The sequence below is a fragment of the Scardinius erythrophthalmus genome, assembly GCF_964197995.2.
Source record: "Scardinius erythrophthalmus genome assembly, chromosome: 9".
In the NCBI taxonomy this organism is placed as follows: Eukaryota; Metazoa; Chordata; class Actinopteri; order Cypriniformes; family Leuciscidae; genus Scardinius; species Scardinius erythrophthalmus.
The window spans coordinates 9,754,009-9,990,174 of record NC_138229.1 but is presented as its reverse complement, the minus strand read 5'-3'; the positions used below and the strand labels follow the sequence as shown (position 1 = coordinate 9,990,174).

The 236,166-nt window shown below is 37.9% G+C and overlaps 12 protein-coding genes and 1 long non-coding RNA gene across 26 annotated transcripts; 5 read left to right on the top strand and 8 right to left on the bottom strand.

Annotated features, from left to right (window-relative positions):
• The first annotated feature begins 3,646 nt into the window (after nucleotides 1-3,646).
• itgb1b.2 (integrin, beta 1b.2) lies at nucleotides 3,647-13,733 on the top strand. Of its 2 annotated transcripts, XM_081374276.1 has the most exons (14): nucleotides 3,647-3,784; nucleotides 4,409-4,475; nucleotides 4,734-4,819; nucleotides 4,926-5,130; nucleotides 5,965-6,135; nucleotides 6,215-6,405; nucleotides 6,788-6,880; nucleotides 7,337-7,432; nucleotides 7,556-7,645; nucleotides 9,789-9,929; nucleotides 11,021-11,223; nucleotides 11,314-11,552; nucleotides 12,743-12,960; nucleotides 13,604-13,733. In XM_081374276.1, exons 2-13 carry the CDS (start codon nucleotides 4,409-4,411, stop codon nucleotides 12,952-12,954), a joined length of 1,794 nt encoding a protein of 597 aa, XP_081230402.1. In that variant the 5' UTR covers nucleotides 3,647-3,784; the 3' UTR covers nucleotides 12,955-12,960; nucleotides 13,604-13,733. The 2 variants fall into 2 exon arrangements, with proteins under 2 accessions (XP_081230402.1, XP_081230401.1); XM_081374275.1 differs by lacking the exon at nucleotides 13,604-13,733 and having other exon boundaries at nucleotides 12,743-13,102.
• A 13,547-nt stretch (nucleotides 13,734-27,280) lies between these two features.
• LOC308695961 (integrin beta-1-like) lies at nucleotides 27,281-39,052 on the top strand. The gene is made up of 16 exons (XM_081374263.1): nucleotides 27,281-27,548; nucleotides 28,129-28,195; nucleotides 28,454-28,539; nucleotides 28,646-28,850; nucleotides 29,640-29,810; nucleotides 29,889-30,124; nucleotides 30,550-30,705; nucleotides 30,802-30,897; nucleotides 31,021-31,110; nucleotides 32,312-32,452; nucleotides 34,145-34,347; nucleotides 34,438-34,676; nucleotides 35,298-35,520; nucleotides 36,454-36,689; nucleotides 37,220-37,386; nucleotides 37,515-39,052. Exons 2-16 carry the CDS (start codon nucleotides 28,129-28,131, stop codon nucleotides 37,578-37,580), a joined length of 2,382 nt encoding a protein of 793 aa, XP_081230389.1. The 5' UTR covers nucleotides 27,281-27,548; the 3' UTR covers nucleotides 37,581-39,052.
• A 719-nt stretch (nucleotides 39,053-39,771) lies between these two features.
• epc1b (enhancer of polycomb homolog 1 b) lies at nucleotides 39,772-60,803 on the top strand. 4 transcript variants are annotated; one of them, XM_081374256.1, is made up of 16 exons: nucleotides 39,808-40,146; nucleotides 40,939-41,023; nucleotides 51,263-51,422; nucleotides 52,325-52,470; nucleotides 52,724-52,759; nucleotides 53,946-54,152; nucleotides 54,234-54,382; nucleotides 54,670-54,814; nucleotides 55,020-55,178; nucleotides 55,261-55,350; nucleotides 55,476-55,624; nucleotides 56,416-56,780; nucleotides 57,114-57,235; nucleotides 57,737-57,869; nucleotides 57,956-58,310; nucleotides 59,500-60,803. In XM_081374256.1, exons 2-16 carry the CDS (start codon nucleotides 40,955-40,957, stop codon nucleotides 59,570-59,572), a joined length of 2,358 nt encoding a protein of 785 aa, XP_081230382.1. In that variant the 5' UTR covers nucleotides 39,808-40,146; nucleotides 40,939-40,954; the 3' UTR covers nucleotides 59,573-60,803. The 4 variants fall into 4 exon arrangements, with proteins under 4 accessions (XP_081230383.1, XP_081230382.1, XP_081230380.1 ...); XM_081374257.1 differs by lacking the exon at nucleotides 52,724-52,759 and having other exon boundaries at nucleotides 39,772-40,146; XM_081374254.1 differs by lacking the exons at nucleotides 39,808-40,146; nucleotides 40,939-41,023 and adding an exon at nucleotides 45,206-45,684.
• On the bottom strand, nucleotides 60,468-67,161 carry nlrp3l (NACHT, LRR and PYD domains-containing protein 3-like). 2 transcript variants are annotated; one of them, XM_081374249.1, is made up of 11 exons: nucleotides 67,097-67,161; nucleotides 66,900-66,928; nucleotides 66,469-66,612; nucleotides 66,174-66,218; nucleotides 64,330-66,028; nucleotides 63,995-64,078; nucleotides 63,808-63,876; nucleotides 62,529-62,789; nucleotides 62,301-62,387; nucleotides 61,834-61,953; nucleotides 60,468-61,579 (listed from the first exon to the last, which is right to left on the bottom strand). In XM_081374249.1, the coding sequence occupies exons 2-11, from the start codon at nucleotides 66,913-66,915 to the stop codon at nucleotides 61,561-61,563; spliced, it is 2,544 nt and encodes an 847-aa protein (XP_081230375.1). In that variant the 5' UTR covers nucleotides 66,916-66,928; nucleotides 67,097-67,161; the 3' UTR covers nucleotides 60,468-61,560. The 2 variants fall into 2 exon arrangements, with proteins under 2 accessions (XP_081230375.1, XP_081230376.1); XM_081374250.1 differs by lacking the exon at nucleotides 63,995-64,078.
• A 6,835-nt stretch (nucleotides 67,162-73,996) lies between these two features.
• LOC308695993 lies at nucleotides 73,997-78,651 on the bottom strand. Its single transcript, XR_014030774.1, has 7 exons — nucleotides 77,270-78,651; nucleotides 76,676-76,737; nucleotides 76,338-76,410; nucleotides 75,774-75,915; nucleotides 75,473-75,587; nucleotides 74,753-75,010; nucleotides 73,997-74,209 (listed from the first exon to the last, which is right to left on the bottom strand). It is a non-coding gene; the product is annotated as an uncharacterized lncRNA (long non-coding RNA).
• Nucleotides 78,652-79,522: 871 nt separating this feature from the next.
• Nucleotides 79,523-91,652, bottom strand: LOC308695945 (NACHT, LRR and PYD domains-containing protein 1 homolog). 4 transcript variants are annotated; one of them, XR_014030769.1, is made up of 14 exons: nucleotides 91,517-91,652; nucleotides 91,187-91,231; nucleotides 87,871-88,119; nucleotides 87,731-87,772; nucleotides 85,332-87,036; nucleotides 84,398-84,481; nucleotides 84,133-84,300; nucleotides 83,937-84,005; nucleotides 83,589-83,735; nucleotides 83,343-83,403; nucleotides 81,782-81,904; nucleotides 81,355-81,474; nucleotides 80,715-81,222; nucleotides 79,525-79,864 (listed from the first exon to the last, which is right to left on the bottom strand). XR_014030769.1 is itself a non-coding variant. In XM_081374224.1 (13 exons), exons 2-13 carry the CDS (start codon nucleotides 91,209-91,211, stop codon nucleotides 81,192-81,194), a joined length of 2,922 nt encoding a protein of 973 aa, XP_081230350.1. In that variant the 5' UTR covers nucleotides 91,212-91,231; nucleotides 91,517-91,652; the 3' UTR covers nucleotides 79,530-81,191. The 4 variants fall into 4 exon arrangements, 2 of the variants coding, with proteins under 2 accessions (XP_081230351.1, XP_081230350.1); XR_014030768.1 differs by having other exon boundaries at nucleotides 79,523-81,222; XM_081374224.1 differs by having other exon boundaries at nucleotides 79,530-81,222; nucleotides 83,343-83,501.
• Nucleotides 91,653-92,403: 751 nt separating this feature from the next.
• On the bottom strand, nucleotides 92,404-94,335 carry LOC308695987 (dual specificity protein phosphatase 14). Its single transcript, XM_081374306.1, has 2 exons — nucleotides 94,056-94,335; nucleotides 92,404-93,254 (listed from the first exon to the last, which is right to left on the bottom strand). The coding sequence occupies exon 2, from the start codon at nucleotides 93,244-93,246 to the stop codon at nucleotides 92,737-92,739; it is 510 nt and encodes a 169-aa protein (XP_081230432.1). The 5' UTR covers nucleotides 93,247-93,254; nucleotides 94,056-94,335; the 3' UTR covers nucleotides 92,404-92,736.
• Nucleotides 94,336-94,719: 384 nt separating this feature from the next.
• Nucleotides 94,720-115,669, bottom strand: kif5ba (kinesin family member 5B, a). Of its 2 annotated transcripts, none has more exons than XM_081374226.1 (26): nucleotides 115,344-115,669; nucleotides 107,753-107,840; nucleotides 107,589-107,662; nucleotides 106,696-106,800; nucleotides 106,529-106,577; nucleotides 106,311-106,366; nucleotides 106,108-106,195; nucleotides 105,866-105,990; nucleotides 105,682-105,786; nucleotides 103,283-103,428; nucleotides 102,944-103,092; nucleotides 102,436-102,644; nucleotides 101,657-101,725; nucleotides 101,358-101,564; nucleotides 101,110-101,253; nucleotides 99,960-100,148; nucleotides 99,694-99,811; nucleotides 99,533-99,588; nucleotides 99,337-99,446; nucleotides 99,037-99,138; nucleotides 98,729-98,789; nucleotides 98,541-98,612; nucleotides 98,196-98,300; nucleotides 97,773-97,989; nucleotides 97,499-97,640; nucleotides 94,720-96,493 (listed from the first exon to the last, which is right to left on the bottom strand). In XM_081374226.1, exons 1-26 carry the CDS (start codon nucleotides 115,467-115,469, stop codon nucleotides 96,490-96,492), a joined length of 2,916 nt encoding a protein of 971 aa, XP_081230352.1. In that variant the 5' UTR covers nucleotides 115,470-115,669; the 3' UTR covers nucleotides 94,720-96,489. The 2 variants fall into 2 exon arrangements, with proteins under 2 accessions (XP_081230352.1, XP_081230353.1); XM_081374227.1 differs by having other exon boundaries at nucleotides 94,721-96,493; nucleotides 99,960-100,145.
• A 2,295-nt stretch (nucleotides 115,670-117,964) lies between these two features.
• LOC308696718 (uncharacterized protein) lies at nucleotides 117,965-126,095 on the bottom strand (the record flags this gene model as incomplete). The annotated part of the gene is made up of 12 exons (XM_081375610.1): nucleotides 125,423-126,095; nucleotides 125,012-125,107; nucleotides 124,581-124,814; nucleotides 124,309-124,468; nucleotides 124,112-124,171; nucleotides 123,105-123,627; nucleotides 121,219-121,813; nucleotides 120,842-120,937; nucleotides 120,411-120,644; nucleotides 118,804-118,963; nucleotides 118,592-118,651; nucleotides 117,965-118,503 (listed from the first exon to the last, which is right to left on the bottom strand). Exons 1-12 carry the CDS (start codon nucleotides 126,008-126,010, stop codon nucleotides 117,965-117,967), a joined length of 3,345 nt encoding a protein of 1,114 aa, XP_081231736.1. The 5' UTR covers nucleotides 126,011-126,095.
• Nucleotides 126,096-127,008: 913 nt separating this feature from the next.
• On the bottom strand, nucleotides 127,009-130,536 carry LOC308695971 (E3 ubiquitin/ISG15 ligase TRIM25-like). The gene is made up of 6 exons (XM_081374280.1): nucleotides 129,837-130,536; nucleotides 129,424-129,519; nucleotides 128,993-129,226; nucleotides 128,721-128,880; nucleotides 128,522-128,581; nucleotides 127,009-127,736 (listed from the first exon to the last, which is right to left on the bottom strand). Exons 1-6 carry the CDS (start codon nucleotides 130,422-130,424, stop codon nucleotides 127,213-127,215), a joined length of 1,662 nt encoding a protein of 553 aa, XP_081230406.1. The 5' UTR covers nucleotides 130,425-130,536; the 3' UTR covers nucleotides 127,009-127,212.
• Nucleotides 130,537-131,857: 1,321 nt separating this feature from the next.
• Nucleotides 131,858-162,744, top strand: arhgap12a (Rho GTPase activating protein 12a). Of its 2 annotated transcripts, XM_081374246.1 has the most exons (19): nucleotides 131,858-132,064; nucleotides 139,587-140,279; nucleotides 152,988-153,245; nucleotides 153,627-153,758; nucleotides 154,804-154,902; nucleotides 155,132-155,254; nucleotides 156,313-156,378; nucleotides 157,111-157,172; nucleotides 157,290-157,371; nucleotides 157,474-157,572; nucleotides 158,337-158,432; nucleotides 158,533-158,635; nucleotides 159,595-159,711; nucleotides 159,799-159,897; nucleotides 160,617-160,694; nucleotides 160,796-160,930; nucleotides 161,019-161,124; nucleotides 161,305-161,475; nucleotides 162,038-162,744. In XM_081374246.1, the coding sequence occupies exons 2-19, from the start codon at nucleotides 139,656-139,658 to the stop codon at nucleotides 162,261-162,263; spliced, it is 2,676 nt and encodes an 891-aa protein (XP_081230372.1). In that variant the 5' UTR covers nucleotides 131,858-132,064; nucleotides 139,587-139,655; the 3' UTR covers nucleotides 162,264-162,744. The 2 variants fall into 2 exon arrangements, with proteins under 2 accessions (XP_081230372.1, XP_081230373.1); XM_081374247.1 differs by lacking the exons at nucleotides 153,627-153,758; nucleotides 154,804-154,902; nucleotides 162,038-162,744 and having other exon boundaries at nucleotides 161,305-162,035.
• A 733-nt stretch (nucleotides 162,745-163,477) lies between these two features.
• On the bottom strand, nucleotides 163,478-188,909 carry zeb1a (zinc finger E-box binding homeobox 1a). 4 transcript variants are annotated; one of them, XM_081374216.1, is made up of 10 exons: nucleotides 188,744-188,909; nucleotides 180,754-180,915; nucleotides 179,560-179,607; nucleotides 177,830-177,970; nucleotides 177,528-177,730; nucleotides 177,291-177,396; nucleotides 173,215-174,836; nucleotides 171,353-171,916; nucleotides 171,082-171,256; nucleotides 163,478-166,622 (listed from the first exon to the last, which is right to left on the bottom strand). In XM_081374216.1, the coding sequence occupies exons 1-10, from the start codon at nucleotides 188,799-188,801 to the stop codon at nucleotides 166,021-166,023; spliced, it is 3,681 nt and encodes a 1,226-aa protein (XP_081230342.1). In that variant the 5' UTR covers nucleotides 188,802-188,909; the 3' UTR covers nucleotides 163,478-166,020. The 4 variants fall into 4 exon arrangements, with proteins under 4 accessions (XP_081230342.1, XP_081230343.1, XP_081230344.1 ...); XM_081374217.1 differs by having other exon boundaries at nucleotides 171,082-171,253; XM_081374218.1 differs by lacking the exon at nucleotides 188,744-188,909 and adding an exon at nucleotides 187,433-187,712.
• A 6,938-nt stretch (nucleotides 188,910-195,847) lies between these two features.
• On the top strand, nucleotides 195,848-222,034 carry nlrb5 (NOD-like receptor family B, member 5; the record flags this gene model as incomplete). Its single annotated transcript, XM_081375609.1, has 22 exons — nucleotides 195,848-195,956; nucleotides 198,889-199,104; nucleotides 202,351-202,385; nucleotides 202,466-202,517; nucleotides 202,610-202,644; nucleotides 210,184-210,247; nucleotides 211,667-213,311; nucleotides 213,811-213,891; nucleotides 214,002-214,082; nucleotides 214,187-214,291; nucleotides 214,709-214,750; nucleotides 214,791-214,853; nucleotides 215,069-215,146; nucleotides 215,272-215,360; nucleotides 216,005-216,066; nucleotides 217,753-217,829; nucleotides 217,929-218,143; nucleotides 218,292-218,548; nucleotides 218,865-218,981; nucleotides 219,805-219,949; nucleotides 220,480-220,518; nucleotides 221,069-222,034. 22 exons carry the CDS (start codon nucleotides 195,848-195,850, stop codon nucleotides 221,347-221,349), a joined length of 3,888 nt encoding a protein of 1,295 aa, XP_081231735.1. The 3' UTR covers nucleotides 221,350-222,034.
• Nucleotides 222,035-236,166: the final 14,132 nt, after the last annotated feature.

The window sequence follows — 236,166 nt, the reverse complement described above, 5'->3', positions numbered from 1 at the left end:
TTTTTTTGCCTTTTTGCCACTTTTGGGGCCCTTAACATGCTCAAAAACTCTTGAAATTTTGCACACATGTCAGAACCTGCGGCCATCAGGGCCGGGCTGAAGTTGGTACCGGTGCGTGGCAGGGGGGCTCGACAGCGCCCCCTGGAATGGGGTCCGAAAACTTGGTCCATAAATCAAACAAGCTTGCATGTAATAATATGAAACTCAGTACACATATAGATCTCATCGGGCCAAACAACTTTCGTGCTCTAAATTTTACAAAAGCCCAACAGGAAGTAGGTTATTATACGTTGTTTGGAAAACGCATACAATGGAATGTGAAATACTCCTCCAAGGGAATTCATCCGATCGCCACCAAACTCGGTGAGAATAAGACTGACTATTGTGAGTCAAAGTTATAGCGCCACCAACTGGCAGCAGGAAGTGTGTCATTTTCAAAATGCTTTGAAGTCACCCTCTTACTTTTACCCGATTTGCTTCAAACTTTTTGTGTATAATGTAAACACACGGCAGATGTAGACCTGTGAAAGGATTATTGATATCTTAGATACTGTTGCCATGCCATGCATCAAATTTTAATATTCTTTTCGGATGCGTTTGAAACTCTTAGCATGCTTGAAATTGGATGAAACTCGACAGACACATAACACTTATTAGCCAGTAGACATGTAAAAAGTTTCAGAAACGGGCGTGGCAGGGGGGCTCAACAGCGCCCTCTTGAACAGGGTCTGAAAACTTGGTCCATATATCAAACACGCTTGCATGAATTAATATGAAACTCGGTACACATATAGATTTCATCGGGCCGAACAACTTTCCCTATGTCAAGTTTCACGCCAGCCCAACAGGAAGTCGGCTATTATGGGTTGTTTGGAAAACGCTTGCTATGGAATGTGATGTACTCCTCCTAGAGTATTCATTCAATCACCTCCAAACTCAGTCAGCATGAAGTCAAGACATTGAGGATGCTAAATTGCGGACGGATTTTTGATATCTCAAACGGTTTGGCCGTGGCGAGGAAACAAATTTATGGCGAGAAAAGAGAGAGACGAAGTGGTATAACTTCTGCATACATTAACTGATCTTGATGAAACTTTAGCAGTGTGTTCGTGGTAAGAGGCCGATCAGATGGATGTAACTATTGTGAGTCAAAGTTATAGCGCCACCAACTGGCAGCAGGAAGTGTGTCACTTTCAACATGCTTTTGACAAAAGTGTGGGGAGGGGGGTTAGTTTTACCAACAGTTACAAAAATCAGTATACATATTGGTCTCACCGAGCCGGACAACTTTCTAATTTACAGTCATTAGCTCTGAGCAAAAGGAAGTCAGATATTTTGGTTTGAATGTGGATTTTTTGGATATTTCAGACTCTGAGTTTTTACCTACTCCTCCTAAGGAGCACGAGTAAAGTACAAATCCTATAATAAAGAATAGTTTAGCATCCAAGTACATCGCAAATGTTGAAACATTTTGATTCTAATGAGAGGATTACATGAGCCCAACACTGCTAACCTTCGTTTTTATTTTTACATTAAATTTAAAGGATTTGTTGTGGAATATTTTGAGTGTATCATAAAATCAGAATAAGGTAAGTAAAGTAATATTTTCTGTCTTTTATATATACTGTGTGTATGTATGTATATATATATATACAGTGAGGAAAATAAGTATTAGAACACCCTGCTATTTTGCAAGTTCTCCCACTTGGAAATCATGGAGGGGTCTGAAATTGTCATCGTAGGTGCATGTCCACTGTGAGAGACATAATCTAAAAAAAAAAATCCAGAAATCACAATATATGATTTTTTAACTATTTATTTGTATGATACAGCTGCAAATAAGTATTTGAACACCTGTCTATCAGTTAGAATTCTGACCCTCAAAGACCTGTTAGTCTGCCTTTAAAATGTCCACCTCCACTCCATTTATTATCCTAAATTAGATGCACCTGTTTGAGGTCGTTAGCTGCATAAAGACACCTGTCCACCCCATACAATCAGTAAGAATCCAACTACTAACATGGCCAAGACCAAAGAGCTGTCCAAAGACACTAGAGACAAAATTGTACACCTCCACAAGGCTGGAAAGGGCTATGGGGAAATTGCCAAGCAGCTTGGTGAAAAAAGGTCCACTGTTGGAGCAATCATTAGAAAATGGAAGAAGCTAAACATGACTGTCAATCTCCCTCGGACTGGGGCTCCATGCAAGATCTCACCTCGTGGGGTCTCAATGATCCTAAGAAAGGTGAGAAATCAGCCCAGAACTACACGGGAGGAGCTGGTCAATGACCTGAAAATAGCTGGGACCACCGTTTCCAAGGTTACTGTTGGTAATACACTAAGACGTCATGGTTTGAAATCATGCATGGCACGGAAGGTTCCCCTGCTTAAACCAGCACATGTCAAGGCCCGTCTTAAGTTTGCCAATGACCATTTGGATGATCATGGGAGAAAGTCATGTGGTCAGATGAGACCAAAATAGAACTTTTTGGTCATAATTCCACTAAACGTGTTTGGAGGAAGAAGAATGATGAGTACCATCCCAAGAACACCATCCCTACTGTGAAGCATGGGGGTGGTAGCATCATGCTTTTGGGGTGTTTTTCTGCACATGGGACAGGGCGACTGTATTAAGGAGAGGATGACCGGGGCCATGTATTGCGAGATTTTGGGGAACAACCTCCTTCCCTCAGTTAGAGCATTGAAGATGGGTCGAGGCTGGGTCTTAATGACCCGAAGCACACAGCCAGGATAACCAAGGAGTGGCTCTGTAAGAAGCATATCAAGGTTCTGGCATGGCCTAGCCAGTCTCCAGACCTAAACCCAATAGAGAATCTTTGGAGGGAGCTCAAACTCTGTGTTTCTCAGCAACAGCCCATAAACCTGACTGATCTAGAGAAGATCTGTGTGGAGGAGTGGGCCAAAATCCCTTCTGCAGTGTGTGCAAACCTGGTGAAAAACTACAGGAAACGTTTGACCTCTGTAATTGCAAACAAAGGCTACTGTACCAAATATTAACATAGATTTTCTCAGGTGTTCAAATACTTATTTGCAGCTGTATCACACAAATAAATAGTTAAAAAATCATACATTGTGATTTCTGGATTTTTTTTTTTAGATTATGTCTCTCACAGTGGACATGCACCTACGATGACAATTTCAGACCCCTCCATGATTTCTAAGTGGGAGAACTTGCAAAATAGCACGGTGTTCAAATACTTATTTTCCTCACTGTATATATATATATATATATATATATATATATATATATATATATAGCTGTGAGCAGCGATGAAGGGCCAAAGCCGGCGGCACCGCCACCCCGGTGCCTTTAAGTAACTAAAGGCACTGGGGTTGCGGTGCCACTGGCTTGGGCCCGTAATCGCTGCTCGCAGCTTTATTTATATTGTTATAGTTTAATGCAAGTCAAATCTTTTTTTCTAATGTGAGTCTGTTCTGGAGGAGGAGCCTCACTCTTTACATGTCCAGCCCAAACCATACAACCCTCAGTTTGTATTTTCTGTGTTTGTAAGGTGTGAGACTGAGCTGCTGCTGCTGCTGCTGCTGCTGAACTACTGAAAAAGACCTGCTCACACACCTCACACACACTCAAGTACAAACCGTTTCGATTTTGTTTTGTGTGCCGTTTCAGAAACACATTCTTCAAATGCTTGCAGGACTACAGTAACCTGGAGTGTAACTCAAGACATCAGGAAAAGTTGATCATATAAACATTTACGTCATAAACACACATTTCTTGAAAGAGCCAGGAGCATGCGTTAAGGTAAGTAACTAAGCTTTTATTTTAACACTTATTTATTTCCACTTATTATAAAATGCCCATAAAAATATCATGACATTTTACTAGTCACAGAATATGCATGTAAATATTGTTTTTGAAAATGTTTTTCTGATCAAAATTGTTGAGCAAATCCATAAAGACAAACTACTACAATGTAAATCAGGGATCAATCATTTAGTGTATTTACATATACATGTTTATATTATATAAATATATGTATTTGTACATTACCAAAGACTAAAGAATAACAATAGTCTTAAAGGAACTTTGATATTACTCAGATTAACAGACAAGTAAGAGCCTGTTTCTTGGGGCTGCTTTTTCTTTCTCAATATCTTATTTGTAATCTAAGTCAATGATTAACTGTCTCTTTCAATTGTTCTGAGTCAGAGAGACTCCTGTTTGCCAGTCCTTTTTTTTACGGAAACCTACTTTTTGGTGCAAAGAATGGTATTTCTTAATCAAACGTATTTAACAAAATATATTGATCAATCATTCACAGTAGGCCAAAGAGTGTCAAACAAGGATTTTGTGTATTTGTATAAGTGATTATCTCTCTCTTCCTGATGTGTTTCTGTGTAATTTATGAGGTTCTTCTGCATTTAGATGGATATGAGAGTGTTGTTAATATCAGCTCTTCTAGGATTTGTCTCTCATGTCAGAGCAAAAACAGGTAAGGAAGTCATTTATCGCCAACAACACAGCTACTTTCTGTAGCCTCAGGGTGCATTCTTTTAATGTTTAGGTTTATGAGTTTATCTCATAGTAATTTTGAGGCTACTTTCTTTAGTTATTCTTCAAAAGAGCTTCTTGTTAGCTTTTGTTTTCTTAATGCTTTAGTTGCTGGAAAACTATTATTTAAGAATCTTACATAACATTGTAATGTTAGATCTTGTCTTCTAAAGTTGTTGTGTATGTGTTTTGTACTCAGACACCAATGCATGCATTTCTGCAAATGCCAAAACATGTGGAGAGTGTATTCAGGCCGGGCCACAGTGTGTGTGGTGCAAAGATCCAGTAAGTTACTTTGTCTACAACGTTTGATTGTCAACTTCTCGTCTGACTCTGGAAGATTATCCGAATCTTACCGGAACATGTGAACTTAGCAAGTCTCTGCTTTCAGGATTTCAAACCTTCACGCTGTGATGAAAAGGAGTCTCTGCAAAAGGCTGGTTGCACTCCACTCGGCATAGAAAACCCTCGAGGAACGTTCACCATCGACAAGAACAAACCTGTCACAAACCGTAAAAATGATGGAGGAGAAAATCGGAGGCCTGAAGAGTTCATCCAGATTCAGCCACAGAAATTCACCCTGAACCTCCGATCAGGTACTGGACCCCACCTGTGAACCAAAAATATGAAAATATGAATCAGGACAAGTTCACAGTTTCCTAGTTAAAAATTGGATATGAACACCCTTTCATGATCGTTGAATAGCAAAATATCATTTAGGTTTTAATATGATTTTCCCATTAAGAATAAGAATAAACCTGGTGTCCTGCATGAGTCCTGTTGTTTCCGACAACATTATGATGACAGGCTTTAATTTTGTTTTTTTTTACTAAGTGAACAACTCCTTTATTAATTTTTTATTATGTTTGTTGAATTTTCATTATAATACAACAATAACAAGACATCACAAAAAAATTAAATAAAAAATAAAGGACCACCAATAGCTCAGATTTGCATATAAAACAGAACTACACCATAGTAAAACAGATTAGAGAATTAAAAACAAAACAATCAAAAAGATGCAGAAGAGGACAAAGGTTCAATGTATAGAGAGTTATACAAATTACATTATTCCTTGTAATATAATAGGGCGAAGATGAGTTTTCAAATAGTCCAGATATGGGGTCCAGACTTTATAAAACTGGCTTGTTTTTTGATGTAATACATAGGTAAGACACTCCAGGAGAATCAACTCAAAAATAACCTTACGCCAACCTTTAAGAGATGGAGACTTATCACTGATCCAATTAAGTAAAATATTTTTAGCAAATTGTTCATAGCATTCATCATAGCATATTTCAACATTGTATATATTTTTTCAGGAAAGAAAGTAAAACGTTTTTATCAAGATTATTCAAGCTCACAGGAGAATTGGCATGTGACTGTGAGCAACATATTTCTTTTTCTCTCTCGTCTTTGTCACTCGACAGATGAACCGCAGAAGTTTACTCTCACGTTCAAGAGGGGAGAGGATTATCCCATCGATCTGTACTTCCTGATGGACCTCAGTGACTCTATGCGAACTAATCTTGAGAATGTCAAGAATCTGGGAGCCGACCTTGCTAAGGAGATGCGGTACATCACTAAAAACCTGCGGATCGGTTAGGAGTACACACATGCTCACATTCACGCCTTTGCGGTATTAAAACCGATAAATGATCTGCAAACTCTTGCTTGCAGGTTTTGGTTCATTCTTGGAGAACCCATGTTTTCCAAATGACTGCACAGCACCCTTCAGCTACAAAAACATCCTGAGTTTGACCAGCGACAGCACATTGTTCACCCAAGAAGTCAGCAAACAGAAAACCTCTGGAAACCTGGACTCTCTAGAGGCAGGATTTGATACAATCATGCAAGCTGCTGTCTTCGAGGTGGGTCGAGTTCAACATTCCATAAATGCCACAGAACTACGGGCAAAGTCTCCGGTACATGTTAGTACATGGAGTGTTGTACGCGCCCTGTGAATGGTTGCAACTACTTTCTTTTTGTTCCAATAAAATAGTTTTTTTTTTTTACAAATGGTAAATGCTACCAGTTTAGAAATCCTGTAGTTTAATACAAATTTTCAGATTATGTATACACAAAATTACTTCATCACCATGTAGTCAACGTGTGATTGACACAATCTCATTAATCATTCTTATTGAGTCATAGGGAGCAGCATGCTACTGAACATTAGCTACTGAACATGTTTGGACAAAACTTGACCATTTAAAGCTGAGTTCTGTCTGCTTTGTTTTGATTGTTCCTCAGAAAGAGATTGGCTGGAGGAATGTCACTCGTCTCCTCGTGTTTTCCACGGATGCTGGATTCCATTTTGCTGGAGATGGAAAACTGGGCGGCATTGTTCGTCCAAATTCAATTCAATTCAAATTTATTTGTATAGTGCTTTTCACAATACATATTGTTTCAAAGCAGCTTTACAGAAAGTGCATTTCAGAAATGTACATAGAAAAATACAGTTATTTAATCATGTATTAATTTAGGGGATAACATATCGCCAGCGTTGAGTCGTCTCTTCACGGGTGTTGGGGCATCTGAAGTTTCCATGAGAGGCTGGATACAAACTGGAGCTGACGAACTCTATTTACCTCAACAGAACAACAGAAAAGCTGATGGGAAATAATTAGCATAGCTGCTGTTCATAAAATTAATGATGGGAAATGCCATCTTTCCAATAATATGTACACCATGAGCAACTACTTTGTAAGTGTGAGTTTTACAGATAGATAGACAGATAGACAGGCAGGCAGACAACTGGAAAAATCAGAGCATGTCTTTCATTTGAGTTATTTTTTGCAGGACTACCCCACCATCTCTCAGCTAGTAGACACACTGAGTGACAACAACATTCAGACCATCTTTGCTGTGACAGAGCAATTCCGGGCTCTTTATGAGGTCTGTGCATGCATGTAATATATCTTCTCCTGATTGCAACATCATCTCATTATTTAAGCATCAATTTTAACTCAGATTATAGTCTGTGTTGATTCATGATGTATATATGTGTGTGCACAATAGGAGCTCTCTGCTCTAATCCCTAAATCTACAGTGGGGACACTGTCTACCTCCTCTTCCAATGTCATCCAGCTCATCATTGATTCCTATAATGTGAGTTCAAGTTATGCATCAGATGTCTATAAAATGTGAAGTAATGGTTGGCTGTGGTAAGCTCTAGTTCCTCTTACAGTTCAAAAGAAAAGAAACTAAAACCGCTGTTATTTTTCACTTGCGTACAAAGGAATTCACTTTACCGCCAGTTCCAATGTTTTAAGGTTGTTCATAATTCATAGTTCTTAAAGTGCGACTGGCTTGGTGCATAAACCGCTAAGACTAGTCTTACAAGTTAGACATCAAATGATTTTCTTTAAGACTGTTCATAGCTTATTTAAATCAGTTAAAACACATAAAAACATAGATTGGTCTAATTTGATGCCAAAAAGTAAGACTGACTGCCACTGATTTACTGCTAGTGTGTCATACTAAAACTTAAGACACTGTCTTAACATAATGGCCAGGGCTGGCCTGGGACAGAAAATCGGCCCTGGCATTTTGGCCCAGACTGGCCCACTACATATGATCATAAACACCACCCATCTTTGCACGCCTTTGAATATGTTTTTGTTCAACTCCTATTCATTAAAACCACTAATGCCATGTGAGTGAGTATGAACGAGTGAGAGTTAACAGATGAAATAAGTACAAAATTGTAATTTATTAATACAGTCGAACTATACTCCACACAGTGGTGAATCCAAAAAACAAGCTATAAGCTGCATTGGCATAGCAATACCAGTGTTTCTCACAGGAATTTTGGTAAAACTGTGGTGTGTGGACCTCGGTCCTTCTAGGGGGGGTTGGGGGCATGGTCCCCCTAAGAAAATTTTGTGCATTTTAATGTTAAATTCATCAATCTAGTGCAGTTTGAGGGTTCAAAATTAAAAGCTCCAACCCATATTCACTGTGCAAGTATAACAAAGAAAAAAATCAAACCTCTTTTAGTAACAGTGTCTGTCTATATTACACTACATAATAATAGTTATAATATTAATCTCATGATAGTAGCCTAATAGCCATATATTGTAAAAAATAATGCACCGAAAAATAAAGAAAACTTTCATAATTAGTTTTGTACTAATTTCTATACTTGAAAGAGATAAGCACATGATCTTTTATTTTGACGGAAACTGCATCAAGCATTTATTTTGGCGGAAAACATGGATACAAACGCGTCTCATTAAACTTCTAGTAAATTGCTGTAATCGTCAACTATGCAGATGTGGAAATAATCTGTAACTGGGTTATGGGTTCCTACACTCATAGCCAAAGTGTTTTGAAAGTAGTTCTGCTTACCGCGGACTCTACGTTACACTTTCTCATCTCTCTCCTGATCCTCCTCATCAGCCACTGGAGCTGATGAAGGTCCTGCTGCTGCAGAAAACATATATCTTGACACATTTTACAGCGTCTGCTTGAAGGGCCTGTATCTATTTTTCACGCTATTTCTCTGCACATTCCTTGCGTTTCTTCTCCATCTCTCAGACTATTTTGACAGATACACACTTGACACTGCACGCTCACTCAAAGCCCAGAGGGGGAGGTGTTTAAAGATGTGATTGGGCCAGCCCAGTGTCAATCAAGAAAACAACCAATGGGCCGCTGATCTACGCGTTTCATGGGCCGGTCTGTCAGTGAAAAAAAAAAAACTAACGCTTACTTTTTTTTTGACCAATGCATTACACCGGCACTAACCCAGCGCCGTCAATTAAACAAAACAAAACGAATGGGCCGCCGATGTACGAGTTTTATGGGCCGTTAAAAAAAAAAAAAAAAAAAAAGTATGAGATGTATCGGCCCAAAAGCACGTCGGTCCACCGGGCATTTGCCCGGTATGCCAGATTACCAGTCCAGCCCTGATAATGGCTATGTTTTTGCATCCGGCCCGAGAGAAAAATAGTAAAAGTTATAAAAAAAGTAATAGTTGACCCCAAAAAGAAAGCTTTAATTGTTTATTTTAGTCTCATGTCACTCATAAACCCGCATGACTTTCTTTCCTCTGTGAAAAACATTGAATTTCAAAATGTCTAACCCTAACCTATCCCACAGAAGACATTCATACAGGTTTAGAACGATGATGAGGCTGAGTATAAAACAGAAATGAACAGAGTGAACTATCCCTATAAATGTAGGATTTGAATGAATATTTCATTTTCCCAGCACTAATATACTCTCTGTGTTTAATTCTCTCTATCAGTCCTTGTCCGCAGAGGTCATTCTGGATAACAGCAAGCTACCTGCTGGTGTGTCCATCTCCTACGTCTCCCACTGCAAGAACGGAGTGAGCAGAAAAGGAGATAGAGGGCACACATGCTCCAACATCTCCATTGGGGATGAGGTGAGAGAGTGAACGCAATAAAAGCCATCTGAACTTGTCTGTGCATGTAAAGGAACCAATGCTCTCCTAGTCTGCATATTTCTAAGACATGTTCCAATTTGAGTAGTCGCAGATGCTAGGATGAATTTCTTCTTGTTTAAAATTTAGCCAACCTGACTTTCTCTGACAAGCAGAGGAGCTACAGCAATACCCAATGAAATTGTGAAAGGAAAGACTGGTAGTGGAGGTCAATGTGTGGGAAACAGGAGTCCAAAAATAATAGAATCAAGACTAGTTCCAACTAGCTATCTTTGTTTTCCATTCTGTTCAAAACAATGCAAAAACAATCTCTATGTTGCACTATTTCAGTGTGGATAATGTATATGCTGGTTTTTGGCTGAAATCCTGCATCCTAAAGTTCACTATATGAAAGAATTCAACATAATGAAAATGGGTGAAGATAACTAACTCTCCAGCTGATCTGCCACGTCCTGTAGCAAACTCTGATCTCTATCGCTTAGTTAGATCTGACACTTCTATACGTGAGCTCTCAACCAATAACACACTGGAGCTATGCATGAACCGCCTCCCTCGTGTCCATGTTGCACATGAAAAAGCAGAGATAAATAAATGTATAAATAAAGAAATATGGAAATAAATACATGTGGGAATAAAAAAATATAAAAATAAATTAACGCATAAATAAATAATAGTTAAAAAGTATAAAAATAAAAACAGAAAATAATAAATGATGGAAAAAGTTAATTAATTTAATTCAAATGAATTACATTTGTTTTATCAAGCCAGTTATCTATTTATTTATGTTTATTTATTTATTTTTAATTTCTGCAGGTAAAAAAAAAACTAATGTATGTTCCTGATAACTAAAAAGGCAAGAAAAAAAATAATTTATACAAAATATAATCATATGTGATGTGTCGTGGAAGGACTTCTGGAAAGAGCGTCTGTCTTATAATGTGCACAAGGACTTAGCATTGAAAAGAACATGTCACAAATAAAAGCTTTCGTTTCCCTGTACACCCTGCTGGCTATTTCCATTTTTATAAATGATATGCCACCTGGAACATAAAACAATGTGTTGTGCCTCATAGGTGACGTTTGATGTAGAAATCACGGCTAAAGGTTGTCCATCTAATGGTAAGTCAGAGACGATAAAGATCAAACCGCTGGGCTTCAACGAGGAGGTGGAGGTCGTCCTCAACTTCATCTGTGAATGTGAGTGTCACAAAGATGGAATCCCAAACAGCCCATCGTGTCACTTCGGCAACGGTACCCTGGAGTGTGGAGTATGCAGGTTTGAGAAGCTGTCACTCTCTCTCATATGCAAATGCAGACAACCAAGTATGACAATCATTCTGATTCAATGTTTTCTTTATCATATCAGGTGTAATGATGGCCGATTAGGCAGGTTATGCGAGTGCAGCCAAGATGAGGTTGAAACAGACGATTTTGATGCATATTGTCGTATAGGTAAAGAGACAGAGGTCTGCAGCAACAATGGAGAATGTGTCTGTGGAACGTGCGAGTGTAAGAAAAGAGACAACCCAGAGGAGAGATACAGCGGAAGGTTCTGCGAGTGCGACAACTTTAGCTGCGACCGATCCAACAACAAGCTCTGTGGAGGTACGTCTCTTTTAAGGATTTTTCTATTTATCTTATACAAATTTTAGTGTTTAATGTTCACTTCTCCTAAATTAAAATTATAGAACAGTTAAAATCAACATGAAATTGCATTTGCATCCCATTTTATTTTCAGAATACAAAATACTTTATTGGATTAAAAAGCTGCTGCATTTGCTTGAACACTGCAAATAAATATTTTCTTAGTGTTCTTGTTTTGTTTTCCAGTATAAATATCTATTAATTCTTAAATCAAGATATATTAACTGGATATGCAAAATGACTTTAGATATTGAGTTTTGTTAGCCTGGTTAAAACCAGACCATTCTCAGTAGTAACTAAGTTATCCTCTGGCAAAGCTTCTTCAATAACTAATTTCCAAAGGGGCGTCACCAAAGGAGGTCGCTCAAATGCCTCTGGGCGCAGAATTGGATAGACCTAAAACTCCTAAAACCAATCAGAGCGATCGTCATAATGTAAAGCCATATACTGCGTCCCAAAATCAATTCACCTAAGTTACACTACGCCATAAAAGTATGTAGGCTACTCTTTTTGTGAAGAAAATGTATTTACTTTTGAATGTGTAGCAAAAAAGTAGGCAAGCTTTGGGACATAGTAGCCTACTTCGTCATCTTTATCGGACGGATCTGTTGCGTGCATCCTGTCACGTAAACTGCCCTGTCAATCAGAAAGAAAGAGAGAGAAATCAAATGTAGTAGCACGTTCATCTGCCAGTGGGTCTTTCATGGAGACTGTCCTCATGTGTAGGCTAGACCTAAAACCAATCAGAGCGATCATCATCGTGTAAAGCCCGCCTCAACGTTTCTGATTGGTGCCGCGATTTCGACGGCATGAAAATGGACTTGAATGAGCTCTTTGCCAGACTACTTGCAGAGCAAATCTAAATTTGCCGTACGTTGTCTGGGTTTTCCCAGGCTAGAGTTTTGTGTGAAAATGTATAGAAATTCATAGGAAAAACAAGATTATTTTTCTTTTCCCATTGACAGATATTTTTCTTGTTTTAAACTTAATTTTGATATATTTTTCAGAAAACAAGACTTCGTAAGTCATTTCGTTCTCAAGTAATGGAATTTTGAATTAAGACTGTTTAGATATTTGTACTAGAAAACAAGACAAAAATGTTATTGCACGGTTAAGACGGATTTATCACCAAGGCATCCTTTCCCCCACAGGTCATGGACGATGTGAATGCGGACAGTGTATTTGTAATGCTGACTACTTCGGTAGTGCATGCGACTGCCCTCTAGACACCTCCACCTGTCTGGCCAGTAACAAACAGATCTGTAACGGCCGGGGCACCTGCGAGTGTGGCGTGTGTAAATGTACAGACTCAAAGTTTGAGGGTCCGACCTGTGAAATCTGCCCAACCTGCAATTTGCAATGAACACAAGTGAGTTATTGGCAGAACACTTTCTAATGGTTAAGCTAACAAAGCTAACCCCGTGGGTTGAACCATAGATATCATAAAAGGCTAGATGTCTCGTCCGCGCTGCTGGCCAATGGAGGTCGAGGTCCGCACACGGCGGCCATCTTACCACAGGGTGCTCGCTCACTCCTAACATGGTGCATGTACTTTTAAATAACCATAACTTGCTCAATTTTCTACCGATTTTCAAACGGTTTGGTTTGTTATAAACGTCAGAGATGTAGCTATGACACTGACTGCATACATATGAATAATTATACAAATGGACTTCCATATGAAATAATTATAGCCACGTTAATGACGTTTGTAAGAAACCAAACCGTTTGTAAATCCGTGAAGATTTGAGCGAGATAAGAGGATTTGTGTGCGTGCTGATCACTCACCTTAACTCACAGAGCCCTGTGGTAAGATGGCCGCCGGTGATGCCGGAAGTGACTCCGCCTTAAGACATCTAGCCTTTATATGATATCTATGGGTTGAACTACTTGCTTGTAGTCATTTTTTTTTTATGAATAACTTTTCTTCTAATTACTAATCACTGGTGCTCTAAAACAGATTTAATCTTATCTAGCAGCACTAAATACATTCCTGTGTGTTTTCCTCCAAGGGATTGTGTTGAGTGCCAACAGTTTGGTATGGGTATCAAGAAACGTACATGTGAGAAAGAATGCAGAAACTTTACATATATCATTTATTCATTTATTTTCAATTTTAATGCTTTTTTTACATCTTGGCCAGGGGACTACAGATGAAAAATAGCCTTTTGGCTAATTCTGGCTTTTCTTAACCATGTTTGTTCATGTGTTTTATGAAATTGCACTGTCCCCTCTTAAATAAACCAATAAAACAAAACAATCTTCTTTTTTTCATATAATTATACAAATGTAATCTACACTTCAGTTACTAACTGTAACAGAACAGATATGTACAGTTATATTATATATTGAGTACAAATACATGACATGAACATCAAAATGCAATGAACTGAACAGCATAAATGAGCAAATACAGCAGTAACTTTTGTCTCTTTCTCTCTCCCTCTCTGTGTATGTGTGTGTGTGTGAGTGAGTGTTCACATTGTCGATGTGTCAGTGTCACCAAATTTATTTTTGTGGTGGCTCCACATTTTGGACTATTTTATGATCATTGTGCATTGTGGATGTTTTTTGCATTGTTGGAAGTGTGCCAGTTTATTTCTGTCTATGTGTTCTACGTTGTTTCTGATTTTGATGATGAATTTTGTATATTTACATTGCGGGGTCTCCAGGGCCCCCGAAGACAACTAATGTCCCTATATCTTTTTCACACTAACATAACATATTCCAATTATTTACTTAATTTTTTTTTTTTTTTTTTTTTGTAGATCTAGAAAGTGTTTAGAGCCGTAGAAAGTTTTGGACTGTTACATTCTCCTCCCAGTCTAGGGGTCAGGAGGGGAAGTAACAAAGAAAAAAGATGATTTGATTAAAAAAAAAAGGTAACGTAGAGACGTAAAATTACGTGCACACTTCACACTTCAGTCTCAGTCCCAGAATGAAAGCAAACACAACTTAAAGTAAAAGCAAAAGTATTTATTTCTGTTATATATATATTCGAGAAATTAACAAAGGATGGGAATAAGTCTTCAGGAGAGAGCATGGCCTAAAATAACAAACAAAACAGTGGCTAACTAAGGTTTAAGGGAGCTATCTACCCTGTACAAAAACAAAGATGAAAATCAACAACAAAACTTTCCAGAGCTCCCCCTCTAACCAAAAACAGGAGAAAAATGTATTAAAATAAAAAGGCATCCTCTCCTTACATTTCCCAGATAATCCAAAATGAACAAAGCTAATAAGATTTCATACAATACCTTTTAATTACCCACAGGTAGAGGATTCATCACTACACTGTAAAAATAAAAGGTGCCTGGAGGAACCTTTTGGGGTTCTTCACTTTGCCACACCGGCGGAACCGTCTGTAGATCCTCTAGGCACCCTTTAAAAAGGGCCGGTTCTCTGAGGAACCACACAGGTTTCCTGAGGAACTCTTATATTAGGCACTGTGTGGAACCACTTTGGGTGCCTCCAGGAACCAAATTTCATTTTTTTTATATATTTAATTTCATGTTGTTACTATGGTTACCTTTGACTTCTATTATAATAAACAAATTAAACCAAATAGAAATAAGAATTGTTTATTACATATTTGATATTCATTTTTATACATACACTTCCATGCACATGGGAAAACATGCTAACTATAGATTAATATCAATGAATACACAAAAAAATAGTATAATACATAAGCAACATGAATAATCAACCATGTATATACAATAGATAAGCAAGAAAATACATCTAAAAAAAATGCATGGAAACACATATGTTCCACAAAATAAATCAATGTAAAAAAATTACATTTTGACTAATTAAAAATGTCCATCTTTACTTAACTTTAAAACATTTGTGTTTCAGTCCAATGTCTGACATCACTGTTTCCAAGTCCAAAAGCTTTATCAGATGTCAAAAACAAACAAACAAACAGTGCTAATATGCACTCATTGTGCTGTAATATTCCTGAAAATTATGATCCTAACCTTTATCTCTATACCGAAATCTCTGATAGTTATTCAGCCATTTTGAATCATAAAATGTTGAAGTCTGGGATGCCGTTAGACTGGAGACTGTAATGTACACTATGGCTTTTGAAAAGCTTAAATGTGTGACTCGAATCAACAGTGCTCATAATGGTTGTTGAGTATTCTCATGAAACAAGATAGAGGAAGTAGAAGTATGGGCTTCGACCCAGAAACAGTATTAAGGTGCAGTAAAATAATCTGTTGTTCTGTGAATGTTCACTGGTGAATTACAGTCATTTCAATAAGAATCCACATGATCAGCAATTTCGTTTGTGGTCAAAAATGTCACTATGGGACCAAGTTGGTGTGAGGTACTTAAAGAGTTAGAAAAGTGAAAAGGTACAGCAGATTCGTTTTCCGTTTGTTTTCCCTCTTTTCTGGTGGATGGTCCAGGCACTTCAATGATTTTCAGGTCTACAGGAGGACTTTTATTCTTGTTCAAACTTGTATTTCAGCTTACCACGATCCCTGCAAAGTACAAAATGTACTGTTAAAGTGATAGTTGTGAAATTTAAATAATTTCCTCAGCCTTGTGACGTTCCAAACCTGTTTGACTCTCTGTCTGTGGAACCCAAAAACAGATCTCAGGCATAATGCAACCCCAGTCACCATTCACTTTCACTGCATGAAACACAAGCAGAAAAAAATTGTGTAAATCATTCATGAAACCATTCTTATGTACACTTGTCTAGTTCAATTCAATGCAACAATTTATGTAAAAATGGTTAAGCTATGGAAGCAAATAAGAGACAGAACTCTTTGAAATTTAACAGCCACTGAATACTTAGTTTTGAAATATTTTATATTGAAAAACATTTATCTGAATTTATTTGCTCTGAATTCACCCCTTTGAAATTATTTTACTTTGGAAACCATGTATCTGAATTTATTTGTTTCGAATTTACCTCTCAAAACCTGAATTTCAATGAATATTTTTCAATGTTCACAAATACAGATTTAAAAAAAAAAAATCAACTTATAGAATTTCAGATAAAATAGATTCATGTTGATCAAATTTGATTGCTCAAATTCAGATCTCAAATTTCAAGTTAATATTTTTCAAAGAAAACATCAGTCTAATTCGACTGCTCAAATTCAGATCAAAAAATTCAAGTTAAATATTCGCATGGTAACATCCGGGCTACCCAGGATAGGAAAAACAGTTGAGCGCCTATCAGAGCACGACGATCATGTGCGCAAGGTATACAGTAGGTGGCGGTAATACTCCGAGTGAACGGCCATGAAGCGGAAAGAAGAAGTAGAAGAAGAAGAAGAAGAGAAGAAGAGCACGACCAGCGACCATGAACCAGTCTATGCCATGAACACATGACGAGCTCTCTGTCGTGATCCAAGAAGTCGATCGGCACGGAGGATGTTAAACCTGTAAAGATGACTTCCAGGGAAAACGAAGGCGCCCCGGTAAGTTTGCCGTTTATGTACAATCGGACTCGGGCTCGACAGAACAGAAGTATGTAACTTGTTGCTAATTATGTTTGGAACACATAGCTATGGTTTGTGTGACTCGTCTCTCTATGTAGGTAACGTTAGCTGCTAAGTCAGATAGGCAACGGTACATGTATTCGTATTGAACCCGGGCGTCACGGTTCGGTGCATGAATTTACACGGAGAATACACGGTATAAAAGTAAATAAAACTCGCGTGCAAATTAATTAATGTAGTGCGGAACTACTGTTAGATACGCGGGTTCTTTAGGGACGCCTAAGCTGTAGCCCTGCCTTATCTCTGAAGCTCCGTGGCTATAATGAACAGGCTGCGATGTCAAGATTGCAGTGTGTGTGTGTGTGTGTGTGTGTGTGTGTGTGTGTGTGTGTGTGTGAGTGAGTGAGAGAAAGAGGGAGAGGCGCGGGCGCGATCATCGAACGTGTGTGTGTGTGTGTGTGTGTGTACCGTTGCCTATAGCTGACTTACCTACATAGAGACACGAGTCACACAAACCATAGCTATGTGTTCCAAACATAATTAGCAACAACATATGTTCTGTCGAGCCCGAGTCCGATTGTACATAAACGGCAAACTTACCGGGGCGCCTTCGTTTTCCCTGGAAGTCATCTTTACAGGTTTAACATCCTCCGTGCCGATCGACTTCTTGGATCACGACAGAGAGCTCGTCATGTGTTCATGGCATAGACTGGTGCTGCGTTCACTTCGTGAAGTGGACGAGGGAAGTTTATATGGACCAGATATGGACAGACCCTCGTTCCCTCGATTTTGACCGAGGGAGCGAGTCTACTTCATATGTACACTTCAGGCACCTGTCCCACAATCACGTCACCACAGATCTCGTCTAATCACCACCACAACAGACAACTCTATGATATATTAATTATATATTTTATTTATTTAAAACAACCCACACACATATAAACATTTGGATGCTGCATTAAACAAATTCTTAAAGGAAACATTTTTTAAATAATAAATCAACTCTATAGCTGATTCCAAGTGATCAAGGGCTTGGGACGTTCCAGTTCAGCCCATTGCAGTTTCTGCCAGTAGTGGGCACTCGTGCAACGTAAGCAATGACGTACATCCGAGTGAACGAGACGGAGGGAAGTTAGCGAGTGAAGGGCATGACAATTTGACTGGAACTAGAGCCCGTCTACGGATATTATTATATTATATTCCTATTAGACATTCTCTGCTGGAACGCAGCATGTTTCATGGTCGCTGGTCGTGCTCTTCTTCTTCTTCTTCTACTTCTTCTTTCCGCTTCATGGCCGTTCACTCGGAGTATTACCGCCACCTACTGTATACCTTGCGCACATGATCGTCGTGCTCTGATAGGCGCTCAACTGTTTTTCCTATCCTGGGTAGCCCGGATGTTACCATGCGAATATTTAACTTGAATTTTTTTATCTGAATTTGAGCAGTCGAATTAGACTGATGTTTTCTTTGAAAAATATTAACTTGAAATTTGAGATCTGAATTTGAGCAATCAAATTTGATCAACTTGAATCTATTTTATCTGAAATTCTATAAGTTGATTTTTTTTTAAATCTGTATTTGTGAACATTGAAAAATATTCATTGAAATTCAGGTTTTGAGAGGTAAATTCGAAACAAATAAATTCAGATACATGGTTTCCAAAGTAAAATAATTTCAAAGGGGTGAATTCAGAGCAAATAAATTCAGATAAATGTTTTTCAATATAAAATATTTCAAAACTAAGTATTCAGTGGCTGTTAAATTTCAAAGAGTTCTGTCTCTTATTTGCTTCCATATTAAGCTCCAAAAATGTCCCAGAAAAGATCCTAAAAATAATCAATGAGTTCACAACTCATGTGTTATGGGGTTGTGTTGTAAGTCTTCTGAAGCCTAATAGCTTTTTCCTTTTTTTTTGTCAAAAAAGACTAAACTTGAAGTTATAATTCAGAGTTAAAATGTCTTATATTCAAATGCAAATGATAAAGATATAAGAAAAATGCATTATTTGTGAACCAAACCTGTTATATTATTTATCTGAGTAACATGAATGAGATTTGAGATCATGAGAAAAGATTTTCAGAGAGTAACTGATTAAAAAACACAAGTACACAGTCAAACAATACAATTTCACACAGAGAAAGTTCATAGTAATAAAGTACTTTCATGTGGTGCATGTAACTTACTGTAATTCAATGTTGCCACTGAAATGTTCAGATTATTTTAGAAATGTAATGGTTGTTCTGGGGAAACAAAAGAACAAAGCTGATTATTCACAACATAATATTTATTGACCAGTAAATGGCTTTAAATGGCATTTGAGAGAATGAGGGCACTTGTAGTAACGTTAAGTAAAGTTAGGCTAAACAAAAACAGATCAAACTATATTAACCCGCTTTTGTTATTCATAACAAACGCCAAGAATCAGCTAAAGTTAGGCTATATCAGCAATTTGAAGACACAGTTGTACAGAATATGTTGAATTGAATGACTAAATCAATCTAAGACAATAAGTCAATCATTTCCATTTGTTCATTAGATCAACGTAGTTAGGATCGCGGCTAAAACCTTCATACCAGATACTGTGCAATAAACGAGTGGTAAACACTGTAAAAACGTAGTGTATAATAAATTTAGTATATATATGTGTGTGTTTGAATATATTGTGAGTAGACTTAGACTCTGTATTTATATTTATTTGGCGAGTTTACAAACCATGTAATGGAGAGAGCCGAACAAACGGCGGAAACTTTGATGAGAGGAGCCGTTACTTTCAAACCCGATGACGTCGATCAGCTGAGCTTTGTTGCGCGCGAGCAGCGCTCACTGAAGCGACGACAGCAGAGGAATAGCGGCAGTTTCGTGACAGAATAATACTTCTCTCCTCCTGCTTCTTTTTCTTCTTCATATAATATTATTATTATTTAGTGTTGTTGTTTAAGGTTTAAATTACTTAATAAAATAGGCCTATACTAAATATATGTAAGCTACCCAAGTGAAATAGACGTAGGTTAATGTTAAATGTATTAAACATGCAATAAAGTATATTTGTATTGTAGGTCTACTAAAAACAAACTTAAGTACATTTTTAATACATTTAATAGTACGTCTTTTTCACCTGGGTATGTATACTGAATCAAACTTAAGTAGCCTATAATAATAATAATAATAATAAAAGGATAATAATAATCTTATTCTGGCCTCACTGAACCATTGGGTTCCTCCAGATGCTGGCTTTAACATAAGAGATCTTCCAGGAACCACTTAAATGTTAAAAGATCTTCCAATAACCCTTTTATCGCATTTAAGTTCCTCTATTTTCCCCCAAAGCACTTCGAGGTCTCATGGTAATGAAAAGGTGACTCCAGAACCTCTAAACTAAATACAAAGTGCTTAAAGGATCCCATAAGTTCCAGCAAGAACCTCAAAGATTGTCAATGCTCCTCCAGTAACCCTACTATAGGAGAAAGAGCTTTGAGGCACCAAAATTACATTTTGAAGTTCCTTGAGTATCCGACAGGATATTTGAGGCTCCTTTAGTTTTTACAGTGTAGAAAGAAAAAAAATGAGTATAGATCCACTCCTAACTCAAGGATAAGCACAGTTCTCACAAAATACACAATCTGAGGCTGGGGGAGAAGTGTTCCTCAGCACAGGCTTCTCTGAGTGCTGCATTAATACTCTGCTCAGACTCAGGCATGCTCACAATGAGTTGCAGCTGATGGTAATTAACCTGAGTGAGAGAAAGTGAGGGAGAGAAACAGAGCACAATAAAGCTATCTTAAAAGACTGCTGGGAACATAGTAAGTCCAATTTCAGAAGTTTTGGGTGGATTGGTGATGTGAAAGCTGAGAATATAGGGTTACATAAGTTACAGTATTGTTCAACAATCTCAGTCCCTCCTATTCCTCCATGGTTTTTCCCTATACCAGATGTAGATTTAGGCCTTCATAAGGAAATCAAAAATAAATCAAAGGAAGTAGCAGTGAGGGATATTGTTAAATATTATCTGGATATGCATTTTTCTGAATATACATTCATTTTTACAGACGGTTCCAAAGATCCAAAGACAGGACATGCTGGGTCAGCAGTATATAGTCCAACGAATGGGGTAATATGTCAGGAAAGAATAACAGATAATTTATCAGTATACACAACAGAGCTGGTTGCAATTTTGTTAGCCTTGGAATGGGTAGAGGGAAATGATTTAAATAACTCAGTGATTATATCTGATAGTTACTCAGCTTTAGAAAGCATGAAATCTGGGAAATCTATAAGAAATGATATAATTCATAAGATTTGTATGGTTTTATATAAGTTAAATGCAAAGGATTTAAAAATCAGGTTTCTTTGGGTACCTGCACATGTAGGAGTGAAAGGGAATGAGGAGGTTGATAAACTTGCAAAACAAACACTGAAACACAATAGAATATTACAAGTACCATATAGTAAATCTGAAGCTAAAATGTTTATTAAAGCATATGCAAGATCAACATGGCAGGAGTATTGGGTGGGTCATGAAAATGGGAGACATTTATATAATATACAACCAGAAGTAGATATAGGAAGGACAGAGTGTAGGAGTAGAAGAGAGGAAAGTATAATTACACGGTTAAGAATAGGACACACCGGGCTCAATTCTTCATTGAAGATAATAGGGAAACATCCAACAGGGAAATGCCAACATTGTAATCATTTAGAAACTGTAGAGCATATTTTATTTCATTGCACAAAGTACAGCCAAGAAAGAAACCAGCTTTTTCAGTCTCTTAGAATGGTCAATCAGAATAATTTTACAATGCAAGGTTTATTAGGGAAAACATCCAGTAACATTTATCAATATGTTATTAAGTTTCTGAGAGACACAGATTTAGAAAAAAGGATTTAATTTTTTTTTTTTTTTTTTTTTTTTTTTTTTTTTGAGTTCCAATATCTCCTGATTCACACACCAGTCCAGTCGGTGGCGGTAATGCACCGTTAAGTTGGTTTGCCAGCCGCCATAAAAAACTAAAGAAGAAGAAGAAAGAAGAACAGAGCACAACACAGGGCACACAAGCATTTTCTCACAACAGACTATATTAAAAGACCCTGGGACATAACATGGACAAAGAGAACATTTTTTTTTAATTTGAGCGAAAGTCATTTGCAGGTTAAAAAGACCCCGAAGATAACCAGAGGGTTAAAGTAGTGAACAACAAGGATGATATTCCTCAGTCCAACGACCAGACCCACATCGATCTCTGCAAAGAACGGGACGCTAACGACTGCCGGTTCTTCTTCACCTACGCTACCAAGAATGATGACAAGATTGAGGTCCATGTGGCTGATAAAAAAGGTAAATGATGCCAAATGATGACAAATGTTGCCAAGTACCAGTATGAAATATTTTTTGAAAATATGAAATACAAATATTGCATTAAATATGAGTGTCCACTTATGTAAACCTGATTGATTTCATTATTTAAAGTCACCAAGAAATCACAATTGACAATTCTTATTTTTACAGAATATTGCAGTGTTTATAATGAATGGTTTACCCATTTGTTTTACCTTGTAATCATTAATCAAAAACATAAGCTTTTCCCTCCTTTCGGAATGATGTCTTTTCTCTGATGTGCATTGGCACGAGAGCATCCGTCACACACATCATAGCAATAGCAAATAACAATGATCCAATCAATTCCCGATGGACAAAATTAAATCCTGCACTACATTTTTATCTCATTCTAGAAGCCGTTTCACTCAGATATGTCATAATAAAGAAGAAAAGACTATTTCATGTTGGCTTAATTGATAGTTAGTGATAACTAAGTTTTTCTTGTTGTTTCCAATAATGCTTTGTGTCTGTGTTGACAGAGTGTCCCTCTGGCCCTGAAATCATCCCCATCGTAGCGGGTGTGGTCGAAGGAATCGTTCTGATTGGTTTAGCACTTCTGCTCATCTGGAAGCTGAGCTGCCAGATTAAGACAAAGCATGCACTGAGACAAAAATGCGTTTGTCCTCCTATCTAAATGTTGGGGAGACGGTGAATAACCCCTATTTAAAAAAACAGTGGCGTGTTCCATAGCTAGTGGATAAATGTGAAAATATGTATTTACTGTCATAGCTCAAGCTCACCTGTTTTACCATGTGTAGTCGCTGACTACAAGATGGATTGAGTAGAACCAGCAGCCAAGAATTATTCTGCGTTTCCCCCCCTAATATTCAAGTCAAGTCAAGTCAAGTCAAGTCAAGTCAAGTCAAGTCAAGTCAAGTCAAGTCTATTTGTATAGCGCTTTTCACAATACAGATTGTATCAAAGCAGCTTCACAGTATTAAATTAAAATAATACAACAAGGTTTGTTTCTAATGGAATTTATTGATTGATAAAATTAAATATCCCCAAAATATCCCCATATAATTTTAATATTAAATAAAATTATATATATCATGCTAATGCACAATTATATATTATTTTCACACAATTATATATTATATATATATATATATATATAAAATTCCCTAAATAATGATGTATGGATAATCAAGTAAACCTAAGTTGCTTCAGTCCATTAAATTATCTTCTTCAAATATTACTAATATAAGTTATACTTATGTGTACTTTATAAAAATAATTCAAGATTTCACAGCAAAAAGGCATCTGTACCACAATCTGAATGTGGACATTTTTAGAATGATACTAAAAGACATTTTATTTGCTGAAAAAGTGTGTATAAATTAGAGGCTATATATATGGCATTGGCACTGAACTGGTCAAAACTGCCTGCTCTTCTTTTTGTTTTCTTTCTTCAGTTCTGTTTTTCTCATTCTATTCTATTGTTTTGTTTTGTTTTTCCTTTCTGCCTTTCTCTCTCTAAACCTTTTCTTCTCGTCAAATCTAGCAAGAGAACCCCATATACAAGAGCCCCATTAATAAGTTCCAGAATCCAAGTTATGGAAATAAGGGCGTCACACTCTGAGTCTGTACTCTTCTCAGCTGCTTGCATGGGCTTTTTCTTCCTCTTTCGGTCACTTTAACAACAACCTCAGACCTGTGTATAATATGGACGGCTTGTAAATTGTCATTTGCAGTTATTGGGAACGACAGAACTCAGAATATTAGTCATATTTTAAAAAATATGACTTAGGCAATTATGCTATGAGGCTAACGTTTTGTAATTTATTTTGTCCTTTTTAACAACATCATTGTTCATAAATAAGCCTAACTGCTCTTATTGTTTGTAAAGATCAGTGTTACTTTTGTGTCAATTACTTTATTTTTTTCACTTTTTTTTTTACCCTTAAAGCTTTTATAAACTTGATCACGTTACACACACAATTTACATTTTAAAGTGCCTTTTCTTTTTTTGCATCATGCCCTGTTTTTTTTGTTTCTAGGAGTTATTTATTAAAATAAAGAACCTAAAACACTGGACTGCATTGTTATCCGTGTGTGTTTGTGGGTCAGCATGGTTTATAATGGAATGTAAAGTCTTTATACACAGCCTGTCCAAAAAAAAGGATTTAAATGCAAATACTTAAGAGTCTATGACTGGGTCATTACTGCAGTGATTATTATGTTTTTTAGCATGTCATATATTTGACAACAACACTCCAATTGATGTAGGAAAACACATCATGGCCATATTCGTCGGGCTCAAATTGTGAAGGAATGGTTGGGAAGGAGCATGAATAATCATTTTCACACATGAACTGGCACCAGACCTTAAATTAATAGAAAGTCTTTGGTATTTGCAATAGTAGACTTTACAGAGTCCTCGACTCTTGCATTGTTAAAATGAATGCACCTCTTGACACAACTTTTGTTTCCATCAAGATGTGCATACATTTCTGGTCAAACACAGCCAATGTGTTGTTTTCCCAATGATCTTTATGGCTTAGTGTTTTTATTTAGTGTTTGAGGCCGAGGTTCTCTCATGCACTGTCTGCTACATATCTGATTGGTTTACTATAAACTGCACTTTGTTTGATTTTATAGAAGTGTAGGGGTTAAAGGTTGCAATATTCAGCAAACAACTATGCAAGGCCTGTATTAAATGCTAAAAAAATATCTGTGATTACCATGTTCTGATAAAACATTTGTGATGCATTATGAAAAATACTTTATATTAAAGGGCACCTATTATGCCCCTTTTCACAATATGTAAAATAAGTCTTTGATGTCCCCAGAGTGTGTATGTGAAGTTTTAGCTCAAAATACCCAACAGATCATTTTTTACAGCATGTTTAAATTGTCACTTTTAGGGGCTGAGAAAAACGCGACGTTTTAGTGTGTATCCCTTTAAATGCAAATGAGCTGCTGCTGCCGGCACAGGGGGCGGAGCCTCATGAGCTCGCACTTCAGTGTCAAGACATCTCATCTCATCTCATCTCACGGAATGATATCAAAACAGAAACTCTCTCAGTAGCGTGTTCATTTCGACCTGGAGTCGGACAATAATGCCCACAGAGCCAGAGAATATATTCTGTATGGAGATAGAACAGGTATAGTTTAGTTCAATTACGGTTAAAACATATTTTTCATCTTGCTTTTATCCAATAACATGCCTGTTGTAGTGGACCTCTTGGAATGATGGCCAAAGATTTACTGATGATGAGTTTTATAGACCCTTTTACAGTTGGTAAACACGGTGACGTATTTGTGTGGGCGGAGCTTAGCTGGAGGCAGAAAGATCTCTCTGGCCGCTTCAATAACGTTAGTTTGCAAGTTTTGTTAGCTTGTTTTTTAACAATGACTGGAGAAAATCCGATTTTGTCTTAATGTGCAAGGTCACTCACTGTCCAGGACGCCGACTGTTATTTGCAAAAGTTAATTTTAACGGACGGAACCAGATGACCGTACACGCTCAGTCAATGGACGAACTGACAGGATTAACGTTAACGCTAACTGTTACCTCCGGTTGAGTGGCCTGACTTCTACACCTACCCGTTAGAGAAACCGAGGGTAAAGAGAAACTGAGGACATATAAATATATTTAGATGCCTATAATATAACTATGTGCTGAATGGTCATGTAAAGGCTTGTGTGGTTCAATCCGCAGTTCTGCCTAGCCAGCGCCAAGACGACAATGTAAAGAGTGACACTACGGTGCAATTTTAATGATATGAATATTTTCTAGAAATAAAAATTCCAGATACAGCATACTCATTTTTCATTTATTCTTACACCCAAGAACACAACAAGATAACTTTTAATAATAAAAATAATAATTTAAGCTCCTTATTATGTAGCCGAATCTGTGCTGGTTTGTGTTGGCCGCCTCCAGGTTTCCGTTTGTTTTGCCTCCAGCTAGCGCCGTGACGTAACTGTGACGTCGGCGCAAAAGGGGTCTATAGTTTATTGTACATCACACAAAAGATGAAGCGTCAGTTTTACTCCAGAAAATCACTGTAAGAGCTGAATAAACAGTAACGTTAGCAGTAAAAGTGTGGATTTAAGCCTTATCCATAAACTTTCTCTCCCTTTCTTTATCATCAACATAGACAGCGAATTACACAAAAACCCTCGTTACAACAGTAAATAAATATATACAGACTTTAACCCTTTTCAGTGGGAGCTTAATAATGGTAAACTTAATATCTGTAAAACAACTCGACCAACTGTAATAAAGTGTGCGCTCTCCCTTCCATCATCAGTGCCTTGATCAGTAACGTTAGGCTTAGCGCTCCGGTGACTGTAAGCTGGATCACGAACAGTTGGTACAGATCCTTCCTCCAGTAAAAACGAGAGTAAATGACGACTTCTATAGCTTCTATAAACACCTCAATAGCTTAGATGATATTCTTGTCAACATCTGCTCTGGCGTGGAAACAATGTTGGACTGTGTTTAGCTCACTCAGGGCGGGTCTATGCTAAAACTGCAGTGTCCATCAACGGTCGTGAGAGGGGCTTGTGCAAAAGGACGTCACATTGCCCCGAATCCGAGAATGGGTTGTGCTGAGACAGTGCTTATGATTTATTTTTATTTATTAAAACACTTGGTTGGATTTTTATTATTGGTTGTGAACACAAAGTGCCAACACACATTTATGTTCAAACACCATGTAAAAGTGAATTTTGCATAATAGGTACCCTTTTAATTATATAAACACGTTATTATATTGTTATAATTAGTCTGATGCAAGTCAAATCTTTTTTTCTAATGTGAGTCTGTTCTGGAGGAGGAGCCTCACTCTTTACGTGTCCAGCCCAAACCACACAACCCTCAGTTTGTATTTCCTGTGTTTGTAAGGTGTGAGACTGAGCTGCTGCTGCTGCTGCTGCTGCTCTGTCTGAACTACTGAAAAAGACCTGCTCACACACCTCACACACACTCAAGTACAAACCGTTTCGATTTTGTTTTGTGTGCCGTTTCAGAAACACATTCTTCAAATGCTTACAGGACTACAGTAACCTGGAGTGTAACTCAAGACATCAGGAAAAGTTGATCATATAAACATTTACGTCATAAACACACATCTCTTGAAAGAGCCAGGAGCATGCGTTAAGGTAAGTAACTAAGCTTTTATTTTTCCACTTATTTATTTCCACTTATTATAAAATGCCCATAAAAAATCTCATGACATGTTACTAGTCACAGAATATGCATGTAAATATTGTTTTTGAATATGTTTGTCTACTACAAAATTGTTCTACTACTACAATGCAAATTAGGGATCAATCATTTAGTGTATTTATATATACATGTTTATATTATATATAAATATATGTATTTGTACATTACCAAAGTAGTCTTAAAGGAACTTTGATATTACTCAGATTAACAGACAAGTAAGAGCCTGTTTCTTGGGGCTGCTTTTTCTTTCTCAATATCTTATTCGTTATCTAAGTCAATGATTAACTGTCTCTTTCAATGTTCTGAGTCAGAGACACTCCTTTTTTTAACGGAAACCTACTTTTTGGTGCAAAGAATGGTATTTTTTAATCAAAAAATATATTGATCAATCATTCACAGTAGGCTACAGTTTGCCAAAGAGTGTCAAACAAGGATTTTGTGTATTTGTATAAGTGATTATCTCTCTCTTCCTGATGTGTTTCTGTGTAATTTATGAGGTTCTTCTGCATTTAGATGGATATGAGATTGTTGTTAATATCAGCTCTTCTAGGATTTGTCTCTCATGTCAGAGCAAAAACAGGTAAGGAAGTCATTTATCGCCAACAACACAGCTACTTTCTGTAGCCTCAGGGTGCATTCTTTTAATGTTTAGGTTTATGAGTTTATCTCATAGTAATTTTGAGGCTACTTTCTCAAGTTATTCTTCAAAAGAGCTTTTTGTTAGCTTTTCTTTTCATAATGCTTTAGTTGCTGGAAAACTATTATTTAATAATCTCACATAACATTGTAATGTTAGATCTTGTCTTCTAAAGTTGTTGTGTATGTGTTTTGCACTCAGAGAGCAATGCATGCATTTCTGCAAATGCCAAAACATGTGGAGAGTGTATTCAGACCGGGCCACAGTGTGTGTGGTGCAAAGATCCAGTAAGTTATTTTGTATACAACATTTGATTGTCAACTTCTCGTCTGACTCTGGAAGATTATCCGAGTCTTACCGGAACATGTGAACTTAGCAAGTCTCTGCTTGCAGGATTTCAAACCTTCACGCTGTGATGAAAAGGAGTCTCTGCAAAAGGCTGGTTGCACTCCACTCGGCATAGAAAACCCTCGAGGAACGTTCACCATCGACAAGAACAAACCTGTCACAAACCGTAAAAATGATGGAGGAGAAAATCGGAGGCCTGAAGAGTTCATCCAGATTCAGCCACAGAAATTCACCCTGAACCTCCGATCAGGTACTGGACCCCACCTGTGAACCAAAACGGATGTGTTGTGAAATATGAATCAGGACAAGTTCAATCAAATCTACATTTAGCCTACGTCTGCGTTGTAAAAGAAACAGGCTAAAAATGTATGCTGCCCTCATGTGCTATCTGAATTATCGTAATTATTGTAAACAGTTTCGTAGTTAAAAATTGGATATGAACACCCTTTCATGATAGTTGAATAGCAAAATATCATTTAGGTTTTAATATGATTTTCCCATTAAGAATAAGAATAAACCTGGTGTCCTCCATGAGTCCTGTTGTTTCCGACAACACTTGAACACAAGCTCGTAATCACAACATGAGGGTATATGATGACAGGCTTTAATTTAATTTAATTTTTGTTTTTTTAACTAGTAAGTGAACAACTCCAAAAAATAAAAAAAAAATAAAGGACCACCAATAGCTCAGATTTGCATATAAAACAGGACTACACCATAGTAAAACAGATTAGAGAATAAAAACAAAACAATAGCATATTTCAAAAAGATGCAGAAGAAGACAAAGGTTCAATGTATCGAGAGTTATACAAATTACATTATTCCTTGTAATATAATAGGGCGAAGATGAGTTTTCAAAAAGTCCAGATATGGGGTCCAGACTTTATAAAACTGGCTTGTTTCTTGATGTATTACATAGGTAAGACACTCCAGGAGAATCAACTCAAAAATAACCTTACGCCAACCTTTAAGAGATGGAGACTTATCACTGATCCAACATAGACATTTCTTTTTCTCTCTCGTCTTTGTCACTCGACAGATGAACCGCAGAAGTTTACTCTCACGTTCAAGAGGGCAGAGGATTATCCCATCGATCTGTACTTCCTGATGGACCTCAGTGACTCTATGCGAACTAATCTTGAGAATGTCAAGAATCTGGGAGCCGACCTTGCCAAGGAGATGCGGTACATCACTAAAGACCTGCGGATCGGTTAGGAGGACACACATGCTCACATTCACGCCTTTGCGGTATTAAACCGTTAAATGATCTGCTAACTCTTGCTTGCAGGTTTTGGTTCATTCTTGGAGAAGCTTGTTATGCCTTTCATTCTGACGACGCCAAAGTATCTGGAGAACCCATGTTTTCCAAACGATTGCACAGCACCCTTCAGCTACAAAAACGTCCTGAGTTTGACCAACGACAGCACATTGTTCACCCAAGAAGTCAGCAAACAGAAAACCTCTGGAAACCTGGACTCTCCGGAGGCAGGATTTGATGCAATCATGCAAGCTGCTGTCTGCGAGGTGGGTCGAGTTCAACATCTCATAAATGCCATAGAACTACGGGCAAAGTCTCCGGTTCATGTTAGTACATGGAGTGTTGTACGCGCCCTGTGAATGGTTGCAACTACTTTCTTTTTGTTCCAATAAAATAGTTTTTTTTTTCTTTTAAATGGTAAATGCTACCAGTTTAGAAATCCTGTAGTTTAATACAAATTTTCAGATTATGTATACACAAAATTACTTCATCACCATTTTTAAATGCTGGTTCTGATTTAATTTTCAAACAATAACCATGTAGTCAACGTGTGATTGACACACTCTCATTAATCATTCTTATTGAGTCATAGGGAGCAGCATGCTACTGAACATTAGCTACTGAACATGTTTGGACAAAACTTGACCATTTAAAGCTGAGTTCTGTCTGCTTTGTTTTGATTGTTCCTCAGAAAGAGATTGGCTGGAGGAATGTCACTCGTCTCCTTGTGTTTTCCACGGATGCTGGATTCCATTTTGCTGGAGATGGAAAACTGGGTGGCATTGTTCGTCCAAATGATGGGAAATGCCATCTTTCCAATAATATGTACACCATGGGCCACTACTTTGTAAGTGTGAGTTTTACAGATAGATAGACAGATAGACAGGCAGGCAGACAACTGGAAAAATCAGAGTTTGTCTTTCATTTGAGTTATTTTTTGCAGGATTACCCCACCATCTCTCAGCTAGTAGACACACTGAGTGACAACAACATTCAGACCATCTTTGCTGTGACAGAGCAATTCCGGGCTCTCTATGAGGTCTGTGCATGCATGTAATATATATTCTCCTGATTGCAACATCATCTCATGATTTAAGCTTCAATTTTAACTCAGATTATAGTCTGTGTTGATTCATGATGTATATATGTGTGTGCACAATAGGAGCTCTCTGCTCTAATCCCTAAATCTACAGTGGGGACACTGTCTACCTCCTCTTCCAATGTCATCCAGCTCATCATTGATTCCTATAATGTGAGTTCAAGTTATGCATCAGATGTCTATAAAATGTGAAGTAATGGTTGGCTGTGGTAAGCTCTAGTTCCTCTTACAGTTCAAAAGAAAAGAAACTAAAACTGCTGTTATTTTTCACTTGCGTACGAAGGAATTCACTTTACTGCCAGTTCCAATGTTTTAAGGTTCATAATTCATAGTTCTTAAAGTGCGGCCCTCTGGCTTGGTGCATAAACCGCTAAGACTAGTCTTACAAGTTAGACATCAAATGATTTTCTTTAAGACTGTTCATAGCTTTTTTAATGTCATGGTTCTGCCTTCATGTCCTAGATCTTTCTTGTTTTGAGGCAGGATCATGACAGACCCATGTTTTGTGTGTAAGCACATGGCCATTTGTTTGGCTGTGTGCTTGCGTTGTCTCGTCATGTACCCCGCCCCCCTGTTATCTCATCTCGTTATCATTAGATTATTGCTTTACCTGTGTCACCTGTTCCTGATTAGTTTGCTCCCTATTTAATCCCCTTGTGTTTGCTGTCCTGTGCCGGTTCATTGCCAATCTTTATGTCGATTCCTTTGTGAGTAACCTGTTGAGAAGTCTTGTGAAGTATTTGATCCTGTCTTAGCTGTTAGTTTATTGTTCTGTTTTCTGTCAGTCTTAGTCTAGTCTAGTTAGTCATTCCTGTCTTGTTTTGCCCCCTCGTGGGTTTTGTTTTCCCTGTTTTGTCTTAATAAATCTTTGTGTATTGCATACCGTCTGCGATTGGGTTCATCTCTCTGCAATCCCATGACATTTAAATCAGTTAAAACACAAAAACATAGATTGGTCTAATTTGATGCCAAAAAGTAAGACTGACTGCCACTGATTAAAACTTAAGACACTGTCTTAACATAATGGCTATGTTTATGCAACCGGCCCGAGAGAAAAATAGTAAAAGTTATAAAAAAGTAATAGTTGACCCCAAAAAGAAAGCTTTAATTGTTTATTTTAGACTCATGTCACTCATAAACCCGCATGACTTTCTTTCCTCTGTGAAAAACATTGAATTTCAAAATGTCTAACCCTAACCTATCCCACAGAAGACATTCATACAGGTTTAGAACGATGATGAGGCTGAGTAAACAGAAATGAACAGAGTGAACTATCCCTATAAATGTAGGATTTGAATGAATATTTTATTTTCCCAGCACTAATATACTCTCTGTGTTTAATTCTCTCTATCAGTCCTTGTCCGCAGAGGTCATTCTGGAGAACACCAGGCTACCTGCTGGTGTGTCCATCTCCTACGTCTCCCACTGCAAGAATGGAGTGAGCAGAAAAGGAGAAAGTGGGCGCACATGCTCCAACATCTCCATTGGGGATGAGGTGAGAGAGTGAACACAGTAAAAGCCATCTGAACTTGTCCGTGCATGTAAAGGAACTAACTGTGCTAACTGTAGCTCAAGATAGAAGCTCATCGCTCTTTCCAAATGGCAGCAAACTTCTAGATCATGCCCATTCACCAATGCTCTCCTAGTCTGCATACTTCTAAGACATGTTCCAATTTGAGTAGTCGCAGATGCTAGGATGAATTTCTTTTTATTTAAAATATAGCCAACCTGACTTTCTCTGACAAGCAGAGGAGCTACTGCAATACCCAATGAAATTGTGAAAGGAAAGACTGGGAGTGGAGGTCAATGTGTGGGAAACAGGAGTCCAAAAATAGTAGAATCAAAACTAGTTCCAATTAGCTATCTTTGTTTACCATTCTGTTCAAAACAATGCAAAAACAATCTCTATGTTGCACTATTTCAGTGTAGATAATCTGATGGTGTATGATGTATATGCAGGTTTTTGGCTGAAATCCTGCATCCTAAAGTTCACTATATGAAAGAATTCAACATAATGAAAATGGGTGAAGATAACTAGCTCTCCAGCTGATCTGCCACATCCTGTAGCAAACTCCGATCTCTATCGCTTAGTTAGATCTGACACTTCTATATGTGAGCTCTCAACCAATAACACACTGGAGCTACGCATGGACCGCCTCCCTCATGTCCATGTTGCACATGAAAAAGTAAAGATAAATAAATATGAAAATAAATACATGTAGGAATGAATAAATATTAAAATAAATTAACGCATGAATAAATAATAGTCAATAAAAATACAAAAAAATAATAAATGAAGGAAAAAGTTAATTAATTTAATTAAAATGAATTACATTTGTTTTATCAAGCCAGTTATCTATTTATTTATGTTTATTTATTTATTTTTGATTTCTGCAGGTTTGGTCCTCCATAAAAAAACCCTAATGTATGTTCCTGATAACTAAAAGGGCAAGAAAAAAAAATATTTATATAAAATATAATCATATGTGATGTGTTGTGGAGGGACTTCTGGAAATGTCCTTTAACTGTTTTTCATTGTCAATTATATGGTGATTCATAGTTTTTACTTGTAAAAAACATAAATTTGACAGTATTTCACTGTAAAATTATATATAATGTGATGTTAAACTATAACAAAATGTCTCCATATATAGTAAGGTAACTTGCAACTAACCAATTAACAGGTTTTTACTTTAGAATAAAATTAAAATAAATCAAATTACAGTGCATAACATTTTAGTGAATCTTTAAATGTACACAAAGAGCTTCTATAATGTGCACAAGGACTTAGCATTGTAAAGAACATAAAAGCTTTCGTTTCTCTGTACACCCTGCTGGCTATTTCCATTTTTATAAATGATATGCCGGTAGGTGATAGGGGCGGCAGTGGCTCAGTGGTTCATGTAGATTGTCTACAAACCGAGAGGTTGGTGGTTCAATCCCCGGTTCCACCTAACCAAGTTTCGAGGTGTCCATGAGCAAGACACCTAACCCCAGCTGCTCCCGACGAGCTGGATGGCGCCTTGCATGGCTGACACCGCCGTCGGTGTGTGAATGGGTGAATGTGAGGCTATGTAAAGCGCTTTGGTGGCCATAGGTCTGTGAAAGCGCTATATAAATGCAGTCCATTTACCATTTATTTACCATATGCCACCTGGAACATAAAACAATGTGTTGTGCCTCATAGGTGAAGTTTGATATAGAAATCACGGCTAAAGGTTGTCCATCTAATGGTAAGTCAGAGACGATAAAGATCAAACCGCTGGGCTTCAACGAGGAGGTGGAGGTCGTCCTCAACTTCATCTGTGAATGTGAGTGTCACAAAGATGGAATCCCAAACAGCCCATCGTGTCACTTCGGCAACGGTACCCTGGAGTGTGGAGTATGCAGGTTTGAGAAGCTGTCACTCTCTCTCATATGCAAATGCAGACAACTAAGTATGACAATCATTCTGATTCAATGTTTTCTTTATCATATCAGGTGTAATGATGGCCGATTAGGCAGGTTATGCGAGTGCAGCCAAAATGAGTTCGAAACAGACGATTTGGATGCAGATTGCCGTATAGGTAACGAGACAGAGGTCTGCAGCAACAATGGAGAATGTGTCTGTGGAACGTGCGAGTGTAAGAAAAGAGACAACCCAGAGGAGAGATACAGCGGAAAGTTCTGCGAGTGCGACAACTTCAACTGCGACCGATCCAAAGGCATGCTCTGTGGAGGTACGTCTCTTTTAAGGATTTTTCAATTTATCTTATACAAATTTTAATGTTTAATGTTCACTTCTCCTAAATAAAAAATGTAGAACAGTTAAAATCAACATGAAATTGCATTTGCATTCATTTTATTTACAGAATACACTGTATATAATTAGAAAATTTCTTTCTCTAGCATTTTTTTTTCTTAGTAAATAGCAACCATTTTGATTTCATGTTGACTTTATTGGGTTAAAAAGCTCCTGCATTTGCTTGAACACTGTAAATAAATATTTTCTTAGTATTCTTGTGTTGTTTTCCCGTATAAATATCTATTAATTCTTAAATCAAGATACATTAACTGGATATGCAAAATGACTTTAGATATTAAGTTTTGTGTGAAAATGTATAGAAATTCACAGGAAAAACAAGATTATTTTTCTTTTCCCATTGACAGATATTTTTCTTATTTTAAACTTGATAACTTGATATATTTTTTTTTAGAAAACAAGACTTCGTACGTCATTTCGTTCTCAAGAAATGGAATTTTGAATTAAGACTGTTTAGATATTTGTACTGGAAAACAAGACAAAAATGCTATTGCACGGTTAAGACGGATTTATCACCAAGGCATCCTTTCCCCCACAGGTCATGGACGATGTGAATGCCGAAAGTGTATTTGTGATGCTGACTACACCGGTAGTGCATGCGACTGCCCTCTAGACACCTCCACCTGTCTGGCAAGTAATAAAAAGGTCTGTAACAACCGGGGCATCTGCGAGTGTGGCAGGTGTAATTGTACAGACTCAAAGTTTGAGGGTCCGACCTGTGAAGTGTGCCCAACCTGCTCCAGAATTTGCAATGAACACAAGTGAGTTATTGGCAGAACACTTTCTTTTCTTTTTGTAATTTTTTATTTTTCAAGGAAAAAACAGAAAGCTGGCCTTTAATAATTCCCTAAATCAAAGACACTTGTAAGTATATTCAATTACATATATACCAAAACAGTATTAATAATAATAATAATGATAATAATAATAATAAATATATAAATAATATTAAAATAATATTAAAAATAAATATTAAAAAACAGTTATCAATACAGAGTGTAATCTCTCAGGCCTGGAAACAAATTTCACAAGTGTTCCCAATGCTTTGTTTCCTCCTCTTAACAGTAACTATATACAACAGAACACAGAACATGGGGAGCTATTACTTACAGCAAATTCCAAAAGTTGCCATATTCCAAAAGTAAAAAAAAAGAAAAGAAAAATAACCATTCAAAAGAGGTCTGGGCGTACTGGTTTAATGTAATCAATCCATTTACTCCATATTTGGAGGAAGTCTTCCCTTAATGCTCTTAAGGAGAAATATAATTTTTCCATCACATATATATTATGTATTATCAATCCACTCCTTCACCGTGGGTAACTCTGGTTTTAACAATTTTCTGGTAATTACTTTTTTACTAGCTGCTAGGAGAATTAACAATAACTTATTATCTTTTCTGTTCCACCTCTCTGAGGGGATATTACCCAAGTATAAAAATTCACAGGTAAAGTCAATCTCTACCCCAAAGACAGCCTTCAGAGCTCCTTTAATCTCTTGCCAGTACTGATTCAAATTCTGGCAAAACACTTTCTAATGGTTAAGCTAACATAGCTAACCCCATGGGTTGAACTACTTGCTTGTAGTCATTTTTTTTTAATCTGAATAACTTTTCTTCTAATTTCACTGCTGCTCTAAAACAGATTTAATCTTAGCTAGCAGCACTAAATACATTCCTGTGTGTTTTTCTTCCAAGGGATTGTGTTGAGTGCCTACAGTTTGGTACGGGTATCAAGAAAAGTACATGTGAGAAAGAATGCAGAAACTTCACACCTCTTAATGTAGTGAACAACAAGGATGATCTTCCTCAGTCCAACGACCAGACCCACATCGATCTCTGCAAAGAACGGGACGCTGACGACTGCTGGTTCTTCTTCACCTACGCTACCAAGAATGATGAAAAAATTGAGGTCCATTTGGCTGATAAAAGAGGTAAATGATGGACAAATGTTGCCAAGTACCAGTATGAAATATTTTTTGAAAATATTAAATACAAATATTAAATATGAGTGTCCACTGATGTAAACCTGATTGATTTCATTATTTAAAGTCACCAAGAAATCACAATTGACTATTCTTATTTTTACAGAATATTGCAGTGTTTATAATTAATGGTTTACCCTTTTGTTCTACCTTGTAATCATTAATCAAAAACATAAGCTTTTCCTTCCCCTCGCAATGACGTCTTTTCTCTGACATGTGCATTGGCACGAGAGCATCCGTCACACACGAGATCGTAGCAATAGCAAACAACAATGATCCAATCAATTCCCGATGGACAAAATTAAATCCTGCACTACATTTTTTTCTCATTCTAGAAGCCGTTTCACTCGGATATGTCATAATAAAGAAGAAAAGACTATCATAACTTCCATTTCATGTTGGCTTAATTTCTTAATTGATAGTTAGTGATAACTAAGTTTTACCATGTGTCCAATAATGCTTTGTGTCTGTGTTGACAGAGTGTCCCTCTGGCCCTGACATCATCCCCATCGTAGCGGGTGTGGTCGCAGGAATCGTTCTGATTGGTTTAGCACTTCTGCTCATCTGGAAGCTGCTCATGATTATTCACGATCGCAGAGAGTTCGCCAAATTCGAGAAAGAGAAGATGAATGCCAGATGGGACACGGTATGCAAATCTTTATTAATATTTATTTTATAATATTGCAAATTAATACATTTTGTTGGGTTCATGCTGTATATTCTATGGGAATAATACTGGGATAATACTCATGTATGTATGGTCTTTCTGTTTAGGGTGAGAATCCCATCTACAAGAGTGCTGTGACAACTGTGGTGAACCCCAAATATGAGGGGAAATGATGGATCTTCTCTATGGCTTGCAGCAGAGGGTCTCAACTGGTATTGGCTTCAGGAATCAGATTTTACATTGGTGACTTAATACAGTACCATAAACTGTATTTAAAAGGACACGCCACCGTTTTTTGAAATAAGGGTTATTCACCGTCTCTCCTACATTTAGATAGGTGGGCAAACGCATTTTTGTCTCAGTGCATGTATTGTCTTAGTCTGGCAGCGCCGGGCGTAGAGATATCATGCAACACCTGCGTGATAAGGTATCTCTGCGCCCAAGATATCTGATATCTCTGCGCACATGTAGCAGTGCTTCGCCTGTGCTTCCCCCCCCAATATAGTCCCAAGTCAATATCTGCCTAGGAAATCGCCTATTCTTAATCTGCATTGCTATTTGTACTCGTTGTGAATACGCAGGCCACAAGAATTAATTTTTTGTTTATTTTTTGATCACTCTTACTCACGACATGCTATCCGGCAACAAAGGATTCCATTCATTATGCTAAGCTAAGCTAGCAGCGGTGCTGCCAGACTAAGACAATACATGCACTGAGACAAAAAATGCATTTGCCTACCTATTTAAATGTAGGGGAGACAGTGAATAACCCTCCATCCATCCATCTTCTTACACTTATCCGGGGCCAGGTCGCGGGGGCAAAAGTCTAAGCAAAGATGCCCAGACTTCCCTTTCCCTAGACACTTCCTCCAGCTCTTCCGGGGGGACACCGAGGCGTTCCCAGGCCAGCCGGGAGACATAGTCCCTTTACTGTGTCCTAGGTCTTCCCCGGGGTCTCCTCCCGGTAGGACATGCCCAGAACACCTTCCCGGGAAGGCATCTAGGAGGCATCCGGAACAGATGCCCGAACCACCTCAGCTGACCCCTTTTGATGTGGAAGAGCAGCGGCTCTACTCTGAGCTCCTCCCGAGTGACCAAGCTTCTCACCCTATCTCTAAGGGATCGCCCAGCCACCCTGCAGAGAAAGCTAATTTCGGCCGCCTGTATCTGGGATCTTGTCCTTTCGGTCATGACCCAAAGCTCATGAGCACAGGTGAATAACCTAACCTGGTGAATAACCCCTATTTCAAAAAACGGTGGCGTGTTCCTTTAATGAAGTCTGGGTTATTTGACTTTGGACCAGAATACCCACACAGATGCCAACAACAAATGTTATGTTTCCTTTTAATATTTGATACATTTATTTATTTTGCATTTTACAGTATGCATTTAGCATTGTTTCTTTCCCTTATGTCCACTATTCAATCAAATGGATTTTTGGGTCACAACCTACCAGTTGAGAAATGATTTATAAGCTAGTTTCCTATTGCTTGATTATTATTTTTTTTAATGTTTATATGTAAATATTAAATTCATCTGGCTCAGAAATACCATAATCCTACTGGAAGTCACAAGATCCAACATGACTTCTTATTTTGACATACTTTCTATAAAGCCAATAAAACAGTGTTGGGTTTATACATTCTTGACTTGTGTGGTTGATTTATTTTTCTCCATGCTAATCAGTGGCAGGTTGTATTTAAGGGGAGGGGCATTCTCATTCTAGAGAGCAACTGATTGGACAAAAATCTGTAGTGCAGGATGAGTCATCAATATTTTAGTTTTTTTCTTTCCCAAGATAAAGACTGTAAATTGTGAATGCATATATCTGCTAAAAGTGCATTTTGTCAGTGTAAGGTGCTGTTCACACCAAGGATGACAACTATGATTATAACTATAAAGTTTTAACAATCGCACTAAATCAATAATCGACTTTACCACAACATGCTTATAATAAACAGAAATGTACGCTGAAACGCTGCCATGGATGTGTGTTATGTTAGTGTGAACAGGTCTTTACATTGCATAAACTTCGGTAAAGCAAACATATATGGACTAAATGGCACAAAACTAATGACAAAACGTTTAAAGGCCATATGGTTATTAAAATTTGACTTAGACTACACATGGAAAACAACAGTTGTTTTTGGTTGTTGTGTTTGTATTGATAATCTTGTCAAGTTCATATAACCTGCGAACACAAACTAAGTTGCATTTAAAGTATTATTTAATACCGAAACCTTGTCATAAATGATCTGAAGACAATAGAAGGGGTTAAGTGTATTTTTGCAGTAATTAGTTATGCCACAGCATCTCTTCATGTTGCCACTTAGATCATATGCCTGAAGCTTCCCACAGGTGATTGGTGCCACTCACTGACCAATCAGGAGGCGTCTCGCTGCCATTGCAAAGTTATTAACCCTGTGGCAGTCTCGGACTCTCCCCGGGGTCTGCTTACAGCCTTAATCTAACGCAAATAACTCTTTCATTTCCCTGCCGGATCGCTTAACGGGGTTGCGTTGTCTTCGTTTAACCGAGGAGATTGTCTAATCACCGTGTCGAGCGGAAGGCAAAGGCGAGAGAGAGAGAGAGAGAGAAAGAGAGAGAGACAGTATGTCTGACGACTGTGCCGTTTGTTTGCCAAACACCACCTTGATGCGTTACACAGTTAAGGCGTCTGAAACATTGAAATGTGGCAAATTCAGGACAGACCCGTTGATATCTCTCGATCTAGAGCTGGTAAGTCTTGACTTTATGCCTGCCTCTCGTTTAAAGTGGATTGATCGATTAATGTATTTTTAATAACATAAAGGGTTATTGAATGAGCGAGTCAAACTGTGAACTTGGCAGGCGAGCGTCAGCATAAACATCATTGTGTCACATCAGCCTGGAAAATAAACTCAAAATATCTTCCTAAATTAGGTCTGCCTTTATAACTGCACACTTTGATAAAATGTCGGAATTTTATGATCGCTCGCGAGGTATTTGTGGGTCGAAACAAAGACGGAGCACTTTTCGCGCAGGTTCAATATCTGCAGAAGGTTTGACTGCGGATGGCCGCATCGTCTCCGCGCATTAACCGCGAGCGAGTCTACGTGTCATCCTCTTTAAAAGCTCGCCATGGTTCGTTTTTTTGTCCTGTCAGATGTTTTTTCCCTCTCGGTTAGCCGAGCAGCTTTTACATTCTCTTCCGCTCCGCGAGCTTCGCTGCACGAGCGAGCGCCCGTTGTTCATTTACGTAAAATCCGGATTTGAACGAAGTGACATAATTGTGAACGGTCATAATGGATTTGCGCGAAGCGACCTAAAATGCGTTATAGTTCAGGCTTTTAGCATGGTGGCGCTATTGCAGATGTCTTATTTAATGTGGAAAAACAACACACAGCACTGCCCCTTTGTTGGTACAAGAAAGCTGTGTGCATTTGCACTTATGTCATAAATTGGCTGCTGTCCCAGAGATGGCAACACCTTCAACCCTTGAGGTCAAGAGTGTGGTCTTGGTCATGCTCATTATGTCAATGTGTGTGACAGGGATGTACGGTGCCGGATGGATTGTTGCCCCTCTGGAGGGTCAGACGGGTCCCCTGTGGGCGATGACAGTCTTCTGGGAGTGCAGGTAAAACTACACTTGCGATAGATCATATCTTCTTAGGTGCTTTATCTTTGACATTTCAATCAGATAATACCTAAACACATGTGGTTACATCATATGTTCTTAATGCATGGATTTTTATAATTCCATGCTGATAAATCTGGATGTTTTTCTTGTTACTTGATGTGTTGTGGTCTTATTATGGTGTAAGTGCATGGATGTATGAAGGAGAGAGTATAGGACTGCATTAGCAGACAGAAGGGGAATGGTGCATGTTTTTGCAGTGAAACATGATCTTCTCATTACCGTCATGAGGCACTTGTCTTCGTCGTTTCCAGTGAGAATAGTATTTTAGATCGTGCTGTAACATCACTAAGATTACACTGGGGATAAATCTCCTTTTCAAGTCAAATTTAGGCTTTGTCATCTTCTTTTACCAGCATTTACACAAGATTCACATGTTTTTGATTCAAGTTACATTGCTTCCCTGATGTCCCTGTGAAAATCAAGTGATTTAGTGTAACACAAACAAAACCTTTTATGCAGCTGTCAAATCATTTTAAAAGTAGTATTTTAATAAAATAATGTTTGTAGTCAAATACAAATTGAGCTCCACATCCACAGAATATGATTTTTCAGTTTGCAAAACCAAAGGAAAGCACATCTTAAATATATAGGCTATCTGTTCCTGTTTAACTTTTGGTTAAACTATAGGTCTCATTCTAGTCAGAATGTGAGTCTGATACCGCTCCATAGAGATTTGATTATGGGGCGTGTCTCAACCGAACTAGAAAAAAAAAAACCTCTGCACTCAATTGGATAGATCTACAACCAATAAGAGCAACGGAGTAAATGACGGATGTCCTTCATTCATATTTTCAACCAGCAAAATGTCGCGGGCGCTTCTCTCTGTTCCTCTTTTAAAATGAATGCGCTGTCGATATCTTCTAACAGACGCGATGGCGGAATCTACACATGATGTTTCATAAACAAAGTTCGGGAGGAGCACGTACAAATAATCAATCCAATATCAACTTGTCATCAAACAATACCATGTCTAACGTTACAGAGGAAGCATATTCACTCTGTCAGTCAACTTACCTAACACTCCTTGACAGTTTTTCAGCATCCCTCGGTCCCTCCACCACCCCGAATCCTCACTCTTTTCTTGTTCTCTCACAACCAGGAACACGGGGGAGTATGGCTACCGAGCCCACAGCCCTCTCGGACAGCACGTCATATACGCATTTATTCTATCGTACTTATTTGTGTGAACTCATGACATCTCATATAGCCTACGCATTTATTCTATCTGACTTATTTGTAAATGTGAACTTGTGAAATCTCAATTCTCCAGCTGCAGTCGTCTTTGTTGTAAACTAATTCAAATCAAGTGCTCTTTGGTGACGTAACCGCAGACCATCTGTCCATCATCGATTAAAGCCCGCCCTGGCAATTTGATTGGCTCGGCCTTCTAGGAGCCGAGCATAATTACTCCTCAATGGATCGAGTCCAGACCGAACTTCCCGACCAAAAAATGTTGTGGGCAGGGTTTGGGCTGGCACCCAGGCTAGGTCTCATGAATTAGGTCAGTAACAAACCAGATGTTCATCCGCCTAGAAAAGTAATATCACTTCAGAAGTATGAATGAATGAACTTCTATATCAGACTTTTATTAGGGTGACCATATTTTAGTTTTCAGAAAAGAGGACGGGGGTGTGGTTTGGGGAGGCGTGGTTAAGGGGTGGAGGCGTGGTTGGGGGTGGATGCATCTAAAAATACTTGACAAATGCATTCACAACCTTGCAACTATGTTATTGTACTTTAATACATAAAGTAATACATCCTTTCCATACAGTGTTTGGCCCGCAACAATAAAATACTATTAAAACAAAAAAAACAAAGTTTAGCTTTTAACACCTTTTACATGATACTATTTCTTTTCATGGCCATAGGTTAAAAATCTACTACTAAAATAAAAAATCTACTACACTATTTCAGTAAAAAAAAAAACAATTTCAATCCTCCTGATGTTCTCTTGTAGCCTATACTTTCTTTATGTGGGCTTCTAAGTCTCTAGCACCTTTATTTGACACTGACACGTACGTGCCAGCTATGAAGTTCATGCATTCTGCTTTACACGAAACGAAAAAACGGGAATTTTCTCTGTAAATCATCTGTGAATTTACATTTGGGCTTTTTTTTTATTATGCTGTTAGCTACTTACATCTTATCTCGCACTTGATCATAAACAAAAGCGTCAAGTCACGCTGCTAAAATTCTGTGAACGTAAAGTCCGCCTACTTTGATTTGATTGGTCATTTCAATTATTCTGACATTGACGAGCAGTGACAGACCAAAGAGGCTGAGATGAACACACGCACAGGCCTCTGTATTCTGATGTGCTCTCTGCTTGCCGCTGCGGATTGAGTAACGCGCTGATTATAACAAGACATGGCAAAGCCAAAGCCGGTTTCATATGTTTTGTGTGCAAAGGCAAGCGTGTATTTAAGGTACACGCTTAAAGGCCCAATGAAAACCAGGATATTTTCATCACTTTATAAAAAACAGCCAGGACGTGAAAACAGGACATGTCCTGGGAAAACAGGATGTTTGGTCACCCTACTTTTATATAAAAACAAATTTACTAGCAATGAATTATTTGAAATATTCACATTTTTGCTTTTTCATCTTTTTTGATTTGGTCAAAAATATATGGCTTTACACACGGCACATGTATGCTTATCTTTGTGAGCCGACAACGGCTGTGTCTCGGTACCATCTTTACTTTTATTCTTGCTATGCTGAACAGCCAATCAGAGTTCTCTCTCTCTCACCAACGGTCCGTCCGACTAGAGCCAGCGGTGCAGAACACAACGAAAAAACTAAGCCAACCGATGCTCAAAAATGGCCTGAGATTGCCAGGCTGTCGGCTTGGTGTTTCTCTGCCATAAACTGTATAAAACAATGGACGTCTGTGATGTCATCCGTAGGTTTCTGAAGAGCATTTTTGAAGCCCAAAGTGGACGGAGCCGTACGTCGCCATCTTGGCAGTGCGTCACTGCACGTCACTCCTGGATAACCGAAAATGGGCAAATAGGCGGGATTAGCTGCGGTGAAGTGACTGCTAATAGACAGCAGACAAACGGCTAGTAGTGACAGCAGCAATCCACCTGTCACTCAAGTGGCCACGCCCTTAATTATGCAGAACTTTAACTAATTTAAACGGATGAGTTATAAAAAAAAATTAACCCCCCTCACAGTTGTCATGAAGGCCAAAATTAGCTATATAGACCAAAATCACTTTTTTCGTACCAGGCTGTAAAAATAAATTCTGCTGTAAAGTTGGAAATTTTAACATGGGGGGTCTATGGGATTGACTCTTTTGGAGCCTTTCTCTAGTGTGTTGGGTTCAAAAGAGAGACTGGATGGTTGCTGACTTGGTCTTGGCCTTTAACCCTAAAACCAAGTCTTAACCCTCAAACAGCCCTTTAAAGGGGTGTCAGAACGTGAGGACCAGCCAAAAAATCCCCACTATACTCTTTTGTCCACACTCTGATGGTCTAAAACTCAAACTAGTCCTCACATAGATAAATATACAAGCATATTGCACACATTACCATTCTAAAGTCTGAGGTCAGTATTATTTTTTTTAAGAAATTAATACTTTTATTCAGCAAACTGATCAAAAGGGACAATAAAGATATTTATAATGTTACATTATGACATTACGTGTATATTTATATAACATTTTTAATATTAATATATTATTAATTATATAAAAATGTAATAAAAAAAAAGTACAGCAGAAAAACTTCTGTAGCTGGTTAAGTTGGGGAAATTGCCTTGTCTTGTCAAGACAAAGTTTATTTATCAAATACACAACAATACAGCATGCAACACTTGAAGGCAACGAAATGCTCTAAAATATAGCTAGTTTATAAATGTGAAAATATGTATTTACTGTCATAGCTCAAGCTCACCTGTTTTACCATGTGTAGTCGCTGACTACAAGATGGATTGAGTAGAACCAGCAGCCAAGAATTATTCGGCGTTTTCCCCCCTAATATTAATTAAAATTATATATCATGCTAATGCACACCGGGCAAAAAATAAATGTTTTTGAAGAGGCGCGCTTTGCAAAAGGTATGGGAGTGGTTTTCACTCCCTCCCCCCTTCGCTCCACGCGCCACAGGCGCATGCGTTGTAAACCCATGTGGGAATGGCTGATCTGGGAACGGGGGGTTGGGCCGCCCAACACGAGCAAACCGTTAAAGAGTGTTTTTAATGTCCGCCATGTTGGCCATGGCGCACTGAGCCTGGAATCAGGGACCGGAGCGCGTTGGAAACACACACCGAGAGAGTGCGACCGACACCCGGCCTCGCGCCTCTGCTCGCCCCGCCACCTCCACCGAGTGACCCGTGCACTGCTGGACACCGAACCGGCATCATCCATGAGAACTTTAATCGGACTAGTAGGGAACATTAGGGGATCGGATAGATTTATGCTGCATCTCGAAATATAAAGAAAAATGAGTAAACTGTCGTTTCGGGCGCGGGCGCTGGACGCTTCCAAGCCTCTACCCGTCTTCCGCTGCGAGGACCTGCCCGATCTGCACGAATATGCGTCTATTAACCGGGCAGTACCACAGATGCCCACGGGGATGGAGAAAGAGGAGGAATCGGTACGTTTTATTGCTTCGAATCATGTATTTTGGAAATAATTTAATTTTTCTTGTCAGAGGCGCGTCCCTTGCTTCTCTGCGCCAGTGTACACAAAATGGCCGCCATTTCTCCTGCAGAAACGCATCAAATCTGTAGCTACGGTACGATACGGTCGAGGTTTAGTATATTGGACCCAAATATTAAACGTTTTTCTCTGCAAATATAACCTCGGAGGTGATTACTACGCAGTATTTTTGCCGATAGAGGGGTTACGGAGTACAAAGGAGTCACGTGACCACGGGGAAAGCCGCCATTTTGTTGATTATACTAGGGCTCCATGGAGGTGCAGTAACGCGCACTGAACCAAAGGGGGCGCCAATCTCTGCGCCCCTAAACAGAAATCACCAATTAACACCAGCAAAACAATCAGTGAAGTAATGTTTAATATTTGAACAATTCAAAGTGTCCATGCAAATACGTTTTTTTTTTCTTAAGAGCCACAAGCTTTGGTCAGAAAACCTGTCATATCAAAGAAAGCATATATTTCTCTTTAATTGCATGTGTTCTTTAAGGAGGTATGCTTAGAAGCAATTACATTTGTGTGCATTGTGAATGTATTGGTGAATGCATCTCTGAATTGACAGAGGAAGCATATCTGGCCCTACCGGTCTGTTTAGGTGTATGCAGTTATCCATTTGACCGGGGGGCAGGGGCGCACATGAGGCCTTGTTTTCTTTTCTCAACACAGGCACCTGAAGCTCTTGACATTTCTATTTCATCTGTTCTGTAGATCAGCATATAACAAGTAAACTTTATACACATCAAATGAAACGATCTTTTCTTTCAGCAATTATTAATGTGGAAATATTTAGATCGGATCCATTAAACTAAAATTATTTCCCCCATGACATTTGTCTTGTGTATTTCTGTTTCTCAGTTGTGATTATTATTATTATTATTTATTTTTTAAATGCATAAAATCAAAGAAATAAATCAACATGTTTTAAACTGTTGTTCTTGTTCCACATATATTTGATTTGCAAATCTTGAATGAGAATGATTCACATTTTACACACTGATCTATTAATGCGTGCAAATGTGCTGGGGGAAATAATATGCATGTAGTAAACATGTCTGTCTAAAAGTGAATGTGTTAAAATGCTAGGCGTTGGTGTTAACCTCAGCACTCTGGGACAGGTGTCAAGACTGTTCATGTTATGGTGTTTGGTGTGAGACGACAGACAAGTGTATGTGCTGCTGTCCCACTGACTGTTTTATATGCTCATAATAATGGGGTATCAGGGACCAACAGTTTGTCTGTGGATTTTTATCACTGGATTATATCAAGCGGGTGATGTGGTCAAAAGTTTGGAATAATTCAGAATAATGCATTTTTTGGAAAGAAGTCTCTTATGCTCCTCAAGGCTGCATTTATTTTATGATTTATTTTGTAAAAATGGCAATAATGTGAAATATTTCAATTTAAAAACTTTTCTATTTGAATAGTTTAAAATATAACTGATAACACTTTACAATAGGCTAATGTTTCATTAGTTAACTACATTAGTTAACATGATCTAATAATGAACTGCACTTCTACAACATTTATTAATCTTTGTTATTGTTAATTTCAACATTTACTAATACATTATTAAAATCAAAAGTTGTATTTGCCAACATTAGTTTGCACTGTGAACTAACAACGAACAGCTGTGTTTTAGTAACGTGAACAAGACTAACAAATACAGTAGAACATTTATTTTTCATGGTTAGTTCATGTTAGTTGATACGTTAATTAATGTTAGCAAATGAAACCTTATTATGTTACTGTATAATATATTTCTTTGATGGCAAAGCTGAATTTTCATCATTATTACTCCAGACTTCAGTGTGTCACAATCCTTCAGAAATTATTCTAATCTGTTGATTTGGTGTTCAAGAAATATTTCTTATTCTCAATGTTAAGAACTGTTGTGATGCTTTTTGTGGAAACCCTTGATACTGTGGCAGAGCTAGAGGGGTGTCCAGGGGTCTGGCACATTCAGCGTGAGACTATGTTGTTGACAATGTTCTCACGCCATGAAAAATACAATGTGCAGATTAATTTTGATATGAAACAAAGTCTTAGCTTTCAAATTATGTTCATATTATTATGAAATTTAAATGATAAAACTGTTTTGACATTCTTTAATGTTCGTGACAGATTGTTGTAGCCACCTGAGTTCAAGCGAAGCAGGAGCACATGTGAACTAATCATCTCATCTCAGTGTCCATAAACTATAATTAGCAAGAAAAATGTGCTCTAGAGAGGAGCGTTTTGCAGAAATTATGCACTAAATTAGGTATTCATTATAGGCTATTTTTATTAAAAATAATCTCATATGCAATTGTATAAAATTAGTTGTTCATTTTAACATCTAATAATTCCCTGTAAAGTTTGTTGAGAGATTTTCAATTTAATTAAGTGTAGCCTACTACATGTCCGTGCATGTGTTCAAATTAATCGATATTGAATATATCGCAAGCTTATGAATAATTATTTTCCCACAGGAATAATTTTCACTCAAAGCTGAACTCAAAAGTTGGCATCCCTGTTTGAAGTTTAAGTGTCAGGCTTCCTCAACTTTTATGAAAGTCACTGTAAGGTACCGTTAGATATTTCGCTAATCCGATCAGAGAAATAAGAGTTCCAGTAGCCTAACGTTCATTATGTTTACATCTGTGTTAGTAATACACTTAGTGCAGTCACAGTGTCTTAAAATTACATTATAGGTATGTATAGGTTGGTAATGGAATGTAATCAGACATCCAAGGTTTCATTCATGCTTTATGCCAGGTTATGGTTATACGTTAAGTTTGTTTTACGGAATTAGCCTTGGCCACCCTATATATAAAACTCTAGTTTCGCTGTGTGGACACATTACCATTTAAAACTTTGGGATACGATCTTTTAAAAAAATATATTAATAATAGAAATGATTATCTTATTCAACAAATATGCATTAAATTGATTAGAGTTACAGTAAAGACATTTATAATGTTACAATTTAATTTTCAAATAAATGCTGTTCTTTAGAGAGAGTTTCCACAAAAATGTTTCAACCAAAACTGTTTTCATTGATAAAATAACCATCAGCATATTAGAATGATTTCAAACCTTTTTGTTGACCGGTTTAGTTTGTTAGAGGTCAGTGTTCGCTGTCTTGTAAGTGAATGTATATTTGAGAAAAAAAAATATGTTTAGTGAGGTCGGTGTCTTGCCGTCTGCTGAGATTGGAGCATGTGCAGTTTTTTGTACTGGTATGTCAATGTTTTGGTTCGGTTTGCATCTGACAGATCCAGCTCTGTGGTGTCAATGGTTTCCTTGCATTGGTGGGAACTAAGAATGGGCCACAGCAGTCGATTATTTCAGTCGATGTTTTTACTAGGGATGCATCAAAATTCAGGGAAATCAGTGACCGAAAGAGATGCTGAACTGTCAAAATGTGCCGTCGGAGGAGCACTAATTAAATGTCTGTTTTGTGCGCATAAAGTGGACAAGATACAACAGTTATGTCAGCTGTGTTGATGCTAGCTTTGGATTGGCGATATTCATTTCTCAGTTTTTTAATTGGTAATGATATGGTTTCTATCTAAAATCTTATGTTCTGTGCTGTTTTTTGTTGATTAACTTCACTAAACATTTGTAGCGCACCTGCCATCCAACAATCACAAAAAGTTTTGTTACTTTTAGTATGAAGCAGAGCTTCCACTTTTAAATTCAAACAATAAATGTCATTTTAGTGCTTTTTAATACAGCGTTTTATATAATTAATTTTATGGATTGTGATATTGACCTTGTTTGCCATTTTAAATAGCTGTGGTGATACCATGGTGTTAAAAACGTAAACAATCAAACAGCACAAAATAAACATAGATGAACACCAGAAGGTGTGTTGAAAGATATATTAGAGCAAAGTGAATCCTGTTTCAAGTCTGTGACAATCAGTGTTTCCTCTTGGAAAGACATCAATAAAACTGTTTGTAGGCTATACGATGTCACTTAACTCTACAATTACCTCAAGAAAGCTATAGTGTCCCATAAAGTCATTTGTGACCTGTGGCTAAGAGAAAATAGCTAACTCTTAGAATAATTATTTTCTAAATCTGCCCTGTAAATAGACCTATATTAATTATTTTACTTAACCTGTTAGTGATGTCTTCATTATTTAATGCAGGTTATGTTTGAATGGACTGAATCGTTCATGAAAACAAGTTAGCCTATTACAGTTTAATGTCATTTAAATGTTTACATTTCACCAACAAACTGGAGTAGATACAATTGTTATTAAAAAGTTAAAATAAAAACTGCCTAATGTGCAATAGCTATTTGAGTGTTGATAATTGAGTTTAAACTTAATTCATTTATTATTTAGTTTAGGTTTTCGGCTAAATGCATTCAGAATTTTCGGTGTCTGCCCAAAATGAATGTATAGCCTACATGTTTTAATTGTGCTGAATGCTGATAGTGTGCTGTGCTGTTTGACTGTTGAAGACTTCTACTTCTCATCTGGCCACTGTGTTTCTGTTGCATTCCACATTTGAGGTTGCAATGCTTTGAGATCAGGGATGGACATTTTTCAAAAAGATTCAATTTGAATATTTGGGCTCATAAAAAAAAAATCTTTTATTTAAATGAATTTGAATGAGAATGGTGTTATTTTTCAATCATTACGTTTTTACGTTTTTCAATCATTACCATTTCTGGACATGCTTATTAGCAAATATACACAACAAGCTTAAATTTTATAACTTGATCTTTTCTTTTAGTTGAAAACCTTAAACAATGTGTGTAAACTAAAAATATCTTGGGCACTAAACATGGTGATTGGTTGAGTTCACACAGCATTTCGATTGGTTGACTCCACGCAGCATTTTATTTCAACCACCATTTTTAAATGTTTGTTGTGTGTGCAAGTGTGTTGTTTGCTATTCGAATCAACAATGAGGTTCAGGCTTTATTAAGGCCTTAAATGTGGAGGATGAAATCCAGTGTGAATTGGAAAGTTGTGCGCAGTCCTACGTTACCGGACTAATTTGCCTAATCTTTACAATACTTTAGACTGGGATGGAAACCGGTCTGGAGGAAAAAAGTTCCTGAGACAAGTTGTTCTAGGTAATTTCGGTGGGAACGTGGCTTCTGATAACAATGAGGCCAAATGCACTCCACCAACAGACGTTGCAGGGACACAAAAATGAAAGATTGCTAAGTGAAGTTACTTACAGCGCTTTGTGTTTTCTGTTCTTAAACCTGTCTCTCTGAATGAAACTTAAAGGAAGCATAGCCTATGTGTGTTGATCAGAATACCATTTTTGTGTTTTATTAACAAAGGCAATGCAATAATTAATTTTTTGGTGCAAAAAAAAAAATGCTGGTGTGGTTTGTCCAGTCGTATATGCTGCCTATACGTTGAGTGTGAAACTCCAAACAATATCTTAAAGTGGAGTCTGTTTATGATCGATAATCTTAGCATTTTGTCACATGACTTGTCAATCAGCCAAACCCCACATTAAATTGCACTTGCAACTTAATTAAATCTTGTCTGTGTTTTTATGTAGGAACACCATCTCCAGCGGGCGATCTCTGCTCAGCAGGTGTACGGGGAGAAGAGAGACAACATGGTGATTCCCGTCCCAGAGGCTGAGAGCAACATTGCATACTATGAGTCCCTCTATCCGGGGGACTTCAGGATGCCTAAACAGCTCATTCACATACAGCGTGAGTCATTCAGCCTTTACCCAGAACAAATATCTCACATTCAGGCTTGAGGTTTGTGTCCTTCACGCCTTTTACTGCTGACTTTACTCAGCTGTGACATGAAAGGCAGCAGAGAGGAAATAAAATAAATCCATTTTGCAAGAGCCCTTCAAAACAGACTTGAGCAATGGTGAAACACTGATTATGATATAATAATATATTGTGTCTGAATACACTGTTACTTTTGAATGGCCGTCAATGGAGGAAGATGCTGTATGGAGTGTGTAGTTTGTTTTCTACCTGGAGTTTACAAGCCTAACCAGCCAAACGTTGATCATTTGGTTCAGACAAACAAATTGTCCCAAACTCATGGTAGTTGGAGTCAGTAGCTGTGTTACCATCCACCTATTTAAATGCACATTTTGGAATATCGCATGATGGAAATGCCAAGATATGCTTAAAATATGCATAAAAACATGTATAAATCTTGTGTGCTCAATTGAGACAGACAAAGTCATTTATGATGTAGGAAGTAAGAGCCACAGTGGCTTCCCTGATTGTAGCAACTTCCATTTTTATTATAGATATTTTACACCAATTTCCCAGGAAGTGATGATTTTGTTCTCTTGAACACATGGGATGGAAACGCTGCGATATTTGCTTTGTGTAAATCAAATTTTGCGCACAAGTTAAAGTCACAATTTTAAATGTAAACATAGCCATGCTGGTCCTCTCAAACAGATTGCAATTCAATTTGATGCCACTAAAGGCTCAGAAATTACACATTACACCTTTATTGATCACACGGATTGTTTGTTTACCTGCAGTCAAACTTGGATTATTGTGGTTTTGGTTCACAGTAAAACTGTTTTGACTCTTGTTGTTCTTTCCCACTTTCTCCAATCTACTCTTGCTACATACAGCGTTCAGTCTGGACACAGAACAGCCAGATTATGACCTGGACTCCGAGGATGAGGCATTTGTAAATAAGCTGAAGAAGAAGATGGATGTAGGGGCCCTGCAGTTTGAAGAGATGATCGACCGGCTGGAGAAAGGCAGCGGACAGCAGGTACCAGAGACGGGCAGAACTGGGAATAGTCAGAACTGTAGATATCTTTTTTTATTTTTAAAGGATTTTAATTGTGGTTGTGATCTGTGCTCAAGAGTTTAATTTCAGAGACCCTTCAGATGATTTTATTTGATTACTGGTCATGACAAAGTTTTTATGTATTCTGAAAAATCACAATAATACAATAAATATAGCGGATAGCTGTTAATATAATCAAAACATTTTTACATTTGCATGTTTATTCATTTGACAGATGCTTTTATCCAAAGTGACTTGCATTGCAATAAAGGTATACATTTTATCAGTTTATGCATTGCCTTGGAATTAAACCCATGACCTTGGCGTTGCTAGTGATTTGCTTTGACCACAAGACTGCTTTGAATCGATAACATTTTCCGATAAGAGTGTAGCTGTAACATGTTTGCTTGTTTGAGGAAAATAAAGTGTTTGTTTGTTTCTTGTTAATAAGCATATTAAATTTATGTTTTGAATGCACGAACTGTTCCCTAGCCTGCACTAGTGTTTCTGTAAGGGCATGCTTATTCTGCAGCTGATTTATGGGTAAAACTGTAAGCATAGTAGAGCTAATGATTATTCATAGGCTGATGGATGAGCCAGGCCAGTTGATCAGCAGTATTAGTTCATTCTGATTGTCAGCCTTGTCCTTGTGAATGGACAACACACCACCTATGAGCTATTATTGTTACCGAGTCATGGCTCATCAATAAGGATATCAGCCCACTGTACTTGTCACCACATCTTACCGTAGCTGATCATGTGCATGTTTTCTGAGAATCAAGTCTTACTGCTGTTCAAAGATTTTGGGGTTGGTCAGATTTTTGTTTTTGAAAGTCTCTTATGTTCACCAAGGCTGCATTTATTTGATTAAAAAATACAGCAATAACAGTAATATTGTGATATTTTACAATTAAAAATAACTTATTTTAATTTATTTATTTATTATACATATGATGGCAAAGCTGAATTGTCAGCATCATTACTCCAGTCTTCAGTGTCACATGATCCTTCAGGAATCATTCCTATATGCTGATTTACTGTTGTGCTGCTTAACATTTGTGGAAACCATAAAAAAAAAACAGGTTTCTTTGAATAAAAAGAATTCTTTTTTTTTTTAGTAAAGACATATATGCAACAAAATATTTGTCATATTTTATCAATTTAATGCATCCTTGCTGAATAAAAGTATGAATTTATTTCAAAAATCTTACTGATCCCAAATATTTAGATTTATTGCTTTGAATTTTGCTGATTTAATTGACTAACATTGAATGAATAATTGAACTTGACATGCATTGGAATCGTTTGTTATGGTCAGTTTAAGGCAAGAACAATGATACCTATATTAGCTTCTACACCAACAGCCTTGACAGTCTTTTGACCACTACTAATGGTATTAATGTTCATTAGCCTGTTTTCTTGATAAGAAGCTTAATTAGAAACATTCTTTCTCTCAGCCTGTGTCTCTGCAGGAGGCCAAACTCTTATTGAAGGAGGATGATGAGCTGATAAAGGAAGTGTATGAGTACTGGAGCAGGAAGAGGAAAGGGTGTCAGAGCGGCTCTTTCATCCCTGTTGTCAAACAGGAGAAGCGTGACGGCTCCAGCACCAGTGACCCCTACGTGGCCTTCAGGCGCAGAACGGAGAAGATGCAGACCCGAAAGGTAAGAGGAAAAACGCATTAGGAAGTGACTCTGCTTATGGATTAACAAGAGAAAAGATTTACAAGTTTTCTTCCTCTACAGAATCGTAAGAACGACGAAGCTTCTTACGAGAAAATGCTGAAGCTGCGTAGGGACCTGAGCCGGGCCGTCACTATCCTGGAGATGATCAAGAGACGAGAGAAGAGCAAAAGAGAGCTGCTGCACCTCACGCTGGAGATCGTAGAGAAGAGGTACACGCACATGTCATGCACCTTCTCATTTGTGGTCCCGGAGTCTTGTGATCATGTTCAGCCTGGAAATATCAAGAACAGGAAGTTTGAGTGCTGTCCAGACCTAGAAAAATCTATTAAATTTCTATAGTAAATATATTTTGTAATATGTTTCTTATATTTAGCTCTTAAAATATTTTGATTGGACATTTCACAGAAATTCCTTGTTTTGAAAACCGTGGTATTATAGATTGGTTATCCCTGGAGTGTGTATTGTTTGAGCTCATGATGTGTGTGTGTGTGTGTAGGAACAACATGGCTGATTTTGGAGGGGAGGTGATGGCAGAGGTTTTGGCTCAGAGAGCTTTGGAGAAACCGGTCATCCCTCTGATCCCAATCACAAACAGCAACCAGTACAGACACACAGAACATGACCGGGACTACAAAATCAAGGTACACACACACTCAGAGCTATGTTTATCTGGGCAAGCTGGCTTCCCCTTGTGGTAAAAACACATTCTGTGCAACTGTTGCATTTTGCTTCTGCTAAATTATCTCTATTTCTGTGTATTCCCATTTTTGTCCAGTACAACAGAATTACTTAGTGATAGTTATTTAATAAACATTGTGTGTATTTGTTTCTAATGTTCGGCTATAGATGGATAAGCCAGAGGTTGTGCGGCAGAAACGAAAGTATGAGAAGAAGGCAAAGCCACTGCCGTTTGCAGGCTCTGTTCACTCAGGCCCGGCAGTCTTTAACACTAAAGACCTCAATCAGTATGACTTTCCCAGCTCAGACGATGAACCCTTCTCACAGGTACACGTGTTAAATCACAGAGGTTCATGGGAATCCTTTTCTGCTTTCTCTTGGTATAACACTCTCCTTTTCATTTCCTCAGATGCTCTCTGGTTCTTCAGAAGTCGAGGAGGAGAACGATCCAGATGGTGTGTTTGGGTTCAGGAGGAGAACAGGCTGTCAATATCAGGCTGTATGTTGTGATGCATCTTAATATGCATGAATTGGAGCAAAAAAAAGTACACTCTCTCGCCCAGTGTGAGGCTGCAGTCTAGGCCATGTAGTTTTAGTAAATGATTCTCTATTTTTTTGTCAAAGGTACGTCCGGGACTCGTGTCCGGTTGGCCCTGGTCAGACCCTGCCGAGGGCGGGGTAGCAGATGTGCGGTATCGCTATTCTCTCACCATGCTCACGGTCCCACGGAGATGCCTGGGGTTGGCACGGCGACGAGTGGGCAGAGGGGGCAGGTGAGTTGAGCCCCTTATCTTACAGAACTGCAGTTTTAGTATTAAATCAGCAAATATTTTTGTTATGAGTAATTGCAGTTCAGTTCATTTGTATTCTCATCATTTGATAACTTTTATATCATGTATATTTCAGTTCATTTACACCTAAATTAATTGAATGAAATCACAAATTTTAATTTGCTGTTAAAGGTCTTCAAAGATAATACAAATTAAATTCCAATTAAGCACATATGAAGATAATATAATTTCAGTTAGTTGTGTGTTTTAAATTTGCTGGGAAAGTACAGTTTAATTCAAATATGTAGTATCATTATTTATAATTTACAATTTAATTAGTATAATTTGAATGATTAAATTGTATGACAGTTTATTTGTATTATCTTCATTGGATCTCACCACTTAATATTTGTGATTTAATTCTGTAAATTTGCTCTTAATCGCATGTTAACATTTACTGAGAATTTAAATTTAACACTTAATCAAATGTGAACATTGTCATATTACTGCAGTTAATTGCATATATATGTGCAAATAAATATAAATGAAGGTAGTACAAATTAATAGTGTATATATAAATATAACATGAAATAGATTTTCTCAGTAAATATTGTGGAATTATTTGTGAATAAAAATGTTAATTATTTGGCATATCATGCAGTTAATTCAGTTCAAATATTTAATTATTGACTGTCCTAATTTAATATTTCTTGAGTATCATATGTATGTTGTAAGAAATGTTTAAACCACATTCACTCTGCAAGCTAAATTTCTTTCTCCCATCTGTTTTGTAGGGTTTTATTAGACAGAGCTCATTCCGAATTGGATACTGTGTATCATGGGCTGGACCCGGATTCCCCCGCATTCCCATCGTTGTCTCCCACGCAGCAGCCCAGCATGGATACCTCACACACCAGCACAGATACCTCTGCCCCCTCCTCCACTTCTCCTGACCTCACACAAGTCCTGCTCAATATCAAAGCCTGTCGCTGGAGGCATTTCAAGCCTCGGACGGCACCGCCTGACGATCCCGACAATCCCGAGCACTGGTCCGCACGCAGACCTCGCCGTGGCTTCCTCATCCGCCCAATCAGCACGCTTCAGACGCAGAGAGGCCCCGCCTCCTACACCAGACCACCTGCCCCTCCACCCACACCGGGTGAGTCCACTGTTGCCAAACCGTTTGTGTGGAGCTGCTAATCTCAGATTTGCTTTATCAAGGCAGAAAAAGTTTTGTAACAAGTTTATAAAGTTGCTTTTAAAAGGTGTGTTGTGTAAACCACTTCTGAGAGCACCCTCTGGCGTTCAGATGGAGCAGCATTTACTACCGATCAGCCGCACTGCACAGACAAGCCGTGCATAATATAACCACAGCTTTTGCCGAGTCACTTGCGGTTTCATTGCGCCAATACGTCAATATTCTCACTTAACTATATTTCTTGTGCTGTCCTGGATGTGACGTCACTGATCGGTTCTCTGTGTGCTCCTGCAGCTTTCACCCCTGAGCAGTACCAGCAGCACCAGGAGCATCTCGCACTGATGCAGAAACAGCAGCTTGAACAGGTCCAACTACAGCAGCGGGCCGGCAGCACAGCCGTCACCAACAACCCCCAGGTCAGCCTTCAGTGACAGCGTCTCTAGTGCCTCGTGTCATGTCACTGCATGCTGATATGAATATGAATTTGTTGATGGGCTTACTGATTTCGACTGAATGGTTGTCCTCTGTACATGGGACAATGTTTTAAGACTTCTGTTTTGGCTAAATAGTCATGAGAATACATTCTTCTGTTGTCGTCATTAGTTTGCACTAAAAATGCAATGCTGTTTGAAGACACGTTACTCCTTTTCCCAAAATGGACATGTTTCCGCAGTTAACAGTAAATCTAGTTATAAATCATAAGGTTTATTTCATTTGTAAAACAAAAAATGAATGTACATTCATAACACTTTACACTACACGTTTTATTACCTTGGCCTTAAATAACAGGAAATGGGTTAATGCTGCTGTTTCTTGTAATTGAATATCATCATTTGTTGAGTACATAAAAACATATCTTTAATGGATACACCAGAGCTGCTGTTTATCATTTTCAAATGTATTTTTTTTTTTCTCAGAGTTTGGTGTCAAAGACGATAGACGCTGCCAGTGCTCAGTTTGCTGCCTCTGCATTGGTGACTTCTGACCAGCTGATGGCGCTGAAGAGTAAAGAAGAGGGAGTTGGTGTCAATGGAGTCGTCTCAGCCTCAGGTTGGTCTTTTAAACTGTACACTTTCACTTTATATATAATATAATGGTTTATTTTTGACTCGGGAACTTTAACTTTGACTCAACAGGCGTCTATAAGGGCTTGTTACATCACACAAGCTCTGCAGTGTCGTCCATCCTTCCGTCTGCCAGCCCTACATTCACCTCATCCCCCTCTCCCGCTGCTGCCACCACCACCACTAACAACGGAACCTCCTCGGCCAATCATCACGTCAGCACAGCTGGCCCCGCCCCTGGCCAAGCGCTGGTGGGCGGGGCTGTGAGAGTGAGCTTGCCGTCACCAGCAGGAACCTTGAGTGTGCGGCAGCTGCAGCTCCAGCGTCAGCTCACCGTTCCCGCCTCTGCCCTAAAACTTGCTGTCAACGCCAACAGACCCATCCCCAAGGTCACCGCAGGGTCAACTACACTCGACATGGGGCCCAGGTGAGAATCTGTGGCATCAAAGGGATATTCCTGATGAAATGGAAATTAAAAGTAGGGCTGCGCAATTAGGCTAATTGAAATAAAACTTAAATAGTGATATGGCTTAGTGCAATTATTAAATGGCAAAGGGTGTTTTTTATTTGGGGGGGGGGGGGGGGGGGGTAAATTGCTTGGAAGATTAGAAATAAATAGATAGGGTTTTAATAACGGCTATAGAGTGCTACAGGTATGACGTCAGAACCCGGAAGTCTAATTTGCCGCTGGTTCCCTCAGGACTTTCCTATGGGGTTTTTATAATGGTGTTTTTCCCTTTCTTTCTTTCTTTCTTTCTTTCTTTCTTTCTCTTTGTAAAATAAAGCCTGTGGTGAACATAAGTTGACAAAATATTCAAACGTTTTGTTCTACAAAGTATACTACACACCCCAAGCTGTCTTTTCTACAGTAGTCAGCATTTGCAGTGGATCAAACCCTTGAAGTTATACATGAATTTTGAACAATACCCGTTCTTGTCTTTGGACAACTTTGAACTTTTTTGATCCACTTCAAATGTTGACTACTGTAGTTACTTGTTGTAAAAAGTGAACATAAGTGCTTCAAAAATGGGTGTGTAATTTACGTTGTAGAAAAAAATGTTTTAGTAACTGTTAGTCAGGGTTCCCATGGGTCCTTGAAAATTTGTGAATCTGAAGAAAAAAAATGCAGGCCCTGGAAAGTTTTTGAAAATTGCATGGATACCGGTCCTTGAAAGTGCTTGAATTTATTTAGTGCTAGGAAAAAATTCCATATTATTCCCTCCGGTCTGCTAATGTGTTATTTCGCTTGTTTGATTTACGTCAGGCGCATTTACGCGTTACGTTAAGTGTTTCCCGTGTGAGGTACTTTGTTTTGTACATTGCCATGACGTTCACGCGTGCGCAAAACTACTAGGATGGAGCCTCAACGTTTGTTGTTGGACACAATAAAAGTGTTCCCACATTAAGTCCTTGAACTTGAGGGTATTGGACCTGGAAAGTCCTTGAAAGGTCCTTGAATTTGAAGTTAACCAAGGTGTGGGAACCCTGCTGTTTCTTTTTATTTAGCAACGTTTTTTTTTGTTTGTTTTATTTCATTGTGTGATTTACTAGACTAAAGTAATAGGTTTAATTTGAAGTCACATGATCAGTTGATTTAATTGAGTTTTGTCTTGCAGGGAAAATCACGATCAAGAGAAATCGCCGTTAAACAGTCTAACAGACAACACAGTTGCCATGGAGGTCACGTAGCCCCGCCCCCTCAGCCGTTCACACACCACCTCTCAATCGAGGCGTCTCCTTTAGGTGCTATGCATCGTAGCGACGCTGTTTCCGTGGCAGCCGTTGGGACTTAATTGCAATGCTCATCTTTTTTGTTTTTCCTCAATTTTGTTACTGTTTAAAATATCAACATCTGTAAATTATGAAATATTGAAAATATTCTATGTACATACATATTTGTAATACACCCCCTTGTATATAACATTACTTGAATACAGAAATCGTTCATTTGTGATGTTTTGCACTTGGGAAAAAAATCTGAAAAAAAACTGCGATTTTCGTAGCGTGTGTGCAGTTTGTGTGTGTGTGTGTGTCGGAGATTGTGAATGTTCAAGTGTTTGTGAGACTGTATCTGAATGTATGTGTCACATGCATGGTGCAAAACCTGCTGTTTTATCTATTTATTGTGAGGTGTTTACAGTTTTGTTTATTTTTGTTTTATCCCCCCTTTAAATTCTTTTTTTTTTTTTTTACTACACTGTAACCTCCTGGGTTTCTGTGTGTGCGTGTGTGTGTGTGTGTGTAGGTAAAGCCATTGTATGTGAACATCTCTTGTTGGAAAAGCAGCAGGGGTTCATCTGTCTGTCTCTCTCTCTCTCATGTGGCTGCTCCCACTCCACTCAAGCACTATTTTTTTGTTAGTTTTTTTTTTTTTTTTAATCAATGCTGCTTTTGTATGTTTTCTGAGTCTTTTTTTTTTTTTTTTTTCTGGAATCTGAGAGACCCTTTTTCATTTGGGGTTTGTGAAACTTAAAAAATGGGTTTATTTTTATTACCTCTGTTTTTGATGACTGATTGTACGTCCCCTGTCTGTTATTGGTGTGTAACAGTAGTTCATAAGGGAGAGGACTACAGTGACATCTCAGTATGTTTCTTTATCATCATCATCATTCCACTTTATATGAAAATAAGGAAAACGAACAAAAAAGGGACGTTTTGTTTCCTGTAAGACTTCATGGTGGCACCCTTCCTGTGGGGCCAGCATGAGCTCTCTTCTGTGAAGAGGACGGTACCTCACAAGGCTACTCGTAGTTGTTGTTTGTATGTACCACAATCTGAATGCCCGTTCCAATGGCATCATCTATCTTTGAGGTGTTTTTTAGTCCCACCTGGAAGAATGAATTAAAAAAAAAAACTTATATGACAAAAAATGTTTAATAAACCCAGGGCATTAAGTGTTTGACCAGCACAATTCTGTCTGTCATTTTTATTTATTTCAGATTTGCTATGAACAATTACAGCTCTTTCTCTTCATGACACATGCAGTTTTATGTAGAATTCAATACAGGGAAAATATGAATGTCAAGTCCCCTTTATTAATTACATTAGCCTTAATCAAAAAGAGAGTCACACAGGTTTTGAACATAAAGAAAAACATTTGTGTAAAGGGCCATTTTAATTTTTGGTTGAATCCATTTTAAGCGATACCTGACGGACTTGTTAATTTCTTAGTATAATTGAAATCTGGACATTTTCATGTTTTATTAGATTACAGATTCTAAGACTCTTCAAATATATCAGTAATAAGAGTTATTTTGAATAGTCTGTAGAACTCCTTTCAAAACATAACTTCCAGATTCTAATATGACTCTTCTAAAAAGGCACCAACAGTGAAGTCCCTAAAATATGACCAAAATCTTAAAACCTGTCATTTATATGTGGCAGTGATAAACATCATCAAATTCACAATATTATGAATATTGTCTTCATGTATAAACTATACTATCATTCAGCTCTAAACGGTTAATTAGACAATTAAGCATCAACATCGTAAAACTCTGTAAAGCTGCTTTGAAACAATATGTATTGTGAAACACAATATACATTTACAAATGACTATTACTATTTCATGCACCTAAATGATTTTAGATCTATTTGGTTGACGTCTTTATTCCCATCCACAGCTCTAGGTAAAGATGCTGCTATAGCAGTTTTCTCCTAGTTATCAAGCTGTGCCATTAGTCCCAAAACAAGGACCTTAGAAATGGAGAGACACAAGAGATAAAACATGATAAATCATGTAGAAATAAGTATATATACAAAGCCAACCAGTATGTTAAGATCCACACTGCACCCAATGATCATACGCTATTGCACTGAAAACGTGTACATTTAATATACAATATTCTTATGGAATTAAAATCATAAAAAAATTGTCATATTACAGTTCTCATCATTGGTGCATCTCATTACTGGTGCATTCTTAGTTTTTAATATTAGTCATAACTTACCTTTGCGACGTCTCCATAGAAAAGCCCTGGGAATTCAGATGAATAGTCACCTCCTGGTTGCAGCTACATCGGCGGTCCTCATATTTTGAGCATTTTTGAGACTGTTTATTGCATATGAACCTTCATCAGAAAGCACAAAGCACAGCATCACTACAGAGTCTTTAACAACCCTGACAAACTGCTGTATCAATTATTTGTGTGAGAAACAGACCAAAATGTAAATTGTTATTGACTGCTAATGAACCAGGAGATCTAGGGATAATGTAAAGAAAAATAAATCTATGAATAGCAATTCTCAAACTTTTGGTTTGTTTCTCACAAAAAGGTATTATGTGGAAAACATTCACAAGTCATACTTTTATGGTGTTTTTGTGTCCTTTTTAAAGGTTGAAAGCTCTAGTCTCCATGAAATTAAACGGAAAAGACGTTTACTGATGCAAAATGTTTGATGATAAACCAATACAAACCCCTCAACTGTCACAATACAGGCTGGTCTTGTGCGTGACCTCTGCAAGATCTTGATTCCTTCCTCCAGTAAATAGAAAGCAACCACCCTAGATATGGATACACATTACACAGATAAAATGATTTTGTTTTTAGGGACTGATAATTCCATACTTCCGAAATGTCTTTTTCACACATTCATTTGATCAATGAGGGCTTAGACAGAAGGTGATTTCATATCTTTTTCTTACTTGAGTTCTGTTAGACTGGAGCAGTTCTGGACGATTTGGAGGGTCCAAACAGACCACATCTTACTTAGACAGTTCACTGTCATTCCAATCTTTTTCAGTTTAGAGAAAGAATAGAGAAAAGACATTAACGCATCTGAATCTCCTCTGTGAATTGTCTGAGAAAGTCTGGTCCAGTCGATTAGACCTGCTTTTGGAAAGGAGAGACTGAGTGATATCAAAGATGCTCCTAGGTCTTCACACAGTGGATGATATATGCGGATGCTATACAAAAAAGAAAAAAGAATGGTATCAATGTGGTTGTTGTTGTGTCTGTAAACCAACAAGTCCTTTCTTAGAATAACCTTCTGTGATATATTTATTATTATGATCAATTGATGGTCTGTTGTGCACCAGTCATTATTTGCATCGTCAGCATTAATCATACCTCTGTTTACATCCTGTTTTCGGTGGAAGGCCATAGTAATCGATTGTCGAGTTCACGCGCATAGGTTTAGTGCCTATGATCACGCGCGTGAACTCGACAATCGATTACTATGGCCTTCCACCGAAAACAGGATGTAAACAGAGGTATGAGCGCTGGCTGAATTAACTTAATTTTTATTAATATCTCTAACATCTACTGCAGTCAGATTCACCCGTGTTCACTCGGAAGGAATCACTCACATTTTCTGTGCACTTGTAATGACACATCAAGGATGTTAAGAGGCTAAAAAGCAGGCTTACTACTTGCCCCATTGAAGTCAATAGGGTGCAAATTTTAAAAATAGAATAACTCGGTGTTGGCAACACCGATTTTTGTCGTTGTTCTCTGTATTGACAGCACTCCAAATGTACAAAAAAATTAGCTCAATGTTAAAATTTACCGGAGTTCTCCTTTAATTCAAAGAAGCTGAAGTGTGATACTTTATTGTTTGAGCTGTTTTGGGTCACCAATTTATCTGCATTATTACCACCATAATTCTGAATGTATTAGATTGTGCTGAAAAAAAAAAACAGTCCAGATAAATGTCAGATTGCCAGGAAAAGGCTTATACGTATTTTAAAATGTATGCAATGTACCTGTTATCACTATAAAGCTGCTTTGAAAAAATCTTCATTGTATAAAGAGGTATATAAATGAAGGTGACTTGACGTGCACATGTACTGGTAGATTAAGCTGTTGTGGTTATTGAACAAGGTGATGATATAACTGGTTATCCAAAATATAATCGTCACATAACTCTTTGGTTATCACGAGAAACGGCAATTTGATGAACAGGAAAAATCAATTTTTCTTCACCTGGAGAGCTCTTTACTGATTGACAGATCAATTCTGAGATATTTTGTAAATGGGTTGTCGACATCAAAGCTGTAAATCAAATGACAGAAAAAAAAAATAACTAAACATAATACAAAAGCACAACGAAGGATGATAGCTCATGTATATAAAACACATGAAATGTATAAAATGTATTTTGAGACATTACCAATGAGAGCTCAGGGTCTGTTCTCTTGTGAGAGCACACATCAGATCAATAGTATCAGAGTCTGATAAACCTTCAAGAGTCAAGCTTCAAAATCAAATCCAGAAGATGAATGTGTAGATTAAATAATCAAGTAAACTTGCAATAACAAACAATAAAAACATAATGACACATTTGTAAAATGTATAGAATATGTATCTGTATACAGATATTTCAATTTTAGAATAATAAATCCACAAGTAAACCAATTAGTGATGGTATGTATATATAAAAATAGAATGAATTAGATAGATATTAATTAGATCCACAGAGTATCTGTTTTGGAACAAAGCACTTACTGTATTTCCTTAAACTTGTGAAGAACTGGCAGAATCATAAGCAACTTTTCAGAAGTTAATCTGGTGTCAATATACAGATCTTCCATGCACTGACAGCACTGAGAGCAGTACAGCAGCGCCCAGCAGTCTGTTCTTCTTATGACAACACCATATGCACTCACTCTTTTCAAAGCTTCCATAGCTTCTTTCACAAAGTCCTCTTCATGAAGTTCATAGAGACAGTGAAGGAAAAAAAGTGCTCTACTCGAATACATGTAAGGATGAAGCTCTTCCAAAATCCATTCTTTCAGATGAGCCTGTGTTTTTGGATGGACAAAGAGACCGTGTTTCTCAAGTGTGCGTCTCACATCCTTATTCAGCAGACCAAATGCAAACTGAACCACAGCTGCAAAGCGTGGAGGACTACCACAACTTGAGTTATCAATAGAAAATAGCTGTGTAAATTTCCTCTGGGACTCTTCTTCATCCAGAAGGACAAAGTACAGAGCGGTGAAGAACTCCTGAAAGCTGAGATGCATGAAACTGAACATCGTCTCCTGACGTATTGTTCTTTTAAACAGGAACTTGCACAGGAATGGATTGCCAGCAGGGTCTGAAACTGTTTTATTAACAGTTTTCTCATCCAACAGGACTTGCTGTTCCAGCGTCCCTCTCTCTGCCAGCTGACCCAGACTCCTCAGCAGGGTCGGGACGGACTGACTCAAACCCTGGCAGTGATGCTCCAGTAGAGTGGACACAAAGTTAGCATAGATGGAGGTGGTGGTTTCCAGTCCACTTGTTACATTTGCACCACTTTTGAATCGTTCATTGATAGTTGTGCAGATGATCCAGCAGACGACAGGGATTGAACAGGCGGTGATGAGAGTTTCATTTGACTTCACAAATGTATAAGCCTTCCTGAAAAGCTCCTCATTCTGAAAAAACTTCTGGAAGTACTCCTCTACCCCCTTCTCAGAGAAGCCCATAATCTCAGAGAAACGCTGAGGTCCTTTGAGCAGATTACTCAGTGTGTCTGTAGCTGTAGATCTGGAGGTGACCAGCAGGAAGGACTCTGGCAGGATTCGACCCCTCAGCAGGTCACAGAGAACGACCTCAGGTGGGGCTTTCTGAAGCGAATCAGTGTTTGGTGACATGTAATAAATGTCCTGTGTGAGTCTCAGCTCATCAAATCCATCAATGATGAAAAGCACCTTCTCTGGTGAATGCTGTAACATCTGTGAGATCTGGTCTGATGTTAACCTGCAGCTGTAGCTCAAGATCTCCACCAAACTCTTTTTGCCAGGAATGCGGTTTATTTCTTTACACTTTAAGTGGAACACAATATCAAACTGCCCTTTGTAGAGGTCACCAGATGCCCAGTCCATCATGATCTTCTGCACAGTGAAGGATTTCCCGTTCCCAGAATTTCCCTGCAGTATAACAGCACTAGGACTGATCCCCTGACGGTCTCGGTCGAACAGAGAGTTCAGATGGACGGAGTCACCACTGCTCCTGGAGCTGAGAACCTGCTGGAAGCTCTCTCCACTCGAGCAGATCTCTTCTACTCTCTCTTTTGGATCTCTATGTTTCTGAATGATCAGAGGTTGTGTGTAGCGCTGAGACAGCAGCACATGTTCACCAGGCCGTGAGTTATACTCGGTCACACACTGATACTCGCTGCAGATCAGCTTCTTATGTTTTAAAATCACTGACCTTGTTGCTGCACACATAAAATAAGCAATTTTAAAAAGGGTTAGTGAATTTTAACTAATTAACATAATTAAAACAATTTATGATTCTAATACAGTAAGACATTTCAGAGGTGGAAGGTACAACATTCAAGACATTTCAGTTTTATCTATTACCCGAGGTTTGTGTTTTTTCAGAGGGTGGGCGATACAAAGTAAAACCTGCAGAAAATAAGACAAACTTTCTTTAAATATCAATAAATTATAAATTGTCAACAGCTAAATCTAAAACATATACAGCATTAATATAGTTGTATTAGCAAGTACCTGTTAGATCCTTCTTCTAATAGTACAATGAATACATTTTAGCACGACATGTGATTACACACACAAAAATACTCAATACATTATCAGAAAAATTATAATGGTCTATATTATTAGCATCTATGAATGTACAACACATTTTTCTTACCAGGTGCATTGTGTACGATGTGGACATTGCCTGTTATTGTATTGTTAGTGAGTACAGGAGCTGTAATATGGCCTCCACTTTGAGCTGCAGCGCTCACATTTGGCCCAGAGTGAGATGTGGAAATCTTCTTCTTACTGCGAAACTCTAGATAACAGGGGAACATTTTTAGACACCCGTAATAACACTGTATTATTGTTGTTGCTTTTAGCCTTAAATATCATGAATTAAATGAACACTTATTCGGTAAAATACAAGCTTTGTGTACAGCTGAGAAGCAGAGAAAGATTTGACAACGTTTTGCGTTATGCAAAAGCACTTTTACTTTACAGACTAAAAATAAAACTTGAAATATTAACTTAAGTTCTGATGAAATCATTAAACCCAAAACCATGAGATAATAATAATAGTTAGAAAATGCCTTGTTGACATACTGTAAAAAGGGTCCATTTCAGATCATCCTCTGCAAGAATATTAAGTTAACACACAATCAATAATACGAAAGTGAATGTGAATTTTCAGAACTTTAAGGATATTTTATATCACACTTAAAAGAATAAACGCATGGTGATAACAACTAGTCTTTCCATCAGAACAAGTTTATTAGTTAGCATAAGTTCTGCGACGTTACCTTTTTCAAGGGGTAGAAAGTCTGAATGACGCAAGTTGAATAAACAGACTGGTGATTCCGTGATCAGTCGCTTCCGGCATTTTCAGCGGATGTCAGTTCACGAGTCCACACCATAGACTGTTAGGGTGACCACCTGCTAATAAGCCCAAGGGGGGACAAGGGGTATGTTTCTGAGGGACAATGTGGGACACTGTCTGGCGCGGCGGTGCCCCACTGGCAGACTCACTGATAGTGGTTTACCCATTTCTAGCACATACCCAGCAAACATTTGGACGTTTAATGACCGTTGAAAAGACGTCCGTCCGAGACGTCCCGTCATGGTTGAAAAATAGTTCCAAAATGGAAGTTGAACCGACGTCTTTTCTGGCCGTGAATTCCACGTCTCTTCTGGCCGTGAATTCCACGTCTCTTCTGCGCGTCCCTGGACGTCTAAATGCGTCGTCATATGTGTTTAAATGTGTTGCATAATTTAAGTGTATATATAAGCCTGCATATAAAATAATCACACACCTATTGTGTAACATCGTGAAAGACAATCAAGTCTTGAGGTTTAGCCTACACATCTTGACAAAGGTTCTAAAAAGGTCCAAAATTGGTCCAGTCAGACCTGAACGTCAATAAAACGTTTTAATCACGTGTACATCAAAAACAATAACACATTATTTGTGGACATAAGCAAAAAAGAAGCATGTTCTGATTAAGCACAACATTTTATTGATATTGAACAGCCAAAATTTCTCTTTATTTTTTTCAATGTTTAACATTTCGTGAGCTTAGAATTTTAAGGTTCTATCTCCACTTTTGGTTGAAATTGAGTTTTTGACAATCTGATCCATTAGGTGTTTATTAATGCCTGTGGGGTGTTATTTTTGTAAAAAAAAAAAAAAAAATTGTTAGTAGTTATTAATAAAATAAAAGGTTCCATCTCACAAAACATAAACCGAGTTTAAAAACTTTGATGCTCAATAAACTACAATAAACGGAGATAGAACCTTATAATTCTAAGCTCTCGATTTGTTAACCAAACTAAAATACCAATTGCAAAATACTGAATTATTATATAAAGATAGTTCACCCAAAAATGAAAATTATGTAATTTACTCACCAAATTCCAAACCTGTATGAGTTTCTTTCTTCTGCTGAACACAAAAGAAGATATTTTGAAGAATGTTTGTAACCAAGCAAATAGAGCATCCACTGACTACCATTGTTGGAGAAAAAAATATTATTAATGGGAAGCGACATCTGCTTGGTTACAAACATTCTTCTAAACATCTTTGTGTTTAGCATAGAAAGGTATACAGGTTTGAAACATGAGGTTGAGTAAATGATGACAATTTTCATTTTTGGGTGAACTATCCCTTAAACACATTGTTTGGCTCATTTTTTGTATCCACCACCCCCAGCTCTTCCTGGAGCGTGTTTCAGGTGTTCTGCCATTGCTGCATCAATTTCAGTGTCTGTATAGCATGTGGGCTCCACCTCTTCACATCATCTAAGGGAAGAGAATATTTTTCTTTTTAAAATAAATGAAAATTAAAAATTTGAGGTAAATGACATGCACTTATTTTCAAAATATTTTTATGGTCTTCAGCTAAATTCAAAACAGCATTTGTCCCCTGCCTCTTCAATACCACTGTGGTGCCCTTGAGAAAGACCCTTAACTAGGTGTGTAACAGTGAGAAAGTGAACAGGACATTTCTGATAAAGACAGGTGGGCTGTGATGTCCCCTGAATAGACATGTTTAGCAATTCTAAAATTACAAAAATTTTAAAGCAGTTACTGAAAACATACATGTTCAAATCCAGCTAAACATTTCATTCTACTTCAGATAATTTACTTTCTGAAAGAAACTCTCAAAAGGCTACATTAATAATTTACAGTAATAACTTTGACTGTATCATTAAACATACTTTATGGTATACCGTCGTATAAGTTCAAAGCAACTTTTAGCCCACTAGCTAATTTTAGCCAAACTCAGTTAACGTTAGCCAATTTCAGTTGACAAGGTGGGCATCATTTCTTTCGGTTCATTCATGTCAAACAAGTAAAACTCTAGCACGTGAATCTAATAATACAAAATGTACGTACCCAACAGTAGATTTTTAATAATATGGGCCTCAATTCCTCCTCTCTTCGTGGTTGTTCAAACTTCAGTGTTCCGGAGTGAGTCTATGGGGAAAACGCGTTAACATCTCGTGAGATAATCTAACCTATCGCGGGATTTGGTAATGTCGGGAGATCTTTTGTTACATCTTGGCAGCACAGTTTTGGCAATTACATCCAACTCAGACATAAATGGTGACCAGATATATTTCTGTTTTACATGCATACATTCCATAAAAAAAAAACAAAAAAAAAACACAACGTATCAGGTTGAAATAATGACTAAAATGCAGAGGCTTTGCATTCACTTAACCACACTGGGAACTGTGTGATTATAATTTATTTAAACAAGATAAAGTAAATATATTTACTTCGTATACAATTCGTGTATTTCATAAAGATAATTCCTGGGTTTTTTTTTCCTCTGTCTTGCTTGACTAGACGTGTACGTCAGTGGACGTGTATTCACAGCCTTGACGTGTAAAGGACGTCAGTGGACGTCTTCACAACCTCTTAAAAACTACTTGGGCAATTAAATTAATTTTTGCAGTATTAACCATGCAAGGATTAAGCACAGCTTTTGCATATTTCACAAGGATTCCATGATGGAGGGTCATGATGGACTATAAATGCACGTGTAAAAGACGTCGCCAGGTGACGTCCTCTCACCCGATAAAGTTTTAATAAGTTGTGTGAATACGTCCACTGACGTGTAAAGGACGTCAGTGGACGTATTCACACAACTTATTAAAACTTTAATTTAATAAAAAATTGTATTAATTATTGCAGTATTAACCACGCAAGGATTAAGCACAGCTTTATCACAATTGATTTCATAGAGGGTCATGATGGACTATAAATGCACGTGTAAAAGACGTCGCCATGGTGACGTCCTCTCTCACCCGAAACACAACATGGTATATATTGAACTACACGTAGCTAAAAGTCAAAATAACAATTATACATGCAACCTCAGATAACTGTAGACATGCACACATGTATCTGAATGCATTTTTAGGAAATGTTCTGTGTTACATATTTTTATCGATTTATGCCGTCATACCGCGACTATTTTTGGCCAGGGACACGACGTTGCCGTCGGACCAATGTTTGCTGGGTACCACCTTGCATAGTATTAATAATGCCCTATTCTCCTAAACGTGTAATTTTTGATGTATGCTCATGAATAGGCCAACCAATGTGTATTTTTTTTCTAAATAAAGACTCATAATATTTTGAACATTCAATTAATTGACAGATGTACTTCCACTTAAGATTTACTATTTAATTTAATTATTAATTAAATAGCCCTCTCGGTATCCCCCTCAACACCTTTCAGCCACAAATATTAATTTCCCCATTCTTGTTTCTTGTACTCACACCTTCTCTTTTTAATTGATGATGCCGTTGCCTCTCAGACAGTGTCTCTTTCTCGAATTTTTCGAATTGGAAAGCGCGCATCTAAAAGTTCCTTCCTTCCAAGTGTGTCTGGTATGCGCGTGCGTGCGCTGTCATGACAACAACGAAAAAGTTGACAACAACCTAGTCAGCAGTTCAACTGAGGGGTTTGTGTGGCAACAATAGCGTGCTGAAATGTCAAGTAATGTTCGTTTTTCTGCTTGTGGCTCGAGTATATAGGGGACATTCTACCAGAAACGTACATTTGCTGTCCTGGCACTACTATTGTTTTATAAAACTGGTGTAATCCACATATTTCCCAAAACTGTCATACAGTGAATTAATTTAGAGGGTTTTACAACAGAATATGTTATGTATTTGATTAAATTGTTTTTTATTTTTGTTTAAAAAACAGTTTTTAAAATTAAGAACCCCTAAAATGTACTGTCCCAGGTCAAATCTCAATTCTATACATCATATAAATAATAATTATACATTTGAAATTCATAGAAAAAACAATACCATAGCACATTTAAGATGTTATAATTTGTATTATTCGATTAAAATCTTCAGTAAAATGAATTATTAATAAATAAATAGATTTTTTAGAAGTGTCCCCGGGTTTCTGTCATGCCCTGTCACACTTGCATAAAAGATTCCAAGAAAAGGGTGTGATATGTCTTTAAGGTCCCAAATCACAGGAAGTGACCTCATTTGCCTCTCATCACACACTGACACCAACCAGAGGTAATTTCTGTCCTTGAATTTTGTAATTTTAAGCCTTTCTGCATGTTTTTACCTGAGGTCGAGCTACTACGTCAGTTCCTGTCACGCAATAATGTCCCAGAAAATGTATGTCAATAGGTTTAGATTTGGAACAAATTAAATCTTTTGTGTAAATACTCTCTGAAATGTTGTCAGTTTTTATGCTAGCATGCTAAATAGCTGAGTTATAGCTGTTAAAATGTCTGACTGTCAGGCCCTGTCACGTCAGGCTCTGTCACATTTCACTGTGACAGGGCCTGACATTCTGTGACGGGGCCTGATACATTGCTTGTTTGTAGTGAATACCACAGGTAATCTTCTTGTTTCATTGCAGATGAATATGTTGACTACTGCTAACATTTGTTTATTTATTTATTTTTAATAAACGCCTAATTTCAATTCAGATTCAATTTCAGAGCAAAATTAGTTTGATTGCAAAATTCACAAAATACAAATTCACCACTAGATACTTACTGTCCCTTTAATAGTTAATGATTTAAAGAATATATCTTGAACTCATTTAAAAATGTGCTTTATGTGTTGCTACTTGCTCATCATTATTCCATTTTTAAATAAAAAAGATTCAACTGTTAAAAAATGGTTTTGTACAACAATATTAATTAATACAATAATACCAAAGACAAGTGTGCTGTGTGTATTGTTTCTTCTATTATACAGCTCTTAAGTTACTGATTCAATAAGGAATCTGGGTAAAGATATATGACAACATATATAGGATATACTAATGAATTTTACTTGTAGCCTACACAGGTTTAAAGTGGCTCATAATAGGCCTATTAGAGAATTAAAATACTGTTTACTCTTTAAAATCGAGACTATCTTTTCCCATTGTTAATTGTGTTTGATTAATTTTATTAATAAAGACTTATCCACTATTTAAATACAGATTTTTAGTATATTACTACAAATTATAAACATTTTGTTTTTTTTAGTTTTTCAGAGAAAATCTGGTCATTTTAATGTAATTCGTAATGCTTGATGGAAAAAATGTCAGTCCTGTCACAACATTGTCAACCCTGTCACACCACGGTCAGTCCTGTCACAAAGTATATTTTAGTCCAAAAATGGCTATTTTGATTATAACAATTATTGAAATGGGTATATAGTGATAGTAAAGACTGGATTATATATTTACAATAATGCGTTGGTAACAAACTTTACCCCAAAAGCCCCTTATTCAACAACATTATGTGAACCTGATGGTCATTCTTTATCTAAGAGCCCACAAAACAAGCAAAATCAGCCTGATAGCTGTGTTTTTTTTAATGAATTATATGTTTCCTTCAATAAGGGACAGATCCTCATTAAAATTATGATATTTGTGCAGAAGAGAGCATATTCTTTAACACACTTACATTATCAGCCATGTCTGTGACGGAGCCTGACATTTTAAAGAGTAACTGCATATTAAAATGCTTATTATTCAAAAATTATTATGTGCCGAGGTGGGATTTCAATAATTTACAATTATTCACTATCTCCTTTGTTAAAGTCAGGGTTAAAGTTGAAGGTTAATAATACTTTTTTTTTTTTTTTTTGGGGATAGAAAATGTACGTTTCTGGTAGAATGTCCCATAGAGCGACCAACTTTTTTTTGAGCAAGCATAGATTATGCGTGACACGGTCTCAATTTGCGTGACGCGTGAATTGGGCTTCAAACGCTGTGCGCGCACGCGCTACGCGGGACGGGTGGTCACCAACAAACAACTCTATGATATATTAAAGCTGGGGTAGGTAAGAATGGTCTAAAAAACTTATTTTTCAAATTTGTTTAAACTTTATGTATATATCAGTACATAATTAAAATGTAAGTATTCTGAAAAAGAAAGTATAAAAATCGAGTGTATGTAGACCTCTAACGACTGTTTTAAAGACAGCTCATTATTTCCATTCAGTCCTCTCCCTTCTGGGGTCCTTCCAAAGCCACGCCCCCAAAACACTTGAACGCGCGACTCCGACCGCTGAGCTGGAAGACGCATTATTTACGATTATTTACCTGAGACGAGCGGAGAGGAAGGAGCCCAGACAGCAAACTGACTACGAAACGCATCCGCCGCGGAGGTACAGTGAACTCCGGAACGGATCCAGAAAGCGGATCCGAAACTGCGTCCACTTGCACACCGCGCCGGCGGCTCGCGGATCCGGTCTGACACCGCTGCGGTCCCTTTGCGTATCCGTACATAAATGGGTACATCCGCCCCGGCTTCGCTTTGGATCCGCGAATGAGCCGCATATCCGCTCCGGGTCCGTTTTGGACCCGGTCATATGCCCGGCCCGGGTCCGTTTTGGACCCGTTCATAAAATTCCGTCTACAATGCCACTTTTTTCCCCACACTTGATTATCTGGCCAAAACTATAGCTACAGATATATTTAAAATCTAATGGTGGACGAACATTAGATAGACTGGACTGCTCTATAAAAGCTTGAATAGTTATTAATGTATGTGCCTTTGAATAAAACATGAATCATTAAACATTAATAATTTTTAGCCAACTAACAATAACAAAATAGGTTATTACAGACTATAAATGTATTTACTAATTTTTTAAATAGTTTTATTCATGTATACATTGAATAGACATTACAGAAAAAAATGAAATCAACCATGAATTGTACCAAGAACATCATTTTATTTAGTGAAAAACATTACACTAAAATGATAAAGTATTTTTTTTTCACTACTGTTGGGTCAAGGTTTGCTGACAGGGGCTCCGGCTCCTTGAGCTTCCCCTATCTGATGCCAGGTTGAACCACCGGATTACATGTTTTGTAATGTCGTCATCGGTGGCGGCACAGGAGACATGGCTCTTTCTCACACCACCTGTAATACATAAGCAGATTTTCATTACATGTCATGAAATCACATTGAAGCTACCAGGTTGTTGTTTTTTAGAGGATAGACATAATTCTTTTTTTAACTTAAAATAATGTCAAGTCGTAACAGGGTGAAAGGCACTTCAGCCTCCGCTTTGCGGTCCTTTATCTGCTATAACCACGCTATGTAAGATTGCCAGATCGGGTCGCGTTTCTGTAGTTCTAATGAGACATAAGAAAACTACAGACTTTAATAGACTCCCTAAAGAATTTGGCACAAACACAAACAGAAGTTCAACTAAAATGAAGTGATTATAATTTTAACCATTATACAGCGTGACAAAAAAAAAAAAAAGTTTTCCTTGAATAAAACTTGAATGCCCATAAGTTTAGTTGACTAAAAAAAGAACTAAACAAAAACAGGATAAGGTTGACTAAATATGATAAAAGTTAAATAGTAAATTTGACACAGGACTAAGCATGCATAAAAATAAAAAAGCTGACAAAATATACTCTATTTGAGTCTTGTATCTAATGAGGTATTGCTCACCAGAGCAGGCAATACTGTCTGATCCACATCTTCCCCCCCGCCAGGTAGGTCTGTAGACCCTGCTTGCAGAAGGGGTTTGCTCTTCTGCTGGTCTCTGTGAACAGTGAGGTGGAGAAATGGGTGGAGGTAGAGCAGCTGTGCCGCTACTTAGGATAAAAGGTGGTGGTGCAAAAACAGGAGCTGATGGTTGTGTTAAAAGTTTGCCTCTTTTTATGAGCATCTTCCTCCTCGCTCTCATCAGAGTCTCCCAAGAAATGACTATAAATTAGGGTGGAAAAAAACAAGCAGTAAACATCTTATTAATTACTCTTATTAATAATAATAATAAATGTAAAGCCTTCCTGTAGTTCAAACAGTAGAGTGTTGGCGCTTGCAATGCTAAGGTCATGGGTTCAATTCCCAGGGGAAGCAAGAACTGATAAGAATGTAAATGTGTACCTTAAAATGCAATGTAAGTTGCTTTGGATAAAAACGTCTGCCAAATGCATAAATGTAAATGTAATTACATAAACATTTTCACTGGCCTAAGAACTTAAATTGTAAATCAATGTAATTGGTTGAGAATGGTTTCTCTGAGAAACCATTTATCTATATTTCAGCTGGCTTTACGTGTGGTGGTTGTCGGGTTCATCATATCCTAAACAATAAATTATGTTTTTGAGAAAATATAGAGGCCAAAAAGTTAATGTAAAATATAAAGGATAATATACTTATACTAACATCGGCTTTGGCCTTCTTTTTGGCCGAATCTCCTCCTCTTCCTCTTCAGACTGTAGATCTGATGTGTTGCAATTTAGAGCTTTCTTCAAGAGTTGTTGTGCCACAAAGTAGTCATCTATAAAATAAATAGCCTACATGTTAAACTTCAGTAGACCTTCAAATTAATAGAGTAGAACTATAGACAACAGAACAATATGAGAATGTAATTAAAAGGATTTTCTTCCCATATAACATATTGGCAAAATACTTTGATATTTGCTTACAAAAGCCATTTAGATTATTTAAAAAGAAAATAGCATACCACATGACTCTGGCATCATATTTTTTCCAGTCAGGTCCAGGTTCCTTAGAATTTTTCACTGCCCCGTTCACTCTCTCATCATTTTTGTAGTTTGGCCAATAGGTAACTCCATCACTGTACCAATTTTGTGGCACCAAACATCCTTAAACGAGAAGGAAGTAACAAACAGCACCAGATAAATTTAACTTCCTGTTTCAAGAACAGGTCAGTATGTCTACCTTGGGTTATTTCACCAAGTGTATGGTGTAATTGCATATGGTTAAATTAAAAAAGCTGGTCCAAAAAAATAAAAGAAATTCAGATATGGTCAACAAATCAGAATTGGGCATCAAGACCTGCAGTATAAATGTGGCCTTACTGAACTCAATTGAATCAACAATGAACTGTCAACTTACAGTGAAGTTGCTGAAGAACTTTTTTGGCCCCATTGGGCCAGTGCTGCATCTTCAAGTTGATAATTTGCAAATTTTTAAGCCTTGACAATTGAAATGCTGTAGTGTGGACCAGTGTCAGTATTTGACAACATATCTGGCTAAATCAAGTTAGAACAGTATTAAATCTTACTTTACTCTGATGTCAGGAAAAGATGAAACTCCAAAATAAGACTGGTGGCACTTGAACAAACTGTAAACTGTAGCTGCAACAGAACACACACACACACACACACACACACACACACACACACACACACACACACACACACACACACACAATCTTAATATGATATGAAATAATTATCTGAAACAACATTACATGGGGAGGTGGTGGAGAATATATTTGTCATGATGTAAACAAAAATGGACTCAAACTAACCAAACCAGTACAGTATTAAATGCTGTAGTGTGGACCAGTGTCAGTATTTGACAACAAATCCAGTTGGAACAGTATTAAATCTTACTTACTCTGATGTCAGGAAAAGATGAAACTCCAAAATAAGACTGGTGGCACTTGAACAAACTGTAAGCTGCAACAGAACACACACACACACACACACACACACACACACACACACACACACACACACACACACACACACACACACAGTATCATATAATATTAATAATTTTTTTGAAACAACATTACATGGGGAGGTGGAACTGTCAAAATGTAAACAAAAATGGACATGTTATACCAGAAATTCAGTGAAAAACGTAAGTTGGGTAACGTTAGGCCTAACATGATAATATTGCCTGACATTTTAACGTTACTGGAGGGGAGAAAATACGCGATCAGGGTGTGATAAAAATCCGGACAGCTAACGTTAATTAAATCACCTAACCTCCCAGACAGAAAGAATATACCATCCAAATAGCTTTTTACTCAAAGTTATTAATTATCAAATACATTTTTACTCAAATCTACGCTAATGACAATTTGCTAACTTCGTTTGCCACAATCATTTCAGAAATAAAATCATCGGTATGTTGAACGGTATGAACGGTAATGTTTTACAGCTAAGTAACTGTACAAATAAAGCATATTTGAACCATTCTTACCGTGTTCCGTGCTTGTCGACCTGCCGGTTAGCTTTTCCACAGAGCGGAGAATGATTCTGTGACGATGGCGACAGTTGAAATTAGGCGCGTTTGGTCAGCGGGTCCGCCCAGCGTCTGTAGCGAGTCCGCGAGGTGACAGTGCGTTAGGGGGCGGGGCACATGTTAAGGCGCGTCCGAAGTGCGGATCCGTATGTGATCCGTTCTGGGTCCGCCGATTAAAACCGCAGGCTGGGCCGATCCTGGAGGCGGGGCTGATCCTGTTAGCGCAGCGAAAACGAATCTGACAGTCAGGCGGATCTGGCGGCTTGAGGGCGGGTCCGCCACGGACTCTTTTGCTGTGTGGGAGCGCAGTGCATGTAGCATCATGTCAGAATCACATGTAATAAAAAAAAATCTAACTTTATCATTATGAATATAAACAAATAAGATGTATTTTAGTAGCCTACTCACTATCAAGCTATCATATCGATATTGGTAAAGTTTAAAATATATATTTTTTGATTTGCTAACGAGCTAGTTATAACTATAAGGCAAAGCTAAAAACAGGTTGCATTGATACACGTTTTTCCATTTCCATTAGTTGCACTGTAATGAAGATGAATTTCGTGTAAGATTCATAACATATAACGTTAGGCCTACTAGCTGTTAAACATGTATTTTGTTATGTAAAGTTCCCCCCACAGCAGAGCCTGCCGTGAACGCGCAGGCTAGTAAACATGCAGGGTCAGTAGGCCCTTTCACACCGGATGCGTAACGAAAAAGCAAAACGAAAAAGCGAATAGTTCGTGTGCGAATAGTTCGCATCAAAACCATTCACATCAGCAACATTTATTAAAAAATAAAAGTCGTTTTTTCGCCGCAGCACATTCGCGTTCGGTGTGGAAGCACTCATTACACAAACAGCTGATCAAAAAATAAACTCATCGCGCGAATTATTCGTGCGTCAAAATCACGTCCAGTGTGAAAGGGCCTTAAGGGTCACCGATGACGACGGATAAACAGTTATGGCACATTCACTGGTAGGGACGAAATGCTTTACATTGACTGGCCTGCCCATACTTTGACTACAAACTTGGTCCTCAAATCATTACGTATTATGCAATACATGTAATGTAACTTTATTATGTTGCACTCTTTCTATGAGTTATAAATAGCTAGTAAGATAATATAACGGTAACTAACGTTGCAGTAGGCTATGTAAATAATTATTCTAGCGATATGCTAAATAAGGTTTGCTAGTACATTATTTTAGCAACATGACAAGCCAGTTAATTAGCAGGTTTCAATTGTTGCTTTGCACAGTGCGTGACATTTTATCTGTATGTTATGCGGCTAGAGTTTTAACACCGAGTCAATGGGCTCCGACGGGCTTGTTTATCGTCATTGGTCTTTTTCCGTTTACCTGTCTTTGTTGTATGAGCAGGTTCCACTCGAGAAATTTGTAGTTTTTGGTTGTTTGTCCGTCATTAGCACAGCTGCTCGGCACCCCGGCAATCTTAATTTTGAATGACGGTACGCGCTGTGCAAGAGAGGGGCGATCAGCGCATACGCAAACTTGATTGACACTGCTAAGACACTCCTCCAGGCTCTGAAGGCATCTGATTGGTTCTTTACACTCGGACCGAGTGGCAGTGATTGGTCAGAGTTTTTACTGTCCTGCAGCTGCTACAGAGGTCTGATTGTTTTCATTCCTTTTTCTGAACACATAATGTATTGACTACTCTCAGGATGGAAGGACCATTTCACCCAGTATAAAAAAAAGTGTTTCTGAACAGGATTACCTACCCTAGCTTTAATTCTATTTTTTTATTATTGAAAACAACCCAAACACCATATATACATTTGAATGCTGCATTAAACAAATTATTAAAGGGAAAACAAATGTAAATAATAAATCAACTACATAGCTGATTCCAAGTGATCAAGGGCTTAGGACGTTCCAATTCAGCCCGCCGCAGTTTCCGCCAGTAGTGGGCACTCGCAATGACGTGCATCCGAGTGAACGAGATGGAGGGAAGTTAGCAAGTGAAGGGCATGACAATTTTGGACTGGAACGCAGCCCAGGTCCACAGTCACTTACATACAATTAGAGGGGGTAAAGTTTAATAATGGGTATTTGACGTGCTGTCCGGAGGGAGGGCTCACGAGCTCGGAGTTCGGCCCGAACCCAGACTACTCCCCCCGTATGTAACTTACCTGGTTAGGACTAGAAGTGTGGAGAAGGGGTGGTGGAGGGATGCTGCTAAACTGTCAATGAATTGAACGTGCTCTTTCCGAACTTTATTAATAAAACATCATAAAGAGAACTGTAGTCAAATATGTTGACCAACAAACATGAAGTCAAAAACAAGTCAAAATCATACATGAAAAACAGTTCGACATGTTGATTTGATGTGTTTTCGTAAGAGGACAGACTATGGCAGTCTGTATAATATACTGAATCAAAACAATTAAGACATGTACCCTACAATATACCCTTTTCTTTTAATGCTTTTTGCAGAGTAAAAGCGAGTCAAATTAATTTCGATTCATCACACTCGAATCGTTTAATTCTGTTCGCAAAATGATGTTTGTTCTTTTTGAGTATTACAAGTTCTTATTCAGATGTAGGGTTGCAAAATTCTGGGAATTTTCAAAGATGGAAACTTTCCATGGGAATTAATGGGAATATAAGGGAATTAACAGGAATTTAGGGGAATAAACGGGAATAAACTGGGAATTTTCATAGTTGAAGGTTGGCTCTTCATAGGGAACTTAAATATAGTTGAGGAAAGTATATTTTAGCATAATCTTGAATAAAACAAACAGATGCCATTCAAATACACTTGAATATCCATGCCATTCCTCAATCACATGCACATACTGTAGCACACTGCTTACTGCATGGCTGGGACCACACCCCCTACTGGCACTGTGCATGCCTCCATCACATGTACAGAAGCTCAAATCACAAGACTATTGAAGGCACAAATTTGAGCCTGTGGACTAAAAGTGAAGTAAGTTTTGATGATATTATGGGGAAAAATATATTTATTAAATGTTTAAATTGCAAATATCACATACAAATGTATTCATCTAGTAGATAGCAAGCTGATAAGTTAGATGCTAAATAAGCTAGCATAACTTTATTTACCACATAAGTAGGACTGGGCAGAATGACGGTATATATCGTTACCGCGGAAGAAAATGTCATCCGTAACATATTTTTTTATTCTGTGTATACCGCAAAATGTAAATAAGTAGGCGTGGTTAACTCACATGCAGTGTGCGCGAGACTGAGACACTGATATTTGTCAAAGAAACATGAAGAAAGACCAAGAGGAACCTTAATGTATTTATCCGTCTCTTATGTGTACAGTTACTTTCAGAGTGGACGCGTAAGCGGTTGCCGTGGTAATGAATATTTCCAAAATTCCCCAGCTTAACTTCCCATGCACTTTGCAACCCTATTCAGATGTAGTTGTAATACAGTTGTTTAGAACCAAAACACAACAGCACCATTAAAGGCAGTGAATGTGGTCAAGACAAAGTTTATTAATTTCGAACCATATCAATTTATTTTACACTATTAAAGCTAGCTTGTAGCTTCACCTTTTTTCCGAAGAGTAAAAGGGTCTTGAATTGAACAGCCATGTCTTTGCCTAAGTCTAACATATGCATAAACATATATTCAAATAGTAATGAGACATTTGAAATAAGAAATACAATAATATCTACAGACAGGAGTAACTGACAGGTAAAGTCAATCTCTTAAAGTTCATTCTACTCATCTCAATACTTCCTACAGTGAATTAATTTATTACACACTGTCTCCGTAACTTTAGACTTGATTAGCTATAATATCAAAAGCTCTCAAGACCTTCAGATAAGGATGCCAGTCTGAAGACACACTTGGAGTTATTTATTCATAGAAAAGACAGCTTCAGTTTACATCAGGCAGAACAAGTTTAGACCTGCAGGGAAAGATGAGTGAAAATTACATTGCAGCACTTTGGAGAGTGTTTTTGTTTTTTTACAGTATATAATAAGAACAATAAAATCCATTGTATAAGCCCCTTAATTGTTCTTAACTAATCAGAACTCACTTTATGTCTTCTGTACATTTCTCTCCACAGAACTCAATGGTCACTCTCTGGTTGCAGCTGAGCTCCTCGATCTGCTCGGTGTGACGTGTGCAGCGGTCAGAGGATTTACTGCATCTGAACCTTCACAGACGCAGAACAGCAGCACACATTTACCACATTCAATACAGCCAAAGACATGGATTTCATTAAAATATTACCAGGAAATATATCTCATATGTGCTGCCAGGTGAGGTGACTAAATGTGTGAGAGCACAGAAGTGTAAATGTGAAAGAACATCAGAGAACATGCATATGTTCATTCACAATTAAAACATATTTTAATTTTTCACATTTACCAAACATTTATCTATAGCTGTCTATAACACTAGTAGATTAACATAAAATATGACTACTAGTAAGCAGATATGTGAGGATGTGAATTACAAACCCTCTAATGTTCACAATGCACTCAGAACGTTTTGCAGATTCCTTCAGTAACTTGATTCCCTCTTCCATTAAAAGACCAGGGAGACACTTAGCACCATCAGAGCCCCATGAACCAGCATGGAAACTACAAAACAGAGATATTTCTGTGAGAATAATAAGACAAAGTTGATATAAAAAATGTGTGATTCTACACTGTTACAACTCTGCTGAGAAAAAGTAAAAAGAAATTGTTTATAATTTGCAGCAATTACATTTTATTCTTCCAGATATTTTAGAGCTTAATGGCTTTTAAAATGCATTACCCCACAGACAGGTTAGTGTATTACTGTGCTGCTGTCACAATATTCGTCTGTTTTGTTTTAGCATCCCGACCAGCCTGACACATCAACATTGGCTTGAATCAATAGCTACGTTTACATGGACACAATCGGAATGAAATCAATCCGATTGATGAATCCGAACAAGGTGTTTACATGAATGATAAATAAAGTAATCGGGTTGATGTGCGCGTTTATATGTCACAAGTTTCAAATCGGATCTGATGTTTTGACATGCGCACACTGCACGAATATACAGACTTTCCCGCATAAATATTCTCATCTATTGGTTCTTTATTTGTTTAAAACAGCAGACGTAATATTAATTCGTCTCTGGTCATAATTTAGAGCATATTAACCGTTTTGCCGTGCTGCTTATTGATCACGCAGTAAAAATGCCCCTCCCCGCAGCCAAAACCAGTCGTCTGTGGATGAGAATCCAAAACAAGCACTGGTGGGACGTTGTCCTGCTTCACTTCACAGACGCGCGAGTGAAATTAGGATTTTAGAATGACGGGAAACTTATTAATATGACACTTTATTCAACAGGAAGAACAGCTCGTTCCGCGCGTCATACGTCATTACGCTATTTAACGTCATCGCACATGCGCAGTCCTTTTAGTTTCGGTTTTCAATCCGATCAAGTGTTTACATGTTCTCTCGATCGGATTACAAAAGGGATAAACCACCCCTTTCAATCGGATCGAAATTTCATTCGGATCGAGCTCAATCGGATCGATTAAGGTGTTTACATGAGGGTTTTTTAGTCCGATTGAGCCGTCAGTCCGATTATAAGTGTCCATGTAAACGCAGCTAATGACAACCAATGGCAAAGCGCCTGCTGTTTGCTTTGGTGAAACTAGTGCAGAAATCGCACACTTGATGTTCAACAAAAAACAAGAGCTTAAACATTACAATTGTTTTCAAACAATTTGCCAAATTGTATAACCTCTTCAAACTGAAATTAATGAATTCTTTCTGATAATTTTAATGCAGATTTTTTTTTTATCAGGATAATTAGAAACTATAAAATATAGTTGTTGTTTTTTTATAAAAAAAACATGGCAATTTTAAAAATAATTTTAATACTTTTTTTTCCCTATTGCCATCTTTATTTTTATGAAATGTAAAATTGTTTGGACAATGATCGCAACAGTTATCAGAGAATGACTCGTATATAAAGTACACTGCAAAATATAAATGCACACAAACTAAAGGGACACGGACAAAGCTAATAACTCTCACCTGATCACAGCCAGTTTAGTGCAAGACGTGACCAGGAAGAGGATTCTGGAAGCCCAGGTCTCTGTCAGGAAGGGAACGGAAAGATTTATCGCACTTAAACCAGACACAGATGTCAGCTGAGACAGCAGAGCATCGACCTGCCTGTCAAAATCTGCACTTCTAAAGCAGAGAGAAACATTTAGAGAGAGAGTAATCTCCATACACAAAGAGCATGAAGGGAAGGTGAAGATGGTTTTGAAAACTTACTGTTCTGTTATACAGTTGACACTGTGAAACGCCTGTAAGAAGCTCTTGACATTAATACTGGACACCTCTGAACGTGGACATTTCAGAATGATTTCCGACAGTGACGGTTCATTCTGTGGGCTTGAACACCACCTCACCACATTCAAGCTGTCAACAAGAAACACATTTATTTCCTCAAATATCTCAATCAATAATCAAGTTTATTTGTCCAAGTCTTAGTTAAGAGGTTGCACAACATCATACAGTAAAAACATGACATGTTACTGTATTTATTAGTAATTTAAAAATAATAATAACAGATCAAAAGAGAACTGATTAGAGTCCAGGTGTTGTAGGAGAGATCCTTACACAAGCTTTCCTTCAAAGCTGAAGAGCCGGAGAGACGAGCAGAAACTCTCCGCATCATTGGTCCGTAAACTGCCAATCAGAGTACAAAGGTTTTAGATGTGTGACTGACGATGGACCAATCATTTATGGATGCATGTGCAGTTTTAATGTATGCAAATGTAAAAAAAAAAAAAAAAATTCTTGAGATTACTGATACCTGATCTCCTCCCATTTCCCTTTGCTCTGCAAGAAGTCTGTGAGGATGAGGGCGGTATCAGCTGAGATGCTCTTCACCGCTAACTGAAGTCCACCCACGCTCTTCTGTTTGTGCAGAACATTAAGAACCTGCTGCACACTTTGATCTGACAGACAGCGGCTGTTCAGCCTGTAAAAGAGATTAATAATCTGATCAGTTACAATGTGACATTTATCAGTCAATACCAGGATTAGCAGTTCTGTGCAGAAAAGTCACTGGTTTTTACTTCAGTTCTCTCAGTTGCTTTCCTTCTCCAAGAGCTGAGAGCAGATTAGTGACATCTGTGTCTGAAAAGTTTTGCACAGTCAACCTAAAAAAGAATAAATCAATAAAAATAATTAAACACATTGATCAATGCATTCAATTGATCAATTGTATTTCTCATAAATGTATATCTCAAATTTGTGACTTCCTGACAATATGATTTTTAATTGCCACTTTTTTCCACATAATTGCAGCTTAAAATCGCATAATTTGTCTCACAAAAAATATAAAGAACATGGTTATGAAGTATTTTAATAATTTAAAAATTGTAACTTTCTCACAATTAAAGGTGCAGTAAGTGATTTCTTAGAAACACTGTTGATATTTGAACTCAACCCAAACAAACACACCCCTCCCTTCATTGCTCCGCCCTCAAAATCACGCAATGCAAAGGTGGATGTCTGTGGGCAGAGTCAACATATTTCACAGAAATTTGTGTAGTGATTGATGGGATTTTTTAGCTTCAGACTATGAATCCATCCAGTCAGATGATATCAAACTTTTTGAGCCTGGTAGTGTGTGATCCTCATTCGTTTGGTGTATGATGCTCAATTTTTCTCAGTAACCATTCACAAAGTCAGCCAATGTGTGATGCCAAGTGTTTTAAAAGTTGTGTAGTATATTCCAACCTTTGGCTTTTTAATTCTAAGGTAGAAATGAGATTAATTCATATTTATTTATTAATTATTATAGTATTAAAATAGCATATGATATACATAAATATATACAGCATCAGATATTCATGCTTTTGTGTTTCATTTAGCATGTTTAAACCTAACCACAATTAATTTATAGAATGAACAATCATATTAATTTCCAAAACATAAAAATAACTGATAGCTGTCAATATCTCCCAAATGTTCTGTATTGGTTCATCACTAGATCTGCACACTCACTCTAGTTCCGGGGTCCTGCGCAATACAGACTGAAGCATCTTCAGCTCTTCAGCTGCAAAGTTGATCTTCAAGCTTCTGAAGTGAGGACAGCAGTCCAGACAGTACAACAACGCCCAGCAGTCTGTCCTGCTCAGTGGATCCCAGGACATGTCTAACTCTTGCCAAGCTTCCATGGCTTTCTGCACAAACTCTTTTTCGTGGAGCTCATAGAGACAGTGGAGAATGAAGGGCAAATAATTGTAGTCTCCAAGTGTGCTAACATGGAGGATCCATTCTTCCAGCTGTGCCTGTACAAAGGAAGGGACAGACAGATTGTGCGTCTCTTCAAGTGAGCTTCTCACTTCTTTATTAGAGAGGCCACAGAGAAACTGAATCACAAGCAGGAAATGAGGTTCAGGTAATCCATACTTCAGTGGAAACTTCTCATCCAAATATAGAGCAAGATAGCTTTGTGTTTGAGAGTGGAACCACTCTGTTAGTTTATCCAGAAACTCTCTTTCATTTAGTGAGATGTAGTACAGAGCGGTGAAGAACTCCTGAAAGCTGAGATGCATGAAACTGAACATCGTCTCCTGGCGGATTCTTCTCTTAAAGAGGAACTTGCACAGGAATGGACTGCCTGAAACCATTTCTTGCACGCTTTTCTCTTCAAACACCACTTGCTTTTCCAGCATCCCTCTCTCTGCCAGCTGACCCAGACTCCTCAGCAGGGTCGGGACGGACTGACTCAAACTCTGACAGTGATGCTCCAGTAGAGTGGACACAAAATCAACGTAGATGGAGGTGGTGGTCTCCAGTCCGCTTGTCGCATCCGCCCTCTCCCGCATAACCGTGCAGATGATCCAGCAGATAACAGGGATGGAGCAGGCGGTGATGAGGGTTTCGTTTGCCTTCACACAGTCAAAAGCGTTCCTGAAGAGTCCATCATCCTGAAAGAACCTCTGGAAGTACTCCTCCACCTCCCTCTCAGAGAAGCCAATAATCTCGGTGAAGCGCTGAGGGTGCTTGAGCAGACCGCCCAGGATTTTTGTAGCAGTAGATCTGGTGGTGACCAGCAGGAAGGACTCGGACAAGATGTGGCCCCTCAAAAGGGCCTTCAGAGTAGCCTCGGTTGGAGCTTTTTCAGAGAGATGCTTGAGTTTTGGCGTATTCGACGTGTCACTATATGAAAACCTGAGCTCATCGAATCCATCAATAAGAATGAGAACTTTCTCTGGTGACTTCTGCAGGATCTGTGAGATCTGGTCTGAAGTTAAATTGGAGTTGTAGCTCAAAAGCTCCACCAAACTCTGCTCTCCAGATATGTGGTTCACTTCTTTACATTTCAAGTGAAAAAGACAATAAAATTCCTCTCTGCTGAGGTTTCCTGATGCCCAATCTAGCATGATCTTTTGAGCAGTGAAGGATTTGCCATGCCCAGAGTTTCCCTGAAGAATGACAGCACTAGGACTGACTCCTTTATTATCGGCATTGAAAAGCGCATCCAAGACCGAGCTGCCCTTGTCCGCATTATTCCTGGAGGTGAGGAGCTGCTGGAAACTCTCTCCGAAGGAGCACATCTCTTCTTCTCGCTCTCTCTTCTCTCTGTGTCTCGTGATGATCAGAGGTTGTGTATAGCGCTCGGACAACAGCACACATTCACCAGGCAGAGAGTTATACTCACTCACATATTCATATTCCTTCTGGATCCACTTCTTGTATTTCTCTGTGTATAATTCATTGTTAAACTCATTAGACATATGGAAATATCAGCTTGTAAGCACTGTTGCATAACATAAAATGCAGATACTTAAACTTAATTTAAAAGGGCATTTTAGCCAAAAATGAAAACGGTGTCAATTTACTAACCCTCATTTGGTTTCAAACTACTCTTTTCCATAATAAAAGTGACTGAAGATTGGGGAATGTGGGCTGCAAAACCCCAAAATGATAAAAAAAAGCATCATGGTCCAGGTCCATGCAGCTTGCATCATTTTCCAAGAGTTTTGAAGTTATACAGATTCGGAGCAAAGATACAGACCAAAATTTAAGTCAATATTCCCTCATAATCATCCATTCTGGCACTTTAAAATGCTTACGAAGGTTGTAGGGCCTACAAAAATAGAGCGTCAATTCCATTTGACCAAAAGCGCCATTGGTTTTGAACCACTTTTTTTGGTGCTTTTTTTGTCATTTTGTAACATTACAGCCTCAGTCCTCATTAATTCCCATTACATGGAATAGAGAGATGAGTAAATGACAGAATTTTCATGTTTGTGTTAACTATCCTTACAAAAACACCTTTTACTCTTTTCACCTTTTTATTTATTTAAAGAGGTGTCCAACCTAAGCATAAGCATTTAAGTCAAATTAAACTTAATTGAACAAATGAAGTTAAGAAATTAATATGAAATACTCACTTAAACTATTTACAAGTGCTTCTGCAGTTTGAGCAATGCTACCTGTAAAAAGCATTTTACATGTAACATATAACAGAACATTTCTCAGTACAAAGGTCTAGATGCATGTGGTATAATAGGCAAAATTAGTGTGCTCTTACCCAAGTCTCTAAACAGAGATTGCTCATGCTTTTCCAGACTAGAATAAAAGGCAGATTTAACCTTGTCTCCTCCAGAGTGCAGTACTTCATAAAACTCTCTCATTTTCTCCTGGTTGATATCTGCTGCTCTGATCTTACAGTACGGCTCCCACTCCAGCACACCAGCTGACCGCAGCTCATCCGCTATCGGCATCACCATGATTACTTTCTGGACAAGTGTCGCCCAGTGGGCATCCACAAACTGAGCCCCTGGTGGAGAGATAATAAAATGATAATTGGTCACAAGAAAGGAAGTCAAAACAGCACATTTTAGACATTCAACATACATATTTTAAACATCAAAGTGTAATTTAGACATTTGATTTGAGTCACACTTAAACATTAATTCCATTGCAAACAGATCAACTGTTTTCAACCTTTTTGACTTGAAGACTCCCCAATTTTCACAATCAATTAACCACAATTTTTTGTGGTTCCCAAAGTGTCAAGACCTCTATGTTCTTCAATTAAAACAAAACTTTTTTTTGGGGGGGGGGGGGGATGATTAAGTTACATCATTTATATTTACATTAAATATGATAAAATAATGAATTAAATTAATAATAATAATATTATAGTATTTATATAAATTACTGATATATGGTTTTACAACTATAAAAGTCCAAAGATGAAGAAGAGTTAAAAGGTTCCGATACATATTAATATTAATATTAGAGGTGGGCATAGATTAATTTTTTTAATCTAGATTAATCTAGATTAATTTTGAAATTAATCTAGATTAATCTAGATTAAAATGGCTCATTTGAATTCTGCCGAAGGCATTCAGAATATGTGTGCTACCCAAATAATGACTATAAAAGTAGGCTAAGTCTTTGAGAACGGGTTTCTCAAGCCAGGTGGCGCATTAGACCAGGGGCTCATCTCAGGAACTGTTTCCAAAATGCATCACAAACTGCTTGAGAAAGCTGTTCTACTCATAGACTGTAAAAGGTTTCTTCTGTACTGTTACCGTCCGTAGGCAACAAAGGCCTATGTTATTATCAACTACTATAGGCTATCAATTAGGGATGGGCGATATGGCCTAAAATCTATATTTTGATATACATTGCAGCCTCTTGCGATAACGATATACAGTATATTATAATAAAACCATTACAGAACAGGTTACACAGACCCTGCTAAACAACTGCTAATTTTTTTTTAAAGGGTATTGTGCAAAACTGTAAGTATACAACATAATTTTGCAGATAAATAAAATTTAAGTACACTAGCTGCAGAGATCTTAAGTAGGTCTAATGTTTATTATAGCTTTGAGCTTATGAAACCCCAAATTTAAAGTTATAATATTGTCTAACTGATGTCTTTTCAGTTAAAAAGAAACACAACAACGATTCTTAAAATCGGGCGTAGACAGAGATTATGTGTTAACGTTACACCACTAAGATATATTGGATTGAGAATAATACGCGCGCGCTGGTATTCAGTGATATCAGTTTCAGTTTCGTTTTGAATTTGAGGTGGTAGAACGGATTAGTCGTGTGTTAACTTACCGAACCGTTACCCCACACACTCGGATAGTTTGCTGCTGTTTGTCGGACGGCTTAAATCCGAACCAAGTCCAAATAATGGATGTTGCAACTTTCACTTACAGCCGTGTTTATTTAAGATGACGACGAATATGCGTTGCAGCCGGGTTTACCTCGCGGCCGCGGGTAGATTGCTTCATCATAGCTTGTGTCGTAGAGCCATCTCCCAACCCAACTTGGAGAATAGATTAACGGCGATATTTTTTTTATCGCGCGATAAGAGTCTCGCGTTAACGCCGATAACGGCCCACCACTAATTAATATTAACTCAATATTATTTAATATTAACTCAAACTAAAATAATCCACAAGGCATAACAGCATGCATATAAAACATACAATAACCGACAAAGAACTGAGGAAACACAGGAACTTGAGTATAAAAACAGCTGTGATGATTAAATTAAAGGGGGGGGGGTACAATGGTGTTTCATGTATTCAGAGTTATTTACAGTGTTAAAGAGATGGATTCTCATGCTAAACATGGGCAGAGTTTAAAAAATATATTTTGGACGAATAACGGAGAATTTCTGTGCCGAAAATCTTACTTCCGGGTTGGTACAAGTTTCGGCTGTTTTTTTTCGATCGTGGATCTAATGACGTAGATGAGAGTGGAACTCCTTATATGAGCATTTCTCTCGGAAAAGCTCGCCCGCGCACACGTCGACCAGAGGAGAGCGAGACCGCGCACATCAACGCGCTTCAACAGGAAATCATCGGCAGCCAGCACTGCATAGGATTTGTTCAAGAATGTCTCCAAAAAAGTGTGTTTTTGGATGTGAGGGAAAGCTTACCGTGTTCAGTTTTCCAAAGAACTCAGTGTTACAGGAACAGTGGATGCAGTTTGTTTTTCCGGGGCAGCAACGGAGTGTAGCAAGTGCGGTTGTGTGTTCTGGCCATTTCAGTGACGAATGTTTTATTAACAAGGCCCAGGTCGACGCTGGATTTGCAAATCGTTTGCTATTAAAACGTGGAGCAGTCCCAGTGATAAAAGACTCCATTCATGTAAGTACACCTGGATCAGATTTCTGTCTTTTGCTGGAAATCAAGCACAACCTCTTGACTCTATAGCTCCGCCTCCAGGAGCTCGGCTTTTTCCGGAGAGAATCGGAAAGCTGTATTTTTCTTTTATAAATATAATAAAACTAAACACTTTTTGGAGATATTAAGGATGCACTATTACTCTATAGGTACTCAAAATTAACATGAGATTAGGTGAAACTGTGCATGGTATGTACCCTTTAATATCCATGCTAACAAACAAAGTGGTAGAAAACATGAACAAAAACAACAGGAAATAATGACAATCAAACTAAAAGTCTAAACTAAAACTAAAACTAAACTGACAGTTTGTGACAGTTAAATTAATTAGCCTATATTATTAATAATAATATACAATTTTAAGTCATCCTGTCCCCTGATTGAGAACCACACAAGTAAATAATCATCCTGTCCCGATTGAGAACCACACAAGTAAATAATCATCCTGTCCCCTGATTAAGAACCACATGTACATCATAAAACATTAAAGTAAGTACAGAGCCATATTAGACATCCTCTGGTAAGTAGCATCAACAAACAAACAAAAATAAATAAATAAATAAATAAATAAATGACATCCATAAATTTTTAAGTGTAGAAAATACTTATTTTGGCCACTTCACTTTTAATCAGTCTAAGGAAGACAATATTTTGCATACGACTTCTCTTCTTTTACCATGTAGTACTTACGCTCTGACTCTGAGTCTTGGTCCATGGTGTCTCATATGTTTTCCTCTAGGAAATAAAACAAAGGTAAAGGTAAAGCTAAAGCACTTAACGTTAGTCGGAATGTCAACAATTGTTGGAGACAGCTTTTATGACACATTGTTAAAGATTACCTTATGCGGTAAAGGTAGTGGCATGTGGAAAAATTACTTTGACGCACTTTTTAGCATTGAAGTAACTTCACATAACATACATTCACAAAACAAAACTGTACATATACAGGAGGTCTTTGAACTGTACCCACTTGAAACGTAGGCAACACAAAAACGACGACGAAATCGTAGAGAATCTCACCTGGTTTTTCAGGGACGCGTTTTGAAGCACACTGAACGGGATTGTTACATTTTAAGTCACTTTATTATCGTTACGGTCTGCTTTTTAGATCCGAAAAACGCACGTTACATGAACTCGACATGAACTCGTCTGAGTTATTACTAGCCCCGCCCATCATATTTTGCCCCGTACACTCTGAACCATTGCCAAAATTCGCCATCATGGTCTCTGATCAACTTAACTCACGATGCTTTAGAGAAACACAGCCCTGGACAGCGTTCACAATATCATTCTTATTACTATTTATGTATTAACTAGCAAAATAAATATTGAAATATTGAACTTAGTTTGAATAATTTCATTACCTTACTAACTCTAAATCCTACTGTATCGTATTTGATAAACTAATTTTTAAGGCCTCTAATCGACCAAAATAATCAAATCTTCGCTGAAAAGCCTGTTGCACTTGCACATAATCTACTACATTCTTTATGTCCTCCAAGTAATAGTTGGAGGTATGTAAAAGGCATTTTAGTGTAATTCAAAAAATGTACACGTTCAGGTTGTGGTACAGGTCTTTTTGTAGTGATTTTTTAAAATGATTTACATAAACTTAACTGTTAGAATATATTTTATATTGTTAAATAATATTTCAAGAAGAAGATTGGACTGAAGCAATTAGTTAGGCTACTTGATTTTAGGCTACACGTTTTGTTTGTGTTAAAATGTAAATATCAATTGTTAAAACAGACTCGATTATCGTAGTATTGCATTGAATTATATTTATACATAATTAAAAATACAGAGCTTTGAACATACAACTAAGGATTAAACGTCATCTTATTTTGACATATTATGATATAAATTGACAACTGAACTCTTCAATTAAAACAAATATGTCAGGCTTTACAGGGTTAAAATTAACATTTTTATTACAGTCATTCTTAGTAACTGTGGTGAGGCGCTGCTTCTGATCTGCACAGAAAATAAGAAAGCCACAAATATGACCACTTAATTTTCTTAAGTGTTTACCACTGTACAGTTATAGTATCAGATGGTACTGATTGAATACCATATTTACAAATAGTAAATGATGGTACTTCAAGGAATACTACATGTAATACCATGTTTAAACATGTATTTAAAAAATACATGATCTTTTGATTCTTATAAACACGATCAATAGTTTTAAGACACAGGCACACCATATAAATAAATCCAGTTCAAAACGTCCTCCTGAATTATAGATGAAGGCAGTATGACGAGTCCTGTGTGGGCTGGATGGCCTCAGGTAGGACGCCCTGCGAGGTGGCCACCATCCTGATGCTGTTGCAGTGGGTCAGTTTCCTCTCATACTGAAGCAGTTTCCTCCAGAACCCCGCGTTCGGGCGGATGAAGGGTCGGGCAGCCACAACCCGCTGATGAGCCTGAAGCAGTGTGACTCCCTCAAACCTCATGAGATACGCCATGATGAGAGACGGAGACCTGCTTCTACCGGCCGAGCAGAACACCAGCGAGCTTCCAGTGTGGTTCTGCTGGATCCGCTCAGCCACGCTGTCAAAGTACTGGTCCAGAGGGGCGTGAGGACGGTCCTCCACTGGAACGCATATGCATTTCACCCCCTCATACTCGGGGCAGGGATATTCAGCGCAGGCGTTCACCAGCAAAGTGACCCCTCTGTGGTCCAGCGCTGACTGATTCAGGGCCTGCACTCCACTCAGGTACAGAGTGGGAGTGATCTGAGAGATCATCACTGGGACTGTAAGGGATAAATAATGCATAAAAATGGTGACAAAATATTATATATTAAATAATATATTTGGATGTCTCTTATGAAATATTTTATACTGTATATAAATATTACATATTTCTAAAACTAATCTGAAATACATATATATTTCTCATACAAACCATTGTTATTATTCAACACCCGAGCAGTGATATGATTTAAAATACTTCACAGATTTTTCACATATGTTAATCGTAGTAACTTTTTTTGCAATAATATAAAAAGAAACGTACATTTTTCATTCAATATTCCATATCTATAAATAAATATGAGCTCATACAAATGCATGCAATATAAAGTGAAGCTTTAAAAGTTTTAAATGTCCCAGGACCCCAGAGGGCCACGAGGGGTGCTGGAGGATACATGGAAATTAAAAGAGAAAGTAAAAGACTAAACTAAAAAAAAAAAGAAAAGATTTTTAAGAAAGTTAACATGCACATTCAAGACATTAACAAAATATGTTGAACATAATCATTTTGTTTACATTCACATATAAATGGGTTTTTATAAAATATATAGCTGTCTTTATATTGTAGGAAGGTGGTCTCTCACAAGGGGATCATCATATTTGGAGCTCCTTAGCATTAAAAGATAGGAAAAACCTCTAAGTATACACTAGCCTGCCACACTGAAGGACACTGCCGTCAGTACAGTAAAATCATATTAACTATCCAACAGACTGCTACTGTAGCGAGCAACAAATAGCCTGCATTTATTGATGTGCATAAGTGAGAGCAGATCATTTTAACCATGGAAAAAAATATAGTTTACCTCAGGGCTTCGAGGACTGTGATAGCACGTCCAGTCAGTCTTTTTTCTATCGGCTTTGGTGTGTCTCTGTTAGAGACTAACACAAGCAGCTTTACTCTGCAGCAGCGTTATAAATAGAACAGTACCACGGGCACGCAACAACAACAACATCAATCAAACCAAAAACAAGTTTTGTAGCCTTACGACGCCTGGTATTGCTACCATATAAATATTTCCCATAGAATAATACTCCTTACATAAAATGCACGATCTTGGCCATTCTTTGCCACGGTAGTGCAGTGCAGGACAGGAGCCCCCAGTGGACACATGCTAGTACAGCAGGTGTTCAACTTAAAGGGATAGTTCAACCAACAATAAAAACTCAGAGACAATTTACTCACCCAGTCTCTCCAGATCCAAGTCATTTTGTGTCAAAACTATATTTATATTGTCAAGCTCCGAAAAGGAAATAGAGCAACATATTTTTATTTGTATTATCCTTTTTCCCCCTACTATTTTTAACTTTTGTCGTAGCCCAAACTGGGTCCACACAAGAAAATCAGTCAAAAAGATTGTCAATTACACATTCACTACCAGGGAAAGTGACAATGAAACTGTCTATGCAACAAAATTCAATTCAAGTTTTTACTGAGCACTCAACTGTGAAAAAAAACAAAACAATATTTAATGCTTAGTGCATTTGTTTTATTTTGTAGAGAGCTGCTTTTATATGAAGCGACAGGATAAAATGGTTGGTAAAAAGAAAATCTGACTGACTGGCAATAAAGATTTTCATTGTCATTTACATGTGTGATGCATTTTTCATAAGCTTAACTACACATCAAATCACAGGTAACAAAAAAAGGAGAAAGGAACTTCATGTTTCAGAATATAGATTTAATCACACATACATCATGCAGTCCATCCAGAAAAAAAAAGTGTCATCAGTAATTTCATCCCCTCTCACTCTTTCCCTTCAACCAGAATCTTCCAATAACACTTTGTACTGTTGGAATGATCCAGTGGCTTTGTCCATTGGTGGAACTCTCTGTCAATCAGTCATGGAGTTACTATTACACAGTAATAAAAAAATTAGCTATTTATTTGAAGTTTTCATTAAATGTGTGGCATTCCCCATGAACATCAATTAATTATCCTTCATGCACTGAAAAGGGACGAATTTAGGGCTAATAACACAACTGCGCTCTCAATGGTCCTTGTGACGTCAATTAAAGGTATAAAAACACCCAGAAAGCAATAATGACACTGAAGGTTGTCATGTCCTGTAATTCACAATTCATAAGCTTTCTTTCAACAATATCAGGAGTGTACAGTCTAAATAAAATCATTTAAGGCTAGCTTCAATAAAAATGATCCACATTCCTTGAACCTCTTCTTAAAGAGAGTTAAAAAATAAGCAACACTTTTCTGCAATGTCCTCTTGGAGATACAAGTTAAGGTTTGAAACACAAGCCAGCCCATACCATCATTCTGCTAAACTGATTGGTTGATCAGTAACAGTGGCAGAGCAAGCAAGCAATGATGTCACGTGAGGACTTCAACAGATGTAAACTGACCACAACATACAAATCCAAAACATTTAAATATATAGTTATGTATTAAGGATACAGGCAGAAAAGTATGAATAATAGAATAATCTTAAATATAGACAATAACTCATCAAATAAGAATTTTGATATGCAAGGCGTGATATGGGCGAAAAGCAGGACAGGACAACCTTCATTTGTTTTTGTTAAAAAAAGCATTTGCCTTTGCAACCGCATGTTTAAATTGAGACACAGCATTAGCCTGTTGTGTAAGGCCTGGTTCCTCATGTCTACAATCCTCTCCACCTTCCCCTTTACAACCATTAGTTACTACAGAAAGTTAAAACCATGGGGTTTCAGATCTGCACCTGTTCAGAGTACTTTCACACAGGAATATCTGAGTTTGTAGTAAAACGGGCGATCTGCTGACGAGCACGCTTGCATATTCTCTATTCAGGTATTTTTCTATTCAAGCTTGATGCAGTCTAGACGCTGACCCGTATGAAGTGAAGCCAGGAGCGAGATCTTTTGCACAGTTATCAGGCAGTAGTTTTAACACAGGTTACAGGTGTGCAGAGAGCAGCTGAGGACTGCAGGTGTTTGGACACATTACAGCTGATAGCACAGGCTTCTGGGCCGTGGTCAATTGTTCACTTTGCTTACGTTTATTTCTTGATTTCCTTGTTATATCGTGTTTGGTGCACGTGTGAGTGCAATATTCATAAAATAATTTGCTTTGGAGGGAAAAAAACAAAACAGATGGGAAGTGGAACTGTACAGCCTTGAATATTTCGATTGGGACGTCCCCCCATGTGCACCAGCAGGAGGGATTATGTTAATGGAATGACATTTCCATGAAGACTTCTTGCATTCTCGTAGCTTCGGTAGTGAGGGAAAAAAACTCGTCTTCAGCTAAAAAGACAAGAAAAGAAGACAGTGAGAAAGCATGATTCAATAAAGTTGTGCTAAACAAACCAAGGGATTTTCATACTCAACAATCCCACTCTGCCCATGAGGATGTTCATACTGTACTTTCATTTATTGTTCGTTAATGTTAAACAATGTAATTTTTATCTTTAAAATGTAAAAAATGTAAATAATGAATACATCAATCCTAAAACGTGTTTTTGTTTTACCCTGATTACCTATGGTAAGCCTATTATAAGTGTTTATATTTTAGATCTGACGGGACGGTTTTCGCGGGAAATTACGTACATACGTCACCCGCCCGTGTGTGTCTTGTCATATCCGTAAATAGAGAACATTTGATCTGGCTACCTAGAGGTGTGTATGGTGTGGGAGTGTCATAGGTTAGTTGCCACAACAAGCGCACTAAATTCGAACCACAGGGGAATCGCCTTAAAAAAAAAAAAAAAAAAAAAAAAAAGGAGAAACAAAGGAGAGTCTGCTGGCAAAAAAGAATGCAACAGAGCTCATAATAAAATGAGAATCGACATTGGCTTTTTTAAAAAAAATAAAAAATGTATAACCATTATCTGGAGTATTGTCTAGGTGGAATATGTGGCTACTAACCAGCCCATTAAACCTGCTGGTCTTGAACCAGGAACCATTAATATCACTGGCTGCGGCAGGATAACGTCCTCACTGCATACAGTTTACAAAACTACAGTGAAGTCTGGCTATACAGATACAAAAAAAAGATTAATTGATAAATTGATTGTTTATTTTCTAATTATTGTTAATTTGAATTTTTATTATAATTTTTTTTAAAATAAAAAAATCTATTGTTACATTTATTAATTGTAATTACTGTTAGACATTATTATTATGTGAATTAAATTGTCAAAATATTTTCCAAAAACCTGCCTGTCAGAAAAGCTTCAAATAAAATGACAGCAAATGTGATGGCATTATGGTCTTCCTACAAACAAAAGCCCCAGATTCTCTCTTACGAACCTCTTCTCTTGTTTAGCGCCTCCTCCTCTGATGGGCATAGGTTGGCTGTTCTGGTTGAGGACGCCGACTCCACCGCCTCCACGCAGCACATTGGGGTGTGTAGGAGAAGCTACAGGTTGCTGTCCAGGCCTGATGGGTTTAGCTACAACCAGAGAATAGAGGCAAATCGTGAAAGAAAAGATCACGGTCACTAAAATCAACTTTTTCATTTTTATAAGGCCAAATTACAGACACCAGACATTCATTTTATTATCAAGGAGAGTTGTGCAGTCACCTATCTGTGCGGAGTGTCCTCTGCGGGCCATGTTTTTGGCTCTCACGGCCTCTTTGATGCGGTCCACCTCCAGCTGGTAGCGTTTGCGGTCGCGGGCTGCGTTCTCTTTGGCCTCTTTGAGCGCCGACTCCAGAGCCTTCACACGCTCCGCTGTTGCCCGCAGACGCTTCTCCAGTTTAGGAAGCTCACAGCGCAGGTCAGCATTATCACGCACCAGCTAAAGAATAAAGACAGACAACATTGTTTAAATTACCTGATTTATTCTTTTTCTTCATTTAGTAAACTGTATTGTTGTTTTGAAAGCATAATTGACTATAAAAGGGAAATATTTAAGTAAGAGTTTATACATTTTGATTTTGAACTGGTAAAAACATTTGCTAACATGTGTGAATCATTAAGGGGACCTTTCTGGTTTGGATTTACCTGTTTGTGAACCTTGGTGAGTTGTTCTAGATTGTTCTCCAGGAAAGAGATCTTCTGCTTCTGAGCAGCACTGCCGCCAGTTTCATCAGAGTCCATCTCTGCACTCTACACACACACACACACACACACACACACACACACACACACACACACACACACACACACACACACACACACACACACACACACACAAAAAAAACAAACACCAAGTCGACTGCTTAGTAAGAAACTAAATATATGGATTTACATTCGACCAAAATGGCAGAATAAAGTTTACTTTCAAAAAAATAACAGACACAGTAGACATGAAAATTAAAGGATGATTTACAAAAAATCCACTCCCACCTTTTTAACACGAGTAGCCAGATCCTGAACAAACAATTTCCTGAGGTTGTGCAAAGTCTGCAGCTCCTTGGCCTTAAATAGATAGAAAATAGCAATATTTAAATGTACAGGCCACATGATGGCTACATCATGTGAATACAATTGTCATCTGTTGTCCGTCTAGTGCTGAAATGAGGAATTGCACTCACCACAGTCTCCTCCAAGCCTTTTAGATCCTGTTTGGCCTGTTCCCTGCGGTCCTGCATCAAACTGTAATGCACACACAAAACCATTAAAACAGCACATCACTAAAGACAAGCAATCCATCAACAACTTTAATTTAATATACATTTCAAATAAATACACAATGCAGGTGTATTAATGCTTTGTGCAAATATTCCGGCACAACTCTTCAGATGTACAACAGAAACAAGGGAGATTTCGCTCATAAACAAGGTTTTAACAGCTCAACCTCTACAATGAGGAAGATGAACAGAACTGACTGTGCTTTACATACGTGAGCTCATGTAGTTTGCGGCTCTTCTCCTGGTCATTGGATTTGAGTTTCTCATGTTCCACCCTCAAACGTTCCTGCTCCAGCATGATCTTCTGATTTAGACTAGAGAGAAAGAGAGAGAATTTATTAGCTACTGCTGTATTATTATTACTGCTGTAAATCAACTATTAACTCTGATGTAAAGCTATAGATTAGTTATGACTGTCATACATCTTAAAATCAGTCAGTATATTAACATGCACTTTAAAAGTTGAATTTCCGACTGATATTGCTTTATTTTGACTGAAATGTGTATCGTACTCTTGAAGTTCAGTGATAAGTTTCTCTTTGGTTTCCAGCTCGTCTCTCAGGCTGCTGATCTGTTTCTGATGGGCCTCCCTGTGACTCTGGATCTGCTTCTCAACAGCATCCTAAACACACAAACACTCGCATTAAAATTAAAATAAACATCCAAACTGAACAAGCTCATTTTTATGTGTGTATACACATTTCTTACCTTCACCTCATTGGCACTCTGAATCTCACTCTCCTTCTCCATTGCATGAACTTTCTCTGTGGCCACAAACACACACAAAATATTAGAAGCACAGAAAATTACAGACCGTTTTGAAAAAGTACATGTAGATGCATGATATTTATCTGCATGAGTCTGTGTACCCTGTGCGTTGATTTTGACCAGCTCCTCATTAAGGGAATCCACGTCCTCTTCCAGCTGTCTCTTCTTATGCTCTACGTTCTGCAGATACTCACTCAGAGATTTAATTTTCGCCTCATGCTGCAAAACAAACATCTATTTGTTAATATAAAGTACTTGTTACTTTATTCATAACTTTATTGTTTAGTAGATTATAGTACAAAGGTTTGCCATGTATGAAAAAAGTGTTTTAGGAGGCAGTATCCAGCAGAAGAGTGTGAAACCGTACCTGTGAGATGCGTAACTGGCACGCCGCAAGCTCCTTCTCAGATTCATCCACCTTCTTGTTGCTCTCAGACTGTGTGTTTTCCAACTGCTTGCAACGTTTGACCATCGATTTGACTTCTGACTTCATCTTACTGATATAGAGTCTGGCTACAGTGAACTCTTCGTCTATAAGACCACTGCCTTCATGCTGCTGCAAAGACAGAGAGAGATTACTCAATATTGTTATGCTTTGTTTAAAGTAAAGTTTAGTCCAAAAATCAACTAATTATAGTTATTAAAGCTACTATATAAAGTTACTAAATAATAAGCTATTAAAAGGTGGTGTATAAGTCTTTGTTAAAATCAATAAAGATGGCATCATATTTGAATAGACACTTTATAAATACAGACACTTGGTTATAACAACAGTATAAATACTGTGGTGCTATTAAAGTGCCCCTATTCTGCTTTTTCAGATATAACCTTTCATGTAGTGTGTAATACAGCGGTTTGTGAATGTAAAAGTCTGCATTATTTGCATAATGCCAGCCTTTGGTCTACATTGGGTGCCTGTGAACATGATCAAATTTGACCTGCCCTCAAACTGTAGTTGTAGCTGAGGCCTGGAAAAGTTTGGTTCATGTTTTCGACATCAAGAAGTGCCTTCTGTGCTGTGAAAGTAAAAAGAACTTTGCATGCACTTCCAAAGGATGAGGACTCGGATAGATATAGTAAAAAGCGGAAATTAATTTATGGTAATGGGCGTTTAGTTTCTGACACGTGCTGTAAGCAGTAGACCAATCACAACAGACTGGGCCATCTGACCAATCAGAGCAGAGTAGTCTCGCAGAAAGAAGTGGTTTAGTCTGAATACTGAATCCTTTATCGAACCATTTCAGACACTGAAAAAAGAGGTGATGCTGCAATGTTTATCATGAGAAAATTAAGTGTTTTTTTGACCTTGTAAACGTATAATAGGGGCACTTTATATAATTTCTGTTTAAGCATCAAAAACACAGCAACATTGGTTCAAACATTGGTGTGAGTTTGGGGGCCGGTCTATCAGACCAATAGTAAATGGGGGAGTGTTTAAAATTTAGTTTGGCAATTCTACTTTAGCAGAACTTACACACTTCACCTTAAATTTTAAAAAAAAAAAACCTGTCATTCACCTTGATGTCATTGTTGCCCACAGCAATGCCAATCTCAGTCAAATCTTTGAGTAGTGACGACATCATCTCAGTTACCCTCTTCTTCTGGTGATTTGCCATTTCCTTCAGTTTCTGTAGTTCTGAGTCTATAGATGCCAGGGTGCTCTGAAACAGAGAGCGTTTTAAAGTCAAGTTTAGTGTCATTCTTCACACAGCAGGCCGACCGTAAGCAAAAGACTGATATATTAATTAGCCCTTCCGGCACTTACAGATTTCTGACTAAGTTCCTCACTGAGTGCTTCAAACTCCTTGGTTTTGTCCTCCACCTCCTGACTCTTCTGATCATAGTTGACGGCAAGCTCCTCCAGGGCCTGCAGCACCTCCTTCACCTCCTCTTTAGACGCATCGTTCTCCATCTGCAGACGATTCAGCTCCGCCTGCAGGTTATCATGGTCTCGCCGTGACGAGGCCAGCAGCTGCAACACACACACAAACATTTGTGAGCATGAATATACAGTGTTTACCTACTAATATTCATTTACATATGTGCACATGAGAGCTCACTAACCTCCTCTTGGTCCAACATCTGCTGCTTAAGCTTCTCCACCAACTGAGACTGCTGATTAATCTCTTCATCCTGGAGAGAGATGAGATGAGAAAAAAACAAGCTCTCATTGAAGCTGAATATGTTTGTGATAATGAAAGTCTAACATCATCTTTATGAAAACTGACCATGGTTTAACAATATTAATTATGTATAGTGCCTGTGGTCCTTCTGTGGAATTTTTGTAGATTCAGGGTGCTTTAACACTAGGTTCGATTGCTACCCCGCAGGGCTACTACAACGCAGGAGAAGGCAGCAAAATAGATGGCGTCACTCACATCACTTTTATATTTTGGTTTTTATGAACCTCTGATTTTGTTTCAAAAGTGTCAGCACATAATGGCACTTGCGTCTATCTGCCGCGAATGTACTGCAAACGTTCGAAAGAACAAGGGAATACATTCTCTCTGCTTGCAGTGCACTTGTCAGGAAAGTGAGTGAGAACTGAAAACATACAAAAACACAAACGGTTCACTTCTGAAATTTAGTACGATAGCGTTCATATCAGCAGCGAACCGCACTGGAGTTCACATGAACTGTACAGCCCAGATCAGCCTTTCAATGCAGACTTGGGGTCAGTTCACGTGTGCGCAACCCAAGTTTGGAAAACAGCGTTCACATCATTCAAGCAAACTGAAATCTGATGTCAAATCGCATCCGGGTGCGAAAGTGTGAAAGCACCCAGAATCATTAGATAGATGACAGAAATCTGCTTCATTTTTATGTTACATGCATGTCTGCACCTTGTCGTCAAGTTGCTCGTACAGTTTGGTGAGTTCAACCTCACATTTCTCCTTCTCAGAATCGGTGAGTCGGGCCCCGAGCATTCCTGGCACAGGCGGCATGCTTGGTGTGGATGCAAATTTATCATTATTAATCGTGTTATCCAGCGCCAACACTTCAGCATTAGCCTTTTCCTTATCGTACTGCTCCTCTGCAGGTACTGTTTCACCTGGAGGACACACAGAGAGGACCTTGAGGTACTGCAGAGGTGCACTTTCAAAAGTTCAAACCTAAATATAATATTTCAGGACAGTTATTTTTATTTTTATTTTGAATAAAAGTTATGTACAATGAATCATATAAATTAAAGACTCAAAAATGCAAAATAGAAGCATTTCACAAGTGGTTTTAGACTGGATGTCAATGCATAATAAACAAGTGTTAAAAAAAGTTTTGAATGCAATAGCAAAACTGTTTCACAAATGTAATATAAAAATAAATAACTATAAAAACAAATGGCCATCTGACCGTTTCTCCAGCGGTTAAGTTCATTCTCCAGCCATGTGATGGTGTTTCGCAGGCTCTTGTTTCGTTCTTTCTCCCTCTCATATTTCTTCTTCCATTGCTCTGCTGTCAGCTCCACATTCACACTCACTGTGTTCTTAATGGTCTTGGCTCTGCAAACACACAAACACAATCACAGCTGTACACCTCTGGTGTTTTTCTCCTCACACCGTTGTTTGCATAAATACATTGAGCTTGTAATTATTCTTGCATAAATGACACCAATGACAGTGACACATTTATTATGAATGGAGAGAAAAGACTAAGTGATAAAGTTGGACAAATATGAATGCATCTCCTCACCTCTGTCCAAACATAAGAGTGGATTTGGTCTCAGCTTCATTGTACGAGGAAGGAGAACAGCAGATGACAATGGTGGTCCTGCAGTTCCCACCCAAAGAATCCTGCAAGATCCTTGTCATTTTACTATCTCTGTAAGGAACATATGCCTGAGAAAGAAACAAAGAGAGATTCCGGATAGAATTAGATCAACAGACATTAATAAAACAGATTTAAATTTGTGATTAAGTTTCAGGAGTACAACAGTCTTTACTCAAAGGCATTCCCAGAAGACAATTTGCAAAATTGCGCTCTTTATTGATTTAAAGAAAATGTTCAAAATTTAAAATGTACTACTTTTGATCAACTTACATTAATTAAAATGTTTAATATTATAACGGTAAATGGACTGCATTTATATAGCGCTTTCACAGACCTATGGCCACCAAAGCACTTTACATATAGCCTCACATTCACCCATTCACTCACTCATTCATACACCGACATTATAATATTATAATATCTATAATAACAATATGTATTTAAATGTAAATGTATGTTCCAGATTGATTCTGACGCCTGAATTGATATCAGATTGTGTCTATGATAATAATATGTTCCGTTTTTAATATATACACACACAAATTTGTGGGTCAAATGCATTGCCCTCTAAGTAGCTTCAATGTAGCATGCAAGTTTTGGTTATGCCGGGTTCAGACAACACGATATTAGCCGATATTGGCCCGATCTGTTTGACATAAAGTGTCGTAATGATTTGCCAATGATGGGCCAATGATTTTATTTTGTATAGTATGTCATAGCATGACATGCAGCATCTGTGTCCCGACAGAAAGAGTAACATGTGTCACATCTGTGACGTTGCCCTATAGGAGCACAGAAGCTCTTCCGTACACAGCTTTCAAACATGGCGAAACTAAAGAGGCGATGGCATTGGTGCTGCTAATTGGAATTATGCAATGAAGGAAAGGTTCGTTGAGCTATGGCAACAATACTCCTGCCTTTATGATGCTTCCTCAAGGGACTACCACAACAGAGTGAAAAAAAGATAAATGCTGGTGAACGACAGTGGAGGTGCTTTAACAACACGGTGAGTGCTGGAATAAGTATTAAGCTAGCAAGACAGCCAGTACAAAACACGCCACTTCGGTAGCCATTGTTTGTTTACACTCTTGTTTCTAGAAGTCGCTTATTCTGACTTCTCAATGGACATCACGCACATCGTTAAACATGGCAAGCAATGTATGTATGACATGTTATAACTGTAACATCCACGACAAAAATAATTGCATAAACTGACAGTGAATATTGTAACACAAAAAAAATATTGTGTGGTCTGATCCCAGCTTCAATTTAGCTTCTCCAATACAGCTCAGACTAAAATAAGGCCTTGCAGCACAGAAAAGAGTTTGCTCGCTCAGCTGGTCCTGAGTAGCCTGACTACGTCAGACTTCGTACTTCCGCTCAATTTGATTTCGCTTCTGTACTCAGTCTGAGACAGCGTAATAGCTTTCCGTTTTCCTCCGGCCTGAAAACAGCCGACCAATCAATGAACAGAGGGCGGGCTGAGAGCCGTGATGACGTAGACACTTCACATTACTTCACATAATCTGCAAAAGTCGTTCACAGCCATGTTCACTCCGGTATTTCGCTCGATGGTTTTGTTTTCGCATCATACATGTGTTTACAGTGGAAGTTAGATACATTATGTGATTGGCTTACGGATAACCAATGATTTTAAACTTGAGACAAGCGCCCCCCGCGAGAAAGAAAACGCTTTTCTATTATGCCATTCCAGACTCTGTCTACAAAGCAAAGCAAAGTAGCAGAGTTTGGTATTACCAGGCTAGGTCCTGAGTATCACAGCTTTAAACTGTCCAGCCTATGAAGAGAACACATGGACTGCTGTGTACTATGAGCACAGTACAGCTGTGCTGCCCATCATGTGAGGAACACTATGTTTCCAGTCTGGTCTGGTCTACTTCCCACCAAATCTTCACTGTCAGTATCATACTCAATTTTTTACTTGTTCTTTAATTCTGTATTGTATTTGATCAAATCAATTAGTGATAATTTTAAAGATGATTGTATCTAAAGCAACTTACAGTAACAGGGACAATTCCTACGGAGCAATGTGAGAACTATACCACACCCAAGCTAAAATTAATGACATTATTTTGAATTACTTCATATGTTATTTTGAGTTGTCCTTTCATTGGTTTTACGCAAGTAGCATTATTGGTCATACTGATAAAGAACAGAAAACTGAATTGGACAAAGCTGAAGTGAATCTCTGAACTCATACAAGCTATCCTCACTGCTCTAGGAGCCAAACACTAGAAACAAAGAGTGTACAGATCTCATCTAAAAGCCTGTGAGCATGTCTGCGTGAGTATGTGACTCACCGAGCCCTCGGCTAAGGCTGATATCACGTTGCCCAGGGATGACAGAGACTTGTTGATGTTTTTGGCTTCATCCAGTACTGCGCCTTCAGCTCCTGTCTTACTGACCTGTGAGAGAATGCAAGAGTTCAACACACTCTGCTCATGTTTTACTGAACTACAAGACTAAAGTTTAACACACACACACCTTCTCGCTGCCAGCCAAGTCGACCAGGTAGAGTTTCCCACTGAGCTTCTGTTCTGTCTGAGTGTTCTCCTGCTTCACATTGATCTGGAAGATACTGTGACTCCTGGAGCTGTGCTCATTCATGTCTAAGACACACACATAGACATTATTACAACTATAAATCACACCTTACATTGTCTGGATAATTGTATTTTATTCTCTTTATTGAATATATTCTTTGTTTTGAGTCTGTGTATTCATACTTGTCACAGCTACATGTCTGTTAGATTTGCCCTCGTCAATAGTGTCCATCACTTCGTCGGGACTGCAAACAAATCGCTCAGTGCAACCCTAAAACCAGGAAGACAATTATAACAAACAACTTATATTCTCTAAAGATAAGTGGCATTTACCACTTGGCGTTAAGATTTTAATGGGACACTGGTGCAAGGTTTCAGGAACTCACCTTGACATAAGGAACCCTGTTTTTGTCTTCATGTACAGATAAATTAGTCTTTGAAACTACAAGACAAAGATAGAGAGAAAAAAGATATTATGGCACAATGAAAGGAGCATTATAATTTTACCTTTGAATTTGAGATCATCTTAAAATGATTTCTGATTATGTTATGTTTAGATCAATTGGTTGGTAGATGTGAGGCTTAGAACCACTTCCACACTCACCATCCAATAGGTCCCGAATCTTATCCAAGTATATCTCAAAATATGACACCTGTCAAAGTTAAACCATACTATCAAGAGAACGGATCCAACTTGAAATGATGCAACAAGGTTCCAATGAATGAGAAGAAAGCATAAAAATGAAAGATTGTGTAATTGCAATAACTTACTTTAATGTGGAACTCCAGATTTTCATCCATAGAGTAAATGTAGTTAAAGATGTCTTGTACTATTCTGGGAATAATTCCCATTGCATCTGTGTCATGAAGATTTCCCTAGAGAACAACCACAATACCTCAGTCATAAAAGTGGAATAAAACAAGCAATTCTTCACAACACTACTTGCCTAAAACAGCCAGTTTGCTCCACTATTATGTTCAGTTATATAATACCATTCGAAAGTTTGGAGTCAGCAATATTTTTTTTATGTTTTTGAAAAAAGAATCTTTCACCAAGGCTGCATTTATTTGATCAAAAATAGTCAAAAACAGAGCAATTGTTGAATATTACTGCTATTTAAAAGATCTGTTTTCAATTGTTGTTTTTTTAAATGGCAAAGTTGAATATTCAGCATAATTACTCCAGCCTTGCCCTTTAGTGTCACATGCACCTTCAGAAATCATTCTAATTTCTAAATGCTTTGATAAAGTTTGAAGAACAGAATTTATTTGAAATAGAAAACTTTTGTAACATTACATATTTACTGTCATTTTTAATCAATCCGTGCTGAATATAATTGTACTGACCTTTTTTTTTTAACGGTATATTATATACTGAACACTTTAAGCCTCAAACAGGTTGAAGGTTTTCATTTACACTGATTTTCACTGTAAAGCAGCTCTGAAGTCATTTGTATAGTATAAAGTGTCATGATAATAAACTGAACCTGATTATGAATAAATTCACTTCACTGCATTACACTTCACTGCTATCAAACAACACTAAAAGATCATCCACAGATCAAATTTGGAAAAAATAATCTCATGCGAGTATGTGAAAGTAAGTTTGCACATAATTCTTGACTTTTCACCGTAGCTGAGATATTTCAACATTTCTCACTCACCTCCATTGTGTGCGTTTTGCCTGATGACGTCTGACCATAGGCGAAAATGGTACCGTTATATCCACCAAGCACATCTGTGGGAACACATTCATGATTAAGACTCATTGCATGTTCTGTCTTTTTGCTTTGATTCGGAGGTCTATCATGAGACATGTTGCTTTTACCTTTGACGATTTGTTGAGCGCAGGCCGTGTACACTTGCTCCTGAGACGTGTTGGACTGGAAAACTCTGTCAAACGCATACGGTTTACCCTGTAGAGAGGAGAAAAACAAATATAAAATTAAATGCATTTAGAACCATTTAGGACAAAGTACCATTAGATCATTTCTTTTTAGGTTTTCAAGAGTTTACCGTCACAAAACATGGAACAGACTAAATTGTTACAGAATATAGAATTCAAATGCTTGAACTGATCAGCTGACAAGCAGCGAGGGAATGACCAAATATATGGCCAGTAAAAATATGGCTTTTCTCATCAAATACTGAATTGTACAATTAATTAAAAACTCCAGCATTAATGTAAATAACATATGTGGGTATGAAACATCACAAAGGAAAGTGGTACTACACCGGTGAGAAAACCATTCATTTAACTTGCTCCAAGTTCTGTGTCCTAACGTAGCACTACTGTAGCATACTCGTTAGGGCCTGAGCACTGATGGTGTGAGGACCCTATTGGAATTGCTCCGTTTATTAACCTTTGTGTTTGTGTCTTTTTGTGCTACTCCATGCACTTACATTGTCTTGGTAGACAGTTTTGACAATTCTCAATGTAAAAATGCATATATTGTGTCAGTGATGATTACATCAGCAGGCAGCAAAGACCACATGCCACCAACAAATTCATTATCACAGCCAACAACTTAAAGCAAATCCTACTGCACCTCCTGAAGAACTGGCATGATGGGATTATTTTTTTCCTTTAAAGGCAAGGTGATATCTATGGCTGAACAAAGAACATATTTATTATTTTAAGGACTGGGGGAAATGGTTAAAAAATTGCATTCAACAACACAAGAGGGTGAACGCCCTTTAACAAAACACAGATACCATCCAATCGTGGTGATGGTAGCCTAATGGATAAAGCTCTGGACTGCCAACACAAAGACTGCAGATTCAGCTTCTGCTAAAGTGCAAAGTGACTAAGAAAGATTGCCAACTCTTTGGCTCCAAACTATAAGCTCTTCCATGGAGTTTGGGCTGAGGGGAAGTCAATTAATGCCTTACTAACATAACACTTTTTCAGAGATTTCTGGTAAATTCAGACACGCAATAAACAAACTTGCATCAAAAGGACACACTTAAGACCTCCAGGGACAAAAAGAGCAGGTCAGGACCAGTCCAGTACTGGAACAAATTACACAAACTAGCACACCCTTCCAGCCATCATACTGTACAGACAGCCACTATGACACAACAATTTACATTAGCCTAATTTTCTCACCGGATCAAAAAAAGTTTAATCTTTGACTACTGTGCTACCTTGTTTTTATGCAGTCAGCGCAATGTCAAACCATAAGTGTCCCATATCTTTGTTGAGACAAGAAGAAGCCTACATAATTGTTTAATCATCAGATTATGGCAGATTCATTTAATCAAATATTTTTTTTTTTAAAGTTGATGAAAATTATCAACGAAAACCTACCCACCCTAAACAAGAACAAAACAAAAACTTTAGACTACAAAATTAAATGTTGTTATCAATCAACATGACAATGCATGACAAAAAGAAGGCAGTCGTTTGAAATATCCGGCTGAATGACTGTCTTATGATGTCCAAAGTCTAGAGGGAATGACAGGGGAAATAAAAAGTTTAACAGCCTTTCCCGAGCAGGGCCGCTGGTTTACAGTCTGTAAAATGCTTTTTCTGTAGCCGCAAGTATTAAGCCAGTTAAAATGTGCAGATTTTAAATATCGGCAAATGAGCTAAAACCAGTGGAGGAAAACTAGTGACTGCCAGAAAAAGCATGTTCCTGAATTCCATGGTTTCCCAAAATAAGGGTTCATGAGGGAACTGCAGTGGGTTAGTGAGTTGATAAAGCTAATAATTAATTATACTGAATGTAAATTTTTTTTGTACAGACTTCAGAAGGATATCAACGTCAGAAACAAGTGGTATGGTTTTATTTTAATGGCGTTGAAGGATTATATGTTTATGTCACAAAACATTTTGTTTTGTGAACGAGGCAGAGTAATATAGAGTTTGCAAATAAACTTTTGTTGAACTGATCCAACTGTACTGTATCTGACAGCAGCTGCATCACAAACCTTTTCATAATGCTTTGCTTTGTCTGTAAATTATGGTTTTATATGGAGAATGTTTTCAAAACACTTACTCGCATACATTAATAAGGGGGTGTTGATACTGTTTCCTATGCAGTGATGTTAGCGAATCATAACAGTGGATGTTTACTGACAAGCCTTAAAGGAGCCGCCCTTTAAAACAGATTATTTCAGACAGAGGGTTCAAAATTTTCGCATTTCTATTTGTTTTGTTATTTTGCAAAAATAAATAACATTATAAGTGAATCTCAAGGAATATTAAAAAAAAAAAATAAAAAAATCCACGTCTTGACCCCCTTTAATCATTTTATTCTTGTTTTTGACACTATTAATAACACAATTAAACATTATTATAAAAATAATAAATAATACATTCTATAATATTATAATTATTGTATTTGGGCCATTCTACAGAATTGGTGCAAAGTCAGAGTTGGAAACATCTTGAAATTTTTTTGTTTTTTCCCACAAATTTTGCATGTATGCAAATTGTATAATATCCAAGGTATGCTTTTCTAGTAATTGTGCAGTTAATTCTCATATTGTATTTTCAGAAAATGCTGGAATATTTTCCTTCTCCCCAAATTTGTCACTACCGAAACACAATATTAAATAATTTATTAAGAAGGCTTATAATGACCTATTAAGATTTTGTTTACATCTACCTTATAAATATATATTTTTTCTATTTTTAAAAAACATTTTTACTGGTTAAATCAATAAAGATTATAATTTTAATAATATTTTAAGTGTGATTTATAAGATTTGTTGTATTTTGAACCCAATCTTTCTTTGTAGAAGGCATAAAGTTTATCGTACTGATTTCAAAGTTAAGGATTCATTAGTATTAATATGCATTGAACCAAACACTATCATAACATCTTAGTTGATAATTCAATATACTTTATTTTTGACAAAACATCCCATGTTACGGTAGTGACTGCACATTTTTGGTAGTGACAGTAATGTTTTGGTAGTGACCACAATAATTAGTTTGCCATGGCTGAATCAGACTGTCCACATTTTATGTTAATATAAATAAATAACTATGATGCACATATGCAGTCAGTACATATAGCAGACACACATCTGACAGTAAATATCTTATAAGAACACCTAGAGCTATTCTATATTTTGGGTCTTGAGGTGCAAGTGAGAAGAGGTATGCTCATAGATTTTTCTTCCTAAAAAAACAACAACTTACAATGTAGACTCAGAACCACTTTGTTTTATTTTCACATTTTCAACATTTTGTTTATGAGTTATTCAGATAAATCTCCAGAACCACTGAACTCTGTGTGTGTGTGTGTGTGTGTGTGTGTGTGTGTGTGTGTGTGTGTGTGTGTGTGTGTGTGTGTTTACATAATACATTAATTTCAGAATAATTTTCCTCATTCAGATAAATCTCCAGAACCACTGAACTGTGTGTGTGTGTGTGTGTGTGTGTGTGTGTGTGTGTGTACTGGTGTCTGATCACCCTCACTGGAAGTGCTAGGTGGTGTGGAAGCCCTGCAAAATGTCTCCATCTCTTTTTGTCTTTTCACCATCATCCTGTGTCTTTTCTGTCTTTTCCTCCATGCTTTTCTGACATGTCTTTGCTCCCTGTCAGATAATTCACTGAGACTCTTCAACTTTCCTTCTTCCCTTCGTTTCTTATTTCTTTCATTTTCTTTCCTTAAGTATTCCTCGTACTTCACTGGGTCTTCCCTCAACCTTTGTTTGTATTCTCTCTGTCTCTCTGTTGTAGTTTTTCTATTTTTTTTAGGCATGTTGGTGTTTTATGTCATTCTCCTTGCCAAGTTAATCATAGAAATTAACATTACTGACAACAACCTTACACCTAAGCTAGTATCATGGACTGCAACCTTAAGTAATTGTAACCTCATCACATTACAGAATTTTAACAGAATATTGCATTCTAAAACACTACTAAAACATACTACAGTAGTAATTATTTGCATAACTGTACTAAAATGTAGTTTATTCCTCCAAATAAAGGATTATGTGTTCCCTTTTGTCACTACCAAAACAATGTCACAACCGAAACTTCAAGAAAATGTTTCGGTTGTGACTGTTTTGGTAGTGACAATTTTAGATAACTTTTGAGCCTAGCTCGAAGATGCTAATCAGCACATGGTTACCCATCACTGGTCAGAACAGTTGAACACATATAACAACTAAATTTTATGGAATAACATCCCAAAAAAAATTCTCAATAGCAGAAAAAATGAGTTTGGTAGTGACATTCCTTAAAGTTACACACAGATTTTTAGACTTTAGAACACATTTACCTCAAAATGATGGGATCAATCTACTCACCATATAGCACATGAGAGAGAGGGACACAGGAATATTTCCTGATCAAAAATGTAGGAGTGTGGTTAAAATCAGTCTCAGCCAATGGACTACAACATTCACTGTTTTGGTAGTGACATGAAAATGCGGGACATGTTTTTTTAGATAAAGTTTCATGATTTAAAAATAAAATATAAAATAAATATTTTTTTTAACTTCATTTTTAAAAAAAAAAAAATATATTTTTTTTAAAACAAGAATGGAAAAATTTGCAAAAAATTATTCAATATCATTTTCACAAGTTGAAATTTAGGGGTTAGGGTTTGGGACAGCCACCTCCTAATTGAAAGTAGCCCATAAATTATGATTTTATATATATAAAGCTTACTGATATCTTAAATATTATTGTGGGTTTCAATAGATAATTGAAGGATCTTAGTAAACATCTAAGATTTTAATAATTAAATGCTTTTCAAATGTGTTTTTTGGATGAGGGACAGCAGTTTGCACCAATTCTGTAGAATGGCCCATTTATGAAGTTACATACTGTCGCAAATTTATTTTCAAATTTGTTTTGGGAACCGATAACGAAGTAGAAAAGTGCCATTATGGGCCGGACACAGTGCTGATACAGAACTGAGGCCATTCTCCTGTGAGAACAGAACATTTTCCAGAGTTCTAATTGAGGCACTTTCTTACCTAACTATTTTCTCATCTCACTTACACATACACAGAGTCCCAGGGGCTGCACAGGGTGGAGCGCTCTCTATTTCCAAAGCATTATCTCACCTTCCTCTAGTGCTCACACACACTCTTTTCACTTAAATTACAGTGGATAAGCCTGAAGGAGACTCCAGTTCCTGGGCATTCTCTCACATTGTCTACATACACATAGAAGAGGAGTATTAACAGAGTGAGGAGTGAACAAACACAAACATATCCGTTTCAGAGCCGGTCTTTCTGGAAAGTACACACACTCTGTAACCACCAGACAGGAATTCTTGATCCACCACATTATCATAAAAGATTTGTGAAATTGAACCAGATGTACAAGAAAAACTGCTCTATGAAATCATCATTATTTACATTAAAAGGGATGGTGGTCACTCATATGATTGAGACAGCTTGCCACATAGCAGGGAGTTTCCTCCGAGTACTCATGGGAGGCAGTACTTTCTCAAATTGTATGAGAAAATCCATAGTACACAAATAAAAGAACGCAAAGAAATATTACAAAATGTGACATAAAAAAAAAGTGGATAAATCGCAAGTTTTTTTTCTAAAGGAACACTGTCCTTAGTGGGGGGGGGGGGGGGTAATTGAGAGTGAATGGGGAAAAGTCACATGAGAGGAGGCAGTGACTCAATTGCACCATGATTGGCTCACGCGATAAAACCCACCTCTTGTTTTTGTGCGTGTTCCGCAGTTGGGAACCAGTCTGAATTAATAAAATGATGGCGTTAATGGGAAGGGTAATTAAAAAGTAAGTAAACAGCTCAGCCACTTAGATATGGCCGCTTTATGTTACATCAAAGTGAGCAAACAGCTTTCTGAAATTAAAGGTACATCTCCGTGTCTGTGACCAGAGTTTACCAAGCTTTATGACTAATGAAAATAAGTTGACTCTTAAAAAGAACAGCTGAACATCAGTTCACAAATAAAATGTATTGTTTAAATTGTTGCTGCCTTTATTATTTTGGAATAAATGTAAAATGCTTAAAACACTAACTTGATGAGATTTATACTTGGTTTAAATAAATAGAACATTAATTACATTGTTAATGTAAAAATACAAAATATATATTTTTTAATGTAATATTTAACCCGGAAAATGTGACAACATTAAGTAACTGGGACATAATTTACATTTGATGTTTTGTTTTCTAAACTTCAGAACACCACTGCACACTGATGTTGGCTTTCAAATGTCATTTGTCATGCCATGATGGTTTAGTGAAAAGCTTCAGAGTTTATAACAGAATACTGAATATAACAGGCCTGTCATGTTTGAACTGGGTTTAAAGATAATCTAAGCACAGTGACAATCGATCAATCAATTCCCCAGTCCCCACCCATAAATAAAAGTAGATCCTAGTGCAGCACTATGACTCATGTTTCTCACTGTACATACGGATCGCACCAGGAACATCAACATCTCTACTGGTTCCTTTTAAAAGGGACATCACATTCAGGTCTTTGGTTCAATAAAAACCCATTAAAGTTATAGGCTAACTGAGCCTTTATTCTCATTTCACCCAATGAACAACCTTATGTTCAATTTCACCTGTAATTTAGACACATAATGTAACTATATAATTAAGTGCATATGTGACTGCTGATGTTATAGAGCTGGGGTTTTCAAACTAGGGTCCGCAAAACTCAAAATGGGCCACAATAGGGGGGCATAACATGAGAAAAATAATTATTTTTTACAAAATTTAACCAAAGCATTTTTTTTTTAAAGAAAACATTTCCCCTTTTTTTAATATACAATTTGCTTTTTGATTAAATATAAAAACATAAAATTTAATTATTATTAAATCCTTCTATAAAATTGACAAATTTCCCCACACAAATTAATATTTATGAATGAGTCTGGCCATTAACATATAATGCTTAAAGTAATTTTTTATGAAGGGAAATATTGGAAATTGGATCATATTTGGGGGTTCTTGATACCAAAACATTTGAAAACATTTCTGATATCTCAGTAAGTTATTTACAAACGCAAATGTGGAGTTTCCTGCTCATTCAACATCTACACATAACAATGCAATTAGAGGTTTGAAATGATCATCATAACCTACAATGTGCAACCAATCCGTATCATGAACCGAATAAATAAACAAAATAAGTTTTTGCTTTTTCAAAAGTGTAAAACTGACAGTGTTTCCGCGTTGAATGTGCAGGTGTGGCTAACACGGTTAGCATGAAGCTGATGAGGAAACGACACAGAAATGAACTAAATTAATACTTATATCTGAATTAAACCGTCGGTTTCGGGCGGCACCGGACCGGAGGCAGTGGCTGGTGTCGGTGTCAATTATTCAGATTAACAGGTTGTGACAAATTCCGGTGGTACTGGGCTGCGGTCATTAGCATTAGCCGCTCGCGCGAGACCAACCGAAGGATAAACTATATAAAAAAAAATAACCCTATCCCAAAATAACACTCACCCCAATCACGACGCTGTCCTCTCCCTGAAATTTCGCTACGTATTTGTCCCCTCTTGTCACCTCCGAGCTGTTTAACGGCCTGAAACGGCACATGACTTTAATGGTGCACTCCGCCGGGTCCGCCATCTTCCCCCGGTTACCGAATCACGAGAGCACCGGCCAGAACACACGCACACAAACGGATACAGACACGGACGGAGGGGTGGGGACACTGCCTCGTTCCGAAATTCCGGCCTGGGTTGTTGATTCCTGGCCCGTGTGACTAAGCGCCGCGTTGGAGGATCACCCGGCCTCCGGTTCGGTGACGTCACATCACGCCCGTCATCAAGAGCAAACAGAAAATAACAATGATATCCTCCTGAGAACCAGAACTTATTTTTGAATTACAAAACTTTTGTGAATGAAGTTTTTTTTAGGTCATTACATTGTTTGGAGTATATAAGAAGCAAATGGATTAAATACATTTTTAAATAATTTTTCCCTATGTTATGCTATGTCCTCTTTATACCCATTTATTTATTTATTTATTAAAAGACATATATAGGCAGAAACAACGTTTTTGTTTCATTCACCAATCAAGTTTTTTTTTTTAATCCAAACTTTGAATAAGGATGATTCTCAACTGTGAAAGATATAACAGAATGATTTGATATACCATTTTACTTTATGCAATGCGTGTAATCATGGCCATAAATGCCATTCTCGTTCTATGCAATGCATCTATACACTGTATCTAATCTGCATGTTAATGTGTTTTGGGGGGACCATGATACAAGACGTGTAATAATTGGAGCAAAAATTGGGAATATTTTCATAAGACTATCTCATATTTCATAAGATTAATGATATAAGGTGTAATTTCTTTCCATAATCAATTCCCTATTCACTTGTGTCTCCAAAAATGCCCGATATGCTGTCCTAGTGTCCATATAGTGGACATGTATAAAATCGATTTCATAAATGAAGTCATATTCTGATTTGAAACCCCATAACAATTTCCTGAGATGTTGATTTCTGACAAACAATTTGAAAATTAGTCAGATTTAAATAATAATTACAAAATATGATCATATTTCCACAAAAGTGCTAAATTTGATAATTCAGTCATTTTTAAAGACCAAGGAGAGGGAGTTGTCATGGTTTCACCTCCAAACATTTGGTATCTCTGCAAAGCCCTGAATGTGCTGCTCTTTACAGGACATCCAGATTTAAAACTGTGATGTATGCTGTCAGAGAAATTCTACAGAGGCCAAATGTCTATTCCTAGGTTTCAGCAGGATATATTATTATAGTAAACTCATATGTCCTGCATGAGAAACATTACATCCACAAATGAAAATGTGATAATTGTCTAATTGATTGTCTTACAATTCAAAGACAAACTTTCTCTGCTTCTTTTTATTGAAGTAAAATCTGAGTTGTTCAACTGTTGATCACACTGCATGTTTTCTGCACTTTGTTTCCTATTTAAACAGAATGAACAGCAACACCTTTGACCTGCAAGGTTGTTAATTCATAACTAAGATGTCATAAACTCAGATTCCAAGTTTAAATAAGTAGGTCAGAATAAATGACATAAAGGCCTTTGGTTCTCTCATTTTTTTATTTACAGCATTGACAGACAATATGAATATTATTTGTCCTATTGGTTACAATGAAGATTATTCATTGTTGTTATTCTTTCATTCTTACGTAACATTACAACTATTATTAGATTAATGTGATAATATTTTACTTATATTTTTATTGATAATATCACATGCTATATATTAGGGCTGCACGATATTGGGGGAAAAACTGACATTGCGAAATTATTTAGTTTTTTTGTGTGATATCTATATTGCGATATGAAAACAATTTCACCTGATGATTTGAATAGCTCTATTTGTAAAGAATTAATCATTTTAGGATGACTGGGGTAATTTTGTAGGGTATTGCATCTGTATAGAAAATAATAAATTACAAGCATAGATGAATATAATAGAACAAAGACAGATGAAATAAGCAGTGCTTTATGTTTTTCAGGTAAATTAACTATTCAGGTACAGACATTGAATAATCAAATGTAAAATTACACTTCATAGTCTTCACTGTATAAATTAAATAGGATTCATATAATTAATACAGTTTATTTTTGTTAAAGCAACAAAAGTGATTTTCTCTTTCTCTTTTGTTGTTTGATTAACATTGGTGACACAAACAGTTGCAGGTATATTGGGCTGCTGTCATAAAGATGAACGCACATTGGTAATGACAAGCATCCGTTTTCTTTCTCTGTTTACAACTCATAACCGACTGCGTTCAAGAGGAAACTCGTCGAGACAGGAATTTTGACTTAATTTTCCATGCACATGTCTGTTTAAGCACAAATAGATAAGAAAGGGAAGGGAATTCGGTGTTCACGAACTTCACGTGCTGTCTGTGTGGCTCTGTGTGTGTGACTCAGTCTTTTTGCACTTGATGTTTAAATTGACAGGACTTAAAAACACATGCAAATGATAAACTGTCACTCTGATGGTTAAACTTTGCAATTAATCTGCAAATTACATGCGTTAAGGATCACAGATCAACTACGAATCCTATAAAAGCCTATCGCACATCCTGCAGCCCTTTAGCCTATTCTATTTTGTGATATCACACAGTTTTACTGATCCATAAACTCTAAAGCCAGGATAGAGAGGCTGAGTGAATGTGGTGTGGACTCTGTGAATGAGGGTCATTGTGTCAGAGACGCTGTAGAAGGACAGAGTTCCTGCACCGTGATCCACATACACTCCTATTCTAGAGGAGATGGAGACGGCAAGGAGTTCAGTCTCTGTGTCACTGTGACAGAATGAGTATTTGCAGTAACTGGAGGGAAAGCAATACAAACTCCAAGACTGATCATTATATCCCAACGCACATTCAAAAAAACCCTGTCTCTTCCTGCTGATGCTCTTATATGACACTGATATACACACTCCTCTCCCACTCCACTCAACCTCCCAGTAACAGCGTCCACACACACTCTCTCGACACAACACCTGAGTCAAACTATCAAATCTGTCTGGATGATCAGGATACCGCTGGTCTGTGTTGGTTTCAGTAATCATTCTGTTCTCCTCAGACAAACATAGGTATTTATGCACTGTGTTTGCATCCAGCGTGAACCGACGGGAATCTGAAAGATAAAACACATAATCTTTCTCTAAATCAGGAAATTACTGACATCAAATGGGAAGATTTCACCCACTAGTGTTGTGCCTTACATTGAAGAAACTCCTCCCTTGTCTTTGGTTCAGGGTTGGATACAATATTGATGTATTTAACTATGAAAACCAAAAGACATATTCAGTGTAATATTAAAGAAAACATTGAAAGAAACAATGTATTCTGTATTCATTTTTCTAAACATTTTATATTTTTTTTAGCATGATGCTTAAATTATTTCTGAAAGTAAAAGAACAATCTAGTGCATTACCCATATCAGACATCTTTTCTATTTCCTCTCTGCAGAAATGCTCCAGTTTCTCTCTCAGATGAGACACAGATTTACCAACATCATTAAATGAGAGACAAGGACTGACAGTGATGCTGGACGAGTCTGTAGATCCAGGAGGGACAGAGAGAGACTGGAAACTCTACACAGACACAAAGATTTACCAACATCATTGTGTTGGTAGCACTATGGAGTGCCGCAGGGATCTGTGTTAGGCCCTCTATTATTCTCAATATATATGCTGCCACTTGGAAATATTATAAGGAAACATGGAATTAGTTTCCATTGTTATGCTGATGACACTCAAATCTATATTTCATCACGGCCAGATGAAAACGCTAAATTATCCAAATTGACAGAGTGTGTTAAAGATATAAAAGATTGGATGACGCATAATTTTCTTTTATTAAATCCAGACAAGACAGAGGTACTACTTATCGGTTCAAAAAACCACCCACAAAACCTCTCACAATACAACTTTAACATAGTAGGATGTCCTGTTACTTCATCCTCTACAGTAAAAGACCTGGGTGTTATATTAGACTGCAACCTGTCTTTTGAAAATCATATTTCATATGTTACAAGAACAGCCTTTTTCCACCTTAGAAACATTGCTAAGCTACGTAATATGCTATCAGTTTCTGACGCAGAAAAGTTAGTTCATGCATTCATGACCTCGAGACTAGATTACTGTAATGCGTTATTAGCCGGTTGTCCTGCATCCTTAATAAACAAGCTACAGTTAGTCCAAAATGCCGCCGCTAGAGTTCTAACTAGATCAAGAAAATATGATCATATAACACCGATTTTATCATTCCTACATTGGTTACCTATAAAGTCCCGTATTAATTACAAGGTATTGCTACTGACTTATAAAGCCCTAAACGGCTTAGCTCCAGTCTATTTAACCGATCTTCTATCGCCCTATAATCCATCGCGCTCTTTAAGATCAATAAATTCGAGGCTTTTGGTCATACCTAGGATATCCAGATCCACCAAAGGAGGGAGAGCATTTTCACATTTAGCACCAAAACTCTGGAATAGTCTTCCGGATACTGTTCGTTGCTCAGACTCACTCTCCCAGTTTAAAACTAGATTAAAGACGCATCTCTTCAGCCAGGCATTCATATAATACTTTTAATCCTACAGTTAAATCCGACCTCTAGTTCATAAACGCCAGAGGAGAACTGGCCCCCGACTGAGCCCGGGTTCTCCCAAGGTTTTTTTTTCTCCATTAGGTCACCTGATGGAGTTTTTCGGTTCCTTGCCACTGTTGCCTTTGGCTTGCTCAGTTGGGGATATTTGGGGATATTTAATTGAATTAATCAATCAACGATACTATTGATCAGCATTACCGAACGTAGACGTTCCACTAGAAACAAACATTGATGTATTGTTCTAATTTATTACTGTGAAGCTGCTTTGATACAACCTGTGTTGTGAAAAGCGCTATATAAATAAACTTGACTTGACTTGACTTGACACAAAGACACAAAAGAAACAGCAGCTAAAGACACAGAATCATTTGATAGAAAACGCAATCTCTTCCCTTCCTAAAGACACTGTCCTGTTTGTCAGATCTCTGTTACCTGGAGGAATTGAATGTGATGTTCTGTGTGTGAAAGCTGCTCCAGCTCAGTGTCTCTCCTCCTCAGATCCTTAATCTCCTGCTCCAGTTGCTCTAGTCGTTCTTCAGCTCGACTCACTGCAGTCTTCTCCTGGTCTCTGATCAGCTGTGTCACCTCAGAGCGGCTTCTCTCAATGGAGCGGATCAGCTCAGTAAAGATCCTCTCACTGTCCTCCACTGCTGCCTGTGCAGAGCGCTGTTAGGGCACACAGAGACGCATTAGAACCAGTCCATTCACTCAGCTCTTACTGGTCCCTCACACAGCCTGTTCCCCACAGTGGGCTTCAGTGGGACTGAAAGAGCTCCAGCACTGGCTCCTCACGGACTGACAGGAGGAGAGTCCTAACTGAGTCTGAAACAGCTCTTCCAGCAGTTATTCTGCTCCAAACTCACCTTGTGAGACTCTACAGCCTCTCTCAGCTCCTCAAGCTCCTTCAGTTTCTCCTCCATTCTCTGCTGGTTTGTTCTCTGCATTTCCTCCAACTGTCTCTGTTGGGAAAGTTTACTGATAAGTGTGTACTGTTTTGGGATCCTTTTTTATATGTATTTTTAGAAGCTTTTATCTCATGTAAACAATCGTTATCTTCGTAGTATATTTGTTCACACATTTATTTTAAGATGGTTGAGTAATGGCACTGCCATAATCCAACACTAACCAATTATGAACTTATTGTTTGAACTCTTTCAATAATGCTCATACACAATAGAATTGGGGGGGGGGGGCATATTTCACATGCATTTGACAGTTAAGCACTTTCTTTAGTTCATACCAGTTTCTCAGTTCCCTCTGCTGCAACCGATACAGTCTCATGGTTTTTGTGTTCATCCACCATACACAGCAAACAAATGCACTTCTGTTCACTACGACAGTAAATCTCCAGTAGTTTCTCATGTTGAGGGCAGATCATCTCCTGAAGTCGTCCAGTGGCGTCCATTAGATTGTGTCTCTTACCTTTGAAGAAAATCTCATGTTGTTCCAGATGATTTTGACAGTAAGAGTTCAGACACACCAGACAGGACTTGATGGCTTTGTTTTTGTCCCCAGTACAGACGTCACACTCCACATCTCCAGATTCAGTGTAACACTGAGCAGGACGAGCAGCTTGCAGTTTTGTCTTCTTGAGTTTCTCCACCACTTCAGCCAGCATGGTGTTTTTACCTAAAACAAGTCTTGTAGTGAAGGTCTGTCTGCACTGAGGGCAGCTGTAGACTCCCTTCTGATCATCCTGATCCCAGAAGCCTGTGATACAGATCATACAGTAACTGTGTCCACAGGGAATGGTCACTGGATGCTTCAGTAGATCCAGACAGATTGAACAACTGAACTGATCCTGAGCCAAATAAACACTGGATTCTGCCATTTTACTATTTTACTGTTTAGTCTAGCCCTTATAAACAGAAAAAAAAAACAGAAAACTGCTGAATCCCACACCAGACTGAGCAGGAAGTAGTGATGCGTTTCACTTTCACTTTCACTTTCACTGAAGGTATGAGTGGCTAAAAGAGTGAGAAAGAAAGTGAAAGCAGGAGAGAGAGAGAGAGAGAGAGAGAGAGAGAGAGAGAGAGAGAGAGAGAGAGAGAGAGAGAGAGAGAGAGAGAGAGAGAGAGAGGGAGGTAAGGTTCACTGCCCTCTACTGTTCACTAATACTAATGTTGATGTTAATACTAATGTCCTCTCACTGTCCCTACAATGAGTCTTTAGTAAATCATAATTATAAATAATTCTAGAATAGTTTGTTGCTTTTATAACTGCAAAATGATTGTCGTGTTATTACTTTATTAAATAATGACCATGCTAAACTTAAAATGTATGTCTCATCACAAAGCATTTACTGTCTTGTCAATTAGAAAGTGTTTAAAAATCATAGGATATTTAGTAGAATGAACTAGTGATAGTTATGGAAGAAGAATGGAAAAGCAGTGACAAAAACTTACATTAAAATGTAAATAAAATAACAAAAAACATGTCCAGGTATGCATCAACATCCAGCGGGTTTAGGGTAAAGCATCCTCATGTAATACATAGAAGAACAGAAAGTGTGTGACCATTGTGCTCTTAAGCTGCAGTCTTAATGGAAGGCCAATAGATTAGGACTGACCCTGTCTGTGATCGGCCTGTAAGTCACTGAGGTTAAAATAAATTACTTGCTGTAAACATGTTGAGGCAAAATGAGAAGATCCAGAGGTACAGTGAAAGAAGCAACAATATGAGACTCAACTGTAACCATTAGTTCTGGAAAATATCATACATATTTGTATCTTCATTCAAGTACAAGTCTCTCTAAAGTGTCACTGTTGAATCCACTGTTGTTTAATAAACATTTAATATTTAAAGACAAAGAGGATCCTCTAAATTCCCTCAATGAATATATATATACGTATTAATGTATGATTGAAGAAAACACAACAAAATGCCTCTCATGCTTCTTATTTATTTTATTTGCATTAAGCAAGTAAATTGAGTTACATTACAAGTATTATTTCTACTGTTGGTGTCGATGATATTTCCACATTCATCTTTTTTATACTCTATGTTTATGAACATTTATTCATCCGATTAATCTAAGAAAAGGCTCTACTCAGCATTTCAGTGATATGGATTTATCATTGACCTCAAACATGATTCTCTGTACCATCAATGCAGTTCAATTCTCACAGTTTTACTTTTGAAATATGTGGTCCCAAAAAGTAAACTTTAAAGCCAGGATAGAGAGGCTGAGTGAATGTGGTGTGGACTCTGTGAATGAGGGTCATTGTGTCAGAGACGCTGTAGAAGGACAGAGTTCCTGCACTGTGATCCACATACACTCCTATTCTAGAGGAGCTGGAGACTACAGGGAGTTTAGTCTTTTTTTTATCGTACCAGAATAAACATTTGGAGGAAGAGCAAAATAATCTCCAAGACTGAATGTTGCGTCCAAAAATACATTCATTTCCCTTTCCCTTCCTACTGATGCTCTTATATGACACTGATATACCCACCTCACCACTCCACTCCACCTCCCAGTAACAGCGTCCACACACACTCTCTCGACACAACACCTGCTCCCAATAATCAAATCTGTCTGGATGATCAGGATACGACTGGACTGTGTCAGTATATTTAATAACTCGGTTCCCTTCGGACAGACAAATTCTTTTATGCGCTGTATTTATATCCACAGTGAACTGACGGAAATCTGATGGAAACAAAACAAATGATCTACATCAGGAAATAATTAATTCAAATATTAACAGTTGCAAGAGTTTTATTTTTATATCTTATTTTATTCAACAAAGATTAACAGAGAATAAATGTATGACTAAATGTTGGTGTCAGTCAGATTATAAGGGGGTAAATCAATGTCGTAGAAGTAGTAGTAGTAGTAGTGTGTTTGTGTGGTTCAGGTAAACCCTATGTTATGGGGACAAAATGTCCCCACAAAGAGCAATATCCAAAATCCTTGTCCTTGTGGGGACATTTTTGTTCCCTATGAGGATAACAGCTTATAAATCATATTGTAATATTTTTTGAAAATTTTAAATGCAGAAAGTTTTATATCATGGTTTAGGGTTTGGAGATAAAATATACAGTTTGTACAGTATAAAAAATTATTATGTCTATGGAAAGTCCACATAAAACATGAAAACCCAACATGTGTCTCTGTGTGTGTAGAGACTTACATTGTACAAATTTCCCCCTGGTCTTGAATTCGGGTGTGGGAATGATCTCAATGTATGTTACTGTGGAATATGAAAAAAAGTACAGAGAACATTAAATGTACATATTTCATATACATTTTTTGTGCACTTTTCATTCCAGTTTATATTTCATGATGAACCACTTAATTCTGGGATTACATAAATGATCCAGTACATACCTTTTCCAGATATCTTTTCTATTTCCTCTCTGCAGAAATGCTCCAGTTTCTCTCTCAGATGAGACACAGATTTACCAACATCGTCAAAAGAGAGACGAGGACTGACAGTGATGCTGGACGAGTCTGTAGATCCAGGAGGGACAGAGAGAGACTGGAAACTCTACACAGACACAAAGACACAAAAGAAACAGCAGCTAAAGACACAGAAACATTAGAAAACACAATCTCTTCTCTTCCTAAAGACACTGTCCTGTTTGTCAGATCTCTGTTACCTGGAGGAACTGAATGTGATCATCTGTGTGTGAAAGCTGCTCCAGCTCAGTGTCTCTTCTCCTCAGATCCTCAATCTCCTGCTCCAGTCGCTCCAGTCGTTCTTCAGCTCGACTCACTGCAGTCTTCTCCTGGTCTCTGATCAGCTGTGTCACCTCAGAGCGGCTTCTCTCAATGGAGCGGATCAGCTTAGTAAAGATCCTCTCACTGTCCTCCACTGCTGCCTGTGCAGAGCGCTGTTAGGACACACAGAGACGCATTAGAACCAGTCCATTCACTCAGCTCTTACTGGTCCCTCACACAGCCTGTTCCCCACAGTGGGCTTCAGTGGGACTGAAAGAGCTCCAGCACTGGCTCCTCACGGACTGACTGGAGGAGAGTCCTAACTGAGTCTGAAACAGCTCTTCCAGCAGTTATTCTGCTCTAAACTCACCTTGTGAGACTCCACAGCCTCTCTCAGCTCCTCAAGCTCCTTCTGTCTCTCCTCGATTCTCTGCTGGTTTGTTCTCTGTGTCTCTTCTAACTGTCTCTGTCGGGAAAGTGTATTGTTTAATATGCAGTGTGTATATGTGTTTGATAAGAAAAACATTTACATTAAAATTTATCTAAATCAATGTTTGTACATAGTACATTTGTGTTCACCTTACAAATCAAATTGTTCATTTCTGATATCACCCGCTACTATTTAGATGTTAATTAAATCTTATAGCAACTTCCAGATTCTCCAGAAGATATTTGTAAAACACATGGCACAGCATGATAAACAAAATCCTTTATATGTTCAATTTCATCACATTGCAATTGATATTAATATTTGAATTATAGTCTCAATATCAGTTAATACCTGTTTCTCAGTCCTCTCTGCTGCAGCTGATACAGTCTCATGATTTTTGTGCACATCCATTGTACACAAATAACATATACAGTGTTGATCAGTACGACAGTAAATCTCCAGTAGTTTCTCATGTTGAGGGCAGATCATCTCCTGAAATCGTCCAGTGGTGTCCATTAGATTGTGTCTCTTACCTTTGAAAAAATTCTCATGTTGTTCCAGATGATTTTGACAGTAAGAGTTCAGACACACCAGACAGGACTTGATGGCTTTGTTTTTGTCCCCAGTACAGACGTCACACCCCACATCTCCAGATTCAGTGTAACACTGAGCAGGACGAGCTTGTAGTTTTGTCTTCTCGAGTTTCTCCACCACTTCAGCCAGCATGGTGTTTTTACCTAAAACAGGTCTTGTAGTGCAGGTCTGTCTGCACTGAGGGCAGCTGTAGACTCCCTTCTGATCATCCTGATCCCAGCAGCCTGTGATACATATCATACAGTAACTGTGTCCACAGGGAATGGTCACTGGATCCTTCAGTAGATCCAGACAGATTGAACAACTGAACTGATCCTGAGCCAAAGAAACACTGGACTCTGCCATTTTACTGCAAAACAGTAACTCACAAACAGTTTAGCCCTCAAAAACAGAAAACCCCCACAAAACTGCTGAATCCCACACCCAGACTGAGCAGGAAGTAGTGATGAGTTTCACTTCCACAGAACTGAAGGTGATGTGGCTACTGGCTAACAGAGGGGGAAAGAGCGGGAAAGCGAGAGAACACGTAAGATGTCTAAACTGTTACAATCTAACGCTCTGCTGCTCTCTATTGGACACAAATAATAATGTCGACCATCAAAACATTCCTCTCAATATGAACTGAATGTGACACCGCTGTTGTCTGCAGTCAGAGATGCTTTATAGCTGATTCGACTTCGTTTCATAACGGACAAATTTAGCAGCATCGACTCTGTTATTGAACTGAACAGAATCAACACTGAACTGACTTAAGATGAATAACAACACTAGGCCTATTCTCTATTTTACCCAGAATTGGGTCTGACTCAAAGATTATAGAACTACAATTCACCCCAAAAATGGATCTCCAAATGGAGTCTTTAATTTGAAAGACAAATAAAATGGCAATATATTATATTGATAATTCATTTGTATTAACAATACTCTAATTTAATGTTTTCATGTTACAGTTTATGTGTGATTGTTAATGCTTTTACAGAATAATTTTATTCTAAATTGTACAAATGTCAGCGTTTTTTATATTATTTTTGTTATTATTTGTTTCTTCATTCAAACATTTTACTTTTTATAACCTATCTTTAGTCATTTGCAATTTATCTTTAGTAAGATGATAAAATGATCTTTAAAAGATAAACTTTCTCTGCTTCTTTTTATTGAAGTCAAATCTGAGTTGTTTCACTGTTGATCACGCTGCATGTTTTTTCACTCACGTTACATATTTAAACAGAATGAACAGCAACACCTTTGACCTGCAAGGTTGTTAATTCATAACTGTGATGTCATGAACTCAGATTCCAAGTTTAAATAAGTAGTAGGGCAAAATAAATGACACGAGGGCCTTTGGTTCTCTCATTTTTTATTTATTAACAGCATACAGTGACAGACAGTATGAATATTATTTGTCTTATTGGTTACAATAAAGATTATTCATTGTTATTCTTTCACTCACACATAACAACCATTATTAGATTAATGTAATACGATTTTTACTTATAATTTTATTAGTAATATCACATGCTGTAGTAGCCTATATGACTTTGTATCATCTATTTTCTGAGATCACACAGTTTCACTGATCCATAAACTCTAAAGCCAGGATAGAGAGGCTGAGTGAATGTGGTGTGGACTCTGTGAATGAGGGTCATTGTGTCAGAGACGCTGTAGAAGGACAGAGTTCCTGCACTGTGATCCACATACACTCCTATTCTAGAGGAGATGGAGACTACAGGGAGTTTAGTCTTTTTTTTATCATACCAGAGTAAACATGCGAAGGAAGTGCAAAATAATCTCCAAGACTGAATGTTGCGTCCAAAAATACATTCATTTTCCTCTCCTTTCCTACTGATGCTCTTATATGACACTGATATACCCACCTCACCACTCCATTCAACCTCCCAGTAACAGCGTCCACACACACTCTCTCGACACAACACCTGCTCCAGAGTATCAAATCTGTCTGGATGATCAGGATACGACTGGACTGTGTCAGTGTATTTAATCACTCGGTTCCCGTCAGACAGACAAATACTTTTATACGCTGTATTTATATCCACAGTGAACTGACGGAAATCTGATGGAAACAAAACAAATAATCTACATCAGGAAATAATTATTTGAAATATTAACAGTTGCAAGAGTTTTATTTTTATATCTTATTTTATTTAACTAAGATTTGTTATATTATTAGTAATGAACAGACAGGAGACAGCGGGCTCTTAAGATGGAAGCTTTACTAAAACTCACATTCCCCACGCATGACAGACATGCACACATTACACATCCAAAACATCCTACAAGTATAAGATTAACAGAGAATAAATGTATGACTATAGTGGAGTCAATCAGATTATAAGAGGGTAAATCAATGTAGTAGAAGTAGTAGTAGTGTGTTTGTGTGTGTGTGTGTGTGTGTGTGTGTGTGTGTGTGTGTGTGTGTGTTTCAGGTAAACCCTATGTTATAGGGACAAAATGTCCACACAAAGAGCAATATCCAAAATCCTTGTCCTTGTGGGGACATTTTTGTTCCCTATGAGAAAAACAGCTTTTACATCATATTATGTTATTTTTTGAAAATGTAAAATGCAGAAAGGTTTCTGTCATGGGTAGGTTTAGGGTTTGGAGATAAAATATACAGTTTGTATAGTATAAAGAATCATTAGGTCTATGGAAAACCAACATATACAATCCAACTAACCCAACATATGTCTGTCTGTGTCTGTGTCTGTGTCTCTGTGTGTGTGTGTGTGTGTGTGTGTGTGTGTGTGTGTGTGTGTGTGTGTGTGTGTGTGTGTGTGTGTGTGTGTGTGTGTGTGTGTGTGTGTGTGTGTGTGTGTGTGTGTGTGTATAGAGACTTACAATGTAAAAATTCATCCCTGGTCTTGAGCTCGGGTATGGGAATTATCTCAATGTATGTTACTGTGGAATATCAATAAAAGTACAGAGAACATTAAATATAGCCTACATCTATTTAATATTATTACTTTTCATTCCACATTATATTTCATGATGAATCACTTAATTCTGGGAGGGAGTACACAAATGATCCAGTACTTACCTATTCCAGATATCTTTTCTATTTCCTCTCTGCAGAAATGCTCCAGTTTCTCTCTCAGATGAGACACAGATTTACCAACATCGTCAAAAGAGAGACGAGGACTGACAGTGATGCTGGACGAGTCTGTAGATCCAGGAGGGACAGAGAGAGACTGGAAACTCTACACAGACACAAAGACACAAAAGAAACAGCAGCTAAAGACACAGAAACATTAGAAAACGCAATCTCTTCCCTTCTTAAAGACACTGTCCTGTTTGTCAGATCTCTGTTACCTGGAGGAACTGAATGTGATCATCTGTGTGTGAAAGCTGCTCCAGCTCAGTGTCTCTCCTCCTCAGATCCTCAATCTCCTGCTCCAGTCGCTCCAGTCGTTCTTCAGCTCGACTCACTGCAGTCTTCTCCTGGTCTCTGATCAGCTGTGTCACCTCAGAGCGGCTTCTCTCAATGGAGCGGATCAGCTCAGTAAAGATCCTCTCACTGTCCTCCACTGCTGCCTGTGCAGAGCGCTGTTAGGACACACAGAGACGCATTAGAACCAGTCCATTCACTCAGCTCTTACTGGTCCCTCACACAGCCTGTTCCCCACAGTGGGCTTCAGTGGGACTGAAAGAGCTCCAGCACTGGCTCCTCACGGACTGACTGGAGGAGAGTCCTAACTGAGTCTGAAACAGCTCTTCCAGCAGTTCTTCTGCTCTAAACTCACCTTGTGAGACTCCACAGCCTCTCTCAGCTCCTCAAGCTCCTTCTGTCTCTCCTCGATTCTCTGCTGGTTTGTTCTCTGTGTCTCTTCTAACTGTCTCTGTCGGGAAAGTGTATTGTTTAATATTCAGTGTGTATATGTGTTTGATAATAAAAACATGTTAACATTCAAATTTATCTAAATCAATGTTTGTACATAGTATGTTTGCGTTAACCTTACAAATCAAATTGTTCATTTCTGATATCACCCGCTACTATTTAGATGTTAATTAAATCTTATAGCAACTTCCAGATTTTCCAGAAGATATTTGTAAAACACATGGCACAGCATGATAAACAAAATCCTTTATATGTTCAATTTCATCACGTTGCAATTGAAATTAATATTTGAATTATAGTCTCAATATCAGTTAATACCTGTTTCTCAGTCCTCTCTGCTGCAGCTGATACAGTCTCATGATTTTTGTGCACATCCATTGTACACAAATAACATATACAGTGTTGATCAGTACGACAGTAAATCTCCAGCAGTTTCTCATGTTGAGGGCAGATCATCTCCTGAAGTCGTCCAGTGGCGTCCATTAGATTGTGTCTCTTACCTTTGAAGAAAATCTCATGTTGTTCCAGATGATTTTGACAATAAGAGTTCAGACACACCAGACAGGACTTGATGGCTTTGTTTTTGTCCCCAGTACAGACGTCACACTCCACATCTCCAGATTCAGTGTAACACTGAGCAGGACGAGCTTGTAGTTTCGTCTTCTTGAGTTTCTCCACCACTTCAGCCAGCATGGTGTTTTTACCTAAAACAGGTCTTGTAGTGAAGCTCTGTCTGCACTGAGGGCAGCTGTAGACTCCCTTCTGATCATCCTGATCCCAGAAGCCTGTTATACAGATCATACAGTAACTGTGTCCACAGGGAATGGTCACTGGATGCTTCAGTAGATCCATACAGATTGAACAACTGAACTGATCCTGAGCCAAAGAAACACTGGATTCTGCCATTTAGTAACTCACAAACAGTTTAGCCCTCAGAAACAGAAACCCCCCACAAAACTGCTGAATCCCTCACCCAGACTGAGCAGGAAGTAGTGATGAGTTTCACTTCCACAGAACTGAAGGTGATGTGGCTACTGGCTAACAGAGGGGGAAAGAGAGGGAAAGCGAGAGAGCTGGTAAGATGTCTAAACTGTTAAAATCTAACGCTCTGCTGCTCTCTATTGGACACAAATAATAATGTCGACCATCAAAACATTCCTCTCAATATGAACTGAATAACTGTAAATGTAAATAAATGTGACACCGCTGTTGTCTGCAGTCAGAGATGCTTTATAGCTGATTCGACTTCGTTTCATAACGGACAAATTTAGCAGCATCGACTCTGTTATTGAACTGAATTGAATAAACATTGAACTGACTCAAAGTGAGAGCTGCTTATGGCTGAACTGAACTCATTTCAGAATTGAAGTTTACACAGTTATTGAACTGAACAGAATCAACACTGAAACGACTTCAGCTGAATAACAACTATAGGCCTATTCTCTATTTTAGAGCTGCTTTACAGAATAATTAGAATTTGTTCTATTTTTGAAGTTTGTGTCATTTAACTTGACTGTTCACAACTGCCCCTATCTACAGTAAATCATTTGATCAGATTAACACATCAATCAGATGATAATTGAAAAAACTTAAATGAACATTAAATAATAAATAAATAATTAAATAACTTAGATTAAACATAAATAATTGTAAAATAGTTTGTAGCTGTTTTAACTGCTATGTGATTACTTTGCAAAACAATGTCTATGATCATTTTTCAATTCTTGTCTTGTCACATTACAGTCTTGTCAAAGTCTATTTGGAAAAGTTTAAAAACATTTAGGATATTTATAAGTGTGAAATGGTGAGAGTTGTGGAGGAATGGAACAGCAGTGACACAAACTTAAATATAAAGGATCTGAAACCTGGATCAAACCTTCAGTAGGCTATGTTGACCAAACTTTAGTAGGATTGGGATTTGAAAATGGAAGAGGATGTTTGCCTACATGGTGACATGTTCCATTTAGAGAACTGGTGATCTGGATTTGGTAATGTTTTGGAAAAGTTTGTATCTGGATCACAGTGATCCAATCCAGTGTTCCAAAATCGAAATCATTCTGATCCAAATTAAACTTTTTGAACAACTGGGCCCAGGCCTCAAGATCACACAGCACAGGTCTCCTAGCATAGGCTAATAACAACAGGTAGCCTATCGTTCATCACATTAACATGTTTTCCCTGAAAATTGTGCTTATGCTGTCTTTCTCTAAAATAAATGGCACTTGATGTAAGTTAACAATTTTGATTGTAACAGTTTTAATTTCGTGAGTTTTCTGTCTATTGCCTCACGATGGCGTCAGTGTCCCGTCAAAGGTCCCTCTAGAGTCCAAGTGAAGTTCACAGGCACCGGCCCGTGAGGAGCGCGTGGGAGCGGTGAGGCGGGACTGTGGGGATAGTGGGCGCGAGCGTGCCGGAGGAGTTCGCTCGCGCCGCGACTCAGGAACAACCTTTACTTCGACGCTCAGCTGCCCAGCAAGACCAATGAGCCTCCAATTCAGTCTGTTTCTTTGTCTATAGCTCACGAAACACCTGGAATATCTCGTCAGGTACGTTCATCTGTCGGTAAACTGTGAAAATAGGTACAATGATAGGCGTTTCATCTTGTTTTACGGATTTTTTAAAACGCGTTAGCAGGTTAGCAGGTAGGAATGAGAGCGAACCTGTTTCCTCAGGTGTGCTTAACTCTTCTCTGCTGAGTAAACAGCATTTATACAGACATTAACACTGAATTAAACGAGAAAATTAAACTTTAAAGTTTAATTTGAGAGGTTAATCTGTCACAGAGGTGAGTTTTAAAGTGTGTCCCTCACCTGAGGGAGTGAATTTCACCTGACCTCAGATTATTTAAGATTTAGCGTCTTTCTGTTTTTCATAAACATTTATATATAATTTTCACTTCTTTTGAACTTGTTTCGTCATTTTTGTTATATTTGGCTGGAAAAGTTGATTGCGTGAAATGTCACATTTATGTCGTGTATTGTTTGAAGTGTGTAAGTTACATGATATAGCTACATTTATGTTATACACCGAGGAAAGTGACAAGGAAATTGCTAATTTTATGTCATAGCCTATATTCGGCGAAATGATAGCATAATTGACAATGGCAAACCGTGAAACGCTAGTTTACATCTGCCATGTATTTTTAACACTTAGTTTAAATGGCTTTTCCCATAAATTCCGGATTAAAATCAGTATGACAGCACTTTAAATTGTTGTCATGTTGACAGCAGGGGAGTATGTATGTGAGAGAGAGATTGTGTTTGAGATATGAGGTTTCTGTGTGGGCGGAGCTTCTGTCACATGCTTTGCTCATAATATTGTCTTGTTAACTTTTTGTGCATTAATTATTCAGTTAACTGAAACATTTTCTTTGTGCTGCTCGCTGGCATACATGTCTTTCATTCACTGCACTTTCCCATGACAGATGTCTCTGTGTTTAATGCTAAAGGCATTGTGAATTAAACTTAGTCGAAACTTCTAGTCCAAAAACATGAAAGAAAGCTTTGATCTTTTTCTATAGGTTTCAGTTCATGTGGAAATTAGTTATGCTTGTCTCAAAAATATGTTATAGCTAGAAATACTTTGTTTGAGCACTATTATTAATCCCTATCCAATAATCATGAATTACTGGGAAGTTATGGAAATATAAATTCATTGGAATAAGTAGGAACTTTCTTTTTTTTATCTCTCTTTTCTTTATCTCTGTGCATCCCAACAAAATCCCATTCTCCGTCACTTCACCTCAGGATTTACTCTTCCTGATGCCATGATCACTCATTGGATCAGGCTTGTGTTCAGTAAGCCAGTGTTTAGCTGCTGTGTTCAGAGGTCTTTGGTTAGAGAGTTAGTTCACTAAAAATTAAAATTCTGTCATAAATTACTCACCCGTATGTCATTCCAAACCCGTAAGACTTTCGTTCACAAATGAAGATCTTTTAAATGAAATCTGAGAGCTTTCTGTCCTTCCATTGACAGTCTACGTAACTACCACTTTCAAGCCCCAGAAAGGTAGTAAAGACTAGGGCTGGGTATTGCAAACAATTTGGCGATTCGATTCTTATTTATATAGTTTCGATTCGATTTCGTTTAGATTCAACATCGATTAGTTATCAATATTTTATTTAAAATGTTAATTTTGTAGACATGGAATCCATATTTCAATATAAATGCTGGTAACTGAAACCCTCCTTCTTAGCTATATTACTGAAATACACATTTGCATTAACAGCAGGGTCCACACAATTGTTTAATTCATTTTTACTTTTACTTTGAGTAACAAACATTTGAAAAATTTAAATAATAATAAATATGTAAGGAATAATTGACGACAGGCCGTTGAATTATTAGAAAAATAATGCACACCCGAGGTGGTAATGCGGTCACGACGCAAAGCGGAGTGGCCGTTCACCTCGGGTGTGCATTATTTTTCATCGACTGCAGCAGATTTTAAACACCGACTTTGAACACAGACTGAACGCGCTGAACATGCGTTTGGGCATGATCAGTCATACGTATCAAATTACATTCATAACCGGCCTTAAAGTGTGTCCCCGGCTTTATGCAGTTATTAGAGAGAGAGATGTTGCAATAATGAGACAGAAAAGCATGTGTGTCAATATTATTATTTATTTATTCATTTAATTCCTTTTAATTAATTCGAATTCATTCTTTTTTTCTATTATTGACAGATGACTAGCCAAATAAATGAAACACAAAGCCCTTTTAACAAGTAGGCCTATCAATAATTATTTATTTGTTATATTATCTGCAATAAAAATCCGTGCTGCAGGACTATCCATTTATTTAGCCTATATTCAGTTTAATTTTCTTTTGATTATAGATTATAGACTATATACTTTATTTATTCAAATTAAACTGCATGTTTCCATTGATTGTGAAGCTAGAAAATTCCAGATCAAGCGCATGCGGCTAAATGTTTTTTCTTGTTATGAATTGTCTTGTTTTTCTTGTTATGAATCCTATTTTCCGTTATTACCGTTAACAGCGCGAAGTGATATGGAACTGTAATGCGTCAAGGCCTGCCTGGAACTACTTTAGCCGTGCGTTTCCCTGAAAATAATGCACAGCTTAGAACGTTCGTCAACCAATCAGATTCAAGCATTCAACGGCCCTGTAGTATAAGCACATACAATGCACACAGTGTAGGAACAAACTGCACAGTGCACATTACTGTAAAAAAAAACATTGAAATAATTATTTTTTTTTTAATTCAAAACAGCTCATAAAGCCCTTGTCTGGACATTGCGTATACATACTGTATACATAACTAACAGTTCTTTAACAAGAATTCATAAATATGCACATACAGTGCACACAAGGTAAGTAGCACAAACTGCACAATGCTCATTACTGTAAAAAAATAAAACCAGTGCAATACTGAAATTCATTAACACCTTGAATCGTTTAAGAAATAAAACAAATTTTTAAATTTTAAAACACCCATAAAGCCCTTGTCTGGACATTGCTTACCCTAACCCAAACATACTAACTGTTCATAAATATAACTGTCCTACAACTCATTTTTTTATTACCAATTTTTTCTGCAAGAAGATTAGCTGGTCAACATGGTCTGACCTAAGGCAGCTCCTTTGTGCTGTGATTACATCACCAGCAGTTGAAAAAACTCTCCGCAGGAACACTTGTTCCAGGCACACAGAGATATCACTTTGCTTGTTGTGCTAAAAGAGTATACTCTTCTGCATGCATCTTCCACCAGATTAGTGGGTTTTCAGAGAGAAGGACAGGTTTGACTTCCCTGTACCTTGCCACTTCCTCCTCTACAATTTCAGTGACAGTTTTCTTTGATGCTGGTGCTGCTGCTTTGTTGACTGGTCCAAGGAGATCCATCAGTGTATATGTTTTTGGCTTCTTGGGTGATGTGGGGGCTTCTGCATCTCTCACATCATCAGGAGGACCCAAGGAGTTGTCATTCTGCTGAACAGGCACAGTGACTTCACCGCAAGCACTGTCAGTTCCTTGTTGCTTTAAGATAAAATAACAAAAAATTACATTTAAAATATAATGATAATAAATTATCACAAAGAAAATACCGTCTAGTTCTGATCAAAATAAACCAAAAACGCTATTTCCTTTCTACACTGGTACAGCTTACATTCAGTGTTTTCATTTGCTCCAGACTAACAATTTCCCTCATCAGTCTTGAAGATGTGTTGTCACGATCCTCTTCAGACAAGAAGGGAAGGGCCTGTTTCCTTCAGGCCAGCATATCTTAAGGAAATTCCACATATTTAAATCACTTTTGTCATATGCAGTTATACGTCGATACACAAGTCAAAGGTACATAGAAATTTGTTGTTTTAAAGTGTTGCTGATTGCATTTAATTGATTGTTTTAATCTATATATGGTTGTAAATCGATTTAATGTATGTACACTACTACAGAATTTAAAATCTTTCTTACTTCTGTGAACCTCAGGTGAGAGCAGCGCTGCTGATACGTCTGGCTGCTGTTCCAGGAACCGATCTGGCATCTCCAGTGCACTGAAGAATAGAATAGAATGAGGCATTTATATAGCGCTTTCATATGTACTACTGTACACCCAAAGCGCTTTACAATCATATCAGGGGTCTCTCCTCAACCACCACCAGTGTGCAGCATCCACTTGGATGATGCGACGGCAGCCACAGAACAACGGCGCCAGTGCGCTCACCACACACCAGCTATAGGTGGAGAGAGGAGAGAGAGTGATAGAGCCAATTCAATGTAAGGGGATTATTAGGAGGCCATGATTGGTAAGGGCCAATGTGTGGAATGTGGCCAGGACACCGGGGTTACACCCCTACTCTTTACGAGAAATGCCATGGGATTTTTAATGACCACAGAGAGTCAGGACCTCGGTTTTACGTCTCATCCGAAGGACGGTGCTCTTTGACAGTATAGTGTCCCCGTCACTACACTGGGGCGTTAGGACCCACACAGACCACAGGGTGAGCACCCCCTGCTGGCCTCACTAACACCTCTTCCAGCAGCAACCTGTTTTTTCTCAGGAGGTCTCCCATCCAGGTACTAACCAGGCTCAGCCCTGCTTAGCTTCAGTGGGCAACCAGTCTTGGGCTACAGGGTGATATGGCTGCTGGTCATACTGTTCAACTGAGTTACAACGTCAGTCTTCAGCTTATGCGAGGGTAGATTCAGTAGCTTTTGTTTGACTTTCAGAGTATGGCTGGCGATGCTGCTTCTATGAAAAAAGTCAGTGATTCAGTGAAGTCAGTTTGAGTGCTGCTTGCCATGGTGTGTGCGCGTACAACCGACGTGAAGCACATTCATTAATTCCGCCGCACAAACCATATTAGCTGCATTGTCGGTAACCAGGGCCGGTTCTTTCTCGGTAATATCCCTCTCATTTAAGGCCTCATTCAACAATGCTACGATGTTACTTGCTGTGTGGCTGGTGTGGACAGCCCGGGTTTGAAAAACTTGCGACACGAGTGTCCAGTCACTTGCGATATAGTGACATGTGATGGTGACATACGGGTCAGTCGCCCTGGATGTCCAGCTGTCACAGGTAAGGGCAACTCTTTCTGCCAACTTGAGAGACGCTGCGACATTGGTCTTAACCGCTGCATACTTTTTCGGTATCGCCATTTCACTGAGGTACTTGCATGTTACCATTACGTACCATGGGTCCAAAACATTAATACAAATTTGAAAGCCCTCATTCTCAACTATGCTGTATGGGTGTAAACCCTTGCAAATCAGCATTACTATGGCGTCTATTATTTTCTTAGGGCGAGGTGAATCTGATTGTAGTTTGCAGACAAATGCAACGTCTAGCCGTTGCTGTCCAGAATCACAAAAAACAAATAGCTTGTCAGTGTGTCGTCTGGACAGGTGGTTTCGTAGGTTTGTTGTGTTGTTTCAGAATCTTAGCTCTTGTGGACACAACTTGCAAATGACAGTGGTTTTGTCGACCTCATCTTTACCAACACTGCCTTTGAACATGAAATACTTCCACACGTCAGAATTTCGCTGGCGATGGCTTCAATTGGCCACTGTGACCTTCTGCCATGATCCTCTGTTTTTTTTTTTTTTTAAGTGGAGCATCTCGGAAGAAGGCAACATCTTCAGGACGAGAGGCGAAGTACAGATAATATTCACATCCTCTCAAGTAAAGCACAAGAACAGATTGGGGGATTTCCCGAATCGTTATCTTTACGTTAAATTAAATATCGATTAAAATCGGAGAATCAAATTTTTTTACCCAGCCCTAGTAAAGACATCATTAAAGTAATCCATGTGACTCCAGTGGTTTAACTTCAACTTCATGAAGCAACGCAAGTGCTTTTTGCGCAAATAAAGACATAATTTACCACTTTATTTTTACAAAATATTAATCTCTAACACGCATTCACGAGCCCAAACTATTATATTCAATTGTTGTTTATTTTCAGATATAATACTTACTCAAATAAAAACTTAAATGTTTGTATATAACTGTTGCACATAAGGTAGTTTTCATAAACAATTGTCTTCATGACAAATTTATTCAAACGTACAAATATAATAAGTACAAATATAATAAGCTTCTCTCAAGTGTTTTTTATTGCTACGTAACAAACTGAACATTGAATCATTTTCATGAGGTAAATGCAAGGTTAAGTGAAATTGTTGTTCACAAGCTGTTTTATCGATGTCTTTTTGCGGTTGAAACACTGAGCGATTACATCAGACATAAGTTGTGCTGTATCTTTCAACATACCCTCTGATGTTCATGCACGTTTTTTGAGCTGTAACTTGTATTAAATTGTAAGACAAGACTCACGCTTCACACTGCTGCTTGAACTGAGGAGATACAGCGATCTGTCATGTCACATTTAAGAGTCACTTTTAGCCCAGAAGACATGAATAGTACTTTTGACATATGTTTAGTTTTGTGTAATATTGTCATGTTTAGCATAGGTGAATGAAAAAGTAAAATTTATATTTGACCTCATATTCGTGTCTCAGTCAGGATGAGTTGCTCAAGTCAAAGTCTCCTGAGTGTGGATGTTTGATGTGTGCTGAAGTTCATATACCCTGAAGCAAATTCCTCTTTGTTTTAAAATCCTGGTTTCTCCATGATGGTAGTTGTTACTGTAGCATTGCTGTGAAGTCTTAGGAGTTTATTTGGTTCATGTCTTTATTTGTGCACTTTTACAGTGTAAAGTGCACAAATAAAGATATGAATATAATACTATGTGTTAAAATGTTACCGGATCGATGAGAAGATGAGAAATTATTGGTTAAATTTGCTGGTCTACCTATATAGAAAGGTGGTAATGGAGACAGTCATGTGAGTGGCTGTTGAAGTGAGAGAGGGGTCTTAAAGTCCCCCTGTGTTCAAGTTTTTAATGTTGTTTATATGTCTATGTGGTGTTTTTAATGTGCTTTAAGACAAACCATGTGCAAATTCATTAGTCAACACCATTGCTGAGTATTTTCTCCTTAAAACTGCAGTGAACCAAAACGCGGTTTGAAATCGCCTCTGTTACTTGCATCACAAACTACCTTGTAACCAGTCAGGGCAACGTGCCGACTGGCTTAAGCATATCATTAACGAGGAGGGCTCTGAAGCAGTAGAGTCTCAAGAGAAGCCCGTTATCCCGGTATATTTTTCTGTTGATATGAAAAATCAGGTAGAGCTGGCGTGATTGAGTGGAGGCGGGGCTAATTAGCATATTCATAGTATACATCACGTATACTAAATGAAGCATGGTGTAGGTTTGCATTCAAATTCAAAAGCCAGTTTTTTTAATGACATGTTTTAGAAAGTGACACAATTTTTTATGGGAAAACCAACAGCACAGTCCGCAAACTTTATTTGAATTAATTTTTATGTAATTGTATATATGTATGTACATATATTTATATATTTATTTATTTATTTATTTGAGTCCATGATGAAACTGAATGACAGTTGCTTCTTCTGTCATTTACTATAACAATGACATGACTTTGCAATTGCAAAATATTTCACGTACTTATACAGACATCAGTCACTGATATTTCTAATAAAATGTTTTCCATCTCTCTCCCTTTCTCCTTCAGCTGGTTCCATATCAACCCACCATGCTCCTCTCCTCCTGCTTTGATATTGACCTTTGATCTCTGGCAGCGATGGCAGAACGCTCAGTGGCTCCAGGTCAGATGTACATAGAGGTGGAGTACGACTATGAGTACAAATCCAAGGACCGTTTGATCACCATTAAACAGGGGGAAAGTTACCTTCTTGTTAAGAAGACCAATAATGACTGGTGGCAGGTACGCAAGGATGAGGCCAATAAGCCCTTCTATGTCCCAGCACAGTATGTGCGAGAGGTGCGACGGGCTCTCATGCCCCCTCCTAAACCCCTCAGTGCAGCGTGCCGACCCAATCGACCATCTGGCCTGGATATCCAGCGGCCAGATGAAAACAAAAAGAGCCTTTCTTTCTCTCCCTCCAGCGGTGCTTTACTGCCGCCCAGGGATGACAGAGGCAGCCCGGGCAGCCCGACGGGACACGCCCCCCCAGCACTAACAAACACTTTACCTGACTTGCTTCCTCGTACCAGAGCAGAGTCCCCGAGTCGCAAAGTGGATGGAGAGAGGGATAAAGACAAAGAGTTGGAGAAGAGTGGTCGAGGTCCAGAAAAAGGTGCAATTCAAGAAATATTCACGGGAGAGGGAGACAACTCGGAAAAGAACCGGAATGATTCAGAATCCGGGGATGATCTCAGCAGCGGGTCCACTGATAACCTACAGGTGAGAGTCACTTGTATACCAACCCATAGGCGAATACCTTTAGCTTCCCTCTTTCCAAAAGTCTATTTGAAAATTCTTATCTCTTAAGTCCCTTTAAACAATTTAGATGAGAGGAATTAGCTAATTTTCTGTTTTTTGAACATCGATTTAATAAAATTTGTCACATTTTTATGGTCCGTTTGATGCACACAAACACCTAAACATTTTCTTCCTAAACGCATTCCTGTATGCCACGGTGTTCGACTCCTGTTTAGCCTTAGTTACTCTTAGTTACTCTTTTGTTCATATCGAATATCGCATTATTTAATGAGTTATCGCATATCGCATTTTTCTTCAATATCATGAAGCCCTACTGTGAAGTCATCTCTCTCTTACTCCATCTCTCTCTCACAATCACATTCCTTCCTTTCTCTGAAGCTTTTTTTAATCATCTCCTCCCACTGTTTTTCTGTCTTTTCCTCCTGCTGTGTCATCAAAGGATTTCTGCTAAACAGCAAATGTTTGCTGTTGTGTCATCATGGCATGTGTAGGATGGTGCGCATGCTTTCTCTTACTCGCACACTTACGCTACCGCTTAAAGGTTTTGGTGTCAGTATTTTATTTTTACTACTTTTATTCAGAAAGTATGCATTAAATTGATCAAAAGTTACAGTAAAGACTAGGGCTGTCTCGATTTGAGTACTCGATTTAAAAAAAATTCTTATATAAGATATTAATTAAATAAACATTGCATTAATATTGTCAGCTACAGTAGGTGTATAGGAGTAGCATTCAAGTAAGAAATTGAATAGCCTAAATGTAAAAAAAAAAAACACAATATAGACTGTATAGACACTGTATGATAGACACTGTATAAATTAAATATACACTGATTGTTATTAAAGGTACTAAAAGTATTCAGTCAAGAGCAAACTTTCGTGATGGAGAAGAACGGCAATGGCATATGAGCAGCATATGAGCGAAACGTGATGTGAATGTACGTCACGTTGTAAAGTATGTTGGGATGCGGGCGCCAGAGCCGGATTAACGCAAAGGCAAACTAGGCACGTGCCTAGGGCCCGATTGGTTGGATGGGGCCCAGACAGAGGGACAAAAAAAAAAAAAAAAAAAATGTACAAATGTCCTATCTACAATTTATTTCAATATTTATTTATTAACTAAAAATAGTGACGATGTTTATCTTAACCATAGACTGTTACATTACTACAGTTAAACCAATTAATGTGTCCGTTACAAAGCGGGTGCCGGCTTCTGAAAGTATGTGTAAAGAACGCATCCATCAGGTGCTGCGAGGCAAAAGCCTAATAAGCACACAAAGAAGCACATCTCATAATGCAGGTGTGTGAGTTGTCGTCATCTATTTTGGAGTGATTGCAATGTATTCTAAATATAAACTTGTACTGTAGATCAGCGTCATTTCTGGAAAAATCATTCACCGCTTTATTACGAGTTTAAAAGAGCGCGAGCGTAACGTGCCCAAGACGCGACGCTTTGAATTTGCGCGTACAATGAATAACATCGCGTCGGGAGCTGACTAGTAAAAAAGCTACACAATTAAAAGACAAGACGTCTGTATTCTAAGTTAAAAAGCCAACACACTACAACATTTTTAAATGTTTCAAATAAAGGATCTCATATCTATGGGTCTATCTTCTAAATTCTGCTGATGATTAGATTCCTGACATTACGCCAATAATATCACTTTATATATTTTTTTCTGCTCAGTAGCGATCGTGTCTTTCTCTTCCACTTGATTTGTGTATAGCATATTTAAGGTAGCAATGCAATATAAAATCACTTATGCTCATCTACTGAAGTGGGATTCTGGAACTGTGAATAAATTGAATAAAACAGCAAAATAACAACAACAACAATAACATCTTCATTAAACAAAAAAGAGATTACCTTAGATAAAGTTTGATTAATATGTACATACAGTACCGGTAAAAGTCTGGACCCATTACTATTTTTAATGTTTTTGAAAGAAGTTTATTATTATGCTCTACAAGCCTGCATTTATTTGATCAAAAATACAGAGAAAAAAAAACAGGAATATTCAGCAAGGATGTGTTAAATATATAAAAAGTGACAGTGAAGACTTTTTTAAAACAACTTTTTAATAATCAAAGATCCTGAAAAAAAGTATCACAGGTTATAAAATAAATATTAAGCACCATTTCTAACATAATAAATCAGAATGATCACGTGGCACTAAATTCAGCTTTGCATCACAGAAATATAAAGTATAGTAAAATAGAAAACCATTATTTTACATTTTAACTATTTTCACTATATTATTTTTCTGTATTTTTGATCAAATAAATCCAGGCTTGATGAGCATAAGAGACTTCTTTCAAAAACATTAAAAATAGTAATGTGTCCAAACTTATGTACTGTGTAAGTAAAAATATACTGCTTTTAAAATTAAATGTTGTATAAATAAAAAGGTTAGGAATCATATTTGTTTCAAGTGTTTTTTTATTGGGGGTGGGGGGCCTCCAACATGAATTTTGCCTAGGGCCTCCTAATGTCTAGAACCGGCCCTGGCGGGCGCAGATCGTGGAGACATTTTAATCGTTCACAATCTAAAATTGTGACATTGCACTCCTCAACCCCAATATACTTTATTTTCAGTATTAAAGGGATAGTTCACTTTGAAAAAAAATTTTGGTATGTTTTAGCTTACCTCAAGGGCATCCAAGATGTAGGTGTCTTTTTTTCCGCAGTAGTTTCAATTTGGATATTTTTAGGTCAAACCGTTCTTGTCTGTCAGTCATATAATGCAGGTCGATGGTCACTGTATCAAAACACAAGCACAGAGTCCAAATTAAAACAATTCCCCATCGTCCAAATTAAACAATTCCCCATCGTAAGTACACATTGATGGCCTAAGACACGAAACGAGCGGTTTGTGTGAGAAAATGAACAGTATTTATATCGGTTTTACCTCTTGTAACACAGCACACGTCCAAATGATCTGACGGCGCGGGCGGATATACATAGATGTCGCCTTGGCTACTAGGGGTGGTGAAAAAATCCATTATTGATTAATCGCGAGTATGTTATGGACGAGTATGAATCGATTATCAAATTTTCAAAAATCGATTTTTTATAAAAAAAAAAATAAAAAAAAAAATCCACTCTGCGTGCATTTAGAGCATGTTATGTTATGAGAGGCGAATCACAACTACTTCAGAAAACCCAGCACAGTATAGGAACTACCAGGCAGTGACGTATGTGTACGCTGAAATAAAAAGTATTTCACCTCAGAAAAACGGACGTTCCTGTCCTGTCAGCCGTTATACTGTACTCGTAGCGCACACTCTTCAATTGCACGCGCAAATGCGGAGGGGCGCGCCGTGTATCGCTTCACTGTATAGTGCAAAGTGCAAAGGAAACTATGAGCATGCAACGTTGTTACGTTGTAAATTAGTAAGTCATGAAATAAAAGTAAAATACCAATAAATCACGTTACTGGTACGTCGTGTGTTAGCTGAGAAGGATTTGCATGCAGGCATGATTTTCATTCTATTCACCAGGAGCAGTTTCCATGTTTCATTAACAGTTCTTGTTAGTATTGTGTATTCACCATGGTAACTGTCGTTTCAATATTAACGCCAAAATGCCACTTTATTTTCACTTTGTGTTATTTTTTATATTTGTAAAATACTGTGGTGGCTCATACCAACATTGTATTAAAAGCTAGTTTGGTTCAACTTGATGAGTCACAACACAATGTGATGTATTCATTTCTGTGTTCTACAGAACATAAGCTACATACAAATAATTCTGAAGTTATAACTACACGACACAGAAAGTGCTTTGAGTTGTTACTCAATAAAAGAGTTAAGTAATTCAGCAGCTGACTTTTTTTAATACTGCAATCACTTAGTGTATTTTTGTTTACTGTTGTGAACTGGAAAATCAATAATCGCTAATCGAAAATCGTTAATAATCGAAAATCGACTGTAATCGAATCGGGACTTCAATAATCGTAATCGAATCGAATCGGGAAATCAGACAGATTAACCACCCCTATTGGCTACGGTTTCATTCCAATGAACTGCAGTAGCAAAGGCGACATCTATGTATACATCTATACCCGCTCGCGGGCGGATATAGATATATACATAGATGTCGCCTTGGCTACGGTTTCGTTCCAATGAACTGCAGTAGCAAAGGCGACATCTAGTGTATACATCTATACCCGCTCGCGGATGAATAGATGTAGAATAGATTCTACACTAGAATAGATGTCGCCTGGACTCTGTGCTTGTGTTTTGATACAGTGACCATCGACCTGCATTATATGACTGACAGACAAGAACGGTTTGACCTAAAAATATCAAAATTGAAACTACTGCGGAAACAAAGACACCTACATCTTGGATGCCCTTGAGGTAAGCTAAAACATATCAAAAATTAATTTCAAAGTGAACTATCCCTTTAAATAGTTAAATTGTAGCCTATCGTTATCTTCAAACCTTCTTTTCGTCCCACATGCTTGACACGTAAATATAAACAAGGCATTGGATCACTTGCACAGCCGCCTCTTTCTCACACATTTTGGAAGCAAACAGGATGAAAAGATAATAGACAAGTGTAGGTTGTGAATTAATGATTTCCTTTTAAAACACTGTATATAAAGTCTCGGATGTCCCGGTGTTGCAGAGTTTACTTGATTTTGCATTAAATTCTGCTATCGCAAAATCCTGGAGGGATTGTTTGGGATATGTCCTGCTCTGTATTTTTGCCAACCCTGTTTCCATCTCTTCATAATCTACTGTCTGTAAACATCAGAAGTCCTCAAACCAAAATAATGGTCTTAGCATCATCATTTCAGTAGTCTACAACAGGGGGCCAAAAGGGACTGACAAGAGGCCTGTAAGAGAAAAACTTATAAGAAAATAATGATTTTACATTAGAATAAATAAAATTCAAAATAATAGTAATAATAATGTGTTAGTTATTAATCTTCTAAATAATTAAATTAGTTCAAAATATATAAACATAATTCTGATGAATATAAGTAAATAAAAATTAGATTACAATTAAATGAAGTGAGTATAATCTATGTATGTATATGTAACTTAATAGTAAGTTATTAATCTTCTAAATTAAATTAGTTCAAAATACATAAACATAATTCTGATGAATATAAGTAAATTAAAAATAGATTACAATTAAATGGAGTATAATGTATGTATGTATGTATATGTAACTTAATAGTAACTAATTGTAGATTTATAACATACATCTTCAGTATATAAATTGGGTTTTTATTGCGATAGATGCCCTTTATATTTTAAAATGGGGGTCCTCACATGAGGGTTATCATATACGGGGGTCTGTGGCATTGAAAACCCCTGGTCTACAATATGTCATAGGTAAAGACTCTGAAACAGAGCAAGGCGTGTTCTGTTTGTGCAAATGTGTCTGTTAATGTATGTGACCAAAGGTCACTTGCAGGGACGTGGAGACGTTTTGTAAACTACATACAGTACTACATCGAAGAGAGAATTTGATGGAGGAAAGAGATGAAAACACTCAGTCTGTACTTCCTTCCATCATCTGTGTGTGTGAACAGAAGGGTTGTCTTTATGTTCATATGAAGATTTGCTTAATCTCTCTGAGAACAGAGGGAGAGTGAGAGAGAGTTTGGGTCGGGATGTTCAGCATGACGTGATGGTGTTGAATGGGAGGGGGCGAGGAGAGTGTTTCTCTGTGTTTGTTTGAGTGCTTTTGTGTATTAGCGCTCTGCACTGGCTCTAGCATCCTGCATCCAGCCCAGATAAGAGTTGCTTGCTGTTGCGTCCCCCGTTATAGGATATTCTGCACTGAGCAGCACTGCAGAGACATCATGTACCCAGAGGAACCGGTAAGGCTCACACGCAGACGCACACTCACACACCTCCATCTGCACTATGCTTGAATACACATATAATGCATGAATACACATATACTCACACATGCACAATTGCTAAATTTAGGCTACGTAAACTACACTACAAATAGTGCATTTTCTGTTTTCTGTTTTCTCGTTTCTTTTTTTGCTGAATCACATATACATAAAGGGATAATTCATCCAAAAATGACCATCTCATTGTTTACTCACTCTTGTGTGTTTTAAACCTGTATTAATTTCTTCTGTGGAAGATATTTTGAAAAATGTCTTGGTCCGTTTTTGTCCATACACTGAAAGCCAATGGGGTCCAGTGTTAAACAACTTATGCTTATGATACTCTCTAGCCACGCAAATGCAGTTGAGCTTGCATTTGCAGCACAGACGTTCACACAGGTTGTTCTATACATACAAACTGCAGTTGTTGTCAGAGAAAGAATTGGAGCTGGAACATGATGTGCTATTGTTTTAAGTTACTATGACATGCTGATGTGATGAGGTTGTGCATGTGTGTGATGTGAATTGCTGTATTACATAAGCTCTGATACATAACAGTTCAGTGGACAGCTGGCCTGAGAAGAACACACACACACTATTATCAAGAATACACAATTTAAGAAATCATACACTCGGCATATCTCTGCACAAGCAGGCTGACACACACATTACCAGGCTTGGGCACTTGTGTGTGTTGTTAATTTGTCTTGCATTTTACACAACTGTAATAATGTGATTGTAAAAAAAAAACAGTCTGATTCCTGATTCCTCTGCCCTGATGCAGATGAAATGCTGTTTTAAGCTGTTTTAATCTGTTTTCTCTGTCGACCGAATCTCAGTGTTCGACTGCTCCATGGCCTATTGCTCTGTAGCTTACATAATACTATAATGCTAATACTGCAGGATAGCTACTGTTAATACACTTCACTGTAAACATGGATCACTTATCACTGCAACAGCTTTATTTAACCTTGTTGTGTTGTTTGTGAAGGTTTATTTTAATGTAATTGTTCCCTGGCATAAGCATACAAATTAATGGCTTTCTAATGCTAATTCCTATTCTCCTTTTAGAAGCATCTGTGAGCTCATGGTTTACCGCTGTGTGTCCCTGCACAGGTTTGTACTGAAATCTCTGTGTGGTTCAGATGAGTGGAGTCAGTTCTTGATGTGAATGCTGAGTTTGAGAGTGTCTCTAATAACTGGTGTTGTATCATGTTTAACGTCGGACTTTAGTAGTCTCAGCCACAGACTCTCAGCTTATGCATATTGCAGACAAAAATGGCAAGAGCCATAAGCTTCACTGGCATTACAATTGACTAGGAGAAATTGAAACGGTCAATATTGAGGATCTAGTAAAATATATCTCACCTTCCAAATAAAAGAGACAGTCTTCATTGTCGCCGCTTGCTCTTTTATGTGAAACTTGTGCTTAGCTTTTGCACTTGTACAATGGCTGGACCAGTCTGAAATATTCCCTTTTTTTGTGTTATCTGAGGGTAAGAAGCATAATTTATTATACTATTCATGTCAGATTTTATTGCTGATTTGAAATATGTTATTGAAATGTAAGTTTGGTCAGTAGTTTTTGAGATATCACTGTTTCCCATTTCAGTTAGGCAGATAGATATACTTGCTGCCCTGAAAAATGCTGCCTGATTGTGTTCCTGAGATAGCCATTAAGTGAACTGAGTGACTTGCCTTGAAAGGGACTTTGTTGTCAGAATTTCTTTTCACCCAAATACTAACAAAGTTCTTGCACTTTTCCCATTGATTAATGTCTGTGGAGCCTTTCACTTATTGCTCCAACCATTTTCAGATGGACACTTTAAGAGTTTAGCTTACTCTGCTTTGCACTTGTTTTTGTGGCGGTGGGGTGTGTTTTATGAGGTAATCAAATATTATGCAACATCTTGCCCAAAGGTTTTTCATGTAGTATACCTTGGGTTATATTTTCAGTACATTCTCCCTGACTTTAACCTGACCTAAAAGCTTGCTGTTGTAAGGCAACAGTACTTATGCTCATATTCAGAACAAACTTGTGACACACTTGCATAGACAGTACTGTTTAGGTTCAAAGGTCACTTTCTCTTTCTCGGAGAACAGTTTAGCTTCAAGGGTCACTCTAAGGAGGATTGCACTTCATAATCTATGTCCCATCCTCCTTAGCACAGAGGACACATACATGCAGGATTATTCTTAATAAAGTGAGAAGCTCTCTAAGACTGGTCTGTAGTGGATTAAGGTTAGTCATGATGTGGTCTATAAATGGCCACAGAGGGTCTATTTGTATACAACAAACTCAGAAGAAAACTCTGCGTTTGTTACCTAGAGATGACCCTTTCGTGATAGGATGAGAGGAGCAACTCAAAAATGATTCACTCAGACATTATTAGATTACCAGATTATATGTCTCTCTCTTGCTGACGCGTTCTAGGATGCTTTGGTCCTAGTGTGCGGTATTGAGCTGGACAGGCTCTAGATATTTCTGTGTGATTTAGACTTTGTTTTTACTGTATTTCAAGAGTGATATTCAAATGCTTTTCTTCCATCCTTCCCCCCTCTCTCTCTTGTTTTTTCTCTGTCCCTTTTAATTGCTTTTTCTTCTTTTAACCATATCTATCTTCGATTCCCTCTTTCTTTAGTGTTTTTGGGTGCGTGTCTATTATAGAGCAGCACAAAAACACACTCGCCTGAGTCTTTAGGGCATGTTGGCACAGAGTGTTCTGCTTATTTTAGGTGTTAAGTCTCCTCATGTTAGAAATAGAGCGGTGGAGTGGAATGAGGGAGGAAATTATGACAAAATGAAGTGAACAATGAAAGAAGAAATTGAGTTGTTAAGAGAGAGGAAGAAAAATCTCACATTTCAAAATGCTCTTCCTTATTTTAGTACACTCTAAAAAATGCTGGGTTGTTTCAACCCATGTTTGGGTCAAATATGGACAAACCCAACTAATTAAAAAAAAGAAACCAACAGTTGGGTTAGTCCACATTTGACTTTTTTTTTTTTTTTTTTTTTTTTTTTAGAGTGCTTGTTTAATATTTTCTTTTATATTTTCTTTTATACGTTAATTTCTAACTTGTTAGTCACCTCTTTACCCTTTTTGTCAATTATTATATATAGCTGTAAATCCTTTAGCAGTACAAATTTACTAATATTCGCCATGGCAATAAGAGTTAGAACAGAGTTATAAAGGCTAAGAGAGGGAGAGGTATAGAAAGACAAACAGGGAGATATAAAAGGTAGAGAAAGGAATGAGGGCTACAAGTTAGGCAAAGAGAGGGAGAAATGGAGTTAGCTTTGCTCTCTTCTTTATTCCAGGGATTTTGTTCTGACTTGCTGCAAGAACACTTACACTTCCTCATTCCAGCACTCACAATGTCTTGCTCACTATCCTGCTTGCAATGCACTCGCATACACATAAAGGCACATTAAGGAACATGATTGTACTGTTTTCTATTACCAAAATTTTGCACACACTGTACAATTCAGTGCTGAGCCCGATTCTTCTTTTGGCTCTAATTGTAAATTAAAAAAAAATAACTTGGAGCTTGTCATACCAGCATTACCTATGCTGCTACTAAATGTCAGAAATTATACTGTACCACAGTTTGGAGAAGGAATTTAATGTTAAAAAGACTGGGTATCATAAAGTACTACAAAGATAATACTTCGTTCTTTTGTTATTTCTTCTCTGGTTGCATGTAAAAACAAGCCTACAGCTTCTTCACGATGGTGATGACTTTGCCTTCACAGTGATGAAACTTCAGCCACTCAGGGAAAGCACAGATTAGCTGTTCAGCAGGGGTGCGAATCAGTCAAGTCATCTTAATTAATATAGCGCTTTATACAATACAGTTCAGTTCAGTTCAGTTCAGTTCTCATACAACAGCGTCAGTTCAGTCAGATCAGTAATATTGTTGAATATTAAGCGTCCCCAACTAAGCAAGCTAGAGGAACAATGGCAAGGAAGCCAAACTCAATTGGGTGACAGAATGGAGAAAAAAACATTTGGAGACACCAGGCTCAGTTGGGGGGCCAGTTTGCGAAAAGTTTGCATCACAAATCAGAGTTCAGATCATAGAATACATGGTACATAGAATTTAAATATTCATCCAGTTCATTTTGCTTGAAGATCTGTTCATCACGCTGGTATGGAGCTGAAGCTGGCCATAGTGTCAGAGAATATTTAGAAGATTTTTTGACAAGATTTAGAAAGAAAAAATCAAATCTTTTTGTAATGTAAGGCCCATTGATTGTCATGAGAGGTGTCATGTTTAATATGTCACCTGAAAGCGTATTCCCCTATCTTAAAACATGAGGATCCACAGACATACAGGGTGAGCATTACGCCACCTGCTGGCTGTTTCTTCACGTCTCTTAACATCAAGCTGGTTTCTTGGGTGCTCACCCATCTAATATACAATAGTGCTTTGAATTATCAGGAACAGGCTTGTTTAAAGTTTAAAAAAGACTTTGCTTCTTTCTCTTTTAATATGCTTTTATTAACTACCCTTTGTGTTTGCGATCATTTGTGTTTATACAGTGCTTGTTTTTTTTAGATTCAATTGTTGTCGTTGTGATGCATGTTTTTATCTACTGATCTTTATTCAGTGAATTTAAAATGCTTTATTGGTGAGTTTCCATAGTGGAAACTAGTTGTGTGTTTATATAGCCCCTGGCTTTTCATGTACCACCATTCATCTTTCATTCATACACATTCAGTGGTTTGTTTCCACAACAAAAGAAAATTCCCCCCACATTTCACACTCTAAGCATTACATAATCCTGCTTCAGCACATGAGAGACGGCGTAATTGGGTCTAGTTTTAGTAAGGGATTTGTTATGTCTATAGTTATGTTTTGTAAATATTACTGTTTAAATTAGCATTCCAACTTGCTGTTATACTTAATGAAAATTGTACTGAATATTAGATCATAAACTGTTCAGTGCACATTATTGGGCAGATAGATAAAACATGAATTTTGTGGTCGCTTTGTCCAACACGTCATCACTACTATGAGCCTGATGGCCCCAGCAGGCTGAAATTAGTGTTTATGGTTGTTAACTATGATGCACACAACTCTTTCTCTGACACAGATTTTCATTAATTTTTTTTTTATTATTTTTTTTTCAGTAATTGGGAATGTAATGAAGTTTTACATTATCGTTGTGATCACATGATAACTTTTGGGTAACTCAGGTTCTCAATGTTGCTTTGGGTTCATGTTGACCTTAAAAGTCTGACTTGGTTTAATCGCACCACGCCATTAGCGTATGTTTGTGCGCTTCAGGCAGCGTCTTTAATCTGATGACATTATCCTCTGTGTGGCTTAAACTGTTAAGTGCCATCCTGGTTCACTATGCACTCATTAATGTGAGCTCATTACCTTGTTTCGGACACTGCAGTGATGGACTGGTACACTTCACATGCATTATGATTCACATTGTAATAAAACGTTCAATAGCTTTGCAAAATAATCAAGTGATCATTCTCTCTCACACACACTTACTCTAATGTGCTTAGTCATAATTAAATTACCTATGAGGCTGTTGTATAACAGGTTTGATTGAATGACAAGCTCAAACACAATTTTTCACCTTCTCTCTCCCTCCATCTCTCTCTGTTTCAGTATTTTGTGAGCATAGAGGTTTGTCATAAATTCTCTCCTTTTATTCAGTGCTTTTTTGCTGCATGGCGTTTCACTTTGTTCCATTTTCCTCATCCAGATTATTTTGTTTAAACAACTTTTTATCCATTGCAAATCTAATCTTGTCGAGATGCCTTGTGGTAAAGGAAGCATTCAGATGTGTGCTGTAAGGGTCTGGAATGTGGTTGTGCAGGTTCTTCCATAAATAGTTTCAGGTATGAATGACAGTCTTTCCCTCTCTCTCTCTAATCTATCCCCTCTGTTTCCCTCTTTGACTGTGTCTCTATTGTTCTAGTCTCATAATATCCGTCATGTAGCAATAGAAAGAAAATACTATTCGAATCAGTTTCTCTGAGCATTAGGGATGCACAGAAATTGTGGTTGCCGCAGATGCCATTACTGCAATTTAGGTTTCTGTTCAATCAAGAAAATATGGCAAAAATCTGGAAAAACGGAAACAAACTTTAACAGGTCATATAACAGGAACTTTGACATGGAGAAAAATCAGTGTGCCTATGATCAGTGTTTCTCAACTGGTGGGTCAGGGAGTGTGCAGACCAAGAAACATAAACAACAAAAAACGTAATTCTAAATGTTTAGAAGCACATTTGTGAGGTCAGGCACTGATGTTGGATGAGAAGGCCTTCTTAAACCTTGTGGAAAGCCTTCCCAGAAGAGTTGAAGCTGTTATAGCTGAAAAGGGTGGGCCAACTCCATATTAAACCCTATGGATTAAGAATGGGATGTCATTAAAGTTAATGTGCATGTAAAGGCAGACATCTGAGGGGGCAGCAATGTTGGGAGACGGGTGCTGTAACTCCAAGGATTGATTCTCTCTCTCTCTGAGGGGGCAGCAATGTTGGGAGACGGGTGCTGTAACTCCAAGGATTGATTCTCTCTCTCTCTCTCTCTCTCTCTCTCTCTCTCTCTCTCTCTCTCTCTCTCTCTCTCTCTCTCTCTCTCTCTCTCTCTCTCTCTCTCTCTCTCTCTCTCTCTCTCTCTCTCTCTCTCTCTCTCTCTCTCTCTCTCTCTCTCTCTCTCTCTCTCTCTCTCTCTCTCTCTCTCTCTCTCTCTCTCTCTCTCTCTCTCTCTCTCTCTCTCTCTCTCTCTCTCTCTCTCTCTCTCTCTCTCTCTCTCTCTCTCTCCCTCTCCTTATGCAGACTTTAGGTTCAGGGCAGGGCAGGCCTGATTCTCCTGTTTACACAAACCTGCAGGAGCTGAAGATCTCTCAGTCATCCACCCCTCCACTGCCGTCCTCCTCTCCACTCCACACCATTGGTGACTGGGAGACTCACAAAGACCAGAATGGCAGACTCTTCTACTACAACCGAAGCACGCAGGAGAGGACCTGGAAACCCCCACGGGCACGGGATAGCCTCACCAGGAAAGAGGGGAAACAAGAAATGACTGACACTGAGGTACACACCCTCAGACACTTTACAACAGACAGTGATGCATGCACGCATAAACACACACACACACACAAAATCAAATCATCAATTGTGGCTTGCAAAGGGGAATAACTCCATCAAGGACGAAATATCCTCTGTGGCCTTGGGAAATGCATGATGTGAAAGCTAAACTCTTTCTCTACCTGTTGTATGTTTATATGCATGCCAAGCATTCTGGGTAACTGAGTTTCTCAAATCTTGTGGGCAGCGGGTTGATTGTGACTGATTGGTGATTTGTTTCTCTTCTCTCTTTTCCGTGTCCTTCTCTTAATTAACTATTTCACTTTCTTTTTCTCTCTTTTTCTTAATTTCTGCTCGTTTTGCTTTTTTGTGATTGGCTGGGTGAAGGTTCTGTCATCGGAGGAAAACTGTCTGAGCAGCCAATCAGACAGTCAGTACGGTTCGCCCCCTAGAGGCTGGTCTGAAGAAATGGATGAGCATGGACACACTCTGTATGTGTCTGACTATACTAATGAGAAGGTACAAAGACAAACTCAGTGTGTTAGTGCTTGCTTGACCGTTTTTTTCTTACTAACCTCACTAATGAAGAATTATTTTTTTTTTTTTGATATTTTATTTGCACTGCTTTATTTTGTGCTGGCAATAAGCTGTAATTTAGTTATTAGTCAGTTAAAAATTTCTGGCCTGATTATAGGCTTACTGATTTGGGACAACACGTTTTTCTCAGACAGACGAATCAACAGCTTTCACGCTTTTCATGTCTTTTAAAATAAGTCTTTCATCAGACATTTTTTGACTGCACGTGCCGCGGCCCACTCAGAGCGGTCTTGCGACCCACTTTCAGACAATCAGATCACAAGTAGATGTGGGAGACACATTCCTGTTCACACCTGGTGTTTTAATCCGTCTCTTTTGTCCACTTTCAACCACTTCTGTCCCTTATTTCTTCAAGGGGAGTGTCTACAGATGGGTAAATATTTGGGGGGTTTTTTTGGGATCTTTCGACCTGATGGACGAAATATCCTCATGCAAATTACTTATGAAAGTGACCGGAGATGATGGAGAAACACAGAGAGAGCAACAGCTTTCATTTCTGCTCTGCTCTGGCATGTTAGAAATCAGGAATGCTGGCAGAACATTGTGCTTATGTTTTTCCTCTCAACCAAACTTGGGTCTCCAGCTGACAACGTTTAAATCCAGTCTGGTTAGCGCGCTTCCCATAATGTTTACGCATTAGGTCAGTAGGTGGAGAGTAGGCGTCTTTTGTGGCTGTTTTAACACATTCAGCCACATGAGTGTCTACACTACGAAAGCAATCTGGTTGAAAGCGTTTTTGACTACCTATAGAAGTGGTCGAAAGTGGACAATTTCAGAACGTTTTAGACCCTGTTTACACCTGTATTAAGCAACCAAAATGCATCTTAATACCAGGTGTAAACCGAGCCTTACAGAACTTTCTCGAGACCGATTAGTCAACTGGTTGTTCAGGCAACTCACTGACTAGTTGATTTTGAAGATCTTATTTTGCACATCATGTCTCTGTGTGTTTTGTACATGTATATAGTGGTTGAGACACACAGACGAGCGAGGCCGGCTGTATTACTACAGTGCAGGTGACTCCAGATCTGAATGGGAGCTTCCTAAAATTGGTCTCAAATCACAGGTGAGACTAACAATAGATTCCGGTCCTATCAGCATTAAAAATATCTGGAAGTCCCAGATATCCCTTTCAATTTGATTTAAAACAAATAATCCCGGTTTCAATACCCTTTTATTTAAATTGTGCGTCTGTGTGTGCATGTACACGTTGCAAGTATATCAAGATTTGTTTGCCTAACATACATCATTACCAGCCCTAATAATTTTGCATCTTCTCGTCCCACCTGTTCTAGTCTAACCACACACCTCTGCTGCCAGGGGATGCACACAAAACTCGTAGTCTTGATCGGAGACTGCCAGATCCCATTACTATCACCAGGACGAGACGCAGCATATATTCAGAGTCCAATGACAAGGTACTCATGCGTATACATACAAAGAGAGAAAATGGGTCTTCTTGCCATTATACAGGAGACAGTGACAACATGCATAGTAAAACTATTCAAATTCAGTAAAAATGCCAAAGTTGAGTAATCAAACACGTCGTTTCAAGGTGGTTTTATCTTCATTAAGTGGTTAAACTCTTATTTTTCAGTCTTTTATGAAGATTGATTAGGTATTTTGTCACACTGTAACTGCTTAGAGGTTGTTTTATTTATTAGCGCTGGTCTGGTTGAAATTAACAGTTCTTTTGGTTTTTAGTGAGGAAAAGTCTCCCATTCTGATTTGGGTGATGTTCACATGTGCTTAATGTTTGACTTAAGTTAAAACAGAAATCTGTCAAGGACCGGCGAGCCCTCCTCCCGCACCGCAAAAGCACCTTCCGCTCTCACCCTTATAGGCCACAAGTCAGTGTTGTCCTGCGCCTATATTCCAACAACCAATCACGTCGAATGAGATGATGCATGCACGCTTTTGCCTATTGCAACTCATTTTAGTACACACAGTGATTTCTGCACAAATGTGTTCAAACTGCATGAGAAATTGCTAGGGATGCTCCAATCAGGATTATTGCAGCAGATTCGACTATCGATTTCTTGTCATCATGATCGGCCGAAATTAAGACCCGTCAATCAATATAAATTGCACTTGAATATATCATCCTGCTTAAAGGAATCTTTTCAGCTCTGTCACCAAGTACACACACTTATGTTGCTCAGATCCTCTAGGATGTTTATTTTGTGAGTGGTGTAAAGTTAAGGAGAAATTTTATTTCTGAAAGAACCGTGTATTTAATGATGCTTTGCACTTGTATGATTAATCACATACTTTGATTAAAAGATCAGCAATAAAAAAACCTATGTCCTGTCTGGCTTTGGAAACTGATGCTGTCTTCAAAACAACCTGTTTTGACCTATTAGAATATCTTGATTGATCCTGAAATGGAGATAGAAGTGTAATGCTATCTGATTAACATATTATTACAGGTGTTGACACAAGTTTGAATTATGTGGTTTGTTGTTTTCTTGTCTAGGACACTAAAACAGGCTCCCCTGACTCTGACTCGTCCTGCCCCTCCTCTCCTAAACCCCCCCACTCTGTTAGTATAAGCATCATCCATCTTTTCTCTTCCTGGTCCTCATTTTTCCCCCTTTTGTTTATTTTTCCCTGTCCTTTCTTAACTTCTCTCTTAATGCAGAGCTCTGACAATGCTTTATGCTTGTGGTGTGGGTTTATAATAAATCAATAACCATGAGAGCATATGTGTTAAGGGCTGTTGATGCACTCAATATGAAGTGTGTTGGTAAAAACACTCTTGGCCATGGTAAAGTCACTGGACGACATCTCATGGATCAATGCCTTTAGAAAGCAACTGCAATATATCAAGACTGTCAAGTGATTACAGTCATTAGCAGTGATATTAAGTAAAAGTAATTCTAAGTCAGTGTGATGCATTGATACAGAATAGATCACAGGTGTCTAAATCAGCTATTTTGCATTTGCACATGCTTTGAATGCTTATCAAATCAGGTTTTAAAACGATCCATTTTAAAGCTTGATTTGCTGGTTTTGTCTGTTTTGTTGCTTCTCTATTAAATATTAAAGCACTGACTGTAATGTAGTTCAGTACAACATTACTGCAAACAGGTCTAAACCACTGTTCTTCTGTAATTTCTCTCGTATGGTGATTCAAGTCTTTGTTGACACTGGGCAAAATCAGGTTGCTTGTCTCTTCTCACTCTTGCTGTTTATCACTCTTAACTGTAGTTTGTTTATTTAGGTTTGTCTTCTTTTTCTCTTTTCACATCAGCTTTTCTATTCTTTCTTTCAGCCGTCAGAGAAATGTGGCACACTAAACATGACTAAAATCACTGAACATGGAAAAAAGGTCCGGTAAGTAGAAACAAACAGGGAGGGAATGCTCCCATTCATCTGATAGATCAAACAATTGACTTACTGTGCCATGCTGATATTATAATTTGGTTTATTTGTCTAATTTCATGCCTACAGGAAGAACTGGACCTCCTATTGGACAGTTTTGCAGGGTTCATCACTGCTATTTAACAAGGGCCAAGGGAGTGGGACTGGTTGGGTGAGTAACAGTTCAGTGCTGAGAGAAAATCATAAGTAACCTATGTGATGTACTCAGTTTTATATGTCTGGTGTGTGTGTTAATGTGTTGTTCTCTCAACAGTTTGGAAGAGACCAGAAGCTGGAGTTCAGTTTGGATCTCAGAGGAGGGTCAGTGGACTGGGCGTCTAAAGACAAATCCAGCAAGAAAAACGTTCTAGAGGTAAACAGCCTGTTGGAAACTAATCTCACTTTTCTTGTAGACTGATTATAAATTAAGGAGGTGTTTGAGGGCGTGTGTGTGTGGCTTATCAATTTGCAGGAAGGCTACATTTTCAAAAGATTTAATTCAAATTTGATTAGCAGAATCACTGATTACAGCTATATTCCCTGAAGACATGAAAGTTTTGGCAAGTTAATGAAACAGAGTTTGCAGCAATATGGCCATACATTTTTTACACAATGCTTGTAGATCACAATGCAAAAATGATAGTCTGACCCTCAATGATTAAGACTGGTGACTTTCACTGTTGGTCTTCGACCAACTTTTATCTCAATGGAATGTTTGCCATCAGGAGTTAAGTTAGGAAGCCAAAAGTTTTTATTTCCTTTTATTATCTCCAGAACTTCATGCAGCAACTAATAAAAAAATAAAAAAAAACACAACATTTTAAGGAATTAATGCAAAATGCATGTCTCTGGCTGATACAATGTATTTTTGATGGGTAGGTTAAACATTTTTATTTCATCATCCATTGGCAGATGAAGCAGGTGCTATTGACCTAATTGGCTCTCTGTGCTTTATTTGGTTAAATGAGGTCTGAATATTTATTAATTTAAAGAAGTCTGAATGTTGAAATGCTATTAAGGTCATTCAGTGGATTAACCTGTCCCTTTTTAAGGAGCCTGGCTGAAGGTTTGCTAAAATCTGCTTGATGTTTGAACATGGTTCATGTGTAACAAATATTAATTTGATTTTGTGTGTAGCTGAAGACCCGGCAGGGCATGGAGCTCCTCTTGCAGTCAGACGCAAACGACGGCCTCGATTGGTATAAAGCACTGACTGAAGCCATACACACATATGTAAGATTACTTTTCTATATACCTGCACTTACATTACATTACATCTTCACTGTAATTGTTCTGAATCCTTGTACTGACATTAATGTGTTTCCTGTTGCAGATGTGGGAGTCTGATGAGGCCATTGAAGAAGACATGTCAGAATCTCCTGACACTGAGAAACATGACAAAGAAAAAGATCAAAGAAACTCCAAAAAGGCCAGAGGTGTGTGTGTGTGTGTGTGTGTGTGTGTGTGTGTGTGTGTGTGTGTGTGTGTGTGTGTGTGTGTGTGTGTGTGTGTGTGTGTGTGTGTGTGTGTGTGTGTGTGTGTGTGTGTGTGTGTGTGTGTGTGTGTGTGTTCGTGTGTGTGTGTTCACGATTCTGAAGCTCTGCTCCAAAACCTATTGAGCTGTCTAAGCTGTCAACGCAGTATTTTAATAAGCATAAAAATACATACCTCTCAATTAAAGGGTGAAATCATACATTTTTTGATTAGATTTAATTATTGTTTATCAATATCTTTCAGTATTTAATGTAGTTAAATGTATATTTATTTATTTATTGTACCATAGCAAAAACTAATACAAATTAATTTCTTAATTCATTAGTGTTTTTAGTTCTCAGTTATTAAAGGCAAGTAAACCGTATAAGTGTCTTATATATTATGTGACAGTGTCTTATTCTAAACCTGATAAATAAACACATTTCAGGCAAAAGAGCAAATGAGGACAATACAACAAAGATAAAAATAAAGTAAACTAATTTTAGATCCCTGAATAAACTTCAAGAAAATTGAAAAAGTACTGAAATGTTAAATAAAGCACTGGTATTGATCAAGAGCAGTAAGCAGTTACATCTTTGATTTCATTTCCATGACACCTGCAGGTGTATTTTACATTAATACTCTCCAATACAGCCATTGAACAAAATTTAAGTGAATTTGATTGTTCATGCATGTAATCATATTACTATGAGACGAGTGCGGTTCACATGGCACATACACATCTTTGTAATTTCTGTATCTGCTGTATCGTTTCCAGGAGTGCACCTATGAGATCTTAAAACACATGTTCAAGCTCAGTTCTAAAATCTAATTAGCATAAACTTTAGTTTATTACTAATCCAAGTGCACTTGGAGTTGTGTACCATTTCTTAAATAGACTTCTTTACCCTTTATTCTTTAGATAGTAAGAAGTCTATAAGCATGGATAATGCTGAACAGAAGAAGAAGACCAAGCTGATGAAGCTTCTCACAGGCAGACCCTCTTTACAGGCTGTCAAAGACAAGGGCTACATTAAAGGTTCCACATGCATCTACAAACAGAACTGGATCATCATGGGGTTATCTGTAAAATTCATTTGTTCACTGATTTTCTCTCTTATTGTAGATCAGGTGTTTGGCTGCAGTTTGAGCAGTCTTTGTCAGAGAGAGGCCTCCACCGTCCCTCGCTTCGTCTGGATGTGCATCGAGCATGTGGAGAAGACCGGTAATCTTCTGTTTAGACCATGTGAAGCTGAATATTGATCCTAATACCCTAACCCCAACTTTCAAACTTTATGCTTAGTAAAACTTAAATTACTATTTTTCACTCATTGACACTGACTGCCTTTCCATGCTCAACATATTCCGTTTAAGTATCGTAATATTCTGTGTACGTATTAAGTTTCCTTTCCCTCTGTTATTTACCAGGAGATTTAGTGCTGGCATTGATTACACAATATGCTAAACAAATATTAGTTTTATTACTACTTTTTCACCATAATTTAATTAGGACCCGAACACTTCTCACCTTCAGAAATGCCCGACGACACAACCACAAAATTGAGAAAGTCTGGCAAGCATTGATGTCGATTTCTTTAAATAATTACATAAAAACAAGTCAGTCTTATTTTTCACTCCAGAGATGTGTCCATTTAGCTTGAGTTGCCATAGCTAAATACCTGGCTAAGCATCTGTTAGCACCCACAACTCCTTGTGGACTGAGCATGTGCATGTGTCCTTTCAGTGGATTTTCTAAATAAGATGTTTACAAATTTTCGATTATGACATTAACATGACTCAATACTAATCAGAATATTGCCAAAATCTGATAAATATTAGAATTATGTGCATGTAAACGGGATAAGTTGATACTCGCTGCTGCAAACTGTATCCTAACATGCATTCTGTGCAATGCTTGTCATTTCTTTTTCTCCCTTCATCCAGGGTTAGGAGTGGATGGTTTGTACAGAGTCAGTGGAAATTTGGCCATCATACAAAAACTGAGATTTGCTGTTAATCATGGTATGCCCTTCCACCATTTCACACCCTTTCTGATTTATTTATAACAGATTACTGGATAAATAATCTGATGATTTGTGTCACTATGATCCACATAAATACAGATGAGAAAGTGAATTTAGGAGACAGTAAATGGGAGGACATTCACGTTACCACTGGAGCTCTGAAGATGTTTTTCCGCGAGCTACCAGAACCTCTGTTCACCTTTGCTTTCTTTAACGACTTCATCGCTGCGATCAGTGAGTGGACATCAATATTTGAGACACAGCTTTTTAGAGAGCAATGCTTCTTGCACATTTAACACTTTTGTGTGTGTTTTTCGTGTAGAAATGCCAGATTATAAGCACAAAGTTCAGACGGTTAAGGATGTGATGAAGCAACTGCCATGGCCCAACCAAGACACCATACAGGTGCTCTTCAAACACCTGAAGAAGTGAGTATAAAAGGGTAGGGAGACAAAATAAAAGATGAATAAATATCTCTCTAGAAGGCACGTAATCATAAATGGAAATAATTAGGTAGTTTATAATTAGAAAAATGCTGAAACAGTTTTAGATAAAGTGTATGTCATGTCAGCTGCCCCTGTGTTTAGAACCTTTTTCTCTCTCTGTAGAGTGATCCAGCATGTCGATGAGAACAGGATGACCACCCAGAGTGTAGCCATCGTGTTCGGCCCAACGCTCCTGCGCCCGGAGACAGAGACGGCAAATATGGCCGTGCACATGGTCTACCAGAACCAGATTGTTGAGCTGATTCTTATGGAATATGAGACCATATTTGGCAGGTAGGTCACACTCATAGGAACCCTTTGACCAAATTCCGCCGGGCCAGAAGACCAGACAGCCCATTGACTGCCAGTCTGAAAACTGAGCACGTCTTGGTATGTTTACATGAGAGGAAAAAAATTCACCATTCTGGCTTCTACAAACTGTCAAATCCTTTCTCATATCTTTATTGGACTAAATTATTGCCATGTTTTTTGCCTGGATGTTGTGTTATTTTTACACATACCCAAATCCATTGGACTATGTCATTTTTGGATTTGGTTCAAGCAACGAGGGCTTGAAATATGGACATTTTTCTGTCCGATTGAAAACCATGTTGCTTCTGGGAGAAATCTGATGCTTCATTTTAGATTTCCATTCACTACTAGTATTACATTTTGTATCACATATTTCCGTGGTAATACTGTAATACATTTTGGAGCGACACATTGACATATTACATTTTGCATCACATCTTTCCGTGGTAATACCGTAAAACATTTTGGAGCGACACGTCAACTGATTGACTGACATGATTGACATGGATTTTACCTTTATATTAAAACTCAAATTTCTGTGGAGATGGATTTCATTCTGTTCTGGACTGCTGGAAGTGACCTCTGAGATGACCACTGCTGGGAAACACTGGAATTATTTTGTAGACTCCCTATATTCGGACACTTTTGTCAGCCTCCTTTTCCCTGATTATCATTCCAAAAGCAAAGGATTCATAAACTCTTGCGGTATGCAAATATATGTCAGGTATATTTCATGCTGTGTGAGTGCATCTGACCGTCTTGGCCCTTAGAGAGACACTTGAATAAGATGTGTGCAGGACACATTTAACCCTGTGAGGACATCATATTTACTACTGTTCCTGACCAGACCCGTCATGCAAACTTACAGCATTTAAATAACGAGTTCAGTATGCTTTTGACAAAATACCATGTGAAGATCTTGTATTAGAGAGATAAGTAAAGGGAGAAATTGTGAGTGGGTTAAACTGGATTTCTCTTTGTAAATATGTCTGACAGACATACTACATGTGTATTTGTGTGTGTGTGTGTGTGTGTGTGTGTGTGTGTGTGTGTGTGTGTGTGTGTGTGAGGACTAAAAGTGCACATGGAGGTAAAGGCACCACAATTGTATTAGAGACTGGTTTATTAAAATGTTTTAAAAAGAATTAAGATGGTTATTTGGTTAATAGCTGTTGAATGTAATTCATCAAATGTTCTGCTTTGTTGCAGAGCTTTGTCTTGATCAAAATAAAGTTGACAAGGCAAATTGGTCATCTTGTTGAGTGTCATTACTCTCAAAGTTTCTCCACCAGGGGGCAGAAAACATCACAGTAACTGTTTTTCATGTGTTGACGTGAACATTCTCACATAAAATTGAACTACTGGTATATGAACCTACTCTTTACTCCTACCTGATGAATATTATGAATTTGATCAAAGCATTTTTGTAAGGCAGCTGTATAAAGAAATGTTCTGATTCAGACTTTTGTCGTTTTTTACTGTAAATGCTTTTTTTTTTTTTTGTGAGAATCTAAATGATTGAACCCAAAACATTTTAATGCTGTTGATACATTGACAATTATATTTTTATAGGTAAAGATGCAAACTTACCATGTAAAGACAAAATAGAGATGTAATCAGATGCAGTTTTTTAGTTTCATCTTTGATTTCTTGTTCTCGCACTCCCTTATTTCACACTAAAATGAGTGAAATGCTATTTTACTCCAAATATTCTCTCGTCTAATAGGGAAATTTTTGTTTTCTTTTGGGGAAAAAAACTCACAAACAGTGGATGCTGTGTCAGTGCTCTGACAGGTTTTTTTATCACTTTTCTGCTTGAAGTTTTTAAGAATTATAGGCTTGTTTAATTTTGGGTCTAAGTTTTATATCAAATCCTAAACATCTTCCTGGATACCAACTATCATGTGAAAAATTAGAAATAATATTAAATATTACCATGCTTTCACTAAATTTGTTTGAGAATGAATAAGTAATTAAGAAATGACCTGGTGCTTCACTTCATTTTATTGTATGGGGCATCATAAAAGGAAACAAAGGAAGAAAAATCTTACAAGTAGGTTCATCATCACCTCGTGGAATATGTGACATTTACACACACAATGCAAAGTTGGCACAAATGAAAATAAATGTAAATGAAATGGGTTGACTGATTTTGGTTCCAAAATGGCAATTTCAACACCAGTACAATAACATGAATCCATGCTCTTCATCACAGGTTTAAGGGTCATTTACTATTAATTACCGTGAATCTGTTGGAAAAGGTTCAGGGTTTAATAAAAAAAACAAAACAATGGGTGCAAATGTCTGCCTGATTGACTTTCTGTGGTAGTATTAAAAAATAACTTGAAGTTATAAACCTAATACTGTTCAGTTTGGATTTATATACTGTATATCAGGGTTTAACCTCCTTCGTGGCACTGAAATTCAATCTAAAATACATTGTGTTAAACTACAACATTGTGTATTACACACGCAATAAATAAAGCAATACAAAAATAAGACGTATATAAAAAGGTTCTACAAATGAAACATTTGTCAATGACAATAATACTGATGGTATTACACAATATACACATGCATAAACACAAAGAATAAACATTTTGAAATACATTGAAATTAATAATACTGTAAGGTCTGCTCAGACACAATCAACTAAAACATATTAATCCTATGCGCCTCTTCCAAAGTGCTGCTTTAATTGTGCACTTCACAGTCATATTACATACGGTCCATATTTGTCGGATGACTTTAGGATGATACATTTTGTGTAGTCTATAGATCCATGAACCTTGGAAATCTTAACAGAGAGAACACCTAGATGAAGAATATGGATTTCCTTATCAATACAATCCTATGGCGAGGAGAGAGAACAACTTTTTTAGGAGTGCAAGGTGAAAAGTTGTAACAGCTTGAAAGTGCGCCATTTTGATTATCACAGGTAGATGGCAGTGTTACAAACTTTAATATTTTTGTACATTTCTCAAATCTGTTGGATTTTTGACCAATGTTGACATATTGTTTATCTTTCATATTCTTGGCCAGCTGACTAAAGTCTAGATTGTCCAGTGTGACTGCGGAGCACTATTTTAACATTTGTGAATGGCACTTACAGCTTGGCGGTCTTGCATAAGGCTGTGGGTGTGCAGTTCCTTAGAGCATCACCAATGAACACAGACTGACATGCTACAACATAAAGCCACACAAAGATAAACGAAATAACAGGTGAAACTGCCTTCGAGGTTGAAATGACAAACCCTTTTTTTCTGACTGACGGTTTTTGTTTTCTTATGGTGTCATGATTGTGAAAAGTATCTATACAATTTTTTTTTTTAAACAGTTACCGACAAACTTTTTGGAGTGCTTATTACAAAACATTTTTTCTCAATAGAATTACAATCTAATTTGAATTATTGATCAGTTGAGTAGTTCATTACAAGTGAACAGTTCAAATTATATCAACAAAATGATTCAATTGTTAAATGACAATAAGCATTCCTATGAATATTTCCATAATTAACGATTCATATGATATTGAATCATTAATTCTTAATAACGAAGTGCAATCTAATTTCCTTCATAAGGCAGACAAACAATCACATGGGAAAACAAGGCAATGCTAACAACAGATTGCCTGTTTAACAAGACAAAAATACTGAATGGTATTTTAAACTTGAGGCATTAAGAATCTGGTAAGTCTCACAAAGAAATGCCCAGGTCATATTTCACACCAAAATAAAAATAAAGAGTTGAAAGAAAATTATATTTTGTATGACGAAAATATTCATGACAATTAAGCATGAAAACTATCCTGTCTGAACAGTTTTTCTTTTTTGTTTATTAATCAAAAAATCATCATGAATTAAAATGTATGGCATAAATTAAAAAAAAGTCTATACTTACAATTGTTCTTTACAAACGATGTAGACTTTTAAAAAAGGAGTGTGTTAAATTGTCTTCAAGATAATGCCTGTGATGGTCCTAAAAATAGGCTTAATTTTCTTTATGCAAAATATGATTTCCTCATTTTTTTTTCTTTTGATTTTTGGAGTGAAATATGACCCTTTTGTGAGAATCACCCCTGTAAGTAAACCAGTTATACCTGCAGTGCAGAATTTAGTTTTGTTTCTGAAAACTTTAAAATACTGATTTTCGTAAACTTCATTGGCAAATATAAAGGTATAGAAATCTGACTGTACAGAGCAACAAAAACACATGAACACTGAAAATTTGACATACCGAGGTCGGTTCAGTAACGGAACAAAGCGAAACAACTGAAACTTTTAAGTCCTATGAAGTCTAGTTGAGTTGGAGTTTTTGCTTCTCCTTTTTTTTCCTTGTTATACTCAAATACTTTTTTTTTTTTTTTTTAAACAAGGAAATGTTGTTTTGTAAATCAGGCACACCCGGGTTTTATACACAGTAAAGAGCTGAAACGGTTTCCATAGCAACCGACGATTAGTTTGATGAAGAGCTCATCGCCTCTTTCATTAGTCCCACGTGAGTGACAGAAAGAGGAGCGTTCGTTCTTCAGTCCTCGACTGCCATCTCTGTGTTTCCTTCATTATGAGTGAGAACTGTGTCCTCTGCACTGCCTGAAACCTCCCTCGATTCCTCCGTCTCCATAGCATCCTCAGTTTCCACGGTTTCCCCGACTTCCTCCTCCAGAGTGTCAGTGTCTCCAATCTCCACCTCCATAACCATTCCTCCTTCCTCTGTCTCTTGCTCGTCGTGTCCTCTGTCCTGCTCTTCCTCTTCCCCGCTCTCCTCCTCATCCTCGTATTCCTCTCCTACTCGCACCACTCTGATATCGCTCATGTCCAGAGCGGATAAATCCTCTTCTTCCTCCTCCTCCTCCTCCTCATCCTCTGCGTCGCTCTCTCTCTCGTCTGAGTCGAGGTGAGAGGGAGGAGTGGAGGTGCTGATCTGTTCTGGCAGTTCATGAGTGTCCCTCTTGCAGTAAGAGTATCGGTGGTTCATGTGCTGAGAATAAGAGCCCGAGTGAGAGAAGCGTTTGCCACACTTGTCACACTGGTAGGGCTTCTCTCCGGAGTGTAGTCGCGTGTGCTCGATCAGGTGGTGCTTGTGTTTGAACGCCTTATTACAGATGGCGCACTCGTGAGGTCGCTTACCTGGGAATGATAACGTAATATGTTGAGTTTACCATAAAGGTTAACACTGAATTAGATCATGGTGTTTACACACACACACACACACACACACACACACACACACACACACACACACACACACACACACACACACACACACACACACACACACACACAGGTTTGAAATGAACTGGATTTAACCCTTGTGCATTGTTAGAAATTACATCCTTTCGTTATGTTTGTGGCTGAAAACAGCCACTACTTTAAACTGCTGTAAAAATGTATCAGATAAATATTTTTTTCAAATTTTTTTGCATTAATCTATTAATCAACCTCAGTCCTGCTCAAAAATACTAAATGTTTAAAAAAAAATCAGGATTTTAACTCTTTAATTGCCAAATTCGTAAATGATGTCACTGATTTGGGGGAAAAAAAAACACAAAATGACTCATTTTCAATATAAAATGTGATTGTGGACTGGATTTTTTTTTACCTTTTATCACAGTCTTGGACATGTCAAAGATTAGAAACAACATTGGTTTTGATGCATTGTTAGTTTTTGTGCAGCATCAGATTTTAACTTTTTCTCCCTCATTTACTGTTCGTGGCTGTTTTTGCCCCATTGACTTCCATTATAACCACATTTTTTGATTGCAAAGCCATGACACCATATAATCATGCATTTTTGATTGTTGGTGGTTTTCCCTGTTGGGAAGAGGTAAAATTTGTAATTTTTACTGTTGATAACTGGGTGGCACCATTAACCCTTTAGATAGGCCTGTGCCAAAAAAAGCTTAGTTTCTGGCTTTTACATGGAGTTATATGGAGTATAACAGCATAATAAAGTGTGTGTGTGTGTGTGTGTGTGTGTGTGTGTGTGTGTGTGTGTGCGTGTGTGCGTGTGTGTGTGTGTGTGTGTGAACTCACCTTGATGCGTCTGAGAAAATCAAAATATGCACCTCAGCTCTCAGAACTGCATGGAGTAAACAAAAACAAAGTAAGTGTATTTATGCACCTGCTGCCTTTTGATGGTGAGAAATGCAGACTAAACAAAAACAAAGCAAGTGGATTTAAACGCGTGCATGCAAGCCTGCTGGTCATTTGATGGTGAGAAGAGCAGCAAGCAACATGAGAAAGGGCTTGACTTGTAGTGAAGTTTTAGAGATGATTATGCAGCCTGACCCCTCCAGCGAGCTGCAGGATGTTTCGTCTTCTCCCTCTGACACCACAGACTCAGGAGAGTCAGATCCTGATTTGGATGTGGCACCCTCATCATCCTCTCTAGCTTCCACTGAAGGCGAGGAGGATTCGGAGGATCCTGGATCTGGGTGGATTGGGAGAAACGGCGAAGTGTTGTTTTCCACTAACGTGGAGACAACTCTCTTTCTTCAGCCTGCCAGTGGCGTGACTCCAGGGCCGACGCGCTATGCCATCACAAGGCATAGTCATACATGTTTGTATGACTGTACAAACATGTATGTGTTGACGCAAGTCATGCTGACAATGAGGTCAATCATCTCCTCCGTAAAAAACAGATTGAACACGGAATCCATGTTCTGGACCCTTGCGAAGGCATAGCGCGTCGGCCCTGGAGTCACGCCACTGGCAGGCTGAAGAAAGAGAGTTGTCTCCGCGTTGGTGGAAAACCACACTTCGCCGTTTCTCCCAATCCACCCAGATCCAGGATCCTCCGAATCCTCCTCGCCTTCAGTGGAAGCTAGAGAGGATGATGAGGGTAGGGCTTGCATAGACTAGTCGAGTAGTCGATAGATCGACTACTTCAACCACTATTCGACGCCGTCGGAAACAATCGACTACTCGAGCGTCCATTAACCATAAATGAATTAAAAATGGCGAACGTCACCAACAGACAACACACGTCAGATGTGTGGAAGTATTTCATCAAGCATGACAAAAATATAGTAATTGGCTAACTCTGCAAGAGGCAGTTCACATATTGCGTCTAAAAACGTGTGGAAAGCGCGGCCGTGCCGCTGTCTCCTACAAGCGCTTGCGCTCTCGCTCCCATGGCGTCTGTCGTTGCTATGCAACCAACCATGAACTGCGCTCTCCATGATGACGACGAAGAAGTATCAGCAAAGGATTAATTGATTTCTAGCCCTTGCATTAGCTTTACTACTATATATATTTCTGGAGATGAGAAGGAAAAACCCGCCTGGAAAAACTAGCGCACCACGTTGCTTCCATTATGAACGCGCTCGCCGCGCGCCTACATTTGAAATGTCGACCTTGAGCGCGAAAAAGACGCGATATGTGAACGGCCCCGTCTGAAATGAAAGGTAAGAACGGCTATTTATTTGGCTTTAGACTGTTACATGAAAATTTTAAAATGAAATGTCATAATTATAATGTTTTGAGAGTTTACTTATGTAATTGTTGCATTAGGCTATGAATTAACAATGTTTATTGATAAGATCTAGCTATTTCATGTCTTTTCATTTACAGTAGCATGAACCACGAGTAGTCGAGTAACTCGAGTATTGTTTTGATAAGAAATCGACTAGCAGAAATCAGTAGTCGTGCAACCCCTAGATGAGGGTGCCACATCCAAATCAGGATCTGACTCTCCTGAGTCTGTGGTGTCAGAGGGAGAAGACGAAACATCCTGCAGCTCGCTGGAGGGGTCAGGCTGCATAATCATCTCTAAAACTTCACTACAAGTCAAGCCCTTTCTCATGTTGCTTGCTGCTCTTCTCACCATCAAATGACCAGCAGGCTTGCATGCACGCGTTTAAATCCACTTGCTTTGTTTTTGTTTAGTCTGCATTTCTCACCATCAAAAGGCAGCAGGTGCATAAATACACTTACTTTGTTTTTGTTTACTCCATGCAGTTCTGAGAGCTGAGGTGCATATTTTGATTTTCTCAGACGCATCAAGGTGAGTTCACACACACACACACACACACACACGCACACACACACACACACACACACACACACACACACACACACACACACACACACTTTATTATGCTGTTATACTCCATATAACTCCATGTAAAAGCCAGAAACTAAGCTTTTTTTGGCACAGGCCTATCTAAAGGGTTAATGGTGCCACCCGGTTATCAACAGTAAAAATTACAAATTTTACCTCTTCCCAACAGGGAAAACCACCAACAATCAAAAATGCATGATTATATGGTGTCATGGCTTTGCAATCAAAAAATGTGGTTATAATGGAAGTCAATGGGGCAAAAACAGCCACGAACAGTAAATGAGGGAGAAAAAGTTAAAATCTGATGCTGCACAAAAACTAACAATGCATCAAAACCAATGTTGTTTCTAATCTTTGACCAAGACTGTGATAAAAGGTAAAAAAAAATCCAGTCCACAATCACATTTTATATTGAAAATGAGTCATTTTGTGTGTGTTTTTTTCCCAAATCAGTGACATCATTTACAAATTTGGCAATTAAAGAGTTAAAATCCTGAATTTTTTTAAACATTTAGTATTTTTGAGCAGGACTGAGGTTGATTAATAGATTTATGCAAAAAAAATTGAAAAAAATATTTATCTGATAAATTTTTACAGCAGTTTAAAGTAGTGGCTGTTTTCAGCCACAAACATAACGAAAGGGTAGTAAATTTGCCCACAGTGTACTGTTGAGTTTTTGAAAAATTTCAAAGCATTTTCCCAAAATATGTGTCAAAATAAGATTTGTCACCAAAAATCATTCCATTTGCTGAAACACAGAAAAAGTTATGGCCAAATTTAGACTCAAAAATACCCCATAGTGGATGAAAACATCCCCAACAGCACATAAGGGTTAAATAGGCAAATGATAAATGATTATTATGTTTCTAACATGTTATACGTTTGGCAGCAGTTCTTCTAACCTTAATTGATAGTGTGTAGTTTTAATTTCTTAAACAACCATGTAGAAAGACACATCATGGCCATATTCCAGGATGACAATGTCAAGATTCATCAGGCTCAAATTGTGAAGGAAAGTTTGGGAGGAGCATGAAGAATCATTTTCACACTTGAATTGGCACCTCTGAGTCCAGACCTTAAATTCATTGAAAGTCTTTGGGATGTGCTTGGAGGAGACTTTACAGAGTGTTTGACTCTTGCATTGTCAATACAAGATCTTGACCAAAAGAGTTGCATCAATTTTTGGTCAAGTTCTTGTATTGACAAGGCAAGAGTCAAACACTCTGTGAAGAATTGGAGGATACATCAGTGCGTCAATAGTTTTAATATTTTACTTGTATACATTTTGCAGACAATTGCATCCAAAGTGACTTATAGAGCAATAAATGTTTATATTTATTATTAGTAGTAGTAGTATTATTATTTTTTTTATATCAGCACTGTTTTTCTTGTAAATCAAACCCAAGACCTTGGAGTTGCAAGAGGTTGCCAGCAGTTGATCTACAGGTATATTTTGTTTTCTAATACTATATTAATACCTTTTCAAGTGTCCAAATGCTGTAAATCATGTGTGGCTTTACGTACCCGTGTGTTCATACTTGTGTCGCAGCAGTGAGCTGCTCTTCTGAAAGATTTTGTCACAGAGATCACAGGCGTACAGGCCCCCGACAGTCTTCCTCCTCTTCTTCATGAGAGGTGAATCTTCATCGTTCTGGTCCTCTACCCCTGACACGCAGTCAGAAGCGATGTCCGGGACCTGCTGAGGGAGAGACACACAGAGCGAATGAGTCTGGAATGATGTTCTGAAGAAAGGTACGTGCAGACCTTAATGTTTGTGTGTATTTGTTGTGCTTACCGGACAGTTGTTGAGTATCACCGTCCCCTTCGTGTCTGTCGAGACACTGTCAGGGGTCTTGATGCTGGAGTTGGTGGTGTAGGTGTAGGTGAGCTGAGGAATCAGGATGGTTCGTTTGTTACCGGATATTGCAGTGCCGATGCACGGAACACCACCTGGCTCTGCTATGGCAACCAGTGTTGGCAATGACGCTGTCATGATGTTTAATTGACCTGTGGTGCCCTGTGTCACATAGATGGTGTTTCCTGGCAACGGTTGCTTCTTGAGGCAGGTGAGGTTGAGCGGCTCCTTTTGAGTGGAGACCGGCAGCTTAGTGGTGGTGCTGGGTTGAGTTGGGCTGGACTTGGGGAGTGAGAGATCCAGCGGTTCAGACTGCAGATCCTCCTCTACGTCTTCTGTCTTTACAATGACGAGATCATCGGTGGAGAGACTGGCTGGAGGGGAGGCGGGTGAAGCGGCACTTTCATTTTGGTTGTCCTCTGAGGTGTCATCAACGAGTTGAGTGGGAGTGCAGGTGGCTTGAGTTGAGTTTGTTTCTTGAGGCACAGCACATGGTGTATTTTTCTTGGTCAGACAAAGAAAGTAAGACATTATTAACATGTTTTGGAACAACTCATTCATTTTAAAAGGCATCATTAGTGGCCACCTTAGAAATAGTTTTTAGGGCTTGACACGCTTATATAATTGCCTTGTGCATTAAGTGAAAGTATTAACATGTCTAATAATAATTGTTATAATTATAAAGAACTATAATTAAGAAATTATATTATGCTTTAAATATCAGTAAATATATTATTTGTTATATGTACACACTTTTTTAAAGTTTGAGGCAAGGTTTTCTAAATGTTTTTCAAAGTAGTATCTTGTGCTCACCAAGGCTGCATTTACTTAATAAAAAATACAGTAATATTGTGAAATTTTCATGTTGATATATACAGTGTGTGTATGTATGTATGTATATATATATATATATATATATATATATATATATATATATATATATATATATATATATATATATATATATATATATATATATATATATATACAGTGCTATGCATACGTTTAGACACCCATGCTAAAGTTGACTAAAAAGAGGAATAAAAAATCATCTTTTGGAAATTGAACTTAATGCCTTAATTTAAAAAATTAGGAAAAATCCAACCTTTAAGTACACCAATTTTCTTTGTGAATGAATAATGTATCGTAAATAAATAAATGTTCTTCCTTGAAATACAAGGTGCATAAGTTTGGACACCCCTATGTTAAATTCCCATAGAGGCAGGCAGATTTTTATTTTTAAAGGCCAGTTACTTCATGGATCCAGGATACTATGCATCCTGATAAAGTTCCCTTGGCCTTTGGAATTAAAATAGCCCCACATCATCACATAGCCTTCACCATACCTAGAGATTGGCATGGAGTACTTTCCATAAGATCATCTCTCAATGCAAATCAAACCAGCTATTAGGCTAACTGAAATAAAACCATGCCAATCTCTAGGTATGGTTAAGGCTATGTGATGATGTGGGGCTATTTTAATTCCAAAGGCCAAGGGAACTTTATCAGGATGCATAGTATTTAGGTCTTTGCTGAATAAAATATTTATTTCCAAAAACCTTTTGATATAATTGAATATACATGTATTCTGTATTTGTATTTTTAGAGTTTAAAATATCATAACTTTTCAGAGATTTATAGAAAATTATATAAGCTTATTTAATCAAGAATCCATGTTAAATAGAAATAAATGACTCATTGTATCTGTTAAACTTTTACTTAATTACACAATAATTTGTGTTCATAACAGCCCTAATTTGTGAAAGCTCTATTTTGCAGTTCAATAAAAAAAGTCAACTTACCTCTTTGTCGTTTTTCGGGTTGCTTGCACCCTGGAGCAATATCCTTTTCGAGCGCATCTTCTGGTACCACTTGCTGACCGCCTCTAGAGGTAACTTAACAGTCTTGGCCACCTGTGCCAGCTGCCTGTCAGTAGGCTCTGGGTTCTGACTGTAGGCCTTCAGAAGAGGGAGGAGGCGTTCTGCTGCTCCACTCTTATCCTTATCCAGCAGAGAGGTGAGAGAGATAGTTGTAGGGGACGCTTTGGCGTCACTGTCTTGGGAGTCTGCGAGCTTCCGTTTACTCTGGGAGCTGTCACAAACCAGACATGTCGCATAGTTATGGAAGTTATCTCCGCAGGCGACGCCACTGTGAACCGTTCCAGAGTGAGAGACTGCATCAGTTGTTGTTGTTGTTGTTGTTTGTTTCCCTTCTTCTTTATTTCCGTCTGTCTGCATCTCTTCTTTCTCTCCTTCACTCTGCATATCAGTCTCGATCTTGGACGGAGAGCCTGGTTCGGTTTTGATTTTGATTTCTGGTGGTGCAGTCAGGTTTTGTGGTTCACAATTATCCTCCACCGAACTGGTATTTTCAGTTGTCTCTTTTCTTTCTGCTGCTGGTGTGTTCGTATTTTTGTCTGGGGTTGATTTCATCTCGGTGCCCTGCGTGTTGGGATTGGCGACAGGCATTTGTCGAACCACAAGGCTCTGCGATCCATCTGCCCTCCTCACTAGCAGTAAAGTTTGCTGGGTGAGCTTAGGTTGTGCCGCCCGAGCTTGGACCAACCTGGCGGCCTGCGCTGGCGTTATCTTGATGATAGATGGCGGTTTGCTTTGGACTGGTTTAATTATGTTTACCTGTGTAGGTTTAGGTGTACCTGATGCTTGGGTTTCGGTCAAGTTGGACTGTACCGAATTAAGCTGGATCACTTTTGGCTGTGCGATGTCAGATGCTGTAGATTTTGGTTGCGCCACACCAGTTTGGGTCACTGTGGGCTGCATTGTGTTCACTTTTACTCCCTTGAGTTGTGGGTCTAGCTGGGGGTTGTAGTTGATGATAATTTTGGTATTTCCGTCTTGTCCCACAACCGGTAGAGAGATGGCGGAGATCACTTGGGGCTGTCCCTGCTGTGGCTGCAACATGACAGCTTGCGTCTGAGCTTGGCCTATGATTTTAGCATTTGTTCCATTTGCATTACCACTAGTCAACACCTGCCTGCCCTCCATCGCAGCGTTCAGCGCATTCTGTAAGTCACTAAGGTTGATGCTGATTGGCTGGACCAACCCGACAGTGGGCAGGACCAAGGTTTGGATGACGCCTTGCGGAGTCACGACCCCGTTGGCATTTGTGCCGGCTATTGTAGGTGTTGCTGGCGCAGATTTGGGTTGGTGTTCAACAGGCTCCTGTTTGATCTGTTTTAGGGGGAGCTGCTCTTGCAGAGGCTTGTTGGTAATTTCCACCTTCTCCCTCAAAAGGATTTGTGTGGGGCGAGAAATGGTAAGAGTCGTTTTCACTCCAGGTGCACGAGGCAGGCCGTTGACCGCTTTGGTCACACTCGCACACTTCTTACTGCTGATGTGAGAGCTGTAGGACCCCGAGTGAGAGAAACGCTTCCGACAATTAGAGCATTCATATGGCTTCTCACCTGTAAAAACACAGAGATAAAGAAGCTTAGGATTACAAAAGGATATGTAGTCACTGATATACACTACTGTTCAAAAGTAAGTTTGAACTTTCTGTTCATCAAAGAACTCTGAAAAAGATGTATCAAGGTTTCCACAAAGATATTAAGCAGCACAACTTTCTTCAACATTGGCGATAATAAAAAACTATTTCTAAAGGACCAAATCATCATATTAGAATGATTTCTGAAGGATCATGTGACACTGAAGACTGGAGTAATGATGCAGAAAATTCAGCTTTGCATCACAGGAATAAAATGCATTTAAAAAATATATCAAAATAAGAAACAGTTGTTTTAAATTGTAATAATATTTCACAAGATATTTTACTGTATTTTTGATTGAACAATTGACCTGTTTTAATTTGCTTATTTCATTAACATTCTGAAGATTATTATGGAAGCCCTCAGAGGAGAAATAACAGTTACACAATTGCAACTTTATCTTACAGTATAACTTTAAATATTTATTTTATACCGATGTGCAAACAAGCTTCCTTTTTTTTCGTTTCTGAAACATACCAAAAATCGTAAAAGATGTTTCCCTCAGACGTTGAAACTAAACAGTGTGAAAATGTCTGTGACTGTACAAAGATCAGAAATGTTAAATTAGGCACTTGTCGTTTTTCATAATTGACGGTCAATTCTCTATAATAGTAATTTACTGTATAACATTTGCTAATACGTTAACCCTTCTCTGGAACAGGGTTTCATAGTCTAGGGTTAAAACTGGTGTTAATCCTAATGTTGATTTAACCCTCTGGGGTCCTTCGTTTAACAGTCACACTTGGGACCTTCGGGTCCAAATGGACCCGGAGGGCGGAATTAATATATATAAAAAGAAATCATAATTTGTTTTTTTTTTTACTTGTTTTTTATAATATTTTTTCTTTTCTTTTTTGGTGTTTTGAGATAATTTTATAATTTATAATTAATATTTATGCAATAATTATGACCCATTTTTTCCCATTGAATATAATAGAATTTTTTTATATATACATAATTTTTATTTTATTTTTATTAAAGCTGTATTTCATTTTAGAGTCAAGCCTAGGCCTCATGAAAGCAATTTTTTAAATGAGATGGGCGCCAACTGGTGGACACACTGAGCATTTTTATCACGCAATAGCACATTTTTACCACTAGTGGATTTACAGCTCTCTGTAGAAAGGCTTTGCGAATCTAGTGATTTTTGCCTGAACAGATTTAGTCTGTTTTGCACTCTTGATGTTTTAGAGATTCACCCCTTCACTGTTGAGTCCTTTTTTTCTGCATCCTGGCTGATTTGTAGATTGTATGCACAAAAAAACTCTGTGTTTTCATATTTTTGACAATTTCCCATTCATTTCCTATGGGGGTCATTTTTGACCAAAGAGCAGAAGTGTGATGACCACTTAGCATGCTTGGATCATGACCTCAATATTTTTTGTGTGTTCACATACCTAATACCATAAAAGTCACCTAGTTTCGTAACATTCCGATGAAGCTGTGCTTTTTAAAAATTCAAAACAGATTTTTGTAATCTGAATTTATTAGTGTGTATGTGTATAAAAGTGTGTTTGTGTGTGTGTGTGTGTGTGGATTTGTCTGTTTTGCACTCTTGATGTTTTAGAGATTCACCCCTTCACTGTTGAGTCCTTTTTTTCTGCATCCTGGCTGATTTGTAGATTGTATGCACAAAAAAAAAACTGTGTTTTCATATTTTTGACAATTTCCCATTCATTTCCTATGGGGGTCATTTTTAACCAAAGAGCAGAAGTGTGATGACCACTTAGCATGCTTGGATCATGACCTCAATATTTTTTGTGTGTTCACATACCTAATACCATAAAAGTCACCTAGTTTCGTAACATTCCGATGAAGGTGTGATTTTTAAAAATTCTAAACAGATCTTTGTAATCTGAATTTATTAGTGTGTATGTGTATAAAAGTGTGTTTGTGTGTGTGTGTGTGTGTGGATGTGTCTGTTTTGCACTCTTGATGTTTTATAGATTCACCCCTTCACTGTTGTGTGCTTTTTTTCTGGATCGTGGCTGATTTGTAGATTGTACGCACAAAAAAACTCTGTATTGTCACATTTTTGCCAATTTCCCATTCATTTCCTATGGCGGGTCCATTTGGACCCGAAGGTCCTGAGTGTGACTATTTTTTTTACAACCACTTAGACTATTCAAATCCTGTCCCCAATTTTTTTGGGTGTTCATATACCAAGTACCAACAAAGTCACCAAATTTCGGACCATTCCGATGAAGCTATGATTTTTTACATTTTTTTATTTAAACGCTTCGGGTCCATTTGGACCCGAAGGACCCCAGAGGGTTAAAAGTGGGTGGGTTTAATCTGGATTTACAAAGACATTAACTAGGGTTATATCAGAATCATTTCTGTACTTAATTTGTTCTGTGGCTGGCAACTGACCGCTGTGAATGCGCAGGTGCTCCTTCAGGTGATGTTTGTATTTGAAGGCCTTGGAGCATTCTGTACACTTAAACTTTCTGTTTCCGCCCGACTGAGAAATAGTCCGCTGAGAAAAGAGACAGGAAAACGTTTGTTCCTTCAAAGTAGTTTGAGTCAACATGTGACTGTGAACAATAGCTCTGTGTCATTTCCTCTGCAGAGGTGTGAACATCACGAAGGTGTGAGTGCTGCTTGTACCTGCTCCCGGACGTGTCTGTGTGCGGTCATGTGACGGACGAGCTGTGTGCGGTAGGTGAAGGTGTAGCTACAGAGGGAACAGCAGTAGTTGTCATCGCCCTTTTCATGCCGTAGTTTAATGTGTTCTTTCAGCGACGTATGCCGCTTGTAACCGCGGGAACAGTGAGGACAGGTGTGCAGTTGGGAGAATGCATCAGGAGTACCTGACAGAGAGAGAGAGTCGTAATCAATCTATGCATTCAACTGTAGAGGAAAAGCTGATGGCAATTGAAGGAAAGACCCAAAAAAACCTAGATTGGTACCGTTCTCATCGTGGACCCCTCGTTCTGGCGTTCTCTGATGCTCCTCCTGGGCGTCTGAGTAAATAGGCTCAGTTTCCGTCTGCTTTTCCTCACCGGCCACTTCATTATCAGCACAGTCTTCCTCATCAGTGACACACTCCTCTTTCAAACACACACAGGCAGATTAGATCAACTAAAACGCACACAAATACCCTCTTCTCAGCTTCTGTTTCAGCATCAAATATATTTGCGTTTTTATTTGAAACACACAAAAACAAGGTATCTGAAGGGTTTTTTAAGAGATGCACAAATAAAATGAATACCATATGTGATTTATGTGCGGGGTAGAGTAACCAAACCATAAAATGACTGTAAAAACAACTCTTATATCTTATTCTCCTAATTGTTTAGATTTTTATGATGCACATTAGCTTCTTTTAGATCCACTGGCTAAATGAAAATTCACTCTCTGACAGTAGGTGCCGCTTTATAGGGGTACAGCAGAAACACAGAGGATACCCTGGTAACCCCTATATACAACAGAGCTGTACTTTTTAGAAAAGCGATGATTTTGCAGGTATGATATAATCACCATTAGGTAAAAATTGTCATAATTCATAAACAGTAGATCATAAGCAGTAGCTTGGCATAAATGTTTTGAAGTCAATTCACTGAAACCGCAAGTCTGTATAATGCACAACAGTTTTACTTTGAAACATGCAGTGCTCACAAATAAATCATAGCCTTTTGAGGTTTAATATTCACATTAAGCCATATTGTGATCCTCATGAAATGATAATTAAGACCGTTCTAATACCGTTTAAGATATTTAAGACCTTTTTAATTGCCTTAAACTTTTAAAGACCTGTGGGACACCGAAAAAAACAACCTGACTGAGGCCTTAAGTGAAACACACTTTGGTTTAAATGGAAACGGTGTGACATACACTGACACAGAATTAGTATGTTGGATGGTAACATAGCAGTTTTTAATACAACAGTGTATTAATATTTGACCGGGAAATGGGCCAGGTCATAATAACGACCTGAGAGAGAGAAATGAGCTCACACACACCTAATCCAGCCATCCTAGCTCTAACACACTCTCACAGACATGTCAGCTATTTTTCCCTTTACCAAAATAATTTCAAGATCTTTCCATGACAAGAAGGCCCAAGTGCCCAAATAAGCCTTAAGATGGCAACCCGAATATGAAACTATAAACTTGTTTGATATATCCTGATCCCATCACTCCTGTTTCTCCCTGTTGTTCTGATGTATGTCTTGCTGTCCTGTCTTAGGGCTGCAATACACTTTCTGGCTTTGTAAATGGTAACAGAGAAAAAATGGGCACCATACACTAAACAACTGAGGATCGCACACTACCAGACTTTCAAGTTGTTCCGAACACAACAAACTCATGCAGAAACGCGCCTTGTTTCTAGAAGACGTGTGACAAATGAAAACAATGTATTCTAAAATCAGCTCAAAATATCTAACCTGTTTGGTTATCCTCTAATTGAATGGGATCATAGTCTGAAGCTAAAAACTTGAGTCTGTGCCCATCACACACTACACGATTTTGTGTGAAATCTGTCAACTCCACCTGCCCAAAATTTGCAGACTGGCTCAACTAGCGTCAACTCATCCATGCTGAAAGTTGGGGCAAAAGTCGCGTAGAGTAATCCAGCCTTTATACTGGTAAAAGCCTATGAAATTAACAGAAAAATAAAAGTGTTGCACTAAACTGACCTTTGACCCTTATTTCTTGTATTGAAGCATCTGGCCCCAGGCTGCCATCTGTTGAAAGAAAACAAAAACAAATCTATTACTTCCTTGTTTTGATGAAATCGATGTACTATTAAAACAGCAGCTTTCATTTCTGCTCTGATAGCCGCAAGATCACAGTAAACACGGTGAGTGTGTGTTAGAAATCAGGAATGGTGAGAGAACATTGTGTTTGGTACATTTTTCGTCTTCAAACCAAATTTGGGTCTCCAGTGAACAAAGTTTAAATCCCGTCTGGCTATGGCGCTTCCCATAATGTATACTCATTAGATCAGTAGGCGGCCTTTTGTGGTTGTGTTTGAACGCGTTCGACCACATGAGCGTTTACACTACGAAAGCAATCCGGTTCAATGTGTTTTCGACTACCTCTGGAAGTGGTCAAAAGTGAACAAGCTCAAAATGTTTTAGACCCCGTTTACACCTGTATTTAACAATCAAAATGCATCTTGATACCAAGTGTAAACAGATTATGTACCAGTTAAGGCTGTGACACACAAAGCCGACATCAAAGAACTAGCGGTGACAAAAGCTAACCGTGTTGTTGCCTCGCGTTGGCTGCGTCTCAGCCAAAAAGCTGCGCTTGAACACACCAAAAGGACTACAGGCGACTGTCAACTAGCATGTGCGTTCTGTGCCAGCGTGTAGGGAAATAACTGTCTATATCAGCAGTATCAATAGTTGATATTCATCATTCAAAAAGGGAAACTGAAGCTAAGACTGCGGATATACAAAGCAGCGCTTGCTTATCATTTTGAAAATCAATCATGCTGATCACTTTCTTCATTCTAGATTCTGGAATGCTTACGTAAGATACTTAAAATTAGAGCAGCCTTCTGTGTGCCGCTCGCTAATCTGAACAGCCAATCACCGATGGCCCCGATACCAATTCAACATGCTGAATTGGGGGAACTTCCGCCGATGTGAGAAATGCACCGCAAAAACTAGCCCTTCAGACACTCACCGATGGCCGATCGTCGACCATGCTGTGGTAAGATGTTATCTGTCAGACATCAGTCATCCTTATTCTTGCAACTTTGTCTATTACAAAAATCCTTATAATGTTTAGGTTACAATTGAATCCGTTTCTGAAAACTTGATGTTTTGGTTTGTAACCAAAATAAATGCATTTAGTTTCTAATCTCTTGTTTGTTTACTCACCGTCCTGTGTGCGTGTGTCAGAGAGCTGCCGTGCTGCTTTGAGCTGGAATACTGAGGACTTTTGGTCAGGATCGTCAGCAATACTGTCCTCCTCCACAATGTGCAGTTTGTCTTCATCATCTGAATCTGAGGTCGCCTCCGGCACACTGCTAAAACTCCTCACTACATAACAGAGAGAGAGAGAGAGAGAGAATGGCCTATTCATTTAAGGATCACAGATGTTCCCAAAGGCAAATTAACAGTGATATTCTTACTCTCCTTTATCTATTGGCCATGTTTGATGCTGTTAAAACACGCGCACATATGTTTGCAAACAGGACACTTCAAGTGGTGATGTCTCTGTAATCAGTAACAGCTGTGATTTATTTATTTATTTTTTATTACTGTAAACCTAAAATGTAAAATTATTGTGAAAATAGAGGGTTTACACGATCAAACATGCACACACACATCCTTGATGAACAAATATGAGCATGCATACAATAAAAGTAGAATTTGTGCCCTAAAGACAGGAAGTGAGATTCGTCTATTTTTAGATCAGTTTCCTGCAGCCCAGAAAAGCTTTTTACCTGCTGTGTGACATCATCAGAGACACGTTAAAAGAAAGGAAAGACGAGCAGTGTTTAAAAAGTGTTTTTTAATAGCATGTTAATGCAGATACAGTGATTTTGACACATGGATCCCATTCCTTTCTCTAAATCCGAGAGCTCTAGTTTTCAAATTGTGCACAAGCATATGAGGTACTGGAAAACTCATCTCTAACGTGTGTGTGTGTGCTTGAGCATACATGTTGGGATACAAAGAATATTTCCAGATGTGCATGTCAAATCTGTGTTTACAGATTTAAGCATGCTTGGTTTCTATGGAGCTCATCCAGTTTGTTCTCACTAGCAGAATTTGAGGATGTAAACAGGAAGTGATGTAAAAGTGATCTGATTGTGCAAAAAACAGTTCCCGTTTTAAGGTTTCTGTTCTCTGAAATGATCTGTGCGAAGTCATTTCACATACCTGTGCATGCAAGAAATGGAAATTACGTTTTTTTTTTCCATACAGACGGAAAATTAATTCAAAAACCTTCTCTGTTCTACAGCTGATTCAGATCCCTGCTGAATGTCTGTCCCATCCCGTGGACAGCTGAAATCACAGTCACTAGAGCAGGTGTGTAGTAATCAGAGATGGTTTGGCCCTGATAAAAATACATTTGAAATTGCAAAAATTAATTTAATTCATTGTTCCAGCCACAATGAGGAGCATGCGATCGTCTCTGAATCAGAATGGTGGATCTCATCATAATATATATATATATATTTTTTTTAAATAAGACGATTGATTGTTTCCTAGACTCCATACAAGCTATACTAAAGTTCTCTGTGGCAATAAGAGACACTCATAATGACAAAACTGATTGATATGAATCACACCGTAAATTTCTGTCCGTTCTTTACACAAAGCTATAGACCTTAGTCAGGATAGCGCCATATTTAATTTTTGATTGCAATGAAAACGAGGCTGTGAGGTAGAGGTGGGCGATATATCGTTTAGACGATAATATCCAAATTGTTGTCTGGACGATATGCAAAATTGGGATATCGAATATTTCATAATTTGTACAATCCGACCCCCCAAACATGAAAAGAGCTGAAAGAATTTAAAGAGAAAACAAATAACGCACACAATAACCTTCTAAACAATTATATGTAGCGATTTTTAATACTGTAGGGCAGTACTATTCCCGGAAGCACCCTCCGAGTGGCCCAGCCCATGGTCCCGCGTCGTCAAAAACGCATACGTAAATTCGAAATAGAGCGCGCAGAAGCACATGCGCAAAACCGTTTTTAAAATGATATATGAATTATTTTTATTTTATCATATGTCATTTTACAAAAGGACATTTTACAAACCGTTTGCGCATGTGCTCCTGCACGCACTTTTTCAGTCAGAACACAGCAATCAGAGGAGAACGCGCTGAAAACTGTAATGCTGTTCTCTTCCTTCATAACTCGTACTGAGAAGGTTTGAGTTGCAGAGGAATTTGTGACTGTTTCACCTGTTCAACCACATCAAAGTTTCGTAATTAGTAAGTCCGTGCTTTTTCTCTTCTTTTTTTCTTATGTGCTGAAGGGCCGCTGTGCCTTGGTGAAACGCGAAGAGCTCTTTTCCAAAACGCCATAAACCTAAAAAGCTGCCTCAAAGATCCACCAAAAGTAATGATTATGAATATGTAAAATAATGCAATAAGACATTTTAAATTGTTTATTAATTTCTGTGTCGGCTGCAAAGATGAAGTTGACGATAGGCTATGACTCGCGATCTTCGCAGTAGGCTGTGAACGCAACGGAGAAATGCACATTTATTAGGCTACATAGTTTTATTTTGTTTTGGATGGTTTTGTTTAGAACCAGATTTCTGTAAATATATTTCACATTTTTTAGGCCTGTGAGGCGAGTATGGCAACGGTCCGGTTCATGATGATAATCTCCAGTTCAAGCACCGGCGCCTTATGTTGTGATTGCTAGCCTATATTTGTATTTTAATGTAAATCCAGGAAATTGGTTAATGAAAAATTTATTAAAATTAAGATACAATTAATACAAAACGAAATTCGTTTTAAAGAAAGGCTTTGTGCTTTTTGTTTTGAGGTCTCTGTGAAAGTTTGAAAGTCTTTAGTCTTTTTGCCGCTTTCAGAGCACTCGCGTCCATAATGGAGAACTTACACGTAGCCTAATATTGTTTTTTCCTCTTAAATGCAAACACGAAAAATAAAAGAGAAAAGACTTGGATTTATATGGATTTATAGCGTTTTGGGGAAAAAATGGATGGATTTATAGCGTTTTGAAAATATATATTTTTTTACTTTGAATTTATCATCAACAATATTGTTGTTTGATTTAATAATCACTGTTGCAAAAGGTGCCTAGTTCCGTTTTTTTTTTTTTTTTTTTTGTAAGTGGAAAAAGATAGGGGCTTCCTCAGATTCTGTTTAGTTAGCTCCTTTATTGTTTCTTTTATAGCCTACATAGGTAAAATGCAGCAAGTCAAAAGACCAAATGGACCTTCTTTGCCAGTTTGCACACATTTCTTTGAAGGATGGCAAAAATATCGTCTGAATATCGATATCGAGTTATTGGAAAAAAATATCGAGATATTCATTTTTGTCAATATCTCCCACCCCTACTGTGAGGGATATAATTGCTGTGCGTGGATTGTACTTTTAACAACATACCGATTGTTCAGCTGACTAAGCAACTTTCAGAAAAAAAAAACCTCAAAGTTTTGAAAATGATGTGATCCAAAACCTTTATTCAGGGCGTGCCATTGTGTAAAGACTAAGTCTATCCCTCACAGCCTTGTTTTCATCCGCATGATATTCAATATGGCATTGGCATCTAATCTGTCTATGTTCTATTGTATCAGTGGACTTTTAATGTAGCAAGAGAGTTAATTGTATGAAAACGAGCAGCATGAACATTCTTCAGAATATCTGTTTTTGTGTTCTACAGAATCAAGTCATACAGGTTTGGAACGACATGAGGGTGAGTAAATTATGTTTTTGTTTTTTGGGTGCACATTTAAGGACATGCACACTTGTGCTGCCTTCATGGGTGTGTTTATTGTGCACCACCTGAGTGACAGACCGTGTTGGCAGGTAGAACCGTTTCCAGTGTGACTTCATAATCAACACAATCAGGTCACCATGGCAAGCTCCATTTTATGTGACACTTCCTGGGATGTGTTGATTTGGCTTGTTATAGAGTGCACCTGCCACCATATGTATACACACACACACACACACACACACACACACACACACACACACACACACACAAGACCAACCACAGACGCTCTGACTTCACATAAGAGAGTACCGTTCAGGATCACCCTGATATTCTAAAAACAAATTAACCAATGAGTGCATTAACTATAAAAGCACATTGAATTTTACGTTTCTGTTTGTGTATATATGTTAAAAGGGGATAAATTTAAAGACTGCCGAATAAACATAAAAAAATATCTAATGTCAGCAATAAACTTAAATGTATTATGTGTGTGACTGGATATAGGAAGAAATTAACATTTTTAGCAAAGACCCATTAAATTGATCAAAAGTATCACTAAAGACATTTAATGTTACTAACGATTTCTATTTCAAATAAATGCAGTTCATTTGAACTTTCTATTTAAAGAATCCTGAAAAAAATATGAAAAGAATCTTTTCTGTAGTATAACAATAAAACTGTAATAACACTACAATACAACAAAAACACTCTGATATATATTAGATCTACTGTAAGTATTTTGATCTATGTGTGTGTTTATATATAGTTGCACACGTTTACAATACCCTCTTTTGTCTTATAAGTTTTAAATATAGAGCTGGTCTTCAGAAACTATGTAAGATATGCATCTATCTATCAAAATATAACAGAATGATTTCTGTAATTTGAGTTAATATTTTGATAAATATCATGCGGTTCATGCAAACTTATGAACTCAATAAGTTTGAGAGAGAGAGAGAGAGAAGGAGAGAGAGAGAGGCATGTAATGCAGTATGTGAGTGTGTGTGTGTGTCTTGGCACATAATCTATTTAGGATCACTTGGGAGCAGTGGTGGTCACCTGAGGTTTGTTTCTCCCAGGTCTTTAGGTTAATAAGAGCCCTCATGTACACACACTGTATGAGCCACGTGAGACCAATTAAACACCTTTTCTTTTTCACATCCATGTAAACTTAATCACCGACATATATTATCTGCTTCTTTCGATCACACAAACACAAGTCCCTCCCAACCCTCCCCCACCCTAAAAAAAGAAAGAGAGAAGACCCCCCCCCCCCCCCTCACCCTGAGAAACTTTCCCCCTGCAGTACAAAGAGGCGGCAAACCGCTGGGAGAAATTAGCATGCAAAAAGAGATGCCCAGCAGTCACAAGCCCCCCCACAAACACGGAGTGAAATGTGAAAAGCTCTTTAATGCCCTCACATATCCCTTTTCCATCAGCGGGGAAGTGTGAGAAGAGCTCAGTGCTACAGGTGTTCTTATTGTCTTTGCTTGTTCCATGCATATACCTTTACAACACACATTGAGACACGCATTACAATGTACTTCATTGTTATAAATGTCATTGGTATAATTAATAATCTAGAGAAAGGGAGGAGTAGGAGGAGGAGGAGGAGGAGGGGGGGGGGGTAATACCTGATATTATATCAATATTAGTACAGTTTATAATACCTGGCAAGAAAATTTGAAGATACTAGCATATATATATATATATATATATATATATATATATATATATATATATACAACACACACACACACACACACACACACACACACACACAAGCAAGCACATCCCTTAAGATTATGAAACAGGCAGTTGAATTCTTAAAAACAACAATCCAGAAAGAAAAGCTAAATGATAACATGTGTGGCCTCATAGGTCAGGGGTCGACTGAAAGGGTCAGGAGGAATGAGGAATGGAAAAAACATTCCCTCTCTCAAAGCATAGGCTAACCTTCATTTCATGTTTTCTGAAATATTAGCTTGGGTTACTAAAAAAAATATCAAAGCAACTACTATCTGGCTGTCATTTTCTGTCTTTCTCCATCTCACTTGTAGTGTAAGTGATATGTAAAATGCACACTTCTAATATTATGTGCTCCCAAATAACATTAACTCGCATGACACATTCTCCAGGACTGATATCCTACACACACACACACACACACACACACACACACACACACACACACACACACACGACAGCTGATTCTACAGAGACATCTCTCCAGAAACAAACATGAGGCTGAGTAACTGGACCAATGAAATCCAGCGTGTGACCTCATTTCCGTGCAGTAACGCCCTTAAGATCGTACGGCCCCGTGAACATGTCAAGCGCGAGAGGAACCATGAAGAATGAAAATAAAAGTCACAGCAGCTTCACTCCTCCTAGTGCTTACGTCACACCACCCGTTCGTCTCACAATACATCCGTCCGCGCCAAAACAAACCCCTATTCGCTGTGTATTCTTGTAAAATTGTATAATCTGTCATATCGCACAAAACAACCGAAACAAATCTCAACATGTTTGATAGGGATAAAACTGTAAATTCGCTCTATAACGACGGACACAGTGAATCAGCGCCTCTCTGGACCTGAATAGACTACCTATGTTTCCTTTACAAAGAAACGTGAGCTGCAAATTGTTAGTGTCGTCATACAGCTTACATCGCGTTTAAATATTATATTAAAATTGTACAATTACAAAAAAAATGCTAATGAAAGCACCTATGTAGGTGTTTCGTCACCTATCCTACCTGGCTCGTCTCCGACATGCGAGAGCAGCCGCCCCGCCCTCACTGCAGCAAATAACGGTCCACACACCGCCATTACAGAAATACCTTACGGGAAAAACGACCTGTTTGACTTCTGATCAGTAATACGACGGACAGCACCTCTAATAACCACCTTATGCACTAAGTCCTTCTTTCCCAACCACTCTACAGCCGCTGAAACTAAACTCCGGCGCGGAAATAAAAATATAAACAAAACAATCTGTTTTCTAGCAACGAGCATACAGCGAAATATCACTCTATAGTGGATGAAAGCTAAATAAAAGAGGTCATCGGTCTAAGCTCGACATAAGCACGTCTGCCATCAAACACCATATTCTCTCTCTACCTGCACAAGTTGCCATTTGCCGTGGAGTGTGCTGGGCGCCTCTCTCGCGCTTCTGTCGGGCAGATCGCGTTTCACACACCGATTCCCGTCCTGCGTCTGTGCAATCACTGCTCTGGACACGCGAGGAGTGCGATGAACGGTAAAAGATGACATTGGCTCGCTCCGTTGTCTTCTCACCGTTCAGGTAAACACGTTGACGGCTCCTGGGCGTGTTACGTAGCGAGCGGATCCGCGCAGCTTGTCACACGCACGCACAGGAAAAGGTGCTCATAACGGCACTGCACGGCGGACTATATTACCGGATTACCGAAAAGGTTATTTAAAGAGAAAGTGACGTCGAACCAGAAGTCAACATTCATTCAGTGCAATATTGGACGTGGATGTTTGGATAATAATGAAGAGGGTGAATGCAATAGCCTATATACTTTTAAAGTTAATTTAATACATTTTATGTTAGATCTTATTGATATAGGCATTTTTCTCCAGACTTTTTTGCACGTAGATGTAATGGCATAAGCTATATTTAATGAGAAGGAAACACTTTTAATAATATGGCAGATTGTTATTAACTATTAATTAAATAAAAATATTCTCTTGTAAAATCTAGAAAAAGAAAAACATCTAGCTAAAGACGGCTCGCAAACCATGGCTTTTAAGATTCAGGACTGGTCGCTCTTAAAGAGACAGTTCACTCTAAATGAATATTCGCTCATTATTTCTAACATTTGTGTAACAAAAAAAGAGCCGTTAGGATGAATGTTATGGACTGACAGGCTTGGTCACCAGTCACCATTCACTTACATATTTTACAATAAAAGTGGATGGTAACTGAGGCTGTCATTCTGCTGAACAGGTCCTAAACATACAGGATGAAACAACATGTTAAATGATTTTGGCGTGAACTGTCCCTTTAAATATTTTATTAAATTTGTGAGTACCGACAACTGTCAAGAAGCCCTCTAGGGATCAGTCATTTGAATGCCATAAAAGTTTCTGCTTTATAAGCAGCAAATACTCTAGTACAGCACTATTTGATTCAATCTACGCCACAAGTTTCTGATCAGGACAAACGCTAAAATACTTAATTGTGTTTAATGCAGTGTAATGCACACACAGCTAGTGCACGAGACGCGCGTCCTTCCGTATAACGGTCCGGGCAGACTCAGGTATAACGGTGCCCAGTCCACTCCCATACTGCACAACTTCACAAGTCGTCATTAAACTAGTCTAAAGATGGAAAAACAAATTTAAAACAACTTTTCTGCCTTTCGTTCTAGTGCGTGTGATCTGATCTCAGCCTGTGGGACTCACCGTTGTTGCGTTGTGGTTGTGTCTGTTTTCTGCGCTGGCACCTGGGGCCATCCGCCATGATTTTTGCGCTGTGTCTAAACGGTGCCTCGCGGATTGAGCCCCCTCTCCCCCCTCTATTACCCCCTCCCCATACCAGGCCCCTCTCTGCACCTGGTTTACGACATTCTGCTTTACGACATAACCTTTTTATGCAGCGAGAACACCTCTCCCCTGACACCCCACCCTCTGTGGGCAGATGTCCATTGCTTTCAAATACGGGGAAACATTCTGCATAAGTAATAAGCTTGTATTACATTAAGGAGGAACGGGGGAAAGAGTTTAGAGCGACATATGGGGACATTTCAGGGAAAAATGAGTTGTTGTAATATCGGGAGCGCCCCCGACAGGCTGGGAAGTCCGATTACGTAGTTTAACCCTTTAAAAAGAGGTTAATATCAGCGTCAGTGCACTGCAAACATAATGAAAGTTGTGAACACGTGCGACACAACTGATGCAAAAAGTGTCAGTTGTTTTCTTTGTATTACTCTAGTTTTCTATTCCATTTCGTTTCACTGCATAGATAATTGAGGTTGGTTGGATCAGGGTTATTTTTTGTTCAAAATCGAACTTTTTAATGAATGCCATACAAGAATGACAGAATGAGAAACATTCAATTCAAAAATAAAAAAAAGATATATAACAAAGCCGTGCCAGAGTACGTTAATAATAATACAAAACAGAATATACAAGTGGAAAGGGTTGCCATACAACTAACTTGCAAGGTTATTATAAGCTCTAATCGGATTTTCTACTAGGCCATTACATTTTCTGTAAAACATTATTGTAAAGTTTGAAGTAATTTTTATAAATGAGAAAAATTTGGTTTGTAGTCAAACCATTTCATTTCATGATGATGATTAATATATATCAGACAAATGTGTGGTAGAATAAAATAATAAATGTTTTAATTTCTCTGTTGGGTACCAACCTCTTTAAACGATAATCTTCTAACACCTAATACTAGTACAGCTAGTACCCACAATAAAACTTTAGTCATGAATTTAAAGGGGGAATGCTGTTCACTAAAAGCCTAGTTTAATCGGAAAGTGAACTCTGCTGTCCTCTGCTGGAGGAAATAATCCAGTGCATCTGTCACCACTTTCAACAGACAGTAAACACTTTTTTGTATACAGTCGTTGTCAGTATTCATTATAATAAAAACTTCTATTAACTGTACGAAATTTCTTTTTACCCTTCCAGAGGAAAAATAGGTGTGTACGTATAAGTGATTTGACCAGACGAATTGATCAGATTCGCAAAATTCAGAAAAACAACCAAAGCAAATTATTATAATTATATTAAGTGCTGTGAGAAAAGGCTATAAATCTCCACCTCCAACATCCTCACACGCAATATAGCCTACTAACCAGGACACCTTCTTTATGTGTACAGATGTGACGTAATGATGCAAAAACATGCTCGAATTTCCCGCGGAAAACATTATTAGGCCTACAAGCTTACCGTTTTGAATCGAGTTAAGGCAAGCAAATAGTTTTGAACACTGGCTGGTTACTTGCTCAAATTTATTTTGGATAATTTTAACCGAAAAAAGTTACGGACTGCAGCTTTAAAAATAATAATAGTAGTTAGTCTTTTACTGGCCTGTTTAGCTGATCACTTCATGGAAAACGAAACAAAATTAATAAAAGAACACATTGCACAGACACTTTATATTTAATTATACCATGGTCTGGGTGAATACTCGATTCTGATTGGCTACAGGGTGTCCGTTAAAAAGTGATAATGTACACCTAAATAAACCGTCAGGCGTAACCAAGGAAACCAAGTTATTGTTTGTAACTTGTAACTTTAGATTTCGATTGTAAAACTAATTAAAATATAAACTAATGTTTTAAAAATGTGTTATTTGGCTAGTGACCATGGTATAAGCGGGTTAATGCCCTTCGAGGTGTCCATTATCAGGTTTTAATGGACTTCGGCGGAGGCAAACGTCCGACGCGCTCGCCGTCGTCCATTAAAACCTGATAATGGACACCTCGTCGGGCATTAACCCTTACGTGTTACGCAGTTCGTTGTTATTGGAAGGAGGCGGGAACCGACGAACATTCATGAAGCTTTAAGGGTAGGGTAGGTAGGAATTTTATAAAAAACTTTTTTCCAAATTTGTTTAAACTTTCTATATATATCAACACATAATTAAAATGTAAGTACTCTGAAAAAAAGAGTATAAAAATCGAGTGACTCTAGACCGTTTAATCTGCATTAAACACAGCTCATTATTTCCATTCGGGACGAAACAAAGGATTGGCTTAGGCGACTGTCACTCTCTCGCAACCATGGCAACCACCCTTTTGCCGATCTGCCAACTTGCGCGCGCACCCGTTTGATTTGAGGAATTCAAGAGGCACGGAACCTAGGAATAGCAGAACAATGGCAGAAAAAGAGCAATCAAAATTCTAATTACCGGCATGCAGTTAGCGAAGGCAAACAAGGCAAAAAAGGAAGACAGTACTAGAAAAGGTAATGAACAAAAAGTCTTTGGATAAACGAAGAAATAAAACGCGTGTCAATATCCTCGGACCCTAGTTGCACGGCCTCTTGCACGACCTCCTCTGCTTCGCCCTCGGCCCGGACCTGTCCTCGAGCTGACGATGCGGTACTTGTCTCTGGAGTGTAGTCCTCATCAGTCAACAATGCTTTTATCATGGAAACTCTTACATGCAGAACACCATATATGTTATGAATCTTACACGAAATTCATCTTCATCACAGTGTAACTGATGGTAATGGAAAAACGTGTATGATGCAACCTGTTTTTAGCTTTGCCTTATAGATATAACTAGCTCGTTAGCGAATCAAAAAAAAAATACTTTAAACTTTACCAATATCAATATGCTAGCTTGATAGTGAGTACTAAAATACATCTTATTTGTTTATATTCATAATGATAAAGTTAGATTTTGTTTATTACATGTGATTCTGACATGATGTCACTACATGCACTGCGCTCCTTCCTCTCCGCACGTCTCAGGTAAATAATGCGTTCCAGCTCAGCGGTCGGAGTCGCGCGTTCATGTGTTTTGGGGGCGTGGCTTTGGAAGGAGCCCAGAAGGGAGGGGGTGGAGTGAATGGAAATAATGAGCTGTCTTTAAAACAGTCGTGAGAGGTCTACAGACACTCGATTTTTATACTTTCTTTTTCAGAGTACTTACATTTTAATTATGTATTGATATATAAATAAAGTGTAACAATAAAATAAAACAAAACACAAGGCAAGTTCAGGCCTGTCCTCTCTCGCTCTTCACCGTCGTCGCTCCTCCTTTATGCTTCCGCTCATCCGTGAGAGATTCCCATAGGATATACCAGAGAATATAGGAAGAGAATTGGCACTCTCTGGTTACTTCCGGTTTCTGGACTGGCTGCAGTAACACCTCTCTGTCCATGCGGGGGCGCTCGCAGGCGAGTGCAGAATGAAGATAATAAGATAATACACTCAGCTGAAAATTGCATTAAGTTCACTTATCTGTTCTAAAAATCCGTTAAAAAAATCTGATGACTTCACATTAAACTCATTAGCAGAATGCTAGCGTGTTCCGGCCATAGACTGTAAAAAATATGGACAAAGCGTCTGTGACGTCACCCATAGACTTTCTGAAGAACGGTTTTGAGGCTGTTTATGGGGGGTATGGGCGGCGCCATCTTGGAAAATCTTATAGCAGAGCAACCCATTTTATGTACGATATTTCAATACAAATGCTCAGAAAGGATACAGAGGAGGTATGATGTGTTGTGTCGGATCATGGCCGAGAGGTCAAATTTCAGGAATTCCACTCGGCGCAGCCTATGCTCATTATCAGCTGTCAATCAAGCTCATACATTTTACGATCTAAACTAACGAGTTAGAAAAAAATTCACCTCCCTCACAGTTGTCAGGCACTCGGAACCTATCGAAAAATACAATAAAAGTCCATGGGACCAACCTGTAAAAACATGAATTTATGCTGTGAAAACGGACATTTTAACATGGGGGTCTATGGACATTTGCTCCCTTTTGGGACCTGCCCCTAGCAGATTTTCGATGTATTGCAGTTTTTTTACGCACTTCCGGGTAGGCTTAATTTTTCAGATTAGAATATTGCCACTTGGTTCCGGCCAACAACGGCCCAACCTGTAAGAAATCGAAAGGACATAAGTACTCATTCATTCGACTTTTGAACTATAATCTATAAATCGAACTTGCGGAATCAACAATAAAATCTACGTTGATTCAACGACAAGGAGAAAGAGATACATTTAGCCGTCTAGCCCCATAGACTCCCATTCAGTCTGCGCTCGCCCGCGATCACCTCCAGTGGAATTCTAATGGAACTGCAACCAAGATCGATACAATGGGGGTAATAATAGGAAGTGCCAAGGCTCTCCGTAGACGGGCTCTGGAGATACGCAGATACGAGTCCGGTCAGGTGCTTTGCGCAGGTGTCGCTCATCAGTAATCAAGCCACCGGCCTCGTGCCGCTCTCTCACAGCCCTCAGCCTCGTCCTACTCGATGTGCTTAGATGTGACGTGAGCAACCCGTCTGTCTTCTAGTATCTGTGCCAAGAGAAATCTGAATCATTCCTGTAGTGGCTATTTGTCCATAAACTTAAACAAAACTAATAATACCAAACTTCTCAAATGGCCACTGAGGCTACGTCATAGGTTAGGCTTTACGCATGGTTAGAGGTACCAAAATAAACTGATGTCCATAGCAAAAGATGAGTTCGAGGAGGTTTATTTACACATATAAGCAAGCTCACAGACATTTCCTGCCTCTCTCACGCTGTGGTAAAAAACCATATGCCCTCGCAGCCCTGCTGGTTCCTCCCACCTTGACCTATTTATGCAAATTAACATAGCACCACGTGACCAATTAATGACAATGTAAATAAACAAGAAAATAAGCATAAATGCAAAATTAAGCAAGTTAACTTTTAGCAAGAAAAGAAAAGAAATAAATTGGACTATAACTTAAGCCTAAAATAAACAAAGTGCAAAATAGCTCCAACAATTCCCTTCCGAAACTTGCAGAGACGCAGAGTGTGAGTAGGAGGTGTCCATGAGCTAGGAGCAGGAGAAACTTTTGCTAAGAATTCTGATTAATTATTTTGTCATCTTGCCTCCACTGCGCAGGTAATGATGCAATCGTTAGCCTACTTTTACAAAAACTGCTTCTACGGGGTCATAACGTAAGCTACAAGGTAATGGAGCCTTTTATACATTTTCGTGTTTCTTTAGAAATAAATAATGAACAAATGGAGTCTTTAAACGCCTCAGATGTAAAGTTATTCGCTGTCAAAGTGACGCCAAAATGAATGGGAGTCAATGGAATGCTAACAGCAGGTGGGGGTCTGCTAATCAATGGCAGCGCCCGGGGAAGCTTCAAAATAATATGAAACAGTGCCCCCCTGGCTGACGCGAGGAAAAGAAACAAGGATGCGGAAATTAGAAATGAAAAGCACCCCAGTTATCAGTTATCTATACAAAACACATTATTTCTGCATTGATAAGACCAAAACAATAAACAAAATGGTATTTTGTTAATATCAAAACTGCATCTAAGGAAAAAATGTATACCACCATGTTGATACCTCTTTGTTTATCTAATTTTTACAGGCAAGTCCTTTTGACATGGTATTTGTAAATTCCTGTAGGATTTTTCACTTGTGCTGCACAGCAGTATGTGCAGGACATTCCTACATGTTTTAGAATGAACCCTTCAGTACAACAGAAACATGCAGGAACATTCAAGACAAGCGAAAAATCCTGCAGGATTTTATAATTCCTGCAGAATTTTCTTTTAATCCTGCAGGATTTTATAACTCCTGCAGGACTGCTGTGCAGTACAAGTGAAAAATCCTGCAGGATACCTGCAGAAAAAAATTAAAATCCTGCAGGATTCCTGTAGGTTATTTTTTTAAGGGATGGCTTTTAAACATAACTTCTCTTTTCACTCATTTTTTTATATGGAATAAAAAGTACATTACACACAAAAGAAAAACTTTATTTTTTAGACATTGGTTTGAGTCTGATTACTCTGATATATTATTAGTTTGTCAGTTGAATTCTGATGGTCAGTTTTTAAGTATTACTGAACTATGTCTTACATTTAAGTGTCATATTTCTGTTAAAGAATATTGTATTGTCATGAATTCTATTCTATTTTACCGACGGCAAAATGTAGAAGGTAAAGTCTCCAAACATTTGTTTTTAGATAAACTTGATTTAATGATAAATGGAGTAACCAATCGATTAGATCTTTTTGTTAATATCTGTTCTCCTCCGTCTAAATTTGTTTATGTTTCCCTCATTTGAGTGGGGACATTTTTGGGGAGTTCTTAGTCGGTATTGTGTATCAAATAAAACCAAAGAAGTGTAATTTAAAATTTATCACAGAATATATCCTGTGAAAGACATATTAGAGCGTTTTCATCTGGATATTGATTACAATGGCTGTTTTTGTAATTGTGAAAGAGAGTCTATATTGTGCACTTATTTTTTTAAAGGCCATGTTAATTTTTCTTTTGGTATCTGTGTTAAAATGAACTGCAATCTAGTCTTAAATTTGCCATGTTTTACTTCATTCAAATGAATATGACTTCTCCAAGAAAAAAAAAAATTATCGATTTGTTTTTGTTATTAGGAAAATTGCATCATTATCAAACTAAATTGAGTAACTCAAAACCCAATTTTACTCATTAAAATGTATTTAGAATCTGTAAAGTTGTGTAAATGTGTAAAAGAAATGGACGACGCACCTTCACTCATTTCCTGTGCAGAGCATTAAGATGTTGCGCATGCGCGGTCAAAATAGAATGAAGAAATAGCCTACTCTCGGCATGTGTTCCCGAGTAAATTTGTTCAAAATGAACGAACCGTTCATGACAGACCCATCACTACTGGAAAAGTGTCAGAGCATCAAGGAGCTCCTGTGTCATATTTTTAATAATCTTGGGATAGAAAACCAAAAGAAGTTTAAAAGCAAATTGTGCGATCGGAAGAAAAAACCGCACCTCGAAATATTTACAGTCGTCAAAGTTATAAACACTGCAGATCTCGCCGATTTAATGGTGACAACTTTCACATTGAAGGACGCGGTTCCTGTAACACTCGAAATATTAGAGGCTATTGGCTGTAATCAACAAGCAGTGGAGCTCAGACAACGCACAAGAGACAGTAAGTAAAACTATTGTAAATCACGAATGCGAAAGTAAATTGAGATGTTTCGTTTCAGACTTTCTATCTGACAAGTTAATTTAGGATTTTTCACAAATTCGAATTTCATAACCAAATCTCAAATTGATTTAATTTTCTAATCATATCTCCACATCTCATCTTCTCTGTTTATGAAATCTTAAACCGGTCCATCGAGTTTAAAGGGATAGTTCTGTCATCATTTACTCACCCTCAAGTTGTTTCAAACCTGTATGAATTTCTTTTTTCTGCTGAACACAAAAGAAGATATTTAAAAAAAATGTCTGTAACCAAATAGTTGATGGACCCCATTGACTTCAATAGTATTTTTTTTTCCTACTATGGAAGTCAATGGGGTCCATCAACTGTTTGGTTACAGACATTTTTCAAAATATCTTCTTTTGTGTTCAGCAGAAAAAAGAAATTCATACAGGTTTGAAACAACTTGAGGGTGAGTAAATGATGACCGAATTTTCATTTTTGGGTGAACTATCCCTTTAACTGCAGAAACGCAGAACGTCATGACAGTCTATGGCAAGCCGTTTTAACATTTAGGCTAATTTAAACCGACTAGTCTCTATTTTCATGCAACTAGTACTTATTTTTTTAGATACTAGTATCTATTCTACTAAGTACTAGTACTTATTCATTAGCTACTAGTGCTTATTCTTTAGGTAGCCTACTAGTGCCTATTCTTAGATACTAGTGCTTATTCTTTAGGTACTAGGACTTATTCATTAGATACTAGTTCCTTTTTATTAGATACTAGTACCGATTAAAAAGACACTAGTACTTATTCATTACTAGTAGCCTACTTATTCATTAGTTACTAGTATTTATTATTAGATACTAGTACTTATTCATTAGATACTTATTCATTAGATACTTGTGCTTATTTCAATAGTGACTAGTAACTATTATTTTGTTACTAGTAACAAATTATTTTTTTTGCCATTGACTTCTATGGGGATCTGTCATTCAGATATCAACTATTCAGTTCTGACTAGTATGTATTTATTAGATACTAGAAGTTATTTATTAGGTACTAGTATTTATTTTTTAGATGCTAGAACGGGAACCTATTACTAGATACTAGTATTTATTCAATAAATACTAGTACTAAGTCATCAGATACTAGCGCTTATTCATTAGATACTAGTACCTACTAATTAGATACTAGTACTTATTCATTAGCTACTAGTACTTATTCAATAGTACTTATTTATTAGACACTAGTATCTTTTGTAATTGTTACTAGTAACTATTCTTATTTTACTAGTCACAGCTACTAGTCATCGGCTACTGTAGAGTTCAATTAAAAATCTTAGTAAAATAAAAAATCGTACTAGTAACATTTGGAATAAATACTAGTATCTAATAAATAGGTACTAGTATCTATTGAATAAGTACTAGTAGCTAATGAATAAATAATAGTATATATTTAATAGGTACTAGTGTCTAATGACTTAGTACTAGTATTTATTGAATAAATACTAGTATCTAGTAATAGGTATAGTATCTATAAAATAAGTACTAGTACCTAATGAATAACTACTAGTAGGCTATCTAATATATATGTACTTGTCAAAATTGGAATACACTATAGTCACAACTGAATAGTTGATATCTGAATGACAGATCCCCATAGAAGTCAATGGCAATTTTTTTAAATTTGTTACTAGTAACAAAAGAATAGTTACTAGTCACTAAATAAGTACTAGTATCTATTTAATAGGTACTAGTATCTAATGAATAAGTACTAGTATCCAATAAGTACTATTAACTAATGAATAAGCACTAGTACCAATTTAATAGGCACTAGTGTCTAATGAATAACTACTAGTATCTTTTAAAAAGGTACTAGTATCTAAAGAATAAGCACTAGTACTTAATGGAATAGATACTAGTGTCTAAAAAATAAGTACTAGTAGCATGAAAATAGATACTAGTAGGTTTTAAGGATTAAATGTTAAAACGGCTTGCCATAGACAGTCTGAGGACAACACTGCCACGCAGTGTGTGTGTGTGTGTGAGTGTGCGTGTGTGTGGAGCGCTTCAGTTTCAAGTTTTAATGTTAAGTATTTTGTTAAAACGATCCAATTGAAATTATATTTTGTGTTATGAAATGATTTTATGATTATGTTTTGTTGGATAGATAGACCCTGACTTTTTATTAAAATGACAGCTTAATAATATAAACACACGTATATATAACCCCCTTGTAACCTTTTGTTTTTTAAGTTAAAAATTGCTTTGTCTTAAATGATTCAAATAATTTAAATTTAACCCAAAGCTTAAAACCCAAAAAATTTAAATGGCTTGAGCATTTGAACATTTATTTGTTTGACATAAATAATTTTCTAGCATTTCAGAATGAACCATTTTTTTCATACACATTACAATTCTACAGTGTATTTGCATGAATCAAGCTAATTCAGATCCATCAAACCTAAAACACCAAAATGATTTATTAAATTAATCAAATGTACTTTTACCCTTAAGTAGCAAAGAGAATAAATTAAACACAAGTTATTGCACAGCAGGTACATGATGATAAATTAAATCTAAAATAAATAAAATCTCCATAAACATACAATTCATTCTGAGAGTCCTTTTGTCCAAATACTCATTAAGAAAAATGTCCATCTCATCCTTAAGAAGCGAAACACTAAAAGCTCTTTGGCTGGTCTGTCTCTCTGTCATCATCCGTTTCAGCCTGTGAAAGTTGAAGAAGGGCGTTTTCCTTTTCTTCCTCTTTCAATTTCAGAAAGCACGGCTCTTCGACTAAATCTGTGAGTGATGACGTTTGTTTGTCCCGCAGAAGCTGCAGTGCAGATGAATTCTGTGATCTGTGGCTTCTTCATGAGAGAAGTGTACAAACAAATGAAAAATTTAACAATGTCTTGTGTTGTAGGCAGTGTTGTAGTCGAGACCAGCTCACTCGAGTCCGAGTCGAGACCGAGACCAGAGAGGGTCGAGTCCGAGTGGAGACTGAGACTAAAGAGACCCGAGCCCGAGTCGACACCAGAGAGAGTCCAGTCCGAGTCGAGACCGAGACCAATGAGAATCGAGCCCGAGTCGAGACCAGAAAGAGTCCAGTCCGAGTCGAGTCGAGACCGAGACCAGAGAGGTTAGATAACCTAAGGTTGGGTCTAAAAACCAGACCTAAAGATATCTTCAAGAATATGTAAAATATTTGGTGGTAACAATAAAATTGGCACCATACTCAAACAGTAAATCAAATATACCATGGAATCATGTACACTGTAATGGTAAAAAGGCTTCTGCTGCATTTGCGTGGCGCGAACGTTAGTCTCAAGTCATGCGCAGTTGCGCACAAGAAAGTCAGCAATCTTTGGACGTTTCAATCAAACAACAATTTAAAGAAATATTAACATACAGTAACAATCATGAAATATTTTGAATGGGACTTGAGTGGACTCGGGAATAAGTCCGAGTCCTAATATGTTCGAGTACGAGTCAATTCCGAGTCAAAATGCACACGAGTCCATGACAAGACCGAGACCATTAAAATATGGTCTCGAGACCGAGTCTGAGTCTCGAGTACACAACACTGGTTGTAGGCAAAGGCAAGCACTTCATAGGGCTTTTCACACTGAGCTCAACCACAGGTTATTGTTGTTCTAAACACCGCTTTTAACCCCTGGGAAAGTAATGTTTCATGCTTGTATATTTACATGCTTTGGACAGTCATTGAAACACTGTGCATGGTATATAAATAGTAAATTCAGTGTTGGAGGGAATAAAAACTTCAAATGCAGACAGAAAACGCAACAATTGAAGTGAACAGTATTTATATCGTTTTTTTAACTCTTGTACACAACCACGTCCAAGTGATCTGAGGGCGCGTGCGCATCCTGGTGTGTGACGTGTGCGCAGACTGGTGCATAGATATATATATACACTAGATGTTGCCTTGGCTACGGCAGTTCATTGGAACGAATGCTGTAGGCAAGGCGGCATCTATTCTAGTGTATATATATATATCTATGCACCAGTCTGCGCACATGTCACACACCAGGATGCGCACGCGCCCTCAGATCACTTGGACGTGGTTGTGTACAAGAGTTAAAAAACGATATAAATACTGTTCGTTTTCTCACACAAACCGCTCGTTTCATGTCTTAGGCCATCAATGTGTACTTACGATGGGGAATTGTTTAAATTGGACGATGGGGAATTGTTTTAATTTCGACTCTGTGCATGCTCTTTGAGACAGTGACCACAGACCTGCATTATAGGACTGACAGACAAGAACGGTTTGACCTAAAAATATCAAAATTGAAACTACTGCGGAAAAAAAGACACCTACATCTTGGATGCCCTTGAGGTAAGCTAAAACATACCAAAATTTAATTTCAAAGTGAACTATCCCTTTAAGCATTTTATTTAATAAACAATGTCCCAATCTTAACCTAGTTATTACCATTTCTTCTCTCCTATTTCCACTTCCAACACTTGTATCTTTAACATCCCTTTAAATTTGATATAAGTGTCTCCTTTTCTCCTCTCTATCCCACCTTTCTTGCCACTTTTGATTTATTTTCTCCCATATCAAACTTTTAACCTCTGCTTTGCTTATACTTACTTGCATTTTTCCTTTTGTTAACGCCCTTTTTGCTAATATATCTGCCATTTCATTCCCCCTTATCCCTACATGCCCTGGAACCCAAATAAATTTGACCCGTCTTCCTTCTCTTGTTACTGACTGGAGTACTTCAAACAGAATATCTTGATGACTTTTTGAATAGAATGACCGTAGGCTTGCTAAAACTGTTGATGAGTCTGAGCATACCAAAACTTTGTCATGGCCTGTCTTTTCTACCCATCGTAATGCAATTAACATGCCAGCATTTCCACATTTCCAGCTTTTCTTCAATTGATTCCTATTCCTTTATCTGGTATCACCACCCCCAATTCTTTTGCTTCTGTCTCTGGATTCTTAGCACCATCTGTATAAATCTGGATAAACAGGATTCATTATATTTTTCCATTATGTGGTTATTGAACACTCTTTCCAAATTAGTATCCTCCTGTGCCTTCCTTTTTTCCTGTAATACAGACCAGTCTACCTCAGGCCAAACTATCTTCCATGGAGCAATCTTTGGATAAACTACCCTAGGATCTTTTAATTCTTTAACTTTTTAATTTTCCAATGTGATTTTTCCCATACTCCTAGCTCTCCTGCAGTACTGTTTTAGCGAGGGTGAATTATTATGCCCTTGTAAACCAGCCCAATAGTTTGCTATCAGCTGCTTCCTTCTTAACTCTAGTGGCAGTTCTCCCATCTCTACATGTATGGCTGTTACTGGTGTTGTTTTGAAAGCTCTTCAAATGACATAACTCCTTTTAATAATTTCCCACACTTCTCTTACTGGTGTAGTTCTTTCTATTTCATCACAAAAATGCCTCCAACTCGTCCTCTTTGCTTTGCGAATCGTTCTTCTGACCATCTGAGCTTTCTTGTACTGAATTAGATTTACCCTGTTTCTCTCTTTAGGAATAGCTTCCTCTGCTGCCATAATAATTTCCAAAGTTATCTGGTTGTTAACATCATCCATGCTTCCAGAAACCTCAATTCTAATCATTGCATCATCGCTCAATTTCTGAAACTTATCTCAATCAGCTTTCCCAAAATTCCACTTAGGATTTCTATCATCTGGTCCTACTTCTAATCTTTCGCACTGAGATTGGAGGAGTTTGGTATTCAAAGGTCTTTTACCAAGCAGCCAATGACGCACAAGCAGCTGCTGTGAAGTAAATGCTAGATTTAAATGAAGAAACAAAATATACTTTTAAAAATGTGTTTAATTAAGTGCTGCAGAAAGGGAAGTTTTGATAAACTTGATAGAAAAGGCAAAGCCTATCACTTTTCATGGGAGTCTGTTATTATTTGTTTTGTTGTCAAAGTGAAGAACATCATGTTGCGTGTTTCCACCATCCACCATCAAACATTGCTGTTCTTCATCGTGTATCATTAATAAATGTGATGCCATTCTCAGACAGGGCTATTGTTATGTGATTTTTACAGTGTTGGCTTTCAAAGAATTTTGAAGTTAGGACACCAGTGGAGTTGTCCTAAGACAGTTTTTAGGATTTTTTGTCGAGTTAGGATGCTTCTGTAATAGCCTTTACCTATCCTTAGTTAAAATAAGACTAGGCACTTAAGAAAAGGTCATTCTGTAATAGCTTTTGTCCTCATTGAGGTCCTAAGTGAAATTGCCATGGTTACCAAGCAGATAAGAGAGTTTTATAAAAAATACAGATTATCAGGTATCTATTTCCTATCCAAGCAAATTGTATTTTGTGACATCATTCCAGCTGACATGAGCTCTAACAAATTCTTTTCTTGCAGGGCCAGACAGAAGGGTGAAACCTGAGTTATCTTCTGTAAGTGATGCAGAATTTCCTGTAATGTGTAATTGTTACAATAAGACTGTGAAACACTCATTATTTTTCTGTTTATTAAGATGTACAGTTTATCATCAAATTGGAAGCAAGATTTGATTGAAACACTCCAAGGTAAGTTCATATTCTGACTTTTTAAAATGAGAGCTCTTCTTTGATTTCTGATGAACATTATAATTTACTGCTGTGTTTCTGTCTGTACTAAGGAGCTGAGTGTCCTAAAAAAACTTCGGATTATGAGGTACCTACCAGATTAATAAGCATTGGGCACTATATGTATTTAAATGTAAATAAATATATATTTATATCATAAGATATATATATATATATATATATATAAAATCTTACCCTTCAAGAAATGTGGTAGCAAAATGGCTAAACATAAAAAATAAACTTTTACTGTTAAAGCAAGCTTCATCTTAGCAAGCACACTGTTTTTTAGTTTAATCAGTCTTTTTTTATTATATAATTAGCATCAAACAAACAATATAGTTCTTAAGTCACAGTGATTAAAGATTATTAAACGAAAAGATTGAAAAATGTTTGCACAACCACCAAATAGTTGGCGATATGCACTATATTTGTAAAGCATTAAACAAAAGAAGAAAGTTTTTTTGCGATAGCACAATATTTACAAAATATATCAACACGAAATTAATTACATATGCGAATTACTATGACATTGTGCTGTTGTATTTTTCTGGCGTGCCTCCCTTTTACAGTTCTCCCTCACAGACACACTCAGCACATTAGCTCCTAATGCATTCACTCCATGCAGGAATTGCCATTATTACAAGATTCCAACTTGTAGAAAGCATTCATGTCCTCATCCACATTCTTTTTCTGAGCAGTTTTCTAAGGCTTTTGCACACCTCATCTGATCGCTTCTCAAGAAGTCGGCCACTGAAAATCACATAAGAAGATGACTGCTCCTTTATAATTACTAGGGGTGTAAATCGGACAGTTCATCACGATACGATACGATACGGATTCTCTCAGCCAGCGATGCGATATTTTCCGATACTTCAAAAAATTCCACGATTCGATTCGGGGCTATATCGATCGATTAATCGATATTTAGATATTATGTTCACACAACCAGTTACGTTTTTATTAACTCACAAATGCAATCAAAATATATAACATGAACGTTTAATTAAACTCTTTGAAAATTGCACACCCTCTCCCAATTGGGACATTTATAACAAAAGTGGTCATTTGCAAGTACTCCGTTCTTGTTCATTTTCATAAATCATGTTTTTTATTATTATTGTTTTATTATTATTAGGTAATATCAATCAAACTGCAGCTGGGTTGTTTCGATTAATAATAATAATAACTTAAAAAATACAGGTAAATTACAAAATTAAAGTTAATTCAAAGTATGCTTTAATATGTTAAAAGTTTTTTTTTTTTTTAGCAGAGCAGATACATTCACATTTCATCTTTCTGAGTCAAACAAAACCAAGTAATTGCTATGATAAATAATACAACACTCGGTTAATCTTCATAACGTTAATCTCCTCAGCTGACATAGACGCCTAACAAACTTTGTTGTTGTGATAACGTACACGCAGTACAGAGAGCTTTTTCCTCACCACTAAACGAGCTGCTTTAGTAAGGTTGTAATAGTCTTCTCTACTGACTGACTCACTCATAAAGACAGTCTTTGCCGCCATCTATTGGAGAAATAGTGTATGTAACTTCTGTTGCTGTTTACAGTCAGGGACTATTTGTTCCAGCGGAAGGAAGGCTTTTAGTGATTTATTTTACTTCATGAAAGTTGCAGATATACATATTTTTTTTAGCTTTAATATTTGTATTGTGAGAACCGTTTTATAAAAGTAATAAGGTACTCGAGGCTAGTGCTGTATCACGGGGTTGCAGGGTTATCGAACAACGCCCTTCAGCCGTGACTAACGTTACATAAAGATGACTTAACTTGAAGAAACTCAATTGATTCGCAAATCCGACATGGATACGTGTTGTATTCGTCCCGCTAATAAGGCATGGGGCCTATTATTTTTCAAAACAGTGCTATCAAGGCGACCATTTCAATAACCATTAACAGAAGTTACAATAGTAACGTTGCAAGTAACTTAGGCTAAACCACATGTTATCTAGCAAGTGACATACCTTATCTTCCACCATTTTTGCCAGGTTCTCCTCTGGGACACCTCTCTCTCTCAGAGCAGTTATAAAATCCATCTCTTAGTCAGGTCCGGATCTTCAAGATTGTGTAACCCTGTAGGCATTTTTGAGGAAAAGTTGTTATACCACATTTTTAGAAAGTTCTATGTCTCCTGAATAAGGATCCACCGTATAACATTTGAAATAAGGGTCCCATTTTCTTGTAATTGTTATTGAAAGAATAGGTGCATTATTCACAGCCGAAACACTAGAGGTGGATAGGGTACATTTTTGAAGTTATAGATATTACCATAAAACCTTTCCAGTTTTTCACTTACATAGAGACAGACATTTTTTGTATTACAAGTTTTCTGAAATGTCATGTTTACATATGCAAATGAGGCATACCAGTATATATATATATATATATATATATATAAATAATTCGAGGGGCAGGCATACCAGTACGCGGTTCTCCCTTTCGGGCTAGCCCTGTCTCCTCGCGTCTTCACGAAGGTTGTCGAGGCAGCCCTTGTTCCTCTCGACGCTTCAGCTTTGGCTACGCGATTGAGTCCCGAGGTGGGCAAGGCAACACGGCATGCTCCGAGTCCCAGTGACTTCGACCTGCCGTCAGACCTTCACCCCGTGGACGAACCTCAGTCTTCTATGGGCTGGAGTGCCTATAGAACGAGTTTCCTGGCATGTTGTTGTATCAACAGATGCCTTCACAATGAGCTGGGGCGCCATGTGCAATGGACACGATGCCGCGGGCTCCTGGACAAGCGCCTTTGGCATGTCAATTGCCTCGAGTTGCAGGCTGTACGTCTCGCCCTGCACCGCTTCTGTGCGTTGCTCAGGGGTCAGCACGTATTAGTCCGATCAGACAATACCGCCACAGTAGCGTACATCAACCGACAAGGTGGTCTGCGCTCCCGCCGTATGTCGAAACTCGCCCGCCACCTCCTCATATGGAGTCAGAAGCATCTGAGGTCGCTTCGAGCCATTTATATCCCGGGAGACCTGAACCGTGCAGCTGATCTGTCTCGGTTTCGGCCTCTCGCTGGAGAATGGAGACTCCATCCCCAGTCGGTTCAGCTGATTTGGGATCAGTTCGGGGACGCACAGGTAGATCTGTTTGCCTCCCACGACTCGTCCCACTGCGACCTGTTTTATTCTCTGACCGAGGGCACGCTCGATCTTTGAAACCTCCATGTGTGGTTCCTGGACAGGACGAGGCAGGTTTGACTACCCTACCACCAGCGGTGGTGGCTACCATCACTTCCGCTAGAGCATCGTCCACGAGACATGCCTATGCGTTGAAGTGGAACCTCTTCGTCAACTGGTGTTCTTCTAAACTTCAAGAACCCACGAAAGGCCCGATCAGTGCCGTGCTTTCCTTCCTGCAAGAAGGGTTGGAGAGAAGGTTGTCTCCCTCCACCCTGAAAGTGTATGGTGCCTCCATTGCCACACATCATGATGCAGTTGATGGTAAGTCCATTGGAAAGCACGACCTGATCATCAGTTTCCTGAGAGGAGCGGGGAGACTGAATCCTCCTCGCCCTCCTCTCGTTCCCTCTTGGGACCTCTCAGTGGTTTAAACTGCCCTGCAGAGTGCTCCCTTTGAGCCTCTGCAATCAGTGGAGCTTAAGTTCCTGTCAATGAAGACAGTGCTCCTGGTTGCATTGGCCTCCATCAAGAGGGTAGGGGACATGCAGGCATTTTCGGTTGACGAAGCGTGCCTGGAATTTGGACCGGCTAACTCTTACGTCATCCTGAGACCCCGGCCTGGATATGTGCCCAAGGTTCCCACCACACCCTTTCGAGACCAGGTGGTGAACCTGCAAGCGCTGCCCTTGGAGGAGGCAGACCCAGCCTTGGCACTGCTCTGTCCAGTACGCACCCTCCATGCTTACGTAGACAGAACGCATTGTATCAGGACTTCAGACCAGCTCTTTGTCTGTCATGGTGGGAAGCTGAAGGGAAAGGCTCTCTCCAAGCAAAGGTTGTCTCACTGGATAGTGGACGCCATTGCTTTGGCTTACCAGCAGCAAGGTCGACCATGCTCCCTTGGTGTGACGGCCCACTCCACCCGGAGTGTGGCATCCTCTTGGGCTCTAGCGCATGGCGCCTCGCTAACAGACATCTGCAGAGCTGCAGGCTGGGCGACACCTAACACGGCCTCTGGGCGACCCCCACGTGTGTAGTCCACTGTAAGCCTCTCTGAGCATGTGTCTTTCCCTCGGCAAGCCACCTTGCCACCCCTGGGTTTGAAATATTCCACCTGCGGCTGGACACCCCAGTGATTCTCAATATGCAGCCCCCTGGGGTCATGTGTATTCCAAGTCCCCCCCCTTCGGGCTGGGCATAATTGCATATTTCCACTGATATATGCTTCCCAGTGTACCTTGGTACCTTGGCATAATTCCAGCAGCTATTAAAAACTGTCCCTTTCATGTTAATGTTGTTTTTTCATTGTTTACATGTTTAAATATTCTGAGAATGCATAGTTTAGTTCTAATGTTTAATGTTTAAAAAGCAATAAATGCATTAAAACGTTTTTTTTTTTTGGCAGCCATTTTGTTTTTATTGTTTATGCCAAAACAGTGATGTTTACAACTTGTTATACGGCAGAAATGGATTCAGCACCTAAAAATCATATAGAAACAACACTTGAAGTACTTTTCCTCAAAAATGCCTACTGCATCTTATCCAGGGCTATTTATCTATTTTGGGACTCGACTATCTTCTGTGATTCAGACGAAATCTGATTTTAAAATCAAAGACGCCATATCGCACATAGGCTACCGCTAACCTACACCATGATACACATTCAGAAGGAGCGAGATTTTCTCTCGAATCGCGATACACGTGACGTCGTGAGAAAACGGTTTTATGTCGAGATCATACATTAGAAATTAAGTCGTGATCACGAGAAAACAACTTTTGTTATCTCGAGATAACGAGAAAATTAAATCGTGATCACGAGAAAACAACTTTTGTTATCTCGAGATAACGAGAAAATTAAGTCGTGATCACGAGAAAACAAGATAGAAAAAAATAACAATCCATGGCCTCTTAGGGCTTCCGTAGTTCCGTGAAAATGTTTCAGGTTTTATTTTCCTTTTACGCCCTGAAGAAGATATCACGAGTTCATTGAAATTATCCATCCTCGATCACTTTTAGTCAGCTTTGACGAAACTCCTCTTAGCCAGCGCGTCTTTTCAAAGTGACATCTTTTTTTAGTCTTTGCATCTGACCTGAATACTGCGCGCTGAGTCGCTAAAACGGACTTATCGTGTTGTGTTCACCAACAAGGGTGCGAGTGCTTGTCTGTTTCTGCTGTAAAACATGAACTCGCGATGCCTGACAGCGGACAATACCGACTTTTGTGGAAAAAAAAACTTGTTTAGGGTTTAGTCAGTCTTGTCAGGCGTCTTTTTCAGATGAGGAGATTAACGTTACACACCGGCAGGCGGTTGGTGAGTAAACGAAAATGTGCGCTTTGGCGGAAGAATGACGTGAGAATGTGGAGACTGGGAGTGTCAAAATAAAGGTGTATATCGATATTTTAAGTGTTGAATCGATGCATCGTATCGTTAGATACGATATATCCATATCGATGTATCGTTACACCCCTAAATACGCTCTAGTCTTTATTTAAAGACGCTCACATCATTGTTACATTCCTGCATGGAAAACTTGGAATGTTAAAATTGTGATTTCCAGGCCATGAAAATTTTTCGGAAAATAAATCAATTAAAAACTTTTTCTTGCATCTTGCAAGACAAGGAACGTATTAAAAAACAGACATGCAAAAGAAAATAAGTTGATAGAAAACAAAAAACCTATGAATCATAATTCGAATCAAGTGTGACCAACCAACACTACAAAATAATGCTGTTTTCGAAATGCCCCCGAACGAATCAACACTGCCATTGATTCAATGCTAAAATTAGCAAAAATGGTAATGTTGTTGAATCAATGTTGCAATGTGATGTTAGGTCAACATCATGTTGCACCCTCAGTTAATGCTGACATTTTAACAAACAAACAAAAAATTATACTGCCATGTTGATTTTAAATCACTTTTGTTGAAACATTGAAAAACAACAAAAATGTTGTCATATTGCTGGACCATTACAAAGAGAAAACCACTTAAAATAAAAAACACATTAATTAAGCATTATTTAGACTACTGAGTGCACATGCAAAACTAAAATTGCAATCAGTGTGTGTTTTCAAACAACATGGGCATTTATCCATTCCGTGTGTGCTGTCGGCTTTCATCACAATTTCTGATCCAACATACTTTAAACATTGGAAGTCAGTCTCAATCAAGATAATATTTTGGATGAAAACTCAGCATTGTATCAATGTTACCTTGCTATCTGGGATTGTATTGTACTCAGTGTTGCCAGATTGGGACGGTGATTTCCAGCCCAAAAGCTCACCAAAACCCGCCCACTACAAGAAAAAACCGCCCAAAATTTTACTGCCAAAATAATATGATATAATTTCATTGTCATTCAAGGTTGATAAGCATAATTTGTATCTCCTTAAAACAAAATAACAATGATAAAATAAAATACAAAATAAATAAAATAAAAAATTCCAGGAAAACAGATCAAAACAGGGCAATAATTAAGGAGAATTAGCCAATATGACTAAAATGCCCAGATAGACACTGTCAAAACGGCAATCAAGAAATGAACCGATGACTTTAACCCTCGGAAGTACACATTGCAGAACATAACGCAGAATTTAGCAGTCAAACTCATTCATCGTTGATTCAAACCTTTTTCAGCAGCTGTCAGGGTCGAGTATTGTGCAGTCTGGACGGTGTAAAAGTTGCCGATGTCTGGTAAGGTTAGGCTAGTGTGCACATGACCATGGACATTCACGTCCCATATTTAATTTAATTTCAAGTCATTCAACTGTGCTCTCAACTGTGCTCTTATATTCACCATCGATATCTCCCACCAGGTGTACGTTTTTAGAGCTGCTCACTATCTCACTCTTTACTGTGTAGATACAACTTACTGTTTAGTAGGCTATATCCATAGACTGTAAAAGGCTATATCACTTTGGCATTAGCGTTCACTTGAATATACAGCTACAACTTATCGCGCTCAATTGCATCTGCCTGCGGATCGCTGATTGGCTAAAAGTGCGTGCTCGTCGATGTCAACACTAACGCCAGCTGACTCTGCATGGGCGTGTGTATGTCATGATGACTGATTTTATGGACTACATGCACACTTTAATTTAGTTTTTTAACAAATTAGACTTTAAAATGTAGATGTTTGAAAACCGCCGAACTGACCCCAAACCAGCCCAAATTTTGTCCACCCGCCCAAACCCTTTTTTACCCGCACAATCAAATTCAAAACCGCCCAATTGGGCGGGAACCCGCCCAATCTGGCAACACTGATTGTACTTGACATTATTCCAGCTGTCACGAGCTCTTTCTAGTTCTTTTCAAGCAGGGCCAGACAGAACGAGTCATGTGCTTCTACTTCTGTAAGTGATGTGTATTTGTTATAATGAGACCTTGGTGAACTAAGAAGTACTTTTGATTTTCAACTAATGTTGGGTGCATCTGTTTGCTCCATGTTAATGAACTCCTTAACACTCTTCTCTCCTTAATAAGCGGCCCACTATCTCAGTGTTTGGGGAGCCTGATTGGACTGAAAGACACCAGATAAGACCCAAAGGTAGGCTTATATTCTGGCTGTTTAATATGAGAGCTCTACTTTGATTGATCTTGAAATAAATCACTGACTAACTGAATAATACGAAACACTATAAGAGTTTAGATCCATGATTTAAAAGCTGATACATTAATCGGTGGTGATATAGTTAAAAAGGTTTTCTTTTTTTGAAACAGGTGTAATTTGAATCTTGACCGAGCAGTTCTTACATTGATGGTCATATTTATTTAGAGCTACTGAACCAGAAGTGTAAGCCTGTCTATTGGTCCAATGGCGGTTTCCGATAAAACGGGTGAAGGTCTCTGTGTGTTACTGTCTTTTCCGTGTGGCAAAGTAATTTAATTCCAATTAAACTTATCCGACTCCATTTTATCACAACCTCGAATTTAGGTTAGAATGCCAATTGGTTATTGGTAATTTATATAATAGTTTAGCAGCACATTTGATTATTTTTTTCAACTCTACTTTTATTTTACCTGTTCATATTAGAAAGCTGTCACTTTGAGGTCCTCACGCCTTCTGTTTAACATTGGTCTCAAGATCACAAATTTGTCCGTTTTTGGTCACTTGGCTATATATTTGAGATGGTCGCATCCTGTTAAAAGGTTTACACCCACTGGCTCTTAATGGGTTGTGTTGCCTTGAGCATCAGTGAATGCTTGCAGCTTTTGATCATCCAGGTAACACACACTGTTAAGAATCAAGCATATGTAAACTTTTGAACTGGATCTTTTGTGTAAATTCAGTTATTATGGTCTATATGTTAAAAAACATCATGTGACTTGAAATTTTCATATATTTAAAGTTAAATTACTTTTGGTGGAAAAACAATTCTAAGTAGTTTATTTTTCTTGCAAGACAGAAAGTATTAAAAAAACAAATGCATTTTATTTTGTATTTAATATAATTTCATTAGAAATCAAAGCAAATCATTCTGAATATGCAAAAGAAAAATAAGTTTTTTTTTGTCAAAAACCTATGAATCATAATTTGAATCAAGTGTGACCATGACCAACCAACACTACAAAATAATGCTGTTTTCTAAATGCCCCCTAACGAATTCAACACTGCCATTGATTCAATGATAAAATTAGCAAAAAGAATCGGTGGTAATGTTGTTGAATCAATGTTACAATGTGATGTTAGTTCAACATCATGTTTGCACCCTCAGTTAATGCTGAAATTTTACCCAAAAAATAATGAATATTGAATAATGAATATAGCCCTGTTGACTTTAAATAACTTTTGTTGAAACTTTATTTTTAATAAAAAAAATTATTGGTTTTATTTTTTAAAGGTTTATTGTTAATAATTGTATTTTAATGGTTTTACAATATTTTTGAAAAACAGTTATTAGAATGCAATAGTAAGTGGTTTGAGTGTTACTGTATTTGCTCTTACATTTTGTTTGTTAATCAACAGGTTTTCCTTCAGGATCTCAGGAGACTGTACATCAGTATAAGCTGTCACTCATACAGAAGTATGAGAATGAGTGGAGCTCCCTATCTGGTGAAAAAGAATCATTGTCTGCCCTCTATACTGAACCAGTGATCAATCAGAAAAATGAAAATGACATCTTTAAGATCATCAGTGTGGATGATATTTTGGGTTGTTTCCAGTTCCATTCTCCAGTGAGTGTTATTCTCCAAGGCGACTCTGGCAGTGGCAAATCCTTCAAAGCACTAAAGATCATGTTGGACTGGGCATCTGAAGGGTTAAACTCTAGACGTTTTGGTTTAGTTTTCTATCTGAGGTGTGAAGAGCTGATGTGTATTTCTGAGGAGATGAACTTAATTGAGCTCTTGAGCTACAGCTGCAGTTTAACATCAGATCAGATCTCACAGGTGTTACAGCAGTCACCAATGACGGTGCTTTTCATCATTGATGGATTTGATGAGCTGAGACTCACACAAGACATTTATGACATGTCACCAAACACTGATCCGCTTCAGAAAGCCCCACCTGAGGTCATTCTTTGTGGCCTAATGAGGAGGTACCTCATCTCTGAGTCCACACTGGTGGTCACCACCAGAACTAAGAACACTGTGAACAAGATGCTGAAAGGAAAATTGCGTTTCACTGAGATCATGGGCTTTTCTGCAAGTCAGGTGGACGGGTACTTCCAGAAGTTCTTCAGGAAAGAGTTTGACTGTGTGAGAGCAAATGAAACCCTCCTCACTGCCTGTTCCAAACCTGTTATCTGCTGGATCATCAGTAAGATGTTCAGAGTTGGTGCAAAAGTAACAAGTGGACTGGAAACCACCACCTCCATCTACGCTGACTTTGTGTCCACTCTACTGGAGCATCACTGCCAGGGTTTGAGTCAGTCCGGCCCGACCCTGCTGAGGAGTCTTGGTCAGCTGGCAGAGAGAGGGATGCTGGAACATCAGGTCTTGTTTGATGAGAAAAGTGTTTATGAAACGGTTTCAGACCCTGATGGCAATCCGTTCCTGTGCAAGTTCCTCATTAAGAGAAGAATCCACCAGGAGACGATGTTCAAATGTATGCATCTCAGCTTTCAGGAGTTCTTCACCGCTCTGTACTATGTCCTTCTGGATGAAGAAGAGTCCCAGAGGAAAGTGAGAGAGCTGCTTCACACTGTAGAGAGAGGATGGGCTCTGTCCTGTTGGTCTGATAGAGACTTTTCAATGACAGATGTAGAAGTTAGACATTCAGAGTGGCTGCAGCCTGTGATTCTGTTCCTCTGTGGTCTCTGTAAGAAAGAGTGGATCCCTTCATTCTTTGAAAAGCACAACATGGCCGTCTCTATCAACACAGAATCCCAGATTAAGGAATGGATCAATCAATGCTCACAGAGATTTCAAAATGAACACATGCTGTTCATTCTCCATTGTCTCTATGAGCTTCATGAGAAAAGCTTTGTTGGGAAAGTTTTGGAAGGTTTAATTTTGATAAATCTGTCAAATATTCTACTGAAAAGGACAGACTGTTGGGTGTTGAAGTACTGTTTACAGTGCTGTGAACACATCAGAAACCTGAAACTCCATGTAACATCTGATGATCTGAAGATGCTTCAGCCTGAACTGTACCGCTGTAAAGAGCTGTGGTGAGCGAAACTTTGTGCCCTTTCTGACACGTCATCAACACATGACATTTTACAGCATTTACATTTTATTTACAGCAATTTCAATACATTCACTTCTCTTGGAGCTCTAAATGTAAATTGTATCTGTTTCAATACTTATGGAATATCACACAAGCAATAGTGCTGTAGTGCTGAATATGAGCACAGCTGTGATTCAGCCTCGAGTGTAATCTGATATTCAGTATTACAGCAGTCATTATTGTGTGATATTTTGATTTTTACCACACACTTCTTACTCCACAGTCACTGAGAATCACTTTTCTGAACCAGACCAGAGTGAGAGAAGATGCTGAGTCAAAGAATTCTAAAATGTAAAAAAAGAAATGCTCTAGGCAAATTTCTCATCTCTGTTTAACAATGACCCCGTACTTTAGTCTGAAACACTGCAAACACACACAATCCCAGAATTACCCGTGTGTGTAATGATCAAATCTGATCTGTCTTCTTTTAACTTTCAAAGGTTGATGATGGATCACATTTCAGACAATGTTGTTGGTTTGATCTCAGCTGCTGGTAAAGGGAAGATTCTGCATAAACTCAAGTAATGTATAATTCTTTTTAGATTACAATTGTACTCATTGCCATATTCAGTACATTTAATCATTTTTATTTAATATCTAATAATGAAATAAACTCATTAAATATTGGCAGTATAAAGAAGCCTGAAACCCATGAAAGTGGATTTTTCCCAGAGACACAGATCACTGTGTCAGTCAGAGATGAAGATATCAGGTATGAAACTCTTATCACTTTTCACACACAAAATTACAGTCTCATCCTACCACCTGATGATTATTATAAACCTATGCTGATGTTTATATCTGTGAATGCTTCAGGTTGTCTTTTAGCAGTTCATTGATCACATCATTGACTCTAACCTGTCCAAGCTCAGTGGTTTCCACCATCAACTCTGTTGTACAGTTGGACAGATATCGACATTTGTGAGTGGAAGCTTCATTCTTTCTTTTTCAGATAAACCCCCTTAAGAATGGCTGCCATTTACTTACAAAAAATATATTTAAATTATTAGTACACCCAGAAATTATTATTTACTCACCCTTGTGTTGTTCCAAGCCCATAAGACTTTCGTTCGACAAATTTGTTTCAGAGGTAAACGAAAGTCTTATGGGTTTGCAGTGAAATGAGGGTGAGTAAATGATGACAGAATTTTCATTTTTGAGTAAACTATCATGTTAAGGATCTTACATCATGATCAGTTGGTAGATTTAATAGGTGCTTATTAGATTAATTTCTTCTTTTTTTTTTATTCTAAAAAATAAAAGCGTGTATATCCAAGCTTTGAGCCTGAGAACCAGCATGTCACATTTACTACTTCATCTGGGTTTTGTGTTCTTTAGGGGTTTTAAGTTTAAGAAACTGTTTGTTTTCCTGAAATCACTGTCTGATTTGAAGAAACTGTCTGGATGGTTCACGTCTGAGTGACACATTTGCCTCTGAAATCCTGTCCCTCATCCAGGCCTGTCCCAGCCTGACTGAACTCAGGTAACTGCAGTATCTGAGCATTCACAAAGGTTTTATGTTGTTTTCTTATTACTATTGTGAAAATTTAAAATCTATCTTAATAGTTTGTTTTCCATTCGATTTCTCATCCTAATTATCATAATAACAAGGTTTTCCCCAGCATCCATTGAGCACAATAAACCATAAGCGTTTATAGTTGAAGAATTAATGTAGTACATTTTTAAAATCTTTTTCAGGATAAATTCCAGAAATGGATTCATGTTAGAGAAGTCCCTGAAGGAATCATTGAAGAAGATTGATTGGACCCTGATTGTGTAAGAGTTAAATATTAGACTTTTTTAGCCATTTCTTTCAGTTCATTAGGAAGATTATGTTCTGTAGACATACAGAAAATTATAATTTTTCAGTCATCAAGAGTGTTTAATGTTATTTTCCTTAGCTGGGGAAATTCAGTGTGGATCAAGCCAGGTGAGAAGAGATTCACAGTGGAGAAGCTGAAGATGAAGAAAGAAAAGAGTGAGAGCATAAGTAAGCAAATATATTTTTTTTTTATAATCAAGACTCCTGCCAGAGAGCTTGATCTGTGCCTTCATTATGTACCTCATTATAACTCATATTCCTGAGAATAAACCCAATAATCTAGAGAACTGACAACAGTCAAAACATCTGATAGTAAAGCGTTCACTGTTGTATACATGATTAGAAGAGCCACAAATGATGATAGATGCTTTCTTTAGTTGATTTTATTTGAGTCTTACCGTTATTACAGTTCTGTTTTAAGCAAATAATATTATAGTTACTTATAAAGTTATTGGCCAAGTGGCGAGTAACTCAGGTTTATTTACCTTGATTTAATTAATTTGTTTTATTTAACAAATCACATTTTCACTCTTATTTGGTGCTTTGGGATATGTTAATTTTAGGAGTCAGAAAACAGAATATAATCTCAATGTAATATGTAGTTTTGAGTTACACAGTAATGTTCCTAACAGTAATTTCATAAAATCTGATCTGATTTTCTTTGCTTATAAATGTTTTATGTAGGCTAACATATGAGTCTACTTATAAATGGCTGTTTCTGGAAAAAAATTGTATTGTGTGCAAAAAGTTTTTGAATAACCCCACTTGTTCTTAATGGTGTTAAAGTGTTCGAATTGTGTTTTGTCTGACAGGAGAGAGTTCAGATTCTGGGTCTTGCTCATCATCAAAAGCTGAATCATCTTCAGCACAATCAGTGAGTTGAAGCTGAAGAGTCTTTCTTGTTATAACAATTATTATTTTTTGTTTGTGATATTTATGTGTGAATTAATTTCTTTGAATCTGGAGATGATTTTGAAGCTATAAAACATTCTACTAAAAACAGTGGTACGGTATAGGGATGTCCCGATACCACTTTTTGCAGAACGAGTCCGATACCGATACTTTGATTTTTGGTACTCGCCGATACCGATACCGTAACCGAGTCCTGAATTTACACTGCATTTGTAATTTTTAAATGTATTAGTTGATAAACCAAAAGAATATACATCATATTAGTTGGCTTAATTTGTTCGTCAAATTCAAATGTTCAAATGTTTGTCAAAACCAGTGAAATATCAATTATTTAATCCAATCTTGATACTACAACAAAAACTACCATCCTAATTAATGTGAATTTAAAACAAGTAAGCAGTCAGTGACAAAATAAGAACAAACAATCGAATTAGAAATAGGAGAAATAAATAAAATAGAACAAAGAAAGGCTACAAATGAAATAAACAGTGTTTGTAGAGTTTTTCGGGTAGATCTAACAGGTACAGAAATTTGAATAAAGTAATCAAATGTGAAAAAAAGCATTTCATTACTGTATAAATTATATATAGATAGATATTTTTGTAAAGTTGAAAAGGGTAGCCTATTTAGTCAAGAGCAGTGAGTAATTTCTTTGTCCTTTGTGTGATTAACATTAAAACACAGAAGCAGGTTTATTAAACTGCTGCCCCTTTAAGACCAAACGCACGGACCGCATTTGAATATGCTACGTTCATTTGAGATATAACTGACTTTGTTTACTATAGGATACTCGCCAAGACGGGCGTTTTTACCTAATTTTGTGTGAATTCGTCAGTACAAGCGCAAGACAATTTAATTCAGTATTCGCGCGCTGAGATGCTGGTTTGCGGGGCGCGCGCTTTGGATGTTTGCGTTCATGGAACTTCTTGATCTGCACACGTCCTGTAATAATGTAGGGAACCACTCGTTATACTTAAATCAGGTAACATTTCATGTTTTACTTTACTTAAACGATTTAGTTTTCATCCAAATAACGTGCTGAGTGAACGATCAGCAATCAAGAGCATTCAACAGAAGTGCGCTCGCTCGCTCTCTCTCTCTCTCTCTCTGGTCAGTTGACGTTAATAAGCTACATGCCTCGTTTTCTTTTCTTTGCCATTGACATCCGACTGAACAAACTTTCCACTGATGTCTGTTTAAAGGGATGTGCTCGACCAGCTCGCGCGTCTGTGCCGTTGTGCACTTAATCCACTGCGCGTTTTTCTCTTATCAGCTCGCGCAACACAGCTATGTTACTATACACACGCACCTTGTACGAACCCTGTGAAATGAGCCCAAACCGTCTACATTATACTTTCCTATGCCTCAGTTCACCTCCACAAAGCACTCGCGGCGGCCAGTTTCGTTTTGCAAAATGTACGTGGTATCGGTGCGTGGTATCGGCGAATTTTTATGAGTACGAGTATATGAGGACAGTATCGGCCCGATCCCCGATGCCAGTATCGGTATCGGGCCATCCCTAGTACGGTATTTCATTTAATTACACTATTTTGTAATCCCATTATTCAGAATGTTTACTTTACATTTAATCTTTTACATACTGTAACATGACATTTTAGAAGATACATTATACTTTTCTATATTTCAGTCCTCAGAAGATGCAGAAGTGTTCACACCTGAACTACTTCAGGGAGATGAGGAGGACAAACACAAAAATACATACAGGTATTGAACACTCATCTTATTTTTGGACATTGTTAGAATGTAAGCATACTATTTCGACTTTATAATGTTTAAAAATAAAATTAATATTATGTCCTCCAGGTTTGTGTGTCCACATGCTGGTCAGTTTCGTTGCAGTCTGACCAGCCTTGTGTTTGTGATGGAGGGTGAAGGAGAGGTGCGGTATAAAACTGTCTCATGGGATCCTCGTGTGTTAGATGGTTTGGGTCAGATGCAGCCAGCCGGACCCTTGTACAACATTGACTGTTTTCATGGTTCAATCTCGAGACTGCACCTTCCACACTGTGAAATCTCTGGTATGTTTATTTCTACATATATGCATATAATTATAATTCTCACAATTTGAGGGTTTAAATAATCAGCTTTGTTGGAAAAAAATCTGTATAATAGTATGATAATATAACAATAAAATATACTAATCTATCATTCCTATGTGTTTTACAGAGGAAAACAGGGATGGTTTGGCTGTAGCACATTTAACTGGCGGTAATACAGCAATAATGCAGCCTCTCAAAGTAACTGAAACTCATGTGATGATTGACATCAGAGATCTCTCCATCTTTGGGCTCTTCAAAAGGATGATCTTTTCTCCTTCCCCTATCTGCGCCCAAGTGCTTGTCTTTCTGCGTCCAATAACTGTGAGACATAGAGAAAACATATTGGATGTCCATTTGCTCCCATTGAATGTTCCACTGTCAGAGGTATCATTATTTTTGCAAATGAAAGCAAATGATTACATAATACTAATAAAAAGTGTATTTTTGTGGAAATGTGCCTTCTATTATACTCTGATCCATATCATATTCCCCTAATGAGAGGCACACATTACTCATTACTTTTGAACATATATAAAATACATACTTCAGATGACTGTGGTGTAAATCTCTTAAGTGAGAGGACTTTTTACACTATTTAGTCATTAAGTGAGGAGGCTTTTCTAAAGATATTGGAAGGAACCATTTTTCTGTTACCTCTGGCTTTTGTATCTAAAAATTCACAGCCTTTTACTCCCTTAAGGTCAAGGACCAGCATGCAGAGAATAACCACATTAAAACCAGTTCAAAGTGTTCTCTTACTCCGGGAACAGAATACGGCCTGTGCTGTCAACCAGAGGCATCTACAGTGCAGCCAGAGGTAACTTCATGTTAGGTTGCATAAACATGGCAGCAATATATTCTCAGATTTCTAATTTATGGTGCGTTCAAGTCATCTCGTATAGATCGTATTTACGAGTTGAATGCACATGAACGCCACCACAATGTCGTAAATACCAGTGGGGAGCTCGGGATTTTCTTTAAGCCCCGATCTGTACGAGTTGGGGGCGTGTCAGTGAGAAACATGGCGGAATCAATGAATGCAACGTCTGTAGTTGAGCAAAGTGATAGTAAAATATATCACAATACTTACAGGTATTGCAGTGACATTGTAAGGCTTTTTCATTTATAACAAAGTAAGCTCTCTGCACAAAATATGATATAGCCTACTTGTAATATAACAATTATATGTATATACTAATTATATAATGATACAGTTAATTTAGCCTACATTGGCCTCATAAGTTAATTAAAAACATAAAAAGAAAAACACACCCGATGCGCATTCTTTGTTCTTCATTTTCTATAAGCAGAGTTAACAAAACTTGCTATATTTTCGTGTTATTCATTAAAAGAAGGTACACCACCATCTTGCTCCGACGAAACTGACTTGAACGCACCTCACGTCGTCAACACGACTTCCCACCTCGTACGTACGAAATTCCCAGGAGGACTTGAACGCACCATAAATCACTACATGTCACTGAAGAGTAGATGTTTTCCTTGAGAAATGTTCTTGATTTCTAGTTGTTTGTAGCATATTTTTCATAATGAGTAATTTGTGTAATAGATTAACACTGTTTTTTTTTTCTGTGATTTTAGTAATTTAGTCTCTCGCCTTCATATTGCTGTTCTTTTTTCAGAGTGAGATGTTTGAGTGTAATTTTGGTCCAAACTATCATCCCACATTTGAAGCGTTTGTGAATGTCAACATTGATGAGGTCAAGCTGAGTCTTTCTGATAAAACTGAAGGAAAGGAAGTGTGGGTTCGACGAATCCTTCTCACAGGTAACGAATGACATGAGTGATAGATGTTGCTAGTATTGTAACTCTTTTTAGCGCATTGATACATTCAGTTGTTACAAAATTAAAATTATATGAAAGATTGAATCTTTCAGTCTACACTGTAAAAAAGTTTTTTAATTTTGTAAATAAAACAGATTATTGGAATATGGTTTACAAGCAAATGCTATTTCAGTATTTCTACTTGAAGAGTTTCATATTGAATTCAATGTTACTTGCTGATTCTTTGTAATTATTTGGGAAATTTACTAGCGATTGTTTCCTAGCTTTTTCCAAGTAAATCCTACTCCAATATGTTTCAGTGTAATCAACAATGCTTTATAAAAGTATTAAGTTGGACACTTACTAGGTGATTAATATATTTAACCCATGTTATTATGTTATCTAAACCATTGTACTAAACTCAATATGATTTGTGAAGTATTTATTGATTCATAATACTTACTTAACTTATATATATATTAAAGTTTTAGATTTTTCAGTGTTAAAATTTCTTTATTTCTTAATAACATCAGGTAAAGATGCAGACCCTTCTGCTCACAAAAGGTTAACAGGTATGAACTCAAAGATGTATTTCAATTAGTGCTGTCAAATCCATTAATCGCATATAACATAAAAGCAGTGGTGTGTGGTGTGACACATGACAGACCTCTGTGGAGGCTGGGGCGAAGTCGCGTTTCCTATGCGTGGGTCTCCCTCGGTAGAAATCACGTTCCGAGGGCCCCGCGATATAACCGAAAGGGCACTTTCACGATTAAAGTGTGCATAAAGTTTGTGTTTATATAATATGTGTGTGTACAGTACCATTACCATGCCCAACACTCAGTTGTCATGACAAAAAAATATATATGTATGTGTGTATATATATATATGTATGTGTGAGTGTGTGTGTGTGTGTATATATATATATATATATATATATATATATATATATATATATATATTCATACATACATACATAAACACACACACACACACACATTTAAAACAAACATTTATGTTAGATGCGATTAATCAGTTTGACAGCAGTAATTTCAATTGATTGGTCTGTCTATCTATCTATCGCACACACAAACTTTTTTTTTTTTGTTTTGTTTCAATCAGAATCTGTATTTGTGAAAAAACACAGGGATGAACTCATTAAAAGAGTTTTATCAGTGATGGCGATTGCTGATGGTCTGAGGACCAAAGACATGATTCCAGATGAAATTTACAGTGAAGTTAATGCTGCAGACACACGATATAAGAAAACAAGACGGTTGTTGGATGCTCTTGACTCTGGAGGAGCTTCTGTAAAAGCAGAATTCTACAGACTGCTGAAGGAGAAGGAACCTTATCTAGTAGATGAACTGGAGTCTGGACACAGTGGACTGCAGCAATGCTAAAACTTTGGTCATTTTGAGACATAAACGCCAGCTCAAGCATTATACATGTGTATATATTTATAGAGAGAGAGACTTAGATGCTTATTTTCTTAAATTAGCACAAGATTTTCAAATGATATTTCTGGCGCAAGTTTGTGTAAAACCTTATGATCATGTTCTACACCATGATTTTGGAAAGATCAAATGAGCATCTTTTGTATTGTAAATCAATGGTATATAAAATATTGATAAAGTCTTTCTCAAGTCAAGACCCCCCAAGAGCTTTGACACAATTCGAACACTGATGAAGAGGGTGAATGCAATAGCCTATGTACTTTTAAAATCATTTTAATAAATCTTATGTTAGATATTATTGATATAGGCATTTTTCTCCAGACGTTTTTGCACGTAGATGTAATGGCTATATATTTAATGAGAAGGGAAAACTTTTAATAATATGGCAGATTGTTATTAGCTATTAATTAAATAAAAATATTCTCTTGTAAAATCTAGAAAAAAACATTCAGCTAAAGACCATGGCTTTTAAAATTCAGGACTGGACGCTCTGAGACAGTTAACTCAAAATGAATATTCGCATACACAAAAAAAGAGATGTTAGGATGAATGTTATGGACTGACAGGTTTGGTCACCAGTCACCATTCACTTACATATTTTACAATAAAAGTGGATGGTTACTGAGGCTGTCACTGGACTCACTTTTACATGCTTTTCTTTGCTCTTTGCACTTGGAAACAGAACCCCACATTTTCTGGCATTGTAGTCATGTAAAACAGTTATGGTATGAAGTGTCTATGTTTATTAAGGAAAAGATAGGCTACTCTCTAATTTTGTTTTGCATTTTGAAAATGTAATTTTTGGATATTTAAAGTATGATAACGGTGTGATTAAGAAGGCTTTTGTAATTAATCTGTTAATTTTATTAGTCAAATTTCACATCCATAAGTGTAAGTTTTCTAACAAAAAGCCCCATTTCTCAGTATTCCTTAAAGAATTCGAAAATTACTTACATTACTATACCATTCATTCTAGTACTAATGGAAAAGCTATTAAGACTGTTAATTTGTGTACTGTCTTCGAAATCTTTGATTGATACAAAGGTCTTGTATTCTTGTGATTATTGTTATTATTTATTTATTATTATTATTTTTTATATGTGTTGTCTTTTCTCCCCTGGCTCTAAAATTGTATGTTGTATTTTGTTGTTTAAAGCAATAATAAAAAATATAGCTGCAAGCAGCAATTATCAGGGCCAAGCAGAGTAAGACGACAAGACATGCCAACATTGCTGAAAGTGTCAGACTAACTGCAAAAATGAGCAATTAAAGACATTTAAAGAAGATTTTAGGTGAAATGGCTGAAAAATCATATGAACAGTAATTAAAAATATGATTAAATGGATTATCACTTTTGACCAATAGGTGGCGCAGTCACAAAACTGATGTGATGTGGTCAGAGTGAAGTGACAATGAGACATACAAAGTTTGGTGTCAATTTGTCAAGGCATTGCAGAGATAAAGCCTGAATAGTCCTTTCGGCATCATGCCTCAACTTTGCTGCTACGGTATATGAAAACGGTTTCGTCAATCGACACGAAATCCATAACTTTTAGTCGGCACGGTCTGGAGATGATACGATTTCATTTTGGTGAAAATCGGACAAACGGTCTAGGAGGAGTTCGAAAAATTAGGTTTTGAATGAAAATCAAGATGGCGGACAGGAAGTTAGGCCAAATAAGGTAAACTTGGTATCTATGTTCTCAGCTTGACCCAAGGAATCTATTAAGACCAGTTGCATTACAATAGGCCAATGTATTCAAAAGTTATTAGCAGTTTTGGAAATTGTTATAACTTTTGACCACTAGGTGGCGCTGTCTCGAAATATTTTGAGAACTTTCAGGAGATGGTGCTGATGGCACATTCTGAGTTTCGTAATATTACACCAATGCATTTGTTTAGTATAGCATTTTATTTCACAAAACTATTGAAGTCTATGGGAATTTCATGTTTTGTTCTATTATATTGCCACCAAGAGGCTCAGTCCCACCAATTTATTTACGTGTCCTCAGAGTGAGCCCATACATATGTGTCAATTTTGTTGAAAATATCTCAATTCGCTTCGGAGTTATAGACATTTATATGACAAAACACGTAAAAAATGACTGACACATGACTTTGATTGGATTTTACTACCCCTTACTATCAATATTTTCGCATTTGGCCACTTATGTTTATGTATCGACCTATGTTTCCAAACTTCTGACGGTGGTTTTGTCTCGATCGGAGTAGCGGTTTCGAAGATATCGGCAAATGTTTTTTAAGCGCTAAATCACAACGCTACACAAACCGTAAGGCGAAACCTAGCATGTTTGGTATCATTGGACTCGGCAAGGATTCAGGAGTCTAATTAGATGACTCAGGTGAAAATAAGTTGACCACACCCATAGTTAAAAGCATTTGAAAAAAAAAACCACCACTAGGTGGCGCTGTTGCGAAACTTCTCAGTTTCTTTCAGGAATTGATGATGATGACCAATACCAAGTTTCGTGACAATCCGTTCATGCGTTCTTAAAATACAGCATTTTAGCACAAAATTCAAAATGGCCGACAGTCAAAATGGCCGATATGGTAAAATTGGATATCAGTCGACTCGGCATGTTGCTCTGAATCTAACGAGACCAATTTTATGATTTTTGGACAAACTGTTCAGAAGTTATAAGCCATTATAACCATAAAATAGCCATTTTTCATATTTCCGGACCAGTAGGTGGCGCTGCGCTGAAACGCAGCATGTTGCCTCAGGTCATGCTTGTGAGTACATGTACCAAGTTTGGCCTGAATACGATAAACCGTTGCGGAGATACAGCCTTACGACTGTTTTTGTTAGCGCTACGTAAAATTTATTAGTGCGTTTATCGAAAACGGTTTGACGAATCAATTTGAATTCCATAACTTTTTGTTAACACTACCTGCAGATGATCTGGTTCAATTTTCGTGCAGATCGGACAAACCGTCTAGGACGAGTTCGAAAAAGTAGCTTTTTTGGAAAATTCAAAATGGCGGCCATATTTTTATGACGGAAAATGACGTCATAGGGTGCAATCGAATCGACATGAGCTCAGAAATCAGAGGAAAAAAGAATTTTGTTGATTGGCCATAAGGTTCTAAAGTTATTAGCGTAAATATGAGTTAAACTTTGGACAGGTGGTGGCGCTAGAGGGAATGAGTTAGACACACCAAAATTGGTGTATTTAATGTTGGGACTGTCCTCTATCAGGATGTCAAACCGTTACAACTTTCCCGCAAACGCTTCTATACGTCGCGAGCGGATCCGCGCTCCTTGTCACACGCACGCACAGGAAAAGGTGCTCATAACGGCACTGCACGGCGGACTATATTACCGGATTACCGAAAAAGGTTATTTAAAGAGAAAGTGACGTCGAACCAGAAGTCAACATTCATTCAGTGCAATATTGGACGTGGATGTTTGGATAATAATGAATGCAATAGCATATGTACTTTTAAAATGAATTTAATAAATCTTATGTTAGATCTTATGGTTATAGGCATTTTTCTCCAGACTTTTTTGCACGTAGCTGTAATGGCATAAGCTATATTTAATGAGAAGGAAAAACTTTTAATAATATGGCAGATTGTTATTTGCTTTTAATTAAATAAAAATATTATCTTGTAAAATCTAGAAAAAAAACATCTAACGTTAGCTACAACCATGGCTTTTAAGATTCAGGACTGGTCGCTCTTAAAGAGACAGTTCACTCAAAATGAATATTCGCTCATTATTTCTAACATTCGTGTTACAAAAAAAAAGAGACGTTAGGATGAATGTTATGGACTGACAGGCTTGGTTACCATTCACCAGTCACCATTCACTTACATATTTTACAATAAAAGTGGATGGTTATTGAGGCTGTCATTCTGCTGAACAGGTCCTAAACATACAGGTTTGAAACAACATGTTAAATGATTTTGGTGTGAACTGTCCCTTTAAATATTTTATTAAATTTGTGAGTACCGACCATAGACTAAAAAAATATGGACGTAGTGTCCGTGACGTCACCCGTAGGTTTCTGAAGAGCATGGGCGGAGCCGGCCGTCGCCATCTTGGCCTTGCGTCACTCCCGGATAACAGAAAATGGGCAAAGAGGCGGGGCGTGAGTGGAGCTGAGGAGCTCAATTAAAGTTCCTATTTTTGCCCTTCAAAATATTATTTAGTTAAAAGACATGGCTACAAGTGAGACTGTGTATCGTGATTCTGTACTATTCTGCTAGTTGAAAATGCATTATGCAGTAACTTAATATTACTCTGAGAGTGTGTGTGTGATTTATGTGCATACATGTCAGTCATTCTTTTTTTATAGTCTATGGTCCGTCAGCGCGGCATCGCTCGTCAAGTTCGTAGAGAGCTTATTCGGTCCATTTTAAATTCTGATTTTGGCCACCTCCCCATAGATATATTGCCATGAAGTTCAAGTAAATGAGCTATAAAATCCGCGCTCATTCAAGGATGTGCATTTATTGCATGGACGGAGAAAGCGCCGACGCCTGCAGGATTTCATCTGACGGTTACTTACATATTATAATCAATCTGTTCCGTGAGAGCAGAACGAGCCTTTATTGACGTTTTTAAATCTGATAACTCCAAAAGCAACGAAATTGTCAGACATCCATTAGTGCATGTTCACTGAGGAAAACAATTTAGAAATACAGCGCTGGTTGTTCTCTCGAATGATACTCGACGACAACGACGGAACCCAAAGCCGTGGGCAAGTAATGGGTGTTTTAAATTGTATGAAATCATCCCGAAAAAAGTACAAAACACTGCAGAGGTGGCAAGTTCAGCAGCTAAAATTTGCTGAGGTGAACTGACGGCTAGTAACAGCATACAAACGGCTAGCATTGACATCAGCGGCAATCCACCTTTCACTCAAGTGGCCACACCCTTGCAGAACTTTAAATATTAATCAACTAAACGGAAGAGTTATAAAAAAATTCACCCCCCTCACAGTTGTCATGAAGGGCAAAATTAGCTGTATAGACCTAAACCACATAGCCTATTAATTTAAAATTAAACAGGTTTCAATTTAGGCTATTATAATGGTGTGTTGTGCAAACAGCATTGTTAGTGTACAGTTTATTTATTTAGCCTTTACCTCAGATTACATGTATAACCAAATTATCATCTGAAAGTGTGTGTTCTGCTCTTTCAGTGGGTTGTCTCAGTTGATTTTTAGCACTAACGATCGCGGAGATATTCAAGCAGTTTAGCACTATAGTTGGGGGCCTTAAGCACATTTTCGCGCAAATTCATCTAAAAGCGCCAAATTTGGCACAGATGTAGCTCAGGTCATACCGAAATGATTTAGCTAGGGCGCCGGAGCCAGCGACCCTCGGGGCCAAGATGGCGGCCAAATCCAATATGGCCGCCGCCCGAAAAGGGTTCCGGCTTTAACTTTTGAACCACATGAGTTACAAATACAAACTTGATATGTTTTTCAGCTTAATTGATCACGAGAAACACATAGGAATGTTTATATTTATGACCCAGTATATCTGGACCCCTCGATCCTCCAATTCCAATATGGCCACTGTCCAAAAAAGCAGTTTGGGCTGTAGTATGGGGCCTTACACACCATTGTTTGCGCAAATTCACCTACAAGCACCAAATTTGGCACAGATGTAGCTGAGGGGATACTGAAATGATTTAGCCAGGGCGCCCGAGCCAATGGTCCCTGAGACCAAGATGGCGGCCAAATCCAATATGGCCGCCGCCTGAAAGGGTTTCGGCTATAGCTTTTGAGCCAGATGAGATACAAATACAAACTTGATGTCTATTTTACCTTCTTTGACCATGGGAAACCCATAGGAATACTTACATTTATGATTGGGTATATCAGGACCCCCCAAATTCCCTAAATTCAATATGGCCGCTGTCAGAAAAACAGTTTTGGCTACAAATTTTGAACCAAATGCGCTACAAATGAGGATGTGGTGTCTATTTTGTTTATTGACCACAGGAAGTCCATTGGCATATTTATATTTATGCTTGTGTAAGTCTGGAACCTGAAAATAATGAAATAATTTCAATATTTTTTTTTTACCACAACTTTGAAGGTTATTCTCAATGTTGATTCATTTCCTTATAAAAGTGAAATGGTTTTCAGTGTACCACAGGTGAATACATTTCAAAGTGTAATCATATAAGAAAGAATAAGACACAATTATTTGCAATATTTATATTATGTTAAATTGTTAAAATAATAATACAGCCAATTTTTCCAAAACTCGAAACCCTTGTGTTATGTTGGAATTCTGTGCACTCCCCTTATGGTCCGGGTCAAATTGACCCGCATTGGATTCAATACAATTCCTCAAAAATCGCACTATGAAAAACAACAAAGATTCAGGTACAAACTGTAAACTTTTAATATCAACATTTGTCAAATATTCCAAAAAATATATATCTGAAGATATGATTTAATGAAAATGTTAACCATTTTTTTAACCGTTTTTTAAAACTGTTTTGCTTTGACAAAATTTTAATATACATTATATTTATATACATTTGAATATACATTTTTTTTTTACTTTTTTTTTTTTTTTTTTTGCTTAGAACATCATAACTGAACAATTAATCAATTAATCTGAGCTAATTTTTCCTGCAGTCTATGTCGAAGTCTCAAGATATTTCAGATATCTTGAATATATAAATGAGAGCTTATTTTACTATCTGCGTCTGTCAAAATTTTTCATTTGTAATTTGCAATTAACTCTGAACACCATGATTTAGCTGTTTCAAGTGTTTTTGGTTTGGGTTAGAGCACTTTTAGATACACTTACACTTTAGAACTGGAGTTGATGCCCAGTTGATACATAAAATAAATGTTTTTATGTTGTGTCTGTACAGTTGTCAAATTGACCTGCGAACATCACAAACGTAATAGTAATTTTGTTTGTATATGTCAAAAAAAAAAAAACACCAGCATGTTGAAACTTTGCATGCATGTTCATGAAGATAAATGCAAAAAAGTCACTATATATATATATATATATATATATATATATATATAAGATTTAATATTATTTCAGGTAGCTTGAAAAAATAAATGATAGGTAATGTTTACCATCTCTGGCTGACAAAATATTTTTCTGTATTGAAATAAGTGTGGAAAACCTATTTTTTTTGCTTCATAAGGTAGTAAAAAAATAAAATAACAAAGTATAACCAAGAAATGTTATTATTTTGGGTCTGTACAGTTGCCTTAGAGCGTTAAAATATGCGGGTCAAATTGACCCGCGAACATCACGAAAGGAACAGTAATTTTGTTTGTATATGTCAAAAAACACCAGCATGTTGAAACCTTGCATGCATGTTCATGATGATAAATGAGAAAAAGTCACAAAATATCAAGAAAAAAAACATAGGTTAACCAGTATTTCCAGCAACTATAAAATCTAAACGGGTCAAATTGACCCGCAATATAACACAAGGGTTAAAGGTTTGCTTAGCATAACAAAAAAACAGCAATAACATAAAAAACAACAGTGAATTCTCATGGTCTCTCACATGAATTATCATTATCACTCACAATCACCGGATCTCTCATTGTCTTCACCATCATTGTTTGTACAAGCACCCTCACATGCATATATAGAAGTGCAATGAACTCCGGCTTTACAGCACTTACAGTGCCCTCTACATGCTGTCTTGCAGCCACAGTGGAGGAGAATGGTGCAGGCTTTACTGGCGTCTCCTAGATTAGTCCAGTAAGGTTCCCAAGTCTTGCTCGTAGAGTCCCGAAACCATCCCCATGCATTAAACTCTGGGATATCTTGCTGGACAGCGGTTGCCTGATTCCAGTAGAAGCTGGCCTTCAGCAGTGCTCTTTTGATGTGCTGAATCAATGCAGCTTGTGTGGGTGGCAGGTTCTTGAGAGACTTGGTACCATTCGAGAAAAGGTGATGTCTAGCTTCATCTACACGGCTGGAACCACAGCTCTTGCTGTACATGATGAGCTCATGTGACAGATTCATAGCTCATGGTCCAAATGGTCCAGCCAACTACTGAAAAAACATTCCATGACTACGTTAACACCAATATTGCTTGGTTTGTGAGGTCACACATGAGCTATGAATCTGTCACGTGATTGGATATTGTGTTTGATAAATATCCAGAGGAGAACCTCAAAACACAAACTCACCAATGCAGAGGAACCGGATCAAGAACTAAAATAGATGGGAGAACTCCAATTCCAAAACGTAACTGGATATATCTATTATATATATACTGGATATATTGTTATATATCTAACTATTTGGATATATCAGTGAAGAGATAACCAAGCATGGCATTTCAGGTATACTCCTCCTTTCCACCAAGAAAGATGCTGTACTCTCCAACAGACCAGGGTATGACATGTCTGCCCTTCAGCCTTGTAATCATCTAGAAGCAGATACAAGAATAATCCTGCATCTTGCACATGCTGGGGCCAATGGCCATAAAAAGGCATTTGTCCGGACTGTCGACAGCGATGTTGTCATCCTTGCCATCTGCTTCAACACACTCGGCCTCACAGAGCTCTGGATCGGCTTTGCAGGTAGAAAAAACTATAGGGACATTCCTGCTCATGAAATCAGCAAGGATCTTGGTCCCCAGAAGTCACTAGCCTTACCACTCTTCCACGCTTTAACAGGCTGTGACACAACCTCAGCCTTCCAGTGCCATGGGAAAAAGAGTGCATGGGCAGCTTGGGAGGCAACACCAGATCTCACAGAATCTCTGGTTACCCTCATTTTGGAGCCTGAACAGATCAACAATGACGTCCATGTCCAAAGACTGGAGCGTATGGTCGTCATCATGTACAGCAAGAGCTGTGGTTCTAGCCGTGTAGATGAAGCTAGACATCACCTTTTCTCGAATGGTACCAAGTCTCTCGAGAACCTGCCACCCACACAAGCTGCATTGATTCAGCACATCAAAAGAGCACTGCTGCAGGCCAGCTTCTACTGGAATCAGGCAACCGCTGTCAAGCAAGATATCCCAGAGTTCAATGCATGGGGATGGTATCGGGACTCTACGAGCAAGACTTGGGAACCTTACTGGACTAATCTAGGAGACGCCAGTAAAGCCTGCACCATTCTCCTCCACTGTGGCTGCAAGACAGCATGTAGAGGGCACTGTAAGTGCTGTAAAGCCGGAGTTCGTTGCACTTCTATATGTACATGCTTGTACAAACAATGATGGTGAAGACAATGAGAGATCCGGTGATTGTGAGTGATAATGATAATTCATGTGAGAGACCATGAGAATTCACTGTTGTTTTTTTATGTTATTGCTGTTTTTTTGTTATGCTAAGCAAACCTTTAAGAGTTTTGGAAAAATTGACTATATTATTATTTTAACAATTTGATATAATATAAATATTTGAAATGATATACACTTTGAAATGTATTCACCTGTGGTAAACTGAAAACCATTTCACTTTTAAGGAAATGAATCAACATTGAGAATAACCTTCAAAGTTGTGGTAAAAAAAAGGATTTTCAACCACAGTCTTGAAAAGAATACAGGTTCCAGACTTAAACAAGCATAAATATAAATATGCCAATGGACTTCATGTGGTCAATAAACATAAAATAGACACATCCTCATTTGTAGCGCATTTGGTTTAAAATTTGTAGCCAAAACCATTTTTCGGACAGCAGCCATATTGAATTTAGGGAATTTGGGGGGGTCCTGATATACCCAATCATAAATGTAAGTATTCCTATGGGTTTCCCATGGTCAAAGAAGGTAAAATAGACATCAAGTTTGTATTTGTATCTCATCTGGCTCAAAAGCTATAGCCGAAACCCTTTCAGGCGGCGGCCATATTGGATTTGGCCGCCATCTTGGTCTCAGGGACCATTGGCTCGGGCGCCCTGGCTAAATCATTTCAGTATCCCCTCAGCTACATCTGTACCAAATTTGGTGCTTGTAGATGAATTTGCGCGAACAATGGTGTGCAAGGCCCCATACTACAGCCCAAACTGCTTTTTTGGACAGCGGCCATATTGGAATTGGAGGATCGAGGGGTCCAGATATACTGGGTCATAAATATAAACATTCCTATGTGTTTCTCATGATCAATTAAGCTGAAAAACATATCAAGTTTGTATTTGTAACTCATGTGGTTCAAAAGTTAAAGCCGGAACCCTTTTCGGGCGGCGGCCATATTGGATTTGGCCGCCATCTTGGCCCCGAGGGTCGCTGGCTCCGGCGCCCTAACTAAATCCTTTCGGTATGACCTGAGCTACATCTGTGCCAAATTTGGCGCTTTTAGATGAATTTGCGCGAAATTACCTATTTATGTGCTTAAGGCCCCCAACTACTACAGATTTTGTGTTCTAGATTGTGCTCACCTTTCTTTGAAAATAAGTCAGTTACCAATTGTTTTCCCTCATTTTGTTTTCTTTCCTTCTAATGTCGTTCCTTTCATTTTGGTGGTCTGATTTGGCTTTCTTTGAGAAAGACATTTCTACAGCAGAAGTTAGCGCTCCTCCAGATGCTCGACTAACTAACATAAACAAAATGCGTGCAGATGGACTGAACCATTTGGCGCATTAGCAAGGGGTGGGACCAGTCAGTCAATCAACAAAGTTATTCAGCCAATACACTCATTTTACATTTCATCTGACATTCATTATTAAATTTAATTAGGAAATGAAAATATCCAGGTAACATAAAATATATTCCAGACTTTTCAAGGGCCCTCTCTCCCTTTGGGGCCCTGGTAATCAGTACTGGTTTTACCCCCAGTCCGACGCCCCTGTGTGTGAGGGAAAAACGGGGGTAGTAGAAAACTTCGTTTTTTATTTCCATCTATCTCCATGTTGAACTGTGATATGTGTTTACTGTATCCACTTATGATTGTATTATTATGGAAACACGTTCATGAACAATATAAGTTGTTACTTTGTAAAAGCTCAAAGCTACACAGTCGGTCAAAAAAGTACACTCAATTGTCTCAAGGTAATAAACAATTAAATGGCACTATGAAGTTACCATAAAAGCCAAACAGGCTAATCCGCCGAAGATTTGCGGGGGTTTAGCATGTTTTATTGATCTGCTAAGTAGCATATTCCAATAGCAATAGGCCTACATCCTAATTAAGCAGTAATTTGCTCAAATTTGTGTCTAATTATCTAACTTATATATCAGCCTTCCCTATGTTTACTCTCGTTTGATTCTCGTTCTCAATTTGGCCCTTTTGGTTGCACTAGACAAAAGTTTTCTTTTTTTTATCTTACGTGGAGTTTGCGTTGATGTTTGAAATGAACAATAAGCAGGTCTCTTACAATCCATCTTCTACGTAGAATGCCGGCGAATACACAAACCTGCCAGACATAGCTATGTGAGCGTGCCGTGAACGCGCATGACGTCACGCCCAGTCTAAAATTCCGGCCCGAATCCCTCTTATTTATTTTACTTTACAGGATTATAGAGACAATCGCAGTGATCAGAGCAGGGCTCATTCAGCCCATCAGGCAATTGTTTAAGCATGTATGGGTTAGAAAACGGGTATTTTTTAACATGAAAAGTTGCTTAATGCACCTTTAAAGGGTCGTAAAAAAAAAGTCACACTTAGCTTCCTCCCGCCCGAAAACGGGCGACATAGGAAATGAATGGGAAATACGAAAAAATAGGAAAATTCAGAGAAACTTTTGGTGGTACAAGCTACAGATCAGCCACTGTGCTGAAAAAAAGTGTACAGCAATGAAGGGGTGACACTCTAAATTACATCAAGAGTGCAAATAAGACACCCCCCCACACACACACACCCACACACACACACACACACAGAGAAATGAACTGGTAAGACTGAAACTGTCACGGTGCATGGATCGGCTGTGTTCTCAGGTCCTGTGATTTGGTGTCTTTCATGTGGTTACATCATGCTCATTGGAATCAGCTGCTAATCAGTCCCCGCACCAGGTGTCTCACATTACCGTCAGCTACATATACTCACCTCATTCTCTCCTTCCTTGTCTGATAGTTGATCCGGATGTTGGACTGTCTTGTTGGCTTGTCTTGGTCTTGTTCATGTTGGATTGTCTATTTCGCCGTTGATCGTCACTGGATTGTATTCATCACGGGAGATTCACGCCACGTCATCACCAGCCATCAAGCCACTGCGCCACCCAGCCGAGAGATAACATCATCACCCACGGAGTTCATCATTGTCTTCACGGAGTTTGTGTTCACCATATTTGTCGTCAATAAATATGTGTTCACACTGCTTTTGCTTCCTATCTCATTCATTATCATCACAGAACTATCAGACCACTCATGGAAGCAGCAGGCTCCACCCCACTCACGGCTGAGGGAGGCTTTACGTTCCTGCATCTCTCGGCTGGAGACCCAAGAGAAGAGCTCGGCGGATACGGGAACAGCGATCTGAGCTCTTGTGGCGCAGGTATCTGAGCTCACCCAGCGGATGCAAGTAGTCCTTATGGGGGGACATGTGTCAAAATGATTTACGACTTTGACCTTTGACCTTTTGGCAGGTTGAACTTCCGGTGACCTTTATGATTGACGGGTTAAACTTCCGGAATGAGTTCATGGGATTAACCTATAGAGAGCCTAAGTCCCGCCCCTCCGCTTCCGGCTCATGGGACCTTACTTCGGAAAAAATATGTATGGAAGTCAATGGCGAGAGATAACTTATCTTTTTATTCCGTCTGAACTGTGCCCTGAACTACACATATGATGTTTGTCAATTTAAAAGGTAATTATGAAAGTCAAGAAAGTCGCAGTTTGTCATAAAACAGAAGAGTAACGTTTAGTTTTATGTGAAAATCGCTCAATGAACTACATCTCTCGTCTCGCACTATGTACGTCACAAGATCCGTTGCTCGTATGTGTGTATTCTGGCTCAAAACACTCAGGCATGACGGCGTAACGTTACGATTATAATGTAAGACTATAGAATAAAATGACAGACGTTAGCTTCAGTAAAGTTAGCTTCATTCATTGAGAGAAAAGGTATGACGTCGCATGTGCGCCTTCTGGGTTTGTAGTCTTTGTAATTACGTATTTTCACAGTCTTATACCTCAGCAGTTTTACATCAAGCTGCGACTTTCTTGCCTTTAAAATGTATCTTTTAAATTGACAAACATCATATGTGTAAATCAGGGCACAATTCAAACGAGATCAAAATATTTGTTGTCTCTCGCCATTGACTACCATACAATATTTTTCCGAAATAAGGTCCCATGGTGGTCGACCGGAAGGGGCGGGACTTAGGCTCTCTATTGACCCTGCTAGCCTATCGATCATGTTGTATGACAGTTAGTTTTGAACTATGACCTAGCTAGGACTAAATCATAATTTTGACGGGTAGTTATATTTGAACAGATGTTTTTTGCCGGTTGTTTGAACTTTGTCCCCGTTATATATGTGTGTGCGTGTGTGGTTATTGTGCCTGCGCCCCCTCTGCAGTGAAAGTGAGAAGCGTCCCAGCAAACATTTGGACGTTTAATGACCGTTGAAAAGACGTCCGTCCGAGACGTCCCGTCATGGTTGAAAAATAGTTCCAAAATGGAAGTTGAACCGACGTCATTTCTGGCCGTGAATTCCACGTCTTTTCTGGCCGTGAATTCCACGTCTCTTCTGCGCGTCCCTGGACGTCTAAATGCGTCGTCATATGTGTTTAAATGTGTTGCTGCATAATAAGTATATAAGCCTGCATATAAAATAATCACACACCTATTGTGTAACATCGTGAAAGACAATTAAATCTTGAGGTTTAGCCTACACATCTTGACAAAGGTTCTAAAAAGGTCCAAAATTGGTCCAGTCAGACCTGAACGTCAATAAAACGTTTTAATCACGTGTACATCAAAAACAATAACACATTATTTGTGGACATAAGCAAAAAAGAAGCATGTTCTGATTAAGCACAACATTTTATTGATATTGAACAGCCAAAATTTCTCTTTATTTTTTTCAATGTTTAACATTTCGTGAGCTTAGAATTTTAAGGTTCTATCTCCACTTTTGGTTGAAATTGAGTTTGACAATCTGATCCATTAGGTGTTTATTAATGCCTGTGTGGTGTTATTTTTGTAAAAAAAAAAAAATTGTTAGTAGTTATTAATAAAATAAAAGGTTCCATCTCACAAAACATAAACCGAGTTTAAAAACTTTGATGCTCAATAAACTACAATAAACGGAGATAGAACCTTATAATTCTAAGCTCTCGATTTGTTAACCAAACTAAAATACCAATTGCAAAATACTGAATTATTATATAAAGATAGTTCACCCAAAAATTAAAATTATGTAATTTACTCACCAAATTCCAAACCTGTATGAGTTTCTTTCTTCTGCTGAACACTAAAGAAGATATTTTAAAGAATGTTTGTAACCAAGCAAATGGAGCATCCATACCATTGTTGGAGAAAAAATTATTATTAATGGGAAGCGACATCTGCTTGGTTACAAACATTCTTCTAAACATCTTTGTGTTTAGCATAGAAAGGTATACAGGTTTGAAACATGAGGTTGAGTAAATGTTGACAATTTTCATTTTTGGGTGAACTATCCCTTAAACACATTGTTTGGCTCATTTTTTGTATCCACCACCCCCAGCTCTTCCTGGAGCGTGTTTCAGGTGTTCTGCCATTGCTGCATCAATTTCAGTGTCTGTAGCATGTGGGCTCCACCTCATCACATCATCTAAGGGAAGAGAATATATTTATTTTTAAAATAAATGAAAATTAAAAATTTGAGGTGACATGCACTTATTTTCAAAATATTT

Bases quoted from the DNA above. Each gene is read 5' to 3' on its own strand.
- LOC308695961 (XM_081374263.1), top strand. From the start codon at position 28,129: ATGGATATGAGATTGTTGTTAATATCAGCTCTTCTAGGATTTGTCTCT. The intron at 28,540-28,645 runs GTAAGTTATTTT...CTCTGCTTGCAG, and splicing joins GTGTGTGGTGCAAAGATCCA to GATTTCAAACCTTCACGCTG. The intron at 31,111-32,311 runs GTGAGTTCAAGT...TCTCTCTATCAG, and splicing joins TCATCATTGATTCCTATAAT to TCCTTGTCCGCAGAGGTCAT.
- nlrp3l (XM_081374249.1), bottom strand. The intron at 63,877-63,994 runs GTAATGTCTCAA...TTTGATTTACAG, and splicing joins CAGACCCTGAGCTCTCATTG to CTTTGATGTCGACAACCCAT. The intron at 61,954-62,300 runs GTTTGTATTGGT...TTTCTGATGAAG, and splicing joins TGTATTGTGACAGTTGAGGG to GTTCATATGCAATAAACAGT.
- epc1b (XM_081374254.1), top strand. From the start codon at position 45,532: ATGAGTAAACTGTCGTTTCGGGCGCGGGCGCTGGACGCTTCCAAGCCT. The intron at 51,423-52,324 runs GTGAGTCATTCA...TGCTACATACAG, and splicing joins ACAGCTCATTCACATACAGC to CGTTCAGTCTGGACACAGAA. The intron at 55,179-55,260 runs GTACACGTGTTA...TCATTTCCTCAG, and splicing joins ACGATGAACCCTTCTCACAG to ATGCTCTCTGGTTCTTCAGA.
- arhgap12a (XM_081374246.1), top strand. From the start codon at position 139,656: ATGGCAGAACGCTCAGTGGCTCCAGGTCAGATGTACATAGAGGTGGAG. The intron at 159,712-159,798 runs GTTCCACATGCA...CTCTTATTGTAG, and splicing joins AGACAAGGGCTACATTAAAG to ATCAGGTGTTTGGCTGCAGT. The intron at 160,695-160,795 runs GTATGCCCTTCC...ACATAAATACAG, and splicing joins GAGATTTGCTGTTAATCATG to ATGAGAAAGTGAATTTAGGA.
- LOC308695987 (XM_081374306.1), bottom strand. From the start codon at position 93,246: ATGATCTCTCAGATCACTCCCACTCTGTACCTGAGTGGAGTGCAGGCC.
- LOC308695971 (XM_081374280.1), bottom strand. From the start codon at position 130,424: ATGGCAGAATCCAGTGTTTCTTTGGCTCAGGATCAGTTCAGTTGTTCA. The intron at 129,520-129,836 runs GTATTAACTGAT...CTTTCCCGACAG, and splicing joins CAGAGAGGACTGAGAAACAG to AGACAGTTAGAAGAGACACA. The intron at 127,737-128,521 runs GTAAGTCTCTAT...TGTTTCCATCAG, and splicing joins CAGGGATGAATTTTTACATT to ATTTCCGTCAGTTCACTGTG.
- zeb1a (XM_081374216.1), bottom strand. From the start codon at position 188,801: ATGGCGGATGGCCCCAGGTGCCAGCGCAGAAAACAGACACAACCACAA. The intron at 180,916-188,743 runs GTGAGTCCCACA...TCTGTTATGTAG, and splicing joins ACAACCACAACGCAACAACG to TGAGGAGTTTTAGCAGTGTG. The intron at 177,397-177,527 runs GTACAAGCAGCA...CTCTTTTCTCAG, and splicing joins ACAGACACGTCCGGGAGCAG to CGGACTATTTCTCAGTCGGG.
- LOC308695945 (XM_081374224.1), bottom strand. From the start codon at position 91,211: ATGGACCAAGACTCAGAGTCAGAGC. The intron at 83,502-83,588 runs GTAAGTTTTCAA...TCTCTGCTTTAG, and splicing joins GTCAACTGTATAACAGAACA to AAGTGCAGATTTTGACAGGC. The intron at 81,223-81,354 runs GTGAGTTCTGAT...CTTTCCCTGCAG, and splicing joins AAATGTACAGAAGACATAAA to GTCTAAACTTGTTCTGCCTG.
- kif5ba (XM_081374226.1), bottom strand. From the start codon at position 115,469: ATGGCGGACCCGGCGGAGTGCACCATTAAAGTCATGTGCCGTTTCAGG. The intron at 106,801-107,588 runs GTGAGTGAGAAA...GTTGTTCTCTAG, and splicing joins GCAAAACGCACACAATGGAG to GGAAATCTTCATGACACAGA. The intron at 101,726-102,435 runs GTGCAGACATGC...ATCTCTCTCCAG, and splicing joins ACGAGCAACTTGACGACAAG to GATGAAGAGATTAATCAGCA.
- itgb1b.2 (XM_081374276.1), top strand. From the start codon at position 4,409: ATGGATATGAGAGTGTTGTTAATATCAGCTCTTCTAGGATTTGTCTCT. The intron at 4,476-4,733 runs GTAAGGAAGTCA...TTTTGTACTCAG, and splicing joins TCATGTCAGAGCAAAAACAG to ACACCAATGCATGCATTTCT. The intron at 11,553-12,742 runs GTACGTCTCTTT...TTTCCCCCACAG, and splicing joins CAACAACAAGCTCTGTGGAG to GTCATGGACGATGTGAATGC.